Genomic DNA, 243,793 nt, shown 5'->3' on the forward strand with positions numbered 1-243,793 from the left:
AAGAAGGAATAATGGAAATAAAAACGTTCAGGAGTGCAATTAAAATTAAAGGAGAAGGGATATCAATGATACGATTCGCTGATTGCATTGCTTTCCTGAGTGAAAGTGAAGAAGAATTAAATGGTCTGCTGAACAGAATGAACAGTCTAATGAATACAGAATATGGATTGAGAGTAAAGTAATGAGAAGTAGCAGAAATGAGAACAGCGAAGTAGATGAAGTTAAGGAATTCAGCTACCTAGGCAGCAAAATAACCAATGACGGACGGAGCAAGGAGAACATCAAAAGCAGGCTAGCAATAGCAAAGAGGGCATTCCTGGTCAAGAGAAGTCTACTAGTATCAAACATAGGCCTTAATTTGAGGAAGAAATTTCTGAGAACGTACGTCTGGAGTACAGCATTGGTAGTGAAACATGGACTATGAGAAAACCGGAACAGAAGAGAATCAAAGCATCTGGAATGTGGTGCTATAGACGAATGTTGGAAATTAGGTGGACTGATAAGGTAAAGGAAAAGAGGAGGTTCTGCACAGTGTCGGAGAGGAAAGGAATATGTGGAAAACGCTGATAACGAGAAGGGTCGGGATGCTAGGACATCTGTTAAGACATGAGGGAATGACTTCCATGGTTCTAGAGGGAACTGTAGAGGGCAAAAACTGTAGGGGAAGACAGAGGTTGGAATACATCCACCAAATAACTGAGGACGTAGGTTGCACGTGCTACTCTGAGATGAAGAGGTTTCCTGGCGGACCGCATCAAACCAGTCAGATGACTGATGACCCAAAAAAAGGAAGCACGTTAACTGCAAGAAAGGGGTATAGATCTCTGGTGTATAGAATAATTACATTTGCAAATTTACATGCGAGGGTTCTTCAAAAAGTAAGTTACACATATCGTCCGACGATAAGACCGTTGCGCAACAAGAGTTGTGCATTGTCAGAAGAGTTCTGGGTTTCGTGTGGACACAGTTCAGCTGCTGTGAAGCTCCTACACGATCCACTGCACCAGTCGTGTATTTCATTAGTGGAGTGGAACAGGCGTTGTGGCAGCTCTCACAAGACGATGCCGACAGGATAAGACTTACCACCAGTCGCATTTTAGCCCAAATCTAGCAGCAGAGTAGAGAAAGAGGGGCTCCGTGCTTTGCGGGAAGGTGAAGATCTTGTGCTAATTCCGGCTGACAAGGGAAACGCCACGGTTGTTCTTAATCCCACCGAATATCACAGCAAAGCGTCATTGTTCTTGGAAGATATCAGATACAAATGCCTAAAACTGGACCCAGCTCTGTCATTCAGCAGAAAAAAAGGTGGAACTCCTGAGAAATTCTGGTCTACCAGAGGACATCATCAAAAACCTTATAACACGAGCTCCTAGACATCCCCAGCTGTATGTATTGCCAAAAGTACACTAGGAAAGTGTTTCACTGAGGCGAACTGTTAGCGCTATTGGTTCTCCCACATACAGGCTGGTCAAATATTTGCCCAGTTGACGTCTCCGATGGTTGGCCTCTGTGAACACCACATCAAAAACTCTCAGATGTTCATTGAGAAAATTAAGCAGATTAGAGTTGGCCCAAACAACATTTTAGTCAGCTTGGATGTTGTCCAACTATTTCCAAAAGTTCCTGTATGGCGGAAAATTGTATGAAATGGCGGACGGAATGGCTATGGCTTCTCTGTTGTCTCCAGCAATGGCAAACTTTGTGGCACATTTTGAGGAATGTACTTTAAATTTGGCTCCCCTCATCCATCTTCATCTAACCGTTATTTTGACGACACGTTTATGGTCTGGCCACATGGCGTAGAAGCTCTTGATCACATATCTACAATATGCATCCAAATATCCACTTCACTGTGGAGACAGAGAAAGAAGGAGGGTTGCCATTGTTAGGTCTTTTGGTACAACGGAAATTGGACGGACGACTCGGCCCCTCAGTGTACTGCATGCCGATGCACGTTGATTTATGTCTTAGCGCTCTGAGTTTTCATCATCCAGTCCAGAAGAGAGCAGTTTTAAACACATTAGTAGAGGGGGTACCCAAAAAGAGACGCAATAACATTGCAGTGGGCGGAGCTTGTCTAGTAGGCATTTCTGCCGCTAGGCGTGTATAAGGCAACTCAGTGCCAGTTCAGTGTAGCCTGTATTGTCGACCTGGCTTGTTCTGTTAATCTGCAGTGATTGTTTTTGCTAATGCTGTTTTGTTCTTGTTTCCTTATTTCTGATGGCACGTTTAAGTAAACAACGTGCAGTTGTGAAATTTTGTTTTCTACTCGGTACAAATGCTGCTGAAACTGTTTTAATGTTGAAGACCGTTTGCCAAGATGACAATATGGTAAAAACTGGTGGTTTGTTCATTTTAGAAATGGCGACATGATGATTGATGACAAATATCATTCTGGGCATTCAATATTTGAAAATATCGAAAAAATTCTAGAGCTTGTGCTCACAGCCCAGCAACAGACAATTGATCAACTGTCAGAGATTAGTGGGTTATCTTGGAAGTCTGTTCACCGAATTTTAATGGAGGACTCGGGAATGAAAAGGATTGCTGCCAAGTTTGTTCCTCAGGTTCTGAATGACAATCAAAAGGAACGTCGAGTTGAAACATGTCGTGCTTTGAAACAATAGCTTGAAACTGATCTAGATTTTCTGTCAAAGGTCGTTGCTGGTGATGAGTCATGATGCTACAGTTGCGACACAGAAACAAAGCAACAGTCAAGCCAATGAAAGACATCATCGTCTCCTCGTCCAAAAATAAATAAATAAATAAATAATAAATGTGGTCCAGTCAAATCAAAAAAATGGTTCAAATAGCTCTGAGCACTATGGGACTTAACTTCTGAGGTCATCAGTCCCCTAGAACTTAGAACTACTTAAACCTAACTAACCTAAAGACACACATCCATGCCCGAGGCAGGATTCGAACCTGCGACTGTATCGCCTAGAACCGCTCAGCCACTCTGGCCAGCGTCAAATCAAAGATCAAAACAATGTTGATTTGCTTTTTTGATGCCAAGAGCGTAGTTCATTCAGAGTTTGTTCCCTAGGTCATACCGTCAATCAAACCATTTATTTGGAAGTTTTAAGAAGAGTTCGCAACAGTCTTCATCAAAAAAGACCCGATTTGTGGCAGACAGGAGACTTGTTCTTCCAACACAACAACGCACCTGCACACACAGCCATTTCTGTTAGACAGCGTTTTGCTAAAAATGGCGTGCTCCCGCTGGCCCACGCACCTTACTCGCCTGACCTGGCGCCGTGCGACTTTGTCTTATTTCTACGCATGAAAAGTGGCTTGAAAGGACACCGATTTGGCAACATTGAAGAAGTGAAGAAACAACGAGGGTGGAGCTGTCAGCCATTTCTAAAGACGACTACAAAAATGTTTCGAACAGTGGAAGAATCAGGGGGACAAATGTATTAGTTGTAATGGAGAGTGTTTTGAAGGGATAAGGTTGTTTTGTAAACAATTTGAAAATATATAGTTAAAAAAAATTCGGTTTTTTGAGTGCGCTTCGTACACAGACCAAAAACTATTTCTGATGAGGACCACTTGGATTCCGAAAATAATCATCTGAAGTATGTGTTCCGAAAGGGCAGCTATCGTTCACATCATTTTAACGCAGCATTCTCCAAGAAAAGGAAACGTGAATATGAACATTCACGTGATGAGCCACCAGCTGCATCCCTTCCTTCCTGCGGCCCTACTCCCAGCAAACTAAACGGAGATAGAAGGCGAGATATAAGACCTATTTTCCGACTTCCTAAGATAAAGGAGATGCTACGCTCTGTTAAGGACAATCTAAGCCTCAGGATCCCTGGGATTTTTAACATCTCTTGCGAGTGCAGAAGCAATGACATCGGTCAGTCCATCTGCACTATATCCCACCGCGGTGCAAAACATCGACGGCATATTAAAAATCGGAAACTGGATAAATCTGCAGTTGCTGAATCAGAGCTTCACAAAAAAACACAAAATATTGGTGGCGATTCAAAGGTTTTGTCCCAGGGTTCTACATTCTAGGATTCTGTAATTAAAGAGGCTGTAGAAATAAGAATGTGTGAGAAGAACTTCAACCCAGACAGCGGATAAAATCTTGGCGGTGCATGGAAGTGACCTCTCAATGCAGAGACGAGGCAGAGATATTCGTCGCAATGTTTACATTACGACATGAGCGGCGGCGCCACCAGCGCAAACATTGAGACGATCTGTGACTGCACTACGTAATTACCGACCAATCAGAAGTCGTCTACGGGCTGTGTAAGGCTACCATAGTAGCAGTTTTGACAGGCGATCATTGTAGGCAAAACCACCCCTTCCTTCCGCCTCCTTGATTTCTATCTCACCATCTATGGCCGTCCTATCGCCCTCACTCCCACCCTTAAGTACCTTGGCGTCACCCTGGACCGTCGCCTCTCCTGGACTCCCCACCTCCGGACAATCCAAGCCAAGGCACGCTCACGACTCAGTCTCCTCAAGCTCCTCTCCGGCCGTACGTGGGGTCTGGACCCCTCCACCATCCTCCACACCTATAAATCCCTCATCCACCCTATCCTTTGTTATGCCCATCCGGCTTGGATCACCGCCCCCCCCTACCTTTTATAAATCCCTCCAAATCCTTGAACGCCATGCTCTCCGCCTCGCCTATCGCATCCGTCTCCCCTCCCCCACACGGATCCTGTACGATCTCATCCCTTTCCCCCACCTCCTCCTTTTCCTTGAAAGGATACGGATCCTGTACACCTCCCGTAAACTCGATCCTCCTCACCCGCTTGTCTCCCCGATCCTCTCCCACCCCCGCCCACTGCCGCGCCTGTATTCCCACGTCCCACCCGGTCTCCATCCCTCCACCCTCCTTACCCTCTCCCAAGGTGGCTTCCGCCAGCTCCCTCTCCCTGATGATGTCCTCCTCCCCTCCATCTACCCCTCCTACCAACTTTGATCCTCCCTCCCTCTTCCTGTATCTGTTCCTTTGGGCACCCTCCATCCCTCCCCCCCTTCTCCCCACTCCTCCCCCGGGCCTCCCCTCCCCAGTCCTTCTACTCCTCCTCCCATCTCCTCAGCCGTTGGCATCTATGTTTCTCCCCTCTCCACCCTCTCCACCCGCCCTCACCCTTTTTCCCCTCTTGGCAGGTCCCCGGATTCGCACACGCTACGTGGACTTTCGCGCGCCGGAGATCATCGCCATCAGTGTCTCGTGTGTGTGACGTCGTTATGTGTTTTTAGTGTCCTCCGTCACGCTTCTACGTTCACTTGTGCCGTCGGATTCATCAGTGTTATGTGCGCCGTGTCAACGTGTTTTCAGTGTCGTTATCGTCGAGTGTGAACGGCTCCGTGTTTTTTGTGTATCTGTGACCACTATTTTTTGCACGTCACTCTGTTCATTTAAATTCTCCGTTTTTGTACTGTTATTGTCACCACTATGGCTGAAGAGCGGCGTAGCATGCCGCTGCCAACCTACCTGATTGTTCAGGTGTTAAAATAACAATAAATAAAAAAAAGCAGTTTTGACAGTCAGCTGCTCCTGACGAAGACGATGAAGCCTTCGGCCTGCGTTGACATGGCAAGAAGTCCGAGAATGTTTTATACAAAAGTGCCGTCGAGAAAGACTTCGTTTTCATGTTGTAAACTGTACATACATGAGATTTAATGAAGTTTGTTTTACATATTACAACTGGTTTGTTAAAATATAGGTTAAGTAGTTGAAGGTGGCTATGTTTCTTCGTTTTTTACAAACATGTTTTCTTTTAGAAGCTAGGTTCTTACGAGTTTTGCTACAAACATAATTTTTTATATCAAAGTTGGTCGATAGACGGCGGGAATGTGAGACGAAGGCCCGAAGTCGACAGGTGAAGCCAGGTCAACGACCCCAATGTCTCATGATGCGCCAACGTGAACTCTGGTGTTGCAGTTGCAGGAAACTGCCGATGGTCCTGCGGCAGGTCAGGTTGGCAACTCATCTTCAGAAAGATCGTCCGAGGATTACAAGAAATAGTCGAAGGGGCGATATCAATATTACCTAAGTATTTGACATATGCTATGCTTCCCTGGAATGGAATCTGATTAATATGTTCATTTCATCAGCAAATTTACTTTGCTTGCATGCACATCACTACGATCCACATACTTTGGGAACTTGTATTTTCCTCCAGCTGCCAGTTGACAACCTTGTTTTCTGGCTCTACTCTATTCCATTACTTCAAACTAAACCGTTTCTCACAGTTCGTAACGAAGTGTACAACGTATCGACATCCTTCACTCGCTTTAGTGTCCACCACAGACAATAACTAAATGTGTCTGTAGCGCAGTTGTGTGGGTGTCTCGCACACTGAACTCTGAAATTTATCTACAGGGCTATTACAAATGATTGAAGCGATTTCATAAATTCACTGTAGTTCCATTCATTGACATATGGTCACGACACACTACAGATACGTAGAAAAACTCATAAAGTTTTGTTCGGCTGAAGCCGCACTTCAGGTTTCTGCCGCCAGAGCGCTCGAGAGCGCAGTGAGACAAAATGGCGACAGGAGCCGAGAAAGCGTATGTCGTGCTTGAAATGCACTCACATCAGTCAGTCATAACAGTGCAACGACACTTCAGGACGAAGTTCAACAAAGATCCACCAACTGCTAACTCCATTCGTTACCGTTTACAATTGCTACAAGCCCTGACACCCGATGACAAAGTCAAACGCTTTGAATTTTCGGCGCGGTTGCAACAGCTCATGGAAGAGGATGCGTTCAGTGCGAAACTTGTTTTCAGTAATGAAGCAACATTTTTTCTTAATGGTGAAGTGAACAGACACAATGTGCGAATCTGGGCGGTAGAGAATCCTCACGCATTCGTGCAGCAAATTCGCAATTCACCAAAAGTTAATGTGTTTTGTGCAATCTCACGGTTTAAAGTTTACGGCCCCTTTTTCTTCTGCGAAAAAAACGTTACAGGACACGTGTATCTGGACATGCTGGAAAATTGGCTCATGCCACAACTGGAGACCGACAGCGCCGACTTCATCTTTCAACAGGATGGTGCTCCAGCGCACTTCCATCATGATGTTCGGCATTTCTTAAACAGGAGATTGGAAAACCGATGGATCGGTCGTGGTGGGGATCATGATCAGCAATTCATGTCATGGCCTCCACGCTCTCCCGACTTAACCCCATGCGATTTCTTTCTGTGGGGTTATGTGAAAGATTCAGTGTCTAAACCTCCTCTATCAAGAAACGTGCCAGAACTGCGAGCTCGCATCAACGATGCTTTCGAACTCATTGATGGGGACATGCTGCGCCGAGTGTGGGAGCAACTTGATTATCGGCTTGATGTCTGCCGAATCACTAAAGGGGCACATATCGAACATTTGTGAATGCCTAAAAAAACTTTTTGAGTTTTTTTATGTGTGTGCAAAGCATTGTGAAAATATCTCAAATAATAAAGTTATTGTAGAGCTGTGAAATCGCTTCAATCATTTGTAATAACCCTGTACTTTAATCACACGGACTGACACGCGGCGACGGTTGTCTGCAACAATCATTATTGCTGGCTACTGGCATGGCAGACGTTTAGTTCGTTTGCTGTTGTCATACAGCTCTCGGGTGTGCGTGCATCTACTTGGACTTAACACCATCACCAGGATTCACAGTAGATACGAGACGCCCGTGGAGTAACCATGTGGTTACACATTACTTCCTACTTGGTTGAGGTGAGTACACATTCACTATGCGTCTTCAGATGTTTGTCCGTGTGCATCACTTTACAAGTTCACTCATAGGAGTGTCCTATACTCTCCGCTTTATTAAACATGTGCTCTACTCAGAAGCACCATGTTCAGACATTTTTCCATTCGCAACTACTTTTATGTAATAATGTATAAGGCCTCTCTCTCTTTTAGTCCCCCGAATCGTTAAACTTCCTTCTGTGATGGCAAAGATGATATAAAATTTACTGTACATAAAGAGTTCAGATCATACACAAAACTTCCTTTTTTTGTATAATTTGGCCGTATTTCTCTGTATTAATCTCAGTTGCCTGATACTTACAAAGAAAAAACTTCAATACTCAGGACACCATTTAGATCTACATCAATACTCCACAAGCTGCCGGACGATGTGTGGTGGATGAAATTACAATGAAATCCAGACCTTTAGCTGCTGACAGGCGTTGATAAATATCAATGGGGGTAGTTGAAAATGTGTGCCCCAACTGAAACTCGAACCTGGGATCTTCTGCTTACATGGCAGACGCTCTACCCGTCTGAGCCACCGAGGACACAGAGGCTAGTGCGACTGCAGGGACTTATCTCTGGCACACTCCCCGTGAGACTCACATTCCCAACTTACTGTCCACAGACTACATTTGTATTGTCCCTGCCCACTATACTCATTACTCGCGGCAATCCACCGATTCCCGTAAGAGTTTGGGCAATGTGAGTGCATTATCACTGAAGAAGATCATTGGCCGGTAAGCATTATCTATATGAAGATGGTATCTGTTCTTTCGGTCATGGAAGAAACAGAAAGAACAGATACCATCTTCATGTAGATAATGCATACCGGCCAATAATCTTCTTCAATGCAGATGCACTCACATTGCCCGAACTCTAACAGGAGTCGGTAGATTGACTGCCGCGAGTAATGACTATAGTGGGAAGGAGCACTACAAATGTGTGTGTACAATAAGTTGGGAATGTGGATCTCATGGGGAGCGTGCCAGAGATAAGTCCCTGCAGTCGCGCTATCCTGTGTGTCCTTGGTGGCTCAGACGGATAGAGCGTCTACCATGTAAGCAAGAGATTCGAGTCCCGATCGGGGACATTTTCAACTGTCCCCGTTTATATTTATCAACGTCTGTCAGCAGCTCAAGGTGGGCATTTCACTGTATTTTCATTCTTCGAGAGCTGCAAGATCACCAATGATATCGGACATGTCCGAAAGAACAAAAATGGTTCAAATGGCTCTGAGCACTATGGGACTTAACTACTGAGGTCATCAGTCCCCTAGAACTTAGAACTACTTAAACCTAACTAACCTAAGGACAGCACACACATCCATGCCCGAGGCAGGATTCGAACCTGCGACCGCAGCGGTCGTGCGGTACCAGACCGTAGCGCCTAGAACCGCTCGGCCACCCCGGCCGGCTTCCGAAAGAACATATATCATCTTCATGTATGTGTGGTGAAGGTGGGTACACTTCATTGTTCCACTCTCGAATGGCGTGTGAGAAGAATGCCTCTGTATTAGCTTTTAACGTCTTGAATTTTCATTACGCGTTGAATGTTCATTTCGCGAGTTGTATGTGGGGGGAAGGTAATATACTTTCTGTCTCTTCTCAGAAAGTACTCTCTCAAAATTTCAGTAGTAAACCTCTCTCTGATGCGCAGCGCCTCTCTTGTAGCGTCTGCCAGTGCAGTGCGTTGAACATCTCTGTAATGATCTCGCCCTGACTAAACTATCACGCGACGAAACGCGCCGCTCTTCATCGGATTTTCTCTCTCTCTCTCACTCTCACTCTCTCTCTCTCTCTCCCTCTCTCTGTCTCTCCCTCTCTCTCTCTCTCCATCAGTTCTATCTGGTGAGGCTTCCAGACTGATGAACAATACTCAAGAATCGGTTGAACAAGTGCCTTGTAAGCCCTTCTCTTATGGATGAATAACATTTCTTCCTGTGGATCTCAGTCTGTCTTCTGCTTTTGTTACTATTTGTTTTATGCGGTCATTCCACTTACGGTCGCTCTGAATAGTTACTCCTAGATATTTTACGGTATACGGTTTTCCAGCAATTTATCATCAGTATTGAAGTTCTATAGCAGTGGATTTCTTTTCCTATGTATATGCAGTATATTCCATTTATTTACTCTCAGGGTCAACTGCCAGGGACTACACCATACACCAATCTCCTGTAGGTCATTCTGCAAATCGACATTTCCATCTGGCGTTGCTGCTTTCTTACAGACATCCTTCTATTCCTGCATCATACCACACAACAAATCGGAAAGAACAGTGGTAAAAATCCTCTGCATACAAGAAAGAGAACATGCTTCGAATTGCATGCAACAAAGATGCCTGACTTCAGTTGCAATCAAACATGCAGTGAACTATTCATGACCCACGTCAGAACTAGTATCATGACATTAGATTATTTACACGTAAAAAGATTAAGAATTCACTTAACTTAGACCAAGAAAATTTAATCAACCATCTTACTCTAGTTAAAAAGGTATAATGGTAGGTTAAAAAATTGTAGTCTAGTTTGTATACATTAAAACTAAGTTGATTAGTCTTGTATCATCTGTATATTAGACATTGTTTGAACAATTAAGATTCTTTTCTCAACAGTTCTGTCTTTTAATTAGAGGTTATTGCATATCTAATTCGTGCAACACAAAAGTTCGTGACGTGCTTCAGAAATTTACACTCCATTTGAAATGGCATCACTCATTAATTCCCATTCACTGTAAAAGTATGCTCCTTGAATACACAAACTTGACATCTCCCTTTCTCCAGAACTGTTAAAGTATCAATAAATAAATAAATACCTGTTCTCACTTAGTATTTAGAAAATATTAATGAGCAAAGACCAACTAATTATCTTTCTCTTGTTACAGTGTTTCATGCCAAATGTGTATGGATCGTCTATATACGCACAAGAATTAATGTCTCCAGTTACATTGACCTTTCACTTATAGGCTACATAATAACACGCTAGTAAACTGCAATTTAGATGTACACTCCTGGAAACTGAAATAAGAACACCGTGAATTCATTGTCCCAGGAAGGGGAAACTTTATTGACACATTCCTGGGGTCAGATACATCACATGATCACACTGACAGAACCACAGGCACATAGACACAGGCAACAGAGCATGCACAATGTCGGCACTAGTACAGTGTATATCCACCTTTCGCAGCAATGCAGGCTGCTATTCTCCCATGGAGACGATCGTAGAGATGCTGGATGTAGTCCTGTGGAACGGCTTGCCATGCCATTTCCACCTGGCGCCTCAGTTGGACCAGCGTTCGTGCTGGACGTGCAGACCGCGTGAGACGACGCTTCATCCAGTCCCAAACATGCTCAATGGGGGACAGATCCGGAGATCTTGCTGGCCAGGGTAGTTGACTTACACCTTCTAGAGCACGTTGGGTGGCACGGGATACATGCGGACGTGCATTGTCCTGTTGGAACAGCAAGTTCCCTTGCCGGTCTAGGAATGGTAGAACGATGGGTTCGATGACGGTTTGGATGTACCGTGCACTATTCAGTGTCCCCTCGACGATCACCAGTGGTGTACGGCCAGTGTAGGAGATCGCTCCCCACACCATGATGCCGGGTGTTGGCCCTGTGTGCCTCGGTCGTATGCAGTCCTGATTGTGGCGCTCACCTGCACGGCGCCAAACACGCATACGACCATCATTGGCACCAAGGCAGAAGCGACTCTCATCGCTGAAGACGACACGTCTCCATTCGTCCCTCCATTCACGCCTGTCGCGACACCACTGGAGGCGGGCTGCACGATGTTGGGGCGTGAGCGGAAGACGGCCTAACGGTGTGTGGGACCGTAGCCCAGCTTCATGGAGACGGTTGCGAATGGTCCTCGCCGATACCCCAGGAGCAACAGTGTCCCTAATTTGCTGGGAAGTGGCGGTGCGGTCCCCTACGGCACTGCGTAGGATCCTACGGTCTTGGCGTGCATCCGTGCGTCGCTGCGGTCCGGTCCCAGGTCGACGGACACGTGCACCTTCCGCCGACCACTGGCGACAACATCGATGTACTGTGGAGACCTCACGCCCCACGTGTTGAGCAATTCGGCGGTACGTCCACCCGGCCTCCCGCATGCCCACTATACGCCCTCGCTCAAAGTCCGTCAACTGCACATACGGTTCACGTCCACGCTGTCGCGGCATGCTACCAGTGTTAGATGGAGCTCCGTATGCCACGGCCATCTGGCTGACACTGGCGGCGGCGGTGCACAAATGCTGCGCAGCTAGCGCCATTCGACGGCCATCACCGCGGGTCCTGGTGTGTCCGCTGTGCCGTGCGTGTGATCATTGCTTGTACAGCCCTCTCGCAGTGTCCGGAGCAAGTATGGTGGGTCTGACACACCGGTGTCAATGTGTTCTTTCAAAAATGGCTCTGAGCACTATGGGACTCAACTGCTGAGGTCATTAGTCCCCTAGAACTTAGAACTAGTTAAACCTAACTAACCTAAGGACATCACAAACATCCATGCCCGAGGCAGGATTCGAACCTGCGACCGTAGCGGTCTTGCGGTTCCAGACTGCAGCGCCTTTAACCGCACGGCCACTTCGGCCGGCATGTGTTCTTTTTTCCATTTCCAGGAGTGTATATACAACACACAAAAATGAACTAGTAATACTTGAATTTCATCGACGAGTATATGAATACTTCATTTGTAAGCAATATTCCAGATTCTTACTTAGTTGACAAAGTCTATCATATAGGTACACAACAAATGATCGAAATATATTAAAAGCAGAAAGATAAGTACAAATGTCTTCATTGAATATGTTTGTTCAGGAGCTTCTGATGATATAGGCCTTTAATTTTATGAGGGTTGGGATATGCTATTAGTCAGCATCCTTTGTGTGGTTTTCTAATTATTCTGTTCAGATCAGTAATTGTCGCTTTTCCTTTTGTAAAAGTGAGGTTTTGGACGTGTTCCCATTAATATCTTTTCACCCATTTGAAAGGTTTTAGTGTGACATAATTTTTTTTATCGAAAGCTAACTTTCGCAAGAGTGCAGAGGTTGTCAGTGAAATGCGTGTTCGACGTATCATTTCTTCTTTTCACGCATCACTACCGGGCATGTGTGGGAACGGTTTATTCACTCATTCCTCCCACCTCTTCCTGACATAACTTCGGCAGGTGTGTGTCATGTGGAGGCACGTGGAAAGTTATTAACTATCTATTCAAAATGAGTTAAATATTCAATCCATTTTGTCTTTTTATGGGGTTTATATGTTCTAATGAAGTGATTGAATTCTCTGAAAACCTTCGCAGTTGGGTTCGACTTGGGATTAAATTCCGAAATTAAAACTTGTCTAAGGTGTTGTTCATGCAAAAGAGTTTTTCATGTCCTGCTAGTAAAATGTGAGGAGTCCTCTGAAAGAATGGCATGTTGTTTGCCATGTCTGTGAATGTAATCTTCTCTGATTCTCTTGATTGTGGGTGCTGCCTCTGCAGTCTTTGTGATATACAGCCTAACATACTTTGTAAACAAATCATATAGGACCACAATGTATTTAACTCTCCCTCTAGCTTGAAGAAGGGATCTGGCAATGCTAATGAACACAGTTTATCCTGGTTTGCATGTTAAAATGCTAACGTTTTAGATACATTTAAAGGTTTTTCCTTCTGGCATGTCGAGCATGTCATAATAATTGATACACATGTCGATGTAGGTTTCGGAGACAACAATGTAAAGTAATTTTCCTCTTGTGAGACCTTAACTTTTCCCGGCGAATCGAATGTTCAAATAACTTACGGGTTTGCTGCCGGGTGATGTCGTCGAACACCGCCGATATCTCGACAGGAGTACACCCTGCCATTCTCAAGGCACAAATGCAAGGAAGAAAAAGTGTGCAAGCAAATTTAATACCTCGGTTCATAGAGGAGAAACAAGGAAGACGCCACACACAAAACAAGTGTCAACACAACCAAAGATAACCAACATCAGAAATATCGATGGTTACTATTAATCAACAGGTGAGGTAGCACTAATTCTGTCCCTCTGTTTTTTGATGAGAGACTGAGCCGGATTCCAAGCATTTCTGTTAATAAGGTTGCTTGATAGTCTGATTTCAAAAGTTTCCTTAATAACACTATCCCAATAGCTTGACGTGCAAACCAGAATCTCCGTGTTGTTGTATTCCATAGGATGACCGGTGCCAAGGCAATGTTCTGCAGTAGCGGATTTGCTCGGCTGTTGTAAGCGTGTGCGACGCTTATGTTCAATACACCGGTCTTCCACAGTCCTAATTGTCTGACCAATATATGACATGCCACAACTGCAAGGAATACGATAGACCCCAGCCTTACGCAAAACCAAAATCATCTTTTACGGACGCCAACAGGGCCTTGATCTTAGAAGGTGGTCGAAAAACACATTTCACATCCTGTTGGAAATGCTTCCTGCGTAAGGCAAAAAGGCCGTAGACATAGGTGCCACTTCGTTGTTATCGTCACTCACCCGTTGCACTGAAGGCTGATGGCGCAACGCACGTTTGATCTGCCTCTCACTATAACCATTATGACGAATGGTGACTTCGAGATGTGCTGGCTCAGCTGCCAAACTTTCAGGGTCTGAGATAACGTGGGCCCTGTGAACCAAGGTGCGAAGTACTCCTTCACGCTGAGCTGGATGGTGACAACTATCAGCTCGCAGATACAAGTCAGTGTGGGTGTGCTTCCTATAAACAGAATGTCCCAACGTACCATCAGTCTTCCTTTTGACCAACACATCAAGGAGGGGAAGGCATCCATTCTTTTCCACCTCCATAGTGAACTGAATATTCGGGTGGATTGAATTCAGGTGTTCCAAAAACCAGTTTCTTTCAACAACAACAACACATTAGACGAGGAGTATTCCAAAACTAAGGCCCGGTGACCAATATTTAATTAATGTTAGGCCTGAATGAAGTTTCATGTACGCAGCACTTTCTACCGACTCTTTAGGAAACTAGTATTGGTTCGATTCAGTAGTCGTCTGCCACTTGGTGAGAGCAGACCGCAATGGCCAAGACAATCGTAGATCCGCCCGTCGTGAACCGCGCAGTGTGATTAAATTTTACTGACAAAAGGATCTTCAGCTGCTGAAATACATCGTGAATTATGCCTGGAAAATGGACCTGAAATAATGAGTGAGAAACAAGTTCTAAAATGGTGTCAAGAATTTCAAAATGGCCACACATATGTTTACAATGAAAAACGGAGTGGCAGGCCTGGTATTCAGACAGACGACATAGTTGGACAAGTGAACCAAAAACTGAAGTGGTCAGCGATTGACGATTAGTAGTCGGCTAATGAATTCCAGAATGTTGCTCAAACTTCAGTTTACAGGATTGTTACTGAACTGTTGGATATCACAAACTGTGTGCGATGCAGGTTTCAGAAATGCTCACTGATCAGCACAAAGAGAACATTTGTTTTCCCAAACTGTTACTGGCGACGAGACGTGGATATTGTACACCAATGCAGAATCGAAACAACAATCAATGCAGTGGCGCCATTCGGGTTCATCCAAACCAAGAAAGATTTAGCAGTCTCCTTTTTCGGGTCGAAAAATGACAGCTACCGTTCTTTGGGACGAAAATAGCGTTCTTTTGATTGATTTCATGGACCGTGAGTCAGCTATTACAGCTGACGTATACTATGATATGCTAATCAAACTGAGACGTGCAATCCAAAATCGACGCCGCGGAAAACTGTCGTCAGGCAGAATCCTCCTTCACGACAACGCACGCCCTCACACCGCTGCCAAAACCAAGAAGAAGATTCAAAATTTTCATTGGGAACTTTTTGATCACTCTCCGTACAATCCCAGCCTTGCACCTAGCGACTATTTCCTCGTTCTGCATTTGAAAAAAAAAAATGAAATCAAAACTGCCGTTGCCAGCTGGTTGTACTCTCAGGTTGCAGTCTTCTATGTAGAGGGGTTAAAGAAGTGATGCACCGTTACAGAAAGTGTATGGATGTGAAAGGTGATTGTGTGGAAAATTAAAGTAGATAACTAGTAAAATATTACTGTCAATAAAAACCCTTTCTCATGAGCTAATTTTTTATGACCAAACGGAGTTTAGTTTTGGAATATGCCTCCTAGTCTGACGCCAGTTCAAACACGTCTGAAAATTCGGGGAGCCCTTGTAGTAATCCTGAAAGAGTGTTTGCAACCACATTATCCTTACCTTTTATGTGTGCACTATCTTATTACACACAAGAAAAGAAGTTTTGCATCACTCCAGTTCCCTGAACTCCTGAGGATTGACGTTGACTGTGGATATTGTATCACAGACGCAGTCCCTTAGACTGTTCAGAGATGTCACTAAATCCGCCCAAAGATGTACACAACCATGCATGAGCAAAGCCTATTAGACGGAGGGGGGGTCCGACAGCCGATCAGTTCCAGTCATTCCACCAGGAAGGAGGTGCACGGCTTGTGTTGTCTGTACTTCAACGATGCCTAGACGGTCAATATCGCGGCTTCATCGCGTCCGCATTGTTACTTTGTGCCAGGAAGGGTTCTCAACAAGGGAAGTGTCGAGACGTCTCAGAGTGTTCGCACATGGAGGAGATACAGAGAGACAGGAACTGTCGATGACATGCCTCGTTCAGGCCGCCCAAGGGCTACTACTGCAGTGGATGACCGCTACCTACGGATTATGGCTCGGAGGAACCCTGACAGCAACGCCACTATGTTGAATAATGCTTTTCGTTCAACCACAGGACGTCGTGTTATGACTCAAACTGTGTGAAATAGGCTGCATGATGCACAACTTCACTCCCGACGTCCATATCGAGGTCCATTTTTGCAACCACGACACCATGCAGCCCGGTACAGAAGGGCCCAACAACATGCCGAATGGACCGCTCAGGTTTGGCATCACTTTCTCTTCACCGATGGATGCTGCACATGCCTTCAACCAGACAATCGTCGGAGATTTGTTTGGAGGCAACTCGGTCAGGCTGAACGCCTTAGACACACTGTTCAGCGAGTGCAGCAAGGTGAAGGTTCCCTGATGCTTTGTGATGGCATTATGTGGGGCCGACGTACGCGTCATGGAAGGCGCCGTAACGGCTGTACGATACGAAAATGCCATCCTCCGTAGATAGTGCAACCATACTGGCACCTTATTGGGAAGGTATTCGCGCCCCCATTGTGCATATCTTGTGAATGTCTTCCTTCAAGATAACGACATCGGTCGACAAGAGTGGCCAGCATGTTCTCCGACATGGACCCTATCGAACATGCCTGGAATAGATTGAAAAGGGCTGTTTATGAACGACGTGACCCACCAACCACTCTGAGGGATCTACGCCGAATCGCCATTGAGGAGTAGGACAATCTGGACCAACAGTGCCCTCTTGAGCTTGTGGCTAGTATGCCACGACGAATACAGGCATGCATCAGTGCAAGAGGACGTGCTACTAGGTATTAGAGGTACCGGTGTGTACAGCAGTCTGGACCACCACCTATGAAGGTCTCGCTGTATGGTGGTACAACATGCAATGTATGGTTTTCATGAGCAATAAAAAAGGCGAAAATGATGTTTATGTTGATCTCTATTCCAATTTTCTGTACAGGTTCCGGAACTCTCGGAACCTAGGTGATGCAAAACTTTTTGATGTGACCAGTATACGAGCTTTGGATGAAGTAATTTACAAGTTACCACGCAACTTAAAGCTTGATGGTCACAAAAGACTCGTATTTGTTTCCCCTATACGTAATATGAGGCACCGCCTTATCGTAGCACTGTCCGTGTGGGCGGGAGAGTTTGTGTGCTCCAAGGAAGCTGAGAGCTATATCGGCGGTAGCGTAGCTACTGGCAGGTCCAACCTAGCCGGACAGGTCTCAGCAGAGGAGCCAGACAAAGTGTGCCTCAGAACGACCCGTCTTATATCCTATATCCTATATATCCTATTCCCTACCCTCTCCTCAGTTACCATTCATTTTCTTTCTCTAATTACCTTAACACACGACTGCCTTGTGGTTGGTCTCGGGAGGGATGAAGGCTAGGGGAGAAAACCCTGAAAGAAAAATCTGGAGTGGGGCCCCAAAGGCGGTTGGAAGGCGTACTACGTCCCCTTTCGGCAGCTCCTGCAACCGAAGTGATACCAGACGTATTGGCTTGCCTTTCCTCTGGATATTATCATTTAGGTCGAGAGGGAGACCGTGATGATTGGGGAACTCACGTGTCTTCATATTTATCGCTCAGGCTTGCAGCATCCTCGAGAGGACACTTCAGCGACGTCCAGTGACTTCGGCACAACACGGAAAGAGGCAGTTACCGGTTATAAGCTCTGTCTGTTTGGCGTAAGACTCGAGTTCCAGGGGCCACTTCCGACGGTGGGAGAGATCATTGCATCTCATTGGACAGCTACCGCCCGCCTCAAGCTGCGCAGCCCCCAGCTAATAAGGTGCTGTCCCGCCACTATCCGCCTGCTTCACGAGGTGTGTGGAGCTTAGAAGTAATCTTCGACAAGCGGGTTGATATAGCACACCTACCAACAACAAAAATGAAATAATAAGGAAATCACTATTTCGTATTGCCACCTGGAATGTTAGGACCATGTGTCCAAGGTACATTGACGATGCCCAAGAGGTTGATTTCATCCGTAAGACTGCCGTAATTGACAGAGAGCTCCATCGTTTGAATGTAGACATCGCGGGACTGCAGGAGACGCGGCTTCCAGACGCGGGCTCTATCAGGGAGGATAATTACACATTCTTCTGGCAGGGGAAGTCTCAAGATGAGCCAAGACTTCATGGCGTAGGATTTGCTGTTAAAAACGCCCTCCTGGACTGTACTGTGCCACCATCCGGTGGAACAGAGCGAATTATTGATTTGAAAATATGCTCCTCAAGTGGCACTGTCAACATCCTAAATGTGTACGCTCCTACCTTATCATCCAGCATGGAAGAGAAGGATCTGTTTATGACTTACTCAGTGACAGAATAGCCAAGGTACCTAGCACCGAGACACTGTATATTCTAGGGGACTTTAATGCTAGAGTTGGATCAGATAACGACATATGGCCGAATTGCCTGGGACATCATGGGGTGGGAAAAATGAATGAAAATGGCCAGAGACTGCTTGAAGTTTGCTGCTTTTATGGACTCTGTATCACAAACACATATTTCCAGCTTAAGGATCAGCACAAGGTGCCTTGGAGACACCCGCGCTCTCATCACTGGCATCAACTTGACTTAGTCATAGCTAGGCGTACTGGTCTCAAAAATGTGCTACTGACACGAAGTTATCATAGTGCTGATTGCAACACAGACCACGCCCTAGTGGCGTGCACATTGAGGCTCACTCCTACGAAACGTCACCACGCTAAACCGAGAGGTCATCCCCGTATCAACACAGATCATGTTCATGACACACAAAGAAAGCAGGATTTTGCCAGTAATTTTGAAAGTGCCTTCCCAGGAAACGTGCAAGCAGAAAGGAATGTTGATAAGAAATGGGCAAAACTCACGGATGCAATCTACAACTCAGCAGTATTGGCCTATGGAGTAAAAGGAAAAAGAAATAAGGACTGGTACGAGCAAAATTTGGAAGAAATGGAACCAGTCACTGAGGCTAAACGGAAAGCCCTGCTTGCTTACAAAAGAAACCCAAATGAAAGAACTCGAGATGACCTACGAAAAGCAAAGAACATGGCACAGCAAACATCCAGTAGATGCGCAAATAACTACTGGCTGAATTTATGTGCAGGTATACAGAAAGCGGCCGACTCAGGGAATGCTAAGGCAATGTACGATGGTATTAAGAAAGCAATTGGACCAACTGTCAGAAAAACAGCTCCTCTGATGTCCAAGACGGGTGAAGTCATTACTGATTAAGGCAAACAAATGGAACGCTGGGTTGAACACTACCTCGAGTTGTATGCAGCCGAGAATGAAGTTAGCAAGGATGCATGTGACGCCATCAAACAAATGCCAGTTATGGAAGAACTAGATGCAATGCCTACTATGGAAGAACTTAGTAGAGAAATAGATTCTCTTGCTAACGGAAAGGCCCCAGGTGAAGATGGGATCCCTGCAGAGGTTATTAAGTATAACAAGTCTGTTCTTCTCAAACATTTATATTCACTTATCACAACCAGCTGGGAAGAAGGTTATGTCCCGATGAGTATGCGGAATTCAAGGATAGTTACTATATATAAACAGAAAGGGAACAGAAGTGACTGTAACAATTACCGAGGCATTTCATTACTAAGTGTAGCTGGGAAAGCTTATGCAAGAGTCATCCTAATGCGATTACAGATCTTAGCTTCCAGAATCTACCCGAATCTCAGTGTGGCTTCAGGCCCGGCCGATCAACCGTAGATATGATCTTCTCCTTAAGACAGCTACAAGAGAAATGTCGTGAGCAGCAGAGGCCACTTTATATTGCTTTCATTGACCTTGTTAAAACGTTTGATTTAGTGAGCAGAAATGGGCTTTTCAAACTGTTGCAGAAGATTGGATGCCCACCTAAACTACTACAGATAATTGTCTCTTTCCATGAGAAAACACAAGCAACAATTTGCTTCAACGGTAAAACATCAGAAGCATTCCCTGTTAATAGCGATGTGAAACAGGGGTGTGTTCTAGCTCCTACATTATTTGGGATTTTCTTTTCCCTTCTGCTCAGATTTGCCTTTGAAGACTGTGAGGAGGGAGTGTATCTACATACGAGGTCTGATGGGAATCTTTTCAACATTGCTCGCCTCAAGGCCAAGATCAAAGTAAATACAGTTGTTATCCGTGAGTTGTTATATGCGGACGATGCAGCTCTAGTAGCGAACACAGAAGGTGAGCTGTAGTATATAATCAACAAATTATCAAATGCCTGTGAAAATTTTGGTCTACTCATCAGCCTTCAAAAGACTAAGATCATGGCGCAGAGCACTACCAACCTTCCATCCATTAGCATTGATGGCAATCCTCTCCAGATAGTTGATGACTTTACCTACTTGGGATCCACAATATGTAGCAACTTGTCCATGGACACTGAACTTACTAACAGAATCGCAAAGGCATCATCTGTCATGGCTAGATTGAAAAACAGAGTATGGAACAACGGACTGCTTACCACAAAAACTAAATAAAAAGTCTACAACGCTTGTGTTATAAGCACCCTTCTCTATAGCTGTGAGACACGGACAACTCTTTCTAGGCAAGAATCTCGACTCAACAGCTTCCATCTCCGCTGTCTCCGGAAGATCCTTCAGATCTCTTGGAGAGATATAGTACCCAACATCGAAGTCTTTCAGCGTGCAAGCACAACCAGCATCTTTGCACTCCTGAGTCATCGACGTCTAAGATGGTTGGGACATGTCAGGCGCATGGATCCTGAACGGATACCGAAACAGCTGCTGTATGGCGAACTTCAGGAAGGTGTGAGGCCAGTGGGACGACCACATCTTCGTTTCAAGGATTTCTGCAAGAGAGACCTGATCAAGACCAGAATCAATCCAAGTCGCTGGGAAAGCATTGCAGATGACCGTGTCAAGTGGCGAGTGACTGTGCGCAACGGCGTCAAGCTCTCAGAGGACGAACGCACACAGGAACAAATCAGGAAGAGGACAAAGCGAAGAGACAAATTTCACATGTCCAAACTGCAGTAGGGACAGCCACTCTCGAGTGGGACTTTTTAGCCACAGCAGACGCTGCTGACTCTGAACCAAGCATGCTACACCATCATCCCTCAAGGATGGACGGATGCCATTATACGTAATAATTAAACTTTTTAAACGGCCATACAAAAGCTAGAGCTTCCAGCTAGAGGTGAGCAGGATCACATTCTGTTAATACCCCACCTTCTCTATGGTCTGAAATAGACAGACATCCAACCCAGAACATAGTGCATCAGATGCAATGCAGAAATCCTTTTCCATATCTGGGTGGCGTAGAATTTCTGATGAAAATAGAGCATTTTTGATCTTTTCAAAAACCTCCTGGCATTGTTTTGTACAAAACCATATGCCTTTTTATGTCACATGTATAGCAAGACATGACTGCAATGGTCATCCAAAGAAGAAAGTGAGTCCAAAAAATGTCTTTCATTTTTCTTGAGTGGGAGATGGGAAATTCTCTATAGCTTTTATTTCCTCAGGATCTGGTATAATTTCTGTGGATAAAATGATATTGCTGAGAAAGTTAATCTTATCCTTGGCGGATCTTGATTCCTCCGGCAACAATTGACAGTCCTCTTCACAAGCTGGAGTAGTTATCAGCAAATCTTCCACATAGAGCGTAAATTCTTCTAATGGCTCCGGGCAGAGCACTATATCCAGAGCTATCATGAAAACTCCTGACCTAACATTTAGTATAAAAGGTAATACCCTAACCTGATGATATCTACCCACGAAAATTAAATCTGTGTATTTACATGTTTCTGTATTTAGGGCCACTAAAAGTCGAAGATCAGTTGTTGTTAGAAATTGTACTTCGTTAAATTTTTTTAACTGTCTGGCATAGTTCTGACTGGCACTATAATTTTATTGATAGCCCTAGCGTTCAAAAATAAGCGTACCCCTCCTCCAAGTTTTGTAATTGCCAGTAGTTGTCTCCTGTATTGCGATAAAGAAGTCTCAATTATACCCCAATGTAACATCGCTGTATTTCTCGTTTTACCACCTCCCTTCATGTCCACAGGATGGAGTACGTCATACATCAGCACTTTTCATGGGGAAGCACTTCCATAAGATATGGGTACCCTTTATGATTCCAGGTTTACTGGAAAAGACATGGCATATAATAATAATAAATTCGCTAGTTCTACTCTTTGTTCGTCACTTAAGCATTCTCATTCCATGGTTTGGTTGTGCATGTGAACTGAGTTACCTTGCACATCATTGCAATCATTTGATACTGATGCAGTACAAGAGCAGGGTTGGTGACTGAGTAAACAGTACCTTAATTTTTACCCTTTGGAAAAATCTGGCATGTCGTGCCTTAGCTTGCAATAAATCAAAAACAAAACTCCTTCCATCTACTATCAAATAGCATTTATTGCCCGGAAGATCAATTTTAGTATTCACCCATTGCAATCCATTCTGATAAAACAGTTCACAGACTGTCCTTTTACCACGAGAAACGTGCTTCTTATGGCTCCGCCCTCGAATATGTGTTTACATATTTTAATTCTGGCATCTGGTGCCAATACCACCAGACAGTATACAGTTTTGAACGGGCAGAGCGCATAGTTTTATTGTCTTAGTTCTTGTTTTAAAGAAAATGCTCGCGATCACGTAACACTAGCACCTGTGTTGAGAATCATTGTCCTTGGGATCCACCCACTACAGCAGTAACTGCTGCCTGAACTAGTTCTGTTGCGAGTTCTCCGCATTACTGTCTCATCGCATAGTTGTTATCAATGGCATCATTATACCGTAACATACAAAGCTGTTTATTAGACCTGGTGCCCCCATCCCACCCAACGAGTGTCATCAGGGAGCGTGATGTGGTCGCATCTAGTTTGATCTCTTTCATATACAAATTGTGTGGTTCTGTGATGGTGCCCAATTTGGAGGTGGGCCTGTATTTGACACAAGTCTATTTCAGTGGTTATTTTTTGACGTGGTGGCATGTTTTCCATGTTTGGTGGCCATTGATTGCCAAAATGCAGCTGCCACTGACTGTTGATTCATATTCCATTCCGGATTGTATCTTTTACTATGATTTTTTGGCCGCCTATAAAAATGCAGCGAATTCTGCATGTATACAGTTCTGTTTCGGTTTGCAGGGCCTGCATACGGTGCTGCATCATTACACAATATTCATTGCTACGGCGATGATTGTTGACTGGCCACTTGTATTGTACAGGAGCCACGTACCCGTTGCCTTGTTGTTGTTGTTGTTGTCTTCAGTCCAGAGACTGGTTTGATGCAGCTCTCCATGCTACTCTATCCTGTGCAAGCTTCTTCATCTCCCAGTGCCTATTGCAACCTACATCCTTCTGAATTTGCTTAGTGTATTCATCTCTTGGACTCCCTCTACGATTTTTACCCTCCACGCTGCCCTCCAATACTAAATTGGTGATTCCTACATGCCTCAGAGCATGTCCTACCAACCGATCCCTTCTTCTAGTCAAGTTGTGCCATAACTTTCTCTTCTCCCCAATTCTGTTCAGTACCTCCTCATTAGTTATGTGATCTACCCATCTAATCTTCAGCATTCTTCTGTAGCACCACATTGCAAAAGCTTCTATTCTCTTCTTGTCCAAACTATTTATCGTCCATCTTTCACTTCCATACATGGCTACACTCCATACAAATACTTTCAGAAACGACTTCCTGACACTTAAATCTATACTCGATGTTCACAAATTTCTCTTCTTCAGAAACGTTTTCCTTGCCGTTGCCAGTCTACATTTTATATCCTCTCTGCTTCTGCCATCATCAGTTATTTTGCTCCCCAAATAGCAAAACTCCTTTACTACTTTAAGTGTCTCATTTCCTAATCTAATTCCCTCATCATCACCCGATTTCATTCGACTACATTCCATTATCCTCGTTTTGCTTTTGTTGATGTTCATCTTATGTCCTCCTTTCAAGACACTGTCCATTCCATTCAACTGCTCTTCCAGGTCCTTTGCTGTCTCTGACAGAATTACAATATCATCGGCGAACCTCAAAGTGTTTATTTCTTCTATATGGATTTTAATTCCTACTCCGAATTTTTCTTTTGTTTCCTTTGCTGCTTGCGCAATATACAGCCCAACCACTGCTTCCCTTTCATGTCTCTCGACTCTTATAACTGCCATCTGGTTTCTGTGCAAATTGTAAATAGCCTTTCGCTCCCTGTATTTTACCCCTGCCACCTTCAGAATTTGAAAGAGAGAATTCCAGTCAACATTGTCAAAAGCTTTCTCTAAGTCTACAAATGCTAGAAACTTAGGTTTGCCTTTCCTTAATCTGTATTCTAAGATAAGTCGTATGGTCAGTATTGCCTCACGTGTTCCAACATTTCTACAGAATCGAAACTGATCCCCCCGAGGTCGGCTTCTACCAGTTTTTCCATTCGTCTGTAAAGAATTCGTGTCAGTATTTTGTAGCTATGACTTATTAAACTGATAGTTCGGTAATTTTCACATCTGTCAACACCTAGTTTCTTTGGGATTGGGATTATTATATTCTTCTTGAAGTCTGCCGTTGCCGTTACTTACTGGTGTTAAAATCTTTTTGTATCAGATTTGTAGAATCAAGAACTGACAACAAGTGTTTCAGATTGTTGTCAGGTATATTGATTCATTTGTCACGAATAGTGATAGGCAGGTTAGCGTTCAATGTTTGCACTACATCTTTATGTGCTATAGTCTCATCCCAATAGCGCGTTTTACTAATGTACCATTCATAATAGTTCCTGAGGCTACCTTGTTTTTTGGTGTTATACACTACAAGATTGAAAACCTCCTTTCAGAGACGTCCTGTACGCACCTTGGACAGTATTTAGCCACGAACGCCCTCTCAACCTGGTCATAGGTACTTTTTCTATAATTTCAGCCGTCCCTAAATAAAAGCTGTGGCAAACTTAATCTATGGTTGCAAATTCCAAGTCTTGGGCAGTATCCATCTAAAAGCCTTCATAAGAACTTTCAGATAGGGTGACTTCTTTTCTGGAAAGAATATTGGAAGTTGTCGATGTTTTAGAAGAATTTCTTCTAAAAGCACAAATTTTAAGGTAGGTATTGCCTCTACCGATTCTGATGAATATTCGTTGTAAGTGCCAACTCACACTTTTTCGTAGTGACAGACTCTTTTATAAGGGCTCGTTGTCTCATACATTTCACGAATGTGAGCCGATATGGGTGACGTGTCATGCACCATGCCTTTCATTGCTATAATTTCACGACGCAGGTGAGTGAGCTGGGTATTCACACTATTGCATCACTCGGGTATGTCTTCCGTTAAAACTCGCTTTATGTTCCCTAAGTCATCTCAGATAGTTTCACCTAAAGTACCCTCTTCTAGTGAAACTTTCGTACTAACAAAGTGTACAGTTGCAAATAGCTCTGTCTCAAGTTTTTTTAATCAGATAATCTTTCTCATTTACCCATCTGTTGAACTCTTTCCAAAATTTTGTTCCTTGTCCGACAAAAATTTTATTAGTTTTGGGTTCCCAGTTAAGGGCCAAATGATTAAAGTGCTCAGCCAACTGTTAAACAGTATCCTCAAATCTCACGTTAACCGCTTTTAATTCAGTGATGTCAACAGTTACTTTTTAACCACTTCCGGTATTCCTTTATATGTTTGTTTTAAATCTGATGTATCTGTCTTATACAGGGTGTTACAAAAAGGTACGGCCAAACTTTCAGGAAACATTCCTCACACACAAATAAAGAAAAGATGTTATGTGGACTTCTGTCCGGAAACGCTTAATTTCCATGTTAGAGCTCATTTTAGTTTCGTCAGTATGTACTGTACTTCCTCGATTGACCGCCAGTTGGCCAAATTGAAGGAAGGCAATGTTGACTTCGGTGCTTATGTTGACATGCGACTCATTGCTCTACAGTACTAGCATCAAGCACATCAGTACGTAGCATCAACAGGTTGGTGTTCATCATGAACGTGATTTTGCAGTCAGTGCAATGTTTACAAATGCGGAGTTGGCAGATGCCCATTTGATGTATGGATTAGCACGGGGCAATAGCCGTGGCGCGGTACGTTTGTATCGAGACAGATTTCCAGAACGAAGGTGTCCCGACAGGAAGACGTTCGAAGCAATTGATCGGCGTCTTAGGAAGCACGGAACATTCCAGCCTATGACTTGCGACTGGGAAAGACCTAGAACGACGAGGACACATGCAATGGACGAGGCAATTCTTCGTGCAGTTGACGATAACCCTAATGACAGCGTCAGAGAAGTTGCTGCTGTACAAGGTAACGTTGACCACGTCACTGTATGGAGAGCGTTACGGGAGAACCAGTTGTTTCCGTACCATGTACAGCGTGTGCAGGCACTATCAGCAGCTGATTGGCTTCCACGGGTACACTTCTGCGAATGGTTTATCCAACAATGTGTCAATCCTCATTTCAGTGCAAATGTTCTCTTTACGTATGAGGCTTCATTCCAACGTGATCAAATTGTAAATTTTCACAATCAACATGTGTGGACTGACGAGAATCCGCACGCAATTGTGCAATCACGTCATCAATACAGATTTTCTGTGAACGTTTGGGCAGGAATTGTTGGTGATGTCTTGATTGGGCCCCATGCTCTTCCACATACGCTCAATAGAGCACGTTATCATGATTTCATACGGGATACTCTACCTGTGCTGCTAGAACATGTGCCTTTACAAGTACGACACAACATGTGGTTCATGCACGATGTAGCTCCTGCACATTTCAGTCGAAGTGTTCGTACGCTTCTCAACAACAGATTCGGTGACCACTGGATTGATAAAGGCGGACCGATTACATGGCCTCCACGCTCTCCTGACCTCAACCCTCTTGACTTTCATTTATAGGGGCATTTGAAAGCTCTTGTCTACGCAACCCCGGTACCAAATCTAGAGACTCTTCGTGCTCGTATTATGGACGGCTGTGATACAATACGCCATTCTCCAGGGCTGCATCAGCGCATCAGGGATTCCATGCGACGGAGGGTGGATGCATGTATCCTCGCTAACGGAGGACATTTTGAACATTTCCTGTAACAAAGTGTTTGAAGTCACGCTGGTACGTTCTGTTGCTGTGTGTTTCCATTCCATGATTAATGTGATTTGAAGAGAAGTAATAAAATGAGCTGTAACATGGAAAGTAAGCGTTTCCGGACACATGTCCACATAACATATTTTCTTTCTTTGTGTGTGAGGAATGTTTCCTGAAAGTTTGGCCGCACCTTTTTGTAACACCCTGTATATTTTGAAACGGTAATTGATCTGTATTTTGCGACACGGTCAAGTATAGTGCCGAACGTTCGTTCAGCTCTTTAGCAACTCGGTCGAGAGTGATGTCGATATGTTCAGTCTGCTCTTCAGCAGTTTGCTTAAAAGTCGCTTTTAACTGTTCCTTTGAAATTCCGCCAAGAGTGATGTCGACAATTTTAGTTTGCGGAACTTTCTCACCAAATTGGGACTGTGTATCCGATTCAATATCTACATCATTCATCGTATCCATTTTTTCTAATTTTCGAAACTTAACCGTTCCACAGGAGAAGAAATGTTATTAAATTGGTTGTTCTGTAGCACACGAGGTAAGTCGGTAAAAATTACGTGCAGCAGAGTTAACTTAAGATGCAAATTGTCAAGATACCACTACATCGAACAATAGAAAAGCATCTTCAATCCATCTTGTCCTTGCTCTGTACAATCAGCCATGTTGGACACGATGTTTCGCAACTATGTACTTTTATAATTAAAAAAAAAACTTTTGCAAATTTAAATTTGTAGGAGCTAAATATTGGTATGAGACATTCAGTGCAATGTCTGCAAAAACATGACACGTAAACGCAAGCGATAGAATTATATCTTTACCTTTTCTAGTGACGTAATTGCTGCTTCCTTGGATATTACAAAAATTTCTTTATCATTTCCAATTAGATATTTTATTTTATTTTTACAGTTGGTCTCATAATAACTGTTTCACACAACATTGGTTTACTCTCCAAAGTTGGCAAATGAAAATGTAACACGGAAACACTCATGCAATCACAAACAATAAAATTTTTTTAAAACGTATTTTTCCCGTACACTGAGATACTTAGAGAAAACTTTCTTAATAAGTAACATTACAAAACATTGCAAAGAACATATAACTTCGCGTAATTCAATAATCACTACGAGAATTCATGTCCCAATGATTAAGGCGTAAATTTTTCTTTTTAGAGGCACCGAGAGGAACAAACCAGTTGATCAAATCAGAGTTTAGATATTTAGTTACCGTAGGTCGACCAACATCAATATAACTTAATGTGGGGATGTGTCACGCCAGTGAGTATGTTGCCTGACGTCATGGGTCGATGATTCATTACCGATCTATAGAGAACAATTCTTGCGTAGGAAATTACGTAAGTTAATGGAAATGATTGGCAAATTAATCGCAGGGGAGTTCTCTCTTCGTTTAACGAGAGCTACGAGAGAACACGAATAGCGTTCAGTCGTTTCAATATCAAACAATCCGCCTGCAACTTCTCGCATTTGACACCTGAAAGTTATCCGAACACAATAAAAATTCCTTTCATGACAAGGAGATAAGGTAGACAATTAACCTTTTAAATAATTAACACAACTGGATATAGTAAATAATGTGATTATTCGCCAACAAACAAAAAGTAAAACTTACGTCTGGTCTGTGAGAGCTCGCGCAAGCGAAAGGTATGAATATTAGTTATATAATAACTGAATCTCAATCTCGTAATTCGTTACCAGTGATAGAAACCATGCGTGTAACATATTTCCACGATCTTCGACGTAAGTAATAATGCTTTCTGTGACTGCAAGAAAATGAGTTCTCTAATTTCTTACCAATGGTACCTAAAAGGAAATTGTTTATAGAACACATGCGGATGTATTGTCCCATACTTGCCCACAGGTAGATTTTAAAAATCACTTTAAAAATAGGAAATAACGCTACAGTGTGAATAATTTGACCAAGGTCAAAGGTTATCGATTTTTTCCACCACACCCTGCAAGTGACCCTTTACCTTCAGCAAGGCAATGCTATCACATCGCTTCTGAATTGCGTCAGAATGGTTTGAGGAACGCTACTTTATCATGATGATGCTTATGTGGCCTCTTCAGATCACCTGACCTCAATCCCAGCTCTGACCAATCTCTGTAGTTGTGGGTGGTAGTCAGGTGGTCACTGATGTATCTGGATGACTCCTAAATGTTAGTTATAAAGTGAAGGCTTTCACGGCCGTCGTCTTCATTAATTAACACTTCCGGGCTGTGGTCAAACAGCAATTCTTCCTCTTGACGTTGTAAGAGGTCCGAGCAGATGTAATTTCGATGTATTGCTCACGCGCTGCCTACGATATGCAAGGTATAAGAGAATCTCAGACCAGAGAGCAGTGTTGACTGCAGTAGGAACTGTGTAGCTGTAGCAGTAAGTTGTTGCTAGCGAGCAGTCTGGTCTCGTGTATCGTGTTGGCTGGGCCGGTCGTGGTGCAGCGATGCCGGAGCCTGAGCATTATTGTATAAGGTAAAAAGCAGCCTCGCGCATATGTAGTATTGTTATCTCAAGTCCCATGTAAATGTTATAATAATCTTTCTCATAAAAATAACTTTTAACAACCATTCATTTCAATTTAAAGAATTTACTAATTTCTCCAATCCATGATCATCCCGATTATTGCAAAAGAAAAATCAGTTGTTTCCTTTCATAAATGACAGATCTATCGGCCAGCATTGCACAGGGCTGTGCCAGAAAATTTTGTTGTAAGAGCAGATATATATGCGTTATCCGGCGACTTAATTGAGGTAAGAATTTTTCTTTTTTTTTATTCGGAATGATCTTTCAGGGCCATGATGCAGCACTGCTGACGTCCAAAATTTACCAGGTTAAATTCACGGTCAATTATTGAAAAGTTATAAATAAACGACAATTTAATTGAGAGGTTAGTTACATTGTATTATTACCACGTTACTGAATTTATTTTTTGTTGGGACGTTACACTGAATGTGAACGACATAATTATAATTTTTACTGTTGAGAAGTTTAGGAATTTTTCTGTTTTGAGGTGACACTAAATGTGAATGAATTTTGTGGGTAGGTTACAACGTTCCGTTGCCAACTGCGGGCAACATCTTCTGAGGTTTTTGGACGCTTAATTAATTAAACAGGCAGATGGGACTTTAGGTCATAATGTATATAGGAAAGATACACACATCGATCGTTACCTCCATAAGGATTCGAACCATCATTTCAGGCAGAAGAGAGGTGTCATTAAAACATTAGTGAACAGGGCTAATAAAATCTGTGAGCCAGATTATTTGCAAGAGGAACTAAATCATATGCAAACAGCTTTTGAGAGAAATGGATACGCTGATAATGAAATAGGTCGAACACTCCATCCCAGAAGAAAAGCGTTCGAAAAGATGCAACAACTATAACCGTCGCCTGGGAAAGTTTTTGGTCCATTTATCCACAATATTACTGACTATACTGGGAAAGCTCTGGCCAAGTTTCGAGTTGAAACAATCTTTAAATCCATCAAGAAGATTAGTGAATGTTTAAGATTGGCGAAAGATGCACAACACCTTTTGCAACCCTTGATGTGTCTAAAATTCCGTGTAGTTACGGGAATGTTTATATTGAAACAATGAAAAGATGTGTAAATACCCACCTAACCGAACACAAAAGGAACTGTTGTCTAGGGCACATCGACATATCGGCTGTAATTGAACATGTTTTTGAAGACAGTGATAATGAAATAAAATTTAGTAAAACGAGCGTGCTAGCTAAGACATCAAATTATTATGCACTTACGTACAGAGAAACACCACAAAAAAAATGAAATGATCGTATGGCATTGTTGGCCGGGAGAACCCATGCGGGGTTGTTCGTCTGCCGTATTGCAAGTCCTTTTTAGCTGACGCCACTTCGGCGACTTGCGAGTCAATGATGATGAACCCGGGACTCCGTGCGCTGGAAGCGAGAACGCTACCGCAAGACCACGAGCTGCGGACATTTACACCACAATAATTTTAATGGTAGAGAAGAATGCTTAAAGTTAGGTAAAGATATGGCGGTCGACTTTATACCAACGAGGTAACAATCGATTACTTTTAATTGAGAGTAATGACGTTAGTCAGAAATAGTTTCACTGTCGACAGCACGTAACGAGTGGTGGCGCCCTCTATGCGCTTTACACGGAACCTCCACGGCCTATCACCTAGTCGTTGGCTCACTCCGGAAGATGTTGCGCGCAGTTGGCAACAAACGTGAGGAGGAAGAATTTCTACTGTTCGACCACGGCATCTTATCCAGAAGTTTCAATTAATTGACTCACAAATGCTTTCAGTGGCTCGCTGAGGTGACGTCACGTGGTGTTGTCACCATCGTTAGGGTGGCAGTTTCTGATCATACTTCAGTTATTCGGACATTTACACCACAATAATTTTAATGGTAGAGAAGAATGCTTAAAGTTAGGTAAAGATATGGCGGTCGACTTTATACCAACGAGGTAACAATCGATTACTTTTAATTGAGAGTAATGACGTTAGTCAGAAATAGTTTCACTGTCGACAGCACGTTGTGTAACATTTCTCATAAAAAGAAACAGTGGAAAAGTACATTATCGGCTGAAGAGCAGCGCCTATGCTGCTGCCAGCCCGCCCCCATGGGGAATTGAAATACAATAAAGGAAAAAAAAAGTACAGTGATTGCCGACAAATAGAAAATGATTTCATACAAGCCGATGATGAGATGTGTAGAATTATCACCATATGCTTAATAGTGTGCTGGTCCACTTTTGGAACACAATGTATAAGCGATTCTACGTGGCCTGGATTTGACAATTCGCTGCTAGCTTTCCAGAGGTATATGCACCCGATGTCTATGCATATCTTATGCAGTTCCTGGAAATTATAGGCCGCTTGTTTGTGGCAAAGAACTGGTGACCGATAGTGTCGCAGATGTTTTCCACTGAATCAGACCAGGCGAATTCAGTGGCCAAGATATCAAAGTGAATTCATTATTAGGCTCCTCAAACCACTGTAGGACTGTTGTGGCCTTGTGGTGCCGATAATTATCCTGCTAGAAGATGCGATCGCCATGAGGGAGGGCATCTAGCATGAATAGCTGTAGATGGTCCACAATACTGTTCACATAGTCCACAGCTCTAATAGTGCATTAGATTACTACCACAGATCCCATGGAAGCCCCTCGTTAGCATAATACCCTTCTCCTGGGGCCCTATTCCGTATCGTTCATACCGATCGGTGTAGTAGGTTAGTCTCGGTAGTGATGTCATTTTCGGTTCTTTATCGAAATATCCTATTCGGTAAGCTTCTGAGACCTGTTACCGAACGGTCCTCCCACCGATTTTACGACAGTTGTACTGAGAGGTTTTGGATTTCGGTATGGCCCTGTCGATTGGTGAGCTGTGGCTTATGTACACCTATAATTTGTTATTTTAAACATATTTAGTTTTGGATTTATTGATTGTGTTACCAAAGAATCACCAGAGAACGCATCCAATTGGAAAGTGAGTTCATAATAGACTATTTTCCTTTGTGAGAAATATGGTTAGGTTAGGTTGTTACTGTGAATGATTACACCCTAAAAAAAGAACGTTTTCGGTCAATATTCTCTCAAAATATGTGTTACTTTTATGCAAATAAGAGTTTAAAGATGATTAGATATCAAGACATCGGCTCTGCTTACGTATATTACATGAGGGTGAACTGACGTTACTAGTGACTTTGTGTACTTTTTCCCCCAAATGGTTTAGTTAGTAACTACCGATACGTGTTTACAACTTTCAAGTAATAATGGAAAGCAATTATGTGAAGCCTGATATTGGAAGCCTTCCAAACTATCATGCATTTATGACTTACGCAGAACCGTTTGGCAATAAAGTCAGCCTACGTTCCTCTACTCAATAGTGCAAGAATTGAGGCTTAAGTTTCTATTGTTTGGCGTGACCAAGTGGTTAGCGCGCGGGAATACGACACGAAAACACACAAGTTCGCGCGCGGATGGGTGCAAAAATTTTTTGTCCCACTTCATTTATGCAACACGTTCTGAGACATTGTTATCCGTGGAAGTTAAGATTTTTCTGCAATATTCGTTATTACTTACATGTAAGAGCGAACTTCCTCAGTAATGATTTCATGATTTCTGTGTGTTTAAAAAACGAAATATGAAATTGCTGCAGATTATGTTTTTTCTTGTCAGAAATAATTCACCATTTTTTCTGAATATGTAGCGATTTCCAAGTATGTGGTTAGACGGGAATCTAAGAGCACAACTTAAATTACTGGGAATGTAACTAGCAGCAGTCATCTTCATAATATTACTTGTCACGAGTATTTATCTGCGGTCGAATCCTCGACAACAGCAGACAGAGATGAAAGATCTCTGCCGTAATATTTTTAGACTGTAGCACCATACACGAAACGTTTTCATTCATGAGACGCATGTTACAAACTTCGACGAACTGCAGGAGCTCTTGAAAATGCGTTTTTTCAGTTTTGTTTGTAAGACCCAAATCGTTGACGTATCGTATAGGGAAATGGGCTACTTAACCATTCGGATCTGTAGGAGCGAGTTATAACCACATTCTGTTTATCTTCTTATTCTTTGAAACTCTCTGAATCAATTCTACGGGTGTTTTTATAGATGTATTAGTACAATGTGGTACTAAACACTGTTCCTCACTCATTTTCCGAAAGGTAAAATCCAAAACACGATGTCAGTGTGAATGAGAATAAGATGACATAATGCTGTATTTACGACAATCTGCACAATACAGTCAAATACGCTATCGTTATTATGCATGCATGGAAACATGCGGTCAGGGAAACTGTAAAAATTTCTATGCATTTCAGCTGAGAATCATGGAAACGGATATGCTGCGCCTGATACTGTTAAGGAGGAAACAAGAGCGATGAAGGCGGGTACGTCAGCTCGATGGAATGTGGCGTCATGCGTTATGGCAACGTAAACGCAATTTTCGGTACTTGGAAGAACAGTGCTCCTGTGTCGTCTGCTAGCCGCTTTGTGTTCGTGGCGCTGTGCGCGCTGCAGTGTGCATGCGCGGATCTGCGGCCACTTACTTTCGATTGGCTTGCGCGACGCGAACCGACAACAGCGCTTCGGTTCTCTAGACCCGAACGCTATCGCTTCCGAAATGCGTACTGAATAATGCAGGGGCTCTAATTCGAGTACTATACCGTTCGGTGCTCTGGAGTACCGAAACGATCGGCACAATGGCAAAAAGATACAGAATAGGCACCCTGGCCTGTGTCCATGGCACAGTGTGGAGCAGCCATTCCGTTCGATGACGGCGTATCCAGATCAGGAGATGCGTTTCTGTTGAACCGTGGTTCAATCTCGATGATCTACATCTACATTCATACTCCGCAAGTCACCCAACGGTGTGTGGCGGAGGGCACTTTACGTGCCACTGTCATTACCTCCCTTTCCTGTTCCAGTCGCGTATGGTCCGCGGGAAGAACGACTGTCTGAAAGCCTCCGTGCGCGCTCTAATCTCTCTAATTTTACATTCGTGATCTCCTCGGGAGGTATAAGTAGGGGGAAGCAATATACTCGATACCTCATCCAGAAACGCACCCTCTCGAAACCTGGCGAGCAAGCTACACCGCGATGCAGAGCGCCTCTCTTGCAGAGTCTGCCACTTGAGTTTATTAAACATCTCCGTAACGCTATCACGGTTACCAAATAACCCTGTGACGAAACGCGCCGCTCTTCTTTGGATCTTCTCTATCTCCTCCGTCAACCCGATCTGGTACGGATCCCACACTGATGAGCAATACTCAAGTATGGGTCGAACGAGTGTTTTGTAAGCCACCTCCTTTGTTGCTGGACTACATTTTCTAAGCACTCTCCCAATGAGTCTCAACCTGGTATCCGCCTTACCAACAATTAATTTTATATGATCATTCCACTTCAAATCGTTCCGCACGCATACTCCCAGATATTTTACAGAAGTAACTGCTACCAGTGTTTGTTCCGCTATCATATAATCATACAATAAAGGATCCTTCTTTCTATGTATTCGCAATACATTACATTTGTCTATGTTAAGGGACAGTTGCCACTCCCTGCACCAAGTGCCTATCCGCTGCAGATCTTCCTGCATTTCGCTACAATTTTCTAATGCTGCAACTTCTCTGTATACTACAGCATCATCCGCGAAAAGCCGCGTGGAACTTCCGACACTATCTACTAGGTCATTTATATATATTGTGAAAAGCAATGGTCCCATAACACTCCCCTGTGGCACGCCAGAGGTTACCTTAACGTCTGTAGACGTCTCTCCATTGATAACAACATGCTGTGTTCTGTTTGCTAAAAAATCTTCAATCCAGCCACACAGCTGGTCTGATATTCCGTAGGCTCTTACTTTGTTTATCAGGCGACAGTGCGGAACTGTATCGAACGCCTTCCGGAAGTCAAGAAAAATAGCATCTACCTGGGAGCCTGTATCTAATATTTTCTGGGTCTCATGAACAAATAACGCGAGTTGGGTCTCACACGATCGCTGTTTCCGGAATCCATGTTGATTCCTACATAGTAGATTCTGGGTTTCCAAAAACGACATGATACTCGAGCAAAAAACATGTTCTAAAATTCTACAACAGATCGACGTCAGAGATATAGGTCTATAGTTTTGCGCATCTGCTCGACGACCCTTCTTGAAGACTGGGACTACCTGTGCTCTTTTCCAATCATTTGGAACCCTCCGTTCCTCTAGAGACTTGCGGTACACGGCTGTTAGAAGGGGGGCAAGTTCTTTCGCGTACTCTGTGTAGAATCGAATTGGTATCCCGTCAGGTCCAGTGGACTTTCCTCTGTTGAGTGATTCCAGTTGCTTTTCTATTCCTTGGACACTTATTTCGATGTCAGCCATTTTTTCGTTTGTGCGAGGATTTAGAGAAGGAACTGCAGTGCGGTCTTCCTCTGTGAAACAGCTTTGGAAAAAGGTGTTTAGTGTTTCAGCTTTACCAGTGTAATCATAATTTACTATGTCGTTGGATCAGTATAAGAACACATTAGGCATTGCCCGACAGTGTGTACTGAACGGTGTGCTCCGAAATATGTGCCTACACCAGCATTGTACTTTGTCATCAGATCTGCCAAAGACCGCCATCTGTCCTGCTTTACAAAGCGGGTAAACCTCTGACGTCCCCGTTCTGTGATGAGGTGTGGCTATCCAGCACCTTCTCACTTACTTCAGCTACTTTCCACCAATGCTAACGACAGTAGAACGTGAACAACTGGCCAGTTTCGTCCTTTCTGAGAGGCTCGTTCACAGGCACAGGCCATAACAACCTGCACTTTCTCAAAGTCAATTATGTCAGTGGATTTCCTCATTTGTGGCGTGCATCGTTGGTACAATGTTCCACCATTCGTCTCTGTTCTGCTTATACACTGTATCTTCCTTATAGCACCAAGTTTCTGCAGTGCCACCAGATGGCTTTCAGTTTCGTGGATGGCAGTGGCTATAATGTTTTGGCTTATCAGTGTAGATAAATACTGGCAACAGAGTAAAATGAATGTCTCACATCTCAGGCTGGTGACTTTGTAAGCTCGCCGGAGAGCACGTAACTCGACCTCGTCTGCTAGGTGGAGCTGTTAACGTCGAGATCACGAGCGTCACCTCCTGCGGAGACACACACCATTCCATTAACCCATTGCAACCCATGTCATTCTCCCATTCACGCTACATACTTGAAGTAAATATCGCAAAGACAATAGACTACGGATCAAGACTACCTCAAACAAGATTGAGGTCGGCAGCACAGGCATGGAACTCAGTGGGGTACACTTTACAGTCTCGAGTTGTGATGTACAGATAGGTCTTAGTCTCCAATTTCACTACAAAGCCATAGTGAAAAGTAAGGTGTCCGAAATTTTTAATGTAAAAACTCTTAAAGGTTTTTAAAATAAAACTAATATTATTAACAATCTACATCTTTACTCTTCAAGTCTACATATTTGGAGGCCTCTGCCGCTAGAGGGCTCCAAACTGTAGCATGTAACATGACCTTATGTAGCTTAACAATGTCAGTGCATGACAAACAGCGTGCTATATTAATCGAGTCTGGAATTCGAAGATTTCATCCACACGTCGAGCACCGTCTCCTTCAGCATGATAACGCAAGACCACAAACGAATTCACTGTCATCGACAACCCTACATTCAACCCTGTTTTCGCCTCGTACGATTTTCATCTGTTTATAGAGCGCAATGAACGCCTTCGAGGACTTTGATTTGACAGTGACGAAGCAGTACAAGCACATGTGAAACATTCTACAGTGATGGTGTCACCAAACTGGTCTCTCATTGGGAGAAATGTTTTTGTCTCTAAGGTGACTGTGTTGAGAAATAAGTATGTAGCCAAGAAGAAAAAGATGTAGAATATTAATAACGTTTGTTTTATTTTAAATGCTTTAAGAGCTTGTAACACCTATTTTTGACCCGTTTTGTGTATGTATCGATATTTCTATGTCAATTTGTAGTATTGCTTATGTATAATGTTGTATCTGACATAGAAATTCTTTGACTATGTATACATGTTTCAGTTATGTGAATTATTGAACGAAGTTGTTTAAAATTATGCTTGTGAATTTAAATGCTTGTTATGTAATGCACTATAAATGACTTGGTCCATAATTAGGGAACGTACGGTCAAATGTAAAAGATGTTGGGAAGCCCTGCAGCTATGGAAGTAGTCTGGCGGACTGGAAAAGGTGTGGTTGGCACGCAAGTGGCAACTCGTCCTTTGTGATGGGTAAGGCGTCTAAGCAATGATGTGGTTCATACCTCGCTAGCAGCAGCGGATCATTGTGGCTCATATTCCTGGAGTTTTGAGGCCAGGAGAGCTTAAGGGCAGTATTTATGGGCCTCGGATGTTGAATTTGGTGATACCATTATCATGGCATGGTTTTGGTCGTATAAAAAAAAAATATTTCGACGCTAAGATGATCAGTAATAGGGCGAGGCCAACAGTACTGACATGATTTCATCGCAGTCAGGTTAATAGCCACTGCAAATTGCGCCATCAGTGCCCCCAACCTTCCACTAAATTGTTTTGTATTTGGCACTCTGTAAATGGACCAGGTATTTGTGAAATCTGCTTGATTTTGATAAGAATCGTGGTGTTACTAAAAACTCTATCTTACACCCGTGATTATCTCAAATCACAAACCTGGACAGGATTCCTATCCTAGTGAATTTAATTCCGTGTGTCCTAATTTATTATGAGAAAGTGGCTGAATTTGAATTTAACGTTGTGTTGTCATTTGCACAGCCAATTACAATTTTGAATAGGTCGAAAAACTGCTTATGAAAGCACATTTGTATTTTAAAGAGTTATAGTTCGTTTTGCTTTATTTAATTAATAATTAATGATAACAATACTTACCTTTTCTCAGACATGCTGGTTTAGTTTTGATAATGAGCATGGTTCTTAAAACCATGAAAGTTTAAGGGTCCTCATGTACCAGCCTAGTTATTTAATGAAGCAATGCAAAGGCTCCTTCAGAGCCAGTGTAGTTAGATTTGCATTCTGTTTAGTTGCTTCAACCGAGTTTAAGAAAGAACTGTTAGCTGTGTTATCTATTTTAATGCAAGTTATTTAACGCACAGGCATAGAGGCCCTGTTTTAGGCAATGAAGTTATAGGTTATGATCATTAGTAGACCCCCTGATTTAAATTCAGAATCATTTCAAGCCTTTCCCTGTTCAGTATTGCTACTAGTTTCAAGTGTGTCGGTATTTTGTTTTATAAACAGTTGCACCTAGTTCATTTAAGGTACGTGTTGTTGAAAGGCATATGTTGCTGCTTACTATTTCATTGGCCATTTGCTTACCTGACTCACTAGTTAGTAGCGCATTTATCTGCAAGGTTAGGTTACTGTGTTGCAGTGTGAACAGATATAAGGAAAGTGTTTAGTGTGTGTGTCAAGGAAGATTAGGTTAGCCTTAGCACTGCCCTCTGCTTTATCATTTTACTTGACACAAGAATGCCTAATTAGACTGGCGACCGGTTTTAATATGTAATATTACAATTTGCTTTTGTGCTGGGAGAACGTCTGCTCCTGACCTACCGTTTACTATTGTTTATAATATGCGGCAGTGTTTCGGAAACGAATCCCAATTTGATTGCTCTGTTTCCATTAGGTTATCTCACGGTCACATCTTAAAACTTCCTCGCAGAGGTATAAAGTTAACATCGATTGCCCTTTAATGTGGTCGGTGGTAGCGTTACAAGCTATCGCTTAAAAAACTCAGAGGAATTACTTTTGAGCAGGACCTCATACATCTCAGGTTTCTCCCCTCCAGACTACTTGTTGAAATCGGTTTATTTGAGCCACTAAGAACCAAAGTGATCCAAGTAAAAAAAAAATAGTTTTTGAGTTGTTCCACTCAGTTTACTCACAATGCACGGAAATTTGTTGTGGAGAAGTGGTATAACGATAACTACCACCAGAGCGCTTGAGAGCGCTAAATACATGGTTACTCTCACGCCAGAGCGAAGCGCGTTCGCAGGAATAGTGATGTAAGTCAAGCGGCAAGGCCATGTGGTCGTAGAATTGTTGTTGTGTGTGCTTATTTAAGCTCTAAAATCAAAAAGGCATTGCATCTCTGCCCTGATCCAATATGAAGATCATGTACGACCTTTACAAAGAAGATTGCATTGAGAAACAAGTTCCAGAAAGAAGTGTAGTGAAGGAGAGTTTCTACAGATATCTTTTTATCGAGAGACTCAACTTATCCTTCCATGCCTCAGTGAAAGATTCCTGTGCTACATGTAACTCCTTAAAGCTGAGAATTCTGACTACAGAAGAACCACTTACATCGGGATTAGTACAAGTACAAAATGAACGCTATAGAACAGCAGAAATAGTACCACAGTGTTTGACTGAGGACACCAAACTCAGTCAAGGGAATGTGAACATCGTAACCATAACCTTTCTGCCAAAAGGTCGGGATTTCGGAGTCACCGAAACTAAACCAAGACCCGCTCAAATTTTCACTCCGGATGAATGCTGAAATGTCACAAAAAAAGACGAGGAGCAAACAACCCTTCACTCTTTTACAATGGCCCTTAATGATTATGTGTCAACAAAGGATCCAGAGAAAACTGTGAAATTTATAAAGAATAACACGCAAGAGGGAAGTTCATTTGCCTTCACGTTTGAAGGCTTTGTTTCCAGGAACGACTGCGCACATCTCGTTTTATACAAAGAATCTCTTGATGCAGGAACCCCTTTGAAAACTTTGGACAATATAGCTTCAACTCATGCTCATGGCCGGCCTCGCTTTTCTAGTGTTCAACTCATTCCTCTCAATAATGCTGAGCGGCCTGTCACCGAGGTAAAAAGGACAGACGTGATGACACTTCTCTCATACATCCCTCCGGTGCACCATGCTTTCTGCAACCTACTGACAACTGCAAGTTCGGCTCAGGAATCTGGCCCTGGACATGTTGAACATTCAGCAGAGGTAGATGACGTGGACAGTGAAATCGAGTAAATAGACACGCACCATTATAAAACGTCTTGAAATATCAGCACGACAAGAATTACACTTTAAGAAATTTCGACATGAGAAACAGCAATTTATTTACAATGCGTAGATGAATGCACTGCTGAACTGCTAGGCAGACTCAGCATACAGCATTCTAGTAATTAACAAGAATAATGCAATTATTTTAACTCAATTTGTGAAAGCAAAGTGCATAATGGGAGCAATAAGTACAGACTCATATTTACTGTATCACATTATGTCTATGATTTATAAATAAATTGCAATTATGGAGATTAAACAACAGCATATTTCTTCAACTTCACCAAAACGTTTGTAATAAGAGTGGTACAACTCTTCATTTATTCCACTTTACCTTTCACTATAAGTAAATTGCTAAGAGGGAAAATGGTACTCCAACTGTTAGGGACTATAAAAAGGAATTTAAGGTACAAATAACTAAAATGTCTGTAGTAAACGTAATTATAATATTTCATTTACATTTCATCGAATAAATCCTAAAATATTTTAAAGCATCAATGTATAGTAAACAAACGGAAAACCTTTCATTTACCAGAACTGGGAAAAATTGGGTTATACCAATTTGGCTCCCAGCGGCTCCGTTGTAATGCCGTCTCCACTTGGTCGTTTGCTGCCGTGTTGTGAGAATATGCGATCTTACGACGTCATATGTTGAACAATATTACAGCTAATACGTATGAATAAATTAATTTTTTCAAATGATCTGACGATATCATTCATATCTCATGTCAATGCGTAATTGCTCATGTAAAAGGCTTAACGCCATCATTTCGTCGCTGTCTGTACATATGTCTAGGTCTCAGGTGTTCAACTGACAAGACGCTTGCGTTGAGCACGGAAAAATTTGACAACTACATTATTGTAAACGTCTTTCAGAGAAATGTACTCACAGCTTTTTGCTTCAATAGTCCAAAAGCCTGATGGTGGAGGAGTGTACGACTGTAGACAGGAGGGCTATTGTTCAACAATAATGGTTAAGCAACAGACTGGTAAGAATATGCATTATGTGATTTGATCTACCAACACACCATACTTGTTGGAATTGTTTACCATTTTCAAAATGGCTAGCCAGTCTCCCAACATACAAGAAGCGCAAGTAATTGCAGTAAGTGTTCATCTGTCTGTAATTAATGTTAATATCATGTTTGTAGGATATTATTCAATGGTTATTCCGAAAGTAATGCCTCCTATTTTTATTCGTGGTAACTACAGGAGATAAATAAATAACAACATCACAACTAAATAGAGAAAAATTTCAGCTACAGACTATCATTTATCGCGGATCAGCACGATTGAGTTGATCAAGACACTCTCCATTGCGAGAGATGACAGCTGTGCAGGCTCGACCAAGCCATGGCTTGTCATGCACACCCTTTTCATCACCTTGAAAATGCCGTACCCGTCGCCTCACATTGCTCAAGTCTATTTTATCGTTTCCATACAACTTCATTAAATGTCAGTGGATTTCAATCAGCGCAATTTTTTCAGCAGTGAGGAATTCAATCACTTATAACTCTTTTATATGCACGTGCATATCAGACTTCATTAGTAGTGGGGAAATAGGGGTATCACTCCACATTGCCGGTTGCCTACATCAGGAGCATGTATACATTCAGGGGCAAACTTGTTGTTCTCCTTTGATTGACAAGTCCTTAACCTATTGTTCTGTGAAGAGGATTACAACCCTCTTGGGATAATCCGTCCTTTTGATTGACAGGTCGCGATCGAAAGATTTTTAACAGTATGATTATGTGTGATGCCTGTTTCATGACGGTATTCATTGCGCGATCAGAATGGAAAGGCATTGCAATTGTTTAAATATTCCATATATCATCTTCTATCTCATAAATTGTTTAAATTAAGAATATTCCAGACTTTGTGTAACTTGTTTAAACAATATTCCATGCACTGCAATCGATTTCCAGACATGACAGAGGTGGACGTGTGTGTGTGTTGCGTGAGAAAAGATTGAAAATGGTGGAAGTCTGTGCTGGGAATATTGATAACATCCAAGTTCCTACCACTCCAATCATCCCCGGATGCCCCTCATGGCCAAGGGTGGTGCACTGTGACATACATGTGTGTCCATGACTGCAGTTGCGGCCCTGGCTGTAATTTCCTCTGGTCCCTGAATGTCCTCACTGATGGTGTACGAGAGGACAGGTGCACTGTGTGTGGGCGTCTAGGAGGTGAATGCGGGACGTCCAAGTGTTTCAGCCATCTCTGACATCTATCCATGATAACTGCTGCTACGGATTGGGTCGTGGTGTGTGCCGTGTTTAGCGCTTCTCAATATATCACAGTGGACTCTGTCTTGCAATGGTATTTGCTGCTGTCTCTATCCTGTCACACAGTGGAACCTTCCTCCTCCTCCTTCTTTCAATTGTAGTGGAGAGAACCAATTTAGGAATTCAATGGAGCTTGAAAAACCCAATCACAACATCAGATTCCCAATTTATGGCCATTTCTGACATGTGGCCATGACAGCTTATTGCTACAGACTGGATTGTGGTTTAAATGTGTCGTGTTTAGTGCTTCTCAATACATCACAGTGGACTCTGTTTTTCACTGGTATCTGCTGTTGTCTCTTTCCTGTCACACAGTGGAACCTTCCTCCCTCCTTCTGAATATAGCAGAGAGAACCAATTTAGGAAGTACTTTTAAAAACCCACTCGTCACGTCAAATTCCCGAATGATCAATTTACTGTTTACAATAGTTGTATAGTGCATGTATGCATGCATTCGGTATGGACAGGCATGGCCGAGGTGGGTGCTGGTCTCTCTCTCTCTCCCTCTGCCAGCCAGTGCGGATGAGGCTGCCCTGCAGTTGGTTGACGGAGCACTTCATGAGCATGAGTTTGTGTGATCGTCAGGATTTTTCTTCACCAGTTATGTTTAGTGGAAACATTGTGATGGAGGAGGGTGTTTATACTCTCAAACTTCGGTGTTTACAAGACCTTGGATATATTTAGCGCTATGATATATTTGTGACGCAAATTTCATTACTTGATTTGCATAATGTTCGCATGTGATACTCAAATGTTGAAAATATGTTTCATTATGAAGATCGATCATTGTAAGGTGGAAGTGGATGTTTTAAGCGATCTATTTGACTACTATAAATAGTTAAACAATTAATTTAACAGGGTATTTCAAACGGATTATTTCACTCTATTTTTTATATCGAAGTTGCATCAGCTTTCCCTTTTTCTTTGGCATTAGCCAATAGGAACACAGTATTATGAGGAGAGATGAAAACCTCCATGTACGTGTTTGGAGACGTTTATTCACACAGACAAGCAGGAAGTGGCCTCTTTAGAGACACAGAGACAGGAAGCGAGTATGGAATTTGTTGACCAACAGAATGCCAGTTGTTGCTTCGTTTGGGGGCCGCGAGATCAAAGGAGGCCGATATCCAGTCCATGGTCGGTGGTATTTAGTTAAGTGATCTGTAACTAGGACCTTGGGCTGTTTATACATTCGTGGCTACTATGCTGCACCTCATTCCATGCCGTGGTGATTACAGTTATAATGTCATGGGGAGCAAGGGTTGGGGGTGCAGTCATGATGTCAACCCAAGTGGGGGAACCCTGTCTCTTGCAAACTGATTAAATAAAGAATATGTATCAACGTATCATTGACTTTGATTTGAATTTTGTGTCGTGAGATCCTTTCTCTCCGGCACAGACAGCAGCTTAGAGCCTATGGAGGAATCCATTCTCAGTCAGGCACTTGCCTTTGAGGGAGTTCTTGGGTGTGTTGGTATTCCTCAGGGGTTTACCAGGTAAATGTTGCTTTGTTTGTGGTTTGGTATGATCATGACCAACGGCGCATGCAGGCCTGGCAGTGGCATGCTACAAGAGGAGAAGAGAGAGAGAGAGAGAGAGAGAGAGAAAGGCACCTGTTTCGATGGGAATCCCTCAGGTGTTAAGTATCAAAGGGTTACCGCCAACTGATGCTTTTGTTTGGGGATTAGCGTGACATCTGGTCAGTCAGTTCTGTAGCCAGAGTGGACGCTCTTGGAATCAGCATTGTGTGGAGCTGCTGGCATATGCTTCGCTTTGCGAGACTCCAAGCAACACTGCATGTGTGGTGTCGTGAGTCAGAACTGGGTGCGAGATGGCAGATGGTGCATGCTTCATGACTGAAAGATTTTTAACAGTGTAATTATGTGTGATATGTGTTTCATGACGGTATTCCTTGCATTATCTGAATGAAAAAGCATTGCAACTGTTTAAATATCACATACATCACCTTATATCCTGTAAATTGTTTAAATAAACAATATTCCACACATTGTGTAAATTGTTTAAACATTATTCCATGCACTGCAATCGATTTCCCTCCAAATGGCCGATCAACTGAGTCTTTTTACCGCCAATATCCAGGTGGGGGAGAGGAGGGGCTGGGCTGAGGAGTTTTTCAGAGGGGGAGGGGTTAATTAATATATCAATTCAATTAATTAGTCAATCAAACTGACATCAAAAGTGTGCTTGTATAGGCGACGGGAGTTCCAAGAGGGATGGGGAAGTAGGTGGGGAAGGAGGAGGGGGAGGGGGTTAGGTGGGGGACCTGTCAATCAAAGGGACAGATTATCCCCAGAGGGTCATAATCCCCCTAGCAGAATGATGGAATAAGGACCTGTCAATCAAAATAGAACAATAGATTTGCCCCTGAATGTATACTTGCCCTTGATGTAGGTAACAATGTGGGGGGATACCCCTGTTGCCCCACTACTTCCGTTTTGGAACACTCCCCTGCTGGCGCCATATACTGCAGAACAAAGGAACCACCTGCAAATGAAAGAGGAAGCTTCAAGCATGAGGGCTACACCAATAACATCTGGCGCAGTCATCCAAAGTCACCACAAAAAAAAAGAGGCATTACTTTCGGAAGGACACTTGTACTTAGGCCTTTTTTTGTTGCTGTTTCAGCAATAGTGGAGGTGCTCACAGATGCAGCAGCTGTAAACAGGAGGCGAAATGTAAATAAATGTATCCTACAATCAGCCATTGAGTGTGATTATTTTCAGCAATTATGTAATAATACCTATTGCCTAAATAAGTGTGTATAATTTCCTGTTGATGGTAGGAAGTACGAGTGTCCACAGCAGCAGCAATCAGGAGGAATATTGTAAATAACTATATCCTACTAAAAACATCTTATTTTGGGTCCACGCACCTGCAGTTTTTAAACCTTACAAAGTACAGCACTGAGCACAATGCTTATTAGCCAAGCAGAGTAATATGCAACACGTTATCACTGCAGCCATGACTTAAGCTCATCGCCTAAGATACTTTATGAAACGTTTTAACCACACATACATGGACATGGATAATTGTACATTTAGTAACAAAGATAATAATAATGGTGACAGAGGTCGCGATTAGAATATACACTCCTGGAAATTGAAATAAGAACACCGTGAATTCATTGTCCCAGGAAGGGGAAACGTTATTGACACATTCCTGGGGTCAGATACATCACATGATCACACTGACAGAACCACAGGCACATAGACACAGGCAACAGAGCATGCACAATGTCGGCACTAGTACAGTGTATATCCACCTTTCGCAGCAATGCAGGCTGCTATTCTCCCATGGAGACGATCGTAGAGATGCTGGATGTAGTCCTGTGGAACGGCTTGCCATGCCATTTCCACCTGGCGCCTCAGTTGGACCAGCGTTTGTGCTGGACGTGCAGACCGCGTGAGACGACGCTACATCCAGTCCCAAACATGCTCAATGGGGGACAGATCCGGAGATCTTGCTGGCCAGGGTAGTTGACTTACACCTTCTAGAGCACGTTGGGTGGCACGGGATACATGCGGACGTGCATTGTCCTGTTGGAACAGCAAGTTCCCTTGCCGGTCTAGGAATGGTAGAACGATGGGTTCGATGACGGTTTGGATGTACCGTGCACTATTCACTGTCCCCTCGACGATCACCAGTGGTGTACGGCCAGTGTAGGAGATCGCTCCCCACACCATGATGCCGGGTGTTGGCCCTGTGTGCCTCGGCCGTACGCAGTCCTGATTGTGGCGCTCACCTGCACGGCGCCAAACACGCATACGACCATCATTGGCACCAAGGCAGAAGCGACTCTCATCGCTGAAGACGACACGTCTCCATTCGTCCCTCCATTCACGCCTGTCGCGACACCACTGGAGGCTGGCTGCACGATGTTGGGGCGTGAGCGGAAGACGGCCTAACGGTGTGCGGGACCGTAGCCCAGCTTCATGGAGACGGTTGCGAATGGTCCTCGCCGATACCCCAGGAGCAACAGTGTCCCTAATTTGCTGGGAAGTGGCGGTGCGGTCCCCTACGGCACTGCGTAGGATCCTACGGTCTTGGCGTGCATCCGTGCGTCGCTGCGGTCCGGTCCCAGGTCGACGGGCACGTGCACCTTCCGCCGACCACTGGCGACAACATCGATGTACTGTGGAGACCTCACGCCCCACGTGTTGAGCAATTCGGCGGTACGTCCACCCGGCCTCCCGCATGCCCACTATACGCCCTCGCTCAAAGTCCGTCAACTGCACATACGGTTCATGTCCACGCTGTCGCGGCATGCTACCAGTGTTAAAGACTGCGATGGAGCTCCGTATACCACGGCAAACTGGCTGACACTGACGGCGGCGGTGCACAAATGCTGCGCAGCTAGCGCCATTCGACGGCCAACACCGCGGTTCCTGGTGTGTCCGCTGTGCCGTGCGTGTGATCATTGCTTGTACAGCCCTCTCGCAGTGTCCGGAGCAAGTATGGTGGGTCTGACACACCGGTGTCAATGTGTTCTTTTTTCCATTTCCAGGAGTGTATTTACAGCAATCGGTAAATAGTGAACCCGCTGAGCGTCAATGTAAATATTATCATCAGAAATGAAGATGAAAAAACTAAATGCGCTTAACCAATAACATGTGTTTTCTTGCTGGAAAGCTGAACTCATTCTCGCAACAGCTACCTGACATGGAAATAATACAGTTCAATCAAACCTCCTGTTTGAACACCAGTGGCTGTAAGCATGTCATTGTTGGTTTGATACCGAATTGGGAGTGGTACCTTGTGGTAGTACTTGGAAAACCTTGATCTAGTGACATCAAAGTAATATTATCCATGGATGAATGCCATTGGCTATGTGATGTGCCACTGTTCCACAGAAAAGTTCACTCTCTGTCGGTGATTTTGGATGACCATACAATCTCTGTAGAGGACTTCCCTGGAACAGTTAAAACATTTAACAACAGAGTGTGCTTACGTCTACAGGGGCAGACTTTTAAGAGTTTAATATGTGCCAGCTGTGCAATACAGCATGAGGTAGAGTGTCACCACCTCAGGTGGTAGCCATGTATCCACGGATTCAGTACGACACTTTGATGTAACCTGCTGGAGTTAGCTTGCCAAACTGTCCACTCAACGGAACAAATCATACCTCAGCTTTACGATGCATGCTGTACGTCAATGGAGGTGGAATATATGGCTGAATTTTACTAGATGGGGGCACAGAATTACGATCTTATTTAATTTTGTTTACCTAAACTGCTATATGTAAGAGTTTATAAAGTTTAAGAGCCATGTATGTGTTATTTATTTCGTTATAAAACCCCCTACAACCTAATGTAGGCCGGCCGAAGTGGCCGTGCGGTTAAAGGCGCTGCAATCTGGAACCGCAAGACCGCTACGGTCGCAGGTTCGAATCCTGCCTCGGGCATGGATGTTTGTGATGTCCTTAGGTTAGTTAGGTTTAACTAGTTTTAAGTTCTAGGGGACTAATGACCTCAGCAGTTGAGTCCCATAGTGCTCAGAGCCATTTGAACCATTTTGAACCTAATGTAAATGAACAGTTCACCAACGAAACAACCTCACCACAAGGGTCATTACATTCCGATAACATATATGCTTTAATTTTCGAGCGTTCAGGTTGCGGGAAAACTAATCTTGTTCTAGAACCATTAACACATCCTGAGGGAGTCGCTTTAAGCATTTAAATACTTTTTTAAAAACCGCGTTTCAGCCAAAATATCAGATATTGCAGGAGATTTTGCACGGGATTGAAAGAGTAACATACAAGATGCTCAGCAAAAATAGCGGCATTCCTCCACCTGAAAAATTAAAGCCAAAAATTCCAGGTCAGCAGTCCAGCATCAGCAGCCACATCGTGAATCTTATCTTCCAGTCTGACGATTTGATCTTTGGATACCCATTGTAACCCTCCAAATGGTCGAATTTGTTGCTTGGCAAATTCATAGAAACTGGTTGCACCCAACTAAAGGATGTAACTCAAATCATCAGATGACCTGTAGTTCTCCCCCCTCAATTGCAGGTTATTTGGCTTGGCGTACCTGTGGACGCACTGGCAAAGGCCCCACGAATCCCATGTTCGAAAAAAAAATAAAAATAAAAAATAAAACATATCGACATCAGTCAATATGAAACGTCCCCTTTTGAAAAATTTTACACGACTGTGCTTAACCTGACACACAATATTTTTTAGCGCAACGCAATCTGACTTTCAACACACAATATTTTGTTAGCGCAACGCAATCTGACTTTCAAAATTCTCTACAAGAGAATGGCCCTGACTAACATTAAACTATACGTCTCACAAATCACTTACCTCACCAAAAATCTTCGCTGCTCAAGCTACTGCAATACAGCGAGCGCCACTACTGCCAGCTAAATAAAAGATTCAAACTACTGAAGGCACTAACTACTGATAGGGATAGTTAGCAAATGAAAGATATTAATAGAGAACAAACAATGTATTTACCTTAATATCATATATAGCAGTTCATAACAAATTACAAAACTCCGCCATCTCTCTCCCCACATCCACCACTGCTGGCGGCTCACCTCCAACTGCGCAACGCTACGCGCTGTTCACAGCCAGCTGCCTAACACTACAATGGTTGAGTATTACAACAATGCAAAGCAGCCACAGACTGCACACGGCACAGCTGGTGATTTTCATACTGAGGTGGCATTACCAATAAAAAAACTAAACAGCCTACTTACATAGCCCCCATGCTCCCCACAAAAAATTTTACAAATTTTGTTGGGCACTGGCCAATACATATTTGTTAAAATTTTTTTTTACAATTACAATAACAAAGAAATCAAATGCACACACTTATTGATACAATGTTGGTCAAAAGCTAAAATTTTCTCACAGTCCATAAAGACAGTCTTGATCATTCATCACATTGCAGTGTTTTTCTCAAAGTCTGAGCAGTAAAAGAAAATGCACACGGAAGTAGTGGATTTCCATGCAGTCTTGGAAAAGTATCGTTGTCCTTCCAACAGAAAGACACTGCTGACTCTCGACATGCTGACAGGTAATGGGCCACAAGAGAGCAAACCCACAGCGGAGCCAGTCGAAGTTTTGAAGAGTATTGGTGGGTAGGTCATCACAGAGCAGACCCACTGTAGTCCTGGTAGAGATTACGGTATTGGTGGGCCATCAGAGGTGCAGACCCACTGCAGTCCTTGTAGAAATGGCCAGCAGCCATCCATTGTGACTGTGCAGGTGCACAATCACCATTGAAGAGTCTTGCGGATAATATAGCAAGTCCATAACCACCACTTGTGCACTCACAAAGTTTTTGGAATTGTCCTTAGAACCAGCAATGCTGTCATCCAGTCCCTTGCTGAATTATTAACACACGTGCAAACACTAACAGTCCCTACTTGTCACATATTGTCCATATATTATGACCAACAAAAACGTGTGCAGTGAAATGTAACTTACAAGTTACTTAATTTGATGACCTGGTGTCAATTACAATTTTATAACATAAGAATACAATAACAACGGTATAAAATACATCATTAAAAACATAATAGTAGAGATAACATTCGTAGTAATAGGGGCTTTACAAAAGAATAGAAATAAACATATACATCAGTGTTACAAAAATAATGACATAAGTACATACATAAAGATCAGAATAACTTTTGGAATATCAACTTCCACATGAGCATTAAGACAAAACGGAACAAATACTGTATAAACATCTTTACAAAGTAAATAACATGGTATTAGAAAAATTCTACAACATAGGTCTTATCAGATAAACAACTAAAGACAGGAAGTACACAAATACACAAGGGAACACAAACACATAGTGGGATAACACAAGGAAAGGACAGGGTTTCTTTTACTGCAGTATGTTGCAAACAAAAACTTTCTTTACTTTTCGGAGATCTCCCTTCGTTCCTCACTATTTCCAAAAAGTCCTATCTATACCTCCTTCCTGTATGCTATTCATATTTCTTTCAAAATAATTATTTCTCAGTGCAAAATACTCATTTTTGCCATATCTGTTTCTTTTGGCTTCTCAATGCATTTCTTCCAATTCATCATAGTTAGTTTCTTATATAGTCTACCCCCTCTTAAGCTAACTTATATCTACTGAGCTCAGATGCTAAACTAAGGGACGAGGCAATGCAGCATCACATAAAACAATTAATATAAATAGCAATGACAAAAATATACAAAAGGCAAAGCAAGCAGCATTATTACAACTAATATAACGCAATGAGCAGCAAACAAGAAATAAATCATTAGTAAAACTGGCTTAACAGAATAATACAAAATCAAATTCAATAACACTATGCCTGGCAAACAGCAGCAACTTATACCTAAATATGACATAGCTCAAGCAGAAAAAATAGTACACTAAAGATAACAATGCAGATAAGGGAAATGTATAATCACATCTTAATGTCTAAGTAATTAAAGTGGTGCACCACAAAAACTAATTCTACAAAAGATTCCTAAGTACTAGAAAAGAAAATTATGTATGCAGTTCCTGTTATTAGTCCCTTCTTATTGTTCTTTCCATTCCAAGAGCTCCTATTTCGAAGAATATGGGTCATAAAATAATTATTTAATAGATCTGTTGACAGAAAGTGTTCACATTAGCAAATAATTATTTTTTTTTATATAAAACCCATGCTGCAAAACAGCTGGAAACTAAATATCAAATGAAATAAGCAACTATGAAAGGCAAAGCAAAAAAATATCATTCAATAGTCATGTGACATTTCATAAGTTAACTCTCGTAGAAAGACGCTTGTCGTAATCAGGTGTGCAGGTGTAAAAATATTTCTCGTCATTTCATTAGGCATTTCTGTCGCCATATGGCATTTCTCTCAACTAGCACGACAATAGCCGTGAAATGTTGCGATGCTTTCTACAAAGGAACGTCAATAGCGATTATAATGGCCTCTTTTTTCTTCTACCTGTGCCGCTGGAAGGCTAATGGCTTTTTTTTGTTCGGGCGGCTGTCGCCCAGGTGTCTGACACAGCTGTGTGCCCACGACGTATTACGTGCAGGTGGTCACTTAACTTTCGTACGGAAATATTTACGACAGCAGTTTCCACTACAATGGCAGTCTTAAATATTTCACAGGTCAAGAATTAGCGTTGCAAATCTGTAAAAACAAAATCCTATGAATATAACAGTGTCCAAAAATTTTCGTCGGCATTGTGATACATTCACGCATTTACACACATTTCATAATTCTAAAAGTACGATTCTCGGTTTCCAACATACGTCTTCACAAGGCAGAGTTCCTAACCGTTACTCATTACTCCTTACCTTATTATACATATATATATTCGTCGACGCTTCTTTAATATTTCATTACATGAAATACGTAGCATAATCAAATTCCTCATATAGCATCAGCTTCTTGACCATAAACATACTTCAGCAGCATAAAACACATCGTCGTCGTCAAAATAACATCATAACACCTCAGTCAAATCTCAAAAACGTCGTAGCTTTCTGCAATAATTTCAAAACCTAAAAAATTCTCTGCTCATGTCAGTAGTGTCATTTACCTCAAACGTACTTTAAAAATCATGCTCCCTTACCAAATACATCATTCAAAGCTCTCATAGTATCACAATGGTTCTGAAAAAATATGAAGAGTTCACAAGGTACATACAAAATACAATTTCGTAAGAGTGAAGTTATCCAACTGTGTAATTACGTAAACATCTGTCACTGATGTAGTAAAAAAAAATGTTTATCTCTCAGTTACATGATCAGATAGCTGTGTAATTTGTGTGTTAGAGAAATAGGGTACCGATGTGTAAAGTTGCATAAGCAAATACCATATTAGCTAGGGTTCCTTGTGGTTGCCACACACATGGTACACAAAGTAAGCGTGTACCCCCCTGAGGATAAATGTAATTATACCCTCAGGTGTTACAAATTACAGCAATGGAATGAAATGTATGACGGAAAACTTTCTTTGCAATTTAAAAATCTAAAAAAATAAATGTTTGAAGTACAAAATTAATCACTCAAATACGTGTCCTGTAGCGCTAAACTGTGCGTCATGTTGTAAGATAATCTCTGTGGAAGTGTCGTAGTTATCGTCCTCCGAAAGCTAAGTTCTGCAGAAGTCAATGTACTTACCTGATGATACACAAAAGTGAAATGCTTTGCGTATAGATATCTTAGTTATTACGCTTATTGTTGTGATGAAGAAAGTATTGTGCTGTAACGTATTGTTGTGCTACGGAAAAGGCTGCCTCATTGTTGCTATACCACAAAAGTTACTACTAAAACATGTTTTACTTTCCAGAAGAATTCAGAAAAACTGTGCAGATATAAAACAGATACACCGCAAAAGCAACAAGGTGAATTGTGTCACACATTAGTAGCGTCGTGATATAGTCGTGTAGCTGTCAAATAGACTAACCACTGTGTCACCTGGTATCTCTCAGAAAGCACCTTGAATCCATAATGTATTTGCAAGTAAACCAATATGTTGCATTAAAAAAAAGCAGATTATCTTTCAATAAACGGTTTTACATGTGAAATGTGGTGTAAACCTTTACTCTTCCTAGTACGCAGAGTTTCAACTTCAACGCAATTATCATGTGGTATACGTCGGATTCTGTATGGTCCATTGTAAACTAGAAAGAATTTGTGACTCAAGTGTTTCTTCTTATGTGACAATGAATGAGCTTTAATGAGAACTTTCTGACCAATATACAATTTCTTTGCATTTGCTTTTCCGTGTAGTTTTCTCCTTTTGTCTGCTGCAGATTTTATATTTTTAAGAGCCAAATCAATTATGTCTTTGTGTCGAAGTTTACGTGTATTCGGGAAAGGTACAAGCTCTCTGATTCTGTTCGGTGGTTTTTCATTCTTCAGTACAAGAGTAGGTGGTAAAGCAGTGGAGTCGTGAGGCATTTCATTCAGCACGTTTTGAAATAAGTGTAAATATCTGTCCCAATGCTGATGCTTTCTGTGACAATAAAGTCTGCAAAGCTTATTGATTTCTTTCATAATCCGTTCGGATGGGTTACAATGTGGTGAATACAATGAAATAAAAACAGGTTTGATTTTATGGTTGCGAAGCATGCGAGACCAAACAGCAGATCTGAATTGCGGTCCGTTATCTGAAATGACTTTAGCAACGTGGCCAACTTCACGTAAGAAATTTTTAACAAAGGCGTTGGATACAGATCGTCCAGTGGCTTTACGTAACGGAGTGAAAGAAACAAATTTGGAAGTAAGTTCAACAGCGACTAGAACGTACGAAAATCCATTCGATGTTCTGACAAGGGGTCCCAATAGATCAACTGCAGCAAATTCTTTTAATTTAGAAGGAATGATAGGAAACAACGGAGCACGATGTGAGATAGTAGATGGTTTCGCCTTTTGACAAAGTTTACAAATAGACAAGACTCTTCGAATTCTCTTTTCCATATTGTTAAAATAACAAGTCGTCCGAAGAATATGATAACATTTTCGTGGACCAAAATGTGCGTAGCTGAAATGAATGTACCAAATGAGCTTATTAACAAAATCGTCAGGAATGCAAAGTACCCATAGCTTGTCATCAACAGTGCAGCGTTTGAACAGTATGTTGTTTCTAACCAGATAATAATGCCGAATCTGTGTGTGTGTCTTTTCATGCCATTTGCTTTTGATATCTTTCCAAATCGGATCTTTATCTTGTTCATGAGCAATGTCCTTTAAAGATGTGGTGATGAAGTTTTCAAAGGCGACTTTCTGAATGTAAAGAATACTGAAATTTTTCTCGAGGTTGCCTTCTGTGTTACTTTTCTCAAGCCCAGCCGGTGCGCGTGACAGTGCGTCCGCAACAATGTTCTCTTTGCCGGGAATGTAGACTATTGTGAAGTGGAATTCTTGCAGAAACAATGCCCAACGTTTTAACCTGTCATGATTTAATTTTGAAGACATAAGAAATTGTAATGCACGATGATCACTGTATACTTTTACGTGCTTACCAGAAAGAAAGAAACGGAATTTGTTAAATGCCCAAACGATAGCTAAAGCTTCTAATTCAGTAACGGAATAATTTTTTTCAGATTTTGTTAGCACTCGGCTAGCAAAAGCAATGGTTTTCTGAACAGTAGTGTCATTTTCTGTGGCTTCTTGAAATAAATGGGCACCAAGACCGACTTTAGAAGAATCCGTGCTAAGGCAGAAATCTTGTGACAGATCTGGATGAGCTAGAATTGGCGCGTTAAGTAGCGATTCTTTCAAAGAATTGAATTCCAACTGTGCTTGTTCGTCCCAGTTCCAAATGGTATTTTTTCCAGTGAGAGAACAAAGTTTTGGTGTAACAAGAATTTGCATATTCAGAAAACGACGGTAAAAATTTACGAGACCTAGAAAACTGCGGACTTGTCTTTTTGTGGATGGAACTGGAATGGCTCTGATTGCTTCTAACTTTTCAGGGTCCGGCTGAATGCCTTCAGAAGAAATAATATGTCCCAAAAACCTCACCTTTGACCTACCGAATTCAGACTTTTCCAAGTTAACTGTAATTCCAGATTCTGCAAAAATACGTAACAAACTGTTGAGGATGCGATTATGTTGTTCCCATGAGGTTTCTGCTATCAGAATATCGTCCACATATAAGGTGATGTGACGTTTTAAGAACTCAGGTAATATGGAATTTAGCCCGCGAATGAATGCTGCTGAAGAAATGTTCAAACCAAAAGGAAGTTTCCGAAACTGATAACAAACGCCGAAACAAAGGAAAGCTGTGTATTTTCTACATTCTGGATGAAGTTCGATCTGATAAAAGCTGGATCTGAGATCAATGGAAGACAACACGTTTACACCATTGAAATTTTGAAGAAGTTCTTCCAACGTTTGCGGCCTGTCTGTTTCAGGAATAATGATAGTATTAATTTGTCTCGAATCTAAGACAAGCCTGATTGATCCATTTTTCTTCTCAACAACATGTAATGGATTGTTGTATGAGCTTACTGCAGGCTCAATAATGCCCTCGTCAAGCATAGATTGTATTTCTGTTCTAACACGGTCCCTATAATGCGCCGGAATTACGTATGGTCTAACACAAAATTTAGTATGCTCACGAACACGAAATTGGTATTGAAATCCCTTGATTGTTCCTGTTTTATGAGTAAAAACTGTGGAATGTGCTTGTAAAATCTCAAAAAGGTCTTGCCTATCATTGTCATTACAATTCTCAATTGTTTGAATTTTATTCTGAATTAACTCATAAGTATCAAATGCGCCGTCGATATCACCCCTGTCAGTACTTGCAGAGTGATTGTTAGTGTCTAGTTCCGTAGAAAATTCCGAACTGTTGTCTAACAGAAGGTAAAGCCGATTAATTTCCTCGTCATGGTTTGAGAGCCAATCTTCAAATTTCAAAGCTAGTGACTTACCTTCTTTTTCTAAACTTATTTCAGCATCGTGAAAGTTTAAGATTGCTTTGTATTCATTCAAAAAGTCTACTCCCAATATAATTTCCGTCGACAATAATGGAACAATAAGAAAGTTCATAAAGAAACTGTGGCTTTGACAAAAGAATTCTAAGTTGGTTTGTTGGCGTACATCTACACTTTTTCCAAAGATTGCACCTTGTAATTTAATCTTACGTAACGGAAGTGTGGGGCAATCGTTCGATATGTTGCATTTTCTAAAAGCTGTTTCACTAATTACTGAAATGGGACTGCCAGAGTCAAGTACTGCCGTAAATTTTACGTCATTTACTGTAATGTGAATCACAGGATATGCAATGTTGTTATGTTTTACGTCGTGTTCTTGGAGTAAGATGTCCCTAATGTCTTCCATTTTTACGTAATTACTTGCTACGGCAGCTGCGTCGTTAGTGTCACACGTGCGTTTCGTGGCTGCCAGCTGTATGAGTCACTGCCTATTGTCTCTTTGTTGGCGCGCGTCGTTATTGGGGTTTGGAGACCTAATTTCTACAAATTCACCGTGACGAGACGGCCCTGCCCTGTTTAAATCCCGCCAGTTCTGATGCAATTCAGGTCTGTCGTTACGATCACATCGTCTGTCGTCATGTTGGTAGTTTCTGTGGTTTCTTTCTTGTCGGTTAAGTGGTGGAGAATTTCTCCCTGAATCGTAACTGCGCGCTGGACCGTTGCGTCTAAAGTTATTCTGTCCCTCGTAATAATAATTGTTTTGGTTCCCATATTGTCTGTTTCTCTGATTGTCTCTGTGATAGTCATTACCGCGGAGAGGTGATCTTTCCCTGTAATTATTACTACTCTGCCAACGGTTGTTATACAGGTGGTGTCTGTTTCGGTCACGATTTGTGTTGTGAGAATAGCCTTGTCGCGTCCAGTTATTATTTCTTTCATCGCGGAATTGCGACGGATGTGATCTGTAATTGTTGTGCTCGTGCGTTCCGCGATTGTCAGTGTCAATTTCCAGTTCTTGTAAGAGTCCTTGAAATGCTTCAATGTCGTCTTTGCAACGTCCTGCCAAAATAATATGTCGCAAATGTTCAGGCAGTTTGATTAAGCAAATGCGGATGAGTTCTGAGGGGCTGTATGGGTTTGACAGGTACTGATTCTTGTGCAACATGTCTTCAAAATATTTCACAAGACTGGAGAATTCAGATTGTTCGAAATGTTTCATCATTATGATGCCATGTTTTACTCGGTCTTGTGTGGCTTGAGACCAATATGCTGAGAGGAAGGCATGGTAAAATTCTCCTTCACTATGACAATCGTGAATGACCGAACGCATTCTTACAGCTGGTTCATTCTCTAAATAGCCACACATAAATTCTAATCTGTGTTCTAATGACCAGTTGGGGGGAAAACAATGAGAGAATTGATGGAGCCACGCTTGTGGATGAATGTCGTTGGCAGAATTTTTAAACGTTTTGAATTTACGTGTAGTAATGAACAGCTTATAGTCAAAGTCATCATGTCGGCGAGTCGCATATCGGTCATTGTTACGTCGTGTCGGCGGTTCCATCTCAAAATTCGGTGTGCCTTGCCAATTTCTTTTATAATTTCCGAAGTGTCCTGTGTTATTATTTTGTGGTTGTTCCGTATTTCTATGTCCCTCTTCCTGTATTGGAGCGCGATTGTCCTCTGAAATATGTAATTCTTGTATTACTTGTGCCAAATGATCTTGTACTTCCCGGATTTCTCTTTTGTACTGTGTGTTGATTTGATTTTGATTTTGTTTGAATTTTCTAATTTGTTCATACTCTTCTGTGTCAGTGAAGGCTACAGGTCTTGTGTCATTCAGATCATCATCTACCTTTGTAGATAAGTTAGTGACCTGATCCGAAAGTTCGGCTACTTTCTCCGATAGTGAACACATTTCCTCAGTGTGTTTTTCTGAACCAAGTTTCAGAGTGTCCATTTGTGTTGAAATCGAATCTACTGTGTCCTTCAGGTTTTCCTGAGTTTTTGCAAGTTGCGTAACCGAATCGCTAGATGCAACTGAGTCAAATTTAGCTTGCAAGGTCTCATGATTTTCATGAACAGTAGTTTGCAGTTCTTTTATGGCTGCTTCGTGATTCTGTAGTGCATTTTCATGACGCGAAAAAATAGGTTGGAAATGCTCACAAATTTGTGTTTTTACGTCATTACAGACTTTTTGACATTTCGATTCAATGTGATGTAACTCAGTAGTTAAATCCTCACGTGTTTGTTCAAGAGTTTGCTCCAATGAGTCTAACTTTTGAAGATTTTGTTCCATTGCGTCTAACTGTTGCTGTGTTTGTCTCTGGTGTTGTTCCATTGTGTCTAGCTGTTGCTGTGTTTGTCTCTGATTTTGTTCCACTGTGTCTAACTTTTGAAGCTTTTGCTGTGTTTGTCCCATTTGTTGTATTAATTGTAATAACAATGCATTGGTGTCTGAAACATGTTCCTCAGTGCTTTTCGGCAGTGAATTTGCACCGGAAACATTCACATTTTGACAAGCAGAAAATGTGTCTTGACTTATTTGAGAAAACGGTGAGGATCCAAAACCTGAATCTACAGTATTTGTGAGATCGTCTCGTGTCATTTCGGATTCCTGAGCCGCGCTATTGCCGACCGATCGATCGATAATGCTTCCCTGTTCTCTAATTGTTTCGCTGTCTACACCATTGTTTGCAACCCGCTCCATTTCCCTATGCGCAATTACCAAATTACTACTTTTAACATTAGTTAATTCATTATTCTGCGGCGCTAACATATTGCTTTCGTCTTCACTGTCATTTCTCAATTTACTTTGGAGCCTAGTGTTACGTTTTTCACACGCCATTATTGTCACAGTATTTCACACGACAACACAGAAAAACTCAATTTGAAGAGCAAAAATAAGAGAACACATTAACATAACACTGAAAATAATATCTAGTTAATTACAGCTGCGAAATACTTGGTGCAAATCTACATGCATGCCACAACTATTCTACTGTACAACAATGAAAAACTACAACTACAATGGAAATTCTCTCTACAATTACGCGCTAGCAATAAACAAAATCTACACTAATTACACAAACTACAAGAAAAAATCAGAAGATTCCAGTGAGGTATCCTAGGCTAAGGGTCGACATATGAAACGTCCCCTTTGAATAATTTTACACGACTGTGCTTAACCTGACACACAATATTTTTTAGCGCAACGCAATCTGACTTTCAACACACAATATTTTGTTAGCGCAACGCAATCTGACTTTCAAAATTCTCTACAAGAGAATGGCCCTGACTAACATTAAACTATACGTCTCACAAATCACTTACCTCACCAAAAATCTTCGCTGCTCAAGCTACTGCAATACAGCGAGCGCCACTACTGCCAGCTAAATAAAAGATTCAAACTACTGAAGGCACTAACTACTGATAGGGATAGTTAGCAAATGAAAGATATTAATAGAGAACAAACAATGTATTTACCTTAATATCATATATAGCAGTTCATAACAAATTACAAAACTCCGCCATCTCTCTCCCCACATCCACCACTGCTGGCGGCTCACCTCCAACTGCGCAACGCTACGCGCTGTTCACAGCCAGCTGCCTAACACTACAATGGTTGAGTATTACAACAATGCAAAGCAGCCACAGACTGCACACGGCACAGCTGGTGATTTTCATACTGAGGTGGCATTACCAATAAAAAAACTAAACAGCCTACTTACAAATAGTTCGATGTTGATATGCATCTTTTTTGACGTTGCGTCCGAGAAAGCCCTGGTGCAGTGTCATAGGAGGCAGGATCCAGGGCGTATGTGCCCAGGCATACAGTCTGTTAAGTAAGAGCGTGGTCGACATTAAACACAGATGGTAAAAGAAAACACCTCAATTCTTTCACAGCCTACTAGAAGGCACCTTTGTCCTTTGTGCAATGTCCATAAATCATTAGTTTACTTTGAATTCTTGACTGAGATTTGCACGTGTTTACCGAATTGAAATGCACAGAAGATGTTATAAATGTATCAAAGATGTCTGGTGCCGACTGCCAAACATTGTTTCAGGGAAAAAATGAAGAGTGGACTCTTCAGGAAGGCAATGATCCGAAGCACACTAGCAGGCTCTGCAGCGACTGAAAAAGGAAAAAATTTGCGCAGGTACTGTATTACCCCTACAGTCGCTTGACGCTAATCCTATTGAAAATGTATAGTCACACACAAAAAAAGAAGTTGCCCGCATAAAAGATCTTCACTCTGAAACTGCTGTCAACTCAGTTTAGCCGTATTTGGTTTCTTCCACGAGAATACGCAGAGAACTTGGTTTCAAGCATGCCTCAGAGATGCCAAACAGTTATCGATGTCGTAGGTGCTGAACATATTATTAGTAATATACGAGACGAGTGGGCAAGACACAACATTATTAATTGTAACTGTAATTTTCTTTTGTTCATATGTGATGTATGTATATATTTTAGTTTGTTGTAAAATAAATTTTGCTACCGATTAACTGACCAAGACCTTACTTAACAGACTGTACACTCCGGACTTTCTGGATTCATATTATCCACTATCTCCATTTTTTCTATCATGTGTTGTTCCTTTAATGTGTCTAAATATGACTGAAACTTGCACAGAGGACAAGCTGGATTTCTAGGCACTCAACTCTTCAGTCAGCCTATTTGTGAAAGCAAAACATATACACACCCGTCTCTAATACCTGAGATGCTCTGCATTTGGCAATGCACAAAAGATAAGGGCACATTAAGGAATATAGCAACCATACCTCAGCTCGCAATTCGTCAGTGACAGTTCTTGGTATATATAACGAATTTTACAAAATGCCTGCAAAATTTATCAAAAAGTAAACTATAGAGTTTACTGCTAATACAACCAAGATGACCAAACGCTCAAATTCGATTATTCCAGACATTGCCCAAAAAAAGTCTATGCGGGCTCATTATTGTACAATCAATTTGGCTTCTCAGAGTTCCTTACAGACGTTGATACAATACTCCCAACATCATGGTGTGTGAAGAAGGTTGGCTAGGGAACATCTAGAATGGGACCTGTTCTTTGAAGAGTTCAGGATTTGTCTGACGCCTGGTAATGACTGTAGAAAATTATGAAGATAGCCAGGTACTAAAGCACTTCTCAGGCATGTAGGCCCACAGTTTCGTCAGGATGGTGGATCGGTCACTTTCTGGATCAGTATCATGTACGGGTGTCCGCGATTCTCATCATTATTATGGGTAACCTAAGGGGTAAATATTCCGGAGGTAAAATAGTCCCCCATTCGGATCTCCGGGCGGGGACTACTCAAGAGGATGTCGTTATCAGGAGAAAGAAAACTGGCGTTCTACGGATCGGAGCGTGGAATGTCAGGTCCCTTAATCGGGCAGGTAGGTTAGAAAATTTGAAAAGGGAAATGGATAGGTTAAAGTTAGATATAGTGGGAATTAGTGAAGTTCGGTGGCAGGAGGAACAAGACTTCTGGTCAGGTGACTACAGGGTTATAAACACAAAGCCAAATAGGGGTAATGCAGGAGTAGGTTTAATAATGAATAGGAAAATAGGAACGCGGGTAAGCTACTACAAACAGCTTAGTGAACGCATTATTGTGGCCAAGATAGATACGAAGCCCACACCTACTACAGTAGTACAAGTTTATATGCCAACTAGCTCTGCAGATGACGAAGAAATTGAAGAAATGTATGATGAAATAAAAGAAATTATTCAGATTGTGAAGGGAGACGAAAATTTAATAGTCATGGGTGACTGGAATTCGAGTGTAGGAAAAGGGAGAGAAGGAAACGTAGTAGGTGAATATGGATTGGGGCTAAGAAATGAAAGAGGAAGCCGCCTGGTAGAATTTTGCACAGAGCACAATTTAATCATAGCTAACACTTGGTTTAAGAATCATGATAGAAGGTTGTATACATGGAAGAACCCTGGAGATACTAAAAGGTATCAGATTGATTATATAATGGTAAGACAGAGATTTAGGAACCAGGTTTTAAATTGTAAGACATTTCCAGGGGCAGATGTGGACTCTGACCACAATCTATTGGTTATGACCTGTAGATTAAAACTGAAGAAACTGCAAAAAGGTGGGAATTTAAGGAGATGGGACTTGGATAAACTGAAAGAACCAGAGGTTGTACAGAGTTTCAGGGAGAGCATAAGGGAACAATTGACAGGAATGGAGGAAAGAAATACAGTAGAAGAAGAATGGGTAGCTTTGAGGGATGAAGTAGTGAAGGCAGCAGAGGATCAAGTAGGTAAAAAGACGAGGGCTAGTAGAAATCCTTGGGTAACAGAAGAAATATTAAATTTAATTGATGAAAGGAGAAAATATAAAAATGCAGTAAATGAAGCAGGCAAAAAGGAATACAAACGTCTCAAAAATGAGATCGACAGGAAGTGCAAAATGGCTAAGCAGGGATGGCTAGAGGACAAATGTAAGGATGTAGAGGCTTATCTCACTAGGGGTAAGATAGATACTGCCTACAGGAAAATTAAAGAGACCTTTGGAGATAAGAGAACCACTTGTATGAACATCAAGAGCTCAGATGGAAACCCAGTTCTAAGCAAAGAAGGGAAAGCAGAAAGGTGGAAGGAGTATATAGAGGGTCTGTACAAGGGCGATGTACTTGAGGACAATATTATGGAAATGGAAGAGGATGTAGATGAAGATGAAATGGGAGATACGATACTACGTGAAGAGTTTGACAGAGCACTGAAAGACCTGAGTCGAAACAAGGCCCCCGGAGTAGACAACATTCCATTGGAACTACTGACGGCCTTGGGAGAGCCAGTCCTGACAAAACTCTACCATCTGGTGAGCAAGATGTATGAAACAGGCGAAATACCCTCAGACTTCAAGAAGAATATAATAATTCCAATCCCAAAGAAAGCAGGTGCTGACAGATGTGAGAATTACCGAACAATCAGTTTAATAAGCCACAGTTGCAAAATACTAACACGAATTCTTTACAGACGAATGGAAAAACTAGTAGAAGCCGACCTCGGGGAAGATCAGTTTGGATTCCGTAGAAATACTGGAACACGTGAGGCAATACTGACCTTACGACTTATCTTAGAAGAAAGATTAAGGAAAGGCAAACCTACGTTCCTAGTATTTGTAGACTTAGAGAAAGCTTTTGACAATGTTGACTGGAATACTCTCTTTCAAATTCTAAAGGTGGCAGGGGTAAAATACAGAGAGCGAAAGGCTATTTACAATTTGTACAGAAACCAGATGGCAGTTATAAGAGTCGAGGGATATGAAAGGGAAGCAGTGGTTGGGAAGGGAGTAAGACAGGGTTGTAGCCTCTCCCCGATGTTATTCAATCTGTATATTGAGCAAACAGTAAAGGAAACAAAAGAAAAATTCGGAGTAGGTATTAAAATCCATGGAGAAGAAATAAAAACTTTGAGGTTCGACGATGACATTGTAATTCTGTCAGAGACAGCAAAGGACTTGGAAGAGCAGTTGAATGGAATGGATGGTGTCTTGAAGGGAGGATATAAGATGAACATCAACAAAAGCAAAACAAGGATAATGGAATGTAGTCGAATTAAGTCGGGTGATGTTGAGGGTATTAGATTAGGAAATGAGACACTTAAAGTAGTAAAGGAGTTTTGCTATTTGGGGAGCAAAATAACTGATGATGGTCGAAGTAGAGAGGATATAAAATGTAGACTGGCAATGGCAAGGAAAGCGTTTCTGAAGAAGAGAAATTTGTTAACATCGAGTATAGATTTAAGTGTCAGGAAGTCTTTTCTGAAAGTATTTGTATGGAGTGTAGCCATGTATGGAAGTGAAACATGGACGATAAATAGTTTGGACAAGAAGAGAATAGAAGCTTTCGAAATTTGGTGCTACAGAAGAATGCTGAAGATTAGATGGGTAGATCACATAACTAATGAGGAGGTACTGAACAGGATTGGGGAGAAGAGGAGTTTGTGGCACAACTTGACTAGAAGAAGGGATCGGTTGGTAGGACATGTTCTGAGGCATCAAGGGATCACCAATTTAGTATTGGAGGGCAGCGTGGAGGGTAAAAATCGTAGGGGGAGACCAAGAGATGCATACACTAAGCAGATTCAGAAGGATGTAGGTTGCAGTAGGTACTGGGAGATGAAGAAGCTTGCACAGGATAGAGTAGCATGGAGAGCTGCATCAAACCAGTCTCAGGACTGAAGACCACAACAACAACAAGGGGTGATTGGGACAGAATCTTCCAGCACAACAGTCAACATTTCGGCGATGGGTTCGTCTTTCAAGACAATGATAAGCAGCGCCGACCTCTTCAGCACCTTCGTCTAGGAAACAGAACATACATGAATGGAATGGTCTTCAGTATCTGCTTACGTGAACCTGGTTGAGCATACTTGGGACCGCTCTAAATTGCGGTGCGTCGTTGCAAGAACCCTGCTCACAATCCGGATGACTAAAGAAGGGCAGCCAATCCAAAAATAGAAAAGCCCAACTAGCGGGATATTTAACAGGAAATTTTGTCCTAATAGCCGGACTACATACACTACTGGCCATTAAAATTGCTACACCGCGAAGATGACGTGCTACAGACGCGAAATTTAACCGGCAGGAAGAAGATGCTGTGATATGCAAATGATCAGCTTTTCAGAGCATTCACACAAGGTCGGCGCCGGTGGCAACACCTACAACGTGCTGACATGAGGAAAGTTTCCAATCGATTTCTCATACACAAACAGCAGTTGACCGGCGTTGCCTGGTGAAACGTTGTTGTGATGCCTCGTGTAAGGAGGAGAAATGCGTACCATCACGTTTCCGACTTTGATAAAGGTCGGATTGTAGCCTATCGCGATTGCGGTTTATCGTATCGCGACATTGCTGCTCGCGTCGGTCGAGATGCAATGACTCTTAGCAGAATATGGAATCGGTGGGTTCAGGAGGGTAATACGGAACGCCGTGCTGGATCCCAACGGCCTGGTATCACTAGCAGTCGAGATGACAGGCATCTTATCCGCATGGCTGTAACGGATCGTGCAGCCACGTCTCGATCCCTTTGCAAGACAACAACCATCTGCACGAACAGTTCGACGACGTTTGCAGCAGCATGGACTATCAGCTCGAAGACCATGGCTGCGGTTACCCTTGACGCTGCATCACAGACGGGAGCACTAGCGATGGTGTACTTAACGACGAACATAGGTGCACGAATGACAAAACGTCATTTTTTTCGGATCAATCCAGGTTCTGTTTACAGCATCATGATGGTCGCATCCGTGTTTGGCGACATCGCTGTGAACGCACATTGGAAGTGTGAATTCGTCATCGCCATACTGGCGTATCACCCGTCGTGGTTGTATGGGGTGCCATTGGTTACACGTCTCGGTCACCTCTTGTTCCCATTGAAGGCACTTTGAACAGTGGACGTTACATTTCAGATGTGTTACGACCCGTGGCTCTACCCTTCATTCGATCCTTGCGAAACCCTACATTTCAGCAGGATAATGCACGACCGCATGTTGCAGGTCCTGTACGGGCCTTTCTGGATACAGAAAATGTTCGACTGCTGCCGTGGCCAGCACATTCTCCAGATCTCTCACCAATTGAAAACGTCTGGTCAATGGTGGCCGAGCAACTGCTCGTCACAATACGCCGGTCACTACTCTTGGTGAACTGTGGTATTGTGTTGAAGCTGCATGGGCAGCTGTACCTGTACGCGCTATCCAAGCTCTGTTTGACTCAATGCCCAGGCGTATCAAGGCCGTTATTACGGCCAGAGGTGGTTGTTCTGGGTACTGATTTCTCAGGATCTATGCACCCAAATTGCGTGAAAATGTAATCACATGTTAGTTCTACTATAATATATTTGTCCGATGAATATGCGTTTATCATCTGCACTTCTTCTTGGTGTAGAAATTTTAATAGCCAGGAGTGTATTTTAAATAGAAATACAGTCAGTTTGGTATTTGCAGTCGTTAACTAAAAATGAGCTGCCGTTACTTTTTTGCGAGATCAACTTTAAATGCACTTAAACTAAAAAAAACAAAGACTGTTTGACTTCTAATTTGGCAATTATGGCAGCAACTAAGTGCTCGGTCTTCTTAATTGCTCAGTCTCCTTCATAAGATAACCTTATGTCAAAATAAGCTAGAAGTTGTTCCTTAAACAAAATAAACAGTAATTGTGTATTCTTCTGGGACGGAACGCGAGAAGATCTTCAATATCTTTGGATATTTCAGTTAGACTTATAAAAAAATGATAATGGAATAGCGAAGCTGCAGTGCAGACTAACTCTCGTTCGCACTTGCTTATTTCGACACGGTTAGTAGCTACGCAAGATTACTACGTACTGTATAAACGGATCGAGGCGCCAGGGGGGGGGGGGGGGGGCGGGGCGGGGAGAGTTGGCGTCCCCTGATGGACACATTGTTCTCTACACCGCTCGCTCTGCGCTTAGCGTGGTTGACATTCTGGGTTAGGTTCGTCGGGCCTACGAAGAAAAACGCGTGACAGACATAACAAACGCACTGGTTGGTGTGTCTGTATATGCTCATAAAATGTCTTCTTATTACACGGGGTAATTTTTTCCACCGTGGACAAACTCTAGGAATTGATCAATGAGAGGATATGGAACAAAAACGTTCTAATGAACTTTTGTCCGGAAAGGCATGATTTCCATCCTATAGACCGTTTACTCAGTCATACGTTGTTACAGAGATTACGGTCTGATACGCACTGTGCCACGCAGCCACAGTTACAGTATGTAACTCATGTGCCTCAATGCAAGCGTCTACGCACTGTGGCATGTTTTGTTTCTCGCGGTCACATCGGCCAGGCTGTGTCCGACAGTGTCAAAGGCAGCACGACTACGCTGCTCCAGCGTCTCCACATCTGGAATGGGCTCTGCATATACTTTATTTTGAGATGGCCCCTTAACCATAAATCGCATGGGTTGAGATGCGGTGAGTGAGCAGCCGTTGCAACTGGACCATATCGTTCGATCCATCGACCAGGGAAGACACGATTGAGATGTGTCCGGACGTTAACGGCGAAGTGGGCTGGAGCACCATCGTGTAGCAGCCACATAGCCTTCGAATCATCAATGCCACTTCTTCCAGCAGGGGAGGCAAAGTCACCCACAAGAAACACCGACAGTTCATGCCTGTTAGGCGACGTGGAAGGAAGACTCGTCCCAAAATACGATCGCCAATTATACTGGCCCACAAATTCCGGCTGTACCAATGCTGATGATTCGCTGTCACTCTACCATGAGGGTTCTGCATACTGTCCCACAGATGACTTATGGAAGTTGAAGATACCACTCCGCGTAAAGGAGGCCTCATGTGCGGACAGGATAGATGGCACATAGCCCGGAATCGTAGTTGCCTGGTGAAGAAACCAGTGACAAAACTGCTCTCAATGTGGAAAGTCTGTCGCTAGTAAGCCCTCCACACGCTATAAGTGATAAGGGTAGTGTAACAATCGTCATGGAGAATGTTCCATACAGTCGTCTGGCTTACCCTGTACTGGCGTGCCAATTGCCTGGTAATGACACGGCAGTCACCTTCCACCGTATTAATCACATTTTCCTCCAAGTCTGGTGTCCGAACATTTTGGGTACGTCCTTAACGATTTCCTGTTCCCTGATACGACCCTGTCGCAGACAAACCGCGAAACACTGTTGCAAAAATTAAATACTATGGTTGTTGTCAGTGGGGACAGGTCTCCTGATGCAACCTTGCTGACTGCCGCCCGTAAGAATATACCATGTCGGCAAGCTCTCGATTCGAATACGGAACCATTGTGTACAACGCTGTATCATATCCACTACAAGGTGAGTCCAAGAGAAAAGGATCGGACGTAACATTACCAATTACTATGGCAGGAGAGGGCGCTAGAGCATGACATATGAGGAACAGTACCACCCTCTAGGAGAAACACACACGTGCTCTAATTGTGGCTGCTCTGTACAGTGCTTAATAGACTGCAGTCTCTATAACAGAGTATGGTTGAATAAATGGTCTCTAGCATGAAGACCGTGCATTTCCGGACGGAAGTTCAGTAGATCTTTTTTGTTCCGTTTCCTCTTATTGATCAATCCCTAGAGTTTGTACATGGTGGAAAAACTCACCCTGTATACCGCGCTTACGTTATAAGCTTGTTATGGGCCTTAGTTATGTGTTCTTTATTTCTTCGTTAGAAAGCCTAACAAGAGCTGGACAGGCCGGTCTTGTGTACATTTGGTCGGAAACTGCTGTAAAAAGGAGGACAAACGTACCCGTTACTGAAGAATGGGATAGGAACGCGTCTCGACCACCTTGCCAAGGAACCAAGGAAGGCCCAAACATGTACCAGTCCAAGAATCGAAGCAAAATGATACTGAATGTTCCCCAGTAAGAGATTACGAGTTCACAGAGTTGCAACAGATCTCCGTTTTCTAAAGGACTGTCTTCTCTTTGGTTATTGTTTTGCTTTCCTTTTATTTCCCAGGAAAGATTTTTTTAAAGCTCCATAAGGCTTATTCTTTCATTCCTTCCTCCCTTTGAATCTACCCCATACTTGTTCGTAAATATGCAAGTCATGCATACCTTTTTTTGAGAAGTTTAAGTAAGGAAAGAAAAATATGGCACCGTTCTAAACAAATAACAATGTCTTGCACATCCAAGTAAAAGATAGTAATGGGAAGACACGAGATAAAGCTGTCCACAGTGATAGGCGTCATCCTAACGGCTTTGTCTTCCTTCGAATTAACTTATTCAGTCAGATATAGGGGGATCCACAGTTTACGGTAATGCAGAATCCGAACACGTCATAGCTTATCATCGTTACCTGTCTGTTGATTGACACCAGCGATATTTCATATCAAGGAAGGAAATGCTCCCAGGATGGAGTCATAAGACACACTTGCTGCGGATAGGGGAACTCTCATTTTCCTTACAGTACTGTTATTGAGAGAAGGGTCCAGCTGCCCATGGAATACATTCCTTGATGTCACATAGGAGTCTAAATATTTTGCACGGAATCAACCCATTAACAAATATGCATTTTTTTGTGAAATGGCTATATGCTTCATCATAAACAATCACCACAAATATGATTAAAAAAAAAAAAGAGTGAAACTGGCTGCCGCACTCTGGGCCCTCAAGGGTTATTCATCACACCTTCGACTGGATTTGGGCACGTACATGAGGATCTTGTGGGCTTCTTCCTTGGACCACTTTTCCTGACTGCCAGAGCCCATCCTGTTTGCACATATGACAGCTATGGTGGTGAAAACTTTTTTAGGTGGTTGGATCACAAGGTTTGGTGCACTGCACACCATCACGACTGACAAGTGCAGACAGTTTACGGAATCCTTTTTCTAAGAAACATTACGCCTATGAGGGTGTTCCCACATACGCACCACCATCTATTATCCAGCCAGCAATGACATGGGGGAGAGGTTCCACTGTATCCTGAAGGCAGCACTGATGTCTGCTGGCACTATATGGTCAGATGTGCTTGCCGCTCATCCTCTTAGGTTCGCAATCGGCAGTCAAAGCAGACCTGCAGCATCATTCAGTTCAGCTTGTGTACGGCGAAGAGCTTGCCTACGAGCAGAACTAATTATTGACAAGCCCTCTGATTTTCTTCCCCCGGCCTTCATCAAAGAGTTTGGCCGCCACTTGCAGGACACGGTGGCTCAAATCCACCCCACTGCACTGCAGCTTCATGGACAGCGTGAGTCCTCATACACGAGGACCCATACAACATGGCCTTTGTCTGGCTGAGGATGACTCGGTCAAACCATCCCTCGTACCACCACACTGTGATCCATACAAGATCTTACGGTGAGGACCACACACATTTAAATAATGAGAGATACAAAATGGTCTCTGTGGAATGATTGAAGCCAGTACGCTTGTATCTGGAAGTGACAAGGGACACCAAGCCAGGAACTCCCACTGCACAACTGATTGCCCCAGGACAATGACCACACCAGTGCTGACTGCCACTAGCATGACCCCCTGCTGATTTTTTTTTTTTTTTAAGGGCGGCTGATGTAGCAACACATATCGATAGACAAGCAACAGCCCAAAGACAAATGTAATAACTTTGATAGAAGGACTTTGGTTTTATTCTCTTGGTGTGATTCTGCATGCTTGTAAAGGTACGTTTACACTGGGATACATGTATCGCGACATGTATGAGCGACATGTCAATTTGATCACCTCATACAAAAATTCACGGAACTTGTATGCGGACCCTCGAGCTCATACATGTCATGTATACATTTTGTATATCGCTTTTTGGCCATACACGCGACATGTATGAGCGACATTTTAAGAACTCGCGCATGCGCAGTACTATCATTTCCTGTCGTCTTGTCGCCTGCCGCTTATTTTGACGATTAGCGCATGCATAGTACCAGGCTCTTTGGCGGCTGTTTGAGTTTTGGAGGTGCCGACTGTCGTTTGTTGTGTAGTTATTTGTGTATTGTGTCGTGTGTTGTGCCCGCGTGTAATACTTTAAAATTTGCCATGACTTCTTGGTCAAAACAAAATACACTGCATTTTATAGAGGCAGTGCGCAGGCATCCCTGTATATGGGATGTGAAACTAGGAGACTATAAGAACACTCAGAAAAGGTACGACGAGTGGGAGGAAATTGCCAAGGCATTTAACGTGTCAAGGAAGGAATGTGAGGACAAGTGGCATAATTTAAAAAGCCAATATAGTCGCGAGTTAACGAAAAGGAAGAGCAGCAAAGGAACTGGAAGTGCTACAAGCAATGTGTACCACACTTCATGGTATGCTTTTGAAAGTATGCAGTTCATAAGAGACAATTACAAACCATTCTCTCATAGGAGCACACATGAAATAGTAACAGTAAGTAAATTTGTTATATTATTTTATCAATCATATATTTGGCAACATTTTTTCGTGCTAATGCTTTACATAATGTGAATATTTACAATTTCACTGAAAAACATGATTCTCCATACTGCTATGGTTTGAAGTCCTGAATACTGCAGAAGAATAGAGCATATTACTTTATGTCATCATTTAACAATGATGTGGAACTTATTTTCCATACTGCCATGGGATGGAGCCCTGAATACTGCAGAAGTATTCAGCATATTCTCTTCTGTTGTCATTCAGCAATGAAGTTCTTCGGCCAGTTCTGGGCAGTGGCTCCAGCACAGTAGGGGTGTCCCTCCAGGACCCAGGTATTACGTTGCCATCATCTCCCTCTCTGTCGTATGTTCCTGCTGGACAATAACTTTGAGATTTTCTGTTTTGAAGAAAATTATGTAAATAAACACAGGCTAGTGCCACCACTGTAGCCTTTTCCGGACTGAGAAGCATTTGCTTCCTCAGCACTCTGTAAACAACACTTATAATCCCAAATACAGTTTCTATTACTCTTCTTGCCCTGCATGCTCTATAGTTAAAAATACGTTGCCAACTATTTGTTTCATGCAGACCTGGAAATAGTTTCACAATATTTTCCTCTAGGCCAAAGGCTTCGTCAGCGACGAAAACATATGGAACAGGCTTGCTCCTACCAGGAAGAGGAGTTGATGGTATATTTAGAGTTTTGGTTTCTAACATTTTGTAAAATGTGGTGTCTTTAAGGACACCACCATCTGAAATCCTCCCCTGCGTGCCAACATCAGCGTAAATTATTCTATAATTAGCATCAGCAATTGCTAGCAAAACAATGCTGAAGCGCTCTTTATAATTAAAATAAACTGTTCCACTGTTGGGTGGTGCCACAATGTCAATGTGCCTCCCATCTATAGCTCCCAAACACCTGGGGAAATTCCATTTTTCTTCATATTCTTTGGCAATTTTCAGCCATTCGTCTGCAGTAGCAGGAAGCTGGAAAGAAAATTGTTACTCTTTTAATTTAATTTACGCATGGACACTCAAAAAAATTCTAAATACATTAAGATACTTTGATTATAATGTATGTATAACATATAGCTCACTTTGCCTTAGAAATGTGTTATGTACACTCCTGGAAATGGAAAAAAGAACACATTGACACCGGTGTGTCAGACCCACCATACTTGCTCCGGACACTGCAAGAGGGCTGTACAAGCAATGATCACACGCACGGCACAGCGGACACACCAGGAACCGCGGTGTTGGCCGTCGAATGGCGCTAGCTGTGCAGCATTTGTGCACCGCCGCCGTCAGTGTCAGCCAGTTTGCCGTGGCATACGGAGCTCCATCGCAGTCTTTAACACTGGTAGCATGCCGCGACAGCGTGGACGTGAACCGTATGTGCAGTTGACGGACTTTGAGCGAGGGCGTATAGTGGGCATGCGGGAGGCCGGGTGGACGTACCGCCGAATTGCTTAACACGTGGGGGCGTGAGGTCTCCACAGTACATCGATGTTGTCGCCAGTGGTCGGCGGAAGGTGCACGTGCCCGTCGACCTGGGACCGGACCGCAGCGACGCACGGATGCACGCCAAGACCGTAGGATCCTACGCAGTGCCGTAGGGGACCGCACCGCCACTTCCCAGCAAATTAGGGACACTGTTGCTCCTGGGGTATCGGCGAGGACCATTCGCAACCGTCTCCATGAAGCTGGGCTACGGTCCCGCACACCGTTAGGCCGTCTTCCGCTCACGTCCCAACATCGTGCAGCCCGCCTCCAGTGGTGTCGCGACAGGCGTGAATGGAGGGACGAATGGAGACGTGTCGTCTTCAGCGATGAGAGTCGCTTCTGCCTTGGTGCCAATGATGGTCGTATGCGTGTTTGGCGCCGTGCAGGTGAGCGCCACAATCAGGACTGCATACGACCGAGGCACACAGGGCCAACACCCGGCATCATGGTGTGGGGAGCGATCTCCTACACTGGCCGTACACCACTGGTGATCGTCGAGGGGACAGTGAATAGTGCACGGTACATCCAAACCGTCATCGAACCCATCGTTCTACCATTCCTAGACCGGCAAGGGAACTTGCTGTTCCAACAGGACAATGCACGTCCGCATGTATCCCGTGCCACCCAACGTGCTCTAGAAGGTGTAAGTCAACTACCCTGGCCAGCAAGATCTCCCGATCTGTCCCCCTTTGAGCATGTTTGGGACTGGATGAAGCGTCGTCTCACGCGGTCTGCACGTCCGGCACGAACGCTGGTCCAACTGAGGCGCCAGGTGGAAATGGCATGGCAAGCCGTTCCACAGGACTACATCCAGCATCTCTACGATCGTCTCCATGGGAGAATAGCAGCCTGCATTGCTGCGAAAGGTGGATATACACTGTACTAGTGCCGACATTGTGCATGCTCTGTTGCCTGTGTCTATGTGCCTGTGGTTCTGTCAGTGTGATCATGTGATGTATCTGACCCCAGGAATGTGTCAATAAAGTTTCCCCTTCCTGGGACAATGAATTCACGGTGTTCTTATTTCAATTTCCAGGAGTGTATTTTAAAGGTCATGGAAGCCCCAGCCACAGAAGGAGATGGTGAAGGAGAAGGAGAAGGAAGCATTAGTTTCCCTTTCGATGTCACAGAAATGGAGGAGGTGACATTTGTCACGCCCCCAGAAGACATTGTGGAAGTGGAAACCACTCCAGTCATCTCTGTGCCTCCACATGAAAGTGGATGTGTCACCCTGTACCACTCCAAGTCCGAGTGGAAGTGGTAGATCAAGTGCACTGAAGAGAGCCAGGAGAGACCTGGATGAAGACCGAGAAGGTCTTTTACAGACCTTAAGAAAAGTTGGCGACAATTTAGCAGGCAGAAAAAGGGACCAGTTTACCCACTTGGGTGACTTGGTCGCCAATAAGCTCAGATTTCTTTATGAAAATGGCCATACTAGAATTATGGCAAGACTTGAGAACGGAATATACAGATGTTTGCAGGAGGCAAACGATGAACTAATAGATGCAAATGCATCATAATTTATGTATTCTTTAAAAACATGTATAAATGTTGAAATATGCATGTAATGTGCTGTCAAGTACTACTTAATAAAACTAAATACAAATTAATGTTGTTGGATATCTTTACTGTGAAGAAAGTGTCCTCAGAAATTGTGATATTGTATTACTGAGTGAAGCATGTCAGTCGATCCAAAGAACTAAAAGCTAACCCATTTCAGCAAAATTTGAGAAATTTATGCTGCAAAATGTATGTGCCGTTAAAATTTTAGTTCCTATCCCAGCATCCTCACGTGGTTATGTTGGCAACATCAACGGCACGGTAGATAATTTGTGCTGCTGTTCCTGGTTGACAGTTACTTGTATGTACCCTCGTCCGCTCGTTAAAAGTAATTGCCCTCGTAAAACGAAGATTTCATGACAAAACATTTGCAATGTCGCGCGGTTGCTAATGCCAACGTCTCACACACGATTGTCGGCATTAGCATCCGTTGTCAACATTATCACGCGAGGCCGCCGGAATAATAGCAAAAAACTGATATACGTGCCAGATGCATGAAAAAATTATATAATGTATTACATACTCTGATATATATATATATATATATATATATATATATATATATATATATATATATATATGGCACTTTTTGATATTCTATGCAGATACATTAACGTCGAAAAGGAATCCCCAGTGGCCAAAAAACGGAGTGTTACTGCCATCTGATCCTCTGGTGGAATCGCTTCCCGAAAGTTTGTGTTGGTTTTGGACACAAGAGGAGCAACAAGTGATAGCAAACCGCGGAAATCCTCCATACTCATCCTAACATAATTTCAAAAATATGCGCCATCCTCTAGCGTTAATTCCTGAACGAGCATTGCGTAAGCTCCGTGAGTAGCGCGTTTGCGAAGAAACTCTCTCTGCCACCATCTACGCTTCCTCCGCCTTTTCTTCCTATCATCTTCCAAAAGAGCAAGTGTACCAGCACATAAAAATGTGAAATCTTCCAAATCGTCGTCGTAAGCCATCGCACAGTGATACAAATCAGTGTAAACGCACGCTCATACATGTATGAAATTGATACTTGTCAACTCATACAAGTCGCGATACATGTCGCAAAGTCGCATATACATGTATCTCATACATGTGCCGATACAAATCGCAGTGTAAACGCACCTTAATGTCGTACTTTGTAGCGTGGTACTGCGTGACGTAAAGGTATAGAAAGATCAACCAGAGTATATTATTGCACCTACCATACTTCAGCAGACATCCATAGAGTCACTAGTGACAACACTATTCTTCTTAAAACTAGAAAACCATTTTCTTGCCGTTATCTGTCCAATGGCACTATCCCCATACATGGTGCAAATGTTTATAGCTGCCTCCGCTGCTGTGACCCCTCTAGTGAACACAAAACAGAAGAATATGTCGGAAATGTTCTGATTTCTACACTTGACGCTCATTTTTTTAGCGTCCACAGCTTCACTCACTATCTCCATAGAGTAAATATCTCTGGAGTGAGCACTCATGCGCAGAACAGATTTTGTGTTGTCAACATACATTGCCGGCCTGGTCACGTGATCTCGGGACGTCGTGTGTTTGTTCGTATAGCGCCCTGTATATTTAGAATGTCACTACATCCCTAGTACAGACGGATTCTTTTCGTACGTGTCGTGGATTATTTATATATGTTGCGCAGACATTTTGACAGTATCCATTTGATACCAGGAATAAACCAGCTACGTAACTTTTAAGGGCAAATGATATTACATTCAGCTTCTTTGCGATAGGTGTCATAGTTCAGATGCACTCGATTTTTGGTAGTTTTTGGTATGATACCGCACTTTATAGTATTACAGAGCCTGAAGTACATTTTTGCAGTGATAGTCCTGCAAAACGACTTGACAGTACGTTACGTTAGTACTTTCGCACAAATTTACCACACATTAGCGATTATATCCCTGCTAATTCGTCCTTTTTTCTTGTATTTCTGCGTATTTATTTTCTCGTTTTTGCGACCTAAAGCACAATTTTTCTTACTGGTGGCACTTTGAGGTATTTATTTAACGCATTTTAAGTACTTGCTCCCAGTTCATTAAATAAATAGTAGACTGAGTAATCTATATACATAATTGACAAGTCACTGATAAATGCATGGAGGATAGTATTTACTGAAACAACTAACCTTTCCCTTTCCTGTTCCACTAGCAAATTTACGAGAGGAAGCGATTGTTTGTAAGCTTTTGTACGAGCCGTAATATCTATTATATAGTCATAAAATCGTAGACAAATAGGTCTACAGAATCAAGTCTTAATTATAATGCGTCTCGAAATTTTTAAACGTATACAGTGCCTCTTACTAAAATGAAAACTATAATTAGAGCTATATGGAATGTACCCGTGAAAAGTTACTAGCCCTCCTTTCACATATTTTTCTTTGCATCCGTAGCAACAACAGTAATTCACCATAGCTATTACACTATCAACAAACGGTGAAACACAACAAAAACTCTTGGTATTATAAACTTCAAACGCTGCAGAAAGCACACACGCACAGCGGAGTCCCGAGATCACGTGACAATCCTGGTTTAATATTGACAACTTGCGCAGAACGCAATGCTCACTCCAGAGATATTTACTCTATGACTATCTCTAAACAACAAAACGACAAAATGTAAAATCACGTAGCAACAGTGAACTACAAACAAAAAATGGCAATCGATAAATAAACCCATAGCAACCATAATAGCAACATACAAAACAAAAACTCTGCGAATTTGTGCATGAGCTTGGAAGCTCCACTTGTACATTTTGCTCCACAATCTTTGTTTATTTGCTGTTAATGTTTTGTACTGTTAGTAATACAGAGTCATGTTCACTGTTTAATCATGTCAAAACGGAAATGCAATTTTAACAGCAATGTAAAAAGTGAGAGTACTTTTATCGCTGGCAGTGAAGAAATCTGTCGAATGTCCATTGTGTAAGTCAGACTTTGCTACTGGAGTTGGTGGAAGGTCTGACATTGTGAATCACGCTAAGACAAAAGAAACATCGGATAAGTGTTCAAACGAAAAATCACCTCTTCATAAGCTGCAGAATAGTGAAAATTAAGGAGACATTCCCCCTCCCCCATGAACCATGGACCTTGCCATCGGTGGGGAGGCTTGTGTGCCTCAACGACACAGATAGCCGTACCGTAGGTGCAACCACAACGGAGGGGTATCTGTTGAGAGGCCAGACAAACGTGTGGTTCCTGAAGAGGGGCAGCAGCCTTTTCAGTAGTTGCAGGGGCAACAGTCTGGATGATTGACTGACCTGGCCTTGTAACACTAACCAAAACGGCCTTGCTGTTGTGGTACTGCGAACGACTGAAAGCAAGGGGAAACTACAGCCGTAATTTTTCCCGAGGGCTTGCAGCTTTACTGTATGGTTAAATGATGGTGGTGTCCTCTTGGGTAAAATATTCCGGAGGTAAAATAGTCCCCCATTCGGATCTCTGGTCAGAGACTACTCTGGAGGAAGTCGTTATCAGGAGAAAGAAAGCTGGCGTTCTACGGATCGGAGTGTGGAATGTCAGGTCCCTTAATTGGGCAGGTATATTAGAAAATTTAAAAAGGGAAATGGATAGGTTAAAGTTAGATATAGTGGGAATTAGTGAAGTTCGGTGGCAGGAGGAACAAGACTTTTGGTCAGGTGATTACAGGGTTATAAATACAAAATCAAATAGGGGTAATGCAGGAGTAGGTTTAATAATGAATAAAAAAAATAGGAGTGCGGGTTAGCTACTACAAACAGCATAGTGCACAATTTATTGTGGCCAAGATAGACACGAAGCCCACGCCTACTACAGTAGTACAAGTTTATATGCCAACTAGCCCTGCAGATGATGAAGAAATTGATGAAATGTATGATGAGATAAAAGAAATTATTCAGGTAGTGAAGGGAGACGAAAATTTAATAGTCATGGGTGACTGGAATTCGACAGTAGGAAAAGGAAGAGAAGGAAACGTAGTAGGTGAATATGGATTGGGGCTAAGAAGTGAAAGAGGAAGCCGCCTGGTAGAATTTTGCATTGAGCATAACTTAATCATAGCTAACACTTGGTTCAAGAATCATGAAAGAAGGTTGTATACATGGAAGAACCCTGGAGATACTAAAAGGTTTCAGATAGATTATATAATGGTAAAACAGAGATTTAGGAACCAGGTTTTAAATTGTAAGACATTTCCAGGGGCAGATGTGGACTCTGACCACAATCTATTGGTTATGAACTGTAGATTAAAACTGAAGAAACTGCAAAAAGGTGGGAATTTAAGGAGATGGGACCTAGATAAACTGACTAAGCCAGAGGTTGTACAGAGTTTCAGGGAGAGCATAAGGGAACAATTGACAAGAATGGGGGAAAGAAATACAATAGAAGAAGAATGGGTAGCTTTGAGGAATGAAATAGTGAAGGCAGCAGACGACCAAGTAGGTAAAAAGACGAGGGCTAGTAGAAATCCTTGGGTAACAGAAGAGATATTGAATTTAATTGATGAAAGGAGAAAATACAAAAATGCAGTAAGTGAAGCAGGCAAAAAGGAATACAAACGTCTCAAAAATGAGTTCGACAGGATGTGCAAAATGGCTAAGCAGGGATGGCTAGAGGACAAATGTAAGGATATAGAGGCTTATCTCACGAGAGGTAAGATAGACACTGCCTACAGGAAAATTAAAGAGACCTTTGGAGAAAAGAGAACCACTTGTATGAATATCAAGAGCTCAGATGGAAACCCAGTTCTAAGCAAAGAAGGGAAAGCAGAAAGGTGGAAGGAGTCTATACAGGGTCTATACAGGGGCGATGTTCTTGAGGACAATATCATGGAAATGGAAGAGGATGTAGATGAAGATAAAATGGGAGATATGATACTGCGTGAAGAGTTTGACAGAGCACTGAAAGACGTAAGTCGAAACAAGGCCCCGGGAGTAGACAACATTCCATTAGAACTACTAACAGCCTTGGGAGAGCCAGTCCTGACAAAACTCTACCGTCTGGTGAGCAAGATGTATGAGACAGGCGAAATACCCTCAGACTTCAAGAAGAATATAATAATTCCAATCCCAAAGAAGGCAGGTGTTGACAGATGTGAAAATTAACGAACTATCAGTTTAATAAGTCACAGCTGCAAAATACTAACGCGAATTCTTTACAGACGAATGGAAAAACTAGTAGAAGCCGACCTCGGGGAAGATCAGTTTGGATTCCGTAGAAATGTTGGAACACGTGAGGCAATACTGACCCTACGACTTATCTTAGAAGAAAGATTAAGGGAAGGCAAACCTACGTTTCTAGCATTTGTAGACTTAGAGAAAGCTTTTGACAATGTTGACTGGAATACTCTCTTTCAAATTCTGAAGGTGGCAGGGGTAAAATACAGGGAGCGAAAGGCTATTTACAATTTGTACAGAAACCAGATGGCAGTTATAAGAGTCGAGGGACATGAAAGGGAAGCAGTGGTTGGGAAGGAAGTGAGACAGGGTTGTAGCCTCTCCCTGATGCTATTCAATCTGTATATTGAGCAAGCAGTAAAGGAAACGAAAGAAAAGTTCGGAGCAGGTATTAAAATCCATGGAGAAGGAATAAAAACTTTGAGGTTCGCCGATGATATTGTAATTCTGTCAGGAACAGCGAAGGACTTGGAAGAGCAGTTGAATGGAATGGACAGTGTCTTGAAAGGAGGGTATAAGATGAACATCAACAAAAGAAAAACAAGGATAATGGAATGTAGACGAATTAAGTCGGGAGATGCTAAGGGAATTAGATTAGGAAATGAGACACTTAAAGTAGTAAAGGAGTTTTGCTATTTGGGGAGCAAAATAACTGATGATGGTCGAAGTAGAGAGGATATAAAATGAAGACTGGCAACGGCAAGGAAAGTGTTTCTGAAGAAGAGAAATTTGTTAACATCGAGTATTGATTTAAGTGTTAGGAAGTTGTTTCTGAAAGTATTTGTATGGAGTGTAGCCATGTATGGAAGTGAAACGTGGACGATAAATAGTTTAGACAAGAAGAGAATAGAAGCTTTCGAAATGTGGCGCTACAGAAGAATGCTGAAGATTAGATGGGTAGATCACATAACTAATGAGGAGGTATTGAATAGAATTGGGGAGAAGAGGAGTTTGTGGCACAACTTGACTGGAAGAAGGGATCGGTTGGTAGGACATGTTCTGAGGCATCAAGGGATCACCAATTTAGTCCTGGAGGGCAGCATGGAGGGTAAAAATCGTAGAGGGAGGCCAAGAGATGAGTACACTAAGCAGATTCAGAAGGATGTAGGCTCCAGTAGGTACTGGGTGTTGAAGAAGCTTGCACAGGATAGAGTAGCATGGAGAGCTGCATCAAACCAGTCTCAGGACTGAAGACCACAACAACAAGGAGACATTGTAGCAGAATAATTGTAAAAAGTCATTTGGGATCATTTTGTATTATTTTTAAACATCTAGATTCCAGCCATCTTCAGTGCATCACTTGTTGATGATGTTATTTATCACAGGGTTAGGTTTATTATTTATACTGTTTTAAATTTCTTTTTTATTTATGGACTTATTTCATTTTCTTTTATTTCATTTGATACAAATTTCTATAAAGAAGGAGTGGAAACTAGACGCCTACCGAGCAAGGTGGCGCAGTGGCTAGCACACTGGACTCGCATTCGGGAGGACGACGGTTCAATCCCGCGTCGGGCCATCCTGATTTAGGTTTTTCCGTGATTTCCCTAAATCGCTCCAGGCAAGTGCCGGGATGGTTCCTGTGAAAGGGCATGGCCGACTTCCTTCCCCGTCCTTCCTTAATCCGAAGAGACCGATAACCTCGCTGTCTGGTCTCCTTCCCCGAACAACCAACCAACCAACCAACTAGACGCCTCTAAAGGACATCTCATCATGGTCACACTTCCGAATTATGCTGTTTTTGCAGGACACTACTTAACACAGAATGCTCTATCGCTTCCACGTAAGTAATATCGCATACTGCTGGTTTTGAGCTAGAAAACAATTTGTATCTAATGCACCACAGGAAGAAGAACTTGCATGTGGTATATCATACACCATGTGGTACATAATACGCTTCTCCAACGACCAATCTGTCGTTAGCTGAAGGTTCGTTCCGATAGTCCGCGGCCAACTGATTGTCATCGGCCATCAAGGTTGGAGACCGTCTAACACGACGGCACGAAATACCAACAGCAAACGCAAACAACGGTGAGACACATGTGATGGCCCATATCTTGCGAAAGAGAAGGAAAAACTGAAATTGTTTGCCAGCACTGCTGCTTTGAAGGAAGATGGCGATTACATGCTCTTGAAGGTTCATCAAGTTCTTCTTGATGGAGAACGATGTGATGTGCTTACCAAAGTCCTATGCTGTATCATACTTCCTCAATTATCAAGCAGAATGTTCTGTGTACACACCTCTTGGGAGCACTGTTTCGTCAGAAGGAACTCCAAGATACAGCCATTACACTGACGCAAGTGGAACGGTCCCAGTGCCGACTGCGATCATCCACCTGTCAAATTTCGCAAACAACAGTATAGATTCATTCTTTATCTGTTATGTATATAACTACAGCGAGCTCTTCAACGTTATATATATTTTTGTAAAGCGTTTTGTTATACGCTTTGGGAATATTATTTAAGACTGAAATTGTACAGTTTTTTTTCATTTGTGATCATTAACAATGTGTGCAAGTTACCTGCCAGCTGCTTTTGCCGAGCGGTTCTAGGCGCTTCAGTCCGGAACCGCACGACTGCTACGGACGCAGGCTCGAATTCTGCCTCGGGCATGGATGTGTGTGATGTCCTTAGGTTAGTTAGGTTTAAGTAGTTCTAAGTTCTAGGGGACTGATGACCTCAGATGTTAAGTCCCATAATGTTCAGAGCCATTTTCCGCAAGTTACCTCAAAGCGAAATGTTCCTCAGGTTGTATAGTTTCCCATAAATTCGATCATTTCGTAATTACATGCTGAATAGCTGTAAAGGTGTATTGAAATGTTTCCATGTTCATCCCGTAGTAGTTCAAAAATTTTCCCATGTTCCTCCGCAGTTCATCATGTAAGTGATGAAGTTGCCCTACCCTGCTTCATTTGTTTAATATGGAACTGACTCAAAATCCCCTTCGCTTTAGTTTGGTTCTTTGTCTCGTTAATGTACGTATCTTCTGGAAATTAAAAATACTGTCCATTTTTCCGATCAGTCAGTTCAGTTGTCTCGCGACTGACTGACTGCCGGCCGGCCGTGTGTCGGATGTTACTCGACTCCAACGGACATGCTTCTGCAACCTGTCAGTCGGACGAATACGGCTCACGTGGATGTCCAGGCTGAGAAAGTGACGTCACACGAGTGACGCTATTGGAATTTCCTACGTAATTCCGGTGACGCCACTCGAGTGGTCGGTCATTTTAGATACCATGAACGTAGTTCATGGGATCACAATCTCGTTTTCCGTACGGTCCTGAATAGTTTAAAAATGTTTCATTCCTGGGAATAGGTTCTTTGATGTTTCGTAAACTGATATCCCGAAAATGAGTTGCAATCGCATATCTCATCGTGTGAAGGACGAGAGAAATGTTTGTCGGTCAACTCATCCTGGCATTGCAGTTACTGACCGCTTTGCCTCGCACAAGGGAAACGAATACGCCACACCACCCCTTCCACTCTCACCTTCGGCAACGAGCGGAGAGAGTGGAGGGAAGGTAGGCTGACTACTTTCTCTTTGTGCCTAAGCTAAACTGAATGTAGTACATTCAGTTACCAAGCTACTGCCCTGCATGCGTCCGTGTGCGAACGGTGGTTACCGCCACAATGAGACTAGGTTTTGCGGCCCTTGTAAGTACAAATAACAGTTCCGTAATTAAAGAAATTAAGGCGTTTAAGCTCATTTTAGCTTGATAGTTATGCTTCTGTTTAAAAAATTATGCAGAGATTGTGTGTTGCGGGTGCACTGAGGACTTGGCGAGGTTTTACCGTCAGTCATCCAGCGCGAAGAAATGACGTCTTTAGTGTGTGGAGGAATGACTGGTCGCTAGTGAAGAGTCAAGACAAAGTCATTGTACAAGTTAAACGGTCTCACGAAATAATACCAACTAGCACACGAGATTCGCTTGACAAATACTAATGACAGACGATAGTGCAGAAGGGGGTGACAGTATTGTGCCGTAATTAGAGGCCTATTGGAGTAGCTTAATATGGTACTTATTAACACGAAATTTGCTTAGTACATGATATTGCAGTATAACACATGATGCTTAGATATACAGAAATATAGTATCTGGCGTGTAATATGGTATCAAAATAACTCGAAAATTGTATGATGCCGTTTTAAAATGACACGGCACAAAGTACGTAAGGATTATCGAGCTACCGGTACATAATAAGTGAATCCCAATTACATGCGGCAGCCTTATAAACCATTTGCAGTGTCTCAGAATGTATTTATTCGCTCTTAAAATAATGTTGAAGGTACCAGATACGCACCAAAAGTTTAGCACTTGACGTGCTGGTAATTACACAATTATCTCAGGTTAGTAACTTTCAGAGAGTGTGCTTGACTGACAGCTTATAAATAAATTGTCATTGACAAAGAGCTATGTAATGTAGCATACAGCAGCAGATAACAGCCACAACCCACTAGCTGTCATACACGTTTCACATCACTGATTGTTCATCTTCATGCTCAGATCAGTGAAATGTTGTCTATAATATAAAAAAGACTTTTAATTATTGTTGTAGTAGAAGATATATTTTTATGTAAGGAAGATACAGAAGTAGCAAAAATCAATCATTTGTGGCTTCTGTTGTAAAATGAATGTAATAAGATGTTTGCACCTACTGTTAAAAACTTTTCAATTTTATTTGCTAAAGGCAGACTCTGCAGCATCTTTAAGATGTGTTAAATTTGATACACAGCATGAAGATGCAGTTTCAACAAAAGGAAATTTAGAATTGTCTTTGTCTTGACAGAAACTCACTTCATACACACTGAAAACAAAAACTCTTAATGAAAATGGCTTTGGACCAAGTAGCTATCTGAACTAAATATTGGTCATAAACAGCTGGTGTGTTGCTCTGACTGAAACCTGCACTGCATACCCCAGGAGCCCACCATTTTATTTTGTTTGAGAGATGAGATGCGAGACAGATTCATAGTCACCTTTGAAAGTAAGTCAAATGCTTATCACTGATGTGTGCAGCTCAACACAAAATAAATAAGACTGGTGGCATTGCTAAGGAACTGTTTGTTGTAGCGTATTAATGTTTTTCAATGTCGAACTTGTGTTGTGACATTTTCATCAAAATCAATCAACTCAGCAGCAGTGGACAAAGATTACTTCCTTACTCCTGACTCAAATAGTAACCTGTGTCCTTCTAATGATGCACTACAAAGCCCTGTTTAAATGATTATCATTAACAATAATTGTAAAAACAAAAAAAAAAGAACAGGCAAATAGGAGATAAGAAAAAGATGAGGCACGCGCACACACACACATACATACACACACACACACAGATATATATAGGTGGGGGGGGGGGGGGAGGTGCACTAGATATACTAGATATGGTATGACAAGATTTCAGATGAGTGGTACACAGCATTGGACTCTTAATCGCTTACCCATAAAAACAAATGGCAGGCAAGCAATAAGCCAGGGATGAGAGCTGAACATGGTACAGAAATAAAAAGCAGATAAAAAGAAAGATAAAGGTAGTCATAAATTTATAAGGGAACAAAGTTGGAAATTCCTGAATGGAGCAATACATAAAATAAGGTAAAGGCAACCAATCACCTATAGTAATTTGAGCACTATCTGTTTTCCCAGCAATAGTACACACATTCACATACAGAGACGCCCAAATGCATGCTCTTGTGGCCATGGCAAGACTGATTATTGATACTCGATTATCGAAAGCAGTAGCCTTGCTGTGGCCATGGGAGTATCATTTGGGTGGTTGTGTGTGTGAATGTGTGTACTGTTGCTGGAGAAAGAGCTAGTGCCAGAAAGGAAGTGTGAATCCTGTTTTCTGTTATGTTACTGTGCTCCATACATTGATCTGCTATAGGTGAGTGGTTCCCTTTCCCTTACTTTATGTATGTAAAAACAAAAAAAAGAACAGGCAAATAGGAGATAAGAAAAAGATGAGGCATGCGCGCGCACACACACACACACACACACACACACACACACACACACACACACACACACACACAGATATATAGTACTAGTTGGTGAATGAAGGGGGAGTGGGGAATCAAGAGGGATGGGGTTGGGAAAAATCATTTCTTGATTTTTTTTAAATAAAGAAAAAATAAATATAAATCTGTTGAAGAGGTCTGTAATAAGGAAAATCAAGAGTAACTGGCTTCAGTTATGACAGAAAAACTTGGTCAAGAGCATTCTTGAGGCTCATTTCTCACGTATAGCTTTAGGAAGTAGTAGTGCTTGGAAAGAGAACTTAAACATTTCAAGTGATGGGATAGATGTTCAGCCATTCTGGTATTATGTTCCCGGCTAGACGTTGCCTTTTAGAACTAGGTAGTAGTCAAGTCAGTATTGATTGCTAGATAGGACTTAAATGACATTTAGGAAACAGTATGCATAAATTCACAAGTCTTCCTTGCTTGTTCCCCCAAAATCTGAAAATCCTCTTCCCCAAGCAGTTTGTTTGTGTTATACCAACAATATGGCTTATTGTGTCGATGAATGAGGCGCAGTAGGCAGGTTTTATAATGAGCTCTCATTAAGCATGATAACATAGTTTCTGTTGCTACTGAGCCTGCCATATTTTTTTACCAAGTTTAGATGTAGATATAAAGTTATTCCAGCAAGTGTCAGACAGATTTTGGCATTTTTATGTGTGACTTAAGACAGCAAAAGCCTTTCTTTAAAAGCTAGTTAATAAATTCAGGTTCTGGACTTTCCTAGATCAGAAATAAAGTATTCTTCTTATGTTTTATTGGTACCATCCAATGTCCTATTACTGAACTTCATCTAGAATGCATTGACAGGAACATGTGTCATTTTCATGGTATTTGGATATCTCTTACTACTGTCAAACTTTGTAACTTTAGAGGTAGGATTTGACCCTACAAAATGCATTTGAGCCACAGCATCCATCTGAAACTGTGATAGTTTTTTCTTCCATTCCCTTTGGCATTATATACCTACTTGCAGCTTTATTTCCTTTGCTTTTGCTTTTGTCAAATTTATTGTGTACTTTCTTCCCTTTTATAACTTCATTTATGGTCCTATTCTCTACATATTACATATTTAATTAGCATAGATAGTGTATAACTGCTGAGAGGTGTCTTTCTTGTATGTTTTAATGCTACTGGTATCATAAAAGAGCAATGTAAAACGATTTATAGGGTATTTCACTTTTTTTTATTTGAAATTAATGTTTTTTACTTGATCATGCCTTTTTCAGGTTGCTGTCCTTTCTCTGACACTGTTTACTCTGGTGGAAACAACTCTGCAACCGAGGGCACCGAATTTTCAGTATTTTGAGAGGTATTACAGATTTCTTTCCTTCCTAACATGTACAGTTCACTTAAATTTCTTCTGCTCTTAATGTTGTTGTCCATGTGCTTCTCAATGAAACATGTTACAGACAGGCACACTGTAATTTGTACATTCAATATTAAACAGGAAACATTTTGTGATGGTCTTGAACCAGCTTTTGGCTTCTTAGGCCATTGTCAGATGACAACTGTAAGTAGCGAACACAGATAAAATGATGTGTGACTTTCACTGATATTATTTATCCTACATAAAATACAAAAATGATGAAATGTAGAATGATTACATAGGAAAGTATAATGATTTTTATGTCAAGCGAAAATAGTTACATTAACTGTAAATCAGCAAACATATGACAAAGAATGCCAGCTTAGTATTAAATGACCAAACTCTTATTTCTTTTTTCCCTTCTGTTACATTAAGTTTTGGTTAAAAGTACTAGACTAAAATTGTAAGTTCAGCTTTTAATTTTCTCCGACATTGCTTACTGTGGTGGAAACAACTCTGCAAGTTTTGCAGGAGAACTTCTGTGTAGTTTGGAAGGTAGGAGCTGATGGAAGTAAAGCTGTGAGGATGGGTTGTGAGCCATGCTCAGTTGGTAGAGCACTTGCCCACAAAAGGCAAAAGTACCAAGTTTGAGTCTCAGTCCAGCACACAGTTTAATCTCCCAAGAAGTTTCATATCAGTGCACACTCCACCGCAGAGTGAAAATTTCACCCTGGGAACTCTGCAATCTGTTGTTAAATATATCTTCACAAGAAAAGTTTCATCTTTCAGTTAATGTAACTATTTCTGCATGTAAACACACTACATGTCATCACATTTTTATCTTTAATGTACACTGTGCCAGCTGAATGCACAAAGCAGGGACTGCAGTTCAGAAGGTGGAGTGTATTCGACAGCAGCAAGGCCATGGGCATGAGGGATTTTAGTGTATAATAAGGTGGCATCAACAGTGAAGAATGGGGATAAGCGAGAATTCCTAGGCCTATCCCAGAAACTGTGCCCTAAATCCATCTCCCTCCTAACCCCAATGACCTGCCTTATACACACATTCTATACGCTTCCCAAAGTCCACAAATTAACAATCCTGCATGTCTCACTGTAGCCAACTACTGTGCTCCCATAAAAGAATCTCTACTCTTGTCAACAAGCACTTACAACCAATTACTCAAAGCATATCGTGTCATGACAAAGGATGTCCATTGCCGACTCTATCCTCGTCCCATTACTACCTGGATTCCTACTCCATGGATCACTGATGATGTCACCTCCCTATACACTAACATCCCACACACTCATGGCCTCATGTCTATTGTGGTGTATTTTTCCCTCTTCTCCTGCAGATGTATATTTTGTAAGGTTTGTGGTGGGTCATACACCAGCACTAGCGGGAAGTTGCGCCCCATGCCGATATAACTGGGCAATATTTTGCCGGCCCTATACACTGCCAGATGACAATAGTATTATCTTTATTCTCTCTTCTCAGAGTAGTTGTTTGGTGGTCTGGATTCTTCTGTGCCACCTCCCTGTCCATCCAACTATGGTGAAGATTCCTGGAACGCTTCCGCAAGTTCTCTCTACTGCTCTACTAAATAAATAGCCACACTTCTCACAAACAGGGGTATATTTTGCCCAACATTTTCACTATTTCTTTTAACAACACAACAAACAATTGCTAGGTAATACCACTGCCTTGAGTACATTCAAAAACATCCATACATGGCTACTTTAGGACCTGAGAGAGCAAACCAGATAAATGGCTACTGCTGTTCAATTGTTCATTACGCCCTTGTTGGTGTGTCATTTACTCCGTGGCTCTCGGATTTAGGCATTTGCTGCACCATGGCGCAAATGACTCCTGGATGACCAGTGGCTGTAATACCATTTTTTTATTGGTCCTCTTCTTGCCAGCTCCACCCACTGCTCCACATTCACTGCATACAAGAAAGGAAAACACAGTTTCCCTTTCCCACTACATTTATTCTTATTCAATTTATTCACGAGCATCTCTTGTCAACAGTGGTGTGTTGGCATGTTTACAAATATCTCAAAACACTACACTATCAAACACTACCCATTCCGACTCCAACCTCACTACCTCATTTCATATACACCTTACCAATTACATCCCCACACACAACAAATTTTCCTTTGAAAGGAAGATACATAAACAAATCTGCAGCACAGGCCTTATGTACCTGTATGGCATCCTCCTATGCCAACCTCTTTATGGGCCATATAGAGGAAACCTTCCTAGCCTCCAAAAACCACAAATCCCTTGTCTGGTTCAGATTTGTTGATGATACACAGAAAAAATTGCTCCCATTTAGCTTGGTCTCCCATGGATGTGGTATCTGCAGTGGTGTAAATTCCCTTGCCCAGCATGCTGAAGGTCTTACAAAGGCATTCACATACAGACACTACCCCCAACATCTAGTCCACCAACAGATTTTCTGTACCATAATTCACACACCCCTAATCCTCCCACCACCTCCAAGAACCTGCTAGAAAGGAGTCTCTCTCATTGTCCAATACCAGACCAGATTGGAACAACTAAATCACATCCTTCGCCAGGACTTTGATTCTCTATCACATGCCCACAAATGAAGAATGTCCTACCCATGGTCATTCCTGCCCCTCCTAAACTGTTATTCTGCTGCTATCCCAATCTACACAACATCCTGGTCCATCCATATGCCACTTGCACTCCCAGTCCCTCGTCACAGGCGGCATATCCCTGTGGAAGATCCAGGTGCATGACCCACCCAGTTCTTCTTCCTAGTACACCCTATTTTAGTCCTGTCACTGGCTTATCGTATCCCATCAAAGGCAAGGCCATCTGTGAAAGCAGCCATGCCATATACCAGAACTGCTGCAATTTCTGCACAGCGTTTTACATGATCATAAACACAAAACCAGCTGTCCATCAGAATGAATGGCCACCACCAGACTGTAGAGAAGAACAGAATTGACCACCTAGCGGAGGAGCTGTTGAGCATAACATCATTTTTGAAGTCAATGGCTGATTCACAGTACTTGCCTTGTGAATCCTTCCCACCAGCAGAAGCTTTTGTCAACTTCACAGATGGAACTTATGCTTGCAACACATCCTTCACTCCCATAATGCTCCTGGCCTCAATCTCAGCTAACTCGCTGCTCTACACCTCTACCCAAAAGTCTCCTCTTCCTCCATTCTGTCGCCCCTCCCAATCCAAAACTCAACATCATCATCATGGTGCAAAGCATGAAGGCACCAGCTCTGGCACCCACCTGTTGTTTTCATAGTCCATGCACCTGAAGCTTCTCCCTCTCACATCCCTATAACACACCTGCTCCCTCCTTCTGAACATTTCTATTTGGCAAGTGCTCTCCTTTACTTCTAAATTATTTGTTGATAACTGTATAAGTAACTCATTATTTTATCTGTGTTCACAAAGGCATCGCTATGTTTGATACAGTGATTCTCTGCTTACCATGTCTTCAGGCTTTGTCTGTACCTGGATGCGTGAGCACTTGGGAACACTGGCTGCTGTTGGCTCAGGGACATGTAGGTCACTGAAGTGGCATCCAATTGAATGACCTCCTCTAGGCTGCCGAGCAATATGTCATTATTACATTTAGTAATCATTTGGTGATAGCCTAAGAAGTTGAAAGACAGTTCATAACCAAATAAATATAACTTTGCAGAACATCAGGAAATGTTTCCTACATGAAATTGTTACCGTGTTCTGCCAAGAACTGACAGAAAATTCAGTAATGGTCTGCATACAAATTAACAAGAACACACAAACAAAGGGACCTTCAAAAAGTGACAAAAGAGAGGTACAAAGTAAGAATAAAATGTTTAGCCCACAATTTTAAAAGAGAAGGTTTCCTGAGAAACATCTTTGTATATTTTCACAGCTGTACTTTTCTTTATAAAACAACTGATTTTGGTCTGTTTGGGGCAGTCTTTGGGAGGTTATATAAGGAGTAATTAGACAAGCATCATATATACACTTCTTTTACAAATGTGAACTGTTCCGTGGTATTACAACTGTAAAACCTGATTGAATTACACCCATGTTGTCCGATCTGCACACCTGCTATTGTTGTTATCCTTACTGTGCGTGCAGTCGTGAAAGAGTCACCATGTCAAGGTTTCTTCTATGGGAAGTAAAGAGATGAATGGGGAATCTGCTAAAAAAGTAGAAATATACTGCTAACAGTGAAACTAGAAAAGGGCTTTGTGACAATATACAGGGTGATTCAAAAAGAATACCACAACTTTAGGAATTTAAAACTCTGCAATGACAAAAAGCAGAGCTAAGCACTATCTGTCGGCGAATTAAGGGAGCTATAAAGTTTCATTTAGTTGTACATTTGTTCGCTTGAGGCGCTGTTGACTAGGCGTCAGCGTCAGTTGATGCTAAGATGGCGACCGCTCAACAGAAAGCTTTTTGTGTTATTGAGTACGGCAGAAGTGAATCGACGACAGTTGTTCAGCGTGCATTTCGAACGAAGTATGGTGTTAAACCTCCTGATAGGTGGTGTATTAAACGTTGGTATGAACAGTTTACAAAGAATGGGTGTTTGTGCAAAGGGAAAAGTTCTGGACGGCCGAGAACAAGTGATGAAAATGTAGCACGCATCCAGCAAGCATTTGTTTGCAGCACAGGAAAATCGACTCGCAGAGCTAGCAGAGAGCTGCAAATTCCACAATCAACTGTATGGAGAGTCCTACGAAAAAGGTTAGTTATGAAACCTTATCATCTGAAATTGGTTCAAGCACTGTCTGCAGCTGATAAGATTAAAAGAATTGATTTCTGTGATTTTATCCTTGCTCAAATGGAAACAGATGAATCTTTCGTTTCAAAGATTGTGTTTAGTGATGAAGCAACTTTCCACACTAACGGGAAAGTCAACCGTCACAATGTCTGTATATGGGGCACTGAGAATCTGCAGGAAACAACTCAGTATGAACGTGACTCGCCTAAGGTGAACGTTTTCTGTGCCATTTCAGCCAATAAAGTTTTTGGTCCCTTTTTCTTCGAAGGTGCTACTGTAACTGGACTACAGTATCTGGAGATGTTAGAGTATTGGCTGTTCCCTCAGCTCGAACAAGAAGCACAACAATTTATATTTCAGCAGGATGGAGCGCCACCACATTGGCACTTATCTGTCCGTAACTACCTGAACGTCAACTACCCGAGGCGATGGATCGGCCGCCAGCCAGCCCGTGACAGAGCACTTCATCACTGGCCTCCAAGAAGCCCTGATCTTACCCCCTGCGATTTTTTCTTATGGGGGTATGTTAAGGATATGGTGTTTCGGCCACCTCTCCCAGCCACCATTGATGATTTGAAACGAGAAATAACAGCAGCTATCCAAACTGTTACGCCTGATATGCTACAGAGAGTGTGGAACGAGTTGGAGTATCGGGTTGATATTGCTCGAGTGTCTGGAGGGGGCCATATTGAACATCTCTGAACTTGTTTTTGAGTGAAAAAAAACCTTTTTAAATACTCTTTGTAATGATGTATAGCAGAAGGTTATATTATGTTTCTTTCATTAAATACACATTTTTAAAGTTGTGGTATTCTTTTTGAATCACCCTGTATAATGACAATGAGAGAGAGGAACTGTAGAAGATCAAAGGCTAACAAGAATATAATTTGTGCTCCAAAAACTACGTGGCTGGAAGCAAGTACATGGCCAGACCAGATTTCGTACCCTTTGTAAATATCAGAGTCACAGACAGGTACAACAGACTGCTAAACAAGTAAGTTTTCAGCCAAAAAGCCTCCTTCTGAAGTGGTCAACACACACCCACATTCATGCAAACACTACATACACACAAATACACATCCACTGTCGCTGGTTGTCTTGGCCAGGCTGCAAGCAACTGTGCATGGTGAGAGAAGCAATATGGATGGTGGTGTTAAGGAGGAAGGTGGGGGAGGCTGGACAGGACAGCAGGGTAGCAATGGGGGATGGTAAAGTACTGCTTGTGGGAGTATACAGGGACGTAGTGAGGAGAGGATAGGGCAGCTAGGTACAGTCAGGAGGTTAGACGAAGGGGGGCGGGGGGGGGGGGGGGGGAGGGGCGGAGTGGAGGGTTGGAAGGGGGAGAGAGTGCAGTGGAAAAGGAGAGAAGTAAAAACATTGTGATTGAGTTGGTGTAATAGAAGGGTGCGTGGAGCTGTAATGGGAACAGGGAAGGGGATAGGTGAATGAAAGACATTGACTAACAAAGGTTTAGGCCAGGGAGTTTACAGGAATGTCAGATATACTGCAGGCCAGAAGAGCTTGTGAAGCTGTTATTGACGTGAAGAATGTTCTGTTGAGCAGCATCTCAGGAGCTGGGTGGTCCAGCCATTTCTTGCCCACAGTTTGTCGTGGCCACTCATGTGGACATTCCAACATAGAACGCAGCACAATGGTTGCAGCTTAGCTTGGAAATTACATGACTGCTTTCACAGGTAGCTATGGCTTAGGTGGGATAGGTGGCGCTTGTGACAGAATGGAGTAGGTGGTGGTGGGAGAATGTGTGAGATAAGTCTTGCATCTAGGTCTGTTATAGGGATATGAGCCATGAGCAAGGGGTTGGGAACAAGGATGAAGTAAGGATGGACGAGAATATTGTGTAGGGTCAGTGGGTGGAGGAATATCATTGAGGAAGGGGTGAGAAGGATAATGGGTTGGACATTCCTCTTTTCAGCACAGTATGAAAGGTAGTTGAAACCTTGGCAGAGAATGTGATTCAGTTGCCCCAGTCTTGGGTGTACTGAGTCATGAGGGGAATCCTCCTTTGTGGCCAGATGGTGGGACTTTGGGAGGTGGTGGATGTCTGGAGAGATAAGGCATGGGAGCTCTGTTTCTGTACAAGGTTGGTAAGGTATTTTCAATCTGTGAAGGTCTCAGTGAGACTCATGTATATTTTGAGACGGACTGCATGCCACTATGGATGCAGTCTCCCTGCAATATATTCTAAGTTTCCGTAACCCCTCAACTTTCATTTGTCACTGTCCTTCACCCACCTAGCTCCTTCCCTGTTCCCACTCCAGCACTACACAGGCTTTTATTACACCAACTCAACCACAGTGTTTTTACTTCCCTCCTTTTTCACTCCACTATCCCCCCACCTTTCATCTAACCTCCCGACTGTACCTAGGTAGGACATACCATTTCCCCGCCACATCCCTGTATGCTCCCACAAGCAGCAATTTACCGGCCCTGCTATCCTGCCTCCTCCCCGCCCCAACCTCCTCCTTATCCCCACCTCCCAGATTGCTTCTCCCATCAAGTGCAGTCACTTGCAGTTTGGCCATGGCAGCTGGAGAAAGTGGTCACTTGTATGTGAGATGTGTTGGCATGAATGTGGGTGTGTATTGTCTACTTCAGAAGAACGCTTGTTGGCTGAAAACTTACTTGTTTAGCAGTCTTTTTGTTGTGCTTGTCTGCGACTCAACATCTACTGTTCGTAAATCTAAGCTTTTTGTTTACTCTGCTCTCACATACAGAGTAATATACATTCATAAACAACATAATATTATGATGTAAATGCTTTGTATTTCTTGACTGTGTGACTTAAAGGAAAAAGTGTTTGTGGAATAACACAGAACATTGCAAAACATCCATAATTCTTGTCCATAATATTGAATGCTCATCACTCGTGTGTTCATTGAAGTTTGTGCTGCTTTTCTAAAAGAATAAGAATTTATTACTCTGGAACAGTACTGGGAGGTTGTGCTGTATCCTTATTATATTTTTGAATTAAATCTGAGGCCAGTTTAGTAAAACTTATGTAAAAGGATAACACTAACCACAAAATTCATATGCTATCCTCACATTAGAGCTCCCATCCATGAACTGAGTTCTATCAGCACAAGAGTTATCTCCCACAAAATGAAAACAGCTGTCAATGACATCACAGATTAATATATTGAAGGCTCTTGTCTCTGTACATTCAAATGGTAGAAAAGTGATTCAAATGTCACAAACATCCATATATCTGCCAATGCTGATTTCTGTCCATACCACCTGTTTAGCACCATAATACTGATATATTTCACAAACAAATTTGGGGCAATATTGAATTCCACAGTCTCTACTGAAACAGCTTTGCTTTACTTTTATATCTAAGATTGCAGGTCTTCTTGTCAGAATTCACAGATAAAACCTTCTTTGGTTATAACACGTGTAAGTGTAAAGCATCTTTGGGCATAGATGATAATTAGAAAATGTCTAAAAATTTCCATATGACAGTATTCCTGCTCACATTATGACCACTGAAGATTACAGTAAAGCTGGTTGTAAGGTTACAAACTAAACTGCAACTTCTCTGGCTACAAAGCAAGTCTGTTGAATGTGTTTTCTTTGTGAACTGTAGTTCACATTGTTGATGGGAGGGACACAATGAGACAACATACTTAAGAGACTGCTTTCACAAAGATCATTGTTGACAATTTGGGTGGTTATTTTGTCTACTGTTGTTGTTTGCAAGCTTCATTGCAGTTAAATAAAACTTTGCTGCCCATTCCAATTGGCTGTAAGAGAGAGGTAATTATGATGTCTGGCCTGGCGTTCATCTTTCTGAAAGGACTCCTTTGTTTGAAAGCCAATCCATAATGAAAAACACACTTTAAGGCATTCTAATGGCATTTCATAACTCTCGGTGAAAATAATGTTTCTATCCTTTCTGTTACTTCCAGAGAAACATAATGTTATGAATTCCTGTGGATGAGAGATTGAACCACCTTAACTCAAAAAACAGCACTGGCACTGAAGACTCTTAGGGCTTAGACATGTTCACAGTTCCTCACTTTTACATCTACATCCATCCTATCCAAGCCACTTTACGTTGTGTAGCAGAGGATAATTTCAATACTGCAGTCACTTCATCCTTTCCCAGTTCCATTCGCAAAAGGTGCACAGGCAATAACATGCTGCCTGTTTCTTCTGACCTGTTTGGGCCAGTTAAATGATCTTTTTCTCCTTTTCCTGTAGTAACAATGAGAGATTCTAATGAAAGCTGCCAGAGGTGCAACACTAGAAATTACAATGTATCAGTATGGGAAACATAGGAGATCCAGCACTAAACTTGACAGATATTTTAAGGTAATTTAAACCAAGCAAACCAATAGGAAATTGGAAGTTAAATCCAATGTTGTTAAAACCTGACATGAGCCATGACTTACAGCTAGCTGCATCCCAGTTCATTCAGCACTGCACTGCCAGTAGAGCCTCCTCCACATCACACATGAGCTCCACAGCAAGCATACATAGCCCACACACATTAATTAATTAATTTGCACATTAGAATCTGTGAATCTCATCATGAAGGGCAGTCTTCAGTGATGTGTTGAGGGTCAAGTTACACATCCACAAGCAGAAGTAGCCACATTAGGCTACTTCTGTTAAGTAAACTAACAAGATATTATGACTAGTGCTACTCTACTCGCACTGGTAATTATGGGAAATACTTGTAAGTGACTTTATGTGTGTACAGTAGAAGAACAGCTATTTTGAAAAAGAAGCCACTGAACCCTGTCTTTAACTAATATGCTGCCAGTTTTATCTAACACTTCAAGCAAATCATTTATGTAGCTTCACAAGGAGCATATCCTATATACTAGCAATGTCAAGATATGTTTAATACAAACATTAGCTTTATTTGAAATTTATACACCCAAGACCAAATAGCAGGAGTAGTTAATAAGGTATTCTTCAAACAATGGAAATCATGGCGAGGTGGAAAGAATTCGGCAAACATTTGAGAGGAGTTCACAAAAGTCTACTCGACACTCAACAGAGAACTGGCAGTACCTCATACGACAGTTGTCAAGTGTTGAGGCATCGTTTGGTCTGTAAACCATACAGATTACAATTAGTGCAAGCTCTTTGGGTTGTTGATAAAAGGAAACAGGTTGACTTCAACAGTGCTCTGGTAGAGGACTGGAAGACAATACAAATTTACCATAGTTAATTTTCAGTGATGATGCGACATTTCATGTCAGCAGTAAAGTAAACCAACGTAACATATGCATTTGGGGACTCCAGAACCCTTATGACATTACTAAGCATGAAAGACACTCACGTAAAGAAACATTTTTTGTGCCATTTCTCGTAAAAAAGTACATGGTCCCGTCTTTTCTCTCTCTCTTTTTTTTTAAAAAAAAATGAAAAGACAGTGACTGGAACCAGCTGTCTTCAAATGCTGCAGAATTGGCATTTTCCACAACTTCAGTAAGACTCCAGTCATTTCATTTTCCAACAGGATGGAGCTCCACCACATTGGTACAACAATGGACATCAGTTTCTTAATGATACTCTGCCTGCTGGACAGGGCACACATGTCCCAAGACATTGCCCTGCATTCTTGGACTCCTAGATCATCACACTTGACCCCCATGCAATTTTTTCTTGTGAAGGAAAGTGTGTTCATCTCCCCCTTCACCTTGTGACATAGAAGAAGTGAAGAACAGATTAACAGCCACCATAACTTCTCTAAAAGCAGACACATTAAGTAAAGTTTATGACAAATTTAGCTATTGTCTAAGTTTTGTTCATGCTGCTACTGGTGGACATGCAAAGCATTTATAATAGCATAGCTGAAACATTTTGCAATTCATCCCATGTAAGTATTTTTTTTTATACGTCATTCTTTTTGAAACACCCTGTACTTTAAATAGTAAAGGCAGTCAGAAATATTTCAGGGCTGGTCAAAGTTCTGTGATGGTGGTGTTGAAAACTGCTTACTTGTGATAGCTTCTCAATACCCAGTTTAGCAAGTGAATTTCAGCAGATACCCCATCTGTTAACTGCTCATAATCAACTAATTCCTTTTTAAAGATAGTTCAAAAAAGTGTGTTAATATTGAACTTAGCATTTGCAGCGGGAAATCTATAAACTGAAATTCCACTGTTATATTAATGTGAAAATTTAGTGGTAAAAAAATGAAAATAAAGTTTGCACTGGCAAATGAGCCATAAGGAATTATATTTTCTGAGCTGGTCTGTATATGGCAGGCAGCTGTAATTGAGACCGATGTCTGACTGACAAGCAGTACCTCAGATGACACATGCCTTAGACACTCGTAGTTTTAGTTGGAGTCTTGGAGAACGCAGCCTGATATGGTTGTGACTGTTGGTAGTACCATCCAACAGTAGACAGACACATACCTGCTCCCTGCCTAGTCCAAAACTCAAAAGCGACTGGCTAAAAATTGTTCTGTGACGCTAGTTCCACCATGACTCTGCCTCACTTTTAACTAAGTTATTCCTTTGCATATAATTTGTCATTGAAGTTTAAATAGTTTTGATTACCAAAATGTTAACATTGGTTAAAATTTTAAATTTGTGTCCCAGTGTTTATTTCTTTATGGGTCAAGTGAGAGGCTCTCCTGACTATGTCTTTGTGTTGAGTGTAAAATTTCAAAAGCATCCATGTTGTGTAATATAATCTAATTAAAATTTTTATATCCATGTCTGACAATAAAACTGCACACACACTGTTGCACCTCAGTTTATCATTCATGTGGATGCCAAGAAACTTCACACATGGAGCCTCATTCAGTGTGTGTCCATTAATCTCTACTTCCGGTATCTGGAAGTTATTTTTGTGTGTTTGGAAATACATACTACAGGTATTTGTAAGATTAATGGTTGAGCTGATTGCTATGAATCAGTTGTAATCCTGTTATTCTCTTCACTTTGCCTGCTATAGACATGTTTATACTTGTGACAACAGAAAACGTCACAGTTTTTGAAAAGTTCTCAAATTCCTAAAGCTGTTAATTTGTATAGGTATTTAATGTAATGGAAATAACTTTCTCTTGCATATTACATACTTTTTTTTTTAATTTTCAGGCCAAAGTATCGATACCCATATTATGATGAACAAGGAAGAGGACGTCTTTTGTATGGATATGGAGGGTCAGACTTATATCAGTATAAAGCCTATTCCCCACTTGAAGGAATTCATTAATTTATGCTACAGATTATATCAATAACGTAAGAAATAAGTTTTGTGTTTAAGACAGATGATAGGCATTGTGTTAAACCCATCATCACTAGTTTCTTTTCAAAAGTGTACTGTAGTTTGCTGCACATACAGTAATACTGCAATCCAGGACAATTGTAAAGAGACATGATTCTCCATTATGCATGAGCAACTGTCAACATTGTTTCTGCCATGTGGACCTGAATTTTGTTCTGTATATAAATGTAAATTACAAGCATTTCTTGCACAATTTTTACTAGACAGATCAAAATAATTGTACTCTGTCCACAAGCTTTCATGTTGCATCAATATTATTTTTCATGTTCACTTTACAGCTATGTTAAATTATTGGTCAGAATATAACTAGAAAAAAAATTGACATAATTTTGTATACAATATATTACAGATTGAGACAGAAATGGTGTATCTTTTGAAACTACTGTTACCTAATGGTCACTTCTTCATACTAACATATTTGTAAGCAACATTGTAAGGTCATTTTCAGTGCCTGTAGATGGTACTATTCAGTTCCAAGTTTACTAAGGATTGCAAATTCCATTAGCAACCAAGAAATCAGTGAAGCAATAACTTTTAACTGAATATTAAAAACTAACATAATAATGCAACACTTCAGTATGTTATCACTCCATTCTGTTGTGAAGGGTCATTCCAAACATACGCTGCTCAGATTTTGCCAAACCCAGTATTATTGTAAGTAGTAGCTAGACCATTTACCTGGCTCAGAATAACAAAGTGATTGCCCAGTTAATTGCTTACAAAACAGTAATGATAGCAGCAATCAGAGAATGAGCTTAGACATGCCTTCTATTTTGTTAACCGGGTTGATTCATTTTCATTTTTGGATTTTTTTCTCATGGCATGTCGCTTTTACACGAAGGAATATCCTAAACTGAAACCTAATACACCCCATCAACGAGCAGCATGTGCACGTGTTTAGAATAGAAAGGCCGAGTCATTCCTGCCGCAATGATATTGTGAGTGAAGACAAATATGAACCAACAGCACCATACGCTCCCATATTCAGCTGTCAATCACTTTCTTGTTCTGATCAAGGTACACAATAATTTTCACAATAGAAACAATTTATTTCTTATACTGAAACCTAATAAAAATAAGAATGAATTTTTTATACATTTCATTTCTGTACAAAAGTTTTGTGGAATTTGACTGAATTCTGAAGAAATTTTCTTCTTCCATTAAAAGAATAAAAGATCAAAAGAGAGCCATACATTACCTTTCTTGTGCCTTTGAGATTTTAAGGATACAGTGATTCAATTTAGAGAAATAACTCTATAGAGTGATGTAGACCTAAGAAGACAGTTCTGTGATGAACTAAGATGGGGGCAGAAAGAGAAAATTTTGCATCTGCATCAGTATACCAGGTGAGCTGATGAACTGATTGCCTAGGAGGGGCTTTCACCATGACCCCCCCCCCTTTCTCCCTCTCCCTTCCTCCGACCTGGTGCTTTGTATGCAGTCTGTGCTCAGGCACAGGCTCTTGTCCATACATGTCTCACCAACACTTCACTGTCCGCAGTTTGTGCCCAGGTACACATGCTGGTGCGTCTCTGCTGTTGGTCTGCCTGTCCCAGAAGTCAGTTCATTCTGGGGTATCTCCTTCCTCTTCTTAATCAAACTAAGTGTGTGTTCCCAGGACTTACTAAGGATGTATCCACTTGAATCTTGATAGATTCTTTAATGACGCAGTCCTAGAAGTTAGACATCTATGTCAGAACCTTACTACAATCCTAACCCATTTCAAGTAATTCCGATATGCACTGTTCTATGACTGCCAACTTGATAAGCTGCTGCAGTTTGGCGTTCTCAGAAATGATCTTCGACATTACACTCTGTCTGACCTATATATGTCATGCCACATTGGCAGGACACGTGATACGGTTCCAGACTTCCATAGTCCAAGATTATCCATGTACCAAGTAGGGCTCCCGTTCTAGCTGGGGGAGGGGAGGGGTGGCGATGACCACTTCCGCTTTGTGTTTTCAGATAATTTATCCTATATTTCCAAATAATGTGCCACAAAGTGAAATAAATACAGTGGTTACATGCTTCTGGGGTTCATCTTCAATTTCCACTGGTTGTACAGTCAGAGTAGGATGTAGGGCTCTCTGAATGTGCCACTTTGTGTAGCTGTTCTTCTGGAACACCATTCTCAAGTGATGAAGTTCTTGGCTGAGACTCTCATTGTTGGAGATGGTGCAAGCCTAACATGTGTCGTCTTACAGTATGTGCTGTGGCCTAATGCTTTCTTTTTACCAAAACATCCAGAAAGGGGCACACTCCATCCACTTCCATAGTAAAATTGATGTTCTATTGTGTGGAACTGGGATGAGCAACATTTCCAAATACATAAAGTGAAGATGGTCTTCTGCCCACTAGTTAAAACACAGGCACTGCTGAAGTCTGAGGTCTATCAGATCCCCCGTCAAAGTGAAACAACATACATAGGTCGGAGAGTGCAGACTGTCAAAGATCACTGCCAAGAACACCAATGGCCCACCATATTGCACCAGCCCAACAAGTCAGCAGTAGCAGGACACTGCCTATCAGAATTACACACAATGGATTACCACTATACTGAGGATCAGACACAGACATCTAACATCTGGGATTGTCATTAAAGAATCTATTGAGATTCGAGTACGATAACTGCTCAACAATCATGATAGTGGCCACATCCTTAATAAGGCCTGGGAACCTACACTTAGTCTGGTTAAGAAGAAGAAGAAAAAGGAGATATCCCACAATGAATTGACTTCAGGGGCAAGCAGAGCAACAGCAGAGATGCTACCAGCACTCGTCTATGGGTGCGAACCATGGATGATGCAATGTGTCAGTAGGAGGAGGTGCTGGACACATACTGCACCAGGGCATGGACCATGGACAAAGTGCCAAATCGGATTGAGGAAGGAGGGTGGGGTGGGGGGTGGGGGTGGGGGGCTATGAGGTAAAAGCCCTGCACGAGCTCCTAGGCAATCAATTCCTAAGTGCACCCGAAAATGGCAACATGGTCACTTGCCTGTTGGACACTGACATCTGGCCATTCACCAGTCAACTACCTGCTTGACTTTAAGTAGCAGAGACACTGCTGGACAGGAATAATCACAAGCAATGATGGGTGACATGAAAATCAATAAGTATGTAATAGAGGTGGAGCAGTTTATTTATATCGAAAAATGGTGAAGCCTTCACCACATGGGGAAGAAGGTATTAAAAATAAATAACATTCATGTTCCACACAGGTCAGACAGCTAATATAAAGGTCTATATTGGGCTCTCAATATGGAATACTCCCTCCTCAGGCACTAATGCGCATTTTACACTTGTTATTTATGCTAGCTACCAAACTGTTGAGAAGTCTTTTGGGGACAGTGTCCCATTCCTCTCTCAGGGTGGTTTTCAGTTCTTGCACAGTTTGGGGAGCGAGTGTTTGTTGAGAAACATGTCTGACGAGAGCATCTCAGGCACGACGTATAGGGTTTAGGTCCGGGGAGTACACAGGCTATTCCATGCGTTCAATATCTTCACTTAGGACTGTGTCTGACACCTCAGTGGGCTGTGTGGGTAGGGTGGGCATTCTCATTGACAGACAGAATGTTCTCCCTGCAATACTGCTGTGCTGTAATGGTACCTCACACAAAAATAAGCAGTTGTGTTCAGTTGTTGTGGATAATGCCTGCCCATACCATAATGGAGATGTTCATGAACATTCTGTGATATTTAATGTGTTCTCCTCTCTCCACACTAGCCGGTGGCCAGATTCATTGCCATAGTGAAGCGACATTTGTCAGAGAACATCGTTGTGGATCACTGTTGTTGACCCCAACCAATATGCTCCCTACACCAATGAGGTCATACTCGATCATGGTGTGGTTGAAGTGAGATGCGTTTAACAGTCTTATATCCATACAAACCAGCCTGATTTACTGCTGTGAAATAGTTCTGTTAGAGACACATGTACCAGTAGTGGTTCCAAGGTCTCCAGCGACCTGCCTGGGACTGAGAAGTCTGCCCCTTTTCACCACTGGGGGTAAGTATTGATCCTCTTGCAGTTTGGCGAGCCATTTATGCCCAACGGCATGCTTTTGCACAGCATACCCAACTTCAGCAGCCTTTTTTAATCACAAGGTGGAACTTTTGGACACACCCATTACTGTGGCCACAGTGGTGACACTCTGACAAGCTTCGAGCCGTCCAACTGCTTGTCCATGATTGTAAGCACATTTTGCCATACCACATGGAATGTCACACTAATCAGTTCCACATCTGTCATCAAACAACATACTGCATGAACTGTCAAATGCATACAGGGCATTTGTGCACAGGCTTCTCTGCAGTCAAGATACTGCCCTCTACATTTCCTTTTATCATCACTGGTTGGGCGTTCCATAGCAGTTGCTGATTGTTCTGGAGCAACAAAGGGAAAAGTTGAAGTATCACAGTTTACATTCTGTCTGTGTACTACACAACACACTCCAATTGTTCTCTTTCCAGGGAAATGGCACTGCTGAGGTATGTGCCACAGAGGGGATCAGTTTTGCTTCTGCCTCTTTTGAACATTTGTATACTCTATTGCTTGTTAAACAGGGTGACCCATGAGAAACCAGCCCTGTGTACCAGGCTGCTCATTGTCACCCGCCAATTGTCATCCATTGTTTGAAGCTATTGCAACTGTGGTTTGAGTTGTCAGTATGAAAGTCTAATTATTACGTGTTTTTTAATTTTTTGTTGTTGTTGTTGTTGTTGTTGTTGTTGTTGTTGTTGTATCTGCTTGTGGCGGGCAATAATTTGTGCTCAGGACTGGTTTTTGATGCATCACCGTGTATACAGTAGATCCCTGGTATTTCGAGGTTCCACATAATTTGAACTGGTCTTAAGAAAATTAAAATTTTACATAAAACTAGAGTAAAAACCCATTTTCATATGTTATCTGTTTGTACATTTTGTGCACTTTCAAATGTGTTACATTTTGAATTTTCTTTCAATTTCCCATGCACAGTACAGGTAAAGCTGTCCCACTTAGGGTTTTCATTCATAATGCTAAGAAATAACCTTGGCTTCAGACTACTAATGCATTCCTATTCCAGAGGGGCAGGTGTTTCGAGGAGGAGTGCGCTTGTTCTTTCTTTGTCGGCCCTTCACTAATTGGGACGACTGACAATCAGTTGTAGATTGCATGCTACCCTTATTGTTACCCCTATTGTTGTGCCTACTCAGCAACAGTGGTCATTAAAATACAGTACTCCTAAGTAACAATACAGTACAGTACACATTTTACAACATTGGCTGTCCACTGTTGCATGTACTGTAGTTGCTTGTTTAGTTACATCTGTGCTGTAGTGAGCCCACCAGTGTTACATTAATTTTGAAGTGTTTTATGTATGTACAGTGTACTGTACATACTTAACTGTGTGTTTCTTAAGGTTTTAATTCAAATGTTAAAATGAGTGGTAGGAGTAGAGAGAATTTGTGCCATTCAATGTGAAACTGAAGGCTTTGAAAAGACTGGACAAAGGAGAAACATTAAAAAAAAAAAAAAAAAAAAGTTTGCTGCTGAGAATGGAGTGCACGAAGTGAGAGTTGGAGAGTGGCATAGAAACAGAGACAAAATTGAGAAGTTTTCATCAAACAAGTGTTCTGTTTCATCATTTGAATAGAAGCCCGGGAAGAAATCTGACTATGAAAAAAGGAGTGAAGCTTTGTTCCTTTGGTTTATTCAACAAAGACAAAAAGGAAATCCAATTTCAGGGCCTATTCTGCAATGAAAAGCTGTATTTTTTAGAAACGAGTTACAGGAAGGTGAGGACAATTTTACTCCAAGTTCAGGATAATTGGGTAGGTGGAAGAAGCCGTACAGTGTAAGGCAGCTTGAAATTTGTGATGAAAAACTTTCCGCTGTTTCTCAAGTTGTTACACAATTTTGTGAGAAATTAAAAAAAAATTATACAAAAAGAAAATGTTACTGTGATGAAACAGGGCTAAATTACAAGGGTGGTTTGAAAAGTTCTCGGAATCATCTTCTTGGAAGAGAGCTTTGGCAGTGACTGGCTCTTTTGTTATTCCCTCTAGTGATTTTGGGGGGGGGGGGGGGGAGATTTGAGCACTGATTAAGTACTTTGTAAAGAAAGGTATGAAAGCAAAGGACATTCATGCCGATTCCCAGAATACACTGGGGGACTCTGCTCCTTCACACTCAACAGTCGCCAAGTGGACAAATGAATTTTAATTTGGCTGGGACAGCTAAGATGATAATCCACACAGTGGTCGGTCAAGATGTGTCACTACTCCAGAAATCATTGCAAAAGTGTGCAAAATGGTCATGGAGGATTGCCAATTGAAAGTGCATGAAATTGCTCATGCTTGCCAGGTGTCATATCGCAGGGTATATCACATTTTAACTGAAGAATTGGAAATGAAAAAATTATCTGCAAGATGGATGCTGTGACTCTTGACGCTGGATCAGACACACACAAGAATGGACATATCGGGACAATGTTTGGCCCGTTTTAGGAGAAACGAACAAGTTTTTTTGCACCACTTTGTGACCACAGATGAAACTTTGGTGGACTACTATACTCCAAAGACAAAACAACAGTCAAAGGACTAGAAACGTGCTGATTCTCCGCCACTGAAGAAAGCGAAGAAAATTCCTTCAGTGGGAAAGGTCATGGCAAGAGTGTTCTGGGATATGAAGGGGATTCTGTCTGTAGATTATCTCCCCACTGGGCAGACAATTACTGGAGAATACTATGCTAACCTCTAAACAAATTGCAACAAAAGATACGCGAAAAAAGGCCAGGTTTAGCATGGAACAAAGTCATCTTCCATCAAGATAATGCGCGCCCGCACACGTGCCGTCGCCATGGCAAAATTACACGAACTGAAGTATGATTTGTTGCCACTACGACCTTATTCATCTGATATGGCTTGGTCAGACTTCCATCTCTTCCCAAAACTGAAAATTTTTCTTGGTGGGTGAAGATTCACTTCAAACGAAGAATTGATAGCCGGAGTTGACAACTATTTTGCAGGCCTGGAGGAAACTCATTTTTGAGATGGGATCAAGGCACTGGAACATTGTTGGACCAAGTGCATTAATCTACAAGGTGACTACAATGAAAAATAAAGTGTTTCAGTGATGTAATTACTTTTTTTCTATTCTGTTCTGAGAACTCTTCAAACAACCCTTGTATAAGATGCTCTATCCTCAAAAGAAGAAATGGCTGCCCCAGGCTGCAAAAAACTTAAAAGAGAGGTTAACAGTTCTTGCAAGTGGAGATCTGCTTCTTGAAAAAAATCTGCTTGAATGGACAAAAAAGTAGTAGTTTTTTGAAGATTTTGTTGCAGAGACCAAAAGATACCTAATGAAAAAGTGCTTCCAAAGCAATCTTAACGCTTGACAGTGCTCTTTCATACCCTGATAAGGAAGAATTGCAATGTGATGGTATTCTCGCATTGTTCTTAACGCCAAATGTGAAAAGTTCAGTATAGTCTATGGACCAAAGTGTTTTACAATGCTAGTAAGAAAAAAGGGTATTGTTTGCTTCAGACTGTTCTACAAAAATTTGATTCAGATTCTTCTAAAATCAACAGAAAGTGAAGGAACCATTAAAGAGTTTCTAAAAAGAACTACAATAAAAAGATGTAGCTTACTCGCTAGCCAATTCATAGTCTGAAATAAAGCTGGAGACACTAAAAAAGTTTTTGAACTAGATTTTACAGAATGAAACTGATACGTACAGTACACACAAAGATGACCTACCATTGGCAGAACTGTTGAAAAGTGTTGCTGGATGTGAAAAAGTGAATGCGAGTGATGTTTCAGAATGGATGAACAGTTTGAAGTGACTGGTCTTGCAATTGTTGAAATGGTTAGTGAACCTGCTGAAGACAGTGACAATGAGGAATTGGCTGAAAAAATTGTACTAATAATCACTCGCACCGAGGGTTCGGCAGTGCTAGGTGCGGCATTGCATTACATCAAGCAGCAAATGGTAGCTACTCCAGCTGACACTACGCTTCTTAGAAGACAATACGACATTACTGCTAAAAAATAAGGTTATATTTTGAAACGAAGGACTATGGACAATGTCTTTAAAATGTAATTTATATTTTTGCAACTTGGAAATGTCTGCCCATGTATTAAAATATAACACAGATATGTACTACATTTTTTTATTTGTTTTTAAATCATTTATTGTGCTGATTAAACATTTATTCATAATTTACCCATTGATTCAGTGATATTTCCATATTATCCGAGCTTTTTGTAATTTGAGGTAGCCTCAGCCACAGTTAGCTTGATTTACTGGGGCTCTACTGTAATATTTGTTGTGTGTACTTATTAGCTACATGAACATTGAAAAAGCAAAAGAGCTGACACTGTACATACACTAATGTGAAATATCATTAAATGTTTCATACACACCTCATACTTAGTAATACAGGACGCTGCTATGGTGCATTACAGGGGGCGCTGTCTCTCGCTGCTATATGTCTAGCCATCGGCCACCTTCTTACCTACTGTGTACTCTTCTAGATGTTCTTCCCTGGCCAGTTTGATAACATTTTTCCGGACAAACAACTTGTCATTTGGCGCTCCCCCGCCCCCTCCTTCATATACGTTCACCAGTGGCAGTTTTTGCTACTCATTGTGCACACACTGTATATAGTCTTGAACTTGGATGCCCCTCACAGCTTGGCACCCCAGTTGGCCGCTATTTTTATGATAGATACTGTATAGAAATTGTACAGCTGTGGTGCCTCTGGTACCCCACTCAGCTTGGCACCCCAAGCAGTGGTATGTGTCACTTAGGCCTTCAACCAGCCCTTGTTGTGTCCAGTTAAATTCTCATATGAAGTGCGAATAATATTATTTAGCATTTATTGAGGAAGCTGGCCCTAACTAGACAGCTGCAACAAAAATGTACTCTGTTATTTGTTTACAAGCAGAGTAGTGGCGAGGCGGACCAAGGCCTGGACGGCACGTGTGCAGCACATCTGTAAACGCATACAGTTTGGCACACCATGGCCGTCCCTGATGTAAATGGTTGCAATAAAACTCTTTACTAAAAACCACTCTGAGCAAATAGTGCATCATGACGCATACAGGAATTAATGACCAAAGGTTTATTGTAGTAAGACTAAATATCATAACATCCAGATCCATCAAAAACCAACACAAAAACTATTTAAAAAGCAGATAAAAACTTGCATGATGTCTTCCTAAGAGACAGTCTCCAGCCCTTCCATTGTACAATCTTTAATTTAGGATCCCAATCACCAGTAGACTGAGAGACCAGGATTAAAAGACACATCTAGACATTCTATATAAAAGGTAGATTGATATTTGCCATAAACATGACATGTTTAGCTGCAGCCAGGAACAACAAAAACACTGTTACACATTGACGTTAAGACTTAGGATTAAGCGATGTATTTCCTGCCAAGTACAGTATACAGTAATAAGCTAAGTCGTGCCTCACTGGTCACAGAAATATCTGTTTGGGAATAATATAATATTTGAAAATAGAAACTGAACTCTGTAGAAGGCTTTCTGAGTCTGTTGATCTATCAGTGCTTCAAATGAGCAATTCTGTCAAACAGCCCAACCTCGGACAACCATAATAGTGACTATATCAGTGACAAGTTGCATACAATGAGTATTCTCTGTGCTTTCATTACTTAGAAACGTTTATTCCTCCTCACTTCATCTCTTTCTATATGACCTAGTCAAAACTTTTCATACACCCCTTACTTTGGCAGCAATTCATTTCTGGACTATGATCTATGTTGACGATCTTCATATTCTATGTGATGGAACATCCCTATTAATCATTTTCCTCACTTGGCACCTGACTGCACTTTTTTGTTTATTACACATTACCTCCCTTAAGACCAGATCACCGTCATCCCCGTTGATCCATAAAAGCTTACACTGAAAAGTGACTCATCTTGTGTTTAACGGCTCAGAAGTAACTTCAGGTGTGCCGCAAAAAGTGTTTTTGGACCCTCGCTGCTCATGTTGTATATTAATGACCTCAAACTTTTTGCAGAGGACACAATTTTCTATAGTGAAGTAATGTCTGAAAGAAGCTGGATGAGTATTTAGTCAGATTTTAATAAGATTTCAGAGTGGCGCAAAGATTGGAAATTTGCTTTGAAGTTAATAAATGTAAATTTGTGCACGTCACAAAATAAAAACAAAACATAGTATCCTATGACTATACTATCAGTGAGTCTGTTGGATTCAGCCAAGTCTTACAAATACCGGGGCATAACACTTTGTAGGGACATGAAACGGAAAGATCACATCAGTTTATTGGTAGAACACTGGGAAAATGCAATTAGTCTAAAAGGAATTGCTTACAAATCACTCGTGCAACCCATTCCTTTCCACTGATGGCAACTCCCACATACTTCACAAAATATACACAAACCAGAGTGTCTTTAGTTTGTTTATATTTTGTAACATATGTGGGAGTCGCCATCGGTGGAAAAGTGCCTGTTTCACTTGATATTTAACAATACTGGTAAGCACACATTATGTTTTCCAGAGCAGTGCCTGCCACAAGAATAAAAACAATACACAACCTCCACAACAAACAAAATTGTATCATCTGATGATGAATCGCCAGGCGATTCGAAACCGGTCATCAATAAAATAAAAATTGAAGAAAAAACTGTGATAGGTTGCAGTAATTCCCGAAACCTTTAACAAGACAGTCGCAGTGTTCCAAATCCAGAATGGATAAAAGGTTTACAATGGTTTCGACAACAAAACCCTGTCTCAAAATCTGACAATCTCGAGAGAGATTCTGGTCAAATGTAAATTATAACAGTGGCAAGACACAGTCAATACCATCACTGCACGATAGCAATTCTACTGATGATAGCACCATAAAGTGGAGCTACTAAACACAGTCTTCCAAAATTTCTTGACCAAAGACAATGCAGAAAGTATTCCAGAATTCAAATAAAAAAAGAGCTGCCAAAGTAAGTACTGTGGAAGTAGATACCCTTAGTGGAGTGAAGCAACGTAATTCACTTAATATTGTAAAGTCTTCTGTTCCAGATTGGGTTCCCTTCAGAGTATGCAGATGAAATAGCTTCATTTTGAGCAATTATATACTATCACTTGATAGACAAAAAAACCTATATCTAAACACTGCACAGGTCACACTAAAGTAAAAGTAATATGTTGAATTACAGAACCATACCAGTGACATCGAATTGCAACATATACTGTGTTCCAAAATTATAAAATACCTCGAAGAAACTGATCTATTGAGAAATAGCCAGTATGGATTCAGAAAAGATCATTCTTGGTAAACACAACTGGCTCTTTGTCTGTATGAAGTAATGAAAACTATCAACTGGGGATTCAAAATTGATTCCACAGTTCTAGATTTCCAGAAGGCTTTTGACACTGTTCCTCACAAGCAACTTCTAATCATATTGTGTGCATATGGTATACTGTCTCAGTTGTGAGACTAGATTCGTGATTGTCAGAAAGGTAACAGTTTGTCATCTAATGAAATCCAAGTAATGTCTAGGGTTTCTCAAGGAAATCTTATAGATCCGCTGCTATTCTTAATCTACATAAACTATTTAGCACACAATATGAACAGGCTTCAAGATATCTGCATGGTGTGAAAAGCAGCAACTGACGATAAGCAATAAAAAAAAAGAGAGGTCCTCAACATCCGTACTAAAAAAAATTCCTAAGCTTGGTTACACAATAAATTACACAAAGTTAAAGATAGTAGATTCAACTAAATATGGAGGTACTGCAATTACAAACAAGTGAAACTGGGATCATCACATGGAAACTACTGTGAGAAGAGGTGAACTACAGACAGCATATTATTGGCAGTATTAGCACAAATCTACTGAAGAGACTGCCTCCACTAAATCTGTCATTCTTCTTCTGGAGTGTTGCTGTGTGGTATGGAATCCTTGCTCGAGAAAACAGGGAATACATCGAAAAAACTCAAAACGAGGGCAGCTCGTACTGTACTGTTGCTAAAGAGGTGCAAGAAATGAACATAAGGTAAATGATTTGGGGTGTCAATTGTTAAAACTAAGGTGTTTTTTGTTGAGGCAAGATCTTTTTCACAAAATTTAAATCACCAACTTCCTCCTCTGAATATTTTGTGTTGCCTACTACTTACACAAGGAGAAACGATCATTGTAATAAAGTAAGAGAAATCACAATTCCCACGTGCTATTTGAGAGTGCAATAGTTGAGAAACAATCATAACATGATTCCGTGAACCCTCTGCCAAACACATGAGTATGAACTGCAGAGTAATCCTGTAGACGTAATGTCTCGGCAGAACGTGATTTCAGTTGTGCACGATTTGTTGATTTCGAGAAAATTAGTGCTCAAAAATTGAATGACATTTTAATTACACATAATTATTTGGTAAATTTGCCATAATGCTGCGTTGTTTTCTTTCGTGTAAGTACAGGATGAATATTCTCTCTCTCTCTCTCTCTCTCTCTCTTTTTTTTCACCCCTTTTTTTCCAGGCTGAATAATACGCAGAGCGCTTACAATAAACAAGAGTTTCCTGCTTCTTGAGACAGTTACCTATAATGGATTTTTTACTGTATTTTGTTAAATCTCTTCTATGGAAATGTAAAAGTACACATCTAAAATATTTCTTGTGTGTTTTAATTTACATTCATTCTCTCCAAATGGGTATTTATTTCAGTTGCAGTCAGGATATTAATTCTGATCAGCCCCACCTGTCATTCTGAATAAGCACAAAGTGAGCAAAATGACTTCAATTTAAAAAGGCAAATAACAATGAGAAAAGTCACAAATTTCAGTAATAAGATAAGTATATATTTATAAACAATGTATATGTTGTACAAATATCAACATTTAAAGGCCTGATAAACCTATTTACGTCACTATGTTTGTATGTACGTACAAAGATGTATCCTGGCACAATTTCAACAGCCCTACATCTTGTTAGGAGAAAAAAAATTGTTGCATGTATGCATATTCATACATTGGTTTTGAATCTGTTGGTTTCTCAACACAAGTCGCTAAAGGAACAGAAATTTCAAATGGATTAAGGATACTGTGGCAGATATTGTCAGAAGCACTGTTATTAAATGCAATGACTGACTGGACAACATAAATCTCCATTTAAGAGCTAGTAGCTTACAGTTTATTATACCAGGTATGTACCATAAAAATGAATGACTAAAGTTCGTCTTTCTACCACATGCATGAAGCAAAGTATCACACATATAAAATACTCTTTGGTTGAGTGGTATAATCACAATTAGATCTTCTTCAAACCGCATACTATCTTTCACAGTGTAAACCAAGGAAAGGTGTAAAATACCCATTAAATGCATGGCTATTTGAAATTGCAATGAATTTAAGACATTGCAATTTCACCATAATAGATCATCATTACCTTTTTTGCATATCTATGTATTGCAAATTTCCTAGGTATGTACGCCATGCATAAATTTCATTTGTACACAATTTCACTGTGATTTCCTGCATCATTTCAACATGGGATTTAAAGCCATCCCCTGGGGTTCTATCAGTAGACATTCTACAATCACAGATCAAGATACAGTGGAACATGTCTAAAGTGACTGCCCACATACACACAAATATGAAGCCAGTATTCATGTGTAATTCTTATCTTTTCAAGCCAAGAAGTCACACCGACTCCTTAATAATTAAAGTTTTCATCATATAGAATCATTCTATATGCGCAATAGTACACCGGGTTAGGTCAGGTCACCGCAGAAAGGATCTGATTAGGACTGCCTCACAGAGGTCCAGGCTGTTCAGGTATAAGAGAGGCAAAGAAGCTTGAGAAGAATGTCCATGTGATGGCAAGGAGAGATGGCCTCTCGGGTTCTTGAACAGCACGCTCGTCTGTGTCGCTATCCCCATCCCTTTGAGGAGCAGGGGCTGCAGCTTCTTCTCCAAACTGGTGGACATTCCCATGCCTCACTAAATCACGACCTGCGTGCACTACATTGTTATTCTCAGGTACGGGTGCTGGTGGCGGCACTGGCTGTGGTATCGCTGCAGGAGCTTGTACACGAAAGAATCCAATCTGGTAGCTGCACACACACAAAAAAATAAAATTTTACAAACCAACAGATCCTGGAATGTAATTTAAATTAGATTAATTAAAAATATTTCTGTTGTGTGCTAATCTCTCAAGGGTGTTAAATTACTATACGTATTTTTGTTCATTATGGAGCTCATACTCACAGGTACATTATTATTCCCAATGCAGACACTATGATGAATCTAGTGGGCGAGGAATAGAAATAAACTATGCTAAAGAGGACCATCACTCTACTCAAGAAATATATCCAATATAACCAGTCTCTGTTTGCTCTGTCATCATCATCACCACCTGGAATGCACAAGGATGCAAATAAAGTGAGCAGCCAGGAATGGAAGATAATTAACAGCTTCTAGATGAAATATTAATACCAATAGTCAAATATATTTTTCTGCACTTGATGGGAAACAAATATACTTTTTGGTAAATTTGAAGAAGTCAGTTTAAGTATAAAAACAATGCTCCTACCTATCAGGTTACCGTCGATGGCTTGCTCCTGTTGGTTATTGGGCACTGCTGCTGCTGCTGGCTCTTCCGCAACAGGTTGTGTGTAAGCATCAGTCTGTATTCCGTTAGGAGCCTGTCCATAATTATTCTGTACAGCAGGACCAGACGCCAGCCTACAGATGAACACAAAATTTATTGCATTTAGTACAAACAATATTTTTTTTCCAATTTGTCATTTTCATGGTCATCTGTTACCCAGATATGACTACTGGAATCTCAGTTTAGACAAAATCCCTTTCACGACTCAATTAATCGTTAGTGTGTTAAAGACACACATAACACATAAACCCCCGTGGCAAAGATTATTTTGGTATCGTTATTGTGTCAAAGACTTTTTCAAGGCTCTTTTGCATGAATTGGTATAACGTGACGCAGTATTTGATACAATGATTAATACCATCTGTAAATCAATGTACACAATGCTCATTCTACTCAAAAAAGAAAAAAGATTGAAAGCCATTGGAAGTCTTATCATTTTGTGTTAACAGCATAATGACATCTGGTTAAGTTATTTTACTGTGCTGTGCTTCACCAATGTCATAAAATTATATTTAATTTGTCAAATAGTGAATGCACGCACATCTTGGTCCTTTCATCACAGCACTGAACATTTATTTGAAAACAGTAAGTAGTAAGTTATCTATTAGTAAGTCTCCAAAATGTAGCAATTTGTGTACACTGCTAGCTACTAAAAATCAGACTAACATGCACCAAACATCAGACTGCCATTAAGTGTAATGCATGCCTGAATATACAAATAAAGAGGATTTTGATGCCACCACACAAACAAGGTAAGAATATCATCATCTACATTCTGTATATAATGAAAGATTACACAGCAGGTTTCTTATTCAGATATCACATTTGAATGATAAAAGATTGTGAAAAACAGATGTTATTCCTTTATAAGGAGAAATGTCTACCAGCACATCTGAATTCAACAATGGTGGGATCATTGCCTACCTAGATTGTGGATTATCGTTCTGTGATATTGTTGCTCGCATTGGTTGAGCTCCCGACTGCTGTGAGAATATGGAATCGATAGGCTCAGGAGAGCCATACTCAATGCCATGCAGGGTCTCAACAGTCCCACACTAGTGCTTGAGAGGGAAGACACACTATTCATTCAGTAGAGAATCGTATATCAACATAATGTAGCCTGTCAGGAAATGGCCTTGTTTTCAGCAAGATACCAATTTCACACATACAGCTTGGTGACATCTGTAGCACCACGGACTGTCAGAATGGCAACCATTTTTGTAGTTTCCATTGACGCAGAAAAAGAGAGAAGCACACAGTCAGTAGTGTAACCAATGAGAACATTGAACACAGGAGCAGTGCTAATTCGACTTTTCAGACAAATTCCAGTTCTGTGTACTGCATCAAAACCAATGTACCTGTTTGTAATGACTCCGAGGAGAACAAGTGTTGCCAGATTACATTTGTCATCATCATTTGGGCCCAGCAACTGGTGTGATGGTATGGGGTGCCATTAGGTATACAACACAACCACCTCTGGCTCACATAGCAGATAGTTTGGACAGCAGGTGTAACAGTTCCAAGGTGTTACGGTCTGTAGCTGTTCTGCATCTTCGAGATCACCATGATGTTACCTTTTAGCAAGACAATGTGTTGCCATGCAGTCCTGACCACCCCCTCCCCCCTTGAAACAGAGGGTGTTATGCTGTTGCCTTCACCAGCATGTCTTACAGATCCCTCATTCATTGGAAACATCTGGTCACTGGTTGCTGAGAGCCTGGCACATTACCACTTACCATCCACTCTGATTAATAAACTCCGTAAGAGTTAAAGCAGATATCCTTGCTACTTTACTGTATATGCACAAAAAACAATGTTTCCTTATCTTTCCTGGCGTTGCAATTTTACTCTATTTGTCTAACTTTTGCAGAAGTAGCATACTCCATACAATAACATTCTCCGTACGTATTAACTACAGAATATGCAACTGAATAGACAAACTACCACTCTTCTGCACCTTCAACACGTGTTTGCCCTTACCTCTTGAACCAATTTGGAATAAATCATTAATGTAAATAATAATAATAATAATAATAATAATAATAATAATAATAATAATAATAATAATAATAATAATAATTATTATTATTATTATTATTATTATTATTATTCCTACCAGTTTTTGTTCACGAATACTTACATCTGCATGTACTGAGTCATGTAGTACGCATATGCCTGCTGTACCCAAGCCATCTGTTGAACCATATTATTAGGGTCAAGTGCGCCACCTGTTGCACTGAATGGAGCTGTACTGACATAAGGTTGTGCCATGGCAGCAGCCCAAGCAGCACGTGGATCCGGTGTTGGAATTTGAACATGACCCCTGTCATGCGCTGCTGGACCCGAGTTGCTTGAAGAGGTAGCAGCTTGAGGCAACGAAGTGCTAGATGCGGATCCAACTGATCTCTGCCTTAAGCCATCTGGTTCTACCATGGTACTGCTTGCACTAGTTCTCACATCTTCAGAACCTATAATTGGATGAAAGAAGATAAAAATCTTAAATGTAATACTTTTCTTGTTGCCCCTTTCAATAGCATATTAACTGGTGGCTGTCTCAAGGACTGTATGTGATTAACAGTAAGCCAGCAGCATTTAAAACTGATCGAGTACCAGAAAAAAAAGAAGACAGGGAGAATCTTTGAAAGAAAATAAAAAAAATATTAATCAGTCTCTTAAAAATTCACAACCATTTTCTTCCAATATTTATTTACCTGAACTAGGAACAGTTGCTTGTTTACTGCCACAATCACTCATTTTAGATTGTGTTTTACTATTCTGTTCTTTTGATGGGGTACACACTAAGTGAACTGTATGAGCTTCTTGTCCCTCATACCATCTAAGGATGTCCCTCAAGACAACACTATCAGACAGCAGCTGGCCCGAATAGATTAGTTTCTGGTCTTCAGTTCTCTAAAAATATAACATCACCATCATAGTCACCATAGTCAATTCATAAGCCTGACATTTAATTAATGGTCAATATTAGCTGGCTATGAGACTTATTTTTGATTACCATACTTACTGGTTTACTAGGGTAAACTTCTGAAAGATAGCCTTTCAATCGTTTTATTGTCCAAGTTGGTTCGCACTTTATTGTCTGATCTTCTATCTGCTGATTGGGTGCTTTAACTATCAATGTGACTGGCATATCAAGCACATCCATCGCCGTTCAACTGCTCCGGCAGCTGAAGTTATCTGGTAGAGCCACCTGAAATGTTTTTCAGTTGTTTGTAACAGTGATCATATAATACAGGTAGGTATAGACATTATCACTGTATAGGATTGACTAATACGCCCACCCACTGTCCTAAACAAACTACAGCCCTCCAGAATTTTACATTTTACAACAAGCCAACCAGTTGCACTCCAAAACAGAAGTCTGGATATCTACTATCCCCACTAATGAAACTCTCTCTAGCATCCAAAGAATTTCAGTCAAATGGACCTTTAAGGAAGAAGCACGTATCTGAATAATAATAATAATAATAATAATAATAATAAGACAACTTTTTGATTTTAGCACAATGACAATAAAATTAATCCACTGAAACATTGCTCCAGTGACTAGTGAAATATTAAATGTCTCTACAACATGAGAGAGAGAGGTGTGTGTGTTTGGAGAAAATGCAGCTACAAGTAATAATACACAACTGAATGTTATCCACACTGCAGTTACTTTTTACTTACCTTCATATTTTTATAACTCTCCATTTTCACTCATTCCATTTATTTTGCCTACTCAAAAAGATAATAACTGTTCTTGGAGTTAACTGACAATATTTTCAACTCTTATTAGACTATTATGTCCGTAAGACTATCATGCAATTAAATTTTTTTTTTTTACTCTCATCACTATCATACAGTTAAACCCCTTTTTTTTTAATTACAAGGCTCCATTTTACTTCATTAATTTTGACAACCTAGAATGAGAAGAAGAAACCAATAAATCTTAACTTTTCTTAGTCTGGTGTTGGTGGTATATAAACATTGCAAAGTTAGGTGAAAGGAAAAATCGCCACTTGAAAATTTTATCTCCGACTATTTATACAAAGTTCACACTGACTACAAAATCATTCTATTCTTACAGAGAGAAAACTCTCGCAGCAGCTATTTATAACAGTGTCATAGCTTTAAATAATTTAGGAGTAGAGGAGACCACCTATCAAAAGAAGCATTGAGTCATCGACACACACACACACACACACACACACACACACACACACACACACACACACACAGGGAGAGGGGGGGGGAGAGAGAGAGAGAGAGAGAGAGAGAGAGAGAGAGAGAGAGAGAGAGAGAGAGAGATTGATTTTCTTCTGTGTGCACCTGTTGACAACTCTATGCACCCGCAAATTTCGTGAGGGGTCTGCTTTACTTCTATATTATTTACATTATGCCAGAACTTTCTTTACTAAATGGTACCATGAATTTCATGATGAGCTTGTATCTGACTTTACTATAAAATCCATGTTTTAGTTATGATGTGAGTAATCCAACCAGTAGGAAAACAAATGAAAATCTGAGATTCCTAACTCGGCTCATTATTTTTTCAGGACATTTCTCTCAATGTGTCTCAAGAGAACTGAGCACTGGAAGGGCAGGTTTTGGGGAACACTCATTTATACTTAAAAACCTGGAATTAAAATGACTAAAGTGAACTTTAATGAACTGGTTGTAGTGATAAATTAAAACTGTGAAGTAGAAACAGACTTTAACCAGTACCATTGCCTTTAGGGGGTAGTAAACTATCAGTTCTATTATGTGGCACTGCTAATGGGAAAGCTTCAACCTGTCACAGTCTTCTCCTCATTCATTCTTCTCTTTACACAATAGTGTCAAAATAACAATTCAGACCAGACTAGTAATAGTTACAGCAATTTACTTGCTTAATTCCATTTACAGAAAGCGTATGTGATGTAAATACAGATGGAAAAGCAGTCCAGCAAGCATTGAAAGATAGTGTTGCAGATTACCGATATGTCTTTAATCTGATACTTGGTAAAATTACGAGAGTTAATCAGTTCTTACATTAACATTTCACCATCATTGTTGGGTAAATGGCTCCTCCACGGAAGCGTCCGATCCCGCCCGTCTGCTTTGACCCATGACGTCACAAATATGGCGCATATAAAGTCGGTACATACACATTATGAGGACGAAAATACATCGAAAACAAACAAACACAATTTCCACAAAAAGCCTAATGACACTAACTGGACAAGAGCGGGAAATAGGGTGTTTTTGGGTGGGGGCAAACTAAATATAACAAATTTAGACACCCACACCCATACAAAACCACACAAAATGACGAAAAAACCGACATCACAAAACTCCCCAAGTACCACTAAACACAATATCATCTGGAATCTGACACTTCCCTTGACCTATATAGCCCAACAGCAGCTCCCGATCCCATAAATTAGGATCAAACACTTCCCTTGGCCTATATAGCTCAAAAACATCCCCCGATACCAATATCAACATACACAGCCACACATTGGGATCGAACACTTCCCTTGACCGGCGCACTTTTACCCAACTCCGCGTTGTCATGACGGCGCACACGGCAACGCCCTTATGTCACGGGTCAAAGCCGACGCGTGGGATTGGACGCTTCTGTCAACCCTCTGTTTCAGCATGGTTTCCACCCACCCATGATCAGGACACTGTCTTGGCCTCTCTTAATCTCTTGGAATATAAGAAATAACCTCCTCATTCTATTTCTCGACTTCCTTAATTTCCATAATGTAGTATGGGATCATTTCTTTTGAGTAATTTATCTAGGCAACCTAAACTTTTCAGAGTCCAATAGTGTGTAACATGAATTATTTTTGCGGGATTTCAACTAAGTCCTGTAGAGGCCTGTTCAAGGAATTGTGGATACTAATTCCCAATGTTTACAGACCACCAGCTCATGTGATGGAATTAACAAAAAATTGATCTTCCCAAAGATTTTAAGTCACTTACTATGGTACGGAAAGGTGTCCATCATTCAGGAGCACACGTTTTCAATAACTTCCCAGCAGCCAAAAAATTTTAACAACTGATACTAATGAAGTTCACTTTAAGAGGAGTTTAAACCATCTATTGGCAAATATTCCCACCAAATGAATCAATTCTAAAACAGAACTGTTCGACCTACATTCACATCCATAAGCTGCAAACCAAACTGAAATGCATGGAAGAGGGTACTTTCCACAGGTGGTTACATATTATTAACCACCACCACCACCACCACAAGCATTATGCCTCTTTTCTTTCCATCTGTTAACATACTTGTCACTTCCCCCGTATTTCCTGACTTCTCTCAGCTTAAATCTCTATCTGGAGAGATAATCTTTCTCCACTCACTCTTTCAAGATGTCCATTCCAGTTTCTCCTATTTTCTTATATTTTATTGGGGATATTAAATACATTTCTGAAACCTGTTGACTCTTGTGCATCCCTTTACTGCTCTTAAAAGCCTCATCCCTGTTGCCTGCATGCGACTTTCTTGATGTTTACTTATATCCACAATTCACTTCATAAACAAATTCTGGAATGTCATTATCTTATAAAATCTTTTTTTTTCGTTTCCTCATTTTATTTTTCATTTTCAGACATCTGTTTTTTGTTCACCAAATAATCTCAATTTATTATCAATAAATACCATATACTGTTAATGTTTAAAAAAAATTGACTTCTGCAGATCATCTGTGCAGTGATTTGATCAATGTAAATAACTTTTGAACGGGTTTTGTCTCTGATGATGTATGGCTTCAATAGCCTAAGAATCATGACAATATTGTGAAAAGGGTAGATTGCTGTTCACTGTATACAGGAGACAGTGAGCATTAGACAGACACAACAAATGGACTGCTATGCATGTAAGCTTTCAGCCTTTTGGTTGAAAGCTCAAGTGCAGCAATCTTTTTGTAGTGCTCGCCTGCGACTCAGCGTCGTCGTCGTCAGTCCTGAGACTGGTTTGATGCAGCTCTCCATTCTACTCTATCCTGTGCAAGCTTCTTCATCTCACCGTACCTACTGCAACCTACAGCCTTCTGAATCTGCTTAGTGTATTCATCTCTTGGTCTCCCTCTATGATTTTTACGCTCCACACTGCCCTCCAATACTAAATTGGTGATCCCTTGATGCCTCACAACATGTCCTACCAACCGATCCTTTCTTCTAATCCAGTTATGCCACAAACTCCTCTTCTCCCCAATTCTATTCAATACCTTTTCATTATGTGATCTACCCATCTAATCCTCAGCATTATCGTTATTCTATCCTGGATTTTTTACTGTTTGCTATAGCTTAAGAATTATTAAGTGCACTCAGTTTATTGTACATCTGTGTGTTTGGTGACAAGTTTGTTATCACCTCTTAAATGAAACTACGTTTTATGATCATTCGACTTACACTATATTCATGAGGATAATTTCACTTGGGGTTTGTGACAATCCAGTTTATTCCCTTGTCCATCCCCCCCCCTCTCCCCTCGTACTAAATAAATTTATCTTTCAATTGCTCCTGAGAAACCCTAAACTTCTGAATCTTTTGCACTGAATTCAAAACTGATAACACACACAGGTTGTACACCCTTTGCTCCATACACATCATAACTTGAATCCCAATCCCAATCCCAAAAGCAGTTGAGGCAAGTTTTCCACTTGTTTATTCATTTTGCTATACAGTCATCTGTTTTAAATACATAACTTCTACTATACTTCATTGTAAATTTTTATAATTTTCTGTGCATGTCGATCATGCATTATTTTGCACTTCTTATAAACGATTTAACAGTCTACTTTTAAAATAAATTTATTAAGCAGTTCTACTTTTGCTTGACGTCTACTGCAGTAGGGGCAACTAGTACAGTGTCAGGAAATCAAAGTGATTCATGTATCTACAGATAAATAGTCTACGCACCGTACAAAGTATGGTACGAAATAAAAGGTAACTGCAGGTATTTTTATCAGGCGTTAATTTAATGTAAAAATAGGCTCCAAATTCGTGAATTTGGAACAGTGGCCCTACAGGACGCCTTTGGAATTTAAATTACGAACCATGTACTTTGGCACAAAAGAAACTGCAGGGCTGGTCTGAAAGCTGTCACTTACCACAACAAAGACATCATATGAGGACTTGACAAACACTGTCGGTGACGGATGATAAAAGGTTGTTTTAAACAAACTCGAGCTGTACGCTTAACTACGCACAGCAAAGATAGCCACTACGGGATGTTACTATCTGAAGACTAGACAGTTAGTTTTACAAATATTCATTAATGAGTAAAAAAATCTGTTTCTTCGACGGGCTAGAACCAAACAGCAAACGTTTTCCACAATACAATAACTTTGAGTTGTTTACTATTTACCGTCACTTACTTTAAAACATTAACAATCAGGCAAATTACGGCAGGCAATTGTAATCAGACCGCAGTGGTTCCCTGGTTATATACTGACGACAATCACTGAATAGCTTCATATCAGAAAATGTGCATAAAGTTAAACCGATAATAATTACTGTTGCAAAAGGCAATTGGGCGTCTCATTAAGTGAAGTTCTTCCGTGAGATTAACTTACCACAAAAGATGAAATTTTCTTCCTTATGGGAACTCGCTATTGATGCCAGTTTTCATGTCAAATCACAGTATCGATGAAATACCAGAACTGTCAAGCTCACTCGCAAATTTATACACCAAATACGACGTACTACTTGATACTCTCTCTCCAACTATTTGGCGGTATTTCATTGGCTGCTGCACAACACTTCTTCTCTCGCTATTGGTTGATATGTAGGAACAGCTGACTGACGTAAATAATAGTAGGTTGTACTAGAGAGAAACAGAACAATTCGTGTGCAAGGGGCGAAAAAGAAGCGGTTCCAATGTTTTAATATTCAGGGTGCATATTATTGGCACATGAACTTGTCGAATTCTCTGTTCGATTTATAGACAATCCTAAGATCGTCCCATCTGATAAGCTATTTGGTATTATAATTAATACGAATTTACATGAAAGCTATTGTCTATTGCCAAGGTCAAATGTGTTACATGACAGAAATTTAATCAGCTTGATGTAATATGGGCAAAAAAATGTCAATAGAATAATCTGCATAGAAGAACGAGTAAAAATATGACTTTGTTCGTTACTGACACGTTGCCACTTAACTTCCCTGTCTCGACATTGAAATGATTGGTGTCATCTGCTGAGTAATATGCAGATTAATTTATTCTAGTTCAGAAGTTAGGACTTATTGGTAGGTATCATATGGATTTATCAAAATCTGATATTTCCGTGCAAATGCTAATTCCTTTATGCTTTAATGCCAGTTAGATGTAAAGGAAATGCATAAAACTATGAAATTTTATCATATTGTAACATCACACAAGAGCAATACGCTGGTCAGGAAACGGTAAGACCTAACCTTTTTATTGCAGCATGAACGGAACAGAATGTAGAAACTGCTATTGCAACATCAACGTACATTTATCGTATTGACGAAAGCAGTGTTGTTCAGACTTACGAAATATATTAAAAAATGTAACTTACTACTTTTTCCAGCGCAAGGTACATGCTACTGACGAGGCTACTCCGTTTCAGAATTTATAAACTCTTATGCGAGGGTCAGCACCAATATTCCACTTGGCAAAGCAGCTATGTAAATTATTTGCCCCAGTTAATAACTTGAGACTTTTAATACACTTTTATTGTTTTGATTACATTAGGTCCCCCCCAGGCAACTTATAAGCCCTACGTGAAATAGGAAAAAATGTCTCTCTCTCTCTCTCTCTCTCTCTCTCTCTCTCTCTCTCCCTCCCAATCAAGCACTTTACTTTAGAAAAGGCACGGCCCATTTACCGCACATCATTGCTAAATCAGCGCTTTTAATGACTTTGATGTTAGATTTTTTTATTTTATTTATTTATTTTTTTTTTACCCCGAACGTAAAATGTATTATCTGCTTTAATATCACTGCCCAGTAAAACATCCACCGCTTTGCAATTATCCATTCTCTCCATCAAACCACGTTAGCAGCACACACTATATTCTAGCCAAATGGTGAAGCTCATCTAACTACAGACACACCGGTTACAAGTCCATTCCCTTAACTAATCTGCTGACTCATTGCCCTTCATTAACTTCCTGATGATAATGCAGCAGGAAGTCTCTGCTATTGCAATCCTACGATCTGTTTAAGGGAATTGGGCAGTCCAACTATTGCTTCACAGTACATGCAAAGTTTGTTGTAAATAATCCACTACCCTTCAAAAGAAACAATGATATACTTAATTACAATAACAGAATGGAAAATTACATTCATTACTCCACATTAAGGTTGTCTTTAACACACAAAGGGGCGCATAATGCTTCAACAAAAATTTTTGATCACTTAGCCAGTGAAATAAAATTTGTGTCTGACAGGAAAGTAAAATTTGAAAACAAACTGAGAAAGTTTCTCCTTGACAATTCCTTCTTTCCATAGTAGAATTTTTATTACTGCAATTTTTAAAAGGAGGTGGGCATGAATTGCTAACTCAATTTTTTTTTTTTTTTTTGTAACATAAAAAAGAAGAGAAATGTTCAGAATGTAACCATATGTACAAATTAACCTATGATGTGAATACAAAATGATTCATTTCACACCATCATGATCTATTGTGCAATATGAGCCATGGAACATGTAAATAACTAACTCCTTATTGGCCATACTGTTCCTTAACATAGTCTCCAACTATTGTAACAGCCACTTCTAAAGCATCCGCATACACAATTTTTCCCACAGATCAGCACCAATATATCAACACTATCCCTATTTCATCCATGCACAACCAACACATTGAGTTTACAACACGTTTCCAACAATTTTTTTGGCTTTCATGTGGTGACCAATGTTTGCAACTTGTTGAAAACAGATTTGAAACACAGACATAGCTATATGCTGAGAAATTATGTTGAAACCATGTGGATCATTGTCGACAACAGCACTGCAGGCAGCAGCACCACTACCACAACAGAGGAACAAAATATAATATGAAATAAAGAAGGTTTCAACATACTCCACCATATAGCTTAAATGATATACAGAATAGTTATTGAAACAGTGTTCTTCCACATTGTTGAGTAACATGTTTTGTATGTGGTAGCACCGTAACTCCCCCCCCCCCCCATGAACCATGGACCTTGCCGTTGGTGGGGAGGCTTGCGTGCCTCAGCGATACAGATAGCCGTACCGTAGGTACAACCACAACGGAGGGGTATCTGTTGAGAGGCCAGACAAACGTGTGGTTCCTGAAGAGGGGCAGCAACCTTTTCAGTAGTTGCAAGGGCAACAGTCTGGATGATGGACTGATCTGGCCTTGTAACAATAACCAAAACAGCCTTGCTGTGCTGGTACTGCAAACGGCTGAAAGCAAGGGGAAACTACGGCCGTAATTTTTCCCGAGGGCATGCAGCTTTACTGTATGATTAAATGATGATGGCGTCCTCTTGGGTAAAATATTCCGGAGGTAAAATAGTCCCCCATTCGGATCTCCGGGCGGGGACTACTCAAGAGGATGTCGTTATCAGGAGAAAGAAAACTGGCGTTCTACGGATCGGAGCGTGGAATGTCAGGTCCCTTAATCGGGCAGGTAGGTTAGAAAATTTGAAAAGGGAAATGGATAGGTTAAAGTTAGATATAGTGGGAATTAGTGAAGTTCGGTGGCAGGAGGAACAAGACTTCTGGTCAGGTGACTACAGGGTTATAAACACAAAGTCAAATAGGGGTAATGCAGGAGTAGGTTTAATAATGAATAGGAAAATAGGAACGCGGGTAAGCTACTACAAACAGCTTACTGAACGCATTATTGTGGCCAAGATAGATACGAAGCCCACACCTACTACAGTAGTACAAGTTTATATGCCAACTAGCTCTGCAGATGACGAAGAAATTGAAGAAATGTATGATGAAATAAAAGAAATTATTCAGATAGTGAAGGGAGACGAAAATTTAATAGTCATGGGTGACTGGAATTCGAGTGTAGGAAAAGGGAGAGAAGGAAACGTAGTAGGAGAATATGGATTGGGGCTAAGAAATGAAAGAGGAAGCCGCCTGGTAGAATTTTGCACAGAGCACAACTTAATCATAGCTAACACTTGGTTTAAGAATCATGATAGAAGGTTGTATACATGGAAGAACCCTGGAGATACTAAAAGGTATCAGATAGATTATATAATGGTAAGACAGAGATTTAGGAACCAGGTTTTAAATTGTAAGACATTTCCAGGGGCAGATGTGGACTCTGACCACAATCTATTGGTTATGACCTGTAGATTAAAACTGAAGAAATTGCAAAAAGGTGGGAATTTAAGGAGATGGGACCTGGATAAATTGAAAGAACCAGAGGTTGTACAGAGTTTCAGGGAGTACATAAGGGAACAATTGACAGGAATGGGGGAAAGAAATACAGTAGAAGAAGAATGGGTAGCTTTGAGGGATGAAGTAGTGCAGGCAGCAGAGGATCAATTAGGTAAAAAGACGAGGGCTAGTAGAAATCCTTGGGTAACAAAAGAAATATTGAATTTAATTGATGAAAGGAGAAAATATAAAAATGCAGTAAATGAAGCAGGCAAAAAGGAATACAAACGTCTCAAAAATGAGATCGACAGGAAGTGCAAAATGGCTAAGCAGGGATGGCTAGAGGACAAATGTAAGGATGTAGAGGCTTATCTCACTAGGGGTAAGATAGATACTGCCTACAGGAAAATTAAAGAGACCTTTGGAGAAAGGAGAACCACTTGTATGAACATCAAGAGCTCAGATGGAAACCCAATTCTAAGCAAAGAAGGGAAAGCAGAAAGGTGGAAGGAGTATATAGAGGGTCTATACAAGGGCGATGTACTTGAGGACAATATTATGGAAATGGAAGAGGATGTAGATGAAGATGAAATGGGAAATACGATACTGCGTGAAGAGTTTGACAGAGCACTGAAAGACCTGAGTCGAAACAAGGCCCCCGGAGTAGACAACTTTCCATTGGAACTAGTGACGGCCTTGGGAGAGCCAGTCCTGACAAAACTCTACCATCTGGTGAGCAAGATGTATGAAACAGGCGAAATACCCTCAGACTTCAAGAAGAATATAATAATTCCAATCCCAAAGAAAGCAGGTGTTGACAGATGTGAGAATTACCGAACAATCAGTTTAATAAGCCACAGCTGCAAAATACTAACACGAATTCTTTACAGACGAATGGAAAAACTAGTAGAAGCCGACCTCGGGGAAGATCAGTTTGGATTCCGTAGAAATACTGGAACACGTGAGGCAATACTGACCTTACGACTTATCTTAGAAGAAAGATTAAGGAAAGGCAAACCTACGTTTCTAGCATTTGTAGACTTAGAGAAAGCTTTTGACAATGTTGACTGGAATACTCTCTTTCAAATTCCAAAGGTGGCAGGGGTAAAATACAGGGAGCGAAAGGCTATTTACAATTTGTACAGAAACCAGATGGCAGTTATAAGAGTCTAGGGACATGAAAGGGAAGCAGTGGTTGGGAAGGGAGTAAGACAGGGTTGTAGCCTCTCCCTGATGTTATTCAATCTGTATATTGAGCAAGCAGTAAAGGAAACAAAAGAAAAATTCGGAGTAGGTATTAAAATCCACGGAGAAGAAGTAAAAACTTTGAGGTTCGCCGATGACATTGTAATTCTGTCAGAGACAGCAAAGGACTTGGAAGAGCAGTTGAACGGAATGGATGGTGTCTTGAAGGGAGGATATAAGATGAACATCAACAAAAGCAAAACGAGGATAATGGAATGTAGTCGAATTAAGTCAGGTGATGCTGAGGGTATTAGACTAGGAAATGAGACACTTAAAGTAGTAAAGGAGTTTTGCTATTTAGGGAGCAAAATAACTGATGATGGTCGAAGTAGAGAGGATATAAAATGTAGACTGGCAATGGCAAGGAAATCGTTTCTGAAGAAGAGAAATTTGTTAACATCGAGTATAGATTTAAGTGTCAGGAAGTCATTTCTGAAAGTATTTGTATGGAGTGTAGCCATGTATGGAAGTGAAACATGGACGGTAAATAGTTTGGACAAGAAGAGAATAGAAGCTTTCGAAATGTGGTGCTACAGAAGAATGCTGAAGATTAGGTGGGTAGATCACATAACTAATGAGGAGGTGCTGAATAGGATTGGGGAGAAGAGGAGTTTGTGGCACAACTTGACCAGAAGAAGGGATCGGTTGGTAGGACATGTTCTGAGGCATCAAGGGATCACCAATTTAGTATTGGAGGGCAGCGTGGAGGGTAAAAATCGTAGAGGGAGACCAAGAGATGAATACACTAAGCAGATTCAGAAGGATGTAGGTTGCAGTAGGTACTGGGAGATGAAGAAGCTTGCACAGGATAGAGTAGCATGGAGAGCTGCATCAAACCAGTCTCAGGACTGAAGACCACAACAACAACAACAGCACCGTAACTGAATAATTTGGAGGAAACAGAAGGGATTTTACAGTTTAGCACATAATCAACTGTGGAACACAAAAATTAAAGGTGTAACTCTACATTATGAATCTGGTAACACCATGTAAACATTGAGGAGGAGCATTTACTGCAAGTGGCAATTCACAAAACATTTAACTATTATTTTTCTAACTACCCATCACAATGAACTTTGCAAAGTGAGATGTTGTGAGAGATTATGTTCTTTCCTTAATAGGTAGTAATGTTTTCAAAACCAATTATCCTGTTTCATCCTCAAGACCATATGGTACTGTGCTGAGTTCTTGCCATAAGGACAAATATCTCAATACAGAAGCATGCGCTTGTTACAGTACACAGTTTGATAGTTTATTATGTTCTCTGTCAGACAGAAAGATGAGATTATTAATTTGTAACAATTTTAATTTAAATTTTTTGAAGGAATCTGACTTATAATTCAGTACCAGTCATAAATTTCCCTACCTGAGTTGCTCAAGTAGTAATACCCTTATAGATAATGTTTCCACGCAACAAGTAGAAGATAAATACATGTCTAATGGATTGTAAGATCGCAATGCACAGTTAGTCACAATATGTAACTTAGTTCCATAAAGAGTTCACAAATACTCAAAGAAAACAGTTAGGTCTATTAATACAAAAAACCACTGAAGATTTTAAAGAAAATTTAAGAAAAACGTTGACTGGGGTAAAGTTTACAATGAGCCTAATGCTAGATTGATATTCAACAATTTGTTTGTATCCAATTTTTAAAGCAATATTTTTAAGAAGGTAATTTTATTCAATACTCAGAAGCCGTTAAGAAAACCTGGAATTGCTATAAGTATCAGACTGTCTTCTCAAGGAAGATCATTAAATATTATATTATGAAATGAGTAATATCTCCAGTAAACCTGCCCAGGTAGCTGAGTACGTTAAGTTACGGCATTCACTTCTGCAATGTGGGAGGTGCACTAGCCCTGGATTGAATTCACCTTGCAACCTCTTGCATACTGCATCCGTCGAAGAGCCCATGGGCATCCGTCGTTCATCTTGTCAAGAAGTAGGAAGACTCCTAGCATGATTACTGGGCATTAAATGCTCCAACCATACCTGACTGGTACCCAGAGTCCTGTCACAGCTGAGGACATCCGGAAAACTACCATCATCACATGATTCGGCATGAGAGTGGCTTTATCTACGTCTACATGCATAGTATGCAAACCACTGTGAAGTGCATGGCAGAAAGTACATCCCATTGCACCAGTTGTTAGGGCTTTTTTCCATTCCTTTCACTTACGGAGTACTGGAAGGATGATTGTTTAACTGCCTCTGTGCGTGCCATATTTAGTCCGATCTTGTCCTCACAATCCCTATGGGAGATATGTATGGGGTTGTAGTATATTCCTAGGGTCATGGCTCAAACCCGGTTCCTGAAACTTTGTAAGCAAACTTTCTCATGATAGTTTATGTGGTGTCACAGCCAGACACCACACGTCCTAGGTGGTAGCTTAAATCGGCCGCGGTCCTGTAGTACATGTCAGACCCGCGTGTCGCCACTGTGTGATCGCAAACCTAGCGCCACCACAAGGCAGGTCTCGAGAGACTGACTCAAACTCATCCCAGTTGTACGGACGACAGAGCTAGCGACTAGACGTACGAAGCCTTTCTCTCTCATTAGCCGAGAGACAGAATAGCCTTCAGCTAAGTTAATGGCTACGAACTAGCAAGGCGCCATTAGCCTTACAGTGATTGTAATTAGAGTCTCACTTGTGTTCACCATAGAGATGTACAAGAAGAAATTAAAGATAAGTATATGAGAAACTCCGTTCTTTTCTTCATAGCATTAATTATGTATCCTGTTCCAGTACTTCACGCCCGTCTGCGTTAGTCTCGCGTGCCTTTTAAGCCACCTCTATCTACAAGGTGTTGGCCCAGCTGCCGACACATCAGTTTACATCTATCTTCAAGAGTCTACCAGCTCAGTTCTTTCAGCATCTTTGTGACTCTTCTGAATACAAACAAACATGTGACCATTCATGCTACCCTTCACTGTATATATTCAGTATCCACAGTCAGTCCTATGTGGTATGGGTTTCACATACTTGAGCAATATTCTAAAATGAGTCATACGAGTGACTTTTAAGCAACCTTCTTTATAGACTGATTGCATTTCTCTAGTATTCTACCAATAAACCAAAGTCTGTTACTTACTTCACCCATGACTAAGCCTATGTGATTGTTTGATTTCATGTCCGTACAAAATGTTACCCCCAGCTATTTGTATGAGTTTACTAATTCCAGTTGTGTCTCATTGATATTATAGTCATAGGATATAATACTTTTTGTGTTTTGTGAAGTGCACAATTTAACATTTCTGAAATTTAAAGCAAGTTTCCAATATTGGCACCACTTTGAAATCTTAGCGAGATCTGACTGAATATTTGTGGGAGTTTCTTTCAAATTGTACTTTATTATGCATGGTGCTCATTTTAAATTGAGATGACGAAGTATCTCAAAAATGACTCATTGTAGGAAAAAAAGGTGTTTTAGGTGAAAAGTTAATATTAGTCTGTGCTACAACTGGCCAACTCGTAACCATCCCTCCTGCATTGTATTTTCAAATGGAAACCCCACCATTTTTACTGCATATTTGGATTTTGCGCCAAAAACTGCATATGGTAAACTCAAACCATTGTTTTCTGTTCTTGGTAGATGGCACTGTAATCAGAAAGTATCAAGTGTGCCTGTTTTTGCAATTAAGAACTGACACATTTGAGTCTACATTTCATTTATGATGTAATTTTAAACCTTTGATATTCATGTTTGAAGATTACCTGAGTGTTGCAAATTTGATTTCACTGTACAATATGGTTAACTGTTTTAATGTCTGGTTAGAAACTATGTTTAGCATGATCCAGATACAACAAAATGGAGGTAATAGTTTTCTGCTCCCATTGGGATGCTCGATATTGGTGACTACCCTTGCCTCTTACCATTGAGGTACTTGATTTTGGTTATTCCTTTTGCCTCTCAGCATTGGGGTGCCTGATTTCGGTGAGCATGCAAGTGTTTACAGGATTTGTGCGTGTATCTGTGGCAGGTGTGCCTGCAACTATCACTACAAAGAAATTTTACTTTATTATTACAAGAGTTGTGGTTTGTATTCTGCCTGTAGCCACATAGAAGCCAGTGCAAGGGGTACAATGGTTGGATGAAACACACACTGAAATCAGTCAACCTCATGGCAGGGCCACCAAAATAAGCATTCCGATGGTTTGGGCATTCACCACACTCACCCCTGTAGGGAACAGAAAATTACTTTACCATACAAGTAGCTTATTTGCCAGAAATATCAACGTGTAGCCATATTATTTGTATTGTACAATCACTCAAGAAATGGTTGAAGTGAATCATACATATTTTTGGCACAGAATCTGAATATGCAATAAAAATGGGGGTTCTCATTTTAAAATACAAAGTTCATCCCACCCATGTAGGAAGGGTGGTTAGGAGGAGTGTCCCCTTTACTATTAACTTTCCACCCACAACATTTTTTCCTTACAAATTGTTGTTTTCAAGATATTTAATTGTTTCAGGTTAAAACAAACACCCTGTATATGAGGTGTGACAATAAAGTAATGAGACTGATGTTCTTTGCGAGATGTGGCAACCCTGCAGGCTTGTGTAGGCACAATATCTTTGAACTTGGTTTATAAGCTGCTTCTAGTCCAAGCGGCACATCGATGCAACTGCTAAGTCGTGAGTTGTGCTGTAATAAGTTAACACATGTTTGTGTTTCTCGTCACGGAAATGGAAGCGCATAATATTGTGCAATGGTATGCCATTTTTTTGCGTTAAATTGGGTGAAAATGCGACGACAACTTGCGGTAAGCTTCAGAAGGGTTTTGGAGAGGAGGCTATGTCAAGAGCTCAACTTTTTCGTTGGCATAAAATGTTTAGTGAAGGCAGAACGAATGTTGAAGATGAAGACCACAGTGGATGACCATCAACCTCATGGACAGGTGCCAACTTGGCCAGGGTGCATGAACTCGTACGATCTGATCGACGATTATCTGTGAAAATGATTGCAGAAGAACTGAACATCAATCAAGAAACGGTTCGTCTAATAATAACTGAAGATCTTGGTATGAGAAAGATTTGTGCAAAAATGGCCCCTAAAAATCTCACACCACAACAGCAAGAAACACGGAAAAATGTGGCAGCCGATCTGTTATAGCAAACAGAAATCAATCCAGAATTGTTGAGCCATGTTATCACTGGTGATGAAAGTTAGTTTTTTCAGTACGATCCAGAGACAAAACGCCAAAGTTCGCAGTGGTGCTCAAAGGGATCACCCAGACCAAAAAAAAGCTCGCATGTCAAAGTCGAAAGTGAAATGCATGCTTGTGTGCTTCTTTGATTCCAAGGGAATTATTCATAAAGAGTGGGTGCCTCCTGGACAAACAGTTAACCAATATTACTACAAAGAAATTTTAGAAAGAGTTCTTTGGGTAGGTGCCACATTGCTGATAATTGGATTCTGCATCACGATAATGCGCCATCCCATACTGCTCTGTCAGTACAGCAATTTTTAACCTCAAAACAAATTTCAGTACTACCACAGCCACCTTATTCACCAGATATATCTCCGTGCGACTTTTTTCTATTTGAAAGAGTCAAAACGACGGTCAAGGGACACAATTTTCAAACAATACAAGATGTCCAAAAAGCTGTGACGAGGGTCTTGGAGGACATTACAGAAGATGAGTTACCATCCGTGGCAGAAGCGCTGGAAAAAGTGTGTGCATCAGAAGGGAACTACTTTGAAGGAGACAACACTTACACTTGACTAAAATGGAACGCAACATTTTTTTTCACATCAGTCTCATTACTTTATTGTCGTACCTCGTATAATTGCATAATCTATGAAAAGTCTTGAGTTCACTATTGATATTGTCCACAAGGTAATTAATATACAGGGTGTTTCAAAAATACCTTTAGAAAGTTTGAGGACAGGTCCCACACACAAAAATGAGGAAAGAAGTACATGTAAACATGTGTCTGAAAATCCTTCATTTTCAGGTTATTAATGATAGTGGATGTTCAACCACTTTCCAGGTACAGCCCAAAACTTCACGTATCTGTGCACCTGTTTGCCTTATTGTGTCCTAGATGGCATTACATTTCCAAGGAGACTTGGGTACATTTGTCTGTCTTCAACATGGGTGTTGTGTACATGTACTACAGGTTTTGTGTTAAATGGAAGTGCTCATTTTATACATGGCAGGAAATTTATTTTGTGACCTGGTAGCCATGATGTTTTTTTTATTGCCGCTTGAATGGTAATGGACGTGAGGGTGCATGGCTGTGCTATTAGAGGGCGTTCCCAGACCGAAGGCAGCTGAGTCATGTAATTTTTGGTGCTGCATATTATCATGTTTGCAAGACAGGAATCGTAGCACCACAGACTATTGATTGAGGAAGACCACATGTTGACCGTATGCCTGAACAGTAAGAGCACATTCTAAGGCCTGTCGAAGAAAAGCTAGGTATCAGCACAAGACAAGTGGCTCTCACATGTGGTACATCACCAAGCTCAGATGGAGAATACTTCATGAGAAATTCATGTATCCGTATCATCTTTAATGTGTGCAGCGTCTTAAACCTGCTGGTCACATACCACAGGAGAACTTTTGCTGATTGCTTGTTGCACAAATTGCCAATCCATTTTTTGTCTCTTCAGTTTTGTTTACAGACGAGACAGCGTTTGGAATAGATGGAATAACAAATTTCTGTAACCAAGACATATGGACTGCTCACACTCCGCATGGTATAGTATAGACTAGACATCAGTATGAGTTTAATGTGTGGGCTGGAATTGTAGGTAACTGTTTGGTAGTGCCATGTCCTCCTCCCAGCATGTATTATAGGTGCTGTCTACAGGAACTTTATTCAGAAAACCCCCAAGACCTACTAGAAGATGTGCACCTGCAGATAAGAAGAAACATGTGGTTTATGCAAGATGAAGCTCCAGCACAATTCAGTCTTGGTGTTTGAGATGCACTGGTTTGCATTTACCATGACAGATGGGTAGTTAGAGGAGGAACAGTTACATGGTCTGCACATTCCGCCAACCTTAGTCCTTTGGGTTATTATCTCTGGGGGCACCTCAAACAACTGGTCTATGAAGCAGATCATCTGGATGTGAAAACTATTCATTGACATGTCATGGAAGTGTGCAAAACAATTCAAAACTATTAGGGGTGTAATTTAAAAGGGTGCAACAGTGAGTGAATCCATGTTTAGAAGAAAGAGGAGGACATTTTGAGCATTTATTATGAGTTGGTGTGTTGGTGAGCTGCAATTGCCTACATTGTAAACTTTCAGACTTTTGGCCAAAAGCTCAACATCTCCTCTACATATGGTGAGTAGCAATGTGACCTTTTGTAAAATTGTAAACTTTTATAAATAACTTGAAAATGAAGGATTTTCATACAAATGTTTATGTGAACTCTCTCTCATTTTGGTGCAAAGAGCCTGTCTCCAAAGTTTAGAAAAGTATTTTTGAAACATCTTGTATACAATGAAAAGCAAGGAACCCAGCACACTTATCTTGTGTACAACCAAAGTTACCTCTACATTTGTCAAGGACTCTTCATCCAAGACAATTTGCTGCATCATCCCTACCAATAAGTCCTCAGTCCAGTCACTTGATACTCCATATGATCATACTTTTGACAATAAGTGCAGGTATGGTACTGTGTCAAATGCTTTTCAGGAATTGAGAAATACTGCATCTACTAACTACCTTGGTCCACGTCTTTCAGTATGTCATGTGAAATAAGTATGAGATGGGTTTCATGTGATTAATGTTTTATAAATTAATGTTGATTGACATGGATGTCAATCTGTTTGAGATACCTCATTATGTTTGAGCTTAGAATATGTTCTAAAATTCTACAACAAATGGGTGTCAAGGATGTTGGACTGTAGTTATGTGGATCACTTCGACTACCCTTCTTGTATATGGGTGTAACCTGTGCTTTCTGCCAGCTGCTGGGCATGGTTTTTTTTGTTTGAGGGGTATCTATGATAGATTATAGTTAATAGAGGGGTTAACTTGGCTGCAAATTGGGTACAGAATCTGATAGGCATTCCACTGGTCCCTGGGGCTTTGTTCAGTTTCAGTGATTTCAGCTGTTTCTCGATGCCAGTGACACTAAACTCTGTATTACTCATCTTTTCAGTGGTACAAGAATTAAACTGGGACAATACAACTGGGTTTTCCTCTGACAAGGGAACCTCCCCATCGCACCCCCCTCAGATTTAGCTATAAGTTGGAACAGTGGATAGGCCTTGAAAAACTTAACACAGATCAATCGAGAAAACAGGAAGAAGTTGTGTGGAACTATGAAAAAAATTAGCAAAATATACGAACAGAGTACTCCACGTGTAACATATGCAACTTCTAGGGTGTTTTGCAGTCAGGAGCGCCGTGGTCCTGTGGTTAGCGTGAGCAGCTGCGGACTGAGAGGTCCATGGTTCAAGTCCTACTCCAAGCAATTAATTTACTTTCTTTATTTTAGCAAAGTTATGATCTGTCCGTTCGTTCATTGACATCTCTGTTGACTGTAATAAGTTTAGTGTCTGTGTTTTGCGACCGCACCGCAAAACCGTGCGATTAGTAGACGAAAGGACGTGCCTCTCCAATGGGAACAGAAAACATTTCATCACAAGGTCATTGGTCAACCGATTCCTCCACAGGAAAACACGTCTGATATATTCTATACGATACTGTTGACGGCATGTGCGTCACATGACAGTAATATGTTGTCGACCCACCTAACTTGTACACTTGGCGAATGTGTAAAAAGATTCTTCTACCTTGCCCGATTTAGGTTTTCTTGTGGATGTGATTATCACTCCCAAAAAAGTGATCGCATCGGACAGACAAACGGACAGATAATAATTGTCTGAAAACAAAAAATTAAAATTTTTAGTCGAGGAAAGATTTGAACCAAGGACCTCTTACTCCACAGCTGCTCACGCTAACCACAGGACCACGGCACTGCTGACTGCACATTGCCCTTGAAGTTGCATATGGCACATGGACTATTCAGTTCGTATATTTTGCTAATTTTTTTCATAGTTTCACACAATTTCTTCCTGTTTTCTCGATTGATCTGTGTTCAGTTTTTCAAGGCCTATCCACTCTGCCAACTTATAACTAAATCTGAGGGGGGTGCGATGGGGAGGTTCCCTTGTGAGAAGAAACATTTGAAAACAGAGACTACTGCACAATAGATATAGAACAAAGCATAGGACTATAAATAAAGAGATGCCGAATGAAATGTATTTGGTTGTCAAGACAGCAATTTGTGAAGCCTTCAATGACTACCATAGCAGGATACTGCTGAATGATCTTTCACAAAACCGAAATAAATTCCGGTTGTATGTAAAGGCTGTTAATGGCACCAAAGTTAGTGTCCAGATACTCATGGACAAAACCAGAACTGAAGTGGTGAAAAAAATTGCATTTGGAAAATACAAATTTATATACAACAATTTTACATAAATAGTTTGTGTATTTTACAAAATGGCGACTTTAGAGTTTACTTCTAAATCACTTTCTCATTCCATGTTTTCACTGTTGACTGCTTCAAGGGACTGGAAATGATGTTGATGTGCATTTGGAGTGTAGTTCAAAAGTGATTTTATACCTTTCAGCTTATTTTTATTGATCTTCAATTTCCTGTTGTATTTCCCTGGATGACTGGATGGACTTAAAGGAGATTTTTGACCTTGGTGCCTAATATTTACTTCGTTTTCATCAGCGTCATCATAATTATGGGTAACTTTTATTAATAATGGATTCTGTTCCTTAAATTTGAAACTAACTGCTTGTGAAAAAGAGACAGCAGACTATCTTTACAATAGTGCACTTCAGACACTCAACATCCTTGAAGTCCTCTCTCTTCATTTTTGTTAAGGGTGGCTCGGTTGATGACTCTGCAATAACATTGTTCCAGTCATCAGTATCATAAATATTCCTGGCATGCATAACATGGTCCTCTATTCAATCAAAATCTCTGTCACGTGGCAGCTTCATATGTCCATCTTTGGGAAACCAATGTGTAATGGTTTTGAATCTTTGGCATTCTATGAGGGATCTCTCAAATGCCACTATAGTCCAGTTCTTACTTTGGCCTTTGGAGTATGTAAATTCTGAACAGGTGGATTAGCAACTTTCAAATATTCCAAAATGTTGCTTCCTATCTCATCAGCCCCTTGCCTGTATTGATCTTCACTCAAAAGGAACACAAACCAGCACCAGTATAGCATTCATGGATCCCAAAGTTATAATACTAGATCTTCCTACAGTACAAAGCTGCTCCTACCAACTGCATAGGTGTAGGTAAACTTGATGACAATAACAGGAATGTTTCTGTCTTTCTTTGCCAGTTTACTTAGTTCTTTTGTTTGCTGTTGTCCCAACTCTCCTTTTATATGGTGGACATCTCTTTCTTCCTCAATTTTCGTGATTTCTTCTTCAGAGACAGACATGGATTTTGCATCATCTAACTGTTTTGCAAAGGAGTCACACTTACCACATTGTCTGACCTTCATAATTTAAAGCCAATATTGAAATCACTGTCAAACATCTTTCTGAACTTCCCTCCTGAAACAACACTGACATTCTTCTGCCTGCAATAGTCAAGGTAGAATTTTTTTTGCAGAACAAAAACATTCATGTCACAGCAAAAATGTTGCTTACTAGCATTTTCTGGTGTACTGTAATGGTTGTAATATTTCAGAATACTGTTCAGAAAATCTCTAACACCGTCTCTGCTGTCTTCTTCATGTGCATAAGGATGGTTTGTGCGTTTACCTGTAACAAAATATAAAATAATACTTTCTAAACATGCAATATTTATGGGATAGTAACTAACAACACTGAAAACTTTATTCACAGTACGTAATGTTATAAATATTTACTTCAGCTTTCTGATCTAGTTTTGCAACAGAGCAGTCACTTTTGAGTTGGTTCTGTAGATTCCGAATTCTTCCGATATGATTCTGTACACCATGGATGTTTAAAATGCTATGAATTTTGTACTGGAATGTAACTTCCCTGCTAGAAACTTCATGCTTTCTCTCTCTCAGGCACTTGAAATAAATTGAAAGCATTAATTACTCATATGAAAACTACTTTATGTAAATCATCTGATTATCATCACTTGTCCCAACTCTCCTTTTATATGGTGGACATCTCTTTCTTCCTCAATTTTCGTGATTTCTTCTTCAGAGACAGACATGGATTTTGCATCATCTAACTGTTTTGCAAAGGAGTCACACTTACCACATTGTCTGACCTTCATAATTTAAAGCCAATATTGAAATCACTGTCAAACATCTTTCTGAACTTCCCTCCTGAAACAACACTGACATTCTTCTGCCTGCAATAGTCAAGGTAGAATTTTTTTTGCAGAACAAAAACATTCATGTCACAGCAAAAATGTTGCTTACTAGCATTTTCTGGTGTACTGTAATGGTTGTAATATTTCAGAATACTGTTCAGAAAATCTCTAACACCGTCTCTGCTGTCTTCTTCATGTGCATAAGGATGGTTTGTGCGTTTACCTGTAACAAAATATAAAATAATACTTTCTAAACATGCAATATTTATGGGATAGTAACTAACAACACTGAAAACTTTATTCACAGTACGTAATGTTATAAATATTTACTTCAGCTTTCTGATCTAGTTTTGCAACAGAGCAGTCACTTTTGAGTTGGTTCTGTAGATTCCGAATTCTTCCGATATGATTCTGTACACCATGGATGTTTAAAATGCTATGAATTTTGTACTGGAATGTAACTTCCCTGCTAGAAACTTCATGCTTTCTCTCTCTCAGGCACTTGAAATAAATTGAAAGCATTAATTACTCATATGAAAACTACTTTATGTAAATCATCTGATTATCATCACTAAATATAATATTATGTTAAAATACTCCTGAGCTGAGCTTTCTTACCTTCTCTTTGCTTCAGTTATTTTCATTAGAGCCATAAGGTAAGCATTTTGACAACTAAAATCAGCCAAATTCCAAAATGCATCAAATGTAGAGTCTATATCTCCAGTATTTTCGAAAAATTTCTTTGAACAAGAGCATGATTTTTCCATGGATATTATCTGTTTTCTAATCTGATACATAATCTCTTCCTTCAGTTCTTCTCTTTTTGCATTTGGTCTGAGACCAAGTTTTTTTCCATTTGTTTTCGTGCTTTTTGTATGTTTAGGTGGAGTCACTTAATTTTTTCTCGTTTTTCGAGTAACCTGCAGAAGAAAATCAACATTGCCACATTTAACAGAGAGATAATCACAAGCCACAAAAAAGTAATGTGACTTTTCAAGTCTCTATTTAAAGAACATTAACATTAATACTTCAAGTTGTGTGATCTGAGGTTTTCCCAGCATACAGAAATCTTGAAAATTTCTCAGGCATTCTTGGAAAGTGATTGAACTCTGATGGATGCCGACTTTATATAATCTCCACCCCTCTCCCGCAGTCTCCGTCTGGGCACTTCCGAGCGGTCTGTGGCTGGTGGTGGGGGACGGGCGGCGCTGGGCAGTGGGGAAAGCGCGGCGCCCTGCAACACATCACGGGCCGCAGTCCTTCGGTGACTATGGCTGCTTGCAGAACTCTGCCGTCATGGTGACAATGCTTCTTCTACTTCAGGTGTGATGACAGGAGTAGATTTCCATGTAGACTGTTGTTGTGTTTTGAACATAAACGCCACGCAGACAATGCACAGCTGACCAAGTCCGCCATGGTAGAGCACTGCATCTCACATGGACATGACATGAACTACGATGGCACAAAGTTATTACAGCAATCAAACACCTTCTGGGATTGTCTCTTCAAAGAAGCAGCGAAGATCCAGCTGCATGATGAACTAATAAATAAAGATAGCGGTTTCCAGTTAAGCAAAGCCTGGGATCCAGCTTTAAGCATGATTAAAACACAGCGACAGTCTACGCGGAAATCCTCTCCTGTCATCACACCTGAAGAAGAAGAAGAAGAAGAAGAAGAAGCATTGTCACCACAACGGTAGAGTTCTGCAATCGGCCTTTGATCTGTCGCAGGGCGCTGCACTTCCCCCACCACCCAGCGCCGCCCTTCCCCCACCACTGGCCACAGACCGCTCGGAAGCACCCAGATGGAGGCTGCGGAAGAGGGGTGGAGATTATACAGGGTGATTCAAAAAGAATACCACAACTTTAGGAATTTAAAACTCTGCAACGACAAAAGGCAGAGCTAAGCACTATCTGTCGGCGAATTAAGGGAGCTATAAAGTTTCATTTAGTTGTACATTTGTTCGCTTGAGGCGCTGTTGACTAAGCGTCAGCGTCAGTTGATGCTAAGATGGCGACCGCTCAACAGAAAGCTTTTTGTGTTATTGAGTACGGCAGAAGTGAATCGACGACAGTTGTTCAGCGTGCATTTCGAACGAAGTATGGTGTTAAACCTCCTGATAGGTGGTGTATTAAACGTTGGTATAAACAGTTTACAGAGAATGGGTGTTTGTGCAAAGGGAAAAGTTCTGGACGGCCGAGAACGAGTGATGAAAATGTAGCACGCATCCAGCAAGCAGTAACTGGACTACAGTATCTGGAGATGTTAGAGAATTGGCTGTTCCCTCAGCTCGAACAAGAAGCACAACAATTCACATTTCAGCAGGATGGAGCGCCACCACATTGGCACTTATCTGTCCGTAACTACCTGAACGTCAACTACCCGAGGCGATGGATCGCCCGCCAGGCAGCCCGTGACAGAGCACTTCATCACTGGCCTCCAAGAAGCCCTGATCTTACCCCCCTGCGATTTTTTCTTATGGGGGTATGTTAAGGATATGGTGTTTCGGCCACCTCTCCCAGCCACCATTGATGATTTGAAACGAGAAATAACAGCAGCTATCCAAACTGTTACGCCTGATATGCTACAGAGAGTGTGGAACGAGTTGGAGTATCGGGTTGATATTGCTCGAGTGTATGGAGGGGGCCATATTGAACATCTCTGAACTTGTTTTTGAGTGAAAAAAAACCTTTTTAAATACTCTTTGTAATGATGTATAACAGAAGGTTATATTATGTTTCTTTCATTAAATACACATTTTTAAAGTTGTGGTATTCTTTTTGAATCACCCTGTATAAAGTCGGCATCCATCAGAGATCAATCAGACACCAAGAATGCTTGAAGATGGCAAGAAGTCGGCTTGCTGAAATATCGCGCCTTTTGGACGACGCTACCTGGCTGAATACCCGAGAAATTTTCAAGAATACTTCAAGTTATTTCTTGCTTCAGTATATATATACATACATGTGTAATGCAATTTAACTCTTTTACTTCTGTTCAATATTATTTTACTGCATCTGAATAAATGTTCACATATTTTTGAAGACAAAGTTGTAAGCCACTTAAGATTATGTTCAAACAAGTAAGTAAAAATATACTGTAGCTGTTCACTTTCTAAATCTGATCCAATTTCATGAACTTCCACTCTCAAAAAAATCAGTATCACTCTCTGTTGAAGCATAAGTAATGCTTAGATCTTCATTTTCTATAGCTGCAAACAAAAGCTTCATCTTAACTCCCACCATTTTACTGTGGCTTGTGATTATCTGTCTGGAATTTTTGTGAATGAAATGGTATAACAGACAATAACACTGACAGATTCCACCAAAAGATATTTAGATAGAGACATCAGTTGGTTAAAAACATAACCACTGATGAAACTATAAATTGTCTGGAGAGTGGGTTGTGACTATCTTTTGTATTTTGGTATTCATTGTTGCTATAGCAAGCATATTGTTGCTGATACCAGTTTCAGTGCGCACATCCTCAAAGAGGTCAGGTTTATTTGTTACCCTTAGATCCAATATATGTCCATCATGAGAAGGGCTCTGAAATATCTGTTCTGAGTAATTTTTAGAGAAGGCATTAAGAAATGTCATGGTCACCACTAACAAAACTATAATAATCCCAATTGATTGTTGGGTGATTAGTCTCTTCCAATCAATACAGTATGATCAGGGAACTTTTATACAAGTGAACTGAGGTATCCTCTAAAGTTTTCAGGTATATCTGAAGGTGAATCTAGTAGTCAACAGAAGGTCCAATTATAATTTTATGCCCACACTTGATACTGAGTCTCGGCTGGACAGCCTCAATTTCTATCTCACTGTATATGAGTTTCTTGTCTACTGTGACAAATACAGCACCTCCATTTCCTATTAGTCTTAAATTTTCTCCAAAAGTCTCACTAATATCAGATTCTGGTTTTAATCAGCTTTCTGTACTTAATAGTATGTGAGTTTCATTGTCTTTTAGGAGCCCTTCAAAGTCTTTGTTGCAAATGATTCAGCAATTAACCCATAGGGCACATTTCTTTAGATCTTACACAGATACTTGTGGTTTCTTACAGCAACTGTTATCTGCATAGGATGGAGAATCAGCTAATCTAAAAAAAAGACCTTGTGTTCAACCCACACACAGTCAGCTACCTGGGTAGTAGCCTCTGATGTGTAATGCACACCTGACTCATTTAGGGGGACCCAACAGTTCTCAACCCTATAGCACAAGTCTAGGAACTTACAGCCTAGCTTATCACAGAACCTCTGAAGTCACTGGTTGAAGCCTTACACTCAATTCAGAACAAGGGGACCATGATCAGTTCTGGGGACAATTCTGCAGCTTGTGGACATTGAAACTGTGTGAGCAAGGTTTATATTCTCATCATTTTCTGCCAGTCACTGGAATGACCCAAGTGTGGCCTCGGAGCCCAGACAGCAGGCAGTGTTTGTTCCAACATGAACCACAACATGCAGTTGGTTGCACCCTGTTCCATCTGTGGCTGCCAGAATAGCCTCTTCAGTACGTTGCATGAGCCTCCAGGGGTAAAAACTGAGTGGTCGTTGTGTTCCTTCCCATCTTTGCTGCCTTTTCCCTAAGGGGTACCATTATTCAACATACATTTGGACTGCCAATGATTAATAGATCCACCCTTTTGTGTTTGCCTTCCCTTGACACGGGACACAGGACGTTTCTCAACAGATGAAGTAAATCTCATTGGCTCAATTTCAGTGGAGGACAACACCTCAAACTTGTTGGTAAGTGGAATGGGTATGAAATCCAGAGTTCTCCTTGGTCCCTCTCTGCCCTGTAGAGTACATCTAGACCTGCCATTGATATGTCACACTCACAGCCAATTTGACAACAAGTGGCAGTATTTCTTGCAGGACAGACAATATCATAGGTCAGGATAGTACTTGAGGCATTTGTGGTAACTTTCAGGCATGACTCTTGGCAGACCTCCCAACACATCCATATGCAGCAGCTTTCAGTTGCTTAACAGTAGTCAGCACTTTTTCTATTTGCTTATGACTGGCAACTAGCTCATCCCATACCTGAGAACAGCAAACATAGTGGGGCTGAATTGTGCCTGATGCAATACTTTACAGGGCAGTAAACAAATATCTTTAAGCAATGCTTGCTGATTCTCTTTTAACTGTTCCTAGATAACAGAACGCAGCATGTCATTCCCAATGGAGAGAAGTCTTCCGAAGTAAGAGTGATTTCAGGTGTGCCGCAGAGGAGTGTCATAGGACCGTTGCTATTCACAATATACATAAATGACCTTGTGGATGACATCGGAAGTTCACTGAGGCTTTTTGCGGATAATGCTGTGGTATATCGAGAGGTTGTAACAATGGAAAATTGTACTGAAATGCAGGAGGATCTGCAGCGAATTGACGCATGGTGCAGGGAATGGCAATTGAATCTCAATGTATAAAAGTGTAATGTGCTGCGAATATATAGAAAGAAAGATCCTATATCATTTAGCTACAATATAGCAGGTCAGCAACTGGGAGCAGTTAATTCCATAAATTATCTGGGAGTACGCATTAGGAGTGATTTAAAATGGAAAGATCATATAAAGTTGATCGTCGGTAAAGCGGATGCCAGACTGAGATTCACTGGAAGAATCCTAAGGAGATGCAATCTGAAAACAAAGGAAGTAGGTTACAGTACGCTTGTTCGCCCACTGCTTGAATACTGCTCAGCAGTGTGGAATCCGTACCAGATAGGGTTGATAGAAGAGATAGAGATGATCCAACGGAGAGCAGCGCGCTTCATTACAGGATCATTTAGTAACCGTGAAAGTGTTACGGAGATGATAGATAGGCTCCAGTTGAAGACTGTGCAGGAGAGACGCTCAGTAGCTCGGTACGGGCTTTTGTTGAAGTTTCGAGAACATACCTTCACTGAGGAGTCAAGCAGTATATTGCTCCCTCCTACGTATATCTCGTGAAGAGACCATGAGGATAAAATCAGAGAGGTTAGAGCCCACTCAGAGGCATACCGACAATCCTTCTTTCCACGAACAATACGAGACTGGAATAGAAAGGAGAACCGATAGAGGTACTCAAGGTACCCTCCACCACACACCGTCAGGTGGCTTGCAGAGTATGGATGTAGATGTAGATGTAATTTAATTTATAGACCTGTTATGCTACAAGTATTAACAGTAACCTTTCAGAACAGAAGCCAAAAATGAAATATCTATTACAACAGAAATATTTATTCGCTACAAATTAGACAATTAGTATAAATTTATGTTAAATTCAGAAAACATATACTTCTGTTGAAAGAGAAAACTGAGGTGACACAATATGTTAGTTATTTACAGTAAATGGAAATCACAAATGGTGATTTACTACTGAACAGGTTATGCACAGCACTAGTAATTTGCAAAAATTCTTGAAATAACATTGGCAAGTGCCTTAAAGTTCTCAAGTAGGTACCTTTCTTCTCATAAACATATAATGAAATTAGGGAACAACTGGTCTTAAACGATGATACTGTAGCCAAACTGTCTAAAATGCACAAATTAAATTTACAATTGCTGATAAGGTAATAGTTTTTCATGGCACTTGCAAATGTTCGAAAATACACAGTATATATGAGTATTGACACAATCAATGTGAGATTATAAAAAAATTACTCAAACAGTAGGTTGTTAGAATCTAGACTTTTGAATTGCAGTTGTCTGGCACATGCAATCTCACACAAAGGAAAATTTGTCTGTCGGTGTATACATGTAAATAATCATGTGAACTGCATGAGTTTTTTCTCATAGGTGAATCTGTAACAACTTCTACACTAGTGTGCCGAAGATGAACACTGCAGCATCAGTTCATCTCAGGCAAAAATGTGAAAATTGTGGAGCACCAACAAAGCTTGTCTTCTGCTTACGGCAGCTAACCAAAGGTATGACATTTGGCTTCCATAAAGCTGCCCACAAGTGGCAGTGTTTCCTAGTCTTCAGAGGCCTGCCCAAATGTTTTACCCGTTGGATGAAATCCTCATATTCTCCGCAGCACCCTGGACTACTGTGAGTGCCTCTGCATAAACTTGAATGGCTCCAGGACTCCATCATAATCGTCAACACAACAAAGTGCATCTTCAGTATCAGCGAAGGTGTTATTCCTGGGGCATAGCATCTCTGCCATCGGCTCATATTCCCTGCTCAACTAGGTGAAATCCATCCTTGATTTCCCATGCCCCAAGAAATACAAGGACCTCCTCCACTTCCTTGATATGTTCAGGAACTAGCCAGTCCCATGCCAACTAGCCATGGTTTCTGCAGGCATGACTTGGCACACTCCAACATGGTCACCCACCCCACCCTACTCTCTAACTAGCCATCATGGTCAATGAAAGCCAGACAGCCATTGGCACCATCCTGCATCAGCACATCAGTGACACCTGGCAGCTGATCGCTTTTTTCTCCTCCAAGGTCTCTGCTCTCAATGGTGCTGGAGCAAATATGACAGAGAGCTTCTTGCCACCTATGAGGCACTCAAACTGGCCCTTGGTGGAGGCCATTCATTTCATGGTGTTTGTCAACCACAAGCCTACAGCATTTTCCCTCTCAAAAGACACTGACCAGTGTTTCCCATGTCAGTTCTGGCAATGGTTGTTCATCTCCAAGTTTACTACCAACATATGTCACATTGCCAGAATTGACAGCGTTGTCACTGACTGCTTCAGCCATGCCTTCATTGTTGCTTCATCGCTGGACTATGAGGCACTCAACATGACCCATAAGCATGACTGAAAACTTGGGCTCCTCTGCCTGGACTCTGCTTCCAGCCTTCACCTTCAACATTGTCAGTCCCCAGCTCAGTCAGCAGTGGCTAGTGTGCTGTAGCCACTGGCTTACTGTGCCTGTTCCTGCCCACTGCCTTCCACAAGGCAGCATCCAACCGGTTACACATCCTGAAGCATCCCAGCATGTGTGCTACCTCCACACTGGTAATGTGACAATTCGTTTGGCCAGGTATTCAGAGGGACTGCAAGACCTGGGCCTGCACATGCCTCAACTGTTGGTGTGCCAAGATCGGCTGCCATATACATGCCCCTGTCACCATCTTCCAGATGTCGGGTATTGCTTCACCTACATTCACGTGGACATTATTGGCTCTCTACCATCCTCTGACATCTGCCCTATCTTCTCACCATTGTGGACGGGTTCACCTACTGGCCTGAGACAATGTCAACAACTGACATCACTGCCAGTAGCCACTGTCTTCGTCTCCAAGTGGATTTCCCATTTTAGTTGTCCATACCCTGTCACAATGGACTGTGGGCACCAATTTACATCCGCCCTCCTTCACACATTGCCATGCCTCTACGGGGCTGACCTGCACTTGACATTGATGTACCATCCAGTTGCAAACGGTGTGGTGGAACAACTCCACCATATCTTGAACGCCACCATCACCTGCCCCAACAACAGGTGGACCACTGTCCTGCCTGTAGTATTTTTCGGCCTCAGTGTCCCTCACGAGGCTGATCTGGCGATGTTGGCTGATGACCTTGTCTAAAGCCAGCCACTTGCTGTACTGAGCAACTTCCTGGAACCCGCTGACCTTCCCGCAGATGATGTCATGCTCGAGTTTGTTGCTGGCTTGCAGGACTGCACGTCTCTCCTGCAACATCCTCCCTTTGCCTCCCCTGTACCCTCCCCCCATCCCATCCTTCCCCCCCCAGCAACAAGGCATATGCAGGACATTCATCGACCTCACTTCATGCACTCATGTCATGCTTCGTATCAACATTCAATCAACCCCTGCTTTGCCAGCACTACTCTAGCCCCCACTGGGACCTTCACCCTACATCTTTACAACACCCTTACCAGCATCTCGATCGATAGGATGAGGCCCACATATATGGCGCCTGACTATACACCACGTAGCCCAACCACCATCCTTGTCAACATCCCACAGATGCCCGTCACTGGTGAAGCTGGCACCACTGCTACATTGCTTGAAGTACCCCACAGCCAACTCCCCTGAGACACCAACCAAACACATTGCTTGAAGTACCCCACAGCCAACTCCCCTGAGACACCAACCAACCACATCAATGCTGAGGACACCTCCAGAAACTCACCAAAGTGTCCAGGTGCTGCACCCGATGCTTCCCCTGGACCATCAGCTGCCAACAACACAGGTTCCAGTATTCCAGAGATCTGGGATGCTCACACCCCTGCCCCTCTACCTCTCCTGCAGCATATGCCCAATGGAGCAAATTAACCTCCACTGCTCCAATAACTGATTAAACCCTAAAGTTGCACCACTATTTGATGCCTTCACCACATCTGCAGTGGTGCTATTTCACAGCAGCTTGCCCCAGACCTGCCACCACCAATCCTCACACCAGAGACACCAGTGATTCACTCTCACACTGTCCAGATCATGCATTTTCAGTTGTCAGATGCAGCCATTTGGCTCCTGCCTCTGCTGCACTGCACTGGCAAACTCACCCAGAAACTGTTCACTGTGTGCACAGCCCCAGACACATGCCACACTCCAGCCACTTTACCCTTGTTGCATTGCTCCAGCTGACCTGGCTCTGCATCCGTCACCCAGTGCACTGTCAGCTGACACATTGCCTGCACTCACTGCCAGCATCTCGCTGACCTACCTTGTCATGCAGTGGCTTGGCACAACTGATAGTCATCCGCCTCACATCACTTACTTACTTGACCAGTAACTGCAGTGTCGATGCCACTGTGCTCAGCGTCACTGCTGGTACAACACGCTCTTCCACCAGTATCAGCCTCCGTTATCACAACCTGGTTCCTCTTCCGCTTTTGTGGGAATTTGATCCTGTGAATGCACCGTAATAGATATACCACATGGCTACGGACTTCACGTCTTGAATAGTGCTATAAATGAGACCAAGTCCATTCTCAAAGGCAGCATGGTACATAAAACAGTGCACCACACTGCAAGACATTCTCTACAACTGGCTAGTGCATATGCTCATGTGGATACTAGCTGAGATTCGAGCTCATGCCCATCATGGCCAGTATGCTCATGTGAAGAATGTAAATCATTCTATTGAATCCTGGCTTAGTCTCTTCCCCATGAGAGACGTTAACAAGTTACAAGTCTCATGCAGACAAATTTGTGTCAGTTCTGGCGGACAATGAGTGACTAATTATGAATTGCCTCCAACATGATTTGTAAAGCTCGTATTTCAAACTCCTATAAGAGACATGGTTTTTTTTCTCTGCATTTGGGAGAATGACCATTCAAATCAAACTCTGGTCATCGTGATTTAGGTTTTCCATGATTTTCCTAAATTGCTAAAAGTAAATGGCAGGCTGGTTCCTGTGACAGGGCTCGGCCAATTTCCTTCCCTAATCTGAGTTTGTTCTCCATCTCTAATGACCCCATTAGTGGGACACTAAATCCTTATGTTCCTTACTTCTTTTGAGAAGCCAGTTTACTCCAGGGCCATCACCCACCTGTGCAGCTACGGGATACTTAGTCAATTACAGTGTGGATTTCAAAAGGCCGCTCTACTGAGACAGCTGTTTATACATTTACTGAGCACTAACAACATCTTGAAATGATAAAATAACACCTCTTGGGATCTTTTGTGGCTTATGGAAGGCATTTGATTGTGTCAGTCATATTATTCTATTAAGGTAGTTAAGTTTTTAAAGAATTTGTAGTTCAGCACATCCCTGGCTTAGTTTTTAATTTAAGAAACAGAATGCAGAAAGTTACCCTTGGCCATTTGAGTAATGCAAAGGAGGATGCCACATCATCCGCTTGGGGAAAAACTACAAGGGGAGCCTCACACTTTGACAAATAAATAAATAAATAAATAAAAAGGGTAGAAAGTTCTAAGCTCAAAGTGTGCATATTGATGAAAAATGAAACTGGAAAAACCATTTAATAGAAGAGCTAAAATATTTGGGTTTGGATACATTTGCCATAAGAAATAATTGCCAATTTTGGTGTTCTAGAAGTCAATAAGTTAACATATTTTACATGTTTTCATTTACCGATACCTTACGAGATAATATTCTGAGGGAACACCTCAAATAAGCGACAGTATTTTCTGCACATTTGTTGTGGATTTTGGACATATTTTAAACTTCCTTCATATCTTTGTGGGCACAACTACAAATAATGAAAGCAACACTATATTTATATTTGATATTTTCTTCAGGTGCATCTACATGGTGCACAACAGTCGGCTACAGGTGAGTGATTGCCTTTCATAACTTTTGTTTATTGTTTTCATCCAGGAATTTCCAGTAGTGAAATATTATGAAAAATTTTGCAGCTGTTTCATAAAGCCTTAAATATTTTCTGTTTCAGGTTGCACACTTACAGAACCACTCGTTTGTTGCATTTTAAACTGACATAAATTAGACAAAGGTTTGTGCAATTATTTATCTGTTAGTATGGATCAGCTTGTTATTCATTCTGCTTTTATACAATCATTTATCCTCACCTTTACGATCTTGACATTGGAGGTAGTGTTTGAATCCCTCTACCGCACCCTGTTTTAAGTTTTTTGTGAATTCTCCAAATCTCTACAGATGAGTGCAAAAAAAGAAGAAACTATGACTGATTCCTTCTTTCTGTCCTCTCCAACTGAGCTGGTGCTCCATTGCTGGTGGCTTGATAGTCAATGAGATGTTAAAATACAAACTGCCAACTTTCCTCATATTTCAGCTTTTTAATGTACTATAAGCTTGACTTTTAATGATTTAAGTATATATTTTCAAGTTACATGAATTCCAAATGATGCTCTTTTCATTCATTCACCTTGTTCTGTAGATCACAACAAGAAAGAGGACCTTCAGGGATGTGGAATGAGTCAATGTATACTTTAACAAAGAGGAACAAACCTTAAAAACATAATTTGTTTTATGTAACGACAATAAACTATCTTTACATCACTTTTGCTATTCATGCTTATGTCAGCAAAATTGAATCAAGTAAATTAGAAAGGAATCTGATACTTTAAAAAACTGCTGCCTCCTCAGTTTACTAAGTACCTGGCTATTGCCTCCTATTGGTAGCTTAACATTTACTTTGTTGGGACATTTGTCCTAGAGTGACCAAACATATTTGTCATGAGCAGTGTGGACACTCTTTGGGGCAGTAGAATGAGACTTAAGTGCGTATCTGGACAGTGCAATTGACTAGATGCTCTGAGCTGATTCTCCGTTTTAAGAGGATTCTTGTCATTCAAGTGTTCATCTCTATCGGTAGCTTAGTACCATCATAGTGTCCCACTTCCTACATTGGTGACCCCACATCAACCATGAATATGTGCAAATTTGTCTCCGAACTCAGTTGTGAATTTGTCTCCGAACTCAGTTGTGCTTGCTATGTTCTGACAATGTAGCTGTTGTACATCACATCACATCAACAGGCACCATACCCACATCAATGGATGCCACTCAGAGGAATGCAGTGCAGGATCAATATGGACAGTGTGTGAATCTGACTGTGAAAACCGAGTGTGCGAATAATCTGTTTTCATTATGGCTAGCAAGCAGTGGCATGGCACTGCAGCAGCAATGGTGGCATATGATGAACCTGTTAATTGACTTAAATCTAGTGAATTCAACAGACTCCTTAGAGTACCTTCTCAATTGTAATCATCTCTCAACACCATGTTTGCATCACCCATGGCTTCCATGACTCACAATGTATTTCAATGTTTGCAATTCGTCACGCGACAACCAACTTAGCATGAACAATTGGCAGCCATCTTGTCTCACACACTTCACAGAAACAGTGCGACCATCAGTAAATTGAAATGTTTGGGTGACACTCAGCTCAAACTGCCACTCTTCAATTCCAAGAATCTGAGCTTGTGGTTCACAATCATTGAGTGCATTTTTCAGACAATGAGCATTTTTGACGAGTAACCAAAGTATATGCATCTGATCAGCCACCTGGTGGGCCACTTGGAACAAATTTATGATATCATCAAGTTTCCTCTGGCGGAGTATAGACAGTCACATCTCTGGCAGCATCTTCACACCCCTGCTGATCCAGCTCTTATATCAGATGCCATATGGTTGATCAAGCTACCAACAGACCTACAGCTCACCATGATCGTGAATAAGACAGAGCCAATTGGATGGCGCTTGGTTATGGCTGACAGAATGTTCACTCTCATTCGCCACAGCAAAAAGTAACAGTGTCCAAAGATTCGACTCAGTGACGCATGTGGCAGATTCCACACCTTGCACTGCATGAACGCAGCCAGCCGGACATAAAGAGCCACAATCACTACAAACCACAGTGCTCCCTGCTGCCTACGCAGCAGTGTTCACCAGCACCTGAAGTTATACATGTAAAAGTGTCATGCATCCTGCACTGACTCCAGGTCCTGCTGTCTGCTGGTATCATATGCAATTTGGCAATGCTGCACACAAATATCAGGACCCTTGCGGGTACCAAAATTCCATGAGCAGGTCGCAGTAAGCACTCCAACCCACAACACCTCACCAAATCACTTTCAGCCCATCAGAATATCTAACACACACATGCCTGTCTCAGCTGCTGCTCTTGGATATCTTCTCGGATAAAGCATCAAACCAGCATACACCATGCCAACACAGATGGCACCAACCACTGAACAGCCACCTCAAGGTCAGACAACTGCAGTGTGCTGTGTCTATTAACAATGCTCCTGACCCCGCCACCCTCATGCATACATGCATGCACATCTGTGCTGTTTGTGACAGAAAAATGCATCTCATGGCAACCACAGATGGACCCCAGTTAAAAAACCCATGACAGTTAGCCACTGTAGATCTAAAACTTCCCAAATCTGTAGTTAATGAACTCCTTCAAGTGGAATTGTTTGCCCTTCAGATTATCCCTGGGCCTCCAGAATCAAGCTTATTGCTAGGAAGATGGCTCTACCAGATTGTGTGGCGGTTCAGGTTCTCACTTCTCAAACAGCTCATGACAGCTACCCCCTTCTCAAGGTACAGGATCTCATGCACACCCTCACAGCACTACAATTTTCAGCACAGTTGATTTCAAGCATGCCTACCCACAAATACCGATGCACCCCAATGACATCCAAAAGACTGCCATTATAACTCTGTTTGCACTATTGGGCATCTCTTTATGCCATATGGGCATAAAAAATGTTGTGCAGACTTGGCAGTGGTTCATTGATTGTCTCCTCTTCTGCTTCCCCTTCTACTATAGTTATCTTGATGACATACTCACTTTTCACATTCCGGAGTTCTTGTCACGCTGCAGAAGGGTGAAGTGGTCATTAATTAGGTGAGATCACAACTTCAGCAGATGGAAGTCATCTTTCTCAGTCACACTCTTTAACACTGCTGGCATCAAACTGACAACTAAACGTATGCTGGTTGTGCCAGACCTTCCTTGCCTGGAAACATACCACAACCTATGGTGAGTCCTCGGGATTATCAACTTTTACTGGCAACACCTCCCACTGGCAGCCAAGTTGCAGATCCCAGTAATAAATGCATTGAAAGGCAATGATAAACATGAGAAAAGGAAATTACCTTGGACCCCAGAAATGATGGAAACGTTTCGCCACTCTAATAATTGTCTCATTCAAGCTGTTGCATTGGCACACTGACAAATGACTGCACAACTGACACTTAAAATGATATGAGTGCACTGCAATTGGAGCAGTTCTTCAACAGATTGTTAATAGTGTGCCATAATCACTTTACTTTTTCTTCAAGAAACTATCAGCCATGCAATGGAAGTAGTCAGAATTCATCTGTAAGCTGCTCATAATTTACTCAGCTGTGGGTTTTTTCAGGAAGTCACTGAAGGCTGCCAGGTAACAATATTTACAGATCATAAGCCCTTGATCAATGCCATTTGTAACTCACAACAGACACCAGCCCCTGATGTTTCCATCTTTTCAATCTTACCGGCCAATACACAACCGACAAATGAAACATGCATGGTGGTAATACCACTGCCTATTATTTCTCATCTGGTTCTGCAATCTCCCTACAATATAAATATTAATGTATAGCACAAGAATAAACAAATGATCCTGCCACCACTCAGATACTCACTGATGGAAGTACTTTGCCGTCGACAACCACCATATTACTGTGTGACGTCTGTCCCTGTGGGGAAACTATGACCATTGGTCTCCCTCAACATGTGACACATGGTATTTGGTGGATTTCACAACTTTAGTCATCCTGATGCCAGGGCAAGAAATGGCTGATTACAGACTGTTTTGTGTGGCATAGTAAAACAGGACTGGTGCCTCTAGGCATGATGCTGTTTACCCTGCAAACAGAACAAAGCAGGGCATAATGCTTAACCTCTATTAGGCAATTTTCTCATGTCAACAGGACATTACAAACATGTCCACATTGACATTGTCAGGCAACTCCCGAGTTCAAAGGAGTTCGTTACATTCTCTTTGCCATTGATAGAAAGGCTCACTGGGGGAGGTGGCCTCCTCCTGTGATATCAGGGCAGACATCCTTGCAGGGACTTTTGTCAGACTATAGATTGTATGCTTTTGTGTACCTGACCATATTATGATTGAGCAGGACAGACAGTTTGAGTCAGCCCTTTTCAACACTCTTTGCTGCCTCTGTGGGATCGACCATATGCACACCACTGCTTACCACTCATAAAGCAATGGCCTGGTGCAGAGATGGCATAGAGCAATGAAAGCAGCTTCGTGTGCCATAGGGGCTCATGGACTGAGGCACTTCCATGGCTCCTAATAGGCATGTGGGCTGCATATGAAGAAGACCTTCAGGCTTCGCTTGACAGAGCAGTGTATGGAGAACCCTTGTACTCCCTGTAGATTATACTCTGTGCATAGCTGACATCAGAGAGTTTAGTATTTCACAATTGGTAAGTGCATCAAAAATCACGTCACACATACAGATCGCCCTGTTGATGCCACATTCTGCACTGAAGATAGTCATCAAAGAGATCTCAAACACTGTGACTGGGTGATCTCGCCCAATGACACAATACATCCCATATTGCAACCTCCTTACTTGGGACCGTAAAAAGTGCTCAAATCTGGAATGTATACCTCTGACATTTTGATTAGCATGAAACCTACCATTGTTCTCCTTGACTGCCTCAGACTGGCACAGATACTGGAAGATGGACCTCCTGCATTGTCGCTGGATGATGATGATCCCCACCTCAGCAACCACTACACCAACACATACTACACAACACTTCAGCTGCCACAAGAGTTATGAAATGCTGTTGCATCTCCACACAAGCTGACTGACCCATCCATACCTCCAATGTCATGGTACTGTTGCGCCAGATGACCACCACAACACCTCACCTCCTGTCACCTGTACAGCATCTGCTGCACTACTTCTTCCTCTGTGAGAAATGGTCCAATCATGCCAAGCTCAAGCACTAGCCACGATGTGATTGGTCACATATATTCCTGCATGCTCCATGACAAATGGACCGGTCGGGCCCTCTGCTAGACATTACAAATAGCCCGACTGGTCCGACACACCTGTGCTACTGTAAACAACAGTAGTACACAGTCCTCCCATGCCTATTGATGCAAACTGTCCACCACACCTCACTGTGCTCCATACTTCCAGTGGACTCTCTGTGTGGACATTTGTCCAATAGCGATCAAACATCTTTGGCGGTGTGAGAGTCTTTGTAACAGTGCTACATGACTTCAGTGCAAGCTGGACACACAATTGACTAGATGCTCTGTACTTGTTCTCTGTTTAATGAGGAGTGTTCTTTTGATCCAAGTGTGTCATCTCTAATAGTGGTTTACTACCAGTGTAGTGTAACACTTCCTACAACTTGATTATACTAGAATGTCTCAGAGCATATAGCTATCTGCTTCTGTATGCAGTACATTACTGCTAGTCATACAGCTTTTCTTGCCATGCATCTAACAGAACTTTTTAATCCTTGAATCTAACTGAATGGTTAATCTGTAGAAAAAATGGCTCTTGTTGTATGTTTTAATTTTTTTGGAAAGGTTGGGATTAACAGTTTCTTAATTTATGTTATGCTTGGAAGAACATTCAAGAGACAAATCCAGCATACACGTGGGGCAAATTCTCTTTGAAGGAGCAGTGAAGAAGGAATTGTCAGCGAGATAAGAAACATGATTTGAATGGCAAGACACTTGTACAAAATCTTCCAGAAGCTTCCAGGATTATAAAAAGAGGCATTATATGTAGATGGTCAGAAAGCAAAATGTACATAGCAAGAATAAATTCCAGTATCAAGCAGCATTGCAATAGGTAAGGATCTGTATTTAGAGAACCTGATAAATTCTTAAGTAGTAAATGGTGAAAGTGGTAATGGAGAAAGAGGATTTACATCCTGAGAGATTTGGTTCCAAAACACTTAGCAAAATGTTCGTTTCAGACTAGATAAAATCTCTGAATGCTCCACAAAATAAAAGGGTGTCAGAAACAGAGGTAGGGAATATTATATTAACACTGAAAAACAAAAATTCTGCAGGTTGGGATGGGATGCCCAAAAAAGTTCTCAAGTTTGTGCTTAAAATAATAGGAAACCCACAATTTATAATAACAAACCATTCTTTTGAACGTGGACATTTTCCAGAGGTGCTATACTGCTGTTCAAAAAAGAGTCAAGAGAGGACATGGAAATTGTTGTCCCTTATCTCTTCTTCCAGTCCTGTCAAAAGTATTCAAAAAAGCTCTGCCATCCAGATTCAAAATTTTATTGAAAAATATGGGATTATTTTGAAAAATCAATTTGGCTTACAATATAGAAATTGCAATTAACAAGTTTGTTGACAAGATTAGTACATCATTAGACAATCAGAATGGAGTTGCAGGGATATTTTGTGACCTCAAAAAAGCCTTTGACTCAGTAAATCATGCACTTCATAACCATAAACTTGACAGTCATAGAATTAGGGGCAGTGTTCTGTATTGATTTACTGTGTACCTGTGCAATAGGAAACAAAGAGCGGTGTCTCTGCAAATGCAGGAAATTATTCTTCTAAATAGAAGACAGTAACACAATATGTCCTTCAAGGTTCTGTGCTAGGACCTATATTGTTTCTGTTCTAAATTAATGACCTGTCAATCAATATAAATGCCCCACTGGTTTTATCTGCAGATGAAACACCTGTATTAATTGAGGAGCATGAACCAGAAACTCTCCTGTGTGAGTCATTAGTACAATAGATCATTTAGAAATAGATTAACCCAGAACATCCCAAAACCCATGTGATCCATTTCAGAACAAAACAGTCAACACCCCAGGAAATTAAAAGAAACCATAAAAATCAAATTCTATAAGAAGTGGATTCTATGAAACTTTTAGGATTAAACCTAGACAAGAATTTAAATTGGAGTAAACATGTGGGATGTCTAGTTAAAAAGAAAAAAAAGAAGAAAAGAACACATGGCCATAGGGAAAATAGCACACCAGTTAATTATAAGGTACAATATAGTTTTTTAGTGAAGTTTGAACAGCTTAATGCACATACTGAAATTATAGAAAAGAATTATTAGGAACATATGTGCTGTGTATCCATTAAAAATATGAAATTATTAACACTGTCCTCCCTGTATATCTATGATATTATCATTTTTTTAGGTAGGAATTTAGAATTATGCAACAAGAACTGCTTTGATCACATGCACAATACAAGAAATGAAGAAAATTTTATGCTCTTGCTTGTTGTTTTAACTTATAGCCTCAGGCTCTCCAGTATATAGGAATGAAAATTTACAACAAACTAAAAGCAAAGAACATTCTAAGTCTGAACCTATATTCACTTTAATGAAAGCTACATGATATGCTACTTCAGCAATGCTAATATTCAGTTGAAGATTTCATGAAGCATTATCTGAAATTTGAGGAGGATGTAGTTTATCAGTTGTCTTGTTATGTAAATATGTAAAGGTATCTTTTCACAAAAAAGTTACTTAATGTTTAAATACTGCTCCATCTCATCACTATAATCTCACTAATCAGTGAAATTGTATTAACCATATTTTGACAAGTCTTCTGTACTCTAATCAAATGATTAGCATATGCTTGTTATGAGATGAATAAACCACAATTCACAATGTGTTAAACACAATATTGTTGACTACCTTTCCATCACTCTGAATCCTAAACAAGAAGGCAACATCGACATGAAAATTATTGTTATTTAATTGTATTGTGGTTGTGTAGTCAACTACAGATCAGCGACAAAAATCATCAAATTGTGTATGTATTGAGAAGTGTGCTTAAGAATCCCAAGAGCCTTAAAGATGCTTATGTGAGATGTAAAGTTATATACAGTACACAATATTCTCACAGTTCATTTCAAATGAATAAACACTTTATTTACTTTATTGCACTGCCCCAGAAGATCATTCTAAATGACAAGGAGTGAAAATATGCAGAATAAGCTAACACTCTTGTCTTTAAGTCAGCAAAATGAGAGATGCTTCCAAGAGCTAAAAATACTGAACTGTATTCTTGATTAGCTTATATTTGTGTTGACTACATTTCAACTTACTGTCTAGTTAGATCTCAAAAGGAGTTTATACACAGCATACCATTAATGTCTACTTCTGGCACTAGCAGGTCTGTGTAGCCATTATCAGAGTTGTTCGGAATGAATTTTTCATTCTGTAGTAGCGTGTGAATTGTTTTGAAACTTCACAGAAGCTACCAGGAGTTTTAAAACGTGGCACATTCTCACACCGAGTGAAAATTTCTTATTAGAAAAAAAATCGTTTAGGTTGTGGCTAAGCCATTCCTCTGTAGTATCCTTTCTTCCAGGAGTGTTAGTCCAGTAAGGTATGCAGGAGAGCTTCTGTGAAATTTGGGAGGCAAGAGAGGAGGTACTGTTGTGGTAAAGCTGTGAGGGCAGGTCATGTCTGTGTAGTTCAGTCAGGGCAACTGTGAAAGGCAAGTTGGTGGATTTGACTACAAGTTCAACAGCCATTTTTAATCTGCTAGGAAGTCTTTGGCAAGGTTGAGTTTGAACCCTTGTGCCATCAGCAAATGTTAAAATTATTGAACTGTCTTTTAAAGTCACTGGAAGAAGAGTAGACCCAGTATTGATCCCACATATTTTGTTCCCCCATGTTGTAGTTCCCTCCATGAACCATGGACCTTGCCATTGGTGGGGAGGCTTTCGTGCCTCAGCGACACAGATAGCCGTACCGTAGGTGCAACCACAACGGAGGGGTATCTGTTGAGAGGCCAGACAAACGTGTGGTTCCTGAAGAGGGGCAGCAGCCTTTTCAGTAGTTGCAGGGGCAACAGTCTGGATGATTGACTGACCTGGCCTTGTAACACTAACCAAAACGGCCTTGCTGTTGTGGTACTGCGAACGACTGAAAGCAAGGGGAAACTACAGCCGTAATTTTTCCCGAGGGCTTGCAGCTTTACTGTATGGTTAAATGATGATGGCGTCCTCTTGGGTAAAATATTCCGGAGGTAAAATAGTCTCCCATTCGGATCTCTGGTCAGAGACTACACAGGAGGAAGTCGTTATCAGGAGAAAGAAAACTGGCGTTCTACGGATCGGAGCGTGGAATGTCAGATCCCTTAATCGGGCAGGTAGGTTAGAAAATTTAAAAAGGGAAATGGGTAGGTTAAAGTTAGATATAGTGGGAATTAGTGAAGTTCGGTGGCAGGAGGAACAAGACTTTCGGTCAGGTGATTACAGGGTTATAAATACAAAATCAAATAGGGGTAATGCAGGAGTAGGTTTAATAATGAATAAAAAAATAGGAGTGTGGGTTAGCTACTACAAACAGCATAGTGAACGCATTATTGTGGCCAAGATAGACACAAAGCCCATGCCTACTACAGTAGTACAAGTTTATATGCCAACTAGCTCTGCAGATGATGAAGAAATAGATGAAATGTATGACGAGACAAAGAAATTATTCAGGTAGTGAAGGGAGACAAAAATTTAATAGTCATGGGTGACTGGAATTAGTCAGTAGGAAAAGGGAGAGAAGGAAACATAGTAGGTGAATATGGATTGGCGGGAAGAAATGAAAGATGAAGCCGCCTTGTAGAATTTTGCACAGAGCATAACCTAATCATAGCTAACACTTGGTTCAAGAATCATAAAAGAAGGTTGTATACCTGGAAGAATCCTGGAGATACTAAAAGGTATCAGATAGATTATATAATGGTAAGACAGAGATTTAGGAACCAGGTTTTAAATTGTAAGACATTTCCAGGGGCAGATGTGGATTCTGACCACAATCTATTGGTTATGAACTGTAGATTGAAACTGAAGAAACTGCAAAAAGGTGGGAATTTAAGGAGATGGGACCTGGATAAACTGAAAGAACCAGAGGTTGTAGAGAGTTTCAGGGAGAGCATAAGGGAACAATTGACAGGAATGGGGGAAAGAAATACAGTAGAAGAAGAATGGGTAGCTCTGAGGGATGAAGTAGTGAAGGCAGCAGACGATCAAGTAGGTAAAAAGACGAGGGCTAATAGAAATCCTTGGGTAACAGAAGAAATATTGAATTTAATTGGTGAAAGGAGAAAATATAAAAATGCAGTAAATGAATCAGGCAAAAAGGAATACAAACATCTCAAAAATGAGATCGACAGGAAGTGCAAAATGGCTAAGCAGGGATGGCTAGAGGACAAATGCTTGTCTCACTAGGGGTAAGATAGATACTGCCTACAGGAAAATTAAAGAGACCTTTGGAGAGAAGAGAACCACTTGTATGAATATCAGGAGCTCAGATGGCAACCCAGTTCTAAGCAAAGAAGGGGAGGCAGAAAGGTGGAAGGAGTATATAGAGGGTTTATACAAGGGCGAAGTACTTGAGGACAATATTATGGAAATGGAAGAGGATGTAGATGAAGACGAAATGGGAGATAAGATACTGCGTGAAGAGTTTGACAGAGCACTGAAAGGCCTGAGTCGAAACAAGGCCCCGGGAGTAGACAACATTCCATTAGAACTACTGATGGCCTTGGGAGAGCCAGTCGTGACAAAACTCTACCATCTGGTGAGCAAGATGTATGAGACAGGCGAAATACCCTCAGACTTCAAGAAGAATATAATAATTCCAATCCCAAAGAAAGCAGGTGTTGACAGATGTGAAAATTACCGAACTATCAGTTTAATAAGTCACAGCTGCAAAATACTAACGCAAATTCTTTACAGACAAATGGAAAAACTGGTAGAAGCGGACCTCGGGGAAGATCAGTTTGGATTCCGTAGAAATGTTGGAACACGTGAGGCAATGCTAACCTTACGACTTATCTTAGAAGAAAGATTAAGAAAAGGCAAACCTACGTTTGTAGCATTTGTAGACTTAGAGAAAGCTTTTGACAATGTTAACTGGAATACTCTCTTTCAAATTCTGAAGGTGGCAGGGGTAAAATACAGGGAGCAAAAGGCTATTTACAATTTGTACAGAAACCAGATGGCAGTTATAAGAGTCGAGGGGCATGAAATGGAAGCAGTGGTTGGGAAAGGAGTGAGACAGGGTTGTAGCCTCTCCCCGATGTTATTCAATCTGTATATTGAGCAAGCAGTAAAGGAAACAAAAGAAAAATTCGGAGTAGGTATTAAAATTCACGGAGAAGAAGTAAAAACTTTGAGGTTCGCCGATGACATTGTAATTCTGTCAGAGACAGCAAAGGACTTGGAAGAGCAGTTGAACGGAATGGACAGTGTCTTGAAAGGAGGATATAAGATGAACATCAACAAAAGCAAAACGAGTATAATGGAATGTAGTCAAATTAAATCGGGTGATGCTGAGGGAATTAGATTAGGAAATGAGACACTTAAAGTAGTAAAGGAGTTTTGCTATTTAGGGAGTAAAATAACTGATGATGGTCGAAGTAGAGAGGATATAAAATGCAGACTGGCAATGGCAAGGAAATCGTTTCTGAAGAAGAGAAATTTGTTAACGTTGAGTATAGATTTAAGTGTCAAGAAGTCTTTTCTGAAAGTATTTGTATGGAGTGTAGCCATGTATGGAAGTGAAACATGGACGATAACTAGTTTGGGCAAGAAGAGAATAGAAGCTTTCGAAATGTGGTGCTACAGAAGAATGCTGAAGATAAGGTGGGTAGATCACGTAACTAATGATGAGGTATTGAATGGGATTGGGGAGAAGAGAAGTTTGTGGCACAACTTGACTAGAAGAAGGGATCGGTTGGTAGGACATGTTTTGAGGCATCAAGGGATCACAAATTTAGCATTGGAGGGCAGCGTGGAGGGTAAAAATCGTAGAGGGAGACCAAGAGATGAATACACTAAGCAGATTCAGAAGGATGTAGGTTGCAGTAGGTACTGGGAGATGAAGAAGCTTGCACAGGATAGAGTAGCATGGAGAGCTGCATCAAACCAGTCTCAGGACTGAAGACCACAACAACAACAACAATATGTTGTAGTTGTATGTATGTATTGAACTGGGGACCTAGCAATGATGGAGAGGCTTTGTGCCCACTGTAGCCCTCAGTAGTACACAACCCCACAACAGTCTACAGCAGTCCACTCACCCCATCGCCGCCCCACACCGAACCCAGGGTTATTGTGCAGTTTGGACCCCAGTGGACATCCGCCCCCCCCCCCCTCCCCCAAGGAAGGAACATCTCATTCCAGATAAGTGTAACCCCAGTGTTTGCTTGGTAGAGTAATTATAGTGTACGCTTACGTGGAGACAGTGTTTGCACAGCAATCGCCGACATGGTGTAACTAAGGCAGAATAAGGGACCCAGCCCACATTTGTGAAGGCAGATGGAAAACCGCTTTAAAAACCATCCACAGGCTGGCCGGCACACTGACTGGACCTGGACACAAATCCGCCAGGTGGATTCGTGCTGGGGACCGGCATGCCTTCCCACTCAGGAAGCAGCGCGTTAGACCACATGGCTAGCCGGGCGTGCATGTTGAGGTTACTTTCATACCTGTCAAATAGTCTGACAGTGAGACCCTATACTTTCTGTTATGAAGGTATGCCTCCATCCATGCAGGAGGGTTGCCATTAATGCCATTGTTTGCAAAGTAGAAGTTTGTGGTCCACATCTACATCTACATCTACATCTACATTTATACTCCGCAAGCCACCCAACGGTGTGTGGCGGAGGGCACTTTACGTGCCACTGTCATTACCTCCCTTTCCTGTTCCAGTCCCGTATGGTTCGCGGGAAGAACGACTGTCTGAAAGCCTCCGTGCGCGCTCTAATCTCTCTAATTTTACATTCGTGATCTCCTCGGGAGGTATAAGTAGGGGGAAGCAATATATTCGATACCTCATCCAGAAACGCACCCTCTCGAAACCTGGCGAGCAAGCTACACCATGATGCAGAGCGCCTCTCTTGCAGAGTCTGCCACTTGAGTTTATTAAACATCTCTGTAATGCTATCACGGTTACCAAATAACCCTGTGACGAAACGCGCCGCTCTTCTTTGGATCTTCTGTATCTCCTCCGTCAACCCGATCTGGTACGGATCCCACACTGATGAGCAATACTCAATTATAGGTCGAACGAGTGTTTTGTAAGCCACCTCCTTTGTTGATGGACTACATTTTCTAAGCACTCTCCCAATGAATCTCAACCTGGTACCAGCCTTACCAACAATTAATTTCATATGATCATTCCACTTCAAATTGTTCCGCACGCATACTCCCAGATATTTCCTGACAGTCTTAAATATGCTGTAGTAACACCGATCTATAAAATTGAAGTAAACAAACCATTTATAGTTACAGAACTACTCCATTCTTTCCAGTTGTGTCACAAGCACTTGAGAATATGGTCTATGAAGTAACACTGATGCTCCACACAGTCGAAGGCTTTGGTGAGTCACAAAATACACCAGTAGGATAATTTTTGTTGTTTAAGTGTGCCAGGACTACATTTGTGAAGTTTTGTATTGCTTTCTCTGTGGAGAATTCCTTATGAAAACCAATCTGAGAGGCAGTTGACAAAGTCAGCTAAATTTCCTGTCTGACATGCTCCACACCCATGAGAATCATCTCATTTTTGGGTCTATGGAACAAAAACTGCTTCTAATCTAATCTAAATGCATCAGTGTTACTTCATAGACCATATTCTCAAGTGCTTGTGACACAACTGGAAAGAATGGAGTAGTTCTGTAACTATAAATGGTTTGTTTACTTCAATTTTATAGATCGGTGTTACTACAGCATATTTAAGACTGTCAGGAAATATGAATGGTGGGCTCCATGTGGTTCCCAAGTTGTGCAGTGGCCATAAACCATAAAATTACCAAATAAGCAGCAACCAGTTGCAAAATCATGTTTTATTTATTCACTTTTGCAAATCAATTTCAACTGATTAACAGCCATCATTGGTGCTTTCAGCAATATGTGCCCTGAGTAGTAATACTGTCTTAAGCAGAGGTCAAACATGATTTGCAAAAGTGAATAAATAAAACATGATTTTGTGACTGATTGCTGCATATTTGGTAATATAATGTCAGGAAATATGTCCCGAGTAATCGATTGGTTACAAAGATAGCTTAAGGATAGTGGTATCAAGTCAGCACACGTTTTAAATATTCTACTGGAAACAACCGGCAGAATTTTTTGTTACCTGATGAAGTTTGTAATCTCCTTAGGGCAGGCTGTTCCAGCTCAAGTAACCACCTGTGAACATTCAAATGCCTGCAGACACAGACAAACAGCTGACATGAGGGCAGTCAATGAACCAAGCTGTAGCCTGTGTGATCCTATTGCCCTGGCTAAGTGCCCACAGGCAGAGTAGACCAAGTGGCTTGTGCACAACAGAACATGGTGAAACCAGACTATGTGGTGGGTAGCCTAGCCCACCTGCACCTGTCCATGGGAGAGCTGATGAGCATTTGTGGGCACCCATATCCCATGGGACAGCACTGGACAGCCTGCCCAGGGGGTTGTATTTTTCAAACTAATGTTGATATTGCATGTAGTGTTTGCACAACTAAATCTAATGCATCTGTATTTAGTTGTTTATTAATGGATGCAACATTTGCTGCCATTGTGAGGAAGTGGCCAATAATCTGAAAGTGCCACAATTTCAACTAGAGCTATTTTCTGGGGTCTCAGTTTCATTTGGGTTGCTATTTTTATTTGTTTCTTATTTAACAATGTTTCAAATTGTTTTTGTCTTACTATTGGAGTGCTTTGGATGTGTAGTCCCTCCCTACCTCCTTGGGCTGGTTCAGCTTGTATCTGTGGAGACATACTCTGTTCTGTTAGAAATACTAAATCTACCAGTCTGATATTTCACAGCATTGCAATGGGATTAACAATTTGCCCTTTTTACTTATGAAAGCTTTTGTATCTCTTCATTTAATACACTAAAAGAATAGTTATCTGTACTTCCAGTATGGACCAAACTGAACAGTATTTGAATCATATTTGTACTAACTGATTCTGTAAGTATCCTGCTACTGTGCCTCTAATTTCAGACGCATTACACTCCTTCCAATCTTTTCAAAATGTTTTAAGAAAGTAGGCAATGATGAAACACTGACCTCTCGCATTAGATTTTGTAAAGTTTTAACTACAGAGAAAGACACCCAATATCTCATAAACAGAATCCCAGTGGAGCTAAACTGATGATATATTTTGTAACATTACCTAAGCCTTTAATTGGCTGGACCACAAAACTGTAAATGGCAAACTAAAGGTTTCGTTATTAATAACATCTGTCTTGCATGGCTGAAATCTTACTTTCTTAACAGGAAGCAGTGCATGTTATTGAAAAACTGTCATGAAACTAACATCAAATCGGGGCGGATGGGGGGAGTTGAAGGGATTTGGAGGGGGATGGAAGGGGTCAAGACATTAGAGAGAAGAATGACTAATGGTTCCACTCTTGTTCTTCACCTATGTTAATGATTATCTAATGATTGTAAAGGGAGTTAAAAAACTGTAATGTTTGCTGATCAGATACAGCTCAGCTGATAACTGAACAAGCCTATAAGTGGTCCACAGCTAACAGTTAACATCTTAATCTCATAACAACTCCTAGTATATGATTTGAAATGAGCAAAACTGAGGTCTAGCATCAGAAGCAGACACTGTGTGTTAAATGTCTTGAGGTTTAAGCCAGTAACAAGTTAAAATGGAGTCAACATGAATTTAAACTAATAGAGAAGCTCAGTTCAACATGTTTTGCCCTTAGAAGCATCTCTCATTTTGTTGAAACAAAGACAAGAGTGTTGATTTATTTTGTATATTTTCACAAGCTTTTGTCCCATGGAATGATATTCTGTGGCAGTGAAACTAAAGTAAATAAAGTGTTTGTACAGCAGAAGTAAGGCATAAAAAAACTGTGTAAAAAAGGATAATCATAAACCTTGCAAATGCCTTTTCAAGCAGCTTCAAATTCTTATACTCACTTCGCAGTATATTTTCTCCTTAAGGGGAGTCGGATGGTTCTATCTCGGCCATGTTAAATTATATGACTGTAGGAACATTTTTCTCTCTAACTAACTGACATACTATCATGATTTGTTTTATTGTGTTCCTTATATCTTTATCTTCATTTTAAACTGATAAGTCTTAAAAATAGCAAAAATTTATATTTAAAAAATGTTTTTTTAAAGTAGCCATAAAAACTGCAATTTTTTTACTTTAATTAAATTTATACCATAGTTCTTTAAAAGATATTCATATTTCGTCAGTTTAAATCAACAACTAACAAATAAGGAACAATTTTTAAAAAATCATGTTGGTAACATTAATAGTAGCCAAGGAAAATGTTCCTAACCATTGAAAAACACAGTTGTCAGGGAAATGCAACTAAAGATAAGACTATTAAACAATGATTTTATTCTTACTTTATTACATTCCAGCTTTGTATGAAGGTCTACCTGGATCTTCTAGTTCTTCAAACTGGTCCTCAATCTTTCTTCTTGCTTGCTGTGTGGCAGCAACAATTTTTCTCAATTTCTGTGACAGATTTGTCTGCTTTTTTAATCCGAAGTTCGTCTTCCTTTTTCAAAAACTTGACACAGTTCTCGCCTGGAGATATGCCTAGATGACTCAAAATTTTACACTTTGCTAAATTTCCTTCATTGAAACTTGTAATAGCTTTGTACACTCCCAACTGAAATCTAGTCATCAAAATAAAAGTTGCTTTTTGTAGCCATGAGCATACAACATTGTTGAACGACTCTGATGGATTTTGCTTTCCACCATGTAGGCACTCTCAAGAGGTCAGGATGGGCCAAATCTCTAAATATGGGTTTTATTTGTTCCATGACAGCGAAAGGAAGATGAGTGTGGTCATTGTGGTCATAAGGCTCATTTTTCTCTTGGGCTTTTTGGAATTTGCATCAACTTGTCTCACCTTTGGGGCATAGTCTGTGTCCAGATGTGTCTTTGTTGGTAGCCGTCAAATAAAAAAATTCTGCCCAGACCGCTGCCTTCATGTCCTTTAGAGTTTTTGTAGCATTCCTTCTTATAGCTAGGCCATAATATAGTTGTATTTGATTTATAGCCTCACCAGTAAGGCAGCCACGACCCCCGATGGTTTTGCCATTCGGAAGTTTTGTTTTCCCAAGTTTCTGTTTCAATTTCCTGAGGCGACTACCAATCCGCTACTGGATGTGACCATAACATTCCAATTTCTCAATTGAGAAGTTGTGACCATATGGTTTGGCCTCACAAACCTTGGGGTAAGAAGCACTGTCCCTGTCTCCTAAATAATACTTGTACCGCACTCCATATTTCGGCAGCGATTCTTGGAACATTTCCACAATCCTTTTACCTCCATTCCTCCACTTACTCCAGAGTAGTTAGCTAGGCACTCAGCATCATGATTGTTGGTCGTTCTATTTTCGCATCTGCAATACTTGGATAAAATTTTAAGACCAATTACCTTGCCTGTGTTTTCTGCTGTTGCAGTTACAATTCCATTGAGTGAAGTGTGGCCCCTACATTGCCACGATCCGTCAAATATTGCTGTCAAGTCTCTATTACCATTGTTTTCACTGACACTTTCTTCAACAGCAGCCTTCATACTCTCTTCACAGACCTCCTTTGCAGCATCTCAAAGCATCTTATTGTAATATTTGAAAGCTGGCGGAGTCGGAAAGTTCATTACACCACAGAAAGTTTTCGCCACTTCTTCACCTTTTCTAATATATCAGAATGTATAGGCTAATCGAACACTCACTTCTGATTGTTTAGTGACTGGTAAGCATGGAGAATTAGTAGTGGACACTTCAAAAGAACAGTCGCTGCACTTTATTACTATTGGTACTTGTAAGCCTAGCCTGGTTCCAGTAGAGACGGTAAGGGATCCTTTACATTTTATGCACACTGCAATTTGGCTAACTAGGCTACCTAATCTGTTGATATTAATGATATCATAGCAACCTTCTTCTTTTCCATATATCTCATATTTAGCCAAGTTACGGGTAAGCTTCTTAGAAGAAGAGCTTGTTTTAGAAGCACAAGCAGCTTCAGTACTAGTACTAGGCCTAGGCTCACCTTCACAATGAACTTCCACTTCAGATTCACCACGATGCAAAAACTGTTTTTGGCTACATCTCCCCCCACCAAAAATTGTTTTTGGTTACATCTCCCCCCTCCCCCACTGAACTCATGTTTTCTTTTCTTGTTTTGTATTCATGGCATTTTTACATAATATAAACTTATTTGCTGGGATCTAAACACTGAAATATGAATATCATAAACAAACTTCACAAAACAAAGAACTGAAAACAGCAAAGTAGACTGGCAGCTGTTTTCATCATTGTTGCGAACAGTATTTAATCAGTGTTACCAACTATGATTTCAAACAGCTGTACTATAACAAGTAGTCACTAGCAAGTAAAAAGAAGGTTGAGTTCATGAAAAGTGGGTGTTGCAGGGTGTTACTAAAATGCTTGTAAAATGAAACCACTCAACATAAATTAATAAATTTGGTATCAATTTAAACCCAAATATATGCGTAACAAAAAAGGTGCAAAAAATAAAAATCAAAAATTTTGAACCCAACAACCATCTGACTCCCCTTAATGGTTTATGTAAATGACAATAAAAATCAGTTTCAAATCATCTGTGATCTATAAAATCACAGTGCAAGGCGTAAAAATTATTTTCTAGTAGCCTTTGCCTCCTTCTCTTGGTACAGAGTAGAGGTATGCACACTGGTACAAATGTATTTGTCAGGTTCTTAATGTAAAACAAAAGAAAACTGGGATTACTAACTAATTTAGAACAAAATAAAAAACACTCTCTGTTAACTGCTCTTTCCAAAAATTTTTTGAATACATAGATTCAAGGATTGAAAAGTTCTTTTAACTACATGATAAGTAGTGGCTTTTGTTGTGTAGTTAACACTCACTATTTACAGGTGATGTTACCTATTTTGTGTAATCAAGTAACTATTAAGCTACCGACAGCAGATAAACAGCAACAATTTAATATAACTGAAGATGCAGCAGCATTTGTCAAAATATCGTTTTCTGTACTTGCTTAATATTACCCAGTATGTGTGAATAGCATTAAGGAGAATAGTGATAGCTTGCTTTTAATACAGTGAATAGATTAAGTTTCTATGACTGCATTGTCTTTTGTTAATGTATAGCTTGAGTCATTTTACATCCCTGCAGGTTCATCTTCAAGTTGGGGTCCATGGGACATGGTGAACAGTTGAATTAATATGTCTGCCTAACTGTCTGTCATAACTGTTAATACTACTCTCAAACTAAAGGAAAAGCAATGTTTTAAACTATGTTGAGCACTCCCACATGAACACAGTATTATTCCTGAAAGAGGACATATTTACTTCAAATTGCTCTTGATAGGAATGTTACAATATTATAATATTGTTCCTGAAACAGAACACTTATATACACTTACACATGCTATTAATACCTCTGCCACCCTGATTATAGTATTTTTTCCAAAGCAAACCACATATACTTGCAGTTGATTTTTTAATACTTCTACCATGTTTATATTATTATTCCTGAAATAGAACGCACTAAAATTAAAGCCTGGGACAAGCCTGACTGGGCTGTTGGCTTGAGTGTAAGTAATGTGTACAGCCTTTCTTTGCCACAGCACTAGAAGGGGATAGGGTGTAAGTCCAGTGCCCCGACTGCCTTTTACTCTCAGGAGTGATCCCCAGTGCTCATTTGATACAGGTTGAGTGGACTTGGGCAGTCCTATCTGGGATTGAACTCAGGATCTCCAGGGCTGGAGTCTAGTGCTCTGCCCACCAAATATTGTTCGTGAAAGTGTTCTACTGATTACTGTCTTATTTTTATAACCCTCTATGAAACTGTTCATAATACTGTGGCAGGTGAGTGGAATTTTCCTTTGCTTTCCACATAAATGATGATCGAGTTTCCTGTCTAAAAAATAATTTCATTACTTGATTGTGACAGCCTTTGCTTGAACTGTTACTTGTTCACTTGTGTCAACTCCATGCCCAGGAATTGGATTGTTACTCTGTTTCTCAAAAAAAAAAAAAAAAAAAAAAAAAAAATTGTTTATGTAACTCATCACCCATACTTCTGAACAAGATCTAGAAACAAGCTTGACAGCATTTACAATATCTTCAGGGGCAGAACGTTAATCACAATCACAGTGCCGGATCCCATCAACTAATAACTGAAAAATTGTTCATGTAAAATTTTTCATCTGAATTTCTTTGCTGTTAGTTTGCCCTGTTTTCTAACTCATCTAGTTTGTGCCTATAACCATTAGCTGTCACACCATGTGTTCTTTAGGAAGCCTCAACTTCATCTCAATAATGTTCCAGTTTTAATTATCTGCACGGCTGGCAGTTAATATTGCAACACCATGAACACAACATGCAACAAACATCAAGCTGACATGAAGTGTACTACATGTCTGTTTAAGCAAATATGTTTCGTAGCAACAACACAAGGTAGATAGGAATTACATCACTTACGTTTTGTGCATAGGAACAATTATGCTTTATATTTAGAAATAACTTTTTAATTCTGGCTGTTTGTGATGCTATGGCTCACATCAGTAGGGATCACAAGACTGTCACAGATCTGATGGGCTGAGCAGGGCCACATTCAATGCTATGCAGATCTCTACAGTCCCAAGCAACTAACACCTAAGAGGACAAACATATTGTTCTCTCAGTTATGCAGTATGGCACAGCTGTATCATGTACTTAAGAGTCAGGAATTGAGTGACTTTGCAGCAAGACAAGTACCCTTACAGTCAGTGTTAAAAAGAGTTTGGCCATTTCAGTCTTGTATTTCAGTGAATAGTCGTAGTAAAGCTGTAAAACTTGGTTAATGGGTTCAACACTTGTATTGTGCACATTCTGTAAGTTTTAAGTCATTTGATTCACCAATTTTCCTCCCCCATGTCATTCAAACTCGTTAATAAATTTTGGCCCAATGAAACTTCCCCCAAGTTTATTTACATGATCTCTTCACATACTTTGTTTTAAGAAGCTCCTCTTCTGTGACCTTATTGTTGAGTAGCTTGTTCATAGAACTTTCAGATATAATTACTCCTATCCACAGCCAGATAAGTAACTGCAGCCAAGTTGCAGATTAACTGATATCTCATTATGATGAAAAGAATATATTGAATTTTTTAATAATACTTATGTGTTGAAATTGGCTTGATGCCAGTTTTTTAGGAGATGCCCAGGTCATATTTTCAACCTACATAATGAAATACTAGTTTTTACATCAGATAATCTTGTAATGTCCCCTCTTCCATGTCATATTCATACTAATTTTACAGCCTGGATAATTAATTACAACATCATAACACCAACTTCAATAACTCTCTCCTTAACTAACTTCAAATGCACTCACAAACAACTCCTATCTCTCTCTTGGCCTTGCAACAGCTCTTATATAAAAATGTAACAATCCGTAATGATAAACTCATTATCATTATTGATACTTTTATAAAACTATAATGAAAAATTACAAATTACAAAAACTTATTGTTGCACCTAAATTTTACAATAAAGAGCAAAGTGTTTGGCACAGTTTGTTTTCTTATGCAATTTCTTTTTCTACAAAATTTTGTTATATTTGAATATGCACAGACATACAGGTTAACCCTTAAATGTAAAAGTTTTGCCATTGTTGCTGGGTATGGGAATTAGCAAAACTGACATTGGTCTCACTCCTAAGCGATACTTAGAGGCGAGACCAATGTCAGTTTTGATAGTTCCCATACCCAGCAACAGATGGCAACACTTATCTGCAAGATTTTACCTTTGAGGTTAGCTCATTTTCCTTGCGTGTTTTCAATTCCTTTTAAAATAGTGCTAATTTCTTCTACATTATCTAATGATTTTGATTTCTAAAATTAATGTGCATTCCAACTCTAAAGTTACATTGTTTGATTCAACAAGTACATTGTAGATTATGTTATACATTACTAAACAGCCTTATTTTTCCTAGCTGATTTTCTCAAACCTTATAAACAGTAATTTCATACAAAAAAAGCCTGTTACATAACTGACAATATTGTGAAAAACTTTGATTGCTACTCACCATATAGTTGAGATGCTGAGTCGCAAACAGGCACAAGACTGCTAAAGGAATAAGCTTTCCGCCAAAAGGCCTTCTGAATTAGACAACACACACACACACACACACACACACACACACACACACACACACACACACACACACACACATGACCACTGTCTCTGGCTGCTGAGGCCAGACTACAAGCAGCAACCCATGGTGGGAGAAGCAGTCTGGCTGGTGGGACAGGGAGGGGGAAGGATTGCAGGGTAGGAGTGGCGGATGGTGGAGTGCTGTTTGTGGAAGCATGCAGGCATGAGATGGGGAGAAGACAGGGCAGCTAGGTGCAGTCAGGGGGTTAGATGGTGGGCACAGAGGGGGGGGGGGGGAGAGGGGGTACAGGGGAGAGGGCACAAAAGGAAAGAAGTAAAAAGACTGTGGGTGTGTCGATGGAATAAAAGGCTGTGTAGTACTGAGGTGGGAACAGGGAAGGTTGAGTTGTTATTCTTGTAGGAACTGCTGCTGGTCAGAATTCTCAGTGAAATGCAGAGGGGAGATGAATGGAATCCACACACACACACACACACACACACACACACACACACACACACTTTATTGCTTAATGTGGAGATGCACCACGATGAGTGTACACAATGCAATAGCATACAGCAGACTTTCAATGTCAAAGATACTCCCCTCATGGGAGTTCAACCACCAATCAAAGAGTCTTCTTATCTTGCACTGGTGCTATTGATGGTGAGGTCCCCACATAGATGACCGGTGTCTGTGGTGGAACAGGCATTGCATTTGTGACGAAGCAAGCTGGAATAATTTTACTTCCCCTCTTGTTTTGCCATCTGCCTCTTTAAAATTCATTTTGTTCGTAACTAATTACCATTGACATGTGTGAGTACAACTGCATTTCCATGAAAGAGAACGGTTGGCCCTCAGCTTCAAAGAATTTAACATCAGATCTAATTTTGTGCTTCGTTTTATGTATGCAATTGATTTTCTAATTTATTTTGACTATTACTAGTTAGTATCTTTTGTTATATGGTGAAATCAGTAATTGTTTCGTAACTTAAATTCTATTGTTGATGTATAAACAAATACAAATTCTGTAATAATTTTAAACATTTGGGGGAACAACTAATAGTAATCATAAAGGATCTATTTGGCTCTATTCAAAAACATGCTAGCAAAGCCAGAATTCCAAAGTAATTATGGTAACAGTTTTGTCAAAAGCACCATATTGTTTGCATAACTGTATTTGTTAGTTTCATGATTTAAACAAATAATTCGGCTTAACCCTTGCAGTAGAAGAAACTGTTAAAAAGAACCAATTTTTCAATGTATTCAATTAATCTAATGAGTTTTGTTTTAATTGTAATTTCTGTAAATTAAACTTCAAACAATGTGTAGTTTCAGTGTATATTATTGTGAAGATGTATAAGGGCCCAATTTTTGGTCACGAGATGGTCAGTCCATGGCCGAATTTCAGACGAGGAACCTGTGTTGGTTAGAACGACAATGATGCATCAACTTAACAGTGAAATTAGTGTTACACCAACAGGCCGTGTGTTAAAGCAATGACAGTATCTGTTCCATACATACCTGATTATTCTGAAAGAAATGTGAATTATGTGGTTAAGTTGTTACTGCTTGTAGATGTTCAACAGTAAACTACTGTAGCAGTAAGTGGATGTTCACCTGGGAACTATGAATGAGGTTTATGGGAAGTTAGAACAATAGTGCACTGGCCGTATATAACTGTGTATTATTGGTGGGGGGGGTTGTGAAAATTGAAAGTAAAAGACTGTGAAACACAACTGTGCATCTGTCGGATACATCATTTATAATAGACACTACTGCACATCCACCCCTTATTGTTTCAGCCAGTAAGTTGACACCGGGACAACAAACAAAGAAACAAAGTAGGCAAACCGCTACATATGGTACTCCAACGTGAGGAGTATTGTATGTGGGCACAGTAAACTAGAACTCATGAAGGTTGACTAGGAAGTGTGAACTCGAAGTGATTTACCGTACAGATTTAAATGGAAGAGATGATACAGCCAATCAGCACTGGGGTTTCATAACGAAGAAGGTGCAGCAGCCAGTCAGTGAGCTGGTTCTATGGAAGCAGTCACTGAGTATGGGAGCAGCCAATCAGCACACAGGTGGACACAGATGATCGAGAAAAACAAGGCACATCGCCAAGAGGATTACAACTTGCCACAGCCATGCAGATGATGGACCAAGATGACAACCACAACAGCAGCAGCAGCAGCAGCAGCAGCAGTAGCAGTAGCAGCAGAGCAGTAGAAGGAGAGTGAATGAGAATAAGGTAATTTAATAGCAAAAGCTGTTTTGTATTAAGTGATACATAATGAGTGGCTTTAACGAACAAGACAGTGTGACTGAGGACAAAGCTGTAGAGGTTAAGTTTTTAAGTTGACAGAAAGACCTAAGTGGGAATGGTTCTGTAGACTATTGTAGTTATAAATCAGACATGAATGTAATTGTGAAGGATGGAGACGAAAGTCCTATTGTAAAGAGCGAAATGGATGAAAACAGTACTGAAGTGGATGAGGTCATTAAGGTTAAGGAAGAGGAATCTAGTAGCAAAGGTCAGTAAGGGCAAAAGTTTATAGCAGATGGAAATTTGGAAGCAATATTAAGGCAAATCTTGAGTAATATGAGTATGAAAGAAGACATTAGTAGGGTGGAAAAAAACATTAGTAGGATGGGAAATAATATGAAAAAATACTTTAGTAGGGTGGAAAATAGTATGAAAGAAGACATTATTAGGGATAAAGAAAACTGATAGCATTAGAACTGAGTTGGTTTGCTTAAAGGATGAACTGAAGGAAGAAATTAAAAAGGAGATTCAGGTAGTCAGCTCTAATCTTTCAGAATTAAATTAGAAGTTAGAGGCAGTAGTTAAAAGATTGTGATAATACTAATGAGAAATCAACATTGAGTAGTAACTGTGTAGAAGAGAGAGAGAAACTTTGTGATGACAATAATAGGAAGGTGGAGGTTTTTGAGAAACAATGTGCTGAAAATAGGGTTAGACTTGACAACCAGATTGATCAGATTAAAAATGATTTATAAACAGACGTAAAAACCAAGTGTGCAGTAGTGGTAGAGGAAAAACTGGAAAAAGTAAATTAAAATATAGATTCAAAATTGGCTAAAATAGAGAAAAAGGTGGAAGAAGTACAAAATCTAAAGCATAGAGAAACTGACAGTGGGTCTGATACTGACAGTAGTTGTAATGATGATAGAAATGACGAATCCAGTAGTGATGAGGATGAGGTATTTGAATGGTGGCAATGTGGTAAGTATCGAAAGAATAAAGGAGGATAATATTAGCCCTAATGAAGAGTTAGATTTTGAGAGTGGTACTGAGGAAGGTGACCATGCTATCTGTCATTTGACTGGGTCTGATATTCATTTTGATAAGCAGGATGATAGTTTTTTTCCAGGGAAAGGATTAATGAGAATTTGTTGTAGGAAGAAGATCACATGGTAAGTAAAAAGGAAGTGTGGCACTGTGTAATAACAGCAAGGGTACGAGGAATACATGTTAAGTGTTTACTGGACAGTGGTAGTGATTTGAATGGCATTTCACAGGCAAATTTTGAATCTATTAAGAGCACAGAGGGTATAGTAGTAATGCATGTTTCTGGTATAAAAATTATTGGTGCTACTTGCAAGCTATCAAAGATTGCAAGCTATCAAAGAGTGTGAAATGAGAGGTGCTATTAAATGTAGAATTGACAGGACAGTTGTTGAAATACAGTTTCTTGGTGATTCAAGATCTCAGCATTGATGTTGTATTTGAGACTAATTTCTTGTGCAATTATGAAGTAAGGGGTTCAACATTCTGTGTTGGATTCATTATGTGGCGATAATGCTTACCCCTGCTGTCTGTCTCATTTTTCATATTTCCTGAGGCAGTCAAACTCTTCTCCTATCCTATCTGTAGTTTATAAGTGAATCAGAAACATCCTGTCTTCGAATTTCATGTAATTTTGTACTGTACGATGCTTTAGTATAGGAATATTTTAGAAAAGGTTTCTGCTGTGTTTTTATATGTGTTGTGTTAGTTTTAAGTAATGGAATCATTAGAGGATGGAAGAAAGTAAATTGGTACCATGATTAAAGAATTTCCACCTGAAGTAATCAGCTCCTTAGTGCAGCAGCAGAGGCAATATGCAGTAAAAATCATCTTAAATAGTAGATATTATTATTAATTATGATATAATAGAAGTGTTTGTGTTCAGTGCAATCAGTATATGGAGATAACTACCTACCTATAGAAGTGTGTCATGGTACAGCCTTTTCTAACATTAAGGAATTACAACTTTAAACATAGTTGCCTGGAGTAATGTGTGTGGAAAGAGTAAGCAAGACTTGTATGTATATCGCCATTCAGGCTAGAATACAGTGAAATAATAGTTTGTCTAAGTGATGATTTTGTCTGATTGGTAATGAGAGTTAAGTTTGCCTTAGCATAAGGATCTGTTGCTGTGGAATGTTTCTCAGTAGAGTCAATTTTGCATTAGATAAGCAGAGCAGGTGTTTATTTATTAGGTAATGAAACAATAATGAAATAATAAAACAATGAATAATGTTAGGGTCTTAATGGTTAGGGTGCATGTCTCTGCAGTAGGGACATTTTTTGAGAATGCTCTCCACTAGCTAACAAGGTAAGAAATGTAAGTAAAATAATGGAGCTGACAGACAGGACTGAATAATGGAAAAGATAACTCTATACCAAACAAATGTGGTGTGACTGTATTGAAGATCTATTTGTTAACTGGACAACATTGGGTACTGTGTGTATTGTGCAATTCATGACACTGCAGCTGGGAATGAGAGTTTAACAGAAAGAGCAATATTTTAGTGAGGTACAAGTCATATAACGCTGCATCATTGGATCTATAGGTTATCTGAAAACTTCTATTTGTGTTCTGAACAGAAATTATGCAAAATGAAAGCAGCTGTCAAAATGTGAATGAGAGATTCTTTTAATGAATTTGAAAGCAATATTTTATCTGTAGATTCTAAAAATAACCCCAAAAAATTTTGGTCGTACGTAAAATGTATGAACGAAATAATTCAATACCTTCTCCTGCTGACAGTATGGGTAATGTAACGGATGATGATAAACAGAAGGCCGATATTCTAAACCTAGCTTTCAAAAACTCGTTTACGGTAGAGGTTCAAATGGTTCAAATGGCTCTGAGCACTATGGGACTCAACTGCTGAGGTCATTAGTCCCCTAGAACTTAGAACTAGTTAAACCTAACTAACCTAAGGACATCACAAACATCCATGCCCGAGGCAGGATTCGAACCTGCTACCGTAGCGGTCTTGCGGTTCCAGACTGCAGTGCCTTTAACCGCACGGCCACTTCGGCCGGCTACGGTAGAGGACTGCAGCACCATTCCCCCTTTCATTTATCGAACAAACACAAGGATGGCTGACATAATGTTTAGTGTATCTGGGACTGTAAAACAGTTAAGATCCATAGATGCCTGGAAGGCATCTTGCCCAGACAGTATCCTCGTAAGATTATATGTTAACTATGCTACAAATATAGCACCATTCTTATCCACCATCTATCAGAGATCACTGGAACAGCAGAAAGTTCCATGGGACTAGAACAAGGCCCAGGTCATAGCAATCTATAAAAAGTGGAGTAAATCGGATGATCATAATTACCGGCCAATTTCACTGACATCAATTCATTGTAGAATCATGGAACATATTTTGTGTTCAGACATAATGACCTTTCTAGACTCTGAGAAGCTCATCTGCAGAAACCAGCATGGTTTTAGGAAATAGCGGTCATGCGAGACACAGCTGGCCCTCTCTGTGCATTACATACAACAGGCTCTAGATACTGGCTCCCAGGTTGATGCCATATTTCTAGACTTTTGAAAGGCATTTGACTCAGTTCCGCACTTTTGCTTGCTCCAAAAAGTGTGTGCTTACAGTCTATCTGATGACATAGGTGGTTGGATAGAAAGTTTTTTAACAGACAGAGAGCAGTATGCCATCCTGAATGGGGTGACTTCAACAGAAACAAGCATAACTTCAGATGTGCCCCAGAGCAGCATAATAGGTCCACTGCTTTTTACGATTTACATAAACAATCTGGTTGATGGTATTGACAGCAGCATTAGACTGTTTGCCGTTGATGCTGTAGTATACAGGAAATTAGTATCACACAAAAGTTGTGAACAAATCAATGAGGATTTGCAGAAAATAAATGTGTGGTGTAACGACTGGCAGTTATCTCTCAATATTAGTAAGTGTAACCTACTGTGTATAACAAGGCGGAAATTCCCATTAATGTACGAGTACAAAATAAATGCCCCATCTTTGGAAGTAGTAACATCCGTGAAGTATCTGGGCGTGACTATTCAAAATGATCTCAAATGGAAGTAATGGGCAAGACGAACTCTAGATTGTGGTTTATTGGTAGAATCCTGAAGCGATGCAGTCCTTCAACAAAGGTTATTGCTTACAATACGTTAATTCGTCCAGTCTTAGAGTATTGTTCTTCTGTATGGGACCCATACCAGTTGGGTCTGATTCAAGAGATTGAGAAGGTCCGAAGAAGACCAGCAAGATTCTTGACTGGTACATTTAGCCATCGCAAGAGTGTTACAAATATCATAGAAAGTTTGAAGTGGGACACACTTGCTGATAGACGACGCACTAAGTGGAAGGAGATGCTCACTAAATTCCAAAATCAGATCTTCGCCGAGGATGTAGAGCATATATTATTACCTCCAACTTTTCAAATCGCGCAATGATCACCATTCAAAGTTAAGGGAAATTAGATGTACTGAGGCGTTCAGACAGTCATTTTTTCCTCACACGATCCACGAGTGGAACAGAGGGGGAGAAGTATGACTTTGGCGCGAATTGTGCCCTCTGCCACATACAGCTTGGTGGCTAGCGGTGCATATATGTAGATGTAGATGTAGATGAAGATTTATGAGCTTGAAGTGGTAACACTGGGAGGAAGAACAATAATTTTGCTGATTCACTGATAACTAAGGTGCTAGACTGATGTGAATATTCTGACAGGTAAACTATTTGGTAACATTTTGTGATTTTGTGAGGATTTAATTTTCTGGGTGAATGAGAGTGGTGCTCAGAGTTGAGTAGAGAAATATGGCAATGAGTTGGTACAACTTCCATCCCCTTAATTTTGATTTGATAGTAATCAGCTATGTAATGGTGACTCTATTCTTTTTTCATAACCTAATGATTAGTAAATCTATGCTACTGCACATCATGAGTTTTTACTAGAGGTAAAGCACATCTTGAGCTTTTTCTATTTTGCAAATGGGGAAGAAACAAAAGTCTTTCAAGATTAACCAGTCTCAGACAGTTATGACTTAGAGTAATGTTTTGTAGTGTAATGTGCACTTGATTTTAAAACTTTTTCTAGTCCACACCTTTCATACTATAGTCAAATTTAGGTCTAATAATTGTAATGTTATAAGAACTATGTAATGTATTTATTTATGATGTAATGACTATCATGTGCCATTAGTGATAAACAATGTTTTTGACTTAGTTAGAAGTAAAAGTAAATGTACTAATGTAGGATATTTTGTTTCATTTTTTTCATGTACTGTGGCAGAGGAGAACCACCTCCAAGGGAACTGATAGCAGTGCATTTCCTTACTAATTGCCATTTGGACCTGTTGAAGGTGTGGCCAACTTGGTGAGAAAATGTGTAAAAGCTCACTGAAAAAGTGAAAGTGCTTGTGAAAATTACTAAACATTGAGCAAGTGAAATTTTGTGTCTTTACTTGAACTGCGATGTGCAGTATAATTTAATTTCTTTGTGACCCATGAGGATTTATTATCTGAACCAAGACAGGACTTGTATCAAATGATACGTATCTTTAAATGTGATCTTCATTTACCCAAAAAAGACATCACTTATGATGAAGATGCATAATTTTTATTAAAAGTATAAGTTGTATATTTTATGCAGTACACTGTATGTAAATATTTTGTATGGGTATTTTCACATGGCCAGTAGGAATTTGAAAAATATATGCCCTGTAGTTTTTGCTAGAATTTCTTATGTAATATTTTTTGTGTGTAGATTTTAAACCCAAATTCTGGCGTCACTGGTGGTCATTGAATTGCCCAGTTAGCCATTTGCATTACCTATTTGGTCAATCCAATGAGAGGGTGTTGTGATGAAGCAAGCTGGGATAATTTTACTTGCCCTCTTGTTTTGCCATCTGCCTCCTTAAAATTCATTTTATTCTTAACTAACTACATTTTCATGAAATAGAAAGGCTGGATCTCAGCTTTAAAGAAATTAACACCAGATCTAATTTTGCACTTAGTTTTATGTATGTAATTGATTTTCTAATTTATTTTGACTATTACTAGTTAGTATCTATTGTTATAGAGTGAAGTCAGTTAAATTGTGTTGTTGCCATATAAACAAATATAAATTCTGTAATAATTATAAACATTTGGGGGAACAACTAACAGTAATCTTCAAGGATCTATTTGGCTCTATTCAAAAACATGTTAGCAAGGCCAGCCCTTAATTAATTCCAAAGTAATTACAGTAACAGTTTTGTCAAAAGTATTGTTTGCATAACTATATTTGTTAGTTTCATGATTTAAACAAATAATTTGGCTTAAACCTGGCAGTAGAAGAAACTGTTAAAAAGAAGCAATTTTTTGATGTATTCAGTTAATTTAATGAGTTAAGTTTTAATTGTAATTTCTGTAAATCAAACTTTGAACAATATGTAGCTTCTGTGCCTATTATTGTGAGGATGTAAAAAGGCCCAATTTTTGGTCACGAGACAGTCAGTCCACAGCCAAATTTCAGATGAGGAACCTGTGTTGGTTAGAATGACAACAATACATCAACTTAACAGTGGAATAAGTGTTACACCAATAGGCCGTCTGTTACAGCAATGACAGTGTCTGTTCCATACGTACCTGATTATTCCAAAAGAACTGTGAATTATGTGGTTGTGTTTAAACTGTTGTAGCAATATGTGGATGTTCGCCTGGTAACTATGAATGAGGCTTATGGGAAGTTAGAACAATAGTGCACTGGCTATATATATAACTGTGTGTTATTAGAGGGGTTGTGAAAAGTGAAAGTAAAAGACTGTGAAACGCAACTGTGCACCTGTCGGCTACATCATTTACAGTAGACAGTACTGCACATCCACCCTCTATTTTTTCAGCCAGTACATTGACACTGAGGACAACAAAACAAAGAAACAAAGTAGGAACTGCTACACATTCTCTCTCTGCTGTATGTATGTGTCCACTGCTGGTGCCATGATGATTCCTGTCTCATTCGTGTGGGTTATGCAGGGAGATGGCTGTGGACTAGTAACCTCTGAAGGCAGCTGTTTATAAAGTGGTGAACTACCAGTGATGCTGGGTATAGATTCTCGGCTAATGGAATGCTCAAGGATTCTTCATGTCAGATCTGAGGGCAGATTAAAGTGATAGAGGAAATCCCTGCCCAAGACCAGTTCTCAAACATTGGCAACAAAAAACTGCCTTAGAAATTTTTCAAGTAGGCCAAGGTCTATGGTGGGTGTGACAGTTCTGTAAAGTTTGCTAATAGAATCATATGCATCATTTAGTTGGATGGCCTGTGTAGTAAGCTCTCTGTGGGGACAGTGAAATCATCCAAGTGTTGACTTGTTGAATGATCTAGCATGTAGAGTCCACCACTGTCACCGAAAGCTACGTAACACTAGTTTGGCCCACTTGTCTGAGCTGTGGGTGCTGCAGTCTGGATCATGTCTTGTGTTCGGGTGGTTGCACAGCATGGAGCAGCTGTACACTCAGTCGCTGAAGCAAGCACGGAACCAACACAGTCGTGGTCACAGTTGCCCCCTGTGTGTGGAATGTTATCATTTGCCATGGGTGTGGTTGGCTCAGCTGGCCGCAGGTCTGTGGCCTTACAGCAGGGGTACTGATATCACTCTGGTGAGTCTACAGAACTGCTTGGATCATGTTGGCTGCTTGCTGCTGTGGGCAGCATGTCATACTAGGAATGTACTGGTGGGGGGTCATTGTTGTCTGGTACATTCCTGTATTATTGTTGCTGCAGAATTGCTGAAAGTCTGTCTTCTAGGACTAATTTGCTTTCCATCATTTCACTTTCATGTGAGATCTCTGCCATATGTATCTCTGGCAGCAATTTGATGCGCCACAGTGTCCAAAGCATAATGTCTTGTGTAACCAATGAGGTGATAGATGTATGGAGATGTCTCCATAGCTAAAAGGTATTCTGTTGCCAAATGTGCCCTCATAAATCACCTGTGATAACTGTTGCTCTGGTGCAACAATGCCTTTTTGGCAGTGTAAAATTTGCCATCAGCTGGAGGTGCATTTGTCGCTGCTGATAATGTGGGTGTGCTCTCCTACAAACTTGAAAGTGTCATTCGAGATGCTGTGGCTCTGTAGGATGTAGACAACACTTGTGAACCATATTTTCAGGTGTTTCAGTTGTAATGGCAGTAGTTTGGGGCAAAAACCTTATTGTATATATGCTCCACAAAAAATTTGTTGTCTACATGCTGGGTCAATGGACAAAATTCCTCAGACCAAGATTGGCACAGATGAAAAATTGAGAATCCTCATGTGGCTCAGCGGGCTGGGGTCTGTGTGAGATTTCGAACGGTTAAGGCTGGATTGTGCGCGAGACATTGGTGAACCTTTCAAATTGTGCAAGTTGCTGCTGTGTAGACATGGAGTAGTTGGTGGAATATTGTCTTATTGGTGGGTGGAAGCACTGAACTCAACATTGAAATCACCTAGTAGGTCAAAAGCCATTACATATCGTTGGTGCACTCTTGGGTCATTGTTGTAGTTCATGGTACAACATGATAGAACATCACTTTCATGTTTCACATTTACTGTAGACTGGTCCAGGTTGTGAAAAACATTATATGAAGCACCATGAGGCACTTTCTGTACCTTTTGTCCATAAGAGCAGCAATCGTGGGATGGTTCCATTGTCATAGCAAAGATAATCAGGTGAAGTACACTGATTAAGTTGTAGTAGCTGCTGCTGTTTGCTGTGGGACTAGGTTTTGGGGGGTATTCCCTGTCTGTGACGGTCTTCTCAGGACCTTCAGTGCACTGGGCAAGGGAGTTCTTGTCACTGCAGATACATCATCCACTAGTAGCAAGGTTGTACAGGAGGGATTTTTTGGTGCAGAAAGGATGGCAGCTGTCAAAATGCAGGTACTGTTGTTGGTTAGTGGGTTTTATGTGGACAGAGATGTGGATGGAGGTGTAAGCGAAGGCTTCCGCGGCCGTTGTCATCTTCAATAAAATTCTTCAGGGTATCAGACCGCATCGTCATAATTTAAAATGCGCCAACGTTTCGGCCAGCGTTGCAGCTAGCCTTCATCAGGGCCTTACGTTAAACTGCTAAATGAATCACACTTGGTTCCTTAAATAGCTGCACGAGAAAACCGTGTCGTTACTTGATTGGCTGTAGAAAGATGAGGAGGAGGGGTGGAAGGTATGCTTTATTGGTGTTTCCTTTATTATCTGTCATTGGTTGAAATGGCTGTTTTCTATTGGTCTTTACATTAATCCACCCCATTGGAGGAAACGGACGAATAGCGAACAGGTGATGGCTGTGACGTCACACTGTTTACATGCTGTCCAGGAGCCGGCTGCGGCGTGCCATTGCTCTGTGTGCTCGCGACCACTACTGCGGCTCTCCCCGTGTCTGCATGGGCCGCCGCGGCTCTGCCGCCGCTCCGTAGCCCTGCTATTGCAGGCAGCCAAGACCTCGGAAGCTTGTATCCGTCCTCTCTATTCATGTTGGCGGGTCTTTTGGCTATTTCTATCGCCTCTCTAATCTTTCTTTTGAAAGTGAGAGGCTGTTTTGCCAGGACGCGGGCTTCTTGAAAAAATATTGGTTTCCCGCACTCGTCTCGGTGTTCCGCCACTGCTGACTTAGTGTGTTGTTTCAGGCGGATATATCTTTCATGTTCCGAGAGCCTTGTGCTGATCGGACGTCCCGTCTCACCTATGTAGACTAATCCACACGCACAACCAATTTCATACACGCCAGCTGTGTGTAGTTTGTCAACTGCATCCTTGGTAGAACCGAGCATGTCTGATATTTTGTTTCTGCTTCGGAAAATTGGTTTGATGTCGGCTTTTCGTAGAATTTTGCCAATACGTTCGGTGACCCCTTGTACATATGGTAACACAGCAATGCTCTGCGCCTCCTTCTCCTCTTCCCTATTATTCTTCTCCCTTGTCGACATGGTGCTGTCTATCATCTGCTTCCCATAGCCATTAGTTCCGAAGATGGACCTGAGGCGTTCAAGTTCTGTCTTCAGATGTTCTTCGTCGCTTATCCTGTACGCTCTCTTCGTTAGCGTGTGCAGGGCGGACTTCTTCTGCGTGGGGTGATGGTGGGAGGAGGCGTGAAGGTACCTGTCCGTACTGGTAGGTTTCCTATACACTTTGTGGCCAAGTTTACCATCAGGTTTCCGATAAACTTCCACGTCGAGAAAAGGTAGCACCCCATTCTTCTCTGTTTCCATTGTAAACTGAATTTTCCTATGCTGTTGGTTAAGGTGCTTGTGGAAGTTCTGTAACTCCTCTTCTCCGTGGGGCCAGATGACGAAAGTATCATCGACATAGCGAAGCCAACAATTTGGACGTAATGGTGCGGACTGGAGGGCTGTTTCCTCAAATGCCTCCATGAAGATTTCTGCTGCGATAGGCGATACGGGTGAGCCCATAGCTACACCGTCAGTTTGTTCATAAAATTGACCTCTCCACTTGAAATAGGTGGTCGTCAGACAGTGGCGCACAAGCTCACATATATCAGGTGCCACGCGTTCTTCTAGGATGTTCACAGTATCTGACACTGGGACATTCGTGAATAGGGATTTGACGTCGAAACTAACCATCAGATCTTGGTCCGTAACACGCATTTCCTTTAGTAGAGACACGAAGTGAGTGGAATCCTTAACGTAGGATTCCGTTTGATGCACTAGGTGTCGGAGCCTAGGTGCCAGTTCTTTCGCTAGGTAGTAGGTCGGCGAATTTATACTGTTTACTATGGGCCTTAAGGGAAAGTCGGTTTTGTGTACCTTCGGTACACCATATATCCTTGGTGCCTGTGTCACTTGCGGGATGAATCTTCTGGCCTTGTCGAAGTTGATTCTGGAGTGCTTGAGCAGTGCCTGCGTCGTTTTGATTACCTTGGCCGTCGGATCTCCCTGAAGTTTCTTGTAGATAGGTTCTGCGAGAATATCTTCCATTCGTTTGTTGTAATCAGTTGTGTCCAAGACTACAGTGGCGTTGCCCTTATCTGCCTGTACCAAGCACTCCAGAATCAACTTCGACAAGGCCAGAAGATTCATCCCGCAAGTGACACAGGCACCAAGGATATATGGTGTACCGAAGGTACACAAAACCGACTTTCCCTTAAGGCCCATAGTAAACAGTATAAATTCGCCGACCTACTACCTAGCGAAAGAACTGGCACCTAGGCTCCGACACCTAGTGCATCAAACGGAATCCTACGTTAAGGATTCCACTCACTTCGTGTCTCTACTAAAGGAAATGCGTGTTACGGACCAAGATCTGATGGTTAGTTTCGACGTCAAATCCCTATTCACGAATGTCCCAGTGTCAGATACTGTGAACATCCTAGAAGAACGCGTGGCACCTGATATATGTGAGCTTGTGCGCCACTGTCTGACGACCACCTATTTCAAGTGGAGAGGTCAATTTTATGAACAAACTGACGGTGTAGCTATGGGCTCACCCGTATCGCCTATCGCAGCAGAAATCTTCATGGAGGCATTTGAGGAAACAGCCCTCCAGTCCGCACCATTACGTCCAAATTGTTGGCTTCGCTATGTCGATGATACTTTCGTCATCTGGCCCCACGGAGAAGAGGAGTTACAGAACTTCCACAAGCACCTTAACCAACAGCATAGGAAAATTCAGTTTACAATGGAAACAGAGAAGAATGGGGTGCTACCTTTTCTCGACGTGGAAGTTTATCGGAAACCTGATGGTAAACTTGGCCACAAAGTGTATAGGAAACCTACCAGTACGGACAGGTACCTTCACGCCTCCTCCCACCATCACCCCACGCAGAAGAAGTCCGCCCTGCACACGCTAACGAAGAGAGCGTACAGGATAAGCGACGAAGAACATCTGAAGACAGAACTTGAACGCCTCAGGTCCATCTTCGGAACTAATGGCTATGGGAAGCAGATGATAGACAGCACCATGTCGACAAGGGAGAAGAATAATAGGGAAGAGGAGAAGGAGGCGCAGAGCATTGCTGTGTTACCATATGTACAAGGGGTCACCGAACGTATTGGCAAAATTCTACGAAAAGCCGACATCAAACCAATTTTCCGAAGCAGAAACAAAATATCAGACATGCTCGGTTCTACCAAGGATGCAGTTGACAAACTACACACAGCTGGCGTGTATGAAATTGGTTGTGCGTGTGGATTAGTCTACATAGGTGAGACGGGACGTCCGATCAGCACAAGGCTCTCGGAACATGAAAGATATATCCGCCTGAAACAACACACTAAGTCAGCAGTGGCGGAACACCGAGACGAGTGCGGGAAACCAATATTTTTTCAAGAAGCCCGCGTCCTGGCAAAACAGCCTCTCACTTTCAAAAGAAAGATTAGAGAGGCGATAGAAATAGCCAAAAGACCCGCCAACATGAATAGAGAGGACGGATACAAGCTTCCGAGGTCTTGGCTGCCTGCAATAGCAGGGCTACGGAGCGGCGGCAGAGCCGCGGCGGCCCATGCAGACACGGGGAGAGCCGCAGTAGTGGTCGCGAGCACACAGAGCAATGGCACGCCGCAGCCGGCTCCTGGACAGCATGTAAACAGTGTGACGTCACAGCCATCACCTGTTCGCTATTCGTCCGTTTCCTCCAATGGGGTGGATTAATGTAAAGACCAATAGAAAACAGCCATTTCAACCAATGACAGATAATAAAGGAAACACCAATAAAGCATACCTTCCACCCCTCCTCCTCATCTTTCTACAGCCAATCAAGTAACGACACGGTTTTCTCGTGCAGCTATTTAAGGAACCAAGTGTGATTCATTTAGCAGTTTAACGTAAGGCCCTGATGAAGGCTAGCTGCAACGCTGGCCGAAACGTTGGCGCATTTTAAATTATGACGATGCGGTCTGATACCCTGAAGAATTTTATTGAAGATGTGGATGGAGCATCAGGGAGGTGGAGATCAAGAAAGTGACTCATTCAGAGAGCAGTTGATTGGAATCGACAGAATCTGTTTTGCTTAATATGGAGATACAACAAGATGGTTGTGCATTGTGCCATAGCATACAGCTGACTGTCAGTGCCAAATATGATTTCCTTGTGGGAGCTGAATCACTGACCAAAGAGTCTTTGTCTCCCACTTGCAATGTCGATGGTGAGGTACCCACATATATTTTTTTTTAATTTGACAAATTTGTTTAACCTGAATATAAACTTATAAATGCAATGCACTGAGATTCATAATTTTGTTAATTGCATAGTGTGTTTAGTTTCAATACACAGATAATCTTCAGTTGTTCCAAATAATATTAATTCATGAACAATAAATGTGAAATATTGTAGAAAATGTAAGGGAGGCCACAATCACACAAGTGAAAACCCTGTAATTACTAGAGTCAGAGGGGAACGTACTTTTTTTTAGGTTAGAGTGAAGCTACAGACAAATATTATTCAAAGAAATTAGAACAGAACTGAAATATATTAACAGTTCCAGAAAAGTAAAATTAGTTTGCTTTGTCAGATCATTAAGTGCTGAAAAACAAAACAGATGAACTTCTGGTATCTCTAGATAATGTAAAAAAGTCAAAAAGGATGTATTTTATGTGCCTCTCTAAACACCGTGTAATCACAGGGACAGAGAAATTAAAAATCAGGGATTGTAAACTAGCATCATTTTCATGTAGAGTTGTTGTTGTTGTGGTCTTCAGTCCTGAGACTGGTCTGATGCAGCTCTCCATGCTACTCTATCCTGTGCAAGCTTCTTTATCTCCCAGTACCTACTGCAACCTACATCCTTCTGAATCTGCTTAGCGTATTCATCTCTTGGTCTCCCTCTACAATTTTTACCCTCCACACTGCCCTCCAATACTAAATTGGTGATCCTTTTATGCCTCAGAACATGTCCTATCAACTGATCCCTTCTTCTACTCAAGTTGTGCCACAAACTTCTCTTCTCCCCAATCCTATTCAATACCTCCTCATTAATTATATGATCTACCCATCTAATCTTCAGCATTCTTCTGTAGCACCACATTTCGAAAGCTTCTATTCTCTTCTTGTCCAAACTAGTTATTGTCCATGTTTCACTTCCATACATGGCAACACTCCATACAAATACTTTCAGAAACGACTTCCTGACACTTCAATCTATACTCGATGTTAACAAATTTCTCTTCTTCAGAAACACTTTCCTTGCCATTGCCAGTCTACATTTTATATCCTCTCTACTTCAACCATCATCAGTTATTTTACTCCCTAAATAGCAAAACTCCTTTACTACTTTAAGTGTCTCATTTCCTAATCTAATTCCCTCAGCATCACCCGATTTAATTTGACTACATTCCATTATACTCGTTTTGCTTTTGTTGATGTTCATCTTATATCCTCCTTTCAAGGCACTGTCCATTCCGTTCAACTGCTCTTCTAAGTCCTTTGCTGTCTCTGACAGAATTACAATGTCATCGGCGAACCTCAAAGTTTTTACTTCTTCTCCATGAATTTTAATACCTACTCCAAATTTTTCTGTTGTTTCCTTTACTGCTTGCTCAATATACAGATTGAATAACATCAGGGAGAGGCTACAACCCTGTCTCACTCCTTTCCCAACCACTGCTTCCATTTCATGCCCCTCGACTCTTATAACTGCCATCTGGTTTCTGTACAAATTGTAAATAGCCTTTCGCTCCCTGTATTTTACCCCTGCCACCTTCAGAATTTGAAAGAGAGTATTCCAGTTAACATTGTCAAAAACTTTCTCTAAGTCTACAAATGCTAGAAACGTAGCTTTGCCTTTTCTTAATCTTTCTTCTAAGATAAGTCGTAAGGTTAGCATCGCCTCACGTGTCCCAACATTTCTACGGAATCCAAACTGATCTTCCCTCAGGTCCGCTTCTACCAGTTTTTCCATTCGTCTGTAAAGAATTTGTGTTAGTATTTTGCAGCTGTGACTTATTAAACTGATAGTTCGGTAATTTTCACATCTGTCAACACCTGCTTTCTTTGGGATTGGAATTATTATATTCTTCTTGAAGTCTGAGGGTATTTCACCTGTCTCATACATCTTGCTCACCAGATGGTAGAGTTTTGTCATGACTGGCTCTCCCAAGGCCATCAGTAGTTCTAATGGAATGTTGTCTACTCCCGGGGCCTTGTTTCGACTCAGGTCTTTCAGTGCTCTGTCAAACTCTTCACGCAGTATCTTATCTCCCATTTTGTCTTCATCTACATCCTCTTCCATTTCCATAATATTGTCCTCAAGTACTTCGCCCTTGTATAAACCCTCTATATACTCCTTCCACCTTTCTGCCTTCCCTTCATTGCTTAGAACTGGGTTGCCATCTGAGCTCTTGATATTCATACAAGTGGTTCTCTTCTCTCCAAAGGTCTCTTTAATTTTCCTGTAGGCAGTATCTATCTTACCCCTAGTGAGACAAGCCTCTACATCCTTACATTTGTCCTCTAGCCATCCCTGCTTAGCCATTTTGCACTTCCTGTCGATTTCATTTTCGAGACGTTTGTATTCCTTTTTGCCTGCTTCATTTACTGCATTTTTATATTTTCTCCTTTCATCAATTAAATTCAATATTTCTTCTGTTACCCAAGGATTTCTATTAGCCCTCGTCTTTTTACCTACTTGATCCTCTGCTGCCTTCACTACTTCATCCCTCAGAGCTACCCATTCTTCTTCTACTGTATTTCTTTCCCCCATTCCTGTCAATTGTTCCCTTATGCTCTCCCTGAAACTCTCTACAACCTCTGGTTCTTTCAGTTTATCCAGGTCCCATCTCCTTAAATTCCCACCTTTTTGCAGTTTCTTCAGTTTCAATCTGCAGTTCACAACCAATAGATTGTGGTCAGAATCCACATCTGCCCCTGGAAATGTCTTACAATATAAAACCTGGTTCCTAAATCTCTGTCTCACCATTATATAATCTATCTGATACCTTTTAGTATCTCCAGGATTCTTCCAGGTATACAACCTTCTTTTATGATTCTTGAACCAAGTGTTAGCTATGATTAGGTTATGCTCTGTGCAAAATTCTACAAGGCGGCTTCATCTTTCATTTCTTCCCGCCAATCCATATTCACCTACTATGTTTCCTTCTCTCCCTTTTCCTACTGACTAATTCCAGTCACCCATGACTATTAAATTTTCGTCTCCCTTCACTACCTGAATAATTTCTTTTATCTCGTCATACATTTCATCAATTTCTTCCTCATCTGCAGAGCTAGTTGGCATATAAACTTGTACTACTGTAGTAGGCATGGGCTTTGTGTCTATCTTGGCCACAATAATGCGTTCACTATGCTGTTTGTAGTAGCTAACCCGCACTCCTATTTTTTTATTCATTATTAAACCTACTCCTGCATTACCCCTATTTGATTTTGTATTTATAACCCTGTAATCACCTGACCAAAAGTCTTGTTCCTCCTGCCACCAAACTTCACTAATTCCCACTATATCTAACTTTAACCTATCCATTTCCCTTTTTAAATTTTCTAACCTACCTGCCCGATTAACGGATCTGACATTCCACGTTCCGATCCGTAGAACGCCAGTTTTCTTTCTCCCGATAACGACGTCCTCTTGAGTAGTCCCCGCCCGGAGATCCGAATGGGGGACTATTTTACCTCCGGAATATTTTACCCAAGAGGACGCCATCATCATTTAATCATACAGTAAAGCTGCATGTCCTCGGGAAAAATTACGGCTGTAGTTTCCCCTTGCTTTCAGCCGTTCGCAGTACCAGCACAGCAAGGCCGTTTTGGTTAATGTTACAAGTACAGATCAGTCAATCATCCAGACTGTTGCCCCTGCAGCTACTGAAAAGGCTGCTGCCCCTCTTCAGGAACCACATGTTTGTCAGGCCTCTCAACAGATACCCCTCCGTTGTGGTTGCACCTACGGTACGGCCATCTGTATCGCTGAGGCACGCAAGCCTCCTCACCAACGGCAAGGTCCGTGGTTCATGGGGGAAATAAATATTACAAGCCTTAAATAATAAAATATTACCAGCTGGTATTTTTGGGATCTTTCAAAGGCATTTGATTGCATGGTCATGCTACTCTTTTAGAAGAACTTAAGTTTTATGGAACTAATGGCTTTACACACAATTGGTTTGACTCATACTTAACAAACAGAATGTGAAACATTATTATGAATAATTCAAAGAAAGTTGAAAAGAGAGAAAATTTTAGCAACTGAGAAGAAATCATGAAGGAAGCCCTAGAGTGTTCAATTTTTGGATCTTCTACAATTCCTTATATATGTTAATGACCTTCCACTTAAAATTCATCAAACAGAATTGGTACTTTTTGCAGATGATGTTGTTGTTGTAGTCTTCAGTCCAGAGACTGGTTTGATGCAGCTCTCCATGCTACTCCATCCTGTGCAACCTTCTTCATCTCTGAGTAACTACTGCAACCTACATCCCTCTGAATCTGTTTAGTGTATTCATGCCTTGGTCTCCCTCTACAATTTTTACCCTGTGTGCTTCCCTTCATTACTAAATTGATGATCCCTTGATGCCTCAGAATGTGGCTTACCAACCAGTCCCTTCTTCTAGTCAAGTTGTGCCACAAATTCCTGTTTTCTGCAATTATATTTAGTACCTCCTCATTAGTTATGTGATCTACCCATCTAATTTTCAGCATTCTTCTGTAGCACCACATTTCAAAATCTTCTATTCTCTTCTTGTTTAAACTACTTATCATCCACGTTTCACTTCCATACATGGCTACACCCCATACAAATACTTTCAGAAACAACTTCCTGACACTTAAATCTATACTCGATGTTAACAAATTTCTCTTCTTCAGAAACGCTTTCCTTGAATTGCCAGTCTACATTTTATATCCTCTCTACTTCAACCATCAGCTGTTATTTTGCTCCCCAAATAGCAAAACTCATTTACTACTTTAAGCATCTCATTTCCTAATCTAATTCCCTCAGCATCACCTGATTTAATTCGAATACATTCCACTATCCTCGTTTTGCTTTTGTTGATGTTTATCTTATATCCTCCTTTCAAGACACTGTCCATTCTGTTCAACTGCTCTTCCAGGTCCTTTGCTGTCTTTGACAGAATTACAATGTCATCAGCAAACCTCAAAGTTTTTATTTCTTCTCCATGGATTTTATTTCCTACTCCAAATTTTTCTTTTGTTTCCTTTACTGCTTATTCAATATACAGATTTGATAAATTTGGAGAGAGGCTACAACCCTGTCTCACTTCCCTCTCAAATGCTGTCTCCCTTTCATGGCCTTCGACTCTTATAACTGCCATCTGGTTTCTGCACAAATTTTAAATACCCTTTTGCTTGCTGTATTCGACCCCTGCCACCTTCAGAATTTTAAAGTGAGTATTCCAGTCAACATTGTCAAAAGTGTTCTCTAAGTCTACAAATGCTAGAAACATAAGTTTGCCTTTCCTAAATCTATCTTCTAAGGTAATTTGGAGGGACAGTTTTGCCTCATGTGTTTCTACGGAATCGAAACTGATCTTCCCTGAGGTCGGCTTCTACCAGTTTTTCCATTCGTCTGTAAAGAATTTGTGTTAGTATTTTGCAGGTGTAACTTATTAAATGTGTGATATTAGTGCTATAATAAACCCCATTAAAGAGAAAGCAGCAGAAGACATTGTTACTGACATTTTTCAAGGCATTATTAAGTTCTCTTAAAATGATTTCTCTCAAAATTTTGAGACGACACACTATATTCAGTTCTGTATAACAAATGTATAGCACATGAAGAGAAGTCAGTACACATTGTTGAATGCTCCAAATTTTTGGGTGTACCTATTGATGAAAGCTGTAATTGGAAAAACATATTACTGAGCCACTCACACAGTTAAGTTTAACTACTTTTGCTCTTCACATAATTGATAGTTTTGGAAAGAAATGAATCAACCTTCTGACATATTTTACATATTTCTACTCAGTAATGTCTAATGAAATAATTTTCTGGGGCAGCTTGTCACTTAGAAAGTACCGATTGCAAAATAGCAAACAGTATTGAACTGCTGCACCAGCACATTACATACATTTGCTAATAATATTCACCATAAGGAATGTCTGCCCCCGTAGCTGAGTGGTTAGTGGGACAGAATGTCAATCCTAAGGGCCCTGGATCGAGTCCCGTCTGGGCCGGAGATTTTCTCCAATCAGTGTCTGGGTGTTGTTGTGTCCTAATCATCATCATTTCATCCACATCGATGCGCAAGTCGCTGAAGTGGCGTCAGATCCAAAGACTTGCACCTGGCGAACGGTCTACCCAACTGGAGGCCCTAGTCACACAACAAATTGTTACCATAAGGAATCCATAATAATTTGAAAAGAATAGTGATGTCCACATGTACAACTCTAGAGGAAAAAAGACCTGTATTACACATTACTGAAGCTGTCAATGAGTCAGAAAGGAGTTCAATATGCACCAACAAAGTTTTTGATTATTTGCCCAGTAACCTAAAATGTCTTACAGGTAGCAAAACAAATATTAAATCTAATCTAAAATCATTTCTCCTGGGCAACTCCTCCTAAACCATGTATGAATTTTTATTTAAAACATCGTAGCCTGTAAAAATTTAGTTTTTAATGAAAAGTTCAGTGTTACGTTTGATATACCATTTGTGAAATACATTTTTGGTCACTATTGTTAATTTACTGTGGCTGAATATATTGCTGTCCACCAACAAAATTAACCTTCAATTTTACCAACTCTGTCTCTGTTGCAACTGTCTCTGTTGTTTCTAAGTACGGTATGCATAAAGTATGCTTTTCAATACAACACAGAATCACACCATATATTATACATTTACAGAACTTTCTTTGATGATGCTCATCTGTACAAATCATCTGCTTCAATACATAGTTGTCAGACTTAACCAAACAAACATCATCTACAGTGATCAGCCACAACATTATGACTACATATCTAGTAGCCGGTATGTCCATCTTGGCACAGGTAACAGCAGTCACGCATCATGGTATGGAAGCAGTGAGGCCTTGGTAGGTCACTGGAGGGAGTTGACATCTGCACACACAAGTCACCTAATGCCCGTAAATTGCTGGGACAGGCTGAAGAGCTCAGGTGCTACATTCAATCACATCTGAGATGTGTTCAATTGGATTCAGATCTGGAGAGTTGGGGAATCAGCACATCAATTGGAACTTGCCACTGCATTCCTTGTACAATAATAGTCACGTGACCACTTCAGTCATAGTTGCCGATGCCATGGTGTTAACATTGGCACATGCATGGGTCATCGGCTGTGCAGGCCCATCATTAGGAGTGTTTAATTCACTATGTGTTGAGACACACTTTTATTCTGCCCACACTTTTACTCTGCCCAGCATTAAATTCTAATGGTAGTTCCACCACAGTTCACCACCTGTCCTGTTTTACCAGTGTGCCCATCCTATGATGTCTGACATACGTAATGAGGGGTTGCTACCCAACTCCACGACATCTGGACATGGGTTCACCAAGTATTGAAGACACTCACCACAGCACTCCTCAAACACCAGCTAAGTCATGCAGTTTCTGAAATACTTGTGCTGAGCCTCCAGGCCATGAAAATCTGCCCTCAGTCAAACTTGGGTAGACTGCCTGCCTTCCCTATTCTACACACATTCTACACTTATTGATACTAAATGCACAACGGATGTGTCTCACTAGCAATCATTCCTCGCCAGGTGACGTTACTATTGTCCAGATGGGTTTATATTGATAGTAGGTCAGTGGTCATAATTTTCTGCCTGATAAGTGTATTCTGGCTACATAATGAGGTATCTTGAACAGAATGACATCCTCAGTGCCAATGAGCATGGATTTCGAAAACATCAATAATATGAAACCCAACTCACATTTTTCTCACATGACATACTGAAAGCTTTGGATCAATGCAGCCAGTTAGATGCAGTATTTCATGATTTCTGAAAAGCATTTGACTCAGTACTGCACCCATGTTTACTGTCAAAAGTACAATCATATGGGGTATCAAGTGAAATTTGTGACTGGATTGAGGACTTTTTGGCAGGGAGGACACAGCATGTTATCTTGGATGGGGAGCCATCATCAGCTGCAGAAGTAACTTTGAGTGCGCTCCAGGGAAGTGTGCTGGGACCCTTGCTGTTCATGTTGTATATTAATGACCTTGCAGACAATATTAACAGTAAAATCAGGCTCTTTGGGGATGATGCAGTTATCTATAATGAAATATTATCTGAAAGAAGCTGCATAAATACTCTTTAACATCTCGATGAGATTTCAACATAGCGCAGAGACTGGCAATTTGCTTTCATTGTTCAGAAATGTAAAATTTTGCACTTCACAAAATGAAAAAAACTTAGTATCCTATGACCATAATATTAATGAGTCACTATTTGAATTGGCCAGCTCATGCAAATACCTGGTTGTAACACTTTGTAAGGATGTGAAATGGAATGATCACATAGGTTCAGTCATGGGTAAAGCAGATGGTAGACTTCAGTGTATTGGTACAATAATGGGGAAGTGCAACCAGTCTACAAAGGAGATTGCTTACAAATCACTTGTGTGACCAATTCTAGGACATTGCTCAAGTGTGTGGGACCAGTACCGTAGGAGAGTCTCACAGAGATACTGAAAGAACTGAACTAGAAAACTCTTGAAGATAGAAAACAACTATCCTCCCAAAGTCTATTAACAAAGTTTCAGGAACCTCCTTTAAATTATTACTCTAGGAATATACTGGAACACCCTACATATCACTCACATAGGGATTGCAAGGATAAGATGAGAATAATTACTGCACACACAGAGGCAATTCAAACAATCATTCTTACTGCACTCTGCACATGAATGGAAAAGGAAGAAGCCCTAATAACAGGTACAATGAGACATACCCCTGCCATGCACCTCATGGTGGTTTTCAGAGTACAGATGTAGATGTGCAAGATGTCATGATTTTCTCTTCTATGGCCCGTAGTGCACTTCTACACAGGATGACGGTGCTATTGAGCAACTGCCAAATAAGCAAGTGCTGCAACTGATGGAAGGACTGCCATCATCACCCAATCTGGCATATACACTATGCCCATATCCCAACTTGTGGACAAGCACATAGAAATAAAAATTCTTCCCACAATATGTAGACTGCAGTTGGCTACTTAACTAACATGCAGATTACTTCCAAAGGTCACAATCATCATTCATTGCTCAGATAGCCACGATGAACACATCACTTTCCCTGAAGCGATGTTGTGCCACATCAAATGTAGTTGCACGAGTAGGACTTAAAATAATATGTTAATTAATGTTGACACTAATCATGCTTACATATTGTATAAACTGATTCATTACACATCATTTCAGTAAAAGTATCATTCAACTAATCTATGGAGATGCTCAGCTGACACCAGTGGCTGATGTGCAAGAGAGACGTTCTGCACAATGTTATGGTCTGCTGTTAAAAGTTCTGCTAGAAGAGTCAGCAAATATATTGCTTCCACCAAAGAATATCTCACAAAAGAACCATCAAGATAAAATTAGCCTTACCAGCAGTTACTCTTCCGGCAAAACATAAGCACCTGAAACAGAAAAACTGGGATGTGTCAGTGGTGCACAAAGTGCCCTCCATTAGACACTGCAGAGTATAGATATAGATGAAACATGAAATAGTAACCAACTAAATGTATTCAGATGATAACGCAATGCTTGATAAAATGTGTTGAGGCCGGCCGCTGGTGGCCGAGCGGTTCTGGCGCTACAGTCTGGAACCGCGCGACCGGTACGGTCACAGGTTCGAATCCTGCCTCGGGCATGGATGTGTGTGTTGTCCTTAGGTTAGTTAAGTTTAAGTAGTTCTAAGTCCTAGGGGACTTATGACCTCAGCAGTTGAGTCCCATAGTGCTCAGAGCCATTTGAACCATTTGAACCAAAATGTGTTGAGTAATACATTAAAACCTATGTATCGCATATTCCTATATTAAATTTAAGACTTACATTACAAACTGCAAGTTTGATCACTTTTGGTGTATACTTTTAATTCATTAATTGACAGATCATGGCCTGAACAAGTCACCTCTTTGTGCTTAAATGCATTTGTCAACTCTTAACTAAAAATTAAGCATTTAAAGTCTCTCCAGGAATTTGGCCAGTCTCATAGTGGGCTCTTCTAGCGACAATTGTGTGTCACCACACCATTAAGATAATTGAACAGTTATCTGTCTGCAGATCTGTCAGAACCAAGCTGATGAGCTTCTTAAACATGATCAGTGCTGACTTTCATGGAGTGGACATTCTTTTGTACCCTTAATGTCTGTTGAGCTTGCTTGAAGCTGACTTTTCTCAGTCCTTCTTCTCTAGCTGGAACTTCTAACAGCTCTTGTATAAATCCAAGGTAAGGAATATTTTGCTTTCTGAAAGTCATCTGAGACTTCATTTAACTGTGGCAAAGGGTAAACTGAATAAAGGGAGAGTTCATTTAGGCAATGGTATGTGCTACTTCATTCTGCTGCTAGCATCCATTTTCATGAGAATGATTAATAGTGGAAAGTTCCATTCGCTTGTATTTGTTACTATAACATGTTCTTCTAATGTATCTAATTTCTGTTGCAGGACTTATTTCTGTTTGTATGGAATCCAATTGGGCCATGACCAAATTTCTCATCCCTCTGATTTTAGTAACAATTTTACTTCAGGCATTAAACTATTAGTGTGTCATAGTTTATATCCTGGCAGATGGAACATGTCACTATGTGGTTGTTGTGGTCTTCAGTCCAGAGACTGGTTTGATGCAGCTCTCCATGCTACTCCATCCTGTGCAACCTTCTTCATCTCTGAGTAACTACTACAACCTACATCCCTCTGAATCTGTTTAGTGTATTCATGCCTTGGTCTCCCTCTACAATTTTTACCCTGTGTGCTTCCCTTCATTACTAAATTGATGATCCCTTGATGCCTCAGAATGTGGCCTAGCAACCGATCCCTTCTTCTAGTCAAGTTGTGCCACAAATTCCTGTTTTCCGCAATTATATTTAGTACCTCCTCATTAGTTATGTGATCTACCCATCTAATTTTCAGCATTCTTCTGTAGCACCACATTTCAAAATCCTCTATTCGCTTCTTGTTTAAACTACTTATCATCCACATTTCACTTCCATACATGGCTACACTCCATACAAATACTTTCAGAAACAACTTCCTGACACTTAAATCTGTACTCGATGTTAACAAATTTCTCTTCTTCAGAAATGCTTTCCTTGAATTGCCAGTCTACATTTTATATCCTCTCTACTTCAACCACCAGCAGTTATTTTGCTCCCCAAATAGCGAAACTCATTTACTACTTTAAGAGTCTCATTTCCTAATCTAATTCCCTCAGCATCACCTGATTTAATTCGACTACATTCCATTCCATGCTCCTTTCAAGACACTGTCCATTCCATTCAGCTGCTCTTCCAGGTCCTTTGCTGTCTCTAACAGAATTACAATGTCATCGGCAAACCTCAAAGTTTTTATTTCTTCTCCATGATTTTTATTTCCTACTCCGAATTTTTCTTTCGTTTCCTTTACTGCTTGCTCAATATACAGATTGAATAACATCAGGGATAGGCTACAACCCTGTCTCACTCCCTCCCAACCACTGCTTCCGTTTCATGCCCCTCTTCTCTTATAACTGCCATCTGGTTTCTGTACAAATTGTAAATAGCCTTTCGCTCCCTGTATTTTACCCCTGCCACCTTCAGAATTTGAAAGACAGTATTCCAATCAACATTGTCAAAAGCTTTCTCTAAGTCTACAAATGCTAGAAATGTAGGTTTGCGTTTCCTTAATCTATTTTCTAAGATAAGTCATAGGGTCAGTATTGCCTCACGTGTTCCAACATTTCTACGGAATCCAAATTAATGTTCCCCGAGGTCGGCTTCTACCAGTTTTTCCATTTGTCTGTAAAGTATTCGTATTTTGCAGCCATGGCTTATTAAACTGATAGTTCGGTAATTTTCACATCTGTCAACACCTGCTTTCTTTGGGATTGGAATTATTATATTCTTCTTGAAGTTTGAGGGTATTTCACCTCTCTCATACATCTTGCTCACCAGATGGTAGAGTTTTGTCCAAAGGCTATCAGTAGTTCTCATGGAATGTTGTCTACTCCTGGGGCCTTGTTTCGACTTAGGTCTTTCAGAGCTCTGTCAAACTCTTTACGCAGTATCATATCTCCCATTTCATCTTTATCTACATCCTCTTCCATTTCCATAATATTGTCCTCAAGAACATCACCTACATATAGACCCTCTATATACTCCATCCACCTTTCTGCTTTCCCATCTTTGCTTAGAACTGGGCTTTCATTTTCAGCTCTTGGTATTCATGCAAGTGGTTCTCTTTTCTCCAAAGGTCTCTTTAATTTTCCTGTAGGCAGTATCTATCTTACCCCTAGTGATATACACCTCTACATGCTTACATTTGTCCTCTAGCCATCCCTGCTTAGCCATTTTGCACTTCCTGTCAATCTCATTTTTGAGACACTTGTATTCCTTTTTGCCTGCTTCATTTACCACATTTTTGTATTTTCTCCTTTCATCAATTAAATTCAATATCTCTTCTGTTACCTAAGGATTTCTATTAGCCTTCATCTTTTTACCTACTTGATCCTGTGTTGCCTTCACTATTTTGTCTCTCAAAGCTACCCATTCTTCTACTGTATTTCTTTCCCCCATTCTTGTCAATCGTTCCCTAATGCTCGCCCTGAAACTCTCTACAACCTCTGGTTCTGTCAGTTTATCCAGGTCCCATCTCCTTAAATTCCCACCTTTCTGCAGTTTCTTCAGTTTCAATCTACAGTTCATAACCAATAGATTGTGGTCAGAATCCACATCTGCCCCTGGAAATGTCTTACAATTTAAAACCTGGTTCCTAAATCTCTGTCTTATCATTATATAATCTATCTGAAACCTTCCAGTATTTCCAGGCTTCTCCCATGCATACAACCTTCTTTCATGATTCTTGAACCAGGTGTTAGCTATGATTAAGTTATGCTGTGTGCAAAATTCTACCAGGCGACTTCCTCTTTCATGTCTTAGCCCCGATCCATATTCACCTACTATGTTTCCTTCTCTTCCTTTCCCTACAATCGAATTCCAATCACCTGTGACTATTAAATTATTGTCTCCCTTCACTATCTGAATAATTTCTTTTATCGCATCATACCTTTCATCAATCTCTTCGTCAACTGTGGAGCTAATTGGCATATAAACTTGTACTATTGTGGTAGGCGTGGGCTTCGTATCTATCTTGGCCACAATAGTGTGTTCACTATGGTGTTTGTAGTAGCTTACCCACATTCCTATTTTTTTATTCATTATTAAACCTTCTCCAGCATTACCCCTATTTGATTTTCCATTTATAACCCTGTATTCACCTGATCAGAAGTCTTGTTCCTCCTGCCACCGAACTTCACTAATTCCACTATATCTAACTTTAACCTATCCATTTCCCTTTTTAAATTTTCTAACCTACCTGCCCGATTACGGGATCTGACATTCCACGCTCCGACCCATAGAATGCCAGTTTTCTTTTTCCTGATAACAACATTGTGCTGAGTAGTCCCCGCCCGGAGATCTGAATGGGGGACAATTTTATCTCTGTAATATTTTATCCAAGAGGACGCCATCATCATTTAACCATACAGTAAATCGGCATGGTCTCAGGAAAAATCATGGCTGTAGTTTCCCCTTGCTTTCAGCTGTTCGCAGCACCAGCACAGCAAGGTCGTTTTGGTTAGTGTAACATGGCCAGATCAATCAAGCATCCAGACTGTTGCCCCTGCAACTACTGATAAGGCTCCTGCCCCTCTCCAGGAACCACACGTTTGTCTGGGCTCTCAACAGATACCCCTCCATTGTGGTTGCACCTACAGTACGGCTACCTGTATCGCTGAGGCATGCAAGCCTCCCCACCAACGGCAAGGTCCATGGTTCATGGGGGGGGGGGGGGGGGGGGGGGGGGGGGGAGAGGGTCACTATGTATCATATATAAAATTCAAATGTCTCATCTGGAAATTCTCTTTTAATTTACTCTCTTTTAATTTGTAATTTTCTCTATTTACAGATTGACCTCTGGCAATGCAACATAATGAGGAAAAAAAATTTGCACAAATCTTTTTGTGTCTTTCAGAAATGATAATGAAAAATGACACAATAGGATGTATGATCCACAGGAAAATTTGTATGTGGCAAGTCGAGGACAGGGCAGCCTGCTCCAGAGTATGTTACTTGTATTTTACTGGCATCAGCCTCACCTCTACTGTAAACATCAGACAATCCATGGAAATAAACTTGCTCATTGTATTTGACATGCTCATTACACACATTCTCTGTTCTGTAGTCACCAAGCTTTGTCTCAATTTCTGTCTTGGTACTATAACCTCTTTTAGATCTTTAGCATCAACTTTTACTTGTAGTGTTCTTTATTGATGAGAGTCTGTTCTGATTCTCAGCATCTTTACTTATTTTACAATTCCTGGACTGTTCTGTGTTGACGTGCCACATACAGATTTTCCTGTGGACCCTACAGCTTACTCTGTACCTTTTCACTTTTGTTTCAGAAAGGCTCAAAAATATTTGTGCAACCCTTTTTCTCAATCTGTTTGTATGGAAGTACACTTATCCTTTATCATTATAAATCAATAGCATAATTTATCACAGCTCTGTGTTTTGTGAAGAATTCATGATCAACCAAACTGTCAAACAGAAGATCTAAAGGTCTCCTGATAACGTGGAACCATTGCCAAACTTGCAAATCCTTAATGATTTGCATCAAAATGGTCACTATCTTCTCTGTTTTTCAATTACCCAAGTCCTAATACTTTCTGATGGATTGCATTTTCATGGATTCATTTGAATTCCCAGTCAAGTCAGACTTATTAGCTTGCCACTTTCTATTGAGCCTGCATTGTATTCCATTTTCGTTCGTGGCTCCTGTATTTGATATACTCATTTTTAATCTAGTTGTCATCTTTCCAAATCTTTCCCTCTGAGACATAATGCAACTGCCTGATTACGCATCAGCTTAGTTTCCCACTGCATTATTCGAGTGCTATGCCAGCAACTTGCACTCATTGTAGTCTATAATGTAATGCCCAGCTACTTGCATTTGAAAAATGTCACCACTTTAGCCTGCCTGCAGGGTCCTCTGTGTACCAGTAGATTACACATTGTGCAATTTGCAAGTCATGACCAACCTGTCTCTACAGCTGCCTTAAAAATTGCTATGTTGTATTTTCATAGTTTTTATGGATAAAAAAATAGGAGTGCGGGTTAGCTACTACAAACAGCATAGTGAACACATTATTGTAGCCAAGATAGACACAAAGCCCATGCCTACTGCAATAGTACAAGTTTATATGCCAGCTAGCTCTGCAGATGATGAAGAAATAGATGAAATGTATGACGAGATAAAAGAAATTATTCAGGTAGTGAAGGGAGATGAAAATTTAATAGTCATAGGTGACTGGAATTCGTCAGTAGGAAAAGGGAGAGAAGGAAACATAGTAGGTGAATATGGATTGGGGCTAAGAAATGAAAGAGGAAGCCGCCTTGTAGAATTTTGCACAGAGCATGACTTAATCATAGCTAACACTTGGTTCAAGAATCATAAAAGAAGGTTGTATACCTGGAAGAATCCTGGAGATACTAAAAGGTATCAGATAGATTATATAATGGTAAGACAGAGATTTAGGAACCAGGTTTTAATTTGTAAGACATTTCCAGGGGCAGATGTGGACTCTGACCACAATCTATTGGTTATGAACTGCAGATTGAAACTGAAGAAACTGCAAAAAGGTGGGAATTTAAGGAGATGGGACCTGGATAAACTGAAAGAACCAGAGGTTGTAGAGAGTTTCAGGGAGAGCATAAGGGAACAATTGACAGGAATGGGGGAAAGAAATACAGTAGAAGAAGAATGGGTAGCTCTGAGGGATGAAGTAGTGAAGGCAGCAGAGGATCAAGTAGGTAAAAAGACGAGGGCTAATAGAAATCCTTGGGTAACAGAAGAAATATTGAATTTAATTGATGAAAGGAGAAAATATAAAAATGCAGTAAATGAAGCAGGCAAAAAGGAATACAAACGTCTCAAAAATGAGATTGACAGGAAGTGCAAAATGGCTAAGCAGGGATGGCTAGAGGACAAATGTAAGGATGTAGAGGCTTGTCTCACTAGGGGTAAGATAGATACTGCCTACAGGAAAATTAAAGAGACCTTTGGAGAGAAGAGAACCACTTGTATGAATATCAAGTGCTCAGATGGCAACCCAGTTCTAAGCAAAGAAGGGAAGGCAGAAAGGTGGAAGGAGTATATAGAGGGTTTATACAAGGGTGATGTACTTGAGGAAAATATTATGGAAATGGAAGAAGATGTAGATGAAGACGAAATGGGAGATAAGATACTGCGTGAAGAGTTTGACAGAGCACTGAAAGACCTGAGTCGAAAGAGGCCCCAGGAGTAGACAACATTCCATTAGAACTACTGATGGCCTTGGGAGAGCCAGTCATGACAAAACTCTACCATCTGGTGAGCAAGATGTATGAGACAGGCGAAATACCCTCAGACTTCAAGAAGAATATAATATTTCCAATCCCAAAGAAAGCAGGTGTTGACAGATGTGAAAATTACCGAACTATCAGTTTAATAAGTCATGGCTGCAAAATACTAACGCGAATTCTTTACAGACGAATGGAAAAACTGGTAGAAGCAGACCTCGGGGAAGATCAGTTTGGATTCCGTGGAAATGTTGGAACACATGAGGCAATACTAACCTTACAACTTATCTTAGAAGAAAGATTAAGAAAAGGCAAACCTACATTTCTAGCATTTGTAGACTTAGAGAAAGCTTTTGACAATGTTAACTGGAATACTCTCTTTCAAATTCTGAAGGTGGCAGGGGTAAAATATAGGGAGCGAAAGGCTATTTACAATTTGTACAGAAACCAGGTGGCAGTTATAAGAGTCGAGGGTCATGAAAGGGAAGCAGTGGTTGGGAAAGGAGTGAGACAGGGTTGTAGCCTCTCCCCGATGTTATTCAATCTGTATATTGAGCAAGCAGTAAAGGAAACAAAAGAAAAATTCAGAGTAGGTATTAAAAATCATGGAGAAGGAGTAAAAATTTGACGTTCGCCGATGACATTGTAATTCTGTCAGAGACAGCAAAAGACTTGGAAGAGCAGTTGAACAGAATGGACAGTGTCTTGAAAGGAGGATATAAGATGAACATCAACAAAAGCAAAACGAGGATAATGGAATGTAGTCAAATTAAATCGGGTGATGCTGAGGGAATTAGATTAGGAAATGAGACACTTAAAGTAGTAAAGGAGTTTTGCTATTTAGGGAGTAAAATAACTGATGATGGTCGAAGTAGAGAGGATATAAAATGCAGACTGGCAATGGCAAGGAAATCGTTTCTGAAGAAGAGAAATTTGTTAACGTTGAGTATAGATTTAAGTGTCAAGAAGTCTTTTCTGAAAGTATTTGTATGGAGTATAGCCATGTATGGAAGTGAAACATGGACGATAACTAGTTTGGACAAGAAGAGAATAGAAGCTTTCGAAATGTGGTGCTACAGAAGAATGCTGAAGATAAGGTGGGTAGATCACGAAACTAATGAGGAGGTATTGAATAGGATTGGGGAGAAGAGAAGTTTGTGGCACAACTTGACCAGAAGAAGGGATCGGTTGGTAGGACAGGTTTTGAGGCATCAAGGGATCACAAATTTAGCATTGGAGGGCAGTGTGGAGGGTAAAAATCGTAGAGGGAGACCAAGAGATGAATACACTAAGCCGATTCAGAAGGATGTAGGTTGCAGTAGGTACTGGGAGATGAAGAAGCTTGCACAGGATAGAGTAGCATGGAGAGCTGCATCAAACCACTCTCAGGACTGAAGACCACAACAACAACAACATGGACTTTCTTGGTATGGTATTGAACTTGCTGACTTCTAACATTTTTTTATTCTTATTGACACTCATGCTATAATGTTGTATTTCCACTTTTTAATAGCATCTTTTCCTTGCAGAAACTGTGACACTCTCTTCTTCTACAGTCATCTCTATAATTTTGGCTAACATTAATTCTTCACCCTGAGAGTGAACTATCATTTTTGTTCTGCCATCAGAGAGGTACCCTGAATAAATATTGCACTGCTTAATTTTCATAACATGCTGTCAGTTCTATTTCTGTCATTATATCCCATATTGCTATCCCAGAATGATGCTTAAGAGTTCCATTCCACAATGAGCTTGTCTTACTCCTGCTGGCCTTTGAAATCTTGCATGTTATTTTAGCTTCACAATTGTCAACTAAAATTGCCCATCCATTCTTCTAACAAGGGAACCTCCCCATCGCACCCCCCTCAGATTTAGTTATAAGTTGGCACAGTGGATAGGCCTTGAAAAACTGAACACAGATCAATCGAGAAAACAGGAAGAAGTTGTGTGAAACTATGAAAAAATGAGCAAAATATACAAACTGAGTAGTCCATGCGAAGATAGGCAACATGAAGGATAATGTGAACTCAGGAGCGCCGTGGTTCCGTGGTTAGCGTGAGCAGCTGCGGAACGAGAGGTCCTTGGTTCAAGTCTCCCCTCAAGTGAAAAGTTTTTCTTTATTTTTGCAAAGTTATGATCTGTCCATTCGTTCTTTGACATCTCTGTTCACTGTAATAAGTTTAGTGTCTGTGTTTTGCATCCGCACCGCAAAACCGTGCGATTAGTAGACGAAAGGACGAGCCTCTTCAATGGGAACCGAAAACATTTGATTGCAAGGTCATAGGTCAACCGATTCCTCCACAGGAAAACATGTCTGATATATTCTATATGACACTGGTGAGGGCATGTGCGTCACATGACAGGAATATGTTGTCGACCCACCTAACTTGTACTCTTGGCGAATGGGTAAAAAGATTCTTCTACATTTCCTGATTTAGGTTTTCTTGTGGATGTGAGAATTACTCCCAAAAAAGTGATGAAAGCGTAAGAATTTGTCACATAAACTGCAACAAATGAATCAAACAGTTTCACAGTCGCACACTTTTCCCTGTGCTCTGTCAAAACATATGTTTTTAACATTTTAAAATTGTTCCGTGTGTAGACCGTCAAATCCTGCATATGTCCAAGCAAATCTGAACATGTCGTGGAATTTTGGAGGGCAAAGTTGATTATGTGTGAGTGCCTGAACTTTGATAATTGTCTGAAAATAAAAAATAAAATTTTACCCTCGAAGGAAGACTTGAACCAAGGACCTCTCGTTCCGCAGCTGCTCACGCTAACCACGGACCACGGCGCTCCTGAGCTCAGATTATCCTTGATGTTGCCTATCTTTGCATGGACTACTCAGTTTGTATATTTTGCTTATTTTTTTCATAGTTCCACACAACTTCTTCCTGTTTTCTTGATTGATCTGTGTTCATTTTTTCAAGGCCTATCCACTGTGCCAACTTATAACTAAATCTGAGGGGGGTGCGATGGGGAGGTTCCCTTGTAAGTAGGCAATAAATCCATCAGTAGTAATATACTGCAGGCTGAAGCCAATATTCTAGTCTTCACAAACTTCAGTGGTGTCTCCTGCTGTACTGAAGCAACAAATTTAAAGGCAGTTTCACAGTTATGTAGAAATTCACTTACATCTGCTTTATTACTACCAAAAGCTGGCTGATAAACTGATGTGCTGCCTACTGGTGATGATTACTGTGCATTGCTGCTACCCATAGTACCTTCCATTTCAGTTTCATTTGCTGCTTCTTTCTCCTTCACTCTGCTGCAGTTGCTGCCCTGCCTCATTGGCTGCCCACCCCATTCTGTCCACAACATTGCTACCTTGGCCAGTTGCAGACATGTCAGGTTCCATCTGACTTGTGCAGTGGCCTGTTTGCTGTTCCGTTTGACTTGTGCGAGCCTGTTTGCCTTCTTCACCATTCTTCGTGTCTGTCTGTCTCTCTCTCTCTCTCTCTCTCTCTCTCTCTCTCTCTCTCTCTCTCCTTCTTGTTTGTCTAGTGTCTTGCAGAAGGAATGTCAAAGCTGGGCTATTACAGCTTCACATCAGACTCAATAAGTCCTAAGTTCAGGGGCTCTGCACTTATTCTGCTATTCATATTAGTGACACCAAGATAATTTGTACCTCACGCTTGGCACAAAAAATTAAGAATTGACTGTTGTGTCTGTAGGTAGTCTGGACATTAAGTAACAGATGTTCATATCAGAGGAAAATGGGAAAGCTAACTGACTGCCATTTTTTCTTTTGTAAATATGGAACTTGGTGAGTTACAAATTCTGATAAAATTATTGAAGAATAACTCCTCACTTCTGTGGTGCTAAGAAAACTATGTCAACTATGTGACCAGAAGTCAGCACTATGTCTGACAACATATGAAAGCTAAGAAGACTGCAAGACATCTCCGAATGTGTTCAGAATCTAAGTACACAGTTGAGCAGATGGTATGCATACTAACTTCAAGAGTTACAGCTACCTTGGATTTCCTTTTCTGGTTAAATTAAACTGTCATGCTTGTCATACATCTGGTACTAACTGAACAGTGTCACTCTGCCCTAGCATTCCCACAGTGTATACTGGGCCAAAACACACAAGCAACCCCAGTATTATCTTTGTCTGCTGTGTATGTGTGTGAACATAACAAGATTTAGATAATGATAATAATATAATAGTCACTGTCAATAATTTTTTGACCCTTTCGTATATTAAATATACCTTTCTGCCCATTTTTAAGTAGCAGTATTTCTGCGTATATAATCAACAACACTTTTCCACTAAAAGCCATGACATTTATAGAATCTAAGCAGTTTCAGTTTTGTTGCTGTACAAACATTGTGGTCTTCTTTTTAATGCAACTGAAAAATATTCTCTCTACATCAGACAACTGTTACATATTTATATTATGGGCTCTCCTACTCATTATTGATAGCGTGTTTTTACCAAGCAATTAACACAGGAAATTCTCATAATAGTCTAAAGGTTTATCACATCATTAATGCTTAGAAATGTTTCCAATCTGCCAACTAGTAACTGCAATCATTCAACACTCATAATACCCACATTAACATGTTTAAACAAACAACAGAAAATCTACGCTGGAATAACGACAATATTATGGAAAGGAAAGATTGCTACTCACCATATAGAGGAGATACTGGATCACAATGAAAAGAATGCCATACACTTTTTGGTCAAAACATCTTTTTTTATAAAGTAGACAACACACACATTCATGCAAGCACAAGTCAAAGACAAAGACAAAGACAGTGGTCATATGTGTGTGAGTTGTACTTGTGTGAATGTGTGTGTATGTTGTCTACTTATAAAAAGGGCTTTTGTCCAAAACCTCAACTTGTATGGCCATCCTTTTGTTGTGTCTATCTGCAACTTAACATCTCATCTATATGGAAATTAACAGGTCTTTATACGTTATGATATAGTTTATATAAAGAAAATCCTGATTTCTCTTTTTTTTTTCAGCGTGTTCCAGAGATGTCTACAAAAAGCTGGAGAGAAGCAGCAAGTATTATGATAGCTGCACGAACTTCATTCCAGCAAATCCCTAAATCCACTGCCAACTACAAGATCCTTATGCTAAAAAGGGGTAAGACCAGTCCTTTCATGCCAGGAAGTTATGTGTTTCCTGGTGGAGTAGCAGAGTCTTCAGATGGTTCTAAGGAGTGGTTGCAGTTGTATAAAGACAATGGATACACCATCACAGAAGAAAATGCAGGAGGTAGAACACAAAACATGAACATTTCGCAATATATCCCCGAGATTCTGCCACTAAAGATTGCAGCTATCAGAGAAACATTTGAAGAAGCAGGAATTCTTTTGTGCAAAAATAAGCATGTCCATTTTCAGTCTCCAGTGTCATACTGGGCTTCATATATTTCAAGCTATGAAACAGAAACCTGGCAGAATAAGGTGAAAAAAGATCCAAGTCAGTTTTTGGACCTGTGTAAACATTTTGAATGTGTTCCAGATATTTGGGCACTTCATCTGTGGAGCAACTGGCTCACACCAACACACAATACACGAAGATTTAATACAACCTTTTTCTTAGCAGTCTTAGACCAGATGCCTCCAGCAATATGTGATAAAACTGAAATGGATGAAATGCAGGTATTTTATATATATTTTTTACTGCTGTAACTTATAGTGTCTGAATTTATTTCCAAAGAGCAGCATAAAGTATTTGCCTGTTCTTTATTACCAGTGGTCATCTGTGAGTGAGTTGCTGTCTATGAGCAACGTCTGCAAAATATGGTTGCCACCCCCTCAAGTTTATGAACTAGCTAGACTATACAATTTTAATGATGTGGAAACTTTAGTTAATTTTGCACATGAAAGAGTCAAATCTGGATGTCCTTTCTGGATGCCTGTGCACATGAAAACAACAGATGGACTACTCTTCATACTTCCAGGTACTTGTTTTTACTTTTTATCTTAAACTGTACTTCCCACATTTGCAAAACCAAATATGTAGCAAGACAGCAATATGAGAACTAGAACAGGTAGAAAAGAAAAGTTACATTTTAGAAAGTTATAAGGTTGTTGATGTAGCCAGCTAAATGTAGAAAACTGCCAGGCAGGCCTCGTTTGGAAGAAATTATAACTTTCTATACCACCAGCTGCAGTTTTGTAGATATAATTTTTTTTTCCTGTGTGTGATTATTGAAAGCAAACCATCAGCAGCTTCTGGAGGATATAAATACTTACTGCTTTTGTTTTCAGTAAGATATTCACTTCTTTGGAGCAGGGGGCAAAATCCTTTACTTTTTTCCTTGTGCATGGGTACCTTTTTAGTCTGTCATACTTACAGCGAGAAGGGTCATTGCATGGATAAGGAATATCTCCATTTTATTGTACAATAATATTTTTATATAGCTTCAGCACTATTCTACATTGACCAGTAAATGAAATTAAATTTATCAGGGAGAAAATTGGTTCTTTCACAGTCTAGAAACTGGAATTTATTTCAGAGGACTGAGCTTAAACTTTCATTCCAGCCACCTTACCTATATGTCATATTAAAAACAAATAATGGAAATTCCAGGTTGGAAATCAATAATATTATGAAAAGGATAAATTTCTACTCACCATAAAGATAACATGTTGAGTTGCAGACAAGCACAACAAAAACACTGTTACACATCGAGCCAGGGCCTTCTTCAGAAAAAAAAAAGAAACACACTCACATTCGTGGAAGTAAACACATCTCATGTGCACATGACTGCTATCTCCAGCCACTGCACCCAGAATGCAACTTTTGAAATGAAATCATTCTGCTTTTTGCTGTTAAAACATTATTTGTTGCAACTGCAGTTTCAACATGTGGTCTTTTTCAAGCATTCTGAAAACAAAATTTTTAGGTTACTGATGTGGAATGTTGTAACCTTCCAGTAATATACAGGTGTGACAAGCTGTGTATGAGCAGTCAGCGGACAGATTTCCTGTGCAGTATACTCACCCCCCCCCCCCCCCCCAATCATTCCAACACCCCCCAAGAACCAGCTACAAAGGAGTATCCCCCTTCATCACCAAATACCACCCCAAACTAGAACATCTGAAGTACATCCTTTGTGAAGACTTTGATTATCTATCACCATTACATGTAATGAAGAATTATCCTACCCAAATTCATTCGCACCCCCCCTCCTAAAGTGGTCTTTCATTGCCCACCAAACCTCCATGACATCCCAGTCCATCTCTATGCCACTTCCAATTTGCAATGGCTTGCCACAGGAATCATATCCCTGTGCAAGATCTGGATGCAAGACCTACTAGTCCATCCATACAGCACTTCCTGTTCCAGTCTGGCCTGTCACAGGATTAAGCTAATCAGTCAGAGACCGGGCCATATGTGAAAGCAGCCGTGTCGTATACCAGTTCTGCTGTAATCATTCCATAGCTTTTATGTTGATACAACTACGAACCAGCTGTCCATGAGGATGAACAGCCACTGTCGTACTGTGACCAAAAGCAAAGTGGACCACCTGTGGCACAATACGTAACTGAATATAACATGCTTGATTTCAATGGCTGATTCACAGACTAGACCATCTGAATCCTCCCTTCCACTCCCAGCTTTTTGGAACTGTGCAGATGAAAGTTATCCTTACAACACATTCTCGACTTCTGAAATTACCCCGGTCTCTACATACTGTCCCCACACCCTGCACCCAACAGTTTCTGCCCCTCCTCCCAGTTCATGTCTCCTCGCTCTTACAGTGCCCCACTGTCTGCCAATGCACCTACTGGTCCTTTTCCTTTCTCTGCTCCTCTCCTTTTACGCTCCATGTTTCCTCTACCCCTTCCCTCCCTCACAGATTCCCAATGTTGCACCTGGCAGTCTTGTCCTGCCATCATCTAATCCCTGCACACGCTATCAGACAGTGCTCTTCTCTGCTCCCATCTGTACCTTGCTGTCCCTCTCCCTTCCCTACCTCACTCTGGACTGCTGCTTTCATTCAATGTGACAGCTGCATTCTGGGTGCAGCGGCCGGAAACAGTGGCCATGTTTGCGTGAAGTGTGCTTGTTTGTGTGAATGTGTGTGTGGTGTTATTTCTGAAGATGGCTTTGGCTGGAAGCTCAATGTGTAAAAGAGTTTTTGTTGTGCTTGTCTGCAACCCAAGGTGTCACCTTTATGCTGAGTATCAATCTATTCTTTTCATAATATTATTCATATTAAAAGCACATTGTTAGTGGTCCCCATTTATTGACATACTTATCAGAGAACATTTTGAAAAATGTGGAATGAATGCTATAGTTTGCTGTTTATTTATTGACAATGGTTTCAAGTTTTCAATTATTTATCACAGTGCTTCAAAAGATCTACAGGTTACAGTGTGTCTGATGTTGGTACTTAAGTGTCTAGTTTCTGGAAAAATAATCTTGATGAAGGAAATATATCAGAAGCTGATAAAAAGAAAGAAAAGGAAATATCAAGTTAATGTCTGGATTTTATCATTTGTTCTTCTGACACAAAGATTTTATGTGGTGTAGTGTATGACATTGTGGAATATCAATATGAATTAGGACAGATTGCCATTGACCACATAGAGAAGGAGATGTGTATTGTGTTTCTTCCTCTGATGATGGAGTTTGTGTGATAGCTAAATAACATCCAACAGACTACTTTTAAATGTGCCTGTCCATCATTCCATGCCTTCTCTATGTGTTGAGTAGCAATCTATCCAAATTCATATTGTTGTTGTTATTTCATCCCAGATTTTTAATTTTTAATTTAATCTCTGTTGTAGTGTCACTAATTCTATTCTTAGCACACCAAGTGAGAAACAGTTGATAGACTTGTGCCAGCACAGTGTGTTTCCTGACTTCATATTGGTGTTTGCCTTTTGACAGAAAGACCTTTACTGCTTTATTCATGGAGCTTATCAAATGAAATACAGGGTGTGGCCAATAATGGCCTTGCCGTAGTAGTAACACCGGTTGCTCATATCACCAAAGTGAAGGCTGTCAGGCTTGGGTAGCATTTGGATGGGTGGCCATCCAGTCTACCAAGTGCTGTTGGCAAGTTGGGTGCACTCAGCCCTTGAGAGGAAAATTGAGGAGCTACTTGACTGAGAAATAGTGGCTCTGGTCTTGTAAACTGACAATGGCTGGGAGAGCAGTGTGCTGAGCACACACTCCTCCATATCTGCATCCGGTGATGCCTATAGGTTGAGGATGACATGGTGGTCAGTCAGTAGTACTGTTGGGCCTTCCGAGGCCCATTTGGATGGAGCTTTGTTTAGTTTTATATAGGGTTGTAATGGGTATAAGTACAGATATTTTTATATGTGATATCTTAATATGTACACACATCAGTCTCCCCACAAACACGTCAAAAACGTAATGACCTGATGTTTTCTGCATGTCAGTAACTTCACCACTAAGTGGACTGTGCCTGTCAACATAGACTAATCATATTGTGTCCCTGCATTCATACTTCAACACCTGACCTGCTGCTCAGAGGAAAATAAGCATTAATAACTTTCTCTGTCACATACTTGGAGGTACTAACCAGCCTAAAAACACACAGCTCGTAAGAGCTATAATTATTAGCCTGAAAATGATGTAAATACTGATATAAAGTTATTCAGTTCAGCATCCTCAGCCACAAACAGAAATATATATGCTTATACCAGTTACACCCTGTATATGCTACGTACACACTATTCCAAACTTCTTTATACTCTGACATGAGAATTAACAGTCAGCAATACAGTTAAGTTCAAAGTATTATGTGAAGAAGCCTATTGTGTGTGGAGGGTGAGATACCAGATATTACTGCATAGTAGTTAGCTTTATGCAACTGCAGGTGCACCCTATATTTAATGTTTTTCCATTTGTGGTTTGTAAGGCAATTCACTTAAACAGATGCAATCAGTTAATCTTTGGAATTATTAAAAGATGGTAGGTTATACCTAATACAACATTCTTAGCCCATAAGCTGTGTGAAATTAAAACCCAAGCTTTTGAGTATCACAACGAGCGTGTCTATGGCTATTGAACGCTAGAGCTTTAACTTTAATATAACTTACACACCACAAACTTTCTACTATTAATACGTAAACCTGTCATCAACCCAAAGGTTGGTTTGAACACAACAGTTCTTTACTAGGCAAAGTGCTGTGAGGTGGTATGTTGTTGCCTTCCTCCGACCCTTTGAACCGAGTCAGAGAGGGACTACAGTTTAATATGGACCCCAGATGATGGTGCAGTTCAGTATTTTTCACATAAAAAAATTACCAGAAGCGAAGTGATAGATAAAAATCATACAATTAGCCAGGGATTGAACCTGAGGCCTTTGGATCCATGCTCTGGGACTTTATTAATGAAGGACTGAGGCTCATTTATTAATAGTAACTATTGTGGAATACTCTGTAAACATATCTACCTTTTATATAGACAAGGAACTAAATGAGCATACAGTGCTGAAATTTAGAAGAAACAGTTAGCATACAAACTATTAATCACCAACAGAACCATGAGAACAAAATCGTATGATAAATCAAGAGTAAGGCCCGAGTTGCCTCAGACCGCAATTAAATGATCTTCAGTTTTACTTCAACATGACTGATTTCAAGATTTCTAGCCTCATCTTCAGCTGTACCTGAAACAAATACAGGGCATCCGTAATTAAAATTCCAGTTTCAAAATGCTATAGAAAGAGAACCACTGCTCAGAATGACACCAGATTTGAACAGCATATTATTGATGCAAAGGGGAAATGCCAAGCAACAAAAAAGTTTTACAAAAATTTTACCAGTCAATGGCACTGTAAATGTCAGAATATGCACACCAACAGATGCACAGCACATGGCTGTTCCTCAGTTTGCATCTGAGATGCCCAAAAATGATTGTCTCCACGAAGGATCACACACAGCTAGTAAAACTCTTTTACAAGAACAGTGACCATGTGCTAGTAGCCCTGCAGAAGTTCTAGACACTCGAGGATATGAAAAAAGGCATTGGTCCAATATCTGCTAAGGGTATGGAAAAGATGATTGCAAAATTTGAAAATGCAGTTCCTTTTGAAGTGCTATGTGACAGTGGGAGGAAAACAGTAGATCTCACATTGCAGGAGCACACAGCGATGTGCTCACATGCAATGCACAGGAAATTTCCAGAACATTGGACATGCTTGTGAGCACAGTGCATAAAATCCTGTGAAACACCCTGCATTGCTATTGATACCACCCATGTTAAGGAGTCGCTTCCTGCTGACCTGCCAGCAAGACAATCATTCGCTCTGGAATTTCTTGCTTACATGGAAGTGGACAATGAATGGCCCATAAGCAACATTTTGCGGACAGACAGAGCCCATTTACATCTCCAATGACATATCAATGTGTAGAATTGCAGAATATGAGCAATGGAAAATCTGCACAGACATCAACTGATACCACTTCATTCTGCAAAGGTGACTTGTGGTGCAGGTTAATGGCATCCTTTATCATAGGCCCATATTTTTTCGTGGAGGTGACTCCTTTGGGTCCTGCTATCTGTACGTCACTGCTAAACACTACGAGAGTCTTTTGTGCACTGATACCATTCCAACCCTTCAATGGATGGCGCTCCTCTGCACATTGCACAGCCAGTGAAGTGATTGCTGTAGAGGCATTTCAGAAATGCTAGATTTATCAGCCATCATTTTCTGCATCCTGGCCATCCAGAGCAACTGATTTCAGTCCATGAGACTTCTGGCCAATTATGAATGTAGCTGAACTGAAGGCAAACATTGCACAACATCTTCTGAATGTGTCTCTTAAGACACCCTGATCTGTTGTGGAAGATGCTGTTTCTTGATTTCAGCTTGTGGCAGAAAACAGTGGACAGCATAATGAACATGTCTTGTTCCAATCTTACGACAATTAGAAACTGATGTCATTTTGCTTTTTGTGCAGGTTTTGGCCCCTGGACATTTAAAAATCAATCTCATGTTGCATTTTATACAGTTTTTGGCCCCAGGACAACTAAAAATCGATGTCATTTTGATTTTTATGTGCTATTTGGTATGAGGACAATTCAAAAGCGATTTTTCCCATCTGGTGTGGTACAGGTTTGCTGTGGTGGATGGGCTTACCTAACTAACAGCATCACAACTGTTAACTGCTGAACTTAGTCATGTGCATTGAATGGTATGGATGATGTAATGTGCAACTCAAACCATAGCCACCATAATGCATTTGATCTGTCATTTGTAGCCAAACTCATTTACACTGTATGAATGTCAACTTACGAAATATTTGGTGGATGCATGAAATAGCTCTGGGTTTCAGTGCTGTCTCATGCTGCCAGACATATCTATTAGTGGATGTATGGCCTATTTGAATGTCTTGTTTGGAATTCTGAAGTAATTTCTGGGATGAACTTAATTTAGAATCCAAGTTATCTTACTATATGTGAGATGCCATGGCGTTAATGTCTGGTGTGTGATGCCCTGTGACACAACAGTGATGGTACACAGATAATTGCTGTGATTACGTAGGCTTTCCCGGCGTAATAAGTCTTGAAAGTCTCTTCGGGTTTACTGCCGGATCCTAAAATCAACTTGACTCGATATTTCGGCGATCCAACTGTTTGCCATCTTCAGGAAATGCTGCTTCTGCTGATGAGTCCCGCTGAGAACTGATGCCAGGTTGCAAATCGACGTCCTATATAGGCCACCGTTCAGTACACGGCGCATGCACCGCCCATCACGGTTTCTGCCTTCCAAAACAGGGAGGTGGCACCGCCCTTAGTGAAACACTGCTGGCAACGATATATCGCAATCAAGGCCGCACCGAAGAACGTTCAGTTTTGATGCAAGATAATACAGGATTCCATGTTTTGCTAAGAGGAAACCCATTGTCTCTGTTGATTAAATTATCAGCCAACCTAATTTAAATCGCCTCTTTATAGACACTGTTCCAAAAACCGGAAATGTTGGCAACCATAACAGTTTCCTCAAATTTCATTTTGTGTCCCTCATTTTGTGTACAAAATCCCATGTAAATGTGGGAAAGCTCACGTTGGCCATTCTATTTGCACAGTGCATGACAGGTGTGTGGAATATCGCCGTCACATGAGGCTACGACAGCCGGAAAAATCGGCGGTAGCAGAGCACTGCCTAAATGAGGGACACAAAATGAAATTTGAGGAAACTGTTGTGGTTGCCAACATTTCCGGTTTTTGGAACAGTGTCTATAAAGAGGCGATTTAAATTAGGTCGGCTGATAATTTAATCAACAGAGACAATGGGTTTCCTCTTAGCAAAACGTGGAATCCTGTATTATCTCGCATCAAAACTGAACGTTCTTCGGTGCGGCCTTGATTGCGATATATCGTTGCCAGCAGTGTTTCACTAAGGGCGGCGCCACCTCCCTGTTTTGGAAGGCAGAAACCGTGATGGGCTGCGCACGCGCCGTGTACTGAACGGTGGCCTATATAGGACGTCAATTTGCAACCTGGCGTCAGTTCTCAGCGGGACTCATCAGCAGAAGCAGCATTTCCTGAAGATGGCGAACAGTTGGATCGCCGAAATATCGAGTCAAGTTGATTTTAGGATCCGGCAGCAAACCCGAAGAGACTTTCAAGACAGATAATTGTTAATAGCTACAATTTCATAGCAGATGCCCGTGTTTACAATGGCAAATTAGAGTTGTGTATGCCACTGGATACAAACACAGGTTGCTCTTTATGCCCACGATATGTGAGTCTAACCATGCGGTGCTCAGATTAAAGTGCGAACTGGTGTGGAATATCTTCACAAACATTATAAATTGGGGAACAGCAATGCGTGAGCTCACATGGCGATTTGAAAGCTAACAAATTCCAACTTCATCATAATCAATGAACAAATTGTTTCAGTTGTATCCAAATCAAAGTCCTCATCCACAAAGTGCTAATCAACACAGCACTATAATGGTGTGTGAAGAAGTGCTCCATGCACAATATGTGAATTGTTTCTCAGCCACATTGAGCACTTTTTTAAAGTGCCCGAGAAACCAAAGGGTTTGCCCATCTATGTAGTGCCTCCTGCTATCCTCTGGTGCTGTGTGGCTCAATGTCCATGTGCTGCACTCTATGGAGGCGACTAACTGATTCCACCCATATGTTGAAGTCCACTGGTGGGATATCCTTGTCACTACTATGCAGATATACAATAAAAAAATGTACCCTTCTTGCCTGATGAGATCATAAGTTACTGATTTCATGTTTAGACATTACCTTTGCACAATCACTCAATCCACTGACATTTGCTGCTACTTTTTCTGTGTAACAGACATTTCCCCTTTATCTAAGAATATAAATTTTGCTTTGACAAATATTCCTTGTACTTTGCTTCAAAAAATATTTATTAACTTTCACTAGCAGGTAAACAGTACATAAATGAACATCAGGAAAATCAGCTTCTTTTAAAGTTCGAAATTGTGAGAAAATGGAATATTTGAGATTAAGATCCTATTACAATGAAATCTTTAGAGACAGACCCTTGCAGAAAAATGGGCAAGAAATCAGATGTGACCTTGTTAGCAAACCATTCAAGCATTTTAAAGTGATAGCACATAAAGCCTAAATCACTATGGCTACACAAATATAACTACTAGTTGGATCAAAAAGTGGAGGGGATACACAAAATAAGTTGTAGGAAATCAGATGCCAGGTTCATTGAAAAGGTTGTGCAGATACAGCTTAAATGTAATTAATACTGTTTCTAAAACTTGGAAATAATGTTCAGACACATGGGATCCATCTCAAATTCGATGAAAGAAAAGGATTAAAAAGATAATACACTCTTAAGTCTGTAACTAAATAATTTAATATTTGCAATAATATAACTGGTTTTTCTCTCTCTCTCTCTTTTTTTTCAGTGCAAAAAATTGAACAGAGCAAAAGATTTTAAAAGCACATACTTCAGAAAACATCTGAAACAGTTCTGTCACCTCCACTGTATTTTCCCTTACCTTAGGAAATAAAGCTCAGTGTAGATAGTCTTACTAGAAAGTAATACATACAGATGTTCGAGACTAACAATGAATTTGCTGCAATTAAGTGATCTTCCATTTTATTTTATTTTAACGATATTATTGAGTCAACTCATCAACCAGCATTACTGCTCTCTTCAAGTACTGCTATTTATGGAATAGTACAACAATTTCATCCATTACTAGACACTTCTGAGCTACATTTCTCTAACATCAGCAATTTGTTGTCCACACATTATGCACAACAAATGCACATCTTAGAGAGTTGACTGCAGCTAAATCAGTGTCGAAAATACCCTGATCAATCTTAAGCAGCCTAGATTGCAGATGTGCAGAGCCTCAGTGGAAAATGCCAGTTCATGTGCCCCAGCTGTAAGGTTTCATATGCATGTGTTGTTTCAAGACTTTTAGTGCAGCTCTGGATGAAGACATGTGCACTGAAGCTTTAAGCGTTTTTGATCCCATTTGTTAACATCTTTTCATACTGGCCATCAACACAACTGGCATCTGATGGTGAGGTTTGCAGGGTGAATAGTTTCTGTTGCAGGTTGCAGACAGCTGAGGACAGTCACTCCCTGTCTTCCAAATGTAGAAAAAGACCCACATTGTTAGTTGCTGTCCCAGTTAAGGAGTGGGTAGAACAACATTGCTCCCATTCTAGCCAGCCAACATTAACTCAAAGCCATCAACATTACCATCAAAGACCTGTAGTTTAAGTGGAACAAGTCATGCTCTAATTGCCACATATAGCTCACCAGATGCATTGGGACAAGCTGTAGTATACACAGAATAAGTCAGGCTGCCTGGCAGCAGTCTACGTGAGCCATTGGTTTGTAGCCCCAGGTGGCAACACACCGGTTCTTGCCATATCACTGAGGGCTGTACCAACATGAAATTCACCAAACAAGCTGTGCATATGGTGTGTTTATGCTGTTCAAAATTGACATCAAGGCTGTGGTGTTGCTGATAGATAGGGACACCTACAGGCATATTGGGGTGCTACTGCTGCAACTTTTCTAGCAGCAGGCTGTCATGCATAGTAAAGAAGTCATACCACTATGGATGCAGGCAACACTTCAAGTGAGGAACAAAAATGTAGCTTGTGTTCTAACATTTTTAGCAGTATCTTCATTGAGGCTACTAACAGTTTTGGTCTTGATATGTTCACTAGTTATGAGTTCATTATCCAAGACAATATTACCCTGTTGTTTTAAAGCACTCCATATAGGGAGTTGGAACAATTGTGCAAGAACTATAGCAATTATTTGAACTAGGATTAGGTTGGATAACTGACTTCCATGCACACATCTTGCTCAAGCAATAGGCAAGTCTACATTTTAGCAGAACTTGTCCAATTCTGTTTGCCACAAAAGAAGTGATAAAATCACAACATGACAATTTACAGGAATCAGGGGTAGTCACTCCAATCACATCAAGTTAATGGGCCATGGCAATTATCATTGTTGGTTAACCCTCTGGAGCCATAAGTATATATGACAATTTGAAGGTCACCATTAACTGCTCACTATCCTATATCACACCTGGTTGGACTACTGGTAAATTTAGCAGGTGGTCACTGTTTTTTCTAAAATAGACCTTTCTGATTCATACCAGACCCTTGGATGCCAGAACAGCAGGTATGCTAGTGATTAACATGCGTGTTGGATTAAACCATTACAACTGATTACCATTCAACATCGCAAGTGCGTGTATGATTTTCCAACAGTATTTACAACATCACGTGCACATTATTCCATGATGCATTAACTGCTTACAAGGGAAATTACCCACCACACAACCCTCAGATTTAGTGGTAAAATGACCCAATGGATAGCCTATCAAAAACTGAACACAGATCAAGCATGAAAAAAGGAAGGTGTACCGAACTGTGAAAAAAGAAGCAAAATAAAAACAGTGATTGGTCCAAGCTCATGATGTGCAACACTGAGTGCTCTGCATGAAACACGGTGTTGTGGTTGTGTGGTCACAGTGTTGGATTGCAAAGTGGGAGATGTGTGTTCAAATCCCCCTCATGGCCCTCCACCCCTTTTCTTCACAAAATTATGAGTTTTCTATTTGATCACTGACCTGTCTGTTCTCCTTCTGTAATCTTGGCAATTGTCATACTACACATTGGTTATAGAATATGAGTTGTGTGGTAAGAATATATTACCATCACAAGTAAAGGTGATGAATAGCGAGAGCAGGCGAGATGCCGCATAGACCTCTCTCAGAAATAAAAGCAACAAATAAAGGGGTGTGAATTATGTTACAACAAAGGAATTCAAGAGTCAAAACTTCCAAAATGGAATGCGAATGAGGGCTATTTAAACATGGATCTCCTTTTCGCAGTCCAACACCATGACCACATAACACCATGCCTTTGTTACTCAAACTTGTGCAATGTTGCACATCATGAGCTTGGACCATTCACTGTTTCGATTTTGCTTCCTTTTTCACAGTTCAGTTCACCTTCTTCCTGTTTTCATGCTTGATGCGTGCTCAGTTTTTGATGGGCTATCCTCTGGGTCATCTTATCACTCAATCTGAGGATGCTGTGATGGGGAGTTTACCTTGTTAGATGACATAATCACGGTAAGAGCCATCAAGGGGCAACACCTTGCCAAAGTATATGAATTGGTTGATAGGCTCCAGAATGGCTGCATTTAGAGGAGGGCAACTGGGGCTACAGCCCAGGGGCCTGCACAAGAGAGTATCCCCCCACAACACACACATATTCTAATGAAAAAGAAAAAAAAAAACCTCTTTATTCATTTGGCCTACACCACTGCATTAATACTACAGCTACTTCATCAATTTTTATATTAATACAACTAATAACGTTTTATTTTACAAACTGTGTAAAAAAAAGATAGATTGCTATTTACCATGAAGATGACATGTTAAGTTGCAGACAGGCACAAAAGCTAATGTGTAAGTATCTTTTAGTTGTGCCTTTCTGTAACTTAACGTGTCATCTTTATGGTAAGTAGCAATCTATTTTTTCCTTACATTATTGATATCCCAACCTGGAATTTCCATTGTTTGATTTTTCATTTTATAGTTTATTGTAAGTGTGACTCAGATCAGATGAAAAAACAATTTAACTACAATTGTCTAACTAATGTACCCCATAAACCTTTAGTATGCCAAGCAGCCCTGATAAGCAGGCACCATTTTCCACTGACATTTCCATGAGTATGCCAGTGGCAAATTGGTATAGTACACTACTCCCAGCTCGAAGGTATTGTTGAAAGCAATATGAATCTACTTTGTAGATATGCAAATAATTATTTTTTTGGACCAGTTGAATGCAAACCATTATTCATGTATCTTATTGCATAAAAGTAATACAAAATAAATTATTTCTTTAATAATCCAAGAATATCAGTTGATCAAATATTATTATTTATGTGTGTCCACCATTTTATAATGAGTGAAAAAAAATCACAAAGAGGAATCAATCACTGAATGCCTGTCTATACCTGTTTTTCGCCATTTATGCCTGTACGGTCAGTTGTGGCATTAAGTGTCTGCCTTGTGGTGTGCTTGTAGCAGTGAATGCGCAAAATCTGAGACTTTCACATTGCATTGTTTTAAGTCTAAGAGTCTATGAACATTGTGCAACCAATCACGTCCTTCTAAATTTGTATGGACACACTTAAGTATTTTCATATTCATATTGTGACCTCTAATATAAATCCCATAATGGAACAGGTTTTAGTACATAGCTTTTCTATTCTTTTCATTTTCTATGTGCACTCATAACACCTTTGTGAGTTCTTACAATCTCATATATCATCTTGTTTAAATTGGCTAATTTTTGGTTTCTGCTCAGTTATTGATTTTCCCCAACTATTTCTGTACTGGTTAATGGCTTTCCTTTTGCATTTGCATGTTTTCTTAATGGCCAATATTAATCTTTGTTTTATGGTGGAATCATGGGTGATCATTGCAAAACTCTTGAGTTTACTAGTGGTTCCCAGAAGAGGAAATTGCAGGCAGCATGTGAGAAGAAAACTGAAGAAACTGTAGCTAAAATACCCAAATTCACCAATTATTTTATCATGTCAACCAAACAAGAAGTCCATAAGATCCTAAAAACACAAGAGGGCATTAGACAGTAAATAGGGATTTGGTGTATAGTATTCAATATAATGCAATGCAGCTGTTGCATCAGGTGGCGTCACAGAATTATTGAAAATTTGTAATAAGAATCAAGAACAAGCAGAATTATTGCAGAAAAAAAAAAGACAGACAGACAGTTTTACGTATTGAAAAAGCCTAGCAATATTGCTGGTCTTGTCAAGCTGAAGCTGTGAAAGCCATGGTTGATGGTTATTCTGAAATCAAAGCAGCTCTAACGAGCATATCTTCCAATATAGAGCAAAAAGGCATTGTGATAAATGAAGCAACACATTTTTTTGGAAATATGACTGGCCTCAAAACTATTTTATTTGCCATTTTTTGGAATGACATATTGGAGCAATTCAATGCTACAAACAAGAGTTGCAGGACTCGAAAATGATTCTAGAATCTCTCAGCTGTACATTGTGATCATTGAAATCATTCATTGATTCCAAGAGAGACAAGTTTGCTGAATACGAAGCAGCAGCTAAAGGATTATCAAATACTGACCAGTACATAAAATCATGCAGCAGAACAAGAAACGTGAGGTTGAATCTGCGCAATAATATGAAAGCGAATGAGGCTAATGCTACCCTGTCACCAGAAGAGATATTTAAAGTGTCATGATTTAGCCAAGTGATCGATCTGCTGTGTTTCTCTCACTGAAAGATTTCATGCATACAGTGTTGTCCATTCAAGATTTGGATTTCTGAATCATTTAGAGGTCATGGATGCTGCAAATTTGTATGCTGCTGCAGAAGAATTGGTAAAAGTTTACAAAGACAATTTAGAACATCGTCAATATATTTTTATGAAAAGGAGTATCAAAAAGACCAATTTAAAGAGCTGTTCTATCAAATTCTTGACAGTCAAAATTTCAGAGCTACATTCCCAAACACTGAAATTACACAGAGAACATACTTGGTTTTGATGGTCTCGAATTGCACTGGAGAATGTTCATTTTCAAACATGAAAATTGTATAAAACGGGCTGAGAACAACAATGGAGCAAAACTGCATATCAAAATTGTCCCTACTCAGCATTGAGAGTGTTTTACTCCAGAAGGTGGATTTCAGTAAAATCACCAATAATTTTTCATTGAAAAAAGCTCAGTATGTCATATCAAAAGGTGGATTTCAGTAAAATTACCAATATTTTTTTCATTGAAAAAAGCTCAGTATGTCATAATTTGATTTATTTCTTGTATTTTATTTTGTACATTTTATTATTTTTTCTCATAATAAATTATTGAAACACTCAAGAGAAAAAATTATTTAATTGAAACAAATGATTGTAGCTCCATCATAAGTTGCATTAAGAAGTATCTTTTTTATTTCTTGGTGGTGATGGTGACTAGTTTTGGACACCTATGTCCATTCAGTGTCTTTCCTACGTGGTCTGTTAACTGTTGTTGAGTCGACAATAGTGCCACTTTGATCATCACTGCAGGGGCAAATTTTTTACATAGGCTTTCATCTGTATTGTCACACTTACAATATGGATGGTTTGAAAATGGCGATAGGTATCCAAAACTAGTCACCACCAAGAAATAATCAATTATAAAACAAGTTGTGGACCTATTTTTCACCTGCAGCATGCTACAAGTTCATAAAAATTATTTAACCTATTTAAAAAATGATAAGGGTCTCCATTCCTTTGTTGGCCCAGCACCTCCACACCTCTAAATCAGGCCCTGGTATTAAATGCACTTTCTTTGAACCTACTGTCAAATACTTGGGACATGTATTAAACAAAGATGATCTTCGACCAATGGCAGTTCCCTGGAATCTTGAATAACTCCAAGCTATTCTCAGGAAAACTGATTAAACAAAATTCATACTCAGAGCAGTCCACATATGTCATCCACTAAATCATTTGCTAAAAAAAGGGCACTAAATTTGTATGTTCTCAAGTATGTCCAAGAAGCCTTTACTACTTTAAGACTGCTTCAAATCCACTCTATGTTTACAGACTTTTATACCCTAAAAATGCAGTATATAGGCCTCAGAGACACTGCAGTATGATACTGATGCTGTGATGTCACATACAGACACTGATTGCACAGAGCATCCTATAACATTCATGTCCAAAATTTTCGCCCTGGTGCAGAGAAGCTATTAAACTGTTTGCATAGAGAGAAAAAAATGTTTGCCATAATTTATGGGATAATAAAGTTCCACATATTTCAGTGTAGTACCATGTTCCATTTACTATCAGTCCACAGGCTGCTGATCGCCCTGTTTAATCTAAAATCAAAACTCCAGCGAGAAGAGCATAGTGGCTTCAGAGATGGGTCGTTCTGAGCAATTGTAATTATGACATTCGTTGCAGGCCCATCTCATGATGTGCCAACTATGATGCCTTACTCTGTCTGCTGATGGAGCCCAATGTGGAATTCAATAAGGAGGAGGTTGTTTACTTTGTCATCAATGAAAACATAAGGCATACCCTCACGAAGTTGCCAGTCACAGTTTGTGACATCGTGAGAGCAACACACACAGAGCTGTTTCTTTGCAGGGTGTAATTACCAGTTCAGCTGAGTTGCCCAGATCATACTTTCATAGGCTCAGACGCTGCTTTCAAAACTTATTTCTCCTTGCCTTACTGCTGCTGCCAATGAAGCAGAGTGCAGTGTCGTCATGCCACACGTTTTGAGTTCATATCCCCTGCCTGCTGCATTGTTAGTACTGGCAAATGAATCATACGAATGGTGTGTAAAAACATCATGTTTACTGGCTGCGGATAGATGCACAGCTAAAATGAACAGTCTAGTCCTGTAATGCATGCCTGCAAAATCAGTCTGTCCAAGCACAGTGTTTGCTGCCACGGCCCACTCCGGAACACCCATGAGAAGAGGCACATCTGGACTTTGCCAGACTGTTCAAAGGCATAATACGGCTTCTGATGGTAGATGCTACCTACATTTTTCTCTTGTGGCCTGGATATCATCCACAACCACTGCTGCAACAATCCGGGCTCCGTCTAATACTTTTGAAATGGAAGATGTGCCACATATGATAGTCTCCAACTATGGTCTCGAGTTTGGAAAATCAGGAGTCCACCAGTTTTAACAAAATAACTGAACTGATCATCTCACCATCACTCTCTAACATCTGGCATCAAACCTGGAAATTCAGCTGCTGGTAGGGCATCTCAAACTTCAGGTGCAAACACCATGCTAGCAGCACTCTCCGAGGGGGCCATTTCCTGTTTCCTGGCATCTTATAGGTCCACTCTGATCGGCAGTCAATGCCTGGCTGTATTACGGCATGGGTGATGAGCATGAACATTAACCCTTTCACTGCTCCAGATGTAAATATACGCTAATCGTTTCAGTGCTCCAGACGTATATATACTATTTGCAATAAAAAATACTTACAGCGGTTCCCTGATACAGTCGTATAGTTGCGTATAACGCCGACAATTGGGCCAGCGAGTCAGAGGTAATTGTTGCGCAAGTATGCAGTTTGATTGTTGGAATACTAGGAAATACCTGAACGACTATTGAATGCTGAATTCTCTTTCTGCTCAGTTCATTCATACTGCTATATTACCTAATTTGTGTGCGGCCGTTTCCGCGTTACCGAATAAAATGATGTGACATTACCGTCCGTTTACAGACGATGAGCTGCTGAGTATTCTAAACCAAAGTGACGACGAGGACATCATCATGCACAATCCAGCTGATTATGGGTGGACAGATAATGACGACGACGAGCTGGCAGATAAATCTGTCACCACAAATATAAAAAATACTTGTGAACCAACAAACGTTGAACCAGTAAATGCAGATCCAGATTTTGATGTTATCATTGATTCTTTCTCCAATTCTGAAGAAGAGCCTGAGCGTATGCCTGAAAAATCTCCTAAGAGACAAAAAACAGTTGATTTTAGATGGAAAGACTCTGATTTGGACCGTAAAGTATATAATTTCGATAACAGTGGTTCCGGTTGCAAAATCATCAATTTAAATGATTTATGTACTGTATATGACTGCTTCCAAGTTTTTTTACCCAAGAAATTGTGAGCTACATAGCTGAGCAATGTAATTTATATTATGAACACCTTTGCAATGACGCCAGTGAAAAAATCAAGACTGCGACGTCGGAAAAACACAAACAGTGACGAAGTTTACTGCTTCCTTGCTGTAAATTTTCTGATGGCTCAAGTGAGAAAACATGAAATAAACAGTTATTGGACCAATGATAAGTTAATGTCTACTCCAATGTTTGCGCAGATCATGCTGAGAGATAGATATCTTCTCTTACTTAGAATGTTACATTTTGCTGATAACAGTAAGGACGCTGGAGATGACAAAATCTGGAAATTACGTCGAATTGTGGACCGCTTAAGAAAAGTATTTCCAGGTGCTTTCTATCCTTCTAAAAATTTGTGCATTGACAAAAGTTTAGTTCTCTTCTAAGGTCGTGTCTTCTTCAAGCAGTACATTCCTTCCAAACGCCACAGATTTGTGGTAAAATTTTTTGTGTTATGTGATTGTGAAACTGGTTATATTCTTGACTTTATTATTTATGTGAGTGCAGCAACAGACGTAAAAAAAGAAACTGACTTTGGTGTAAATGTTGGAATACCTGGAAGCATTTTTCTCATTGTACTTGAACGTTACCCTGGTAAAGCACACACATTATATGTTGACAATTGACACACTGGCCCAACATTATTGTCTTATTTGCATGACAGAGTGACTAATGCCTGTGGAACTGTGAGAACAAACCGCAAAGGCATGCTTGCTTTATCAAAAAAACTTAGAAAAGGCGAGATCGAGTTTATGAAAACAGATAAACTTCTTGCTCTGAAGTGGCAGGACAAGCGGGAAGTGAGGATGCTTTCAACTCTTCATACAAGTGAAATTACAGCGACTGACAAAATTGACAGAACCATGAATGAACCAAAAACAAAACCAGCTTGCATCATAAGCTACACTGAAAATATGGGGGCCGTCGACAGGAGTGACATGATGTTAACTTCAGTAGAATGTGTACGAAAAACTGTAAAATGGTATAAAAAAGTATTTTTTCATTTGGTGGATCTGTCTCTGCTCAATGCGCATGCATTAAATAAAACTCAAACGGGACGAAATATTTCAGTATCTGATTTTCAACAGAAACTTATCAAGGAGATCCTATAGATTCACCACCAACCGAAAACACAGGGAAGTCGTGGAGATCAGCTGATGGTGACGATCCCTTACGCCTAACCGAGCGCCACTTTATCTCGCTAATCCCAGGAACTTCAAAGAAGAAAGCAGCCCGGAGAAGGTGTATTGTATGTGCAAAACATGATAAACGAAGTGACACAAGATACGTTTGTGTGAAATGTAATGTGCCTTTATGTTTGAATTTTTGTTTTGAGAGATATCACACTTTGAAGTATTACTGATGCAATATGTTTTGTATTTTTTTTTCTCCTAATAAAGTACCTTTTTTGAACAAAATAAGACTTTCTGAACAAAGATTTAGAAAAAGAAAATGATTCACACCGACAATACTGGATCTCATTTTTATCTCAATAATAACTGTAGACGGCTAAAGTCGTATATACAGGCAACGGGTGAAAATAATGCGCACTGGGCGGGAGCCGCTGAGAGTAAATGCGCAGTGAAAGGGTTAATGACCTGTCACACCCAGCATCATGAACTCAACCTGACCAAGTGCACCCTTATTATCGCTCAGGCTCCCTTGTCTGGACTCACAAATTCAGTAGAAAACCAGGGTGGATGGCAGGCATTATTGTTAGCCGTAATGGGCATCACATGTATGATGTCATGGTAGGAGCAAATGAGCTGTGTTGTCATAAAAAATCAGCTTTGGCTGAACCAGTACTGTGCCATGCCCCCCTGCTATGCCGACTCTGGGAAAATGCAGCTCTGGATTTGGTCCCACCCAGTACTGCACTGAGTCATCAACAGAGGCCTTATGGGTCATTTAAAGGGCAGAGGAGCACTGTATTTCCACCAAGCAGTGAGAAGGATATCCCACCAGCAGGCAGTGAAGGTGGAAGTGGCATCAATTAGTTGCCTCAACAGGGTGCAGAGCATGGATACTGAGATGAGCAGCAGCAGGAGGTATGATGTAGATGAGAAATTCCTTTGGTTTCTGGCCACTTAAAATAAGTGTGCAATGCAACTGAGAAACCATTCTGCATACTGTATATGAAACGTTCCTGTATGCACCATTATAATATTGTGTTGACTACTACACTACAGACATGAATTTTGATTAGGATATAACTGAAATTATTTGTACGTAATCTACAATGGACTTGGCATCTTTTCTAGAATTTATCAGCTTGCTACTTCCTGGGTGAACTAATGCCTTTGCCTAGCTTGTACTGTTTGTGAAAGTGTTTCACATCAGTTTGAACTTCACTCTGACTATCAAATAACAGAACTTGTCTATCATGCACATAAAGAACAATATGTGTTTGTATCCAGTGTGACACAAAACTCTTCATTTGTTATTGCACAACAAAGAAGATTGCTGACATCTACTGTGAAATTGTGGCTGTTTAGAGTGATGTGATATAACATCACAAAATGGTAAATTAGTGTATATTGGTTACAGAGGAGGATATAAAATGTAGACTGGCAATGGCAAGGAATGCGTTTCTGAGGAGGAGAAATTTGTTAACACCGAGTATAGATTTAAGTGTCAGGAATTCTTTTCTCAAAGTATTTGTATGGAGTGTAGCCATGTATGGAAGTGAAACATGGACAATAAATAGTTTAGACAAGAAGAGAATAGAAGCTCTCGAAATGTGGTGCTACAGAAGAATGCTGAAGATTAGTTGGGTAGATCACGTAACAAATGAGGAGGTACTGAATGGAATTGGAGAGAAGAGGAATTTGTGGCACAGCTTGTCTAGAAGAAGGGATTGGTTGGTAGGACATGTTCTGAGGCATCAAGGGATAACCAATTTAGTATTTGACAGCAACTTGGAGGGTAAAAATCATAGAGGGGGACCAAGAGATGAATACAGTAAGCAGATTCGAAAGGATGTAGAGTGCAGTAGTTACTTGGAAATGAAGAAGCTTGCACAAGTTAGAGTAGCGTGGAGAGATGCATCAAACCAGTCTCTGGACTGAAGACAACAACAACAACAGGTTACAGATTGTGGAAAAACAACCTAGATGAATGGACGAGTGTGAGACAATAAGTTGTGACTGTTTATGAACAAACTAGTTGATTCATGAACAGTGCTATATGACAATGAATGAACTGTGTAAAATGTGTCTACAAAATATGCCAAACTATATTTTATGCACAGTTAACTGCTCTGAATTTCTGTTGTTGTTTGGTGCTGATAATGTGATAAGCACAAAATAAGGTGCATTCAGTCATCTGGGAGTGTGAGACTGTTAATTGTGACTAAAGTGTTCACAGAGAAACTCGAATGGATGATTGATGAAGACTGTCCTTCAACTGCTAATGTCTAAAATATGTCCAGAAGTTGGTCAACAGTTAAACTGTGCTGTATGCAAGGATAACTGAACAATTGCATTTCTGGAAATTCTGCAGTTGGTGGTTGTTGAAAACGCCAGCCAATGACGAGCAAAAAATAAACTGTGTTCATCCAATTTGAGAATTTGTAATGGGGTATAAAATCTGGATGGTCCATTATGCACTGGAATCAAAAAGGCAATCAGTGTATTGGCAGCAGTCAATTATCAAAAACATTCAAAATGCAACAGTTTACGGCATCCTCAAAATGTTGAATTCATCAACAGTTTTCATTGGGGTATTCTGAACCAACTCGCCTGCTGTTCTACCTAGCATTACACAGTTCTGAAAGAACGGATGAGCAGAAGAAAACTGTTTTCAACAGACCATGAGGTGAAGGTTGCCATTTATGAATGGTCATGATATCAGTGTTAGGAATACGTGCAACAGACACACTGAATTTCAAGTCTCATTTCACCATATATGGGCACATATTGTGAGTGTACAGTATTCTTATTAAGATTAAAGTTGCATGTACTTTAACAGCACATGTAGTAAATATGTTTAGGTTGTTATTTAATGACTTAATCAAGGACAAGAATAGATAGCTACAAGTTTTTATATACCTACATTAATGAAACTATTTCTTTGTTACATTTGAGGGTTCCACGGTCCAAGGGGCACTGCAGCAGCTAACGATCAGTGGCAGGTGCTCTGGTTGTGACACTAATTAATGTCCAAACTCCAGGGGTTCCCATACAATAGTTTATAAAGGGAGGGGGGGGGGGGGACTGGACCTGGGGTTATTGTGTATCTTTAATGTTTTGGAAGTTGAATGGCGACCTGTAAGTTGTTATTGTTGTGGTCTTCAGTCCTGAGACTGGTTTGATGCAGCTCTCCATGCTACTCTATCCTGTGCAAGCTTCTTCATCTCCCAGTACCTACTGCAACCTACATCCTTCTGAATCTGCTTAGTGTATTGATCTCTTGGTCTCCCTCTACGATTTTTACCCTCCACGCTGCCCTCCAATGCTAAATTTGTGATCCCTTGATGCCTCAAAACATGTCCTACCAACCGATCCCTTCTTCTAGTCAAGTTGTGCCACAAACTTCTCTTCTCCCCAATCCTATTCAATACCTCCTCATTAGTTACGTGATCTACCCACCTTATCTTCAGCATTCTTCTGTAGCACCACATTTCGAAAGCTTCTATTCTCTTCTTGTCCAAACTGGTTATCGTCCATGTTTCACTTCCATACATGGCTACACTCCATACAAATACTTTCAGAAACGACTTCCTGACACTTAAATCTATACTAGATGTTAAGAAATTTCTCTTCTTCAGAAACGCATTCCTTGCCATTGCCAGTCTACATTTTATATCCTCTCTACTTCGACGATCATCAGTTATTTTACTCCCTAAATGGCAAAAACTCCTTTACTACTTTAAGTGTCTCATTTCCTAATCTAATCCCCTCAGCATCACCCGATTTAATTAGACTACATTCCATTATCCTCGTTTCGCTTTTGTTGATGTTCGTCTTATATCCTCCTTTCAAGACACTGTCCATTCCATTCAACTGCTCTTCCAAGTCCTTTGCTGTCTCTGACAGAATTACAATGTCATCAGCGAACCTCAAAGTTTTTACTTCTTCTCCATGAATTTTAATACCTACTCCGAACTTTTCTTTTGTTTCCTTTACTGCTTGCTCAATATACACATTGAATAACATCGGGGAGAGGCTACAACCCTGTCACACTCCTTTCCCAACCACTGCTTCCCTTTCATGCCCCTCGACTCTTATAACTGCCATCTGGTTTCTGTACAAATTGTAAATAGCCTTTCGCTCCTTGTATTTTACCCCTGTCAACTTCAGAATTTGAAAGAGAGTATTCCAGTTAACGTTGTCAAAAGCTTTCTCTAAGTCTACAAATGCTAGAAACGTAGGTTTGCCTTTTCTTAATCTTTCTTCTAAGATAAGTCGTAAGGTTAGTATTGCCTCACGTGTTCCAACATTTCTACGGAATCCAAACTGATCTTCCCCGAGGTCCGCTTCTACCAGTTTTTCCATTCGTCTGTAAAGAATTCGCGTTAGTACTTTGCAGCTGTGACTTATTGAACTGATAGTTCGGTAATTTTCACATCTGTCAACACCTGCTTTATTTGGGATTGGAATTATTACATTCTTCTTGAAGTCTGTGGGTATTTCGCCTGTCTCATACATCTTGCTCACCAGATGGTAGAGTTTTGTCATGACTGGCTCTCCCAAGGCCATCAGTAGTTCTAATGGAATGTTGTCTACTCCCGGGGCCTTGTTTCGACTCAGGTCTTTCAGTGCTCTGTCAAACTCTTCATGCAGTATCTTATCTCCCATTTCATCTTCATCTACATCCTCTTCCATTTCCATAATATTGTCCTCAAGTACATCGCCCTTGTATGAACCCTCTATATACTCCTTCCACCTTTCTGCTTTCCCTTCTTTGCTTAGAACTGGGTTGCCATCTGAGCTCTTGATATTCATACAAGTGGTTCTCTTCTCTCCAAAGGTCTCTTTAATTTTCCTGTAGGCAGGATCTATCTTACCCCTAGTGAGACAAGCCTCTACATCCTTACATTTGTCCTCTAGCCATCCCTGCTTAGCCATTTTGCACTTCCTGTCAATCTCATTTTTGAGACGTTTGTATTCCTTTTTGCCTGCTTCATTTACTGCATTTTTATATTTTCTCCTTTCATCAATTAAATTCAATATTTCTTCTGTTACCCAAGGATTTCTATTAGCCCTCGTCTTTTTACCTACTTGATCCTCTGCTGCCTTCACTACTTCATCCCTCAGAGCTACCCATTCTTCTTCTACTGTATTTCTTTCCCCCATTCCTGTCAATTGTTCCCTTATGTAAGTAGCCATATAAAAAGTTACAGTTCCAACCCTGTCAAAAACCTGCATAATACTGACTTTTAAGGAAGCACCATTTGCAATGAGCTCAGAGTAAAAGAGACATTAACTGACCCAAGAAGCATACCTCATAGTGCAGAAATGTAATTAACAGGGAATTCTGCTTAGCTGAGTTAGTTAGCCTTGAGTTGTATCTTGGAGTAGTTCATGAATGATCATACATGAGTCTAAATATCGAACCTGTCAATTCAACAATTTATGAAACAGTGTCATTCAGTTCCTTAAAGTAAAGTCACTGATGATCATTTGACAAATAATTTACTTTCTTAATAATTAAATTAATGAAGGAGTCAAAGTAAAGTGCACATCTATCTACTTTAAAAAAAAAAAATTAATATCTTGAAAAATACCTGTTAAAAGCAAAGAAAGCATTCTATGAATGATATAGTAGACGTTTTTAGTGAAAGGGTTAAAGGAAAAACAGTAGGTAAAACTATCTGTGAATCAACAGTGAAGTTCTAATAGTAGTTGAGATTTGAAAATTTATGAAGTGGGTGAGATGACAGTTGACAAATCAGAGTTAGGATATCAACAAAAATAATCAGTTTTTGAAAATATTATGTAAATGGATAGATAAATGATCTACTCACCATGTGGTGGCAGGAGAAAACATATATAAAGCTTAAGAGAATGTGCAAGCTTTCAGAGTCAAGGGCAAGACCTCATCCAGTGTAGTACCAAACAATCAGTCCTTCCTTATCATCCTATCTGGTGAAGTCTCTCCTGACCCAGGATTTTGGGCAACTTTTTTGAACTCTAGTCCTTTTCCTTCATCCTTCTTCATTCCCCTTCAACCCTTCTGCCAGAAGGAGCCACTGGCTCCAAAAGCTTGCACATTTTCTTAATCTTTGTATATGTTTTCTCTTACTGCTGCTGGGTGAGTAGATATCTATTCAACTACATTGTAAATCAGAGGTAAGGGAAGACTGGATTGGAATAGCAGAAGGGATTGGCAAGAGCCTAGAGAAGAAAAGAAAATAAGAATTGCGACAAGACAAAAATAACAAACAAGAAATGAAGGGAAACAGCTACTTACCTGCTCGTCAATGATGAGGGTGACACACTGGCACTCACAGCTGCTGGAGAGAGAGTGAGTGAGAGAGAGAGAGAGAGAGAGAGAGAGAGAGAGAGAGAGAGAGAGTCATTCATCAGGCACAAAGCTGCCCTTGTCTGTCTGATGAAAACTCTTCATACTGCAAAACCCCAACAAATTCTGGTCAGCCTATTAGTCATCTGAATTTTCTAATTCAAGCTGTCAAGAATCTCCCACTATGGAGTATCTGATACATCACTGGAGCACCAGATTTGAAGTGGTGTTTTATCAGTGTAACTTTAGAACACAAGGCTGTGGCAGATTTACAACTTCGTTATTAACAAGACAAGAATTATTTTTAGGTTTCTGTGACTATAAATTAAATCATGTCTTCTGTACTTAAAATGATGTTTTTACCATACTTCAAATCTGCCAGGAAGTTTCGTACTTCAGATGTCACTTATAAACAAAAATGTTGTTTTAAGTATGACTACAAGTGGCTGCTTTGTTTAGTCAGGTTTTATGGTGCATTTTCCAATAGCATCCACGGTGCATTTGATTAAAATTATGACAGCACTGCAACAAATATAATATGACCAACGAGTTCAAGTTATTCGTGTGCTGTAGTTGCAGCTTCCAGATTCTTCAGGCCCTTTACTTGATATTTCTGCTACTACACCAAGGTCTACACTCTACAGAGTATAATGGAGCAGCTGAAGCTCTAAGCAAAAATACTTGTAAATTATACTCTTGCCATCTTGCGGAGTGTGATAAGAGCATTCAATTATCTGAGGTCAAATGAGTCACCAGGAATCACTGATGCACCTTCAGAGCAACTGGAATCTGTAAGAGTTATAGGAAAGACATTAATTCAGCAAGTATAAAAATTATTGGGCAGGTTGCTTGGTAATCTGATATGGCATTCAGGAAAAACTAACTTGCTGCCAGAGGGAGCAATAGAGGATAAAAATTATAGGGGACAGACAAACAATAGAATATGTGAAACAGATTAAAGGAGATGCCGGATACAGTACGTACCCAGTGATGAAAAGAACAGCAGAAAACAGAAAGCAAATGACAGCATAAAACATTCCAGACACTGAGACCAAATGAAGTCCCATACCCTAGTATGCTCTTGTCTCATGAGATGGGGATACATTTCTCTGACACAAAGGCTAATGCATGTAACAAATGCACTTAAGATAGTGTACTGTTCATGAACACAAATGCACTCACATACAATGAGCAGTTATAGTGGTGAATGTTGTTATTGCAAGTATCTAACCATCATTATTTCCCTAAATAATTATCCGACAGCTAGTACATTTTTTGTAATGTTATGCCTGTTCATGTGTAAACCCTTGTAGATACCTGCAATTGTGATGATAACCAGCAAATTGTTTGTGTAGTTTCTGGTAACTAAGGAACACTTTTGCCACGTGGAAACTTCTGTTCTCTCCAACAATATCAATGTTTTTACTACAATCAACTTCACTTTTCACCACAAACATTTTCATCTTCTTAGTACTTGCAGGAATCAAGAAACCAGTGATTCAGTCCCTGTCTTGTCCTAATGAAACTAGGCATTGAACATGTACTGCCATTACGTTTTAAACTTAAAAAAAAGTCACTGCCTGAATTTCATTTCCAGCAATCATTATTTCAATTTATGCTTACCTTTACAAAGATCTATCACATGTCATAAATCAATGCAAATGTCACATACTCTTAATAAAAGTAGCATCCTTTCAGCAATTGATGTGCAATGTGGTAGTCGTGCAATGGTCTTATCGCCATTCATAAATATACCTTGCTTCTAGGATAACATATTACATTTACATGTTTTTTACTTTTTATAGTATACTAGGTGTGTCTGAAAATTTTGGCGAGGGATCACAAAAAATAAAGAAACAAGGGTTACAAAAGAAAATCTTTATTAGCCTTCAAAGTAATCACTATTAGCTACAACACACTTCTGAAATTTGTTGCAAAGCTTTTAAAAACATCCTCAGACACTTCTTGTGGAAGGAATTGCTCAAAGTATCATTGTCATGCATTGTTGGATTTCTGCAATGTCTGCAAAGCATAGGCCTTTTAGGTTAATTTAAAGGGGGGGGGGGGGGGGGGGGGAATGGAATGGAACAAAAAAAGTCTGCGAGTGCCAAATCTGGAGAATAAGAAGGGTGCTGATAAACAGTCATCTTGCAATGAGTGAGAATGTTGCGCATGCGGATTGCAGTGTGCAAACGGTCATTATCATGGAGGAAATTCCGCTGTTCGCACCAGTACAATTATGGCCAAAACTGCCACATGCATTGTAGCAGTCATTTCAAAACTCTCTCGTAAACTTCTGTGCTGACAGATTGACCCTCAGGCTGAAATTCCTGATGTATCACACCCTTGATGTTGGAAAAAGGCAATCAACATTGTTTCAGTCTCGAATTTTTGTCAACTGATTTGTTTTGGGAGGCAGGAATGGCGACAAACACAATGCCATTGACTGTTTGATTGGTCTCCAGATAGTATCAGTGGCACAAGGTCTCATCTTCCGTAATGATGGTTTACAAAAATTGCAGATTCCAGTAGGATATGTTAATGAAATCTCCATTCATTTCCTCCAAATTTGCTTATGCTCATTTGTCAGTGTGTGTGGTACAAGCCGGGTAAAATTCTTCTGCTTTTTCTACTGTTAATATACAGTAGTGCTTACATTGTCCTCTGCTATCATTCTCAAAGCACCTATCAATTAGCCATAAGCTCCTGTCACACTCATCTGATGTTGTCTAGGATTGTACTTGTTGACAGCTGATCTAAATGCAGTGCATCCTTGATACTTTTTTTCCGTCTCTAAAGCATTTAAACCCCTCAACCATGCACTTTTTACTCACAGCTTCAACACTGTACACTTGTGCTAACATTCCATGAGTCTCTGTCACCATTTTACCTAATTTGAACTAAAACTTAATGTTAACATATTGCTTAATTTTGCAATGACGTGAGTTCTCATATTTACTAGTTAGCTTCATTTCAGAAGCACAGTAGGGGGTGCTCGTTGAGATGTTTCTCAATGTGTTTGTGAGGGTGCCTTATCATAACCCACACAGTTTTTAGTATATTGGACCATCCACCAAACTTTTCAGATGCACTTGCATTATTAGGGAAAGAAAATCCAAGGTGAAAGAGAATATGCAAATGAAGTTATCTCAGTACTCGCCAAACAGTAGAGGTGTTAAGCAGTCATCATGTAAGTAGGATGAAAGTGGTTACGTGTGTTTTTTGTTAACTCTGAAGGACTTTGTCCAAAAGGTAGAAAATATTCCATATCTTATACATGGCTGCTTGCTAATCAGCATCTCCTCTGCTTGGTGGTTGGTGACCTAATTCTCATATACATGTGATATGAATGGACCATTTATCTTATCAAATATAATATATACAGGGAGGTCCATTGATCATGACTGGGCCAAATATCTCATGAAATAAGCATCAAACGAAAAAACTACAAAGAACAAAACTTGTCTAGCTTGAAGGGGGAAACCAGATGGCACTATGGTTGGCCCGCTAGATGGCGCTGCCATAGGTCAAACAGATATCAGTTACGTTTTTTTAAACAGGAACCCCCATTTTTTATTACACATTCATGTAGTACGTAAAGAAATATTCGTTTTAGTTGGACCACTTTTTTCGTTTTGTTATAGATGGCGCTGTAATAGTCACAAACATATGACTCACAATTTTAGATGAACAGTTGGTAACAGGTAGGTTTTTTAAATTAAAATACAGAACGTAGGTACGTTTGAACATTTTATTTCGGTTGTTCCAATGTGATACATGTACCTTTGTGAACTTATCATTTCTGAGAACACATGCTGTTACAGCGTGATTACCTGTAAATACCACATTAATGCAATAAATGCTCAAAATGATGTCCGTCAACCTCAAAGCATTTGGCAATACATGTAATGACATTCCTCTCAACAGCAAGTAGTTCGCCTTCCGTAATGTTCGCACATGCATTGACAATGCGCTGACGCATGTTGTCAAGCGTTGTCGGCGGATCACGATAGCAAATATCCTTCAACTTTCCCACAGAAAGAAATCTGGGGACGTCAGACCCGGTGAACATGCGGGCCATGGTATGGTGCTTCAATGACCACTCCACCTGTCATGAAATATGCTATTCAATACCGCTTCAACCGCATGTGAGCTATGTGTCGGACATCCATCATGTTGGAACTACATCACCATTCTGTCATGCAGTGAAACATCTTGTAGTACATTGGTAGAACATTACGTAGGAATTGCCATCGATAAAATGGGGGCCAATTGTCCTTCCTCCCATAATGCCGCACCTTACATTAACCCACCAAGGTCGCTGATGTTCCATTTGTCGCAGCCATTGTGGATTTTCCATTGCCCAATAGTGCATATTATGCCGGTTTACGTTACCGCTGTTGGTGAATGACGCTTCGTCGCTAAATAGGATGCATGCAAAAAATCTGTCATTGCCCCGTTATTTCTCTTGTGCCGAGTGGCAGAACTGTACACAACATTCAAAGTTGTCGCCATGCAATTCCTGGCGCATAGAAATATGGTACGGGTGCAATCGATGTTGATGTAGCATTCTCAACACCAACGTTTTTGAGATTCCTGAGTCTTGTGCAGTTTGTCTGCTACTGATGTGCGGATTAGCTGCGACGGCAGCTAAAACACCTACCTGGGCATCATCATTTGTTGCAGGTCATGATTGATGTTTCATATGTGGCTGAACACTTCCTGTTTCCTTAAATAACGTAACAATCCGGCGAACGGTCCCGACACTTGGATGATGTCATCCAGGATACCAAGCAGCATACATAGCACATGCCTGTTGGGCATTTTGATCACAATAGCCATACATCAACACAATAACATGAGTAATGTATCGCAAAGCAAATACCATCTGCACTGGCGGAATGTTACGTGATACCATGTACTTACATGTTTGCGACTATTACAGCACCATCTATCACAAAGCAAAAAAAGTGGTCCAACTAAAACATTCATATTTCTTTATGTACTACACAAATATGTAATAAAAATGGGGGTTCCTATTTAAAAAAACGCAGTTGATATCCGTTTGACCTATGGCAGTGCCATCTAGCGGGCCAACCATAGCGCCAACTGGTTTCCCCCCTTCAAGCTAGACGAGTTTAGTTCTTTGTAGTTTTTTCGTTTGATGCTTATTTTGTGAGGTATTTGGCCTGGTCACTATCAATGGACCACCCCGTATATAATATACACTCAGTCTTCAGGCCACAAGTGGCCAATCGGGACCATCTGACCGCTGTGTCAGCCTCAGCTGAGGATGTGGATAGCAGGGGTGTGCGGTCAGCACACCAATCTCTCGGTCGTTATGATGGTTTTCTTTGACTGGAGCCACTACTATTTAGTCGAGTAGCCCCTCAATTGGCATCATGAGAAAAATGACAACAGTGCATGGTGGACCGGATGGTCACCCATCCAAGTGCCAGCCACGCCCAACAGTGCTTGTCTTCGGTTATCTCATGGGAACCACTGTATCCACTGCGGCAAGGCTGTTGCTATCTTGTCAAATGCTAGTGACTAATAGGCTAAGTCTCAGCAATATTTTTGTGACCCTTAAAAACAAATGCTCATTATAATTACACATAAGTGACAAAAAAAGGTCTTGTACAATTTCTGTAGATTACACAAGCTGAACATTTTAGTAGGTTCACAGTTAGTTCTTAAACTAAACGTGAACAAATGAAGAGAAGCAGTTGACTTGACAGCAATCTGCACATGGCACTGAGCCAACAACTGATTGTGATCAATCTGAAAATTTGAATATGGGGGTTATCATTTTTCTGGTATGACAGTCTAAAAGCATATAACTAATGTAATTAATTAATACTAAACTTCTTAACAGGTGATGATCTATACCCAGAAAAGCCAGATATATTTCAGGTTGGTACAAAACTTTCTGAGGTACAAAAGACAGCAGAAGAAATGCGGACTGGATGTGATAATCTGCATCGTATTGAATACATTGAAAATGCTAAAACTAACATTGTTCTTCAAAACATACTTCCTAGTTATGGACACAAATTGCCACTGCTCTTATTTGACAGGTAAGCTAAAGATCTATTGGATATGAGGAAAATAACTGTTGTAATAATTGATTTTTTATACTTTTGTCACATATTTTACATTATTAAGTAGTTACCAAAAAATGAATCAGTGATCTTCCTCCCTCCTCCTTTTCCAACATTCCTTCACCAGTTTTTCTTCCTTCTTTGAAGGAGGTACTTATTTTCTGAAAACTAGGAGTACAGTGTTCCATTTTGAGGTTTCTAATACCAGCGCTGGAATTTTTGCTTCCTACTTGCCAGCCTTCCTTTTTTTCTTTTTTAATATAATTTTTCTCAGGCATATAAAATGGAGCATTTGCCTAACTTAAATTATCGAGACCAGGCATCATCATCATTAAAATGATCCAATAATACAGTTTAAAGCTGAAATTAGTAAGACAAATTTGTTTACAAGTGATTTCAATATTCCTAAAGCAACTTGTGATGTCCAATTTTTTCAGGAACAACCTGTGATTGGAAAAGAAGGGACTGTACAATATTTGAAACGGACAAAAACAACACCTATAAATGAAACATACAGACGCTACAGGACAAAACTGCCTGTGACAGTGGAATCCTGTTTTAAAAGGCATTAATAATGGATAATTTTTGGATTCCAGCTGACTGCAATTCATTCATGTGATATGCTTTTTATCTTCCATAAATTGACAATTTAACAAAGGATGAAGTGGAATATCAAGAGTTTAGCACTGTGTCAACAAGGATTTAGAGACAAGATGATTCCACAAAGTAAATAATGTGTCACTGTTATTTATAGCACACTGTTTTTGTAATGAAATTTTTTAAATCAGATATGGATTCTAAAGTTTTAATGGGTTATTTTTTATTAACCTGCCATACCTATGACAATAAAGGGCACATGTGATGACGTGTACTGAGCAAGGTGACACAGTGCTGAGACAATGGACTCGTACTAAAGAGTACACTGGTTCAAATCTCCATCTGTCCATCTCCTTAATTTCTCTAAATTGCTTAAAGAAAATGCTGTGATGGTTCCTTTAAAATAACACAGGCACCTTCTCTCGCCAATCGAAGACTGTGCTTTGTCTCTAATGATCTCACCATCACTGGGATGTTAAATTCAAATCTTCCTTTCCTTCCTTTGTTATTGCACAAACACAACTGCTGTGTCAAACAATACAGAGTGCTACTAACATCTGTCAAAGCATCACTAATGGATATTCATATGCATTGTTTAGCACTTTCTAACAATAAAAAGTCCAGGAGGGAATAACGATGACATGGAAAGAACAGATTGCTATTCACCACATAGAAGAGGTGTTGAGTCACAAACATGCACACTAGAAAAAAAGACTACTAAACATTTAAGCTTTTTGGCAAAAAAGTCCTTCTTCCAAAATAGAAAACGCACACATACTCACACAAACACAATTGACATACACAAGGCCACTGTCTCCAGGTGCTGAAGATTGATTGTGGACTGCATCTGCATCTGACATGAGCAGCAATCTGCTGGGGTAGGTTGTGGTGGTAAGGACGTGGCATGGGCTTGGGTGAAGGGATAGCAGGGGAGGGGTAGAGGAAGCTGATGCCTGTGGGAGCATGCAGGGCTGTTATGGGGACAGGGGGACAGGATAGGGTTTCTAGGTGCAGTTTCAGGAGGTTTGCTGCAGTTCTGGGAGGTTGTGGTGGGCAAGGGGGGGGGGGGGGGGTGAGCAGAGAAGTGGAGAAGCAGAAATGACTATGTAGGTGTGTTGGCGGGAAAGTAAGTGTGTGTAGTCCTGGAGTGGGAGCAGGAAAGAGGATAGGTAGGTGGAGAACAGGGACTAGTGAAGGTTGATGCCAGGGGGTCCTGGCAAAGAAGTACATGTTGTAGGGAGAGTTCCCATCTATGCAGTTCAGAAAACCTATTGTTGATGGGAAGAATCCATATGGCACACACTGTGAAGCAGTCATTAGAGTAAACATTGTGTTGGGCGGCATGTTCATCAGCTTGACCTCAGGTTGGTGGTGGATATTCATGCAGACAGACAGCTTGTTAGTTGTCATGTCCACATAGAAAGTGAGGCAGTGGTTGCAGTTTATTTTATAGATCACATGGTTGCTTTTACAGGTGGCCCTGCCTTTGAAGAGTTGCCTGTGATGGGACTGGAGTACAGTAGGAGCATGTATGGATCAGGAATTGCATCTATGTCTATTGCAGGGATATGAGCCATGAGGCAAGGGGTTGAGAAAAGTGGTGGAGTAGTGATGGAGAAGGATATTGTGTACTTACTGTGGGTGGCGGAATACAGCTGTAGGATGGATGGGGATGATATCCCTCATTTCAGGACACAACGAAAGGTATTGGAAATGCTGGCTGATAATGTGATTCAGTTTCTCCAGTTCCAGGTAGTACTAAGTAATGAGAGGAGTGCTCCTTTGTGGCTGGACATTGGGTATGTGGGAGGTGACTGGAAAGACAAGGCACAGGACATCTGTTTCTCATCAAGGTTGGGAGGGCAATTTCTATCTGTGAAGGTCTTAGTGAGACCCTTGATGTAATTGGAGAGGGACTGCTTGTCACTACAGATGTGATTAGGCTGTATGGAAGGGACTTCTTGGTACAGAATGGGAGGCAGCTGTTGAAGTGGAGATATTGTTAGTGGTTGGTACGTTTGATGTGGCCAGAGGTACTGGTGATGTCAAAGGTACTGATGTAGCCATACCTGAGATGCAGGTCAGTATCGTAGAAGGTAGCTTGTTGGGCTGAGGAGGGCCAGATGAAGCGAATAGGGGAGAAAGTGCTGAGGTTCTGGTGGAATGGGGATAAGTTGTCCTCAGTGACAGCCCACATCTCGAAGATGTCATCAATGAGTCTGAATCAGGTTTATTTATTTTATTTATCATATGGTGACAACAACAAGTATTCAGAAATACTCACATTTTGCCATTATACATTTAAGGATTTAGGCACAAAGCTAATATGTTCAAATTCTTAAAATTAATAATTGAATAATTCTAAGAGAAGGACATTTAAACTATAAAATTTGGACTATTATAAGAGCCAGGTGAAAGGTTTGGGACTCTGAGTGGTTAAGAAGGATCCTCTAGGTGGTCCATGAATAGGCTGGCATGGCCCATTGCTGTACCATTGATTTGCTTGTACATAATCTCTTTAAAGGAGAAGTAATTGTGGGTAATGATGTC

General features: G+C 40.7%; 3 protein-coding genes and 1 long non-coding RNA gene across 18 annotated transcripts; 2 read left to right on the plus strand and 2 right to left on the minus strand.

The window, feature by feature from the left end:
- Nucleotides 1–82,981: 82,981 nt before the first annotated feature.
- LOC126262374 (uncharacterized) lies at nt 82,982–100,254 on the plus strand. Of its 2 annotated transcripts, none has more exons than XM_049958969.1 (3): nt 82,982–83,240; nt 86,971–87,053; nt 98,915–100,254. In XM_049958969.1, the coding sequence occupies exons 1-3, from the start codon at nt 83,070–83,072 to the stop codon at nt 99,030–99,032; spliced, it is 372 nt and encodes a 123-aa protein (XP_049814926.1). In that variant the 5' UTR covers nt 82,982–83,069; the 3' UTR covers nt 99,033–100,254. The 2 variants fall into 2 exon arrangements, with proteins under 2 accessions (XP_049814926.1, XP_049814927.1); XM_049958970.1 differs by having other exon boundaries at nt 83,238–83,373; nt 98,915–100,248.
- An 11,662-nt stretch (nt 100,255–111,916) lies between these two features.
- Nucleotides 111,917–123,815, minus strand: LOC126263088 (homocysteine-responsive endoplasmic reticulum-resident ubiquitin-like domain member 2 protein). 6 transcript variants are annotated; one of them, XM_049960089.1, is made up of 8 exons: nt 123,676–123,813; nt 117,436–117,668; nt 116,771–116,956; nt 116,460–116,658; nt 115,889–116,216; nt 113,671–113,822; nt 113,346–113,493; nt 111,917–113,191 (listed from the first exon to the last, which is right to left on the minus strand). In XM_049960089.1, the coding sequence occupies exons 3-8, from the start codon at nt 116,909–116,911 to the stop codon at nt 112,891–112,893; spliced, it is 1,269 nt and encodes a 422-aa protein (XP_049816046.1). In that variant the 5' UTR covers nt 116,912–116,956; nt 117,436–117,668; nt 123,676–123,813; the 3' UTR covers nt 111,917–112,890. The 6 variants fall into 6 exon arrangements, with proteins under 6 accessions (XP_049816046.1, XP_049816048.1, XP_049816047.1 ...); XM_049960091.1 differs by lacking the exon at nt 117,436–117,668 and having other exon boundaries at nt 123,676–123,815; XM_049960090.1 differs by lacking the exons at nt 117,436–117,668; nt 123,676–123,813 and adding an exon at nt 123,288–123,543.
- Nucleotides 122,847–241,455, plus strand: LOC126263090 (acyl-coenzyme A diphosphatase NUDT19). 9 transcript variants are annotated; one of them, XM_049960101.1, is made up of 8 exons: nt 122,847–122,994; nt 149,800–149,833; nt 149,952–150,011; nt 179,737–179,820; nt 208,918–209,562; nt 209,657–209,864; nt 240,421–240,622; nt 241,084–241,455. In XM_049960101.1, exons 5-8 carry the CDS (start codon nt 208,930–208,932, stop codon nt 241,094–241,096), a joined length of 1,056 nt encoding a protein of 351 aa, XP_049816058.1. In that variant the 5' UTR covers nt 122,847–122,994; nt 149,800–149,833; nt 149,952–150,011; nt 179,737–179,820; nt 208,918–208,929; the 3' UTR covers nt 241,097–241,455. The 9 variants fall into 9 exon arrangements, with proteins under 9 accessions (XP_049816058.1, XP_049816052.1, XP_049816059.1 ...); XM_049960098.1 differs by lacking the exon at nt 149,800–149,833 and adding an exon at nt 173,484–174,408 and having other exon boundaries at nt 122,859–122,994; XM_049960095.1 differs by lacking the exon at nt 179,737–179,820.
- LOC126263091 (uncharacterized) lies at nt 138,053–139,376 on the minus strand. The gene is made up of 3 exons (XR_007546830.1): nt 139,240–139,376; nt 138,200–138,370; nt 138,053–138,092 (listed from the first exon to the last, which is right to left on the minus strand). It is a non-coding gene; the product is annotated as an uncharacterized LOC126263091 (long non-coding RNA).
- Nucleotides 241,456–243,793: the final 2,338 nt, after the last annotated feature.

Source organism: Schistocerca nitens, chromosome 6 (assembly GCF_023898315.1).
Source record: "Schistocerca nitens isolate TAMUIC-IGC-003100 chromosome 6, iqSchNite1.1, whole genome shotgun sequence".
In the NCBI taxonomy this organism is placed as follows: Eukaryota; Metazoa; Arthropoda; class Insecta; order Orthoptera; family Acrididae; genus Schistocerca; species Schistocerca nitens.

Excerpts from the sequence above, each read along its gene's own strand:
- LOC126262374 (XM_049958969.1), top strand. The coding sequence starts at position 83,070 with ATGAGTTGCAATCGCATATCTCATCGTGTGAAGGACGAGAGAAATGTT. Across the intron at positions 83,241-86,970 it reads GCGGAGAGAGTGGAGGGAAG|GTTGCTGTCCTTTCTCTGAC; the intron begins GTAGGCTGACTA and ends TGCCTTTTTCAG. Across the intron at positions 87,054-98,914 it reads AATTTTCAGTATTTTGAGAG|GCCAAAGTATCGATACCCAT; the intron begins GTATTACAGATT and ends TTTAATTTTCAG.
- LOC126263088 (XM_049960091.1), bottom strand. The coding sequence starts at position 116,911 with ATGGATGTGCTTGATATGCCAGTCACATTGATAGTTAAAGCACCCAAT. Across the intron at positions 116,659-116,770 it reads AAGTTTACCCTAGTAAACCA|AGAACTGAAGACCAGAAACT; the intron begins GTAAGTATGGTA and ends TTATATTTTTAG. Across the intron at positions 113,192-113,345 it reads TTGGGAATAATAATGTACCT|CTACCAGATTGGATTCTTTC; the intron begins GTGAGTATGAGC and ends GTGTGTGTGCAG.
- LOC126263090 (XM_049960101.1), top strand. The coding sequence starts at position 208,930 with ATGTCTACAAAAAGCTGGAGAGAAGCAGCAAGTATTATGATAGCTGCA. Across the intron at positions 209,563-209,656 it reads CTGAAATGGATGAAATGCAG|TGGTCATCTGTGAGTGAGTT; the intron begins GTATTTTATATA and ends CTTTATTACCAG. Across the intron at positions 209,865-240,420 it reads ACTACTCTTCATACTTCCAG|GTGATGATCTATACCCAGAA; the intron begins GTACTTGTTTTT and ends ACTTCTTAACAG.